The sequence below is a fragment of the Macrotis lagotis genome, chromosome 5, assembly GCF_037893015.1.
Source record: "Macrotis lagotis isolate mMagLag1 chromosome 5, bilby.v1.9.chrom.fasta, whole genome shotgun sequence".
Taxonomy (NCBI): domain Eukaryota; kingdom Metazoa; phylum Chordata; class Mammalia; order Peramelemorphia; family Peramelidae; genus Macrotis; species Macrotis lagotis.
In genome coordinates, this window is record NC_133662.1 from 177,895,496 (window position 1) to 178,183,853 (window position 288,358).

The 288,358-nt window shown below is 35.5% G+C and overlaps 2 protein-coding genes across 9 annotated transcripts in view; both read right to left on the reverse strand.

Moving 5' to 3' along the window:
• Positions 1 to 504: 504 nt before the first annotated feature.
• Positions 505 to 166,244, reverse strand: AGPAT4 (1-acylglycerol-3-phosphate O-acyltransferase 4). Of its 5 annotated transcripts, XM_074187990.1 has the most exons (10): positions 166,120 to 166,244; positions 146,541 to 146,590; positions 123,779 to 124,043; positions 52,623 to 52,792; positions 24,334 to 24,495; positions 23,311 to 23,464; positions 17,667 to 17,769; positions 11,959 to 12,034; positions 6,301 to 6,499; positions 505 to 2,923 (listed from the first exon to the last, which is right to left on the reverse strand). In XM_074187990.1, exons 3-10 carry the CDS (start codon positions 123,954 to 123,956, stop codon positions 2,832 to 2,834), a joined length of 1,134 nt encoding a protein of 377 aa, XP_074044091.1. In that variant the 5' UTR covers positions 123,957 to 124,043; positions 146,541 to 146,590; positions 166,120 to 166,244; the 3' UTR covers positions 505 to 2,831. The 5 variants fall into 5 exon arrangements, with proteins under 5 accessions (XP_074044091.1, XP_074044090.1, XP_074044093.1 ...); XM_074187989.1 differs by lacking the exon at positions 146,541 to 146,590; XM_074187992.1 differs by lacking the exons at positions 146,541 to 146,590; positions 166,120 to 166,244 and adding an exon at positions 143,304 to 146,534.
• A 94,044-nt stretch (positions 166,245 to 260,288) lies between these two features.
• PRKN (parkin RBR E3 ubiquitin protein ligase) overlaps positions 260,289 to 288,358 on the reverse strand; it is a 2,033,074-nt gene continuing 2,005,004 nt past the window's right edge. For all 4 annotated transcript variants that reach the window (XM_074187997.1, XM_074187995.1, XM_074187996.1 and 1 more), the window contains 2 exons: positions 267,295 to 267,412; positions 260,289 to 262,260 (listed from right to left, as the gene is read on the reverse strand). In XM_074187997.1, coding sequence (XP_074044098.1) covers positions 262,148 to 262,260; positions 267,295 to 267,412 — 231 coding nt within the window. In that variant the 3' untranslated portion in view covers positions 260,289 to 262,147. The remainder of the gene's footprint in view (positions 262,261 to 267,294; positions 267,413 to 288,358) is intronic.

Consider the following 288,358-nt stretch of genomic DNA (forward strand, 5'->3'; position numbering starts at 1 on the left):
TCATCAATTTCTAAATAATGGCAGGACTCTAAATCTTGGACATACTTTTTAAATTTGATCTTAAAATTATCTTAAAGCAATTTAATTTTCTATTTATATATATGGATATGGCTATTGGAAGCTTTTAAAGAGTTGCTAGTGACTATAGAAGATAAGTCAATATTGAAAATAAAAGTGGGCTGTACTAAACTTTTTTGCCCAGTTTTATCTTTAAAGAATGCCCACAGAACAAGTCACCTTAAGAAATTTTAGGATAAGCTTCCTTTTTAAGTGTAGTCCAAATAAGTACCCTGATTAGCTTTTGGGACAGATTGGTCATCATCTCTCAATTAGGCAGGTATTGATTATATCACTAAGATTCAGTATCTGCCTAGTTAGACATTTTAAATATATAGCTAAAAGTTTTTAATTTTTGTTGCTATAAAAGAACCCAGATATTACAGCTAATATAGAGCAACTAAATTTCAGCAAATACAATCCCCCCAACCCCTCCCCCCCCCCATGATCACTGGCTTTGTGAGCACACCTTGGCTAAGGTTTACCCAAGATGAAATGTCAGACAGACAGATGCTATGAAGTGAGCTTCTTAATCTATAGTTCCCTACCACATAAAAGGAACAATTTAAACAGGCTCCTTGGGCTTTTCATTCCTAGCCAAGCAACTGTCCTGGGGTCTTTTAGACTGTTATATTGAATGGGTCACACACACAGCAGAAAGTGGGAGCAGGCAGAGGTTAAAGGACCCCAAAGCTGAATTGGAATAATAAAAGACAATTTTCAATCTAGTAATTCTCTTCCAAAAAAGGAAGCCCCCAAATTTCTAAAGATGAGGAACAATACTCTGTTTAGCAAGGAACAAAGAATGCATGATAAAAGATGGTGGAAGGTCCAGATCACATCCAGTATTAGAAATGACCACCATTGCTATTTCCCAGCACATTGTCCCTTTATACTCTGTCTAGTTTACATTCAAAGGCAGGTTTAAAAACAACTGATGATTAGTCTCATTACACTGTAATTCTGTCATCAGAAAATGATAAGAGGCATTTTATTTCCTAAATCATTCTCTCTTAGTGTACATTACATACACACACAAGGACATGACATAAAATAATGAAAATGACTGCACAAGCCTCATACAAAGTCGATCTCAATGATAGTCACAAATCCAGAGTTATTCTTGGTCCTGTTTCTTTCTTGCATTTATTTGTATTTTCTTCCACATAGATCAAAAGCTCTTTAAACGGAAAGGTCTCATGTCTCCTGCACTGCTGAACAAAGTCACATTCAATAAATATTAATAGACTGAATAAGAAACAGGTTGTCTGAAAGTGGAGCTCTCTGAACAGAATGAGCCTTTAAACTCAAATTTGTCCAAGAATCAATTCCTGCATTAGTGCTCAAGAAGGGCTTTGTATCCGCAAAAAGAAATTACTCAACGAACCAGAAATGGCCAGTCCTACATATCTCTGTCAGAGTGTAGTATTGGTGTCCCTGCCTGAAGTACACTTGTCCCTAAAGGAACCCATCTTGTTTAGAAGAGTTCTCTTTTGGGTAAAATTATTGCTTTTCCTAGCAGTTAGCTAAGTTGTCTAGCAAGCAGATGTTAGCATGGGGTCCTTTCCTAGTCGATCTCTCTCCAAACTCTGAATCTTTCCGTAGAATAAATTAGGGGCTATCTGAGAGACCACGGCTCTAATCAAAAGCTGAACTTTGTGAGAGCTCGATGAGAGCTACTAATGATGCTTAGAAAAAAAACAGCCAAAAAACAAGTGAGAGAAGGCTAAATAGCTTTTTAATCAAGTGGATGTCCATGTCTGGGTGAGATTTCTGGATTGTGCCAATGAACTCACGCTTGTCTTTTGCATTTTGATTAGCTGATGTCCTGGACAAGGAAACACCCACAGAAGGTAATCATCTACCAAGTCATTGTATTATATTTGGTCTTGAGGGTGAGGAGGGCATGGGCATGCTGGTGCTGACTCAGGGACAAACAAGATGAATGCCAGAAAAATCACAGCAGCAAAAACATCTCAGGTATGTGACCCAGGAATCAGAGGGGAGGAAAGAAAGGCTTATATCGGGAGGAGGCATTCAACAAGCTTTCACACATTCCCCCAAGTCCTCTGTTTCTAGGCGAACACAGGCTCTCTTATTAGGTATAGAAGTTCATATTTTTTTTATCTATATGGTCCATCTACCTCATTTAGAAGGCTTCATGATTTCCAGGCATGTCCACTCTCTCTACCTAAGCCATCCCCTTGTAATAAGGATCACCAAAACACCATGCCAAGAGGAGGGAAGGGGCAGAGAGTGAAGGAGGCCTGTGTAAACATAAACCTCACAAGTGCCAGGCATATATGTTAGTTTTTTTGGGAGGCATAATTGAATTCTCTTTGTAAAAGCACTCTCTGCTCCATCCCTGGTAACCTTGTAGAGGGGTTACAGAAAACTCAGCACCAAAGGATGAAAGGGATTCCCTAACCCACCTCCCCCCAAAGGTATGCCTGGGATTATTATAAAACAAAAGCCTTCCGCATATATGGATGTGCACACACACACACACACACACACACACACACACACACATACACACACACACACATAGAGGAAAAGAAAGAAAACCCGCTTAAAAAAATGTTAGGAGAGAGGATTTAAGAATACATCTTCTTCCCCATCTGGCTTTGAGACCAAGCCCCCCTCAAAAAAGGGAGAGTGACTTTAGATAGATCCCCAGGAGTCTCTCATCCAACCTTCATCACTCTGTCCTATTGAAGAGAATCAAGAGTTTTCTGAAGTTCCCTTTGGATGAAAAGCAGTCCCTGAACCAATCACTTTTGTTTCTGCGCGCTGTTGTGGTTTCCATAGGTAGAACCTTTGTTAATTTCTGTCACGCTGATCATGCGCCGAACACCAACTGATGCTGCAGAGAGAGGACCAAGAGTCAGGAGGAGGTTAATATGTAAAGGTGTGGAGCTCATGGTGAGCTAAGGCTACCTGTGATCTTCAGCCTTTGAGAATTCATGCATTTCTTTTGGGAGAGAGGGACATTATTAATTCACAAAATTTGTTAATATCCTTAATCACAGAACTTTCCGGTTGTGGAGGACATTAAAGGCTACACAATGCAATTCATGCTAACTGAGAATCCCTTTTACAAGATTGCCACCAAGTGGTCAAAAAAGCCTTCTCTGAGCTAAGGGAAACGTTACCTCCAGAGATACCCCATTTCTTACACTAGGTTTATATCTGCCTTTGTAGCTTCTGCAGTCATTGCTCTGAATCTGAGAACAAGTTTAATAATCTTAATACATACTAACTTTTAAAATATTTACACTAAAGTTATGCCAGCCCCGCTCCCAGGACCATTCTCTTCAATAGCATCACCCACAGGCCCTTGGCCATCTTATTCACCCTCCTCTGTTCACTCTCCAGTGTTACCATTACAAAAATGTGACACATGGACAAAACATAATATTCTAATTATGGTCCAACAAGGGCATAGTTGTGGGGGTGTTCAACACTGCCTCTCAATGAAGCTACAATTCACATTTAGGTTTTTTGCCTGCAATCCCCCCAGATAGTTGGGCCTTTCTCAGATGATTCATCATCTAGACACACCACTTTCTACAAAGTTGTGTTTGTAAAGTTGTTTTTTTTAAACCAGATATATAGTACTCTGCATTTGTCCCTGCAAAATTCCACCTTAGAAGACCTGCATTAATAATATAGTCCTTCAGCATATTTTTGGATACTTTTTCTTGTCAATCATATTATCTACTCCTCCAGATTTTGCACCCATTCCTTTGGGCAAGGACGTTATGAAGTTGCTATGAATTTAGTTCAAATCAATATGACAAGTATTAGTTAACTGATACTATACGGTAAACACTGTTCTGGATTTTTGGGAAAACAAAATAAAGCATCCAGATTCTAAGGATTTAAATTTAATTCACAGAATTTAAGTAGCCACTGAGATAGTTGTATTAGGCAGTTTTAAAATAGAATAGATTTTTTTCCCAATTCATTTCTAATCATAAGAAAAATCACTGTTAGCATCACAAAAAATGGGGTGATGCTATGCATCAGACCAGTACAATATGTTAGGATTCCCCTTCATTGGTGGTGGTGTTGAGTCATTGCAGTCCTGTCTGACACTTCATGACCCCACTTGGGTTTTCTTAGCAAAGATACTGGGGTTTTGCCATATCCTTCTCCAGAGTTTTACAGGTGAGGAAACTGAGGCATCAGGATTAAGTGACTTGCCCAGGATCACACAGCTAATAAATATCTGAGGCCAAATTTGAACTCACAGAGGAGTCTTTCTGACTCACTTCTAGCCCTCCATCTACCACCAATCTCAAAGAAAAGATGACTCTGACCAAAAATCAAGTTCACATATAGGTTCCCTATTAGTGGAAACAAACGACCTTTGGTGCTGGAGGAAGGAGGCTGTTTGGAACTGCACTGACATGGACAGTTTGGGAAAAAACAGATCTAAAACCCCATCTTCTGTATCTCTCACATCTATTTTTTTTAACCTCACAGCCTCTTCCTTGGTTTCTACTTTCATCATTTCTTTCTAGAATAATTGCAATAACTTTTAATCTCTTCTTCTAATTCATCCTTCATGCAACCACAAGAGTCTATCTTTAAAATAAAGATCTGATCAAAAAGACTCCACCACTGAAAAATTTTATGTTCCTTTTATATTCCAAATAATCATATTATCAATTAAAGCCTTTCATGACATGGCACCTATTTACCTTCCCAGGTTTATTTCTTATTACCCCCCCCACTTACTACACCAACTATTCCAGTCCCAAATGTACCTCTTGCCCACACTTGATTTTTCACCTTCCTCTTTAGTCCTTGTTCACAATGCATGTATTCCTCATTTCTACCTCTTGAAATTGTAGTTTCCTTCAAAGGTAGCAGGTATAAATTCACCTGCAGAAAAGTCTAAACTAGGCTGTTTCCTGCTCATGGCTGACTCTTTTAAACTGCTATGCAGCATCTTGTCCTTAACATTCTCCATATCTATATATCTTCTCTACCCAAGTTCTATGAGGTCAAGAAACAGTTTGTCTTTATATCCTCTGTACCCAATACAGTAATTAATGTCTGAGTAACAACCACCATCACTACTATCACACTGCTGCCACCAATAGCCACCACTTAGTAGTATTTTAGTTGTGGTTAGGTTATTTCAGTCATGTCCAACTCTTCATAACCCCATTTGGGGTCTTGGCAGTGGTTTGTCCTTTCCTCCTCCAGTTCATTTGGCAGATGAGGAAACTAAGGCAAACAGGGTGAAGTACTTACCCATAGCCAAATAGCTAGTGTCTAATGCTGAAATCAAACCAGAGTAATAGCAGAAAAATAGGAAGGTGCCAGAGGTGTCAGGAACCCTGCTTCCAAATAAATGGGGCTGCATTTAGGCTAAGGTTAAAAGGGCAGATGAGGCTACTCTTTTGACTTGTGTTTCTTTCATTTTCACTCCTCTATAGGTGCTATATTAGCAAGTTTTAGGTCATTTCTAGGATTCTGGAGCAGGGGGCTAAAAGGGACTTGTCCAGGTTGCTCAGGCTGATGTCTTGGACCCTTGAATCCTGTATAATATGGCACCCACTGCCCCATTTATTGTTGTGCTCATTGCATCATATTCTTGTATGGGTATTGAATCCTGTCTGTGGCTCTTGACAGGTTTTTGTTGGATGATGTGGACCATAAGAACTAAAGGGTTGGACAGCCCTGCTAGCCAGCCTCTCCTACAGGGCTCAATCCCTCCCTGGGACTCAGGCTGCTCCCCTTAGCAGTAGCTCTGACCCATGCAGACACAGAAGACATAAAGTGATGACTCCCCAGGCAAGGGTCCTGGCTCCAGCTGCTCAGCAGATGGCTGGAGGGAACCAACACAGTGAACATCGTGGGGAGACTTTTGAGGGCTTGTCTTTTATTACAATTTCTGGGAAAGGCTTCAAGTATATCAACAGAACACAGTTTGGGAAATCCTAGGCTAGGTGACCACCAAGGTGCCTGGCCCAGCCTGGGTTCTATTTTTCAAAAGTTGTGGGTCTTCAGTGGGGCAGCCAGATGGAAGCCCTGGAGTCAGGAGGACCTGAGTTCAAAATCCAGCCTCAGACACTTACTAGCCATGTAACCCTGGGCAAATCTCTCAACTCCAATTGACTCACCAAAAACAAAAAGTCTCAGATGAAGTGCCAGGGCATTTTGGCTGAGCTTGTTCACTAGTTCCCACCCCACCTGCATAGCCAGAGAATCGTCTCCTTTACTTACCCACAAAGATAACGAGGGCGAAGCTGGCCAGCGTGAGTGATGAGCCACTGCTGATCATGTTAACCACCAACTGGAACAGGGGGTAGAGAAGCAGCAGAGCCCACAAGAGCCAATTCAGGAGAGTCCAAGGTCGCCGAGGTGGCACAATGGGGGTGCCAGGGTATGTTCCTGTCCTGTAATATTCCTCCTGAAAGGAATCCTGGGAGGATAAAGAGGTATAGTTATGAACTCACATGGGGTGAGAGGAGGAGGATGCCAGCAGCTCAGCTCATTAGATTAGAGGCAGTCCTAAACACAGTTTCCTAGAGCAGGGGGAGGGTCTTCAAGTTCTGGACCTCCTGGAATAAAGCCCACAGACTCCCGCTTAGAATAATATTCTCAAGTGTATAAAGTACATTCAGATCATTGGTCTGTGTAGTTTTCTTGGCAAAGATTCTGGAGTAGTTTGTCATTTCCTTCTCCAGTGGATTAAAGCAAACCCAGATAAAGTGATCTGATCAGCCAGCTAGTGCCTGAGGCTCCAAGCCCAGTGCTCTATCCATTGAGCCCCCCCCCCCCCCCAGCTGCCTCCTGGGCAAACAGAAGGTAAATGACTTACCCAAGGTTAATAAGTATATGAGATTTGAACTCAAGTTTTCCTGATTCCAAAGGGCAGCTGGGTGACAGTGGATAGAGCACTAGACTTTGAATCAGGAAGATCATCTTGGTATTTTCAAATCTGACCTCAGATACTTACCAGATGTGTGATCTTGGACAAGTCACTTTTATCTGCCTCAGTTTCCTCAACAATCAAATAAGGATAAAAATACCATTTGCTTCCAGGATTGTTATGCAGATAAATGGAAATAATATTTTTAAAAGAGTTGAGCAGAGTGCCATAACAGGCCTTATGCAAATTATCATTATTATTATTGAAATTCTATACCAGGAGCTCTCTATTATGTAAACTGTTAATAGAAGACAAACCCCCTATTACAAATATGACTACCAAAATATCCTTGGGTATTCAACAAATTAACTTTCCTGGAATTATAGACAGAACTGTTGCCACAAGTACCCAGACATAATGTTAATGATAAAAATGCAATGTAGTCTTTAGTAGAGGCTGTCATATTAAATATGTATGGTTTCCAGGGATTGAAAAATTATGGAAATATAGAGATCTAGGAGAAGGAAAAAAGCTACATGAGAACAGAACTGAGAAATATATCACACTTCCAATCCTGTTACTGAACTTAGCATCCCAATACTCTTATTCAATTACAAAAAAGTACTCATTTTGCACAGCTAGGAGAACATTTACTATAAAAAGAATCACATGGAAATTAATAAACATTTATATACCATCTATATAGCATATATTTATATGTGCAGGCATTGCACTAAGAGTCTTACAAATATCTTATTTGATCCTCACAACAATGTAGGTGATTTTAGTATCTCCGATTTAAAGATAAAAAAACTGAGGCAGACCAGAGATTAAGTGGTTTGCCCATCTAATGTTTGAGACAATTTGAAATCTGGTGTTCCTGACTCCAGGATCAGAGATCTATCCACTAGTTAAAGGATAGTAGTAAGACAGTAACTCGTCACCAGATCATTTCTATATGAACACTATATATGATAATAAAAAATAGTAACTAAAATTGGCAGTGCATTTCAAATACACTATTCATTTAAATCTCTTGACAACTCCATGAGTAAAGCTATTACTATCTCCATTTTACAGATAATATTGAGGCACAGAGAGATTAAGTCATATAGCTATCAAATGTCAGAAATAGGATTCAAAATCAGTTTTTGCTCATTCCAAATCCAATATTCCATGCACTATGGCATGCATGTGAGAGTGTTAGAGGAACATAAAATACTAAACAAATAAGATAGGTAGGAAGGAAAATAAAAAAAACAAACTTCTGATGATATAGGCTAAAACATAAATCACTTCCAAGCCACCTGAGTGAATGGAAAATGTTAGCCATTCTCCCTATCAGTTTCTTGGGGGAAAATTAAAAATTATATCATAAAACAAACGGCTTATAGAATCCTATCTTGATGCCTCCCATTCTATTGACTCTGCAGAACTATAATGGTCTCCCTTTTGTATACATGGATGGCATATCTTATCAAGACACTGAGAAAGTGATTTTCTTTCTTCTACTCACCTTGAACCCCATATTATTCATGAACTAGACAATTCCTTTCTTAATAACCAGTTCATGATAAAGGGGACTTCTCCTTCAAGCAATGTCTCAATAAGGTTTATAATGAAGAACTGACCTTGTCATCTGGAGAATTGTACTAAAATTCCAGGTATGGTATTCACTATCTTGTTTATATAACTTTGAGCAGCTAGGTGATATGGAGGAGAGACTGCCAGCCTTGGAGTCAGACTAATTAATCTTCATGAGTTGGAATCTAGCTTCAGACACTTTGTGAGAGAGAGAGGGAGAGAGGGAGACAAAGAAAGAGAAACAGAGAAAGTGGGGGGCAGGTATCTAACTTCTAGGGAAAAGGACACAATTGTCTCACTTAACTTTTGTCCAACAGACTACATTCTGGAGTACTAGGTTCCAAATTTAAGATGAACACAGATAAAGCTACAGAAGAGGAAGACAACTACTGTAGTAAAAAGCCTTGAGTTCAAATCCAGCCTTGAACACTTATCAGCTGTGTAACTCTGGAAAAGTCACTCAACTGTTGCCTGCCTCAGTTTCCTCATCTGTACAATGGAGATAGGTTGTTATGAGGATCAAATGTGATAATAATCTTTAAGTCCTTTAGCACACCGTAGGTGCTTAATGAATTTATTTCTTGTCTGCCCTACTATGAGTCTCAATGAGAATCAATTGAAAGAACTAGAGGTATGTAGAGAAAAGAGAAGGGAAGATAGGTATTTGAAAGGCTGTAATATAGAAGAAAGACAAGTCTTCTTTGGCCAGGCTCTGACAATCAGAACCATGGGTAGAGTCTGCAGAGAAGCATTATGGATTTCATTGCAGAAAAAGCTTCCTATTTGAGCTTTGAAAAGTTGTGAATTGACTCATGTTGGCAGTCTTCAAGCAGAGAATTAAGACCACTCCCCCCCAACCTTGTCATGAATGTTATGGTGGAAATTTCTTTTGAATTCAAGATAGAATAGAAGACTATTGAGGAGGTCACTTCCAATTTTTAAATTCTGTAATTCTGCAACCTTTGGTCAGCTTATGAACAAGGCTGTGAAGAATTCCCGATCCATCAGATAGTTATCTCAGGGGCAAGCTTTGTCTGAAGAGATTAGAAAGAAACTAAGTTGAAGAGTGGTCAGAAGTTTTTTATGTAGGGTTGTTTGGGGTTTTTTGGTAACATGAAATAAATCACCACACAGAGGAAAATCAACTCTGAGCTTTTCTTACATAAAAAAATACTTTAAACTCACCACCAAAAAAATAAATATGGCCTTGCACTGATTCAAATGAACAAGCTTAAAATCAATTAGATATGTGATATGCTTTCTCTTCCCTCTTAGATTAGTTTTCTCCCTCCCTCTCCCTTTCCATGTACATATTACTTTGAGTGTTTCTGGTTATAGATGAAGTCCATAGGAGGAAAACTAGAAGGCTAGGAAGGTCACATACATGGTCTATGTAAGTGGATAAATATTGAAGATAATTGACAGAACTAGAAAGAGCATTATAAGAGAAAACTACTTTAAGGTTTGCAAAATACTTGGCAAATATTATCTCATTTTCTCTTCAAAATAACCCTGCCCAAAGTCACACAGTTAGTAAGTGTTTGAAGCAAAATTTGAAATCCAGTCTTCCTAATTCTAGGCCCAGAGATCTATTCACTAGCCAAAAGGATTACAGCAAGACTTGCTATTATGATCCCCATTTTAGAGATGGCAAAACTGAAGAAAATAAAGGTTAATTGAATTGCCCAGGGTCACACAACTGTAGTGTAGAATCCTTCTAGAGTCTATCCCCAAACAGTGCTTTTAAATGTAGAAAATAAAAGAAAGCAATTATACTGAAATTAATTATCAAAAGTAATTGCTATTATCAAATAATTACTTATCAAAAGGAATAAATAATTAGTTATTAAATAGTTCAAATGAAGTCAATCTATTGAAGCATAAGGATTAAAATATTTTTTAAAATAATTTCACAAACCCCCCAAGTTAAAAATCTCTTTCTACTATTGTCTCAGTCTTGGATATCATTCCCTCTATATCTAGTTAGTGGCATAGTGGGTAGAATGTTGTTTTTGTTCAGTGGTTTCAGTCATATTCAACTCTTCATGATTCCACTTAGGGTTTTCTTTGCAAAGATACTGGAGTGGTTTGACTATTTCCTCCTCCAGCTCATTTGATAGGCGGGAAAACTGAGGCAAACAATGACTTACCCAGGACTGGTAAGTTGGAGGCCAGATTTGAACTTTAGAAGAAGAGTCCTCCTGACTTCTGATCCAGAGTATCATCTACTGTTCTACATAGCTGACCCAGAGTAAGCAGAATATTGGACTTAGAATCAGAAAGATCTGAGTTTAACTTCAGTTCATACTCCAGTACTATGACTCTAGCAAGTCACTTAATCTTTCTATGTCTCAATTTTTCCAACTATGAAATGAGGAGTTGACTCTATTAGCCTTTAAAGTCCCTTTTAGCTCTAAATCTAAAATCCATTTTTTATTCTTTTTTCCCCTCCAGTTAACAATAACAAACTCTCAACTCTTTTTGTTACTCTTAGTCTGTAAAGCTGTGATTATCCTGAGCTTTAGTAGTCTTAACTCAAATCTCATAGGATCATGCCAGACTTTTGTATATCCTTCATTACCTGCACTTGCTTCCATTTTCCTCATCCATCTATTTTATCCAACCGTCTTTATATATCAGAGGAATAACTATCCTCTTCTTTTTCTAAGGCTGACTATGAAAACCTTTAATGCCCACCAAATAATCTCCAGCTTAATGATTTCACATGAATGACTGATATCCTTATCTGTCTTCTCAATGGGTGAGAGAGGTGCTGGAGAAAGAAATCAGAACTCAAAATGTTTTTTTTAATTCTTTATTTAAGGCAATGGGATTAAGTGATTTGTCCAAAGTCACACAGCTAGGCAATTATTAAGTGTCTGAGACTGAATTTGAACTCGGGTCCTCCTGACTCCAGGGTTGGTGCTCTATCTACTGCACCACCTAACTGCCTCAAAACATTTTTAAATGTATGTTCAAAATAAATAATAAATTTGCATATAACTTAAACAAAAAAATTAATAATGTTTGTTGACTGACCAAAAATGCAATTGTTTATTATTTTCAATATCTGGACCAAATTTTCTTTTAGCTGCTGATATTATCAAGAATTAAATATGAATGATTTGTGTTTATCCTCCCCATCCTTTGATGGAAAGGCTAATTTATTTTAATAATAAGATAGTGAAAAAAATTAGACTATGGGAGAAAAGGAAAGTTGAAACAAAAGGGTAAAGTAATGTTGATTAGCCTTCGAGTAATGGAGAGTTGGCTGCATGAGAGAATGTATCAAGGGGAACAAAGCAACATTTCATCACCTGATACTAGTAGCCCATCTAGGACTGCCTCCTGCTGCAGGGGGAAAATTAATTATTTAAATGATTTATAAACTGCTGTGAGGCTACTTCCAAAAACAGCCAACTGACCTTCTCTTGATAAAGCTTATGGAGCCATCTGGAACATTCCTCTTCATCTTCTGGGACTTCTTCTAATGGAATCCTTCTGCAGAAGCAAAAAAAAAGGGCAGCAAAAATAAGATCTGTATGAACTATCCAAGTGTTTAGAAGGAGCAAACCCAGTATGATAGCAGCCACCATTTCTATGAGGTCTTTCTCAGAGGCCTCACTTCTGTATTCTAAATTCCAACCTCACCCTTTTAATTGAAAAACTGAAAGTCAAAGCAAAATCCTTTAGTTACATTTGATGAAAATATGGTTGCAAGTAAACTATGGAAGAAATGATTTTACTGCCCTCTTGAGCAATGAAAAAGATTATAAGATTTCCAAATAAAAGCTAAAGCCCAGTTAGAGCATAGATGTTTCAACTCTTGAATCTGCCCAGGCATTTTTGTCAATGGATTAAGTGCTCTAGTAAGACTTGATCTTCCTCCCAAAATAACATCCCACTGGATTTTATGGTTCAGAGACAAAACTACTAGCAGCTTTTAAGGAGTTCAAATAGAGCCATTTCTGAAAACAAAATGGGAAATCAAATTAATAGGAATTGGCAAATTCAGAACATGTATTTTGGGAACGTGGGATCAAAACACGTGTGGGAATTTTAAAGTAGATTCACATTTTTTCCCAAAGTAGGATAAATTGTATTACTAAGTCTGCCAGCCAATCCTTGCCTTGACCATCAAGGAACAAGAATCCAAAATGACTGATTCCTTTTAAAATTGATGGCTTTATTCTTCAAATATGAATCATTTCTGAGGCAGTACTCTGCACATCTATGTTTCTTTGAAAGTCCAACTCATATTTTAAAAACTAGTGGATAGAATGCAGGACCTGCAATCAGGATGACCTAAGTTCAACTCTGATCTCAGACAAATCTGATCTGGACGAATCACTTAGCCTTTTTTGTCTGAGTTTTCTCATCTATAAAATGAGCTGAAGAAAATGACAAACCAGTCCTGTGTCTTTGTGAAGAAAATCCCAAATTGAGTCAACTAACCAACAAAGGTTAGTGATCTCAGCTCTTCCCTTCTCCACCCTTTCACCCTTCCAAATGCCCTTTAAAGTCTTTTTAACAATCATATATTATATAATATAATATATTCTAGCTAAGGGCTCATCTTATCCACTTATTAAAATATATATTCTAGGAAGATGAAGACTCATCTTATTTAAACTTTGTATCATGTAGTAACTGGTATAGTGCTTCACATATACGTTTAATAAATGTCTGCTGAATGAACAGATTTTTGGATTATTTGTTACAAAGCTTGGAGGTTGCTACAAAGAGCAAATATAGTAAGATGCATATTCCTCTATCTTGTTGTACAAGTAGTCCAGTGGTCCTGGACAGAGGGCTTTAGGGACCTCTAATCTGCTGCAATGCCTTGGGGCATAACTGTGATTCAGGGAGGCAGCCAGTAGGGAAGAAGAAAGTGGCTCAGCTTCTTGGTATTTTAAAATTAAATTTTTAATAGAAGACCTGAAGCAATTATACATACAATTAGCTTGTAAGTCTACCTTATCCTAAGCAAGGCCATACCGCTGGGGACTGTCTCTGGCAAGATTTCATACATATCCTTCCAATTACTGGACTTCTGGGATTTACTTCCTCCTCAAGGCTACCCCTGTTGCTCATTTCAATCTGATTTCATATTCATAAATACATATAGAAAAATAGAGAGTCCATTACACAGTGGTACAATTTGCTACAATCCCTATAACCTTTAAAGGGATGGCTCTGGTAAGAAGTTTATTATCAGGACAAATCAATCTCCCTGATTTTCAAGGTTTTCAAATTTCTTATTAATCTATCAACAATTATACAAATGATATTAATTATTTAACATTGTTTGGGAATAAGGTGTTGCAGATATGAACTTCCCAAATGAAAAATGACACATTTTTCCTCTCCCTTAGTATTTGATATGGATCACAGAACCATAGCTCTACAGCCACAAGAAGCTAAAGAGATCATCTGGTCAAGACCCTGTGTTTGACAGATTAGACAACTGAGGCCCAAGGAGAGATGGCATGACATGTCCAAGGCCACAGAGATCTCATTCTAAACTTCAGGATGTACAATACAAAATTAGCATTTAATACACTTGATTACCTTCTTAGACTATACTGAATGTAAGTTAACTTTCTTCTGATGGTCACCACTGAGGGACATCCATACAACATCAACTGTTATAAAAAAGCCTACAGTGTAATAAGGCTTTATCATACACTGACTGACCCTAAATTGCTATGCTTTTTGTTATGTCTAGGATATTTGTGATTTTATCTTCTAACTAAAAGCTCTTCCATTTTGTCATTGTGTCTGACTCCTAACAGTTTATTCAATTGCATACATATATATATGCATACATGAATAAACATATATCAAAATTGTTGTTTCTTGTTTTCCTTGTGCTGGAAAGTCAAGCAAATCAAGTTTTCTAGAATAGTTTCTTGCTAAAATATGATTAAATAGCCTCTGAAGTCTCTCTGATAGGTTTTCCTGTCATTTACATGAGCTTCACTGAATTTACTCTGTGATACAATTCTGGGCTAAGAGATTTTTTGCAGGGGGAGAGGGGCTTAGAATTCTCAGTTATGTTACAGATAGTTAAGGTTCTGGTTATGACTTCTGGACTTCTTGTTGATTCTTCATGACCTCATTTGAGGCTTTCTTAACAAAGATACTGGAGTGGTTTGCCATTCTTTTTCCACTTCATTTGACCGAGAAGGAAAATGAGGCAAACAGGGTTAAGTGACTTTCTCAGGGTCCCAAAACTAGTTAAGTGTCTGAGGCTGGATTTGTATTAAAGAAGATGAGTCTTCATGACTACAGGCCAAGGATTCTATGCACTGCACCACCTAGCTACCCTCTTCTGAACTTGATGTATAATTTCATAATAATAATTATAGCTGAAATCACTATAGCATTTTATATACATACATTTATATAATCCTCACAACAACCCTCTGAGATAGGAATTTGCAATAGTTTTATAAGAGAGGAATCTGCTCTATTTCTCTTACTCTAGATTCAAGTGATCCATCTAGCAAACTACAAATATGCGCCACTATACCTAGCCTATGGTAGGAATTGAACTCAGGTCCATAACACCTCCTAGTGGAGCTCTCTAGCCATCATAATAGGATATATACAATGATGCATGTATTATTACAGGTACAGTTGAGGATTCCCCGTATAAAACCAATATTGATTGAAAAGGGAAATGGCATTTCATCTCCTCACTCTATTTGGGAATCCAATGCCAGGGCTAGAGTATCTAAATATCTATTTCACTTGATGACACAGAGAAACTCTCACTACTATTTCCTTTACTAGACTACAAGATGAATTACCTTTGAGAAGATATAAATATATCTTTATTAGATTTAAAAGGAAATCCCAGAGGATTGGCAAAGAGAAAATATACTTTTGGAATCAGTCAGGATCCCTTGAGGTCAAATTTCTTTCTCAAACCGCTCATACTCAGAAGAAATTCAATTTATTTGTATATACTTTTGTTCATATCTACAAAGAACTTAAATTAACTGTGCTCTGCTATATTTTAGCAACTTTTTATGGTAAGGTGGTGGGGTTAAGTGACTTGCCCAAAGTCACACATCTAGGTAATTATAATGTGTCTGAGGCCGCATTTGAACTCAGGTCCTCCTGACTTCAGGGCCGGTGCTCTATCTACAGCACCACCTAGCTGCTCTTTTAGCAACTTGGTTTTTTTTAGGTTTTTTTTTTTTGTAAGGCAAACGGGGTTAAGTGGCTTGCCCAAGGCCACACAGCTAGGTAATTATTAAGTGTCTGAGACCGGATTTGAACCCAGGTACTCCTGACTCCAGGGCCGGTGCTTTATCCACTGTGCCACCTAGCCACCCCTGCAACTTGTTTTTAAAACAAGTAAGTAAAATGCTAAATGTCTTGGCCAGTTTTTAAGTCAATAGGAATTTCAGAGTTTTGGATTTGACTACATAATAGTCCTGGAGATATCAATCAATCCCTTCCTCATTCCCACAGTTTTTGTTTTTTGCTTTTTTTTCTTTTTTGCTGGTAGGAATGACTTTTATATTTGACTCATTAATGATACCTTTCAAGCCTGTTTCTTGAAGACTTTTGTTCAGTACCATGACAAATCAGAGATGTGGGTGTTAGGCAAGTAAATAGATGAAAAGAAATAGCTTACAAAAGTTCTGAAAGAAGGTGTCAAAAATGTAGACACTCTTTCAGATCATTTTAGTGTATGTTCATTGTTAATGTTGTAATGATTTGTGATATGAGGCAGCCTAGTATGGTAGTTAGAATGCTAGGCTTAGAGACAAAAAATAGGATTAAGTTTCACTTCTGATGCTAACTGGGAGACTCTGGACAAGTTACTTGATCTTATGTGCCTTAAGCAACTCCCTCAGACTTCTCTCTCAAAGCAGAAATGGTTTGTGATCTGTATTCACAGAGAGAGTGTCAAGAAGCCAGGGAAATTCCAAAACATGCATGTATTATATTATACCACCATGCCACAGAATAATTGTTCAAGATGTTTGTCATACATGTTCTATATGCTTTTGAGATCAATGTATAACAGACTGTCTGTATATTCTTTCTCTGCCCCACCTATCCTTCAGGCAAATGAGGCACATGACTCAATTTTATGGAAACTTTAAATGGCTGTGATCATTGATTCAATTTCAAATTAATTTCTTCACCATGTTTATCCTTCATTAACATTTCCCATTTTCCAAAAAACATTTTTTGATGTTGTTCAGTTGTATCCAACTTTTCATGATTCCATTTAGAGTTTTCTTACAAAGATATTGGAGTAGTTTGTCATTTCTTTCTCCAGCTCATTTTACAACTGAGTTAAATAGGGTTAAATGATTTGTCAAGGTCACAAGGCTAATGTCTGAGGCCAGATTTGAACTCATGGAGATGAGTCTTCTTGACTCCAAGTGTAGTGCACTATCCACTATACTACCTAGCTGGCTCCAATGTTCCAAAAACATTATATACTCATTCTTAGTCAAACATTTTTAATTTCTAGTCTTTTTTTCAAACATTAAGTGTGATTGGAAGATATCAATCATTTCAGTGTGTGGTCTTAAGACACAATGCCATATGATTTCTACATACATACTTGTATGAAACCCATCTCAACAACAGTCACCCTGTACAATATTTCATTGAGTGTTCTCTGGTGAACCAGTGCTAGCAAAGCATAGAATCAAAACACTAGTTGTTCTTCCCTGAGACCCTGGATTTATAACTACAATAGCTCTATTCCCATTACTTTCTAATTCTCATTTCACAAATCCATCCACTAGTGACCTCTGCTAAAGAAAGTTTTAGGCAACCTTCCCTGCATGAATTTTACTACCTTAAGATGACAGAGGAAGGTATTCACTAGGGTCACGCAAACAAAATAAAAGCCTGTCACTCAAGAAATTTCACTTAGAGGACTATGATTCAGTATGAAACTTCACTTGAAAGACCAAGGCATTGTGTCTTAATGGCACAAATCAATAAATATTGACAAACTATTTCTAAACTGGGAACTGACAAAGGAGAAGCAATGAAGATTCACCATATAGGAGCAAAAAGGAGATCCTTAATTATCAGTAATTCTACCATGAGCCAATATATGAATATTCTTAGAGCAACAAAGATAACTTGCCTTACATATAAGTCTGCATGATATTTCTTTCCACTTAAGACACCCAGTAATGTTGGGTTTTCATTGTTTCTGAAATTGAGTGTAGAGTCATACACAGCAGCAACTGTGAGAAGAAAGCAGAATTATTATTCTATGCTCTTAAATAAGCTTCAGTGCATTTATTTCAACAGTGTTTTGTCTTTAAATACTACACCAACAATTATTTTCCATATTCTTGTTCAATAGTATATACTAGAAACTGATATTAAAAAAACCCAACATGAATTCAAAACACATTTTCTGAGTATGAGGGTCTTAGCCACTGCAAAGAAAAACATCTATAAACACATCTCTTCAAGTCACTAGTGTGAGTCAAAATACTGGTTAGAAATATCTAAAGCAACAGAACTGCAATAAATTAAAAATAAAATTTGAACATGATTTTATTATGAATAAATTATACCAAAATGAAGGGAGAAATGGCAAGGAAAACCTAGCTGTTTGCTAAACCATACAAGATGCCAAGTAAGAAAAATGGTTAAGAGGAAACCACACAGTGAAAGGGATAGATACTTCAAGTTTGTTTGTATGAAGAAAAATGGTAACAGAAAAAGACAATACAATCTAACTTGACAACCATTTAAGAGACAAAGTGAGCAGTAACAAATGAACTAAGAGTCTTGATGGAAACCTAGAGGGAGTGATTGAAAAGCTGTGATACTGTATGAAATTCATTTAAACATAAATAGTTGAGAGAGATGTAGCAAGGAGAAGTAAAGAGAATTCTGGCCTTTGAATCAGGAAAAGCAAGGTTCAAATTCCACCTATAAGTCTTAAGCAATTCTCCCCAAACAAAATCACCAACACAGGTTCTTGATACAATGAAACCATTAGTAATAAAGCAAATTTAATTTGTCATATTATTTCACAATAATAAAAGAAATCATTTTTATTTTTATTTTTTTTAGTTTTTGTAAGGCAATGGGGTTAAGTGGCTTGCCCAAGGCCACACAGCTAGGTAATTATTAAGTGTCTGAGGTCAGATTTGAACTTAGGTACTCCTGACTCCAGGGCTGGTGCTCTGTCCACTGCACCACCTAGCTGCCCCAAGAAATCATTTTTAAAAGAAATATTTTCTAAAAAATAAAGGGATGAAATCAGTGCATTGCATTTTTCTCGTACATTCTAACATTTGGAAAAATTTGTAGTGAGGACCAATAGAAGCTCTAACGCATTTAAATTAATTTCAAGATTCCCCATTGTTTGGTTTGTTATACTGCCCTTTAAACTATGAGAAGAGGAAATAAAATTACTTCTACTTTTATTACCAGTAGACAGGAGTTTGATGTTAGGAAAAAGGAAGAGACAAATCCCCTCTAGCACTGCCCTGGGGTTGACAGACTCTATAATCCTGAAGAATTGGGAGAATGACCTTGATGTTTACATTCTCATTTGGTATTATGACATTAAGAGGAAAAGTCATTCTTGATAACTCAAAAGGGGCAGAGGCTCACCATAGTAAAGGATTTAGAATCATAGAATTAAGCAAATCCTGAGTACAATCATTCCATTTCAAAGATGACAAAAAAAAGGTACAAAACTGATTTTTGCCTGAGTGGGACAGTAACATAAGTAAGAATAAAACCCAGTACTTGGATCTAATAGTTGAATGCTCCTTCTAACAAAAAGTGGGAGAGGTGTCAACTGAGTCAACAATCACTCCTATCCCCTTAAAGCAATACCTTAGGCCAACTTAATGAGAGCCCTCTGCCAAAACAGAGAAAAGGACTTTCATGAACTTTTTGTCATATATCCTCTAAAAGTCCGAGCTCACATTGAAGAACTGGTGTCTTCTTGATTCCAAGTCTAGCATTCCATACACTATGGGTTTCCAAGGAAAAACTTTGAACCAGGTCATGTCGGACCTGGTAAATATATATTGGAAGTAAATATATATTGAAAGAGGCAATGCCTAATTTGTGAATAAGTTGAGCTCTTGAAAGCTTTTTTATAAATTGGCTATTTTTTATAACACTTTATCTCTATCAACATTATCCATAATAGTTGAAATTCCTGGGCTAAACTATAAAAATCTATTTCACTCATAAAATACCATTTTAATATTTGTCCATAATTTTTTGGACACAGATACTCCCCCCCCCCCACTGACATATTATAATCTCTCTACACCTCAATGTTCTTATTCATTGTGGCTAAAAAATAACCCTACTTATCTAGTGATCAACCCAGTGATGAGCCTCTCTGTTCAAATGCAATTAGACTGCTCCTTGGCAATCAATGTTTTGAACTCTTTCTATTAGGCACGTGGCTTTGGAACAATTTTTGAAAACCTAGGGCCACTTATCCTACAGTCCCAATGAGAAATGGACATGATAGTAATAGGAGGCACTTTAAGGTTCATAAAGCATATATGTCAAAAGTACTATATGTACACATGTGTATATATGTATACATATGCACAAAACATACACACATTTGTTCTTCATATCTTCATAACAACCCTATTATTACATATATATATATATATATAAATAAGATTATAGGGGATATATTTATATCCCCTATAATCTTATTTTTTAGATGAGGAAATGGAGGCAGACAGAGATTAAGTAATTTGCTGAGGATGACAAAGCTAGTAATTCCCTAATTCTAAATTAAGTATTTTTACCCACTGTGCCACCTAGCTGACTATAGTTCTTTACTAATACTATCAATTTAATCACTCTCCCAATGAAACTATATATATATATATATATATATATATATATATATATATATATACATATATATATATATATATATATATGAAAAACTGAATTCAGGTTTACAAACAGGGTCTCCATGAATACATCTCCATAAACTAGGACTTCCCTTTTCTCTCAATAGTAAATGTACCAGCTATATTTTTGCTTCTAGCCCCTGTGGCCTGAGTCATGAGTAAGAGGAGGGTCAAAGAACCCTGGGGTCCAGGGCCTCCAGAGCAGTTACTGACTTGGAAAAAAGTTTCTACATATGTGACTCTATGATTTGTCTTTGGCCCTGCCCTACTGAGTTCGATATCTTTATGATTGATTTGTGTAAGGGCATTCATATCCAATTTAAGATTTGCAAAGCTTGAAGTCATAAATAAAACACTGGATGAGGGACAGTTAGGTGGCCTAGAGGATAGAGCACCAGCCTTGGAGGTAGGAGAACCTGAATTCTAATCTAGTCTCTGTCACTTAATAATTACTTAGCTGTGTGGATCTCAGGCAAGTCATTTAATCCCACTACCTAACAAAAACAAAAATAAAAAATTTGGATGACAGAATTTGAATTGATTACATGTTCTTTCTCTCTCTTTCCATATATATATGTGTGTATAAATATATATACATATATATATATGCATATATATGTATATATATATGGAGAGAGAGAGAGAGAGAGAGTATACATATATATGGGTTTAAGTGACTTGCCCAAGATCTCACAGCTAATTAAGCATTAAGGGTTGGAGGGTGGATTTGAACTCAGGTCCTTCTGACTCTAGGGCCAATGCTCTATCCACTGTGCCACCTAGCTTTTATTTTTGACACATATATGGCATAGATATGTGTGAGAGAAGTCGAATATATATGACAGAGACAGAAAGCGGTCAGAATGATGACCTGAATACAATGAGTTACAATTTAATTTAAAAAGAGTAAATGTGAAGTCCTATACAGAGGTTCAAAAAAAACTGATTCAATAAGTATGCAATAAAGAAAGGATGGTTAGGAAATTTATTCATTAGAAAATCAGCTGCCTTTCAACTAGACACATGGTAACATTATAACATGAAAGTCAAAAAATCAGTGGTATCTCAGACAATATATAGAGTCCTAGGATTTAGACTGAGGGGGGGTAGCATGTTCTACAGCATTCTAATCTGGTGAGTATACATGTGGAACATGATGTCCAGTTTTAGGTGCTATATCTTAGGAAGAAAGTTGACAGAATAAAATTGGACCAAAGGAGAAAAAATGACTGGTCTAGAAACCAGGCCACCCAAAAATTAGCTGAGTGAACCAAGAATATTTTAATCCATCTAATGCGATATGACAGTTGCTTTGAAATAAAAGAAAAAGGATGTCAAGTGAAAGAGGGATGACATTTTTTTCTTTTTACACCCACAGAGAAGAATGCCACAGAATTGATGGAGTTTCAAATTTACAGTGGCAGATTTTTGCCTGGAGAAGAGGTAAATCTTCTTAACAATGTTGTCCAAAAAATGTAGCATTCTTCCTCAAGAGGTACTAAGTTCCTCATATCACCTGAATTCCTCAGACCAAGACTTTTGGGGATGCTTCTGCAGAGGGGACTTTTGATCCAAGAAAGAATTAGATTAGATGACTTTAAAGGTCTTTCAACTCTAGGATTCTATGCTTTTTTTTTTAACTCCTCTCTTGTTTTTCACAAACCCAATCAGTTACCAGATACTCACAAATCATCCTCCAAAAGAGTTATTACATTCCTCACTCACTGCCATCACTATCTTAGTCTACATTCCAACAAAAAAACAAACATGCTTAAATTGCTCACTTTGAAAGGCTTAGTCATAGGTTAGAGACTTGAGGGCTCTGAGAAGAGGAAGACTGCAGTTAATGTCTTCATTACCTCTCCCTTGAAAGTGGCAGCAGTAGGACAGCTAGGTGGCACAGTGGATAGAGCACTGGCCATGGAGACAGGAGTACCTGAGTTCAAATCCGGCCTCAGATACTTAATAATTACCTAGCTGTGTGGCCCTGGGCAAGTCACCCACTGCCTTGCAAAAAAAAAAAACTGAAAAAAAAAAAGAAAGCGGCAGCAGCTTCCTGTCTGGTTTTCTCACCTCCAGGTCCCTGGAATTCAAGAGTCTCTACAATATGGATCTAACTCACTCCTCTAGCCTTACCCAAACTATTTCCCCTTTCCTCTTCAATAGTCTTGTTTTGTATATACAGTCAGTGCTCCTTATTTCACTAGTCAATCACTTGGCCTAGAAAGCAATGGTATATTTCCCTGTCTCAAATCCCTCCCGCCTCCTGTCTATCAATCATTAAACTGTCAAAGTTATTCTCACACTACTCCATATTCAACCAACTCCAGTGATTTCCTGCTTTCCATGATCAAATATTACCTCATGTGTTTGACTTTAAAGCCCTTCACAACCTGACCCCTTTCTGTCTTCCCATTCAATACCATTAAGTCCCTCTATATATTCTGAAATTCTGAAACTGGTTGTCTCCAATGCCTGGAATTTTTTTTCCTCCTCATCTTCACCTCCTTGATTTCTTCAAATCTCAACTAAAAGTTCACCCCTTCTATGAATACTACAGAAGGCTAGACCCCCTACCTCACATGGTTGATATTTTGTTAACATTAATTTACCACAGAAATTTGTGCTATTAATATCACTGATGTGTTATAGTGTTATAGTAAAGTAAAACTCTCTTCCCCTTTATGTCTAATTAGCCAAAAGGTCCAAATTCAGCAGTCTCTTGAGTAGTCAGCTGAGGTCTCTATTTAAATTCTAGTAATAAAGAAAGAAAATTTTACATGGGGGGAAGGGGAGGAAGACTGGGAAGCTATTTTGCCCTTATTGAAAGGGAAGGGGAAAAAATTGCACTGTGACTTTCCTTACCTACATTTCTTAAACACTTCACAGTGACCGCAAATCCCTTTGTGCGAGGGAGCAGGTGATGTTTGAGTTTCGGCAGGCCTTTAGATTCTGCTACTTGCATACTGATTTGATGCTTCTGCTGGGTGAATCTAGTGCCCTCACAATGGATCAGAAACTGGAAACAATAGAGGAGAGAAATTAGAAACCACGCCATGAAAAAAAGTCTGTCTGCAAAAAGCAAGAGATTGAATGAAAGCATCACATTTTCCTTGACTTGACGTGTCTTTCAGGAAGTAGCTGTACAGTCTGACTCATGGGGGCCAAGGTATTCAAATTCCTGAAGGATATTCTAGGATTACATTACTTAGACTGACTCTAGCTAGCTCACTTTTATGAGAAGGAAATCACCAATTTATCTGGGCCTCAACTTTCCTACTGGAGACAAAAATGGAACTGATGAGAAAACAGATTATAAGGTGGGTTTGGGGATAGGCTTACTGTTCTCACAATGCTTCCAGATCATTTGTTGTACCAGGTATTAGCATTGGGCATATTTAGAAAGGGCAACCAGTTAGTTCATTGGATAGTATGCTGAGCCTGGACTCAGGAACATTCATCTTCCTGAACTCAAATTTGGCCTCAGACACTTAATAGTTGTGTGACTCTGGGCAAGTCACTTAACCTTTTTTGCCTTGGTTTCCTCATCTGTCGAATGAGCTAGAGAAGAAAAGAACAAACCACTCTGGTATCTTTGCCAAGAAAACTCCAAATGTGGTCATGAAGAGGGGGACACAACTTAAGTGACTGATCAGCAACAACAATATTTAAGAAGTAGTAGGAATGAGAAAAACAAAAATGACTATCAACCCCCAACTATGATTATGAAAATAAAAAAATATTATAAGAAGAAGTAAACAGGAGAATTTGTAACTCCTCAAGGCCTGTTCAGTTTTTAAGGTCTTATGATATTTCAAGATACCCCCAGTGATGAGCTGTATTGTGGGTAGTCAGGATAATTACCCTTCTTTAAAAACTGTTACTTACCCAGAAGTTTTCAGGATAGTTCCGAAGATTTAGCAAACCCCGGATAACCGTCTCACGATCTTCCTCCCACTTGCGGGAACAAAAAACCATTTCCAGGAAATACCACATCCATCCAATTATAGGGACATAGGAAAGCTCTTTCTTAGCCAGAACTTTGGAACTCTGAAACAGAGAAGAGGAAGAAGGAGACCATAAGACAGGTGAGAAGGGATTTTTTTGTGCGATATTAGCCAATCAACAAATATTTATGAATGATCAGTCAACAAATGGGACTAAGGAGGAGTGGTCAGACTGATAAGAGAATAAGGAAAGAGTACTAAGATTATCCCCAAAGAGAAGAGAGTCTCCAGGAATAGAGGGAATAATTGAGTTTGCAGTCTGCTAAAGAAAATTAAAGTGGGGTGGGGGAAACAGAATCAATCATGCATGTAGGTGGGTTGTCCTTGGCAAAGGGAAGGGCAGCTTCTTTCATATGGACTAGTGATAATTAGGAGAGAATGAGATATGATGTCAAGAGAAGAAGAGAAAGAGAAATAACTGTATTCATTTCAAATGGTCTCAATTTCTTCTGTAAAGAGACAAAGATTTTAGCTGCGGGGGGGTGGAGGCCTGAGGATGGAAGAAAAGATGAGGAAGAACTTGTGGGATAGGGAATCAACTAGAGAGGGTTCAAAAAGGGCTACCTTGCTAAAGTGAAAATCCAGTTAAGGTTGGATGTTATGAAATTAAAATATACTCAGTACATTTGAGACCTCCAACAATTCTGTTCTGCAACAGTACAAAAGAATATTGTTGACTACAAATGAGTACAAACAAGAGGAGATAGCTAGTGGAAGTAATTCAGGGCTAAGAAATGACAATGGATTCAGTTGGGGACAAGAAAATGGAGAGCAAAGCACATTGTATAGCTCATAGCTAATTACAGGTTGAAGACTGGAAAGGAAGGGAAATGAAATCATACCAAGGTAATGGCCTGAGAATGTATCAAAAGGCAAAGGGAGTCAAAGAGGACAAATAATAGATTTAGACAGGCTTAGACAAAGGGAGAACCAGACAAATGAAATTACAGTTAGACAGAGGAATGCAGCATTTTTTTTATTAAGATGTAGGATACTTGTGGATAATAGTGAGATCCAGTATACAAACATCCCTACATATGGCTGAGATGGAGGGAAGTAGTAAGTCATGACCTGAGGAGTTGGGAGATTAGGGAGCTAGAGAAAGCATCAATATAGATCTTAAGGTCCTCTTGTACAAGCGGAAACTAGATAAGAAAGAAAATCATTCATGAAGTAAACTCCTTTGGAAAGAGGGAGAAGGATTTAGGGGATAATATTCTACAGTCATCAAGATTGGGTTTGGATGGGATATTTTGATTGAGTAGACTTTAATGAGTGGTTGAATGATGAGTGATTGAGATAAAGGGACAATTTGGAAGTAGCAATAGGGACCAAGGAGTATTTCAATTCCTACTGGGAGTGTGAGAAAATGTACAAGTCATATTGGAAAGAAAAGCCTTTGATGCAATGTAACTGAGGTGAAGTCAAATCTCCAAGAGAGTTAGTAGTTGGAAGAAGTGGGAGAAAAAAAAAGAGATACAGGATGAAATAAAGTTGAGGATTCCAGATGGGAGAGGAAGGTGCTCTTGTGCAGTTTCTACTGGGAACCATCATTCCTAGCTTCTACAGAAGTGGAGGTGTGGGGCAAAGTAATAGTTATTGTCCCCAAGAAATATTTCTTCCTATTGAATTACTCAAAAGATGATACTTAGAGTTTGGGAAAGGGAAAGAAATAATATCTTCTACCATAACCTGTCAACCTGAAAACCTTTTGAGATTTAATCAAGAATTTCCCATTTTTTCTCACTGAAACATCAAAAAGAATCAGTACTTTGGACAAATTAAATCAATATCATAATCCTCCTCTCTATTTTAACATTCTAATCCATTTTAACATCCATTCATGCAAAAATCATTGCTAAGCATTTATTGTATGTTTAATATTCTAGGTACTTGAGAATCCAAATTTCACAATCAAAGAAGGACCAGAATGGCTCCTCGATGTTCACTCAATTCTATTCCTGTAGATCTCAGTATGAAACTTAGAAACTATACGGCCTTCTAGAAACTGACAACTTTCCCCTAGACCTTATAAAATACTTGATAAGCTTTTTTCATCTATTTTTCAATTTCCATTTTTTTCCCTTTTCAATCTTATATAGGAATTTCCTTTTAGAACCCTGATCAATGAAGTCTAAATACACATCTGCAAAAATAGATGCTCCAAAGGAAGTCCCTTAAACAAGACAAAATCTTGTACATGCATGCATAATGACATCATAATTGGGTCTTGTAAAAACTTGAAATGGGGGCAGCTAGGTGGCGTAGTGGATAAAGCACCAGCCTTGGAGTCAGGAGTACCTGGGTTCAAATCCAGTCTCAGACAATAATTACCTAGCTGTGTGGCCTTGGTCAAGCCACTTAACCCCATTTGCCTTGCAAAAAACCTAAAAAAAAAACTTGAAATGACTTGGCTTTCACAGAAATTTTCTTGACCTACCAAATTTTTGTCAAGTTTTTCTGTATTAGTACTGTGAATGATCAAGAAAGCTTTCATTTTAATTGGGAACTCAATAATCAACAAATATAAATATTTCCACATTAAAAAGAACAGAGTAATATATGCATTTAATTTTTAAAAAGGTAGTAACAAAATTGTCCTCTGTGCTTCCTTTTGCACTTGTATTCTTCTCTTCAATTTCCATAAGAAATGACAAATACAATGGATTTGGAGAAGAATAGAAAGATCTGTATCAACTAAAATAGAATAAGGAGAAAATTTCTGCAGTGACCATGATAAAAATGTCTACTTTTTGTAAAACTATAGAATTTTGATTCAAACAAGCAATCAGGGTTTTGAAAGATCAATAATGAAACCTATCTCTCACCTCTTGAAAATGGAGTACAAGAGGTACAGAAAGGACTACGCCTTCTTAGATATGGTCAAAGTCTTTATGTTTATAATAAACAACATAAGTCTTACATTAAGTGCCAAGCCCATTATTTATGCTTTTAAATTTTTATTAAGATTCTAAGCTACCTACTATACTACAGCCTTGTTTCTTTTTAGTCCTAGTGCCACCAAATGAATTATGAACTAATTTTCATTGCTACTATAATTAGTCTGTTTTTCCAGGCTAAAAATGAGAAGGAAATGCTTATTAGTCAAAAGCATATCTCAGATTATCTTTAGAACCCATCTCAGCAGGTAAAACAAGGTTATCATAAGAAAAATTATTTCCAAATTCAATGAAATGCTACTGGTAAACTTGGTTTCAGAACTTCAAAATACCACTCTGCCAGAGGTACATTATACTGTCTTCTTACCCCTGGTTCCTACTTACAATGTCCTCAGGGCACTTATTTTGCCCTGCTTTCTTTTGACTTTGATGGTCACATAATTCAAAATGAAAGTAATAATTTTTTTTAATCTTGAATGGTAAATTAGATCATTACAGTGCCAGGTAGGGGAAAAGTATTTAAGTATTAGATCAAATAATGTGTGCATCACTTTCTAAGCTAAAAAGTGACTTGGATATTAGATCAATGTTAAAATAAATAAAAATTATTTCAGGAAGACTCATGCCTAAAATATAGAATGTGATAATATTTTTCCAGGAGTTAAATTCCCAAATCTAATGTTACAAGTAGTGCTGTCATTCAAGGGAAATAGGATAATGTTGTTACAACCATAGAGCAATTTTTAAAACCAATCAGTTAAAATTTGGATTCATATTAAGTTTGATAAATTAATTGGAGATAATTGTTGTTCGTGGTATGGTTGGGCTGTGTTCCAAATGGCAATGGTAAGTACTATATCTTTTTAGTTGTAAGAGAAAAGTGATATATACTCCATATTAGTTTCTATATGCAACCAGGATAGAATGACAGAATGATAGTAAATAAATGGAATGTTTTTATGTGTAACTGATTTGGAGATTCATTCAAATATTAATGTTCTTAGATTGGCAGTAAATTTGTATTTCATATTTTTAAGTCAATGAGTTTTTATGATAATGTTATGTTCATAAGTTTCTTGTATTATAATTTCTTTTTCAATTTAAATATTTTTTTTCAGTGGTAGTTTTCCCCAATCATTTTTTTGAGTTTAGAGTTTTACATTTTTCTCCCTTCTTCCCTTCACTCCCCCCAACCCTGCACCCTGACAGAGTGCAATCTAATATAGGCTCTACATATGAAATTAGGCTAAACACAGATCCATATTAATCATGCCATGAAAGAAGAATCAAATCCAAATGGAAGAAAAAACATTAGAGAGGGGAAAAAATGACATAAATACATAAGGCAATTTGGTCTGGATTTAAACTCCATAGTTCCCACTTTGGATACGGATGGTATTTTCCATCATAAGCCTCTTTGAATTGTCTTTGATTATTGTGCTGCTGAAATGAACAAGTCCATCATAGTTGATCATCACCCCATGTTGTTGTTAGTGTGTATAATGTTCTGGTTCTGTTCATTTCACTCAGCATCAGTTCATCTTGCATTACAATTTTTAAAAATATTATATTAATATGTTGCTTATTTTTGGAACAATATCTAGTTTTTCTGATTTACTAGTCAAAACTATTAAATACTACAGGCGTTTCTCTGAAAGACAACGTACTCTACTGGATCTAAATATTCAAATATATAAACTCTGCTCTATTTGAATTTGGCAAACTGTATAGACGTTGGGATATTGGAGATACTATTGGAAAGCAATCTGACAAGTTAAGTTCCAAGGACTAGGAATATTTGGAAGAAACGCAAATGTGAAAGGCAATATTTATATTGTTTTTAAATGATAAAATTTGGTGTTGATCAGAAGAAATCCCTCTATAAACTAATCATATGATCTTTATCTTTGGGACTGTAAAATTTGTATCAGTGAATTAATAAACTGGTGATCGCATAATTTGGAACACCAGAAAAACTGCCTACAGAACTATCTTATTGATAAAACAAAGTCACTCATTGAATTAATTTCAACTTGTTCCCAAGAAAATGGTTCAGGAGAGTAAAGTTAAATGGAAAGGACCAGTGATGAGCAAACTTTGATATCTTTGTCTTTGTAGACTGAATAGAGTCTTGGATAGCACTTTTTTGATCATATACTTCAAAACAATCCGGAGAATGACCAGGAAATTTTAAAATGGAGAACTAGGTTGACTCCATAGCCAAGATCTGTAGATTCCCCCTCCCCCACCAAACCTCATCCCTAGGAGAACAAGTGTATAAAAATGGTCTTCCCCTAAAGTGATTGTTATTTTGATCTAGCACTTGGCATAATGTAATAACTATTATTTTGGCTGCATTATAAAATCTTGTTACTTCTCCCACCTAGTCCCCTATATTTTTTGTACCTGTTTTAGCCACAAGGAATAAAATATTGGGAAAGAAGATCAAGATGAAGAGATTATATAAATAGTGTTTTTGAATTTGAAAAAAAAAAGGAAATAAGTTCAAATCTTGCCTCAGATGCTTACTATGTGAATCCTGTTAAGTTTTTAACAAATTTTTTAGCCTTGGTATACTTATCTGTACAATATGGAGAATAATAGCATCTGCAGGTCAAAAGACTACATTCATTCTTAAAGAATACCTTTCTAGAACAAACTGACAAAGGCTCTTGTGAGGCTCAAATCAGATAATATATATATATATATATAATATATATGTATACATACATTTTCAAATATAAATATATACACACACATAAATAATATGCATGGTTTTGTAAACACACCATTACATTGTGTACACATATGCACATTGTGAATGTCTATGCAAGTACACATATATGCATTATGAGCATGCACTGTGTGTGCCTGTATATTTGTATGAATTACACAGTTCACCTATAGACATATATGTGTATGTAAAATTCTATCTACATAGCACCTAAAACTCTATAGAAATATTATCTTTGGGGAGTGGCTAGGTGGCACAGTGGAGAGAGCACCGGCCTTGGAGTCAGGAGTACCTGGGTTCAAATATGGTCTCAGACACTAGCTGTGTGGCCTTGGGCAAGACACTTAACCCCATTGCCTTGAAAAATCTAAAAAAAATATTGTCTTTTAAGTTAAAAAGAGTAACATACATTTTTTTTCCTTTTATCATACAAATTGGCTTCAAATGACTAGACTATAATGTGTGTATAATATGTTACATGCTATTATTCAGTTATTTCAACTGTGTCTGGTTATTTTGACAAAGATATTGGAAAGGCTTGACATTTCCTTCTCTAGTTCAGATAAGGAAACTGAAGCAAACAGGGTTAAGTGACTTGCCCATAGTTACTACGTGTCTGAGGCCAGATCTTAATTCAACTCTTCCTGACCTCAAGTCTGATGCTCTTATCCACTATGCAACAGAGCTGCCCCATGTTACATATATAACATTATAATAAATTTTCTCTGAAGCAGTTTCAATGGAAAAATGCTAGATTTTTGTTACCAGATTTTGATTTAACCACCAAATGGTAGTTAAAAGCCTACACCTTCCATAGTGAGTTCACATATAACACTTTATTTTTTAAAGTAATATTTTATTTTTCCCCAGTTATAGTCAAAGGAAAATTTTAACATTTTTTTAAAAAAATTTGAATTCTCTGTATTATATTTTAGATAAACTTTTGCTTTTGTGGAGTTTGAGGAAAAGTTTGCTAAGTTCCACTCTGGAGTAAAGACACCATACCTTTTGGCAGTATGACTAGCATCTGCAGGTCAAAAGACTACATTGATTCTTAAAGAATACCTTTCTAGAACAAACTGACAAAGAGTTAAGGAGAATGTGAGGTGTATTGTGAAACAATCCACTGAACCTATTGTACTACTGTACCACTGCCACTTACCTCAGTGGCCACAAATTATATCATTTTAAGAAGATATCATGCCTGGAAAGACTTGCATAAATTGACACTGAGTGAAGTGAATAGAACTGGGGTGACATTGTACAAAAATTTACAGTAAAAATGTGTGATGATCAGCTATGATGAACTTAGCTCTCTCAGTAGATCAAAGACAATTCTAAAAGTCATGATGAAAAATGCTATCCACATCCAGAGAAAAATCGGAGTCTGAATGTAGACCAAAGCATACTGTTTTCACTTTTTAAAACTTGCTTTATTTTTTTTTCCATTTTAGTTCTGATTCTTCTTTCACAACAGGTCTAATATGGAAATACATTAAACATGAGTGTACCTAAATAACCTATATCGGATCACTTGCCGTCATAGTGATAGGAGAGTGAAGGGCAGAAGGTGAAAAATTGTGGAACTTAATATCTTGCAGAAAGGTCAATGTTGAAAGCTATTTTTGCAAATAATTGAAAAAGTAAAATAAAGTGACTTTTTTTAAAAAAAATAAGATATTTGATAAGTGGATAAATTCATATGTAAAATATGTATTAATAATTGATGTAGAAATTGCCACCATGGATTACCATACTGTTCTTTACAATGATATCAATGCATATTTATAAGGAAAGATAGTCATGGTTTTAGGTACTGCTGATACAAGTATGATGGTACTATATTGTCATTTCAATAGAAAATTGAGAAAGAAGATAGATGATCATAAATGCTTTACATAAAGTGATTGTTCCTTAAAAACCTCACTAATACTCATTAGTCTAAGATATCAGCTGTCTTGTTGATACAGCTTAATTAGACTGGACTATGATTTGACTGTACTGTCTAAGAAGTAAGGAAGATAATTTGGATATTTTGTGATCAAACCGACACTTCTTTTTTGTTCTAGAATGTACATGAAGATCTTGAAAGAAACCACTATTTAGGAAATAGGAATTAGGAAAAAATTAGGAAAAATATATAGACCTAACTTTTATATAAAACTTCAGATTGGCGGGCACTTAACACATATTTTCTCTTTATAATAAATTGGGAGGCAGCTGTTATTAGACTCTCCACTTTCTAGATGGAGAAACTGTGGCAAGTAATAAAGCTGGCAAGTGACTCAGACAGGATTTTAACTCAGATCTTCCTGACTCTAGGTCCACTGCTCTAGCCAATGGGCTACTTAATTGTCTCTCTGAAAAATCGTTATTCTTATATAGGAGCCCAATAGGGAAAAGTAACATTTGGAGAATAGGAAATATCAGTCCAGCCAGTTGGAATGCATGTTGTGGCCAAGACACATAGAAATCAACAGATATTTATCATTTTCTAAAATGAACAGAAATACCAATTTCCCCATCACTGAAAATTTTCTCTGCAGAGGATGTGTGACCAGCTGTCTAGAATACTTTAGAGGACATTGCTTCATTTGGAAGGAGGAAGCTTAGATAACCTGTGAGGTCCCTTCTATCACTAAGATTCAAAGCTAGGTAAAAACTAGGTAAAAACAAAGCAAAATAAAGCAGAAACAAAAAGACAATAATAATATACACTATTCAATACACATATTTTGCATCCTGCTAGTATATTAGGAAGAGACAGAAATTATCCTCTATTGAAATGAGCATACAGGTTAATCATTTTTGAAAAATTCCCAAATACCTTTTTAGTCAAAATGTCAGTCAAAAAATACAATAAATTCTATGTTAGCAAGTCTTTTAGAATTGTTTTTGATCACTGAACTGAGAGAGCTAAGTCTTTCATAGTTGATCATCACACCTTGCTGCTGTAATGTTTTTATCCTATTTTTTAAATTAGCAATTCATTTTCTCCTTCTGACCTTCTTATCCCACCGGAAAAGAAAAGAACCAAAATCTTTGTTCTTTCCCTTTCATATTCTAGATATAAGTCAAGACCTCATGGTTGGTTCAAATCAATCATTTCTGATTCACAAGGTTTTACTATTGTCAAACATTTTAAAGTTTACAAAGTATTTGTTTCATAATATGCCTATGAGGTGGGTAATGTATTCATTATCATCATCATTTAAGGGATAGGCTGTAAGAGATAAAATACTAATGAGTATTAGTGAGGCTTTTAAGGAACATTGATGATCATCTATCTTCTTTCTCAATTTTCTATTGAAATAACAATATAGTCCCATCATCTTGTATCACCATTACCAGGAACCATGACTACCTTTCCTTATAAATATGAATTGATATCATTGTAAAGACCCAATTAAAGGATGCAACTTGGATGCCCTACCCCCTACCTTCTTACCAACATATCACTTCTGGTTGCAGAAGCAGCCCATATACAATAGCAAGTTGAACTGCCTACAATTGTATAAGGTGGGCCTCAAATCCAGCTCTCCGAACTCTGAGTCTAGCATTCTTTCTACTCCATACATTGACTCCCTCTTCAGATGATAGGAGAAATATTAAAAATGTATGTCTTATGAATTGCAGGGACCTGGATTTGGATTCAAAAGATCTCACATTTGAATCTTGGTTTCACACTTAAAAGAGACTCTTAGCAAATTTTAAGAGTTTTAGCATCTATCTGTAGAATGGGGATAACAATAATTCTACTAAAGGGTTGATGATGTGAGAAAAACTACTCTTTAGGGGAAAAGAGTATAAAAATGTGAGCTAGCTTTTTTATTATTATTATTATTATTATCATCATTATTATTCATTTGACACTGGGGTTGACATTTAGGGTTTTCTTGGCAAGGAATGGCTTGTCATTTCCTTCTCTAGCTCGTTTTTACATATGAGAAAACTGAAGCAAACAGAGTTCAATGAATTGCCCAGAGTTGCATAACTATTAAGTGAGGCCATATTTGAACTGAGGATGATGAGTTTTCTCAGCTTGAGGTCCAGAACTTTATCTACTTAAAAATGCCTCACCAAGTCCCAAGGAAGTAGGTGATACAGGTTTTTTCACTGTTAAAGGACTAGCTACACTGTGAATATCTAAACACAAAAAAATCACCTAAATAAAGAAACTGACTCTACCTCTTTGCTCTAAGGAAGAGCTCCTACATCATTCATAAAGGGATGGTCTAGGGGCGGCTAGGTGGCACAGTGGATAGAGCACTGGCCCTGGAGTCAGGAGTACCTGAGTTTAAATCCGGCCTCAGACACCTTGGGCAAGCCACTTAACCCCATTGCCTTGCACAAACTAAAAAGAGAGAGAGAGAGAGAGAGAGAGAGAGAGAGAGAGAGAGAGAGAGAGAGAGAGAGAGAGAGAGAGATGGTCTACATTCATACAACACTTCCAACTGTGTACTTCTAGTGGAAAATTCATGTTGGTATTTAAAGTTCTTTACAACCTGACTCCAATCTAACTTTCCATACTTTTTATATATTACTTCTCTCCTTTACATGCTATTGAGAAAGGACAAACTGACTTCACCGAAGATGAAATTTGAGCTCCCATCTCTAAAGCCTTGCATGAGCTTTGCCCCATCACTGAATTGCTCAGTACTTGCTCTTCTATTTCTTTAAATTCTTAGTTTTCTTCAAAATTTATTAAAATATTACTTCCTCCATTTATTTTTTTTCCTTCTTTTTTGGTTTTTGCAAGGCAACAGGGTTAAGTAACTTGCCCAAGGTTACACAGAAATGATAATTATTAAGTGTTTGAGCTCAGGTCATCCTAACTCCAAGACTGGTGCTTTATCTACTGAGCCACCTAACTGTCTCTATGAAGCCTTTCTTTCTTTTTTTAGAAAGATTTTATTTATTTTGAGTTTTACAATTCCCCCCCCATTCTTGCTTCCCTCCCCCACAGAAGGCATTCTGTTAGTCTTTACATTGTTTCCATGATATACATTGATCTCAGCTGAATGTGATGAAGGAGAAATCATATCCTTAAGGAAGAAAAATAAAGTATAAGAGATAGTAAAATTACATAATAAGATAAGTTTTTTTTTTCTAAATTGAAGGCAATAGTCTTTAGTCTTTGTTCAAACTCCACAGTTCTTTCTCTGGATACAGATGGCATTCTCCATTGAAGACAGCCCAAAACTGTCCCTGGCTGTTGCACTGATGGAATGAGCCAGTCCATCAAGGTTGATCATCACTCCCATGTTGCTGTTAGGGTGTTAGGGTTTTTCCTGGTTCTGCTCATCTCGCTTAGCATCAGTTCATGGAAATCCTTAAGAAGCCTTTCTTGATCACTCCTCTACTAGTGTGTCCCTATCAAGTTAGCTTGTATGTACTTCTAAATAAATGTGTATTTATACAAGTTTTTTCCTCTACTGAAAGAAAGTTATTTGAGAGCAGACTTTCATTTATGACCTAGTATCATCTTCACCTCTCACAAGGTTTGGAATATAGAAAGTGCTTAATAAATATTGTTGATGGATTCGTTGATTCTGGAACTGGTTTGACTTTAGATTACAAAAATAGTCCCTTAGGCAGAACCTTTCAAAAACATGAAATAATTGTTAAGCACTCCTACAATGAACCTTAAAAAAACAAAAACAGAATAGCAACAACCAAAAAAACCCTCCCACTATTAGTTCTGAGATTGCATTATTAATCACGTTTTGTTTTGTTTTGTTTTTGCAGAAAGAAATCCCATGACAGTTAAGGCTCTTGTGCTTTACTGTTTCAAAATTGAAGTTTTATCTGACCCAATTCAAGTCTCCACAGGAATAAAGCAGGAAAGCAGGGCTGGTAGTTAATCTATTCTAGACTAATAAAATCAAGGTAAAGATAAGGGATCTAAAACCTTCTATTGACATATTCTTTTAGTTCTTCAGAAAACTGAATCAATAACCTATAAATCTCACTAAGGCTCCAAAGGTTCCAGGGAGCGGATGCAAGCTGTGTCCTCAGAATGACTCTAAAAGGTCAAAACAATATGAAAAAGAAAATGATGGAATTCTTTATGAAATCTACATAAGGTTATGAGCTAGTTTGCCTAAATGCAATTGATACCATAGAACAATGTGTTCATCAGAAAAATCTGCAATTTCAAAAGCAAACATTCCTAGCAGCCACAAAAAGAACCTACAGAAAGAGACCCTGACAGAAAAAGGAACACAAAATGAGATTCCAGGATGTTCTTCAGGCAGCTGGCAGACAGAATGTGACATCAATATCATATCTGTTCCCGACTGAAAGGATGGAGAACTTCCTTTGTGACTCTGCAATTTGGATGCCCCACCCCCACCTTCTTACCAATATGTCACATCTGGTTGCATAGACAGCCCACATAAAACAGCAAATTGGACCACCTACAATGGAGTCCGGGGATACAAAGTCTATTAGCCCTGGAGGAGGGAATAATTTATAGCAGCATAACACCCAGGTAGAACAAAGGCTTGAATTAGGCACCAAAGTTTCACTATGAAAGTGTAGATGGATAAAAAACAGATGATTTTTAGTTTGGAAGAAAGAAAGAATGGGATATTGGTGACACTTGAAGCCTTAACTTTACCACATACTATCTGTATAATTCCAATTCATTCCAATCCATCCAATCCATTCAAAATCAAAGCATGTCAACATTTATTAAACACCTAATGCATGCAAAACACCATCCTCAGCACTGGCAATACAAAGAAAAAAATATTTGAAGTTCCTGTTCTTAGAAAATAAAGTGGGTAAAATCATTAGCTACTCAGTCTCAATTTCTTCATCTGGAAAGAATAATACCTATGTCATTTGCTTCACAGGGTTAGTATGAGAATATAATGAAAGAATCTAATGTTTATATCTCAAAGTTCAAGTCTAACCACCTATAACCACTCTGGTCAAAAAAAAGTCTCAGTGATTCCCTATTAGGATAAAAGTCAAATTATTCTATTGAATATTTAAAGTGCTTCACAAACAGGTTCTAGCCTCTTTCTCTAAATTGATTACTACATTCCAAATAAAAGTAATGTGCCCTAAGTCTATCTTCCATATTCATGCCTTTGCAGACACTATCACACATGCTCAGAATGTTTCCCTTCTTCACCCCGTCTTTTGGAACCTCACATCCAAAAACATTTTGTTTTTCTTTTTCTGGGGCTATGTTATTTCCCTAGAGTAAATGGTAAGCTACTAAAGGATCCATATTGTTTTCCTTTCTTCATGTTTCCAGCTCCCAGCATGCTCAATAGCAAAACGTTGGCATGCCATAAATACTGGTTGACTTGCTGAAACTGCTTCACCAAAGCTTAAAAAAAAACATAGCTCTGTGGTTATTCAAAAATGATATTTTTGCATGTGTATGCTTTCAACTTACATTATCTTATCTACTTAAGAGGCAGATCCACAGAAAGACTCTGAGCCTGGACAGAAGTCATTTCTTTCTTTCCACATCATATTCCAACACCATCCATATTCAGCATCCTCTAATATCCATTGGTGACTAGCAGGCATAATGAACAGAGCATTAGGCATAGAGTCAGATAGACCTGAGTTCATATTCAACCTCAGGTACTCAGCAGCTATGTGACCTAGGTAAGTCATTTAATCTCTTTGCTTCAGTTGACTCATCTGTAAGATGGACATAATAGCACCTACCTCTTAGAGTGGTAATGAGGATTAATGAGATAATATTTGTAAAACATATGATAGTATATAGTTTATAGTAGGCACTTAATAAATACTAGTTTCTTTAGACATAAAGTGTTACAGTAAAAACAATTTGTAAGAGTAAGGAATAGTGTACCTGTCAGATCTCTAGGGAGAGTGAGAATTCATGACCAAACAAGAGATAAAGAACATAATGAAATATAAAATAGATCATTTTGATTATATTAAATTAAAAACTTTTGCACAAGCAAAACAAATGAAATCAAGATTAGAAGGAAAATAGAAAGCTGGGAAATATTGTTTGCAGCCAGAATCACTGATAAAGGCCTCATTTCTCAAATATATAGCAAACTGAATCAAAATTTTAAATACCAACTGATAAATGGCCAAATGATAAGACTAGGCAGTTTTTAGACAAAGAAATCAAACTTATCTGTAGGAATATGAAGAAGTGTTTTAAATCACTTTTGATTAGAGAAATGCAAATTAAAACAACTCTGAGACACCACCTCACATTTATTAGATTGTCTAATATGACAAAAAAGGAAAATGTTGGATGTTGTAGGGAATGTGGGAAAACTGGGACATTGATGCACTATTGGTGGAGTTGTGAACTGACCCAACCTTTCTGGACAGCAATTTGGAACTTATATTCAGCAATATTTCTGTTAGGTCTAGGTCCCAAAGACATCCAAAAAAAGTGGAGAAATGACCTATTTGCAAAAAGATATCAATAAGAATTCTTTATGTAGTGGTTAAGAATCAGAAATCAAAGGGATGCCTATCACTTGGGAAATGGTTAAATAAGCCATGGTATATGACTGTAATAGAAAATTATTGTACTATAAGAAATGACGAGCAGAATGATTTCAGAAAAACCTAGAAAGACTTATATGAATTGATGCATAGTGGAGTGAATAGAACTAGGAGAACTTTGTACACAGTAACAGCAATATTTTTCAATGAAGAACTGTTGAGTGACTTAGCCATTCTCAGCAATACAATTCACATTCTTTCATTTTTTACTTTTATTTGAGTTTTCTTCTACAAAATAAGATTTGAAAATGTTTAGCTTAATTGCACATGTATAATCTATATCTGATTGCTAATATCTCAGGGAGGGAAAGGAGAGATGGAGGGAAAGAATTTGGTACTCAAAACTTCAAAATTTTTTTTAAAAGATCAACTGATACTATAGGGTTATTTAATCTAAATTGGAGTTTGGGTGAAGGTGGGTACCATGATTGCAGATGTCAAATACTTCAAGAATATGAAAAAAGACAAAATTTAATCATCTTTAGCCAAGCAAGAAAAGATATAGGAAAATATGATTTAATTCCTTACAATGAAAAATGCTATTCACCTCCAGAAAGAGAACTAATGAACTCTAAGTGGGGACTGAAGCATGTTTCGTGTTTTTCTTTTCTTTTTTATTGTACTAAAGTTAATATGTAAATCTTTTATATGATTTCACATGTAAAATGTGTTTCATGCTGTTTGCTTCTTCAAATGTGGAGAGAAAGGACTAGAGGGATGGAGAGAATTGGAAAATCAAAAAAAAAAAGGTAATCCATCAGTCATTTGGGAAGTAAAGAATCCATTAGGTTAGGAAGTGGAAGCATCTTAAGTCTTAGGGAAGAAATTAACTGGTTTGGATGAAAATGTTGGCCATAAAGTAGAAAATCTACACAAGCATAATTGAGTAGACTGGGTGTGAACAACAAAATATTTATTTAAAGCCTACTATGTGCAGCTTAATCTATATTGGGTCTAGTGCTCAGGTTGTTATCTTGAAAAGGTTATATAACAGGGCAGAAAATATCTACTGCTAAAAGGATAAAAGGATAAAACTTTAAATTTTGAGGGCTAAGGTGAAAAAGCAGGTTAGGCAGAAAGGGAACTGAGAAAACAGAGCTTCATGCATAGACTTTGAGGCTTTTCTGGTCACAAGTCCCCAAATGGAATTTTCATTAAGTTGATATCTGGGTTTTCTAAAAACAAGAACTTTATAATGGTCAACACTGTCATCATAGAATCATAGCCCTAAGGCAGAAAAGGACCTCTTCAGTGACCACCTAGTCCAAACCTCTTTTTTACAAATCAACCACTGAGGCCCAGATTTGACCAAGGTCATATAAGTAGGAAGCTTTAGAAGCAAAATGCTATCTTGCTACCTTCCATGTACTATTTTGCCTCCCAAAGTCTCCAAGAACAAAAACTCAGTTTATTTCTTCCTAATGCAACCCACTAAAGGGAGGACAATCTCATTCTTCTTTACTATTTTGTCGTTCAGTTGTTTTTCAGTTATGTCTCACTACTTGTGACCCTCTTTTGAGATTTCCTTGGCACAGACACTATAGTGGTTTGTCATTTCCTCCTCCAGCTCTTTTGATAAATGAGGAAACTGAGGCAAATATGGTGATGTGACTTGCCCAGGGTCCCAAAGTTAGTATATGTTTGAGATTGGATTTGAACTAAAGCAGATGAGTTTTCCTTATTACAGGTCTGGCATTCTATTCACTGTACCACCTTGCCAACAGCCCTAACTAACCATTATAACTGTGATATAGCTATAAGGATTCTGCTGTAAGACAAACCTTGTACAAAAGAATTGATCACATATCCTTCTTCTTCTAGAAATCTGTTTGGAGGCAGCTAGATGGTGCAGTGGATAAAGTACCAACCTTGGAGTCAGAAGAACTTGAGTTCAAATTCGGTCTCAAATACTATTACCTAGCTGTGTGATCTTGGGCAAGTCACTTAACCCCATTGCCTTAAATAAATAATAAAAAATAGTTTTTAAAAAAGAAGTCTGTTTATAGTGAAGACAGTACATCATAGTATTTCTGCAACTAGATTTAAAGGTAACATAAAGTAATACTAAAATTTAAGTTTTTCCAAAGTAAAAACCTTTTTCAGTTATTGTACAAACTACAAAGTAGGAAATGAATAATTTAATGATTAAGATGACATATTTAAACAGTGCATTGTGCATAATAATTGCATGACTATATAGACACATACATATACATATACATTCATGTGCATATATTAAATATAAAATTTTAATCCTGACAAAAATTCCATAAGTAATAAACTTTTTTCTTTTAGAGATAAACTTAATTTCATCAAGGCAAAATGATAAGCTCTATGCCACATAAGCTTTTAAAACAGAAAATAATTCTAATCTCTAAAGTTTCTATCTTCAACATCAACATAGAAAACTATAGTGGTGAAGTGGAAGCAGATGTGGTGTGTGACTTAACAGAAACAAATCAAGGAAGGTCATTTTATTTGTGCTAACTAGGATGATACACACCTGACCTAATTCATTGTTTTTGTCTCCAAGTTTCTATCTTCTATCTTATCCCAACTCTGCTCTCAGAAAAAAAAATACCATAAATCATTAAACTTGGAAAAATCCCAAGGGATTGCCAAGCAAAATGAGCACCATTCCACAATTAGTCATTTGCACAAGGGACATGATGAAAACAAACCATCAAGAAATACAGCTCTCTAAGAACTTCCAAGCTCCCATACTAAAGACAATTCAAGCCATCTGCCAAAGGCAAGAACAGAACTTCATTCTCATGACGCTCACTAAGAAATATTTCAATATCACCGAACAAGGATCTTCCTCTTCCCTTCTGATTTCTGCCTTTTTGACATGTGAATAAACCTGGAGCCAGGAGGAGGAGGTGAAAACAAATAAGACTGTCATCCAAGCAGTGCTAAACAAGGCAGACCTTCAGTTTAATACCCTACCATATACTCTTTGGACTGACTTCTTGAGTGTTTTATCTTATTGTCACATCTTATCAGCTTCTTCTCTGAAACTCTTTTGACATCCTAGGATACACATACCTTTAACCAACGTTAGCTTTGAAAAAGCTTTCAGAAAGATTCAGAAAGCCATTCTAATCCTATAAACTTTCCCCAAATTAGCTGAAAGCTATCAGAAATTTCATTTTTTTAGTACTTAAGTCTTCTGGGTAAAGGACTTCTAGTGCAAAAATCTGTGGTATACATATGTGTATTTGTATGTACATACTCCTTTGTGTTTGTATGTACATACCCATTTGGGGAGGGAAGAGTGATGAATTGTGATTTAATATAAATATCTAGAAATGTCTCCAACCAATGCAAATCAGCAATGGCTCTAAAAACATAGTCTCAGAGAATTATCTCGGCAATTAAGAGTTTTGATCCATAAACATTTAATAAGTGACTAATAGGTGCTGGGAATACAAAAAAAAAATCAAAAGACACTTCCTATCCTCAAGAAATTTACAATCTAATGATTAACTGGCTAAGGAACCCATAGTTAGAATGTTTTAGATGTGGACTGGAACCCAGGTCCTCCTGACTTCAAGAATCTCTATCTAATCTGCCATGCTGCATCACGCTTACATAGTATATATGTCTACATGTGTCTAGAAATATGCTTAAGAGGAAGAACAACTTGGTCATGGTCTTACAGTCAGGAAGGCCTGGTTGTTAGTCCTGGACTGTGTGATCTCAGACAATTCAATTTATCTATTAGTGCCTCAAACAACTTAATGGACTATAAGTTGAAGATCAGGTGCTGAATTTCTATAGGGGAAGTTTTCTATATTGGAGTTCCCAACAAAGAGATGTCAAATACTTAATGCTGCAATCAGGTAGGGGCTCCACTTCAGATAACTGGAAAATGTTTAACAAAATGACTAAAAAGATAACAAAAACAGATAATATTTTTTAAGTCAGTGTAACTCCCAAAGGGATTGGTTTTTATTTACTTGACACCAATTCTCTATATTAATGAAATCATAGATCTGGACCAAATATAAAATTTAATGAGTCTATTATAGTGAAATCCTCTTTTCTCTTTTCCTCCCCCCCCACTTTGGTAAAACAAATCCAAAATCTTTCCTACCTCCCATTAATAACATTACCATGTTAGAATATAACATTCTTGACTGTAATCTAAATTCTTTTGCCTTCTAAGAATATCATATGCCAAGGTCTGTGCTCCTTTAAGGTAGAAGCTGCTAACTCTTGTGTGATCCTGACTGTGGATCCATTATATTTGAACTATTTCATCCTAGTTGCTTGTATTATTTTCTCTTTGAACTGCAACTCTGAAATTTAGCTAAAGTAATCCTTGGTAGGTTTTATTTTGGGCTCTCTTTCAGGAGATGTAACATAAATTCGTTCAATTTCTATTTTACTTTATAAAATATAATGTCTAGGCTACTTTTGATTATGGCTTTCAGATACTCCAATAATTCTTAAATTATCTCTCCTCACTCTATTTTCAAATCAGTTGCTTTTCCAATGAGACATTTCACATAATCTTCTATTTTTTCATTCTTCTGATGTTATTTTATTGTTGATATCTCATAGAGTTATTAGCTTCCATTTGCCCAATTCTAATTTTCTTCATTGAATTTTTGGACCTCTTTTCCCATTTGACTAATTTTTATTTCTAAGAGGTTTTTTTTCCCCAAGAAGATTTTTCTGCCTCTTTTCCCTTTAGGTCAATTCTTCTTTAAGATATTATTTTCTTAAGACCTTTTTGTGCCTCTTTTACAAATATCACTCTCATTGTTTTTCCTAATTTTTTTCTCTTCCACTCTTATCTCTTTCTTTAACTCTCCCAGGAATTATTGTTGGCCTTAGGTACAATTGGCATTTTTCTTTGAGGCCTTGCTGGTAGCTGTTTGAATTCTTCCAAGTTTGTGTCTTGATCTTCCTTGCCACCATAATAGCTTTTAATGGCCAAGTTCTTTTTGTTATTGAAGTTTGCTTATTTTCCCAACCTCTTTCTTGATTTGAGCTTCATGTTAAAAGTGGGCTCTATTCAGTTATTTTTTGATGTCTTACAAGTTTTTGGTGCTTCTCATGTGCTTTTCTGGTCTGTGCTCTGGTCTTTACACAGCCCTGCAGTCACAAGTGTTAGTGCTCTTCTTTGTCTTGGAACTGTGACCAGTGTCTTTTACTAGGTCCCCTACCTTGTGACTGACCACAAGTACTCCTTTCTGTCCTGTCTTCATATACTTTCTTTTTTTAACTTTATTTAAGGCAATGGGATTGAGTGACTTTCCCAAGGCCGTATAGCTAGGTAATTGTTAAGTGTCTGAGGTCAAATTTGAACTCAGGTCCTCTTGCCTCTAGGGTCAGTGCTCTATCCACTATACCACCCAGCAGTGGATATCCTTTTGATCCCAATTCTGAAAAATAAGCTTTGTTTTCAGACCAAGACAACATGAAGTTTTTCTTCTTGCACACTGTAAAATGCATTATTGTTGAAAATGCTATAAAATATACTACTTTCAGTAGAAAAAAGGTTTTCCTGTCATAAGAATGTCACCAAAAAAATCCCATCATTTATATGACAGGACTATCATCACTATTTATGGACTATGTGGCACTAAATTAATACAATATTTTGCCAAATGGAAAAACAGATGTATTTATGAGTTAGTGATTTCAACTTGCATCTTTAAAATTACATAGAAAATTTTCACAATCTATATCAAAACTACCATGTATTTTTTTTGTATCAAATTCCCCTTTCTGGTATGAGAAGGCTAGGTAATATCTATGCATCTTAATAATGGGAAAAACCTCTAAAATCTCAATAAGTCAGAACTTGTGTCTGCCACCCAAATGTACCCATGAAATATATTTGAGAGAGGGAGGAAAGGAAGAAGGAAGGGAGGGATAGGGGATTGATAGACAGGCAGGCAAAGAGAGACAGAGAGAGAGAGAGAGAGAGAGAGAGAGAGAGAGATGGGGCAAAGATAGTGAAAAATGCACTGGATTTGAATTCAATAGATCTTAGTTTAAATTCTAGTATTTAGTATGACTTTAGGTAACTAGTCAACTAACTATAGTGGGTATTTGTTTCCTGACTGATAGAATAGGTCAGGATCAGATGACATGTTTGGTCTCTTTCTATGTTAAGACTTTGATAAATTTTTGTATATTCTAATTCCCCAAAGACCAAAATTAAATAAATATAATAGATATCATAAATAACATCTGTTATGCAGTACAATGTATTATGCATTATGAAATGAATTATCATCTCAGGAGGAAGAAAAAATTCAAGGAGAAAACTAATTTTATAGCATTTCAGAAATAGGGGAGACAATTTGGAACAGCCTTAGTGTTCTGACATTAAAGGCATATTCTGCCTTTATGAAGAACCTATTTATATGACAGAAACTGTTCTAAGTGCTAACAAAAACAATCTTTCTTACTCACCCTCAAAGACAAAGAACTATGTGCAAGCGAGCAACATACAGGATAAATGAGAGGTAATCAATAGATGAAAGGCACTAGCATTAAGGGAAATCAGAAAATCTTTCCTGCTGAAGGTGGAATTTTAGCTAGAACTTGAAAGTCAGGAGGTGTAGATGGAGGTAGGAAATCCATGGAGGGACAATAGAAAGGACACTAACTCTGGAATTAAAAGATCTTTGTTGAAATCTGCCACTCTCATGTTTACTGCCTATGTGACTTTGGGCAAGTAATTTAACCTTCCTGGGCCTCAATTTCTTCCTCTAAAATTAAGAGGCCTACATGACCTGTAAGAAACTTTCTGGTTCTAAATCTATGATTCTATGCTCTACCCAATGCAATAGAAGACTTTTCAGTTTTTAAAATATTTTGGGGGGTCACCAATCCCCATCCAAACTATATTTATAGTATCCCTCTCATTGAAGGACCAGATTAGCTCCTTTTTCCAATCACACGTATCATTGATGAGATCCTTTTTGCTTTCACAAGATATCTACTAAAATGATGAATATCATTTAAACAGCAATGATGCTGTTTTCTACTACTTTTAAAGGTCACAAAAATTAACCCACCACTTTGTAATATTGACATTTGATACTGATGTCAACACAAAACTCTTAGTGGCATCCAATGATTATTGGGCAAAAATGCTTCTTCCTACATGTAGAAGTTCCCTTGACAGAAAAAAAATATCCTTATGGTTTCTATCATATCAGGTTCATTTTCCAATAAAGACTACTACTAATTCTCCCTTTAATAATTTCAGGTCTTTATACTATTTCAGATTGATGCCTGTTCCATATAAGTCGCTCACTTAATAATAACTGGCAAAGTATCAGCCAGGGCAATTACGTGGTAAGTGGATAGAGTGCCAGGCCTGAAGTCAGGAAAAATCTTGGTGAGTTCACATTTGGCCTTAGACACTTGCTATATGTGTGCTCCTAGACAAGTTACTTAATGCTGTTTGCCTCAAATGCTCATCTATAAAATAAGCTAGAGAATGAAATGTCAAATCCAGTATCTTTGCCAAGAAAATCCCAAATAGAGTAACTGAAGAGTTGGACATGACTGAAAAAAAAATGCAACAACAACAACAAAAGTATCAGATATTTGAATATTTTTCTTTTGGTAGAGAAAGAGGAAAATGATTTATCCTGTTGCTAAAGGCTATTTGAAAAAGACAGCTGTGATTTAGGAGACTTTTTAAAATAGCATTTCAACAAGAAATCCCAAAGCATGTGAGAGTATTATTGAGCAATGGTTCCCACACTTCCATGGCACTTTAAGCTACTTTGAAAGACTTAAGAAGCTTGATCAATGCAGTGATAAACTATGATTCCGGAGTAGCATTTTACCATTCTCCTGAAAGAGAAGAGAGGGGCAAGAAATGCAGATGATACAAAGTTCAGATGAAAAAGTTAGATATTTATTTTGTTTCATTTGTTTTGAAACATATTTGTTACAAGGATTTTATTTTTCTTTTTTCAGTGGGAGAAGCCTTGTTTGAAGGGGAAATTTTAATGCTTGGTAATTGGCGACAAAGATAAAATATAAGTTAAAAAAGAAAGAATACTATTGAGCACTGATCACCAAACTTTCAAGTCAATTAATTTTGATAAGAAATAAAAAGACCATGTCCAACTTGTAAAAAATGCTCACCAGAATTGATAGACTTGTGCTGCTTTTCATGAAACATCAATTCAATATAACTTAATAAATATGTATTATAATCTTATTATGCATGGTGAACAAGTAGAGATACAAAATTTTTGTTGCCTTGGTTGACTTTAAGAAAGTCTTTCTATAATTTAATCAGTGTGGTTCTATAATCTTCTATCACAGTTTAGTAGACAACCTTTTTGAATGTCTGTAATAAAAACAAATCAGCACCTGATAGCTAAATTTCTGGTAATAAGCACCAATGATGAGTGAATTGATTAAGTCTGTGCTTGGATACAGGCCCATATTCTATTGCTTAGTCTGCTGAGTAAATCTTTCTAATGTAGCAGAACCAGACACAGATTCAGAGAAACAAATTATTCAAGTTAGGCAGACCTCAAAAGATACATAGTCCTATAATACCCATAAGTGGTCTCCAATGAATGGGTACCTCCTGGGTCAATGTGTAACATTTTATAGGAAAACCCTAACTGCTGGGAAGTTTTCCTTTATATTTCAACCTAAATCTACCACACTACAATTTATACTCCTTGATTCTCAGAAGACAAGGATGACAAGTTTATTCTTTAAGTACTTGAAGTCTTTTATTATAACCTCGATTCCTGTTCTCAAGACTCGACCTGCCCTGGTCCCTCCAATTAATCCTTATTTGGCATAATTGCTGTTTTGTCCATCATTCCCATTACTTTCCTCTAGAATCTAAAAGGATTATTATACCGGGGTCCATAAATTTTTAATGATTATGTTGATGACAGAGACAAAATGACAGATTGGGGGTAGTCTCCTAACCTTTCCCTCCAAACAGTTTTTAAAACAATAGCTCAAATCAAGTTTTGGAGTGGCAGAGACAGCAAAAAGATGGAGTAAGGCATTTTTCTGTTCTCAGAGAACTTAAGAGATCAGCAGGAAACATCTTTGACACCCAGGGTGAAGGTCTGATTAGAAAAGACTACAGAAGCAGTGATTGAAGCAGCAGTGGCAGCTTCAGGAATTCTTGGCCTAGAGATGGAGATGGGAGATGGGGTTAGACAACTGGTCAGAAGGAGATTACAGGGGATTATTTTCTGACACTGATTAGCCATTCTCCATGGGCACAGTTCCAGGGCAGAGAGGAGTTCTTGGGGGTCACTCACAAGAAAGCAAGGACCTTGATCACTGTTGCAAAGCAAAAATCACAGATGTAAAGTAAACATTCATCTGCAGGGACCAGAGGTCCTTCCTAGACACCAGAATGCATACTAGGAGAGTAGTAACTACACCTTTACCAGGATCATACCATGTTGGAAGCACCAAAAATTTATAGACCCCCAAAACTAGCTCTGAAAACAATAGCATAAAAAAGCTTAAAGCTTGGCATAGTACCTTCCCACTGCAAGATAAACAGCCCCCAGCTTTAACATAAAATTCAAAGTCAATAAATCAAGAAACAATTAAAACAAAGTCAAAAGACAAAAAAAAAATAGAAGAAAATACGAACGTCTCATTGAAGAAACAATTAACTTGGAAAACATTTTAAGAAGAGATAAGTTAAGAATTATTGTATTACCTGAAAACTATGATCAAAACAGCCTAGATATTATATTTCAAGCAATTATCAAGGGAAAACTGTACCAATATCTTAGACCTAGAGGGTAAAATAAAAATTGAAAGCATCCTCTGATCACTTCCTGAAAGAGATTCCCAAATGAAAACTTCCAAGGATTATTATAACCAAATTCTAGAACTTCCAGCCAAAGAGAAATACTTCAAGGAGCAAGAAAGATATAATTCAAATATCATGGAGCCAAAAGTCAGAATCCCGTAAGACCTAGAAGCTTCCTCCTTAAGTGATGATGATTATAATGTTTGTCCTTTGTTCTCGAAGAAGACTGTGACATCAGGGAGGTGCTGCCATGACAAGCAAGTAAGTGAACTGGATTTAAGTAAAAGGGTGCTATGTCAAGTTACAAGGCTTTCTCTTCCAGAGCCATCTGGATCCAGTCATAGATATGAATCAGGACTATTGGAGATGGTCCTGGGTGACAGGCAATGAGGGTTAAGTGACTTGCCCAAGGTCATACAGCTAATAAGTATCTCAGGCCAGATTCAAACTCAGAATATGCACTAGAAGAAGAGGAATGGCAGATAAGAGCAGGCTTCAGTCAGAAGCAAAATAAACTTTTGAGGAGTGGTAGAGGGGAGAGAGAGAGAGAGAGAGAGAGAGAGAGAGAGAGAGAGAGAGAGAGAGAGAGAGAGAGAGAGAGAGAAGGAAAATGAAGAAAATGGGATGAAGGGAAATATAGTGTTAGAAATCATAACTGTGAATATGAATGGAATATGAATGGAATGAACTCAGGAATAAAATAGAAGCAGATTTCAGAATGGATAAGAAGCCATAATCCAACAATGTTATTTACAAGAGAAACACCTGAAACAGAAAGACATATATACAGTTAAAAGAGAGGGCTGCTGCAGCAATCTTAGGAACAGTAAGAGTCAAAAGAGAATTAATTAATAGAGATAAACAAGGAAACTACATTTTGCTAAAAGTTAACCATAGACAATGAAGAGTAAGAGCAAAGAATTTTTACAAGTTTCTCTGATAGGGAGAATCCCCATTTCTCAAATACATAATAAGTATAATACTGAGTTAAATTTATAAAAAAAAATGGGAACAATTTCTTAATCAATAAATATTCAAAGGCTATGAACAACTAGTTTCTAGTGGAAGAAATCAAAGCTATCAATGATCATATAAAAAACACTAAATCACTATGGAAAGACAAAACAATTCTGAAGAAACATTTCATATCAACCAGAAATGACAAATGCTGGAGGGATGAGGGAAAAACTGGTACACTAATGAACTATTCATGCAGTTGTAAGCTAGTCCAACCATTCTGGAAAAAAAACTGGAACTTTCCCAAAAGGCTAGGAAACTGTGCATAACTTTTTACCGCTAGGTCTGTATCCTAAAAAGATCCAAGAATAAAAGAAAAGGACCTGTACATATAAAAATATACATAGCAGCTCTTTTTGTGGAGGCAAAGAATTGGAAGTCAAAGTGATGCTCATCAATTGTGGACTAGCTGATCAAGTTGGAGCATAAGTTTGTGATGACATATTATTGTGCTGTAAGAAATGATGAAAGATGTGGTTCCAGAAAAATATGGCAAAATCTGTATGAATTGAGGCAAAGTAAAGTGAGAATAATTGGGAGATCATAGTGCACAAGAACAGCAATACTTTAATGAGGATCATTTGTGCTATTCTGATCAATGCAATGATCCAAGACAATTTCAGGGGATTCATGATGAAAAAAATGCTGTCCACCTCTATCGAGAAAACCGAAAAACTCTAGTTTTCTTTCTTTATATTTCCTTTTTGCTTTATTTTTTGAAACATGACCAACATGGGGATATGTTTTGTCTGATTTCACATGTATAGTTAATACTATATTGCTTGCTTTTTCAGTGGGTGGAAGAGGGGATAGGACAGGGAGAGAATTTTAAAAGAAAACAATGTTAAAAATAAATAATAATTTTTAAAAGACTACATTGAAAACTGCATGTTAATATAACTGACTTTCTTTATAATCTTATGTATTTTATTTAATGTACTTAAAACCATTATTTTGAGAAGGGTCCATAGGCTTCACGAAAAGGGTCTTGTCACAATAAGTACAAGAACCAAAGGAGTTCAGGTATACCTCAGTTTCTAAATATCCTTTGTGAAATATAATGGCCATTGTATTTGAAATATAATTTGGAATATAAACCTGATATATAATATAGAATCTGAAATATAATATATAAAATCTGAAATATCCAATATATAAAGCAACATTAGAAGGGGCCTGACCAATCCAGAGTACAGTGAAATGGGACTGTCAGTAACCTTGTTCTGAATGCTGAGTCTCTATTTATGTAACCAAGGATTATGTTAGCTTTCCTGGCTGCAGTTCACACTAGTGACTCATTTTTAATGCTTTGCAGCCCACCAAAACCCCAAATAATTTTCAGAGAAATTGTTTTCTAGCCATGATTGTATTCCTCTTGTACTAGCATTTTACCTGGATAGCCTTTGAAAAACTAGGAGTCCCTTCATGCATCAGCAAGGCATTGGAGTGGGACTTAATTCATAAAATGCCCCTACTTATTTAAATAAGACACTAAGACATTCATGGGCAGACTTTCCCACAAATCAGCTATTGATGCTGGGCATAATTCCATCCAGCTACATGGCAATTACTGAAGAAGAATTTTCTCATATGTGTCCAGAGTTGAAAAAAAGGCAAGGCAGCTTTGAAAGCCATTAAAAGCAATGTTTTATCTGTCACAAAATGGAGTTGTCATTCCTTACAAATTTCTGTGTCATTCTGCCTTTTTTGTGTATTTTTGGGTCTCTTTATGTTTGCATTTAACTGTCTGTTTCTATATTAATATTTCTCTATACTTCTCTTTAACTTTCTTATGCTTGCCCCTCCCTTGAACTGTCCTCTCTCTACTAGCTTGATTTCTTCCTCTTTCCCTTGAGGCCAGAATATGGAACTGGAAATAATGTTTATATTTGCCTCACTAAAAATTGCAAGCCAAACCAAAAATATACTATAAAGTCATAACCTGTGATAGAACTGGTTTGGAAATTTCCTTGATTAATATAGATCATGTCCAATCTATAACCAATTTAGCAAGTTGCCTGAGGCCTTGAAGGGGAAGTAGCCTGCCAGTAATCACTTGGGTGATAAACTTTAACCTAGAACTAAAAGTCCTGGCTTCTTTTCATTATTTCACACAATCTTAGAGAAGCAACTAAACATTTTTATACATGTGGTTATCAAATGATCTTTTTTTCTATGAGCCACTGATAGGAAGAATGTTCTAATTCTTAATTAAAGCATAAACATTGTCATATTATAAACAGCATGAGCTCCTTGAAAGAAGGGATAGTCTTACTTTTCTATTATATCTCCCAGCACTTAGAACTGGGTTTTTTACATGAGAAACATGAAGTAAAAACTTTTTTCATTCATTCATTCACTCAGAGTAAAGAGCAGCCAAGAAGATGGCTCTCAAAAACTATATTTTGAAGATCAGTGCTCAATAAGCTCAAATCACACTAAAATAGATTAGATGCTCCAAGTATGATTGAATTGGTCAATGAGGTCATTTTGATATAAAGGGAAACCTTCACAATGTGAAAATAATTTCACAGATAGCTCAAAACAGAACTAAATTCAGGATTCAGATTCATGATTATCTTAGGTTGCTGGAAGTTTTGATTCACTTTGGACTGAATGGTAGAGGCAGGAATGAATCAGACCTCTCAGTTTCATTTTCATTCAGTTCTTTTGTGGGAACATGGTTTGACACAATGACTGACCATCTAAATGAGAAAAGGAACAAAGGAGGAAAGGAGGAAGGGAAGGATATCAATTCACAGCAACTCAACAAAAAGAATTAAAACTTTTTTTTCCTTCAAGACAAAAGTGGAATGTTGCATTTCCTTGACCACAGAAGTTTTACATTTTATTGCAAGCAAGACAACTTATATTTTCTTCTCTGACTTAGGGACTCTTTCAGGTATTTTTCATAAGAATTTAAAAAGAATATTATCATGTGGGTAATATGTGCCCCTCCATATATAACCCAGTACAAGTGACTAATCTCCTTCCTACTTCTTTTGTCCTCTTTTATAAAAATATATTTCTCCAAGTACCCAAGTATCAGCAGGGAATACTGTATGAGCTTATTAAAAGAATATTTCATTAATAGATCCATTATAGTCACTTCCAGAAATTCTCAACAAATTGGAGAGGAAAATCAAATAATATTAATGAATAAGAATAAATTATCTCATTTGACCCAAGATAAAATGACTCACCCCTAAGATCCCAAATCGTTCAGAAAAGTTCCAACCACAGAGAAAGTCGATTTCAAAGTTGTGGTTAAGGATTACGATGGCATTTTCCTTCCCATACTTGCCATAATCCTTGGGATCAGTGTAGAGTGTGCATTGAGTACCTGACCACCATTCCAGCAGCATCACCAACTCTGGAACAAAGCACAACAAACAGAAACATTTAGTGAATGTCTGGTAACTAAAAGTCCTTTATACTGCTGAGTAAAACTGGATACCTTGCTTTACAATCCTACTTTATGAGTAAAGCATCCACTTCAGAGATAGGAGGTTCATCCTATATTTTGCAACATTCAAGTCCAAGAATCAGGCATAAAATGATTTCAAAGTAGCAGAAAAAGAAGAGAGAACCTGTGCAATCATCTCCAAGGAGATGGGAAGCCTCTGAGATGATAAGCTTTCTTTCTTTGACTAAGCACCTAAGGGAGTGGCAATAAAGCAGAAATCTTGGTTCCATCAATAGTATGTGCCTTCTTGTTTCTTGAGCTCTAAAAGAACAAGGTGAGATGATGTATGACACTTTTTATTTCCTGGGAAATGACTAATTGGAATGCTTACAAACTCCACCAAAGACGAATAAATGCTCTGTTTTTCTTTGCTACTTAAAACACTTGATAGTGCTAGGAATTACAAAATGGAAGAGGAGAGAGGAAGCGGAAACATTTTTTAAATGAGACTTGAAGGTAAATTTAGCATAAACAAATAGCAAAGGTGTGAGTAAGATTCCTTAGAATCAGAATCCAGGAGTTCTTCTCCTACAGTATTGCTCTGTGATACTGTATTCTCACAGACTATGAAAAAAGAGTGATAGACACACTAGACAAGAACAACCCTAAATCTGGAGTTCTTTGGTCCATAATTGACAAGCACATCTTAACAGCTGGGAATCACTAGAAACTCATAAAGACCTTCTATTAAGGCTTATGACATGTGTTGGTCCAAAGGAATCCCATACCATGGAAATAACAAAACTTTAGGAAGCAACAGATTCATAGGGTGAAGGATTTATCACAATGTACCTAAGCGAAAGAGTAGTTAATTAGAATTAAGATCCTTATAGTTTACAAATAACACATAGAACTTCTGATGACATCTTTTTTAAAAAAAAATCTCATGTCAATCATCATTTTTTACATGGAACTTTTCCTGATTGACCCCATATACAACTGCTTATGGGAGTCTACATTTCAAGATGGAAGGATTTTTAGAGACAACCTATTCAACACCCTCTTCCACAATGAGGAAACTGACAGCCAAATGCACACAAGTAATAAGTGATAGAAGAAGAACTCAAAACTACTGCTCTGTCCCCTGATAGAGGGTAAGTTCCTTGAGGGCAAACCTATAGAGTAGACTTACTCATAAGATGATAATTCAACAATAATAACTTTAAAAATTCTACACCATCTGTCAAGAGTATTTCATTATTAAAAGGCGAAAAGGAATATAGAATCTATATCTCCATTACTCTCAAAGCTGTTTTGATCACTGGTTTATGAAGCACACTCTTAAAGAGAGACAGAATCAAGAGATTTATAGAAGGCATTTCCAACACTTCTGATTGCTCCTCACTTTTCTATAACTCAAGAAGCTATTCCTTGACAGAATTTCTTATCCTGCTTTTTCAGAATTATATATTAGGTAATTAGATATGAATATATTGGTAGACACATAGATGATAGATAGCTGACAGATATCAGATGAAAGACGAAAGATAGAGTTAGGTAGATAGATGGGCAACTAGATGGCACAGTGGCTAGTGTCAAGTCTGTAGTCAGAAAGACTCATCCTTCCGAGTTCAAATCTGGCTTCAGACACTTTCTGTGTCACATAACCCTGATTAACTCGTTTCTTCATCTATAAAATGAACTAGAAAAGGAAATGGCAAGGGGATTCTTGAGATGAATATAGTCTTGAAAATTGTAGTTATACATACACAGGGTAATTCTATAGGATATAAAGATATCTATTTGAACATCTAATCTTGCTCTTGAGAGAAAAAAGCTATTTATCTGAAGTTTGAGAATCACTGACAAACTATAGAAACAGTATCCTTGCCTACTCCAACTGTCCTTACTCCTAATCTTTGTCAATGGTGGTGGTAAATTTTTTACTTTTTGAAAATTTAATCTCAATATATCAATACTTTTTTCAAGAAATACCATGGCAAATTTCCATATGAGAAAAGAATTCCAACTGTAGGCCCTTTTATTGCAAACAGTGCCTAGGACAGCAAAGTTCTAGGGATAACAAAGAATATGGAGAGTCATTTGAAGTATATTGTATTTTATTAATTCCAAAACAGCATGACACAGAATCCCCATAGGTTCAACCAACAGATTATATCATTAACACGAGCACACTATAGTTTCCCACATGCATCTTGCCAAAAGGCTTCTGGCTTTATTGAATGATTGTCAAAATATCAAGTTGTATTCTTCATCAGTTATTCTTCTGAGAATATTTGAGGATAAAGTGAAAAACATTTATCTCAAAACTAAAAAACTATTATGATTAAATGATATAAATCATTATTTATTAGTGGGATAAATTAAGAACTGACAGACTTGAATGGCAGCAAAATAGTCTCTTTTTTCTTGTTTTTTTGTGACTTTCAAATACTGGAAAGAAAAAAATGAATGAATGAATGAACTCTGTGAGTATGACTTTTCTGGGCCTTGGTTTCTAGTGTAAATAAAATGATAGAATAATTAGTCAAACACTAAGTAATCTTTCTGCCATTATTATACTATTCTTCAATTTTATGTACCTTTGTGTAGATACATCTTTCTCTAACCATCACTATAGATATATCTATGTGAATATGATCAGTAAGAGAACAAGAATTCCAAAGTTCCACCTGCCTGAAATCTAATAACTGGTAAATTCAGTCAGTTCCATGTCATACAGACCAAAAGACTAGTTGAGTCAACTCTCAAATTTTTGCACATTTACTGTGACATTCACAGAGTATAGGCTCCCAGGTACCAATAAAAACATTCACTGTTTCCCCCATAGGGAGTATTGTGCTGGTTTCTTATGGGTTAAACTCTATTCTCAGTTTCTTTAAGCTTAAGGGCTTTTATCCCAGGTGGGTTCTTAGATACCAAAAGCAAATTTTAAATACATAAATGAAAGACAATTCTTAGAGTGGTGTCAGCAGTAAATGTGGAACTGTTCTGGATGATTTAAAAAAAGCATCCAAGAAGTTACCTTAGTGTCTTATTTTCTTCTAGCTTCCTAAAACTACTTCCAGGGGGAAATATGATTTTAAGTTTTCCTAAACTAAAAATATTTCATCATTTTACACACACACACACACACAAATCACATAATGTAAAGAAATCTTCAAAAAGATAGGTAAACCAAATGCAATTACAGATTTTCATTCCCTCATGCTTCTATTTCTACTGAAGACAGAAATTCTTAATCTAGGATTCAGGGAACAGAATCTGGATGGAATTTTTAAAAAAAATTTATTTTCACTAATTTCAAACTGAAACCTGAACATTTTCTTCAATTACTGAAAACATTTTTCTGAAAAGAGGTCCATGGGTTTCCTCAGACTACTAAAAACACAAAAATGTTAACTTCTGGATTAAGAAGAAATTTCACTACTCCAAAGAAAAGGATGCATCATTCTATTTGACATCATCCAATGTTGGAAACATCCAATAAAGCCAGGAGCAACAGGGCTAAGGAATCCTTCGTTGTGGGTATTATTCTGAACCTGCTCATGTGCAGGGTATATATGTAAACTAGTCAAATTAGGAGAGCTCTGTCATCACCAAGGGAAATTCCTTTGTGAGTAGGGATAGGTTCAATCTTTGCATTTGCATCACCAGTACTTAGCACATATAATAGGTGCTTCATAAAAACTTGAGTATTTGGTGAATATTTTTGACTTTATAAACTTAGGTGGCTGATCTTTTTTTTAGTTTAGTTTTTGGTTTTTTTTTTGACAAGGCAAATGGGGTTAAGTGGCTTGCCCAAGGCTACACAGCTAGGTAATTATTAAGTGTCTGAGACCAGATTTGAACTCAGGGACTCTTAACTCCAGGGCCAGTGCTCTATCCACTGTGCCACCTAGCTGCCCTATGGATGATCTTTTAAAACAGGATCTTTTACCCGCTTAAAATTATTGAAGGATCCCAAAGGGCTTTGGGTTTTGTGGGTTATATTTACTGACATTAATTGCATTGGAAATTAAAACATCTTAGTATTAGAATGAAAAGCTTTCTTCTTACAGATGCCCTGAAAGAATCTGAAGAATCTTTAGGGTCACTCCTCAGATCAAACTTTAAGAACTGCTGTTCTAAACCAGAAATGAAGCTGGGGTAGGGGGTGAGAGGGGGAAAAGGTGGGGATTTTCAAAACTACATCAATGGGGAAAAGGACCTACATTAATGTATAGATCTTCTGAAGTAACAGAGGGTATGTAAGACATAAGTTTAGCTATGAGAAACAATGAACAGGAAGAATTCATAAAAGAATCAGATTTGAGGCAGTATGATAAAATGACTATAGAATAAATTCAATCAAAACAGGTCAATAGAATGCCAAGAATGAAGTAAAAACAAATAAACAAATGAAACAAAAAACCCAAAACAAAACAAAGGAAGTGAAGGATATGTAATCAGTATAACCAAATGTAATCCCAAAAGAGATGAGAATATTCATCTCTACCACTTGTTCTTTGAAGTAGGTGGGGGCTATAAGGATGAAATTCAATACCATCAAATTTCATTGCTAGGTTGCTTAATTTTCCTGAACTTCTTTTTCTTCTTTTTCTGTATTTGTTATTAAAATGTATGGTTCTTTAGGTATGGCAGGGAAGGACATATTTGAAAATAAAAATCATACAAAGTCAAAATATAGTACTAAAATTTAAAAAAAAAATTTAAATATATTATTTTATTTATATTAACATTTTATAGAAAAATAATATTACTTTTAAAAAAACACACTTAAGAGCTCTAATCAAAGGAATAGGCAGCCATGATTACAGAGGACTAATTAAGCATGTTATCCACCTCTTGACAAAGAGGTATAGAAATGGAAATATATTTCTAGCTATTGTGTGGATTTGTTTTGTTTAACTTTACCTATTTGTAATAAGGGTTTGTCCCCCTTCTTTCTTCTTCTTTTTTTCTTTATTGGTGGAGGAGAGTTGAAAGGAGCCAGTGACTAGCATTCATGATGCCAAAAAAGGAAGGGGGGAAAAAAGAGAACCACTGAAACAATTTTTTAAATTTATTTATTTATTTTTGAATTTTACAATTTTTTCCCCTAATCTTGCTTCCCTTTCCCCACCTCTCCACAGAAGGCAGTCTATTAGTCCTTTTTTTTTTTTTAATATTTTTGCAAGGCAAATGGTGTTAAGTGGCTTGCCCAAGGCCACACAGCTACGTGATTATTAAGTGTCTGAGATCGGATTTGAACCAAGATACTCCTGACTCCAAGGCTGGTGCTTTATCCACTACGACACCTAGCTGCCCCTATTAGTCTTTACATTGTTAATTGAAACGATTTTTTAAAAAATGCACAGGAGAGAATAGAAAGAAGTTTGGAGGGAGGCACAGACAGGCAGGAGAGTTTTGAAAATAACATGCTGAATTTATTATGCTTTTTTTTTAAAAAAAGCAATCTATGTCAATAGCAAAACCAACAGAAATCATATGATTATCTCAATAGATGCTTTGATAAAATACAACATTCCTAAAAAATAGAAAATATAGGAATAAATGGAATTTTTCTTAAAATAATTAGTAGTACCTATCTAAAACCATCAACAAATATTATATGTAATGGAGATAATCCTGGAGTATTCCCAATAAGATCAGAGATGAAACAAGGATGCCCATTATCATCATTACTATTCATTATAGTATTAGAGGGTAGCCAGGTGGTGCAGTAGATAGAGCACCAGCCCTGAAGTCAGGCAGACCTGGGTTCAAATTCAATCTCAGACACATAATAATGGGCAAGTCACTTAACCCCACTGCCTTGTAAAAACTAATATGTGTATATATATATATATATATATATATATATACATACATATGTATATATATATATATATGTATTATTAGAAATGTTGGCTTTAGAAAAAAGAGAAAAAGAAATTGAAGGAATCAGAATTGGCAATGAGGAAGTAAAGCTTTTACTCTTTGCAGATGATATAATGGTATATTTAGAGAACCTGAAAAAAAATCATCTGAAAAACTACATGAAACAATTAACAAATTCAGCAAAGTAGCAGGATATAAAATAAACCCATATAAATCACCAGCATTTTTATATATTAATGACAAAAGCCGAATAGAAAGAGAAATTCCATTTAAATATTTGAGAATCTACCTCCCAAGGCAAACCCAGAAATAAAGTCAGATGTAAACAACTGGAAAAAATATCAATTGCTCATGGTTAGGTTGAGCTAATATAATAAAAATGACAATTCTATCCAATTTAAATTATTCAGTGCCACCAATCAAACTACTAAATAATTATTTTACTAAGCTGGGAAAAAAAAAGTAACAAAGTTCATCTAGGGCAACAAAAGGTCAAGAATATCAAGGGAACTGATGAAAAAAATGTAAAGAAGGTGGCCTAGCTCTACCAGATCTGAAATTAAACTATAAAGCAGCATCAAAACAGTCTGGTACTGATTAAGAAATAGGATAATGGATCAGTGGATTAGGATGTGTTCAAAAAAAAACCCCTCTGGTAAATTACTACAATAATCTACTGTTTGACAAACCTAAAGACATCAGCTTCTGGCATAAGAACTCACTATTTGATCAAAGTTGCTAACAAAGCTGGAAAACGATATGGCAAAAATTAGGCATAGATCCACATCTCACACCCTATGTCAAAATAAGGTCAAAATGGGTACAGGACTTAGGCTCAAAGAAAGGGTGACACAATAGATAAATCAATAGCCCAAGAAATACTCTATCAGATCTATGGAAAGGGGACAAATTTATAACCAAGTAAGAAATAATAGTACATTATACATTGCAAAATGAATGGTGCTGACTATGCTAAATTTAAAAGTTTTTGCACAAATAAAATCAAAGTTGTCAAAATTAGAGGAAAAGCAGAAATCTGGGAAACAATCTTTATAGTTATGGGTTCTGATAAAGGACTCATTTCTAAAATAGAGAATTGCATCAAATTTATAATGTTACAAGTCCTTACCAAATGATAAATGGTCAAAAGATATGAATAGACAGTTTTCAAATGAAGAATTAAAGCTATGTATAATCATATGAAAAATGTTCCAAATCAATTGATTAGAGAAATGCAAATTAAATTAATTTTGAGGTATCATATCTATCAGATTGGCTAAGATGACAAATAGGGAAAATGATCAGTGTTTGAGAGTTTGTAGGAAGACTGGGACTTTAATGCCTTGCTGGTGGAGTTGTGAACTGATCCAATCTTTCTGGAAAGCAGTATGGAACTATGCCCAAAGAACAATAAAACTGATCATACCCTTTGATCCAAAAATTCTAATACTAGGCCTATATTCAGAAGAAATCATAAAAGTGGGAAAGTTGCCACATGTTCCAAAATATTCATAGCAACTCTTTCTGTAGTAGCAAAGAATTGGAAATTGAGGATATGCTCATCAATTGGAGAATGGTTAGACAAGTTATGGTATATGAATGTTATGGAATACTATTGTTCTATAAGAAACCATAAAAGGTCATACTCTAGAAAAGTATCTGATGCTGACTAACAACAGCATCATGAGCTGATCAGCCTTAATGGAAGCAGCTCCTCTCATCAGTTCAGAAAAACAAGACAATGCTATGAGATTGGCTATGGATAATGCTATCCCCATCCAGAGGAAGAAAAACAAAACAAAACAAAAATCCCTTCAGAACCTGATGATGAACACTACATTCACTTTTTAAAAATATCTCTTATGTACTTCTTTCCCTTAATCCTAATTCCTTATACTGAAAATGACTATTTGTAAACATGTTTAACACAAATGTGTATGTACAATGTTCACCTGACAGTTTGTCACTGAGAGGAGGGGGGGTGGGAAGGGAGGGTAGAAGCCAACTATGTAACCTAAAAATATTCATATGCATATGGATGAATGTTGAAAAGTTTCCATAACATATATTTGGAAAAATAAAATATGAATAAAAAAGCAATCTATGGGAGAACATAGATTCATAAACATTTCTCTTTTATATTTTGCTTTGTAGATGGAAATGCTCATGCTTCTTTTGATGTCTGTGAAGGTCAAACTAAAAATAAATTAATAAAATTAAAATATAATAATTAATAAAACAATTGATCTAAGATATAAAATAAAAATTATTAATAATAAAAATAGAATTATGATCACATTATGTTATGACTGTCTCCATTAGTGCTGATAGTAACTATTGTATTTTTTAGCAGACAGTCTTAACAAGTGACTGAAATTGAAAACAAATCCATCACTCCTCCCTGAACTCAACTAGGCTAGTCCTAACATGACAAACAGATAGAATGTATCAATGAACCAAACTCAAAGCCTTTTCAGATGGCCAAGCTTTGCTGAGAGCCTGAGAGGTCTAAAGACTGATTTCTAGAAACTACTGTCACCTCCACAAGATGAAAAGAAATCAGCCTAAGATTTAAAAGTCAAGTAATTATTTACAAAAATAAGCCATAAACTAAAACCAAGACATGTATTTGCTTTACTGCTCACATCATTTATCTTAATGAACCAATGCATACAATTCCATATTTACATGCCTCTATATTTACATACATGTCCTTGCTTGTTTATGTTTTTATTACCAGCTCCCATCCAGGACTTCCTTGAGGAAAGTGAGAGTTCTAAATGAAAGTAGGTGATAGGAAGAAATTCATACAGGGTTGAAGTATGATTTCCAAAAATTCTAACATTCTGATCTTTCAACAATTAATATCCTATTCAAAAATTTTTTGTGACACTCTCAACCTTAGTATTAATCCCCCCATCTTTCTGTCATATCCAACTCATTTCTCTACCAAAACTATCCTAGACTCCTTTCCTGACCTATTTTTATTTTTAAGCCCAAAGTGGATTATTTCCAAGCCCTGAGTACAATTTCAATTGATTCCAGCTGTGAGGTTCTTTAAAGACCAAAGTTAAGTCCCAAGGTACCTTGTAGAATGTACTGGGCAGACACTTAATAATCTTGTTGACTTATTAGCTAATTTAATTGATGGGCCCTCCAATATATGTGTGATCTCCTCTATGAAACTTTTTTTTTTATCATAGGAGGTCCTTGTAGAGAGATACTGATTTATATTGCTTTGCAAATAACTGTATATACTTACTCCCAAGCAATAATAATGAATCATTACTTGGTGGCATTGTCCTTTTGGGTTATTTTTTCTGAAAGGCTGTAATGAGGTCCCTAAACTTAAGCTTTCTTTTATCAGGTGATTTTAAAAAAAGAAATTCTGGCAAAAGTTTCTGTGTTTTGTATTTAGAGCATCTGGCTGTTATCAGAGCTGTTTGGAGGGGAGAAACCTGTCATTTAGATTAGATACCATTTCATACTATCCTGCTTAGACCTTGTTCATTTAATTACATGGCTCAACAAATGCTCACAGTGTGCAAATTGTCCCTGCTCTCAGGCAAAGGGCTGGTATTCAATATGTACCCAAGACACCTGGAAGTTAATTGAAGCGCATAAATGTTTCCACCAAAATTAATACAGATTTCAACACCTCCACCCACTCCCAGAAACTGCAGAATGTGTGACCAACAGTCAGCAGAGCTGCTTGCTGAATTCTGAAGAGCATCATTATTTTCTTGGCCTATGCTTGCTTACCTAAGAGCCTCTGGTCTTTTCTTCTGAAACATTAATTGCAGGAAAGAGGAAGGGAGAAGAGTACAAGGGACCTATCTTTTACAAACTTTATTTCACCTTAGTCTTAAAATAGTTATCCTGTTGAACCAGAGTAACTGGTGCCCTGAAGACTGACACAGGAAGCTACAGCTGCCAGGGGTTACTGGGGATTTCTGAGCAACAGGAGGGGCCTCTCTTATCACTCAAACAACCTGCATGTTTCAGCAGCTTTTGATTGTAGATCAATCCAGTGACAGGTGGTAGACCTACTCACAGAGAAACATTTTGCTATGAATGTAGGAGTGGAGATGGGAGACAAAAAGAAAGAATGATACAGGGTCTCTTCTCTACTCTAGATGGGGTAGGGAATGGAGCCGAAATAACAAATACAGGTGAAGAGGTTACAAGAATGTAGTGTGCAGAAATTTCAGAATTCAAACCAGCGAAACACTATATAAATTCAAAGTAAATTTTTTGAATCAAAAACAATTCATCCAAAAACAAATAAGAGCAACATTCAAAACAAATAATGAAAGCTAACATTAAAAGCACTTTAAGGTACGTAAAACATTTAAAATACTTTACCACATTTAATCCTCACTACAACCCTGTGAGATAGAAGCTCTAATTATCCCCATTTTATAGATTTGGCAACTAAGCCTGAAAAAATTTAATTCAGAGCTAAAGTTCAATTTTCTAAGAAGTTTTTCTTTATCCTGCTGATAATCTTCAATTTAATGTATATATTTCTTGATTGTAGAGTTATTTTCATTTGTCTTCCTCATTAAAGGTTTAGCTTCTTGAGAGAAAGGGCTGTCTTTTACCTCTCTGTTTTCCAGACTTTTAGCACCTGGTATTATGTTATTTGTTGTTCAGTCATTTCAATCATGTAACCTATTCCCTTGTGTCACTTGACCCAAGTTCTAGCTATCTGCTTGGGCATAGGCACCAAGTAGTTACTTAATAAACACTTGTAGACTTAAGAAGTCAAATGTCTTTCCTAGGTTTACATAGCTCAGTAAGTTGGTTGTGGCAGAATTTGAACTCAGGTCTTTCCTGACATCAAGCCCAAAACTTAGGCTACCAGTCACTTCTTAAACTATTCCGCTTTTAACAACAAAAAAAATTCTCCACCCTTGAAGATTTCCCATCAATCTTAATTCAACTTTATATATTTCAGTCTTCATGGAAAATTCCCAAATTATTATTAGACTAGATTGCCATTCTAATGGAAAATTTTTCTGTTATCTAAAAGCCTTGCATGCTTTATTTTAAAAGTCATTTTATTCAAGTTCAGTCTTAAGCCAAAAGTTGCTCAAATTTGGAGGGACTCAAATGGATTTCATTTGAGCACAGCACCCAGGAGAGAATGGGGAAATCTGCCTACAAGCACCCACGCACACATATTCTCTGTAATGAAATTCATTACCTCAATGGTGGAGGAAAAAAAAATCAGTCCCTCTGAGTTTAATGCTTTATAATCATTCTGGCATCATCTTTCTACTATGCTTCTCATCATTATTAGACTGTACTTTCCCCTCTCCCCCCAAACACACTGATTTTAAAATGATGAATAAGCTAACAGACTTGTATCACCATGGTTGCCTTTCTTCCAACCAGTATTTTAATTACAGGATAGGGCTCCAGAATCAATCCTTTTATGGAAAGAAGGTATAGTCTTTCTCCCCCCTCCCCCCTCCCAGATTGGCTGACTTGCATACTTCTCTCCCTTCTCTCCATTTATCCTCCTATGGATCTTGCTACTGACCCAAATCCCATGTCATGCACCTTATACACTAAATCAACCTCTTTGGCTCACTTTTTTAAGAAGCTCTCTGAAGTCATTAATTCTCCTAGGCTTCATTTTGTGTCATGTAATTTCTCTTATTATAAATTACTGAATAACTCAAGTCAGTTAAAGAAATATGTCTGATTCTCCAAAATGTCTCATGGACAGAATTCTTGAGATGAATCAAATAATAGTAAGTTACAAATCTCAGAATCTTAAAACCTTTGAATTGTGAAATTGGAAGAACCATAGAAGTCACCGATTTGTACCCTGCACTTAGACCTAACTTTCCTTCCTTCCTTCCTTTCTTTCCTCCTATCCTAGGCACAGAAAGTTCTTTGCTAAATTATTTCTCTATAATACTTTTCTTAAAAGTTTACCAAGGACCTCCTAATCACCAAATCTAGTGGTTGTTTTATGTTCATTTCTTTAAGGACTCCACATCTCCTTATTTCACCCAAGCTGGAAGTGCAGCATCCCACTATTGATGGATATTTGACCAGTTTGACTCTCCTTAGACAACTTGGAAGCCCCTACTACTCAGGGCAAAATCTAATTGGTTTAGTCCACTGAAGCTTAAAAATTCTAAACTAAAGATATTTGCCAGTCGTTTAGGTAGTAGCATTATAGCGTGTGTCACCACATCTAGCTAATGATCATTTTCATCATTCTTTTTCTCTACATAGCATCTTTAGTAATTACTGACATGGATGATTGCAATAACCTCTCTTATCAGAGGTTTGTGAACATTACTCCCTCTCCTTTTCTTTGTTCTCCCCATTCACTACTCATTGCCCAAACAGTTTTCAATTAAAAGTTGATCAGGTCACTTATCTGTTAAAAATAATTTGCTGTTGCATACTGCCTACTAATCCAAGGTTAAAGCTCCTTAACCTAGGATTCAATGTGCTCCACAATCTAATCCCATTCTATCTTTCTAAGCTACTTTCTTTTTCCTTGACTATACATTCTAGTCAAATTGAATTGCTCACTATTGTTCAGTCATTTTCAGTCATATCTGACTCTTCAAGACTCCATTTGGGATTTTCTTGGCAAAGCATTAGAGTGGTTTGCCATTTCCTTTTTCTAAATCATTTTCCAGATGAGAAACTAAGGAAAACAGGGGTGAATGACTTGTCCAGGTTGCTTCAGCTGGCAAATATTTGAGGTGAGAGTTGAACTCAGGTCTTCGTGAGTTCAGATACCCTAGTCACTGTACCACCTAGTTGCTCACTATTAACTTTACAAATTTTGAGATTAGCCACCTCTACCTTTGTTCATGCTGGTTGCTAAACCTGGAATGCATATCCTATTCTTCTCCAACTCCTATTTTAAGCTCCAACTCAGATATCACCTCCTCCATGAAGCTCTCCACAATCCCTCTGGTCAGTAATGACCTCCACTCATACTATTCTGATCTTAAAACACACTGTACTTGTATGATTTTCTGGGGTTTATCAAACTTAGTTGCCTCATCTACTCCCTTCAGTACCTAGGACAGTGCTCTACATTTAATAGGAATTTAATAAATATTTCTTAAATTTAACCTCTACTTTAAATATGATTTCACTTTGTCAGATCCTTTTACTATCTTTTATTTACTAATAGTTCATCTAGCTTCCTCACATTACAGATATCCAGGAGACTATGAAAAATATATGGTGGAGGAGTCAATATTTTCCCCATAACATATTGTCATGTCTTAAACAAAACATGAAAAGAATCTGTTTCTCCCTTGGGACTTCACAATGGAGGAGAGGGGAGGGAAAAATAGAATACTATTGCTGTGCATTTTTACCATGCTTTTTTATCTGAGGATTATTAATCAAATTACATGCTGCCCATCAGACACTGTCTGGGTCTAGCACAAAACCTGAAATAAAAACATGAAATTAAATAATTAGGCATAGCTTAGTAAACAGAAAGCTGTCATTCCAGCTCATTCTCACAGCAGCTGACACTGCAGGTAACCAGCTGCACAAATAACAGAGAAGCTTGATCTCCTGGTGAGCACACAGGGGTGCTCTCAAAGGCATGAGGAGTAAAGAATCAAAAGACAAGAATGTTATCTTGGGTCTCATCATGTACTTGATCAAAATTCCAGGGTTTCTGAATTAAGAACATTTGCTTCTCTGTCCCTTGTAGCTCTCCCAGTTTTACTCAACAATAATAAAAATTATAGTATCATTGATAATAAAAATAATAGCTAACATCAAAATAGTATTTTAAATAAGATATTTCAGTTGATTTTTGCAAGAACTTTGTGTGGTAGATATTACTGATAACCCTTTTTTACAGAATAAGAAAACTGAAACTAAAGACTAAATGATGACAAGGATCACACAACTAAACAATTTGAATAAGACAGAACCTGAAATCAAGTCTTCCTAACTCTCAGTCCAGTAGAGAATCTGTACTGCCACCTACCTTCCCTTACTAGGATCTAGCCAGTCATTTATTTTATTTTATTTTTTTTGATTCCTGACAAGCAAGACTTAACACAATCTGGTTCCAATTTACTCAAGATATATCTCACTAGACCTTAGCTTTCAGTATATCCCTAACATTAAGGTAGGTTAGTCTCATTATAGTCTCTGAACATGTCATGCTCATTCTCATAGCTTCTTCCAACATTCTCCCTCTGACACATTTGAAAACTCTACCTGTTCAGCTCAATCAATTCCTACCTCTTCAATCATCCATGACATAGCACTTTCCTAGAAATTCCATCCCACCCCAGACCTCCTACAGTACAATGAGCTGCTTCCTCTATTAGTCTACAAAGCACTTTGTATTGTGTTGGAATTACTTCTCGATTTGCAGATTTGTATTCCCAAATAGACTGTTAAACTTCTTTAAGACAAGAATCTTACAGGGGCGGCTAGGGGGCACAGTGGATAGAGCACCAGCCCTGGAGTCAGAAGTACCTGGGTTCAAATCTGTTCTCAAAACACTTAATAATTACCTAGCTGTGTGGCCTTGGGCAAGCCACTTAACCCCATTTTCCTTGCAAAAACCTAAAAAAAAAAAAAGACAAGAATCTTTTGTAAACTTCCACACCACTGTATGTGAAGCAAGTGCTTCATGTAGGCTTTGATATGAATGTGTATCACCAATCCTCAAAATGTGGATCAAAACTCTCTTCCTTTCTTTATGTTGTCTCCCTTAATATTCCCTTTAAAAAAGGATATTTTGAGTTTGGGTCTGTATCCTGAACTCCTAGCACAATCTCTGGTACGAGAAATGTGATTACCAAATACTTGACAAATGACTGAAGCATGTATCATTGGTTTCTTCAAACTCTGGGTTTGTAAATCAAGATTTTTCATGTAAGAGCTTGTTATCATTGAAAGACTCTTCTTATTACCTTAGTAACTCTCACATTCCCTTCTATAAATTCCTCTAGAAAATAATAGGTTCCCAAAGCTTTGAAAGAATGTAAACAAAAGTGACATGCCACTCTCCTACAAGGAGGTCAATCTGCCAGCAGCAATTATTAACTAAAAGAATTGAACACCATAGTCCAGTGACTCTGAGATATATTTTGTCATATACATATATATATATATATATATATATATATATATATATATATATATGTATATGTGAAATCTGTCTTATTCATTTCCCTCCATTGGGCTCCCATCCTTATGCTGGTCAATATTGTTGTAAAACCAATTTACAATCCAAATTGAACATACAAATTTTCCTCCATCTCTGATTTTTTTCTAATTTTTTACCTCCCCCCCCCTTTTAACTAAATTTCCCTTCTTGTATGACTTGGATGACTCTTACCTTCCCTTTTCATAGCATAAACACTTAATGAATGTTTTTACATCTGTGCACTCTTTCAGTTGACCTTGTCCATTCTCCTTGCTTTTCATTAGAAGAAATAGAGAGAAATGAAATTAAAATGATTTACCAAGGTCATAAAAATAACAATGCCAATATGCTTTTATAATATGATTTTATAAATTTATATACACTTATATGATTTTACATGCTAGTTTTCTCACAACTACCCAAGAGGCAGATAGAACAATTGTGATTATTCATTTTATAGATCAAGTCAGCAAGTATTAATTAACCACTTACCAAGTACCAGGTACTTTGCTATGGACTGGAGCATGGATATCAATTATAAGACAATCCCTGCCCTCAAGTAGCTTACATTTTAATAAGGAAAGTTTACCAACAAATATAGCTGAAAATGAGAAACTCAAATTTTGTGAAGGAAGGTGGTGCTGTAGAGAAATTCCTGAAAGTCAAGATTACAACCTAGAAAGGAATGAAGACAAACTTGGCCTGGGCATTATCCTTATAATGGAAGGTATATGGAGGAATGAACCAATAAGATGAAGAGCTCATAGGGGTGGAGGGTAATTCTAGTATGTGAAATCTAGGGAGGGAAGAGTTTTTGGGGTGTTGCAAAAGTGTGAGTCACGAATGCAATTCGGAGAGGAATGAAGACTTTCCCCTCATTTTATAAAAGAGGAAACAAGGTTTAGAGATGGAAACTGATTGCTTATCATTAGACTCTTAAATCCTTAAAAGCAGGGTTTTTTGGTCTTCTTTATATCCACATCTCTTAGCATAATGCCTGCCCCCATACAAGGCACTTAATAAATATTTGATGAGAGCCTTCTTACAGCCTCTAAATTCCTTTAAAGATCAACTAGGATCCTACTTTCTGCCCCCAAAAAAGTCTTTCCCAATGCTCCTTAGTGATAGAGCTGAGATCTCCAATTTATTCCATTTATCTTGTTCATATAAAAGTATTTGCATGTCTTCCCCATCAGATTGTGAGCTCCTTTAGGGCAGAAACTGGATACCTTTCTTTGGATGCTCAGGTCTTAGCTTTCTCTTTGAATCTGACATCACCAAAAACTGTATAAAAAATATTTGGAAAAGGTATATAGTAAGAGAGGAGAGCAAGTAGACAACTCAAGAGCTTCACTGAAACATATAAGGTGATAAAAGAATTAAGAAGAGGTCTTCCAGGGGTATCTAGGTGGTGCAGTGGATAAAGCACCGGCCCTGGAGTCAGGAGTACCTGAGTTCAAATCCAGTCTCAGACACTTAAAGATTACCTAGCTGTGTGGCCTTGGGCAAGCCACTTAACCCCATTTGCCTTGCAAAAAATACTTTAAAAAAATAAGAGTTCTTCCTATATTAAGCTAATTCTCTTTTAGAGGACTTAAGAGAAGGTAAGAGTCAAACAGGTTGAGAAAGGATGGATAGAGGTGATCTACACTGATAGAAGCACCTACAGCAATGAAATCATAGATTTATTTAATTGGTTTAATAATGACTGTGTTTCTATGACAAGCTTTCTCTCTCTATAGATATGTCTTAGACCAAAGTGACATGTCTACTTGTTTCTGAAGACAGTTTTAGACTAAATGAAAACTTGCTGATTTCAAGGAAACTCTGAGGCTCTGTCCATATCAAAAGCAAAGTTTCAAGGTTGCTACTGTAATACAACTGTAAATATCTGATCTTGTCATAGAAAAAATCTATATATCTAATTCTTTATATACTTTAATAATTTATAAACATAATCTTTAAAAACAAAAATATATTAGTTTTTCAATCAGATATTATTACAGATACATCTCTTAAAAGTTAGCCTCAAGGTGAATGGAAGAGATTCCATTCCAGACATATACACTAAACTCAAAACAATAATAACAACTTATAGAAGAACCATGTGACACATGCTTACTCTGGATGAATTTGAAACTAGATTCCTTAGACCTCAAGGTTTTTTCTGCCTTTCTGTTTCTTTATTTGTCTGAGTCAGTGGCTACTGAACCTGAGAAATAAATTTAATCTTGGATATTAATTACTGGATAATTCTGAATTGGAGAGTTCTTTAGATAGGTGTTAGACACCCAAATGGAGATTTCCTTTATCAAATGCTTTTGAGAGGGAAAAAAACCACCAACTGAGTAGAAGGTTAAAGTCATGCTAATGATTGGTCAAGAGATCTAGAAATTGCTAACAACTCTCCGTGTAATCTACTTCAATGTTTTATGCTTCCTTTTTTTTCTGGGTGGGGGGGTCTGTGAGTTTTTTTTATGCCTGTTTCTATGATGGAAGAAATAAAAAGCTATTCAACATCTGATTATATAAATGATTGAATGAATGAAAAAAAATTGATCACAAAAACGACAAAATTTTGAAAATATTGATCACAAAATGTATGAAAATGTATGAAAAATGTATGAATGCTCAGGATATATGCAACTTAAAAAAATAAATTCAGAAAATTCTAAAGATGGCTACTTAGCAATAAATGCCAGAAACCCTGGGCTTAATCCAGTTTTCTAATAGACATAAGCCCAGGCAAATTACTATAATTAGTTAACATTCAGGATGTCAAAAAGAAAAATTTAAAGAATATTTTTAAAGTCTGATCTTCTGAAGGTTCAAGAAACAACTGAAATAAAGTTTCATTTTAATTGCATAGGGTTGAAAGACAATAAGAGGCATTCTCTTTTAGTATAGTGAATAGAATATTAGATTTGGTGTCAAGAGACTTATATGGAATTCCGTCTCATATTTATAAGTTAAGTGACTCAAAGTAAGCAATTTTCCTTTCCTGTGGTCCTTAGAGAGGGAATGATAATAAAGGGCTTTGTAAACTTAAATTTCACTGAGGTGTTGTTATTGTTCAGTTGTGTTTGATTCTTCATGATCTCATTTGGGATTTTCTTGGCAAAAAGCAGTTTGCCATTTCCTCTCCAGTTCATTTTACAAATGAGGAAACTGAGGTAAACCGGGTTAAGTGACTTGCCCAAGGACACATATCCAGTAAGTGTCCGAAGCTAGATTTGAACCCAAATTTGAACCCTTGCTGACTCTGGACCCTGCACACTAGTTACTATGGAACCAGCTAGGGCACAACACTGAAGGGAGGAGCCTCTTATAACTTTTTCTTTGAATATATAGTAGCAATTGTTACAAAGGAGGTAATTAACAAATGGACATTCATTTAATTATTTATGGTGCTAAATAAACTTTAGTTGTCATTCATTCAATAAACATATGTGTTCAGCACTATGGTAGGTGCCAGAGGTATCCGGACAAAAGGAAACAAAAATCTACTGGATTTTGATGAAATAGAGATGTCTATTTTGGTACTGGATTCTATCAGCCACAAACACTGAAGTTACAGCCTGTGTATTTGGCAGAAGGAAGGACACAATATGGAAGAAAATATCTGGGATTCATTCAACCAGTTTCAGATGGGCTATTAAATTGTCTTCAGTCAAATGTTTCTGAGCATTTCCCTGCCCATTGCCAGATTGTGAATGGTCCTGCTAGCTTTGGAGATTTTCTTTGCTTTAATAAATCGCATATCTACTGTTATCAACTTACTGGACACAGTAGGGAATATAAATTCTACAAAATGAGAAGACATAGACAGTTGGCTATGATCTACAAGAAGTGATACATGTAAAATGTATATTGATAATTAAAATGTTGAAGTATGAAAATAACCTATCTGAAGTTAACCATCCAGAATTATCCCCATTAGGTTTTATTATTACTTTTCTCTAATATAATTTCAATTTTAGAAAAAGAGGCAAAGAATCTAGCAACAAAGACAGTAGAAGTTAAAAAGTCTGACTTCTAAACTTAGCTTTGCTACTCCCCTCCTCTGAGTCTCAGTTTCCACATTAGTAAAATTATGGGGTTGGATAAGATAATATCTAAGCTGCTTCTAGTTCTTATGCTTTTGGGTCTATATGAGGAGAGATTCAGTACCTGAAGAATCCATGTTTTGATCACTGTGGGTACTCCCTTCATTGACTCAAAACCAAAATTCTCCATGGCTCAGTATATATAGTCTTCCACAATAGCTAAAGGAGCAAGCTAGGTGATGCAATGGGTAGAGTGCTGGCTCTGGAATCACAAAGATTCATCTTCCTGAATGCAAATCTGACCACATATAACTCTGGACAAGTCAATTACTCCTGATCGCCTCAGTTTCCTCATCTATGAAAATGAATTGGAGAAGGAAATGGCAAACCCTTCCAGTATCTCTGCCAAGAAAATCCCAAATGGGGTCTCGAAGAGTCAAGCATGACTAAAAAAATAACTGAAAAACAACAAAGTGTTGCTAAGGCTGGAATAATATTAATGACCTAGTAGTTAATACTGTGGTTGATGAGTTTCTCTGAATTTTTCAAGATTTGTCCTTAGGGAAAAAGATCTTCAATGAAGAATTATTTCAATATATTTGGCAGACATTTTACTCTGTCGGTGTTGTAATTCATCATGGGAAACAAACTCAGTCTTTCTGTTTTGGTACAGTTAGATATCACATGTGCCATTCAAAGACCCAGGGTCCCTGCTGTGCCATGACTGGATCATCAGAAAAAGAATTTAATAGAGGAATTCAAGTAAAAGGAAATTGTAAATATGAATCTGAGTTTCAAAGGAAAAATTCTTGAGGGACTTGTTTGACAATTATGAAAAATGTACAAACTTGGCAAATAGAAAAGGAAGAAGGAAAGTTGAGAAAATAAAGAGGTAATTTTTTCTCAGTCACACTTTGACTAAAAATTTTTCCAAAAGAAATTCTCAGAGCCCCAAAGGTTAGCCCTGGAGACAAGTCAGTGCCCTGCCAAGGGCTTACAAAATATGAGAAACTGTGTAATCAACATCCTTTAAGACACCAATCCCCAAAATCTCAAATTCATTCTCCTGTCTGAGATTTACCATCTGTAAAAGAAAGGATTGAATTTCATGAAAACAAATCTATAATACTGATTTTTATTTAAAGTGAGATTTTATTATTTCAGAAAGATATAAAGATAAAAATGCAAATTAAAAATATTTAATATTATAAGATAAGACAGAATTAATTTTAAATCAATTAAAAGATTAAAAACACCCCAACTAACAAATGGTTTTTATATCTGTGCCTTTTCTGCCTCTGTTCTTACTCTATTCTCCTTGCCCAGATATTGTTGTTGTTCTCTCGATTTTATCTTCAAGTCCCAATTCAATCCTCATTTTCTCTGAAAATTGAATTCCTCCAGCCTGGAGTAATGTGGAAGCCCTTTGAACTATAATAGTTAATCATTGCATCATCTCTTGTGCTGGCACAGTGGTTTGAGAAACAGACCCGAGGTCTGTCTGAACTCATTTTCCTGAGTTCAAATGTGACCTTATAAGTTACTTAATCCTGTTTGCCTCAGTTTCCTTCATCTGTAAAATGAGCTGGTGAAGGAAATGGCAAACCACTCTAGTATCTTTACCAAGAAAACCTCAAATAGGAGCAGCTAGGTGGTGCAATTAATAGAGCATTAGGTCCTGAGTCAGGAGGACCGGAGTTCAAATCCAACCTTAGACACTTAGCTGTGTTACCTTGGGCAAGTCACTTGGCCTTTCAAAATTAAAAAAAAAAACAAAACCCTCATACAGGGTCACAAAGAGTTGGATGTGACTAAAATGACTGAACAACAGCAAATTACCTGTTTTACTATTGGAATGCAGTGTCTCTTAAACCTTGTACTATTTACCTTATTAAATGTCAGTTTCCCACCTAAACAGAGACTCTTTAGAGGACAGCTCCTTATCTAAACAAATTCCTTAAGGACAAAGTTTTCCTCTATTTAAATATATTGTAGGGAACACAACATCCGGCATGTAGTAATTATTCCAAAAATATTTATTGAATTAAGCAATAGTGGAATGGAAAGACTGCTGTATTTGGATTCAGAAGATATGGATTTCAAATCATAGTTCTCTGACTTTGGTAGGTCAAAGAACCTCTGAACCTCAAAGTTCTAATTTGAAAATTTAGAGTGTTCAATTAGATGACCTCTAAGATTTATTTGCTCCTATATTTTCCAAAGATTCACATGCATAGTACTTACTCCATTAAAAAAAGACTGGGTCAATTTGCATAATTGTAATTCATTATTTACATAGGAAAAAAGCTGTGCATTAATATTTTACAAAGAGTAATAGATTTTTAAAAGCCTTAGGATTACAAAATATACAAAGCTCTGAATAGTTCAACAAAAGTTAGTGCAATAACATGAAGGAATAAAAAGTCCTTTTGTCTCTGAATAGTTTTTCATATCTTTGCTTAGAAGAACTCAGAAAAAATTTAATGAAGAAGTACTGATCTAATTGGTAGTTGACTTTTGATTATCAAGAATTACTGAAAGGAGAAAAAAAATCTTATCAGACACAAACACAATCCCCCATTCGTCTTTTAATCAGTAGCTTCATTCTCTAGTCCCAGCTCTTTAGTTGGAGAAAAACAAATAGGGTGAATTCATTTATGAATATTAAATTTGGGGTGCCTGGGGGACACTTAGGTGGAAATTTTCATCAAACAGTTGGAAACAGAGACCTGGAGTTGCTGTGAAAAATTGGTGTTGGATTAATAGGTCTAGGCATCATATGGATAGAGGCAAAACAGAACCTAAGAGAAAGTTCATTAAATACTCAATGTGTCTTTTGATTATAACTAACCTTTGAAAGTTCTTCCAAGAAACACTTTACTAGGGTTTGACTAAGCTTAATTTATTCAAGTTGTGAAACTAGTGTGTGGGAGCACTGACTATATTACTCTTGGCAGCCATGAATTAAGAGGCTTTTCCATCTGTAAAAAACCATGATGGGTAATCCCATTAGTTCTAGCTGAAAAGGTGGGGGGGGGGAAGGAGGGAGCTGATTAATGTTTGCAAAGTACTAGAGTGATAGTATTGTATTAACAAAGAAGCCCTATTACTATAGGGAGAAGGTTGATGAGTTACTACTATCTATAGCTAAGGATGAGGCATCAAGATATGGAGGAAAGAACAAGGTTCTTCCATTGATTCATTTGGTGTGACTTTAAGCACATTACAATTTTCCATATTCTTGAAAGTTCACTGGTCCCTTTGATTCTACAACAACTCAATGAGATATAGAAAAAGAATTTCATTTTATAGGGTGGAAACAGATTTATTTAGGTAAAAAGACTTGCCCAAGGTCACACAGCTGGGTTAGTTGCAAAGCCAGGCAGGACCCAATTATATTGTTTCCTCCTTTGCCAGTGACACTCTATACAATGATTTCTGAAGTCCCTTCTATTCAAAATTCTGGATATAGACATACCCTAAATAACCAATGTCATTTTTTTTAAAACAACAGGTTTTATAAACATAAAGTTTGGGGGGGGGAAGCTCTGCTATGTTGCCATTTGGTGAATTTCCCCATTTATAACATTTTAGATGTTATTATGAACTTAACTCTGTTAACATCATTTTGCCTAATACCATTGTTTCCAAGAGCCATTGAACCTCACTCAGTCACAAAATATTTATTGATTATGATCTTTGTTCTTGAAGATCATGACATCAGGTAGGTGATTCCATGACAAGCTAGTGAACTGGCTTTGAGAGAGGGGTGCTGCGCTAAACCACCAGCCTCATTTTGTCCTTTGGAATCATCAGTCACTAAATAGGAATCAAGACAGCTGGAAATGATCCTTGATGTAAGCCAATCAGGGTTAGATGTTAAAATTCTTGACTTGCTGACAAGTCATCTCTCAAAGTAGGTGAAGTGACAAGGGGAACAGCAATCATGACCTTAATTCTGTACAACAAGGAAAATGTGGTGAATGGGGTGGAAGTGATAGGAACTTTGGAAAAGTGACTTAAAGTGACTAAGGCATCTCTAAACCCATCATAATCAAGGAGGGACTAGCTAGCTAGAGTTGATTATGTACCCTACACTTGGATCTTAGAATTTAAGACTGAAAGGGACCCAAGAAGTCAAGTAAATCCATCCTTGGTCCAATGTGACAAATGAAGCTCAGAATTTTATATGATGCAATTAAATGACCTCTAAGAGAGGTTTCAGAGATTATCTCAGAATGAGCCCAGACTCAGATAATTCAAAATGACCCAAGAACAATGAGAGATAATAAAAACAAGCATTCTGATATAATTCCCAATGAGCCTTGTGAGGAAGAAGGAGATATTTAAAAGATAAATGTGTGAGACTCTTCCCATTATTAATCAATTCATCATTAAGTATTTTTAAGTGCCTAGTATATTCCATACCCTCTCCTCAAGAAACTTAGAGTCAAGACTTCAAATGCAAAGAGAACATGTACAAAATATCAAAGAATGAAGTTATAATAATAATTTCCAAAAGGGTAGAACTCAGAATGAAGTTAGTTTTGTGAAAATATTAATAGTGGTGTTTTCAGCATTATGTTTGACCAACAAGATTATAGTAAGATTTAGGCATGGTAACTGAGATATCAAACAAAGTTAATGGATTAGAGAGAGAAAACAGAACCATTCCAATGCTACTTTGCTTTTATCCTCCTTGTCAAGGAGAAGGATTTTCAAATTGGAAAGGATATAACAAACATGGTTAGGAGGGAAGTTGTTTGCTTTTCATTTGGAAGAGGACCAATGACATCACAGAGTGATATGCTGACTTGCACATGAATTAGATTTAATTGAGACAGAGTTGCACAAAATTATCAGCCTCACTCCCTCTTCCAAGGTCATCAAAGTTCAAAGGCAGGACAAAAGTCAGGATGATTAGTGATGACCTGGGATGAGGTAGATGACCTTGGTGTTTTCAATGTATGACAAAGCTCTTCCTGAGTACTCCACAGAGTATGCTTCATGGTGGTTAGAAAAAAAAAATGTTCTTATCCACCCATTCCCCAGAAGAAGTCTCGATATGTTTGGAATAGACATACCCTTAATCCATGCTTGTTTCCTTCTTTTCAGTTGTCACTGATTTATTCATTAAATATATAAGTGCCTATGTATAAAGCACTATACTAGGGAAGAGAGCATAGAAAGAAAAATAGGATGTGGTTCCTACCCTCAAGGAAATTACAGTCTTGTAAGGAAGACAAGACATAGCCAATTGGTGCTTATAATAAAAAATAAAATAAGTATTAACTGATATAAGATAGGATGAAAGAAATTGGGAACTTGGGAAGCTAAGTAGTAACCATTCAGCAGGCATTGTCTACTTAGGCCAATGCCTTCATCACCATGATGTTCTACTTCCCCCCCTCTCTGTCTATGCACTGGCTATTTTCTATGCATCCTTTCCTCATTCTCCCTAATAAGAATTCTCCTTTTTTCCAAGACTCAGTTCAATCACCACTTTCTATATGAAACCCTTCCTGATTTCCCACAACTGCCATTGCTCTCCTCCTCTTAAAAAGCCTTTTTATTTATATTTGTTATTAGATATAATTTTATACATAAGATTTGTTGTCTCCCCTCATTAGAATGTAGCTCATTGAGGGTAAGGATTATTTTATTATTTTTCTTCATACTCTAAATTCCTGGAACCATAATAGGCACTTAAAATATGTTAGTTGATTGAATGACTCACTGAACTGGGCCTTGAAGGACAGGTAGAATTGCAACATTCAGAAATATAGGGTGGATCGAAGAGCCAGTCAAGGCTTCTGTGTGGTTCCAGTGTCATACTTGGGCTTTACTCAGTGAGGTGAGATACAATTCCAAAGAAATGGCACAAAAGAACATAAGGATTAAAGTCTTACAGATGGTAATCATGTCATTGAGAAGGAATCTACCAATGAAGCAAGATTTGAAGGGAAACATGCTCAGGGCAACTCAGAACAGTCATGGATTGGCAAGAATCTTGATGAGTCAGTCTTCCTATGAGTGGTATCATGATGTTATCCTCAAAGGAAGAATAACTGCAATGTAATCTTTGACACTTCATTTCTTACCTGGAGTTCCATCTACTTTTTTAAACTCTAGAATTTTATTTATTTTCCAAAATTTTACTATTTTTTCAAAAAATAATTTGGCAGAATATATATTTTGTTTCTTCAAATTACATGAAAATCAATTTTTAACTTTCTATTTTAAAATTTTGAGTTCCAAATTCTTTCCTTCCCCCACTTCCCTCCTACTTCCCTGAGATGACAAGCAATTAGCTAGATCATCCATGTGCAGTTATACAAAACAGGTCCATGTTCTTTTTATTTTTTGTTTTTTTTTAAGTAGATCTATTTATTGTCACTGTTCCAAATGTACAAAAAAGTTAGATAATAACCCTCAATTCAACTCCTCTCCTACCCCTCAGTCCCCCAAATTACAAACAAATATCAACTGATCCTGGTGTTTCCATTAACATCACACCTATGTATACTCTTTTTTTTTTAGTTTTTTTGTAAGGCAAATGGAGTTAAGTGACTTGACCAAGGTCACACAGCTAGGTAATTATTAAGTGTCTGAGACTGGATTTGAACCCAGGTACTCCTGACTCCAGGGCAGGTGCTTTATCCACTAGGCCATCTAGCCGCCCTATGTATTCTTTTAAAAAAAGTATTTTGATAAGTGATTTTTGGCAGAACAGGTTTCTTTTGTATTGCTTCTGAGAAGGGAATCCATAGGCACTGCCAGGCTGCCAGAGGAGAATAGGACACAAAAAGAATTTCAGAGTCTATTCTAGAGGAGTCTGGGAGTCAAAAGCATTTTGGCTATAACTGTAGCCTAAGTAGCACCTGATATTTTAGAAACTAGGAAAATATAGGAAACTATTCAGTCTACTGTGGCCAGAAAAGGGGAGAAATCTTTGGAAATATAACCCTTAATAAATAAATTCTAAGCCAAGTCAAATCAAAAGATATTTATTAAACACTTATTTGCCAGACACTGGAACCCCAAACAGAAACAAAAAGACCTAACCCTCAAGAAGCTTCTGTTCTAATGGAAAAAGACAACATATAAAAGAAAATTGAAAAGCAGAAGAAAGGGAGAGGAGGAAGGCACCTTAATAAGGTCATGGTGGAGAGAGTCCAGGAGAGTCACAAGTGGATTCTGAAGAAAAATGAAGACAAGATTGGTCTGCACACTTTCCTCAAAATGGAAGTTCTATATCCACTTCCTCCCATCCTTCCCTAAGCTCTTTGAGGGCAGAGACTGTTAGATTTTTTTTCTTTCTATTCTCAGTACCTAGCCGAGGGTCTTGACTTAATAAAGGCTTTTAATTAAATGAAAACAGTAATGAGATGATAAATCCAAAGTACTTTTACAAAGTCATGGTCTCAAAATTTGGGAGATATAAGGGAGTCAAGACCAACTTCCTCGTTTCATATAAGTGGAAAATGAAACAAAGAGAGGAAATGACTTAGTCAACATCAATTAAAAATCTGTGGAGACCCCAAATACAGATATTTGAATTAAGAGAATACTGACCACTTAACATGTATCCCCCCAGATTCATTTAAGTCATAGAATCATGAATCTAGACCTGGAAGGGCATCAAGTCCTCTCCTCCCCATTTTAGAGATGTGGACACTGAGGTTCAGGAGGGATAAGTATGGTCATGATATGAATCAAAGATAGGATTTGAATCCAGGTCTGTTAATGTCACAGCCACTATATCAAGGTGCTTCCAACATATTTCATTTTGACTGCTAAAAAGATACTTAGAATTACATATATCATCTTTTCTCCAAGTTACACAGGTTAAATGCCTTTAAATATTTAAGAATCATAATGCTCTACAAGTAAGGAAGACTTCCAATTGGATTAATAATCAAGATGACTACTCAACTCAATTATTAGTCATTTGAAAAGTCTTCTAATAAAGTTGAGTTTTCAGTTTGAGGCAGCTAGGCAGCCCAGAGCTGCCTTTAATTCAAATTTGGCCTCAGACACTTAGCTTGGCAAATCACCAAACCATCTTTGCCTCAGTTTCCTCATATGTAAAATGAACTGGAGAAGGAAATGGCAAATCATTGCAGTATCTTTGCCCATAAAACCCCCAAATGGGGCCACAGAGTCAGAAGCAATTAAAAATGACTGAACAACAACATCAAGAATTTAGGGTTAAATTCAACTTGCTCCTTTTTTTTTTCAGCATGACTTACAAAAGAAAAATCAAAGCAACAACTTGGAGCTGATCTGAGAGGACAATTACCCCAAACATTTGGAGAAGGGTAGGAATTACACAGGCACTGCAAATGGACTTTAATTCCTGCTCAGTTCAATAGAAAGTATAAGGTATAGTGAATATCTAAACTAACATGTTCTTTGAAGCCACCTTGAAACGACAGAGATTACACTGTAATGAGGATTAGTATTATGCATGATAGCTAGTCATCTCTGAAAGCCCAAAATAGCTTTCCTGGAGTGCACTTAATGTAATATAGTTCAATCAGCATATTCAGGAAGCACCCCTCACTGTGTAAAAAATGTGTCAAGCAAAAAGAATGCTTCATAGATTCACATTAAGAAGGTTCTTCAAAAACCAAAGGACTATGAGACCTTGTGAAACCATCAGGCTTCCTTTCATTTAAAATGCTCAAACTAGGGTTTTCAATCCTCATACACAGATATGTCCTATTCTTTCCCAGCTCCAAGGCTTTGTTGATTGCCTATACCTAAATTTTCTCTCACCTTGAGCATTGCCTATTGAAATCTTACCAATCTCAAGTTAAATATTATGTGCTCTTTGAAAGATTCCATGATTACACAGGTAAAGATAATCTTTCTTTCTTCATCTTCTATGACATTGCTTATGCACTATTCACTGAAATTTTCATGTTATGATTATTTGCATGCAGATCACATACCTCATATCTTTCCTTTCTTTTATGGCTATACTCCTTGAGAAGATCATCAACTATCACAGAGGCTCCACTTCTATCTAGAGAGATATTCACAACACTGTTTTTTCCTGGTTCTCTTCCTACCTGTGTGACCATTTCGCTTTAGTTACCTTTTCTGGATCTTCATCATGGTCATGATCATTAACCTTGGGTATCCCCCACTTCGTCCTTTGCTTTTCTCTATCAATTCTATTTCCCATTGATTCTCTGTGTTGATGATTCTCACATTTGTTTTTCCAACTTTTTCTGCTAACTCAAGTCTCATAGCTCCACCAGCTTATGGAGATATGAAGCTGGTTGTCCTATAGACATAGTAAACTCAAGGTGCACAAAATTATCTTTTCTCTAAAATCTTCCCTCTTCAAACTTTCCTAAATTTCCTGTTTCCATATCTAAACTGTTGTCAAATCCTATTGTTTAATTTCATAGCACCTCTTAGAAGAGTCTCCTTCTCTACTATAAAACTATCTTTGTGGTCTCATCACCTCATGCTTGAATCATTGATATAGCTTCCTGGCTGAACTCCCTCTTTCCCCACCACAATACACTCAGGTGTCAAAATGTTTTTCCTAAAGTACAAATTTGACAATGTTAGCCCCTTCTTTCATTCAAAAAACTCTACAAACCTCAAAGGATCACATCTAAAATCCTGTTTGGCATTCAAAGTCCTCCATTACCTGTCACCTTCTTCCTTTTCCAGTTTTCTTACACCTCTTATACATTTTACACTATAAAACACCTATGATTCACTGTCCTTCTTAGCTATTCCTCACAAAAGATATTGTCTCTCAACTCTATGTATTTTCAATGGCCATCCCTTCATGCCTGGGACTCTGTCTCTGGCTCCTGGCTTCCCTGACTTCAAATCTCAGCTAAAAAGAAAAGGAGAAACTTTCCCTGATACTCCTTAGTACTCCTACAGTCCTTCTCTCAATTATCTCCAATTTATCCTGTATATTTCTTATCTGCATTCAGCTCTTTGGAGGTAATCTTCCCCAGTTAAGTTCCTTGATGGCAGAGACTTTTCTCTTCCTGGATGTGTTTAGAAAAGTAACTAGCATACAGTATGTACTTAATAAATGCTTACTGACTACAGATTTACTAAGACTGAGCTCTACGCAGATATATATCATGTCTGACTTAACTCTTAAGCTACTCACCATCCAGCACAAGGTTTAGAATACAATTCCATTGATTCATAAGATCATCAATTTGCAAGCAAGAATAGAATATGAAAGACTTTTGAATTCAACACACATTGCAGCTGAGGAACAAAGTCCTGGAGGTCAAAATAACTTGCCTAAAGTCATAGAAGTAGTAAACATAAGAACCTTGGTCCTCTGACACAAAACCCTGGGCACTAGCACCTTCTACTGTATGCACGAAGCACTATGGTTGATGATGGGAATATAAAGACCAAAGGTTGAGTATGCATTAAGGTGGGGAGGTAGATGAGAAGACAGGTACAATCCATATATAATTACTCACATGAAATATGTTCAAAATAATTTCAAGAGAGAGAGAATAAAGATCAAGAAAGACCACACATGGAAGATAGCATTTGAGCTATGCTTTAAAAGGAAGCAAGGAATTATAGAGAGGCTGCTAGGTGGCACAGTGGAGAATGCCAGACCATAGAATCTTTCTAGTTGTGTGACCCTGTTAAGTGACCCTGGGTAAGACCCTGTTGACCTTAGTTTCCTCATCTGCAAAATGATCTGGAGAAGGAAGTGACAAACCACCCCAGTATCTTTACCAAGAAAATCCCAAATGGGGTCATGAAGAGTCAGTCATCACTGAAAACAAGTGAATAATGAGGTATTCTAAAAAGAAAAGGTAAGGAAAAACCTGGACTAATGTAAGTGTGCTGAGAGAAATAAGCAGAACCTGAAGAACACTGTACACATTGACAACCTTGTGTGATGATCAACTATCATAGACTTAGTTCTTCTTAGTAGTACAGAGATTAAAGAATTCTAAGAGACTTGTGATGGAAAATGCCATCCACATGAGAGAAAGACTATAGAATCTGAATGTAGACCAAAGTATACTATTTTTACGTTTTATATTTAAATTTTTTATTTTTCATGATTTTTCCCTTTTGTTCTGATTCTTCTTTTACACTATGACTAATATGAAAATATGTTTAACATGATTGTACATTTTTAACCTATATCAGGTTACTCACTGTCATGGTGGGGGAGAGAAGGGAAAGAGAAAGAAAAATGTAGAACTCAAAATCTTACAGAAAATGAATGATGAAAACTATCTTTACATGTAATGGGGGAAAAAAAGAAAAACTAAAGAAAAAAGAACCAGAAGGTAAGGAAGGAGTGTATTCTTAGCACGGGGAGACCATTTATTCAAAAGAACAGACCTAGAGATGGATAACCAGGAGCAGATAACAGGCCAGATTCACTAAGATGGAGAGTGTGGGAAGGAAGAATACTATGAAATAAGAATAGAAAGATAGGTAGGATCCAGATACACTGAATAAATTTATTTCTGTAATTGGATACTAAACTAATAAGTATCTGTTATACTACATTTTGAAGATTTCCAGAAAAAATTTCCAGTTCTCCTCAGATGCTAAGACTACTCCCATACAGTAACAACAATAAGAAATCTTAGATTTAAGAATTGATGTTAGGTTTCTTTGACATTTTCCAAGGTTTCCCAGTTTTTAGCCTTAAATGCTGATGTTCTGCTTCTTTGACATTTTCCAAGGATTAGAGTCATTAGAAACACACCCTTGCTGCTGTGTAACCTTAGACAAGTTATTGAACATAGTCTTCTCTAGGTCCCCCTCATATTATGTAATGAGGGGGGTTGAATGAGACAATTCCTAAGACCCAATTCAACTATAAATCCAAGGATTCTACCATACTAAACCCCAATATGCCATTGTTTTGTCTTTAGGTAGCCTAGATGCTGGCTAATTTAACCATATTTTAAAATTTTAAAACATGGATGACCTCATCTAGTCCCCTCCTTTTAAAGTAGAAAAAACAAAGACCCCACCCAGGGAGGATCCATTACTAAACCAAGGTTATGAAAAAAGATTTATGGTATTACCAAGATTAGAACTCAGATGCCCTGACCCCTTATACAACAGCCTTTGCCTTCTTTCCTTTACAAACTTAACATAAACTATTCTTAATCAGTCACCACAATCTATTGCTCAGGATATCCAAGGGCCGACATGTAAGTTATAAATTGCAGTACTAAAATTACTGAATTAAGCAAAAAAGGAAGTAAAAAAATTCTGCTCACTTTTTTAAAGGGATTTTGGCAGTAGCAGCTGGACAACTGAGCTGGGAGGTTCAGAAATATAGCAGATGGTTACATAGCAAATGAACTGGGTTCTGCCTATCATATTTCCACAAAACACTTAAATGGCCTAGCAATACATTTTATCTGAAGAAATGTGAACAAAATGCAGTATTTTTTATATAACCTAATTATTTGAAAAGACCTGAGAACACAAAATAGCTACAATTTAGTGCTCTCTAATATGTGAACTGCCTCTAACAGTAAATTAAAGTAAGCTAGATGTGCTCACTTTACTTTAGATAAGTAACAAATTTTTTTTTAAATCTTGATTGACTTCTCAGCAGGTCAATGATCAATGACAATCCTGAGAAACCTGTTAATGGAAAATGCCATCCACATCCAGAGAAGAAACTACAGAATCTGAAATACAGAACAAAACATACTCTGTTCACTTTTTAAAACTATGACATGCTTTTCTTTCTTTCTCATGGTTTCCCTACCCCACCCCTCCTTAGTTATAATTTTTCTTTCACAGTATCACAATATGGAAATGTTAAAATACAATTGTATGTCTAATATATATCAAGATATATATGTATATATCAAGATACTTGCATGGGGAGGGGAGGAGGGAAGGGTAGAAAATGGTAGAAAAATGTGGAACTCAAAAGCCTGCAAAACAATGAATGTTGAAAACTATCTTTGCATATAAATGAAAAAAATAAAATTTTAAAAATTTTAAATTTTAAAAATCTTAGTTGAATCATGAAAATAATATAGTGAGATGAAAACAAGACTATATGAGGTAATTCAACCAGAGAATTAGATCTTTCTAAATCAAATGAGGTGGGGGCAGCTAGGAATCTCAGGGGATACAGAACCAGCCCTGGAGTCAGAAGTTCAAATGGGGCCTCAGACACTTAATAAATTACCTAGTTGTGTGACCTTAGGCAAGACATTGCCTTGCAAAACCAAGAAACAATAAATCAAATGAGAAGTTAGGTCACTACCTAAAAGTATATGTAAAGTAAAATCTTACAAAACCTGAACTTAAGATGAAATAATACATAACATACAAATAGCCTTTAGTTTTATCTTAACCATAATTAATGAAAAGATATACCCTATGTAGGCTTTAATTTCCTCATCTGTAAAAGTTCACAAGAAACTTTTATCAAATTTAACATTTATTAAGCACTTACCAGATTCAGAGTAATAGGCATAAAAAACAAAGACAAAAACAAATGAGACACAGACTCTGCTTCCAATAAGCTTAAAATTTAAAAGGTATAGAAGTCAAATATCTTCCTTGAAATTAGAGAATCAAATTGGAAGTTATAACAATAGTCCAGTTGAAAAATCCATGCATGAATAAATTGAGTTTGTGTAGCTCCTATTTATAGTCAGTGCCTCTGGGGCTACTGGCCTTAAATTTTATGCAGCACTGAAATTTGAAGGCAAGGTCAGAAAATATCATTCCCATTAGGGCCTATCAATTGGGGTATGGATGAATAAGCTATGGTATATGAATATTATGGAGTACTATTGTTCTATAAGAAACCATGAATGGCTGAACTTTAGAGAAGCATGGAAAGAATGACAAGAACTGAAGGGAGAACCAAGACAACATTGTACACATTAATAACAACATTGTGAATTGATCAGCTATGAGGGAGGCAGCTCTGCTCAATGTTCAAGAGATTTAGGACAACCCTGGGAGATCTGTTGTGGACAATGTCATCTATATTCAGAGGGAAAATCAAACAAACAAAAAATCCCCACAAACTCTGAAAGGATATTATATTCACCTTTTTAAAACTTTAAAACTTCTCTTGTGTTTTTTTCCTTCCTATCCCATGGTTTTCTTTCTTTACCCTTGATCCTAATTCCTCATTCATAAAATGACTAATAAGAAAATATGTTAAACTAAAAAAAATACATGTACAACTGTTCACTGCTGAGGGGAGGAGGCTGGGAAGAGAGGGTAGTAGAAAAATGTATGATTTATAGATATGCAAGTAGATGAAGTTTGAAAAACTTCCATAACATGTAATTGGAAAAATAAAAGAAATTATCAATAAAAAAGAAAATATCGTTCCTAGAAACTGAAGACAAAAATTATGACTATGGATAAGATTAGATTCAGCAGAAGCAAACCTCATCAGATGAAGAGAACAGATACTTGAAGCTAATTTTCTATGTAAGAAGAGAGGTGTCTCAGTGTGAATCCTTAGCCCTGATACCCTTTCTACTGAGTTGCACCACTGGGAATGGGTTTAACTGCTAAAAAAAAAAAAAGAGATAAGTATCTAAATAAAAATGTTAGTGCAAAATATGAAGTAGGAATTGTGAAGAACAAAGAGTAGAAAATGTAGAGATCTGATTTGAGTTGTAGTGTTATGAGCCATCAGTAGTGTCCATATGGGAGAAGGAATGTCCTCAGAATGAAACTAATAGGTGAAAAATTTCAACTAATAGAACTAATAGGGAACTAATAGAAGAAAAATTGCTGGTGAGAGGGCCCATAATACTCATAAAAAAATAGGAATTTTTGCAGTTGATTGTTATCTAGTGTATAATTTTTTCTGACAATTCATAGCACAGTCTGTTGTCAGAATGGGTCATCTTTTCAAAGAGTTTGTGAACTACTTTGTATAAACATTTAAAGTCTGCTAAAATTGCATCTGAAAATGGTAGATATGCAATGGTATAAAGGTATCATGAACTTTTCTGTAGTTTTCTTGTTTAGAGCAATAAGGAAGTGAGAAAAACACTAGCTAGTCTCCTAGTTTTCTTTGTGTAAACACTATTCTATGAAACTGTACTTCAGCCTTGCAGAAAAAACAAAAAGAAAATTATTATCTTGAACCACAGATGTTTTCAAGACCAGTCTTCTCTTTTTGACAATTTTTTTCTCTTAATAATTTCATGAATTGGCTATGGACAATGTTATCTCCATTTAGAGGAAGACAAACAAAACAAAACAAAAAAACAAAAAACCAATACCTCAGAATCTGATGAACACTTTATAAAAATAATCTCTTATGTATCTCTTCCCCTTAGTCTTAATTCCTCATACCAAAAATGATTAATATGTAAACATGTTTATCAAAAATATGCATGTACAATGATAACCTGACTGTTCACCCATGAGGGGAGGGAGGTGGGAAGGGAGGGTGGAAAGAAATTTTGTAACTTAAAAATATATGTGTGTGTATGGATGAAAATAAATAAATAAATTCAAAAATACTTTCATGTACCTTCTGCAAATACCTCCCCTTCCTACTGTTCTTGTTTTTTTAGATGACAAGCTAATGAAGTCAAGGTCACAGGTTCAAAAACCATAATAGTCAAAGATTGTTTCTCCACTTATGATCATAAATTACCCACCAAACTCTAGAAGACTATGTAGGGAAAAAAAATGCCTGCATTAATGATTGCACTTCATTTTGTCTTGGTCATATTATTGAATATATTCAGTTATAGTGCCCCAATTTAGGAAAGATATTGGTAACATGGAGAGGAGATGGAGAGTTCAATGAGGATTACAAAGAGCTACAAGAAAACATGTGAAGATCCAGGGATGGAACCAGGGATGTTTAACCAGGAAAAGAAAAAAATTTAGAAGAGACATGATGACCGTCTTCAAATATATAAAGAGTTTTGGGAGAGATCTATTTTGTCTGGCCTAGAACAGAACAGAACTAGGGAAATGGGGGGGGGGGTTATTATAAGGCAAATAGCAAGATAAAATTAGGAAAACCTTCCTAACAAGCAGAGCAATCCAAAAGTGGAAAGTAGTACCATCTCTTACCATAGGAGGTGGTGGAACTGACTCTGTGATGTATTCAAAAAAGGCTAGAAACTCATCTCAGTTATGTTACAGAAGCATTCTTTTTCAGGTATGAGTCAACTAGGGTCTTCATGAGAGAGGAAATAGGGAGAGACAAACAGTGAAAAAGACAGGGACAAAGGGAAAAACTACAGAGAGACAGAGACTTAGAAACAGAGATGAAGAAAGATAGAAAGGTAGAAAGACATAAAGAGATTTATAGAGACAGAGAAAGACAGTCAGAGAGAAATAGAGACAGAAATAGAGTGAACATAAGGGGGACACAAGCAAGACAACTAGTGAGGGGATAGAGAATTCCAAAAAGTGAATCCGCCCTGGAGTGAATGAAGAAAGACAGACAGAGAGATAGAGAGAAAAAGATAGAGAGATACAGAGACAGAAGTTTAGAGAGAGAATGGAGAAAGAGAGAAGGGGGAGAAAGAGACAGACAGACAGATGGACAGACAGCAGAGATAGACAGAGATAAAGAGAGAGAGAGAGAGAGAGAGAGAGAGAGAAAACAGTTCAGAGGTCACTCAGGTCAAACTCCTTATTTTACAGATAAGGAAACCAAGGCCCAGAGAGTGAGATGATTTGTTTAGCCCCATCAGTCCTAATCAGCACAGGGATTTGAATCCAGGTATTTTGACTCCAGATTTGGTGTTCTTTGTCCTGCTTCAATTAATTTATCTTGAGACTTAACATCTTCATCTATAAAATGGGGATCAAATATCTGTAGGCCTTTCCATGACTACTGTGAGGCTCAAGAGAGAGAATGAAAAGGATTCCTGCAAACTTCAAAGTGCTATATAAATGTCTGTTATTATCTTCATGACTGTCCCTCAACAGTCCCCCACCCTATACAGATTCCTGTGAAAATCAAACAGTCATACAAAGGAGGAAAAGCTGAAGAGACAGTAACACATTGAGTTTCAAAGCAACTGACTTTAAATAGAAGAAATCAAAGAGTTAGAGAAAGAGTGAGAACAGATATAGGATTTAAAAGGGAAGAAGACACAGGGTGGAAAAAAGAGAACTGGATCTGGTGGTTCCTGGGGCATAGCTTCAGAAATCAGCTGTATAACCACAGGCAGGTGACTTAATGACTCTGAGCCTCAATATGCTTAACTGTCAATGATAACATCATCATCATCATCATCATCATCATCATCATCATAACTGCTACAATAATATTAACAAATATATAGCACTTTACCATTTGTAAAGCACTTTACAAACATTATCTCATTTTATCTTCATAATAGCCCTGTGAGGCAGATGTTATAAATATTACCACAAAGATAAACTGAGGCAGAGAACAATTAGGTAAAAAAGAGAAAGAAGAGAGGAGAAAAGAAAAGAGAGAGAGAGAGGAGAGAGAGACAGAGGAGAGAGAAGTGAGAAAAAAGGAGAGAGAAGAAAAAGAGCAAAGAGGAGAGGAGAGAGAAAAAAGAGAGAGAGAGACATAGAAACATTTATTTAGCACTTACTATGTTCAGAGACTGTGCTAAAAAGCTAAGAATCATCCACCAAACCAAGTAGGCAAAGCTGTCTCTTCTCTCATGGTCACTAAATCATAGATGTTATAAAGAATTCAGGCCTTCCTGATTCCAAGGCTAATTATCTAAAATACTAAGAATGCCCTATAACAGAGTGGTTGGGAGGATTGAATGAGAAAATATACATAAAATGCTCTGAAAATATTAAAGCCATATAGAACTATCTATCTCAATACTGAACATAGTATCTTTCAGTAGAGTCAGTAATAAATTATTTTTTTAGTGAAAAAAATGAAAAACAAAGTGGGCCTGTGTTGGGGATAGCAGTACTTACTGACCTATATAGTTGTCTGACAGGTTAGTGGTTGACTTTTCTGTCACACAATTTCAGCCCAAACAACTGTAGTCATTTCTTCATTGTCCTTGGATAAAACTGATAGATTAGCCCCTTCTCCTCTGTCTCCTTGTTTGGTTACCAGGTAGGGGTCAAGCCCAGAATTGGTTAGAGGCAGGTAAAGAAAGACAACTGTCTATCTAAACATAACTGAATATTCCAAAGCTAAATACATGCTGTCATCATCATCATCATCATCATCATCACCACCACCATTATCTGCAATGTCCTTTTAGTTTATCTGGATCTTTCTTCTTGTCCTTCTGTTCCAGTAGAATTTGTTGACTACACAAGAGACCCCATTTTTAAATTCAGCTAAACTACAAGTGAAAACTGGTACATGTCTAAATTCTGACATCTTATTTTGTTCAGACACCATCATCATCACTAACTTTTATAAATACTTTCTATGTCTCAGGAACTGAGGCAAATGGGTTAAGTGACTTGCCCTGGGTCATGTAGCTAAGAATTGTTTGAGATCATCCTTGAACTCAGGTCTTCCTAACTTTAGAACTAGTGCTTAATCTATTTTGAGACTTAACTGTAATGTAATTGTGTTAAAAATAATTGTATGTATACAACCTATAGCAGATTACTTGCTGTCATGGGGAAGGGGGGAGGGAGAGAAAGGAAGCAGAAAAAATGTGGAGCTCAAAAGTTACAAAAAGAAAAATGTTGAAAATTATCTTTGCATGTAATTAGAAAAATAAAATGACATTACTGTATATTATTTATTAATATGATTATTATATCCTATATTATATAATATATATTATAAAATAACTTTTTTGTATACTTCAGGCTTCAGAAGAGTTAACCTCTAAGATTTTGATTCTGAATCATTGCTTCTGATAGACTCAACTTTAAAAGCACAGAGAAGCTAGTTTACTGATTTTCAGAAAAATAGAACCAATTCTTCTCCTGTCTGTGAGAAGCAACAAAATTCCTATTAGGGACGGAGTTTCACTGCAAGGCCATTCCAGGCACACCCTTCCATTAAGTACAGGAATAGTTATTGCCTCTTCTGTTTCTCCTATTCTGACACAGGAGCTATCAGCTTTAGTTGGAGAAAGGCATCATAAATCAAACTATGTTTCAAAGGAAACCTGGTGTCATTGATCTTCCCAGGTTTCTCAGTCACTGAATCTATATATGTTTCCTTTCAGAAAGAGACAGAGAAAGACAGAGACAGAAACAGAGACAGAAAGAGACAGAGAGACAGAAACACAGAGAGAGAGAGAGAGAAAGAAAGAGACAGAGACAGAGACAGAATCAGACAGAGAATTAAAGAGAGACAGAGACAGAGAGAGACAGAGTAAGAAAGAAAGTCATGGAATGAGACTTGGGACTGGAAGGCATTTCTAGAAGGGAAGGGACTGTATCCTTTTCATAATGGCAATGTTGAAAAGCTATTCAATAAAAGTGACAATACTGCTTAGACTGGAGTTTAAAAAAACAAAAACAACACCAAAACAGTAACAAAGTAAGGAAGAAATCAAAGTGCCTTCTTAAGTCATTTAAATTAGAGCTGATGAATGTTTTGTAAAAAATGTTCTTATTTTTAGTCAGGTTAAAAAGAAATGTGGAGAGAAATACTTTATAAAAGAGCAGCATGGAAAATAGGAAATATGACTTTGTTTGTCTCACTTAGATTTTATCCAGTTTTCAGCCTGTCACCCAAACACATCTCTCTCCTCTAAAAACCTAAATTCTAAGTCTTGGTAACACATACAGATTACATAAATTTCACATCCAGAGAGACTCCATTTTTTAAAATGGCTGGTTTTACCCCAGCCCACTTTCCACCCTTTCTCTATTTCAATTTCCCTTGGCTGACTTAATGTAGACAATGTAGGAGGAAGCAGCTGTTTTGTAAGGCATTTCTGGGTAGGTGGGAAGCTTTACTCAATCTTCTTTAGAAAGAAAGTAGCCATCTTTAAGCAAGATTTTGGGAGGGTTTTTAAAGGATTAAAAAAAATATAATGGGCAATTCATGGCAGGGGTGGGGAGGGGCAGAATACAACCAGTCAAATGTCTCCACAGCTCAGCTATTATCAGGTTAGTTTGACCAATAAAAAAAAGGAATTCTCCATTCTTCATCACCTTTCCACCCCCAGAGCTTTCTCTGTCCCTTTCGGTTCAAAGACACTTTTCTCCCAAGCAAGAGAATTTTAATCCAAACTGAAAGTTATTAGTGCATAAAGGAAAAGATCATAGAAAATAATGACAGACTATATTCTATTTCTACAGCAACTATTAGCACTGGAATACTGATTCAGATGGTTAACTAAAGTGTTTTTTAAATTAGAATACTCATTGATCAATCACTCAATACTCATTTATTAAGTATTTACTATATGCAAAGATTATGTTAACCATTGGAAATAAAAAGTTAAAGCAAAATGAATCCTGCCCTCACACATCTTACATCCTTATATATCACATAGGCCAATCTGAACATACAATATAAATAAACAAAGAGGAGATGGAAGGTGATGTTAGAAGAGATGGCATTAAATGATAGAAGAATTTGTATTTCAGGGCAATCTCAGTCAAGTCATTAAACAATGGAAATATGAGTGTTTTTGACATAAGATTCTTCATCAAAATTTAAAGTAGACTCATTTATCATTTTGTCTATGACCTTAGACTTCCTTAACTTCCATGTGACAAAAAATTAATACAACAATTATTTAATTAGCAATATAACTGATCAATAATCAAAACCATTAAAATAATACTTTATTCTATAATAGAAAAATGATTATTGATAATAATAGATGAATTCTATAAAACTGAACCTTGAAAGATAAAAACATTCTTAAAGACAACAATAAAGAAAGGAGTACAACCCCTTGTACTTGTAAGAATACAGAGAGATGACATGGCCTATAGAGTTTAAGAAGGTACTAAGGGGAAAGATGTGAAATTAAGTAATTCTAGAAAGGTACTAAAGTTCTTTGAGCAGGGGAGGACATAATCACATTTGAGTCTTAGGTCTTATGAGTCTTATGAGAGCTGTTTGAAACATCACTTGGTAGGGAAAGTGTGGAAGCAAGAAAACCAAGGGCTATGAAATGAGGGCTTATCATAGGGTCATGAATGCGTGAATTGAGAGAAGCGGGTGGATGCAAAAGATGATGTGATGGTAAAATGGACATTATTTAGTAGGTGGATATGTGAGGTGAGTAAGAAAAAAGGGCAAAGAAACTGTATCTGTATTTTTATATCAATTTTATATAAATTTTCTGAGGGCAGAAATTTTCTCATTTTTGTCTTTATAGCCCCAGCACATAACATAGTGCCTAACACATTAGGCGCTGAAAAAATACTTTCTGATTTTTGCCAAGATGAATTTGAGATGACAGAGAAGTCCACTGGGAGATGCTGGATTGTGTGTGTGTGTGTGTCTTTCTATGTTTGTGTGTGTGTGTGTGTGTGTGTGTGTGTGTGTTGTATACACAAGGCAGCTAGGTATGCACAGTGGATAAAGAACTGGACCTAGAGTGTAAGCCTTGAGCTCAGATCTGGAACCAGACAATAGCTGTTGACCCTGGAAAGTCATTTAATCTCTGTTTGTCTCAGTTTTCTCAATTTTAAAAAAACATTTTAAATTTATTTGTTTATTTTCATCCATATGCAGCACATGCATATTTCAAAGATATAAAATTTCCCTTCCCCCTCCCTTCTCTCCTCCCTTCCCCTCATCAGGGAACAGTCAGGTTAGCATTGTACATGCATATTTTGATAAACATATTTACAAATTAGTAATTTTTGGCATGAGGAATTAGGATTAAGGGATAGAGATACATAAGAGATATTTCTTATAAAATGTTCATCAGATTTAGAAGGATTGTTTTTTCTGGGTTTTTTTTTTTTATTTTTCTTCCTCTGGATGGGGATAATATAGTCATAACCAGTAAAATACAGTTGTCCTAGCTCTCTGAACTGCTGAGAGGGCTGCTGTTATCAAGGTTGTTCCTCTCATAGTGTTGTCGATGTGTACATTGTTCTTTTGGAATTTTCTCAAATGTTAAATGAAGATAATAATAGCCTCTACCTCCCAATGTTGATTTGAGAATCAAAATAAATAATTACTATAAAATGCTTAGCACACAGGCTAAGATTGCCATACAGTAAGTATTATATACATGTATGTATACCTTTATATGTGTTTGTATGTTTATTTGTGTAAATGTTTTTACATATATGCCATATACATGCCAGTACATCTCTCCCCATATATATCATCATGTACATAAAAAATCTTAAAGTGTTAATATATCTTCAGAATTATAAATGCATCAAGCTTAGAAAACTATCTAAAATGTTATTACTTAAACTTTTTATACTTATTAGTTCTGAAAAATTTTAATAGAATACTTAAATTTTTAATTTTAAGAAAATGGAACACTCCATCATTCTGCATTGTATGTGTTATAGTTTCTGGATGATGTTTTCAGAGCCCAGGGGATTGGTAGAGGACATCCTCTGACTTGGTCACTTTGGTCACTTGATCTTTCTTCATTAGACTTTTCCCTCTGAAGTCATGTCAGCACAGTCAGATATATATCAAAAACTCATTCTCCTTTCATCACTGAGCAGGAGCTAATGAGAGATTTACTAAATTTGAAACCTGATTAGTGATGTATATCACAAGACAAGGGTTACAATGAATTTTAATAAGAAGCATATGAATCTTAAAATGTATATAATTAATCAGGTAAGTTTTGTGTAAGTTTGCAGCAATAATAATTCTTAAGTTATGAAAACTCATATTCTCAGCAATAAAAAGATCCAAGATAATCCAAAGAATACATGATGAAAAGTGCTATCTGTTTCCAGAGAAAGAACTGAGGGCATCCAATAAAGACTGAAGAATAATATTTTTCACTTTCTTTCACTCTTTCATTTTATTGGGTTCAAATTTTCTTTCACAAAATGGCTAATATGGAAATGTTTTTGCACATTTGCACATATATAATCTAAATCAGATTGCTTGCCACCTCAGGGAATGGGGAGAGAAGAGAGAGAGGACTTAAAAAATGTTAAAATTTTTTTTATTTCTAATAGAGGAAGAAAAACATTATATTAAAAAGTGATTAAAGCTTATTATACCCTCCACACACACATACATTATTGTTGCTCAATCTTGTCCTACTCTTGTCCTACCCATTTAGGGTTTTCTTGGCAAAGATACTGGAGTGATTTGCCATTTCCTTCTCCAACTCATTTTACAGATGAGGAAAAAACTGAGGCAAACAGGGTTGAGTGACTTACCCAGTTAGTAAGTGTCTGAGACAAGATTTGAACTCAGGAAGATGAGTCTTCCTAACTCCAGGTCTGACACTCTGTGTACCGGTGACCCTCTGGCAAGAAGATCATCTCCAAGGAAAGGGAAAACAAGAAAGAAGAAAGCAAAGAGAAGTCCCAGAACAGAACTTGGAGTAACAGCCATGTTTAGGAGATAGAAGAAAGATGAATCAGTAAATGAGACCAAGAGGCTTTGCAATGTACTTTTATATGCATTACCTTACATAACCCAGACAACAAATCTTTGAGAATCTATTCAGAGGAAATTAAAGAGAAATAAATGTAAAATATTATACTTGAACTCAAAGAATTACCTTCATGGATGCAGGAAGAGTTAGGCATAGAGAGCAGTCTGTCTGAAAAATATCTGGCATTTTAGTGAACTGCAAGCTTGCTGAGTCTACAATGAGATATGGCAGTCAGAAGACTTACATAAATTAGATTCCCTGAAGAGAAACCCAGTGTGCAGGGCTACAGAGAGGATAGGAGCATCCTCCCCTGCTCTGCCCAGTCATTTGTAGTCCTGAACTACAATCAGTTCTGGCTGTCATATTTCTGAAAGCATATTGATAACCTGCAAAGTCAGAGGAGGAACAGGATAGTTCTCATTAAGTATTTGAGGAGGTGTCACAGAGAAGAAAGATTAGGATTTTTCTGTTTGACTTCAAAGTGAATGATTAGGAACAGTAAGTGAAAACTGCAAGGAGACCAATATAGGGTTGGCACAAGGAAAAATTTTCTAACTAAAAGAGCAAGCTAAAAAAAAGAAATGTGCTGCCTTGAAAAGTAGTGGGTCCCATCTCCCTTGATATACTTGAAGGATATACTATAGAAGGAAATTTTGTCCAGGTTAGGAAACAACTAGATGGCTTCAGAGGACCCAGAGAATCAGAATTTGTGGGTCTGAGAAGATATCATTAGACCTTATCATCATCATCATCTTCTTCTTTCCTATTGCACAAATGAGTAAATTGAAGTTTAGAGAGATTAAAGGGAACTATCCATAGTCACATTAAGAAAGAAGAGAGAAGTCCCAGAACAGAACTTTGAGTAACAGTCATGTTTAGGAGATAGAAGAAAGATGAATCGGTAAATGAGACCAAGAGGGTTTGCAATGTACTTTTATATGCATTACCTTACATAATCCAGACAACAAATCTATGAGAACCTATTCAGATGAAATTAAAGAGAAATAAATGTAAAATAATATACTGAATTTGAACCCAATCATGCCTCTACTGATTCCAAATTCTATGATTATTCTATTATAACTACATTGTCCTAAAGACAAGTTCTCTGTACTTTGATGAGTAAGAGACTCAGAAGCCAGACATACATTCTGTTATTGGACCCATATTTAAAACTTTTCATATTTGAAAGGAATCTATAAAAACATAGGCTCCCTAGTGCGGCCTTCAAGCAAGCCTAGGTCACCTTCCATGTCAGGATGAGCTTTGGATAACTGAAGTGGAAGAATCAAATCACAAAAACAGCAATTACCAAAATAGTTACTATCTCATGTCATCAGTTATTTTTGTTTAATGTTAACACCAAGATAGAAAATATTCAGGAAACAATTTCAGAAATTTAATTGATTTCCTCTTGTTCATTCAATTCCAACAATGTTAATTATTAACATTTCCCTCGAATGCATTTAAAGGAATGGAGAGCACCTTACCTTTACATTAAAGCAAATACACAAGAGGAGTTATTTTTTGTTTATAAATTCATAATGTGTTTTTAGAATCACTGAAACTCCAGGAAATGCTGGTTGGTCTTTAAGACTATATAGCTTTCAATCCATGCATAATTGACCCCAAATTCAATTCAGTATATAGATATTGGTCTAACATTGTACTAGGTACCTGTAAGGATACAAAGATGTATAAGATGTTGTCCCTGCCCTCAAAGAGCTTACCAGTATAAGGGGAGGGGACGGGAGGTGCAAAATAAGGTTAGTCTTCAGATATAAGATTATGAAAGTGAAGTTCCAAGACATATGGATTACTTCTGACTGAGAGAATCAAAGATGTCTACATGGAAGAAGTTACAATTGAACCGGTAAAAGTAGAAGGTATATCACATAAAAGAGATTATAAACAAACACATGAAGGAAGAGAAGCACAGAAATTCTGAAGTGGTAGAATGTGCCAATATGGATGGAATAGAAGAACATGCAAGACATAGTGTGCAATAAGATTTAAAATAGCTAAAGGTAGCTACAGACAAATTGTTTAAAATCTCGGCTACTAGTATAAGGATTTATGGGTACGAAACAGGGAGTCAATGACGATCAAAAGTGAAACATGCTTCCCAGTTGGGTTATTACATTTTTTTAGTTATATTATTAACAAATTATGCTCTCTCTTTTGTTTGGTTTAACAATGAAATCAAAGAGATTTAATATCCCTGGGTAATTGTTTTGAAGAATTAAGGATCTGTCCTTTCACTATTAAATCCTAGGGGAGCAAATTCCCCTTACCAATACAAATTGGCATTTAGTCTTCAATGTACAGGTTTCAAAAGTTACCTGGGGCACTGAGAGTGGGAAAGTAACCTGTTCTGGGTCACATAGCCTCAGAGATAGCTATTCTACCACTTAGTTGCTAATGTATTTATCTGCTTTGAAGGCAGGATTTGAATCTATTCTTCCCCAGTTTGAGGCCAACTCTTTCTCTACTATGATACCCTGACTTTATAAGAAGACAAACTATAAAGTCTCCTCCTCCTTTGCATTTTCTTACAGCAAAGAGATAATTATCTAGTAGCATCTCTACTCTGATTACATTATATCTTGATTAAATTTCACTCTCATTTTCTTACACATTTCATTCATACACATTTCATCCTTCCACTTCTGTAATCTTTCCACTTATCAGGATGTCTGTCAAAAGTAAAATAAGAGGAAGAGAGACAATATATTTGCAAACAATCTTCACTTTTTAGCTGTGGGGTTTTAGCTCTGTGACCTCTTTGAGAACATGCACTGGTTTTTGCCTTTTTTTTTTTTGTATGGTACCTAGTACTTAGTAGGTATTTAATAACTACTTGTTGAATTGATGTGAATTCTCACTGTCCTCAGGCAATGCTGTAAACTATAAATTACAGGGGAGTTCGGGATGTGCTTTGGTGGAGTTTCTATACCAAGAATTGTCTGTCTACAAGACGAGAGCCTCCCTCTCCACCACCATCATCTCCCCCTCCCTGCTTTTCCCATGAGATCACAGTCAAACATTGTGTGAACTACTGTCATAATAATATCTGTATTCATTGTGCCTTCCTAGCTACTTCAGTAGTAGACTCAAACTGCCTACCAATCATAAGAGGAAGCAAAAGAAAAAATATAATCCTTTCCCCCATTTACTCCAGGCCACCTTTTGAATGCTAATGCTAAAGAACTCTTTCAGTGCTAATGCATTGGCAGAAATCCAAGCTATACCAAGAATGACTAAGAACACTCTGAGGTTATCACTCTGAAAGCCAAATATTCCTTTGAGGCCATGTGGGGTGGGGTGCAATCTGTTACCAGTGTCACCAAGGGACTAAAACTGCACTATTTTTCTTCATCAATATCAATTTATCTCTACCCCTAACAAAGGTACCCTGGATCTTAGAATACTCTTGCGGGTGATATTATCTAGAATAAGAATTATCTAGAATAAGAATTCTTAACCTGGTCCATGAATTTGGTTTTTTTCTTTATTTATTCTGAATTTAAGAAATAAAACAAGCATTTCCATAACAAGGTAGGATTGAAAAAAATGATTGTACATGAAACTGCAAATTTATATATACAACTTTCTATTCCTTTTTAAAAAATTATTTCTTTATTTTTCCAACTAGATGCATTGTAGTTTTCAACAATTATTTTTGCAAGGTTTTGAGTTTCACATTTTTCTCCCTCCATTCTTCCCCTTCATCCCTCTTCCCCTGACAGAAAACAATCTAATATTGGTTATACATGTATAACTATTTTGAACATAAATTCATATTAATCTTGTCATGAAAGAAGAATTAGAGAGAAATAACATAACGTATAAGACAGCTTTTAAAAATTGTAGATAGTAAGCTGTGGTCTTCACTTAAAACTTCATGGTTCTTTCTCTGGATATGAATGTTATTTTCCTCAACAAATCTTTTAGAATTGTTTTTGATTATTGTGCCACTAAAATGAACAAGTCCATCATAATTGATCATCACCTAATGTTGCTTTTAATGTGTACAATGTTCTTCTTGTTCTGTTCACTCAGCATATAAGTCTTTACAGGCTTTTCTGTGCTTCTCTTTCATGATTTCTTAAAGAACAAGAGTGTTCACATTCATATACCATAATTTGTTTAGCCATTCCCCAATAGATGGATATTCCCTCAATTTCTAATTCTTTGTCACTACAAAAAAAAAGCTGCTTTAGGGGCAGCTAGGTAGTGCAATGGATAGAGCACCAGCCCTAGAGTCAGGAGGACCTGAGTTCAAATCTGATCTCAGACACCTAGCTGTGTGGCCCTGGGCAAGTCATTTAACCCCACTGCTTTGTAAAAACCAAAAAGAAACTGCTTAAAAATTTTTTTTGTATATGTGGGTTTTTTACTGTTTGGGGGATCTCTTTGAGATACAGACCCAATAGTGGTATTGCTGGATCAAAGGTATGCACAGTTTTATTGCTCTTTGAGTATGATTCCAAATTGCTCTCCAGAAAGGGTGGATCAGTTCCAACTCCACCAGCAATGCATTTATGATCCAGTTTTTCTACATAGCCTCCAACAACGATCATTTTCCTTTTTAGCCATATTGACCAATCTGATGGGGTGAAGTGGTACCTCAAAGTTATTTTAATTTGCATTTCTCTAATCAATAATGGTATAGAACATTTTTCATATGACTACAAATAGCTTTAATTTCTTCATCTGAGACTTGCTTTTTATATAACCTTTGACTATTTATCAATTGGAGAATGATTTGTATTCTTATTCATTTGAATCAGTTCTCTATATTATAGAAATGAGTATTTGGTCAGAAACACTAGTTGCAAAAATTGTTTCCCAATTTACTCCCTTCCTTTTAATCTTGTTTGAACTGGTTTTGTTTGTGCAAAAAACTTCTCAATTTAATGTAATCAAAATCACCCATTTTGCATTTTATAATGTTCTCTATGTCTTCTCTGATCATAAACTTCTCCCCTTTCCATAGATCTGACAGATAAACTATTCCTGTTCTCCTAATTGGCTTATAATATCCCCTTTAATGTCTAAAACCTGTATGCATTTAACTATAATAATAATGTTATGATGGATTTTTTCTTCCCTCCCCTTCTACCACCCTAAAGATAGCAACCATTTGACACAAATATGAAAATATATGTAAAATCATTCTATACATGCTTTTATTTATCAATTCTTTCTCTTTCATATGTCCCTTGTGATTAATTTAAATAGTCAATAAATATTGACAAATAAAGTAGTCAAAATAACTTAGTCACTCAAATTGTTTTAAAATATTTCAATATAATTGGTTACCTTCACCAGAATGCCAAAAACATCTCACTTACTCTAGAGAGTTAATTCATTTTAATATAGATTGATTAGAAATCAATCAACCATTCAACTGACCTACTATGTGCCAGGCCTTAGGCAAGGTGCCACGAATATACAAACAAAATAAACAAAGTTCAATATTCTAAAGGGAGAAACAACATGTACACATATGGTTATAATTTAATTAAATATATACAAGTTAAAAGGAGATGGAGGAGACCTGCAAGAAGGCAAAACAAAAAGAACTCTCTTGAAGGGAGTGATATCTCAACTCAACTTGAAAAGTAGCTAGGATTATTAAAAGGAAGAAATATCATTTTCAGCATAGAAATCCTTACTGACAGATTCTGAAGAACTAAACATCAACTTGAACATAAAATCAATTTGGTAAATAGAGAGGGAGGAAAACTGTATGTGGCTTGAAATGTCAAATAAAACAAAGCTCTATTCATATTATATATATATATATATATATATATATATATATATATGTATGTATTTCAAAGACTGCTGAATATTATTATACCAGTGAAAAAAGAACATTTGAAAACACCTCACACACTAACTTTGTGACTTTGGGCAAATCTCTTTATCTTTCTATGCTTCAGTTTTCTCTTCTGTAAAATGAGAGGGTTTGTCTTGATGATCTCAAAAGTTCCTTCCAGATCTGAATCTAAGATCCTATGGTTATGGTTATTTAATAAAAATTCTAATTTCCCTAGAATATTTAAAAGTTATCGTTACCCAGCTATTATGACTGGTGATACACAAATGGACCTAATGCCCTCCTGCTCCTTAAAAATAACCTTTATAGACTGAGTTAATGTTTTTCTTGGAAAGAAAAATAGATAATCGATTAAGAATGCCTCTGTAATATAACCACTGGAATGGCTTTTATTGTAATAGAGTCAGTTTTCAAATACTCCAAAAAGCTTCTTTTCCTAGAACATCCCAATAGCTATGCCTTCCACAGAAAAATATTATTGGTGTTGCTCTTTTGATGCTCAGAACCAGAGGTAGACTGACACTATCTGTGTCTCAGGGTCTCTCTCAATTGGAGTTGTAGTCAAAGCACAGCAAAATGTACATCTATCCCAGAGCCTATAGACTTAAGAGGATGGAGTACATAACTGAACCCCAATTTGCATTGCAAACTTCATTATTAATTCAGGTCCAGGTGCCACCTGATTTTGTCCCATAATGCCACATTCATTTTTAACCTGTTTCTTGCCTTTCCCTCTTCCCTACAGATGAAGCTAGGACAAGCTAGGTGGGGAAGAGAATTTAGAGGATGAAAGAATTGCTTGGTCCAGATCCCTCATTTTACAGATAAGAAAAGTGAGATCTGGAGAGAAGAAATCTCTGCCCAAGATCACAAAGGTAGAAAGCAGTAGGTACTGGATTCAAACTCAGTTAAGAGCAAAGCTAGGATATGAACTCTTGTCATTTGCCTCCAAATTCAATATTCTTTTTTAATCAACTTAAATTAAATTTAACTCATCAAAACAATCACAGCCACAGACTCTTATCCGCTTCAATAAACAGCATTCTGATTCCTTCCTGGCTTCTAAAAGTTACCAGGAGCATTTCATGGGGGACAAAGAAATGAGGAGTTCCTGTCTATACATCCCCACCATTTAATTAATTTTAATTTTCCTTGTAGCCCTGATTTTTGTGAATGCTAATGAAATATGAATCTTTTACATCTTTCATCTCAAGTTACTACCTTCTACAGGAAGCCTTTTTTTTTTTAGGTTTTTTTTTGCAAGGCAAATGGGGTTAAGTGGCTTGCCCAAGGCCACACAGCTTGGTAATTATTAAATGTCTGAGACCAAATTTGAACCCAGGTACTCGTGACTGGAGGGCCTGTGCTTTATCCACTGCGCCACCTAGCCACCCCTGGGAAGCCTTTTCTGATTGCCAGCTCCCCCACCGCAACTTCTAGTGACCTTTCTTTCAAAATTATCTGATACACAATTTGTATTTTGATTTTCTGCTTTGTTATTGCTGTTCTTTTGTTCAACCATTTCAGTTGGGTCTGACTCTTCATGACCTTATTTGAGTTTTCTTGACAAAGATACTAGAGTGGTTTGCCATTTCCTTCTCCAGCTCATTTTACAAATAAGAAAACTGAGGCAAACAGGGTTAAGGGACTTGTCCAAAGTCACATATCTTCCAGACTCCATGGCCAGTATTCTATTCACTGTGCCACCTATGGCACAGTGGTATGGATGCACTTACATATGCACATTTTGGGGCCTCTTTCTGTATCCCTAGCACTCAGCACCAGTTCCACTACAGAGTAGGAAATTAATAAATATTTATTGATTAATTGATAGTTGACAGGTATCAGATACAAGACTTGAATCTGATGCAAGCCCTCATGAGAATTCAAATCATAAAATTTTGTAGTTAGATAAGACTTGAAATACCATTTGCTCTAGCATTCTCATTTTACAGATGAGAGAACTGAAGATAAATTTGATTTTCACTAGTTTAGACTTGTTTCAAGTCTATCAAAGGAGAAAATTGTTCTGCTTTTTACCATATCTCATGAAATGAAGTGTTAAATCAATTGGAACTCAACAAGCATCGATGATACTTATTAATGCATACCTACTATTTTCCAGCCACTATGCTAGGTGTTGGGGGATACAAGGATAAAAAGGAGTTGTCCTGAGACGAAATGTGAACAAATACAAGATGTATGAAGCAACAATAACAATGAAAAATGGTGATGAAGGGTCCCCAGTTCTCGCTGACTTGAGAAAAAGACCCTTAGAGGAAGTGGCACCTGAACTGAGTCTTGAAGTAAGTTAAATAATAGCATCTACCACCTCAAAGTGTTGTTAGAAGGATCAAATGAGAACATATAGAAAAACTTCACAATTCTTAAAGTTCTAATTATATACATGTAACTAGTCTATATAAATACAACAGATCAGACATTAGACAATGATTCACAGCCAAGATGACCACTAGAAAGTTAAGTATTGTGGATAATAAAACTCCAAAGCAATGGTCAGGAACTGAGAGATCCGAAGAAATTACAAAATAAATAGAAGAGATGGAAAAGGGGATCAAACTCAAAAACTTTGACTTACAATCTCAAAAAATAGCTGATAGCCCTGTTTTATATTCTGGCAATCAAATATGTATAGAGTAGCTAGTACAGATACCATTATGTTCATAATCATGAATATAATAATTGAAAAATATTTCAAAGCTCATAATTTTAAAGTAATATTAAGTATTATCAAGTTAGCAGTATGAGCCACCTGGAAATGGGTTTCCCCAAAAATGAAGCTCTTGCAGAAAAAACTGATGACTGCCTTCCAGAAATACTGTAGAGATTCTTGTCTAGGTATGAGTTGGCCTTTGGTTCCAATAAATTCTGAGACTATGACCAAAATGGGGAGAATTAGGTCTGAGAATCTTATACTTTTAGGTTTTCTTAAGTTTACACAATCCTTTTATGAAAATACTGTGTGTTTCTGGCTAAACAAATTGAGACACATGAATATAATGAAATCTTACTGTGTTATAAGAAATAATATAACTGTAGAGAAACATGAGAAGACTTACTATGCATGATTTGATACAAAACAAAGCCAACAAACCAAAAAACAAAACAAAATACAGAATGACTGCAGCAGTATTAATGAAAAAACCCATTAACAACCAAAAAAATCCATTAATAACAACAAAACTCATTAGCTATTCAAAAGAATTGAAACTGCTTGTTACAAAATTATCATGACTAAGGTTGTCACTAAAGAAGTAAGAAAACACCTTTCCTTCCCAAAATATTTCTACAAAATTGAGGGTCCATGAGTGAGATAGACTGTAAATAATAGCATTTTCCATATGATAATTAGGTTTGCTTGATTTTTAAAAATTCTTTGTTTCAAGGAATGGATCTTTAGAAAAAGGAAAGGCTACACCAAGAAATGTAGATAACAGCACAGTGCCAGACATAGGGAGGTATTTAATAAATGTTTATTGATTGAATGATATAAAAAAGATACCAATAAAATTATTTTTAAAACTCTGTTTTGCCAGATATTAATTGTTTATACTGACATGTTAACAATCACATGGCATATCCAGGATGGTACAAAGGAGTTTCTTGTTCAAGAATAAATTAAATTAAAGGGTCTTTGAAATCCCTTCCAACTCAAAAATTGTCATTCTATGAATTTAGATAGCACTAGTTCTAAAATTATAAGATACTTTTAGTTAAGGATCAAGTCTTTCCTTCCTTTCTATCATTTGAAGTACTCTTAATAGGTGAAAAACTTAGATGTCAAATAAGTGTTTACTAACCACATAATTTAATTGATAACATCTATAATGATAGACGCTAGATCTTTGATGTAATATCAAGTCAACAAAGCTTACAACACATAAAGATCTGAGCAATATCTGAGTGCTCCACTGAGTAGTTATGTTTTTTTCTGTTTTGCCTACAGTTTCCTTTAAAGAATACCACTTTTAAAAAGGCCTTAGAAGGTAGTCCAGGAACCATGCAATGATGAACCATTCAAATTCTGCATGTCTTACTACTGGCATCAAAAAGTAAAAGGTCAGTGATAAAGGAGGAATAAAGTCTACTAAAACTCACTTTGATTCTCAATTTTATAAATGTACTTGATATTTGATAGAATTCACAAGATTATAGGAATCATAACTGGAAAAGACCTTTGGGTATCAACTACTCCAACTTCCCACATTTCATAAAAGGGGAAAGTGATATTCACCAAGGTGAAAGACTCAAAGTCATACAAGTAATAAGGAGAAATAGGATTTGCAACCAATTCCTATGATTGGAAATCGGTGCAGTCATATTGCCTCTTTTGCCATTTATTATTACAAAAAAATACAACAAATTGCTTAGAAGATGCAAGAATGAATATTTGTGCTTGATTTCATCAACAAATGGAATTCCACAGTAATTACAAAAGTGATGCTTTCAGAATTATCTCAATCTGTCACTATAATGAAACATTGCTTTGATTCAGATGGTAATGCCCTTCTTCACCATTCCTTGAACTGTCAATAGGGATTTGACAGAACACACTGAAAAGTATATCCAATTCCACTCAAACTGATGACATTTGCAAAAATGTGTTGAGGATCCCTTTCTTAATGATCTGGCAAGGCTTCCTCCTGGTTGACCAGAGTTAATTACATGTGTGAGACACAGCTACGACCCATCACACACCCTTGTTTCAAAACCTATCACATCCCTGTTTCAAAATAGCCTGTGTAACTAATAAAGCTCCCATCTAATAAAGATCCATCTAAAGGGGGGGGGGGGGCTCAGGAGAAGGAATTGCTGATGATTCAGTGTTTTCAGAAACCTTGATCCTTTCTGTGGACAACTGAGGGGAGAAAAGAGTACAGATATACCTGAATTGCCCAAACCTCTAGCTAGCAACTCTGAAAGCAAATAATGGTCATAGACATCCCCAAGCAACTGCTTTCCTAGATCATAATTTCACCTGGGTATGATTGCAAGGTTTTTTTGCTTTTTTTTTTAAGTCCTTTTCCTCCAAATTCTACTTCCCAGGTTGTATTTCTAACACCCTTACATATGTTAATAACCCAGAAAATTTCAGGGCAATCTCTGTCTTCCAAATCTCAATTTAATTATGGCCATTTTCATTTCTCAATTGAACTACTACTTTCCTCATGGCCTTTCTAGTATGAGGGTTGTCTACATTTAATGTTTTCCTTCTGAACAGTTGATACTGAATGTTATCTTAACTATATTTTACATTTCATATTTTTCTTCTTGTAGTCATAATTACCATTTGATAAACAACAGTTACCATCCCCCCCCAGACCCCAAATTTACTTACATACCAATACACCTTAAGTTGCTTTGGTCACTGCTTCCTTCAGAGCCTTTGCTGTTGCTGTTTAATTTTTTTCTTCAGTCCCTATTACTGTAGAGGGCATCATCATCCTCTCAGTCACTCAGCTTTGAAACTGAGGCATCATTCTCATCCTTCACTCTCTCCCACCCATCCTATCTAATTTATGACCAAGACCTTTTGATTTTACCCTTATATTAGCTCTCACATATGCCCCCTTCTCTCCTCGGATACAACCAATATCCTGATGCCATACTGCCTCTTTTGTCATTCATTATTATCAACACCACATATGTAGACTACTGCAATAGCTTGTTGTTTTTTCTGCCTCAAGTCTCTCCTCCTTCCAGTGCATCCTCCACTTAGTTGTCAAAATGATTTTCCTGTAAAGGTAGGTCCAATCACATTACCCTCCTTACTTAATAAACTCTAGTAACTCCCTAATTACCTCTGTAATCAGATATAAAATTCTCTGTTTTGCACTCAAAGCCCTTCATAATTTGTTCCCTTCCGGTTTTCTTATCCCTAGTACAACAAACACATACTCATCAGTCCAATGATATTAGCTTCCAGATGTTTCTAACTCCATTTCTAGACACTGAGCATTTTTGTTGGCAGTCTCTCTATGCCTAAAACTCTCTCCCTCATTGCTTCCTCCTGGCTTCTTTGGGTTCTTTCAAGTCCCAACTAAAAAGTCAGCCTCTAAAGGAGTTTTTCCTGAACCCTCTTAATACCACCAAGAACTTTTTTTTTTTTGTACATGGTTGTTTGCATGTTATGTCTTCTTCCATTAGAATGTGGTCTTTTTGGATAAAAACACCACTTGTACAAAAATATTCATAGCAGCTGTTTGTAGTGGCAAAGAATTGGAAATCAGGGGGATGTCCATCAATTGGGAAATGGATGAACAAATTGTGGTCTATGTGTGTTATGAAACACTATTGTTCTGTTAGAAACCAGGAGGGATTGAGATTTCAGAGAAGCCTGGAAAAACTTGCATGAAGTGATGCTGAGTGAGATGAGCAGAACTAGAAGAACATTGTACACCCTAATACCATCTCTAGCTGGAGAAAGAACTGTGGCTTTTAAACAAAGACCAAAGACTATTATTTTCAATTTAAAAAAAGTTGTCTTATATATTACATAATTTTGCTATCTCTAATATTTTATTTTTTCCTCTAGGATATGGTCTTTCTCACAACATATTCAATTTTGATCAATGCATATAGCATGGAAACAATGTAATGATTATCAGATTGCCTTCTGTAGGAGGGGAGGGGAGGGGGAAGGAAGGAAGGGTGGGGGAAAAAGGGTAAAATTCAAAACCTTACCAAAAAATGATAGTAGAAACTACTATTATATATAAATGTAAAACAAATAAAATATTTATATAATAAAAAAAGAATGTGGTCGTTTACCTTTTTTTGTATTCCCAATATTTTTGGCACTTGGTATGTACTTAATACTCATTAACTAACTGACAAAATCAAGTTTACCAAATCAAAAATGCATGAAAAAATCAAACTCATAAAAAGTTTTCAAAATATATGTAGCTCTTGAATTTTGTATAAGAATTATAATTTTATTTTAAAGTACTATACAAATGTAAATAATTACTCCAAATTATAAACACATAAAGAGCAACAATTGGTTCATATGTACAATAGGAAATTGTAGATTTTTAGAATTTTTAGAAATCTCTCTCATCACATTCAATTTGGATCAAGGTATATCATGAAAACAATGTAAAGACTGGCAAATTGCCTTCTGTGGTGGGTGGGAGGAGGGAAGTAAGATTAGGGGAAAAACTGTAAAACTCAGAATAAATAAAATCTTTTAAAAAAATGAATTTTAGAAATCTCTAAGGGGAGACCTAGAAAGATCATGTGGCTTGCCCATAATGTCAATTAGTAGCAGAGCAACTCCATACTTTAGGGTTCTTTCCACTACATCATACTGAAAGGAGTGATTTTAGAATAACATCAGAGTACTTAGACTAAAAACTTTGCAGACAACTGGTTTATATGAAATGCAGAACAAAGATGAAGGCCTATAGAATAAATCATTCCTCTTCCCTCCTCCCAGTTTTGCCCCCATCAAGTATTTCATTCATTTAAGAACATGGAGTTTGGTCCAAGTAAATTTCCCTTTTCTTCTGACTGTGAAATTCAACCTTCTGTAGTTACACCCTGAAACCCAAGCTGAGGTCTCAGAAATAAAAACCCCACACATTAATACAATGTTCTGAAGTCAAATTTTGTGACGCAATTTGAAAAGAGTAATTTAAGCTGCAAGGGTAATTCAATGCTTGGGGGATGAAATGGGAAGAGGAGGGGGAATCCAAAAACAAATAGGCATCTTTGTATAGAATTAATTTATTTATAAACCATATCTACATCCAAGGCAATGGGCTTTAAGCCAAGCATCTGTTCAGTGAATTCAGTATCATGCTTGCAGTTTTTAATTTCCCATTTTCTCAGAGCACATACTAGATAAAGGGGGAAAGTTAGAAACCTCTCTAATTATTCTATTAGAAATTTCTCAGAACCTAATAATATACTGCACATTTTTAGAGGAAGTCCTAAAATAGATTATCTTTTGCACTTAAATGAAGATCATGACAAGCTATAAAATAGAGTTACAATCCTCTCTCTTGAAAGAAACTCAGGGTGCTTAGTAAATGTCTAGTCACTCCATTCCCTCTCAATACACTTTAAAAATCTTTTAAGAATGGATACTAGAGGGGTGGCTAGGTGGTACAGTGGATAGAGCACTGGCCTTGGAGTTAGGAGTACCTGGGTTCAAATCCAACCTCTGACACTTAATAATTAACTAGCCATGTGGCCTTGGGCAAGCCATTTAACCCCATTGCCTTGAAAAATCTAAAAAAAAAAAAGAAAAAAGGAAAAAAAAGAATGGATACTAGAACCACACTGTCATAGGTTTTCAAAGCTCCAGAGTACTGAAACAAAACTGACATTTAAAAACCACTCTAAGGGGTGGCTAGGTGGCGTAGTGGATAAAGCACTGGCCCTGGAGTCAGGAGTACCTGGGTTCAAATCCGGTCTCAGACACTTAATAATTACCTAGCTGTGTGGCCTTGGGGCAAGCCACTTAACCCCGTTTGCCTTTCAAAAAAAAAGAACCACTTTAAGGTCTCCAAAATGCTTTCCAAACATTACCTCATTTGATAGCATGTGCAAGTCTTTTTTTTTTTTTTGGCTAGGGGAGGCAAGGTAGACAGCCACCTGGGACCCAAAAGCAAGTGAGTATAGGAAGGGAAGAGTGAGTACATCAAGGGGAACTTAGTAATATCACTTTGATATTTCCAGAGACAAGATTTCATCACTGGGGGTACTCATTAGAGACCCCAGGATGTAGAGTTATGATGACTGAATGAAGGAATGAATGAATGGAAAAACTTTTTTTCCATTTTCAATTCATATGGATATCACCCTTGGATTGCTTTTTTTTAAAAAATCATAATTTCTTTTTCTTCTTTTTTGCAAGGCAAATAGGGTTAAGTGGCTTGACCAAGGCCACACAGCTAGGTAATTATTAAATGTCTGAGACTGGATTTGAACCCAGGTACTCCTGACTCCAGGGCTGGTGCTTTATCCACTGTGCCACCTAGCCTCCCCTATCAATATTTTTCCCTAATTATATGTAAAAATAATTTTAACATTTTTTTTCTAAGTTTTGAGTTCCAAGTTCTATCCCTCCCTCCCCCTCCCTGAGATGGTAAACAATATGATACAGGTTACACATGTGCAATCATATAAAACATTTCCAAATTAGTAATTTTGTGGCAAGAAGGAAAGAAAACAAGAAAGCAAGAAAACAAGCAAGAAAGCGAGAAAGAAAAAAGCAAAAAAAGAAAGAGAAGGAAGGAAGAATGGAAAGAAAAAGAAACAGAAAAACTTCAGTCTGTATTCATGTAACATTGGGTTCTCTTTTTGAATATAGATAGCCTTTTTCATCACAAGTCCTTTGGACTTGCATTGTTGAAAACAGATAAGCCAGTCACAGCTTGTCATCATGCAACATTTCTGTTACTATGAATAATATTCATCTTATTCTGCTAACTCCATTGTTTCAGTTCATGTAAGCCTTTCCAGGTTTTTCTGAAATCATCCTGCTTGTCAATACAAAAGTATTCCATTAAAATCATATGCCACAACTTGTTTATTCATTACCCAATTGATGGACATTCCCTCAATTTCCAATTCTTAGCCATCACTAAAAGAACCTCTATAAATATTTTTGTACAAATGGGTTCTTTCTCCCATTTTACTTCTTTGATATACAATCCTACCAGTGGTATTGCTGAATCAAAGGGTATGCACAATTTTATAGTCCTTTGAGCACAGTTCCAAATTGTTCTTCAGCATGTTGGATCAGTTCACAACTCCACCAACACTACATTAGTAATCCAGATTTCCTACATCTCCAACATTTCTCAATTCCATTTTTTATCCTACTAATCAATCTGATAGATATGAGTAGTTTTAATTTGCGTGGAAAAGCATTAGTGTCAAGCAAATACTTGCTAATCACTGGAGATAGAAACACTTTCAGTCCTAAAAGAGCTCACATTATAATTGGAGGGTGAAAAATACATAAGAAGAATCATCAGTAGAGAGGATGAAAACTTCACCTTCTAAGGGACTTCAATGACCACGAAGTCTAAATGTTTCATTTTACACAGAGGGAAAACTGAGACTCAAGGGCAATAAATGACTTGCCCAAGAAATCTCAGAGTAACTCTTAACTAGTTATTGAGAATACTCCCTCCAAACCATACATCTTTCTAAGAGGAGTTTTGTTTTTCTTACTTTAACAAAGAGGGGAGAGAAAAGAAGGAAAGGAAAGAATGCAGATGTGAAATTATCTAGAAAAACTGAGTATAATACTACAGAGAAAAAGAGAGATCTTCAATGAAATAGAGAACTTCTAAGAAGTCTCATGAAAACATATCAGAATTATGGAAAAATTTTAAAGTTTCAACACAAAAGTGGAGAAAAACATAAAAAGCTATACACAGATGAACATTGATAAAGGACTAAATGAGGATAAACTGCTTATTTTCAAACACAGAAAAATGATATATGCTTTCTCTGAATCTTATCATCCTCAAAGTTCTTAGAGAGAGGGAGATCAATTAAAGATGACCTGGGAAGGATTCTGTTAAGGTTTCATAATCTTAAGAATGAGAGAGGGGAAGAAGAATACATTGGAGGGATGAAAAAAAGGCTACAAAAGATTATCTCACATCATCATGATGTATAATACCACTCTCATCTGAATTGGTCAAAAGAAGGAAGAATTACATACACACACACTGAGTTGGGTATACAAATGTGGTTCATTCACCAGGTAAATAAGAGGTTGAAAGGAAAAGCTGGGAGGCAAAATTAGAAGTAGGGAAGGTAGAGGAAGGGATTAGTCCCTAAACAAAACAAACCCTAAGGATTTATACTTAACAATTTGTTCAGTTCTTTCTGAATGACAAAGAATTAGAATCTGAAGAATCCGAGAATTTGAGGGAGTGCTCATGACTTGGTAGAATATATAAACAAGTTAGGTAAATATATAGATATATGCTCATCATAGTCATCTATAAATACATGAACAAGGTATATAAATGTGATAGAATATTATTATGCTGAATTCATCCAGAGAACTAATGATGAAACATATTATCTGGTCTCTGATAGAGAGTTGAAGGAACTAATAAGAAATGGGACACATTCTTTTTTGGACATGCACAGTATAGAAATTTGCTTTGATAAGTGTCTGAAAAAATTTTATTTTCTTATGTTCTCAATTAGGGATGGATAGTTATCTTGATATGGTGAGAAGGCAGATGCTGGATGACTATAACAAATACAATCCTTTTTTTGTTGTTTTTTGTTGTTTTTTTCTTTGCAAGGTAACAAGGTTAAGTGACTTGCCCAACATCACAATAGCTAAGTAATTATTAAGTGTCTGAGATTGGATTTGAACTCAGGTCTTCCTGACTCCAGGGCCAGCATTCCATCCACTGTGCCACTAAGCTGCCCCATGAAATATTTAAATGAAAAAAAGACTTTTCTGAATTGATAAAGAATGAGGTGAGCAGAAGAAAAATGCATACTCTCTAGTTTTATCAGAGTCCTTTTTAAACTATGGTACCTAGAACCGAACAGAGTATTCTGAATGATTTTGGATAAAAACAAAATACAACCCCTCCCAAAGCATTCTCTGTTGGCTCTCCATAACAGAAGAATTTACAAGAAAAGCATGTGAAAGCCTTTCAAAGTATGAATGACCCTGTCTACTTAAAGTAAAAAGATGATTTAAAAAATAGCATCATTAAACTATTAACAAGCATGCCTTAGAAGGTAGGAAGTGAGTGAGAAGGAGAATTATGTTTCTGAGTTAAAAAGAGCACTTTACCTTGTATAATCTTTCCCATTTCATATTTAACAGTAGGAGAGAGGACAAGGAAGAGATTGGGAAAAAACTGGTCTTTGTTCTCTGTTATGGAGAAGAGGGTTGTATTTAATCATAACTTTTAACCTAAATATTTTAGCTTTTAGACTCAATCAAATGTAAGCAGCTTAAGATTAGTGATTATTTCTTTTATCACAGTATGTCCAGTGCCTAGAAAGTGCCTGATATCTTAAATGTTTAATGAGCTGATCCTTTACTTTTATTAGGAAAAGTAAGGAAGAGGGATACAGAAACACCTAGAACATGGACTATTATGTGCATTTCTTCTTCCCAATTTTTACTTCATTGTATTACAGCTTCCAGTTGGTTACCTGTCACCATGACACTGAAACTAATCACCCAAAATACCATTTCCATCTTACCACTCTCCTTTAAGAACATTTTAATTGTCCAGATTTTTCTGAAGGGTCTCCACAACCTATTCACAAAGCTTCTAGTATTCTTTAAGAGTTTCACTTGAATCATCTTGTGGGTTTTTATTTATTTATTTGTTTGTATGTTTGTTTGTTTGCTTGTTTATTTATTTATTTGTTTGTTTATTTATCTGTTTATTTATCTATTTATTTGTGTGTTTGTTTGTTTATTTGTTTATTTATTTATTTTTTGTAAGGCAATGGGGTTAAGTGACTTGCCCAGGGTTACACAGCTAAGTAAGTGTTAAGTGTCTCAGATCAAATTTGGACCCAGCTGTTCCTGACTCCAGAGTTGGTGCTCTACCCACTATGCCACCTAGCTGCTTCTTTGTAGGTTTTTTAAAAAACTTTAGATTATAAAAGCTGTAAGACAGGACTTTTTTAAGTATCATAACTCATGATACATATAGTTTCTAGAACATACCAGGTACTTAATTATTTAATGAACTGAATTAAATGAACAATATTCAATTCTTCAACTTTGTATGTAAATGCACAAGCATTAATATACCCTTATCAAGTGAAGCTTATAGGTTCAAAGATCCTCTCAATATAGACAGGGAACAGAGATATATAAAAAAAGGTTTAAAATCAAAGCTACAATCAATGTAACTAGGTAGTGCAATGTTTTAGCCTTGGCATCAAGAAATCCTGTGCCAAATATTTACTAGCTGTGCAGCCCTGGGCAAGTTATGAGAATAATAGCCCTTACTTCCTAGAGTTAGTGTGAGGATAAAATTAAATATTTGCAAAGTACTTTGTAGAGCTTAATAAACTATATAAATTCTAATTATCATTATTATTATTATTGTAGTAATAATAATAGTAATAGTAGCTGTAGCAGAGTAACTGTAGCAGTAGCAGCAGTAGTAGTAGGAGTAACAGTACTAGCAGTAGCAGTAGCAGTAGCAAGTGGCAACAGTAACAATAGTTACTACTAATAGGAGGAGCAAGAGGAGGAGGAGGAGGAGGAAGAAAAGCAGTAAGCAATAGTAGTAGTAGTAGTAGTAGTAGTAGTAGTAGTAGTAGTAGTAGCACAGTAGTAGTAATACCATAGCAGCAGCAGCAGCAGAGGTATTAGACTTTTACATGGAAAAGCACTTAAGAAATCACCTCATTCAGTCCTATCTGCCTGCTTCAATCCAGGGGATAAGAAAACTGATATGAAGGAACTTTGTGGCAGAAGTGAACCTAGACCATAAAACTGATTTTTCTACATAAATTACAATAAAAGTCACCACTTAGAATCAATGGAAATCAAAACAAAGAAACAATGAAATATTGTTTTTTTTCCCCTTCATATGACCTAGTAGAGATTTTCTGTGTGTCAGTGGTTCCCATATTTTTTCTTAAGAAGAAATGTGTTCAATCCTACATGATTCCATTTGGGGTTTCCTTGGCAAAGTTACTAGAGTGATTTTATATTTCCTTCTTCATCTGAATTTTACAGACAAGGAACTGAGGCAAACAGGATCAAATGACTTGTCCAGACTCAAATAGCTAATAAGTGTCTGAAATCAATCTGAACTTAGGTCATCTTGACTCCAGGTCCAGTTCTCTAGCCATTGCTCCACTTATCAGCCCATAACCACAAATGCTGAGGATTAAAGATCAAAAATGCTACCTTCCTTCTGAATAAGAGTGATACAGACTCAATATTCAGAATGAGTCACAAGGTTTTAGACATGATCAATGAGAAATTGTTTTGCTTAACTATGCTTATTTGCTATAATATTTTGTTTTTCTTTTCTTTTTCCCCCCTTTAGGGATTAAGAGAGAGATGGGGGTGGGGATAGAGGGGAAAAATGTTCAAAAGGCTGTTATGGTGGATTCCATATAGTCAACTTCTTCATTATAGCTAGAGGCAGTGGCACTGGAAAGAAAGAAAACAAAAATGACTGAAACCACTCCAAATCTACAGTTGAAAGGATTCTGAGGGCTCTTTTCAAGTATTAAATAACAAAAACAAGGTTATAGATAAAAGGTTTGAGAGGGCTGCCTACCTGGGCAAATAAGAGATGATAGTGGATCCCAAGAGTAGTATTCCAAGGAGAAAAGCTTTTCTCCCTAGTGTCCTAGAAGCCCCACCTAGAGCTACAACTCTCCAAGTATTTTTCCCTTTCCTCCTAATATTCTGACCCCATCACCTTTCCTCAATACAACCTCCCTCACCAAATCCATCTATCTCAGATTTTATCAATTTTTAAAATGACAGGGAGAAAATAAAGGGGGAGGCTCTCTGGTACTTTGGAGGAATTTGTATAAAACTGTCTAATGTTGCAGCCTCACCCATATGCTCTATTTGAACAAATTCTTCAATCTAATTCTGATTATTTTTGACTTTCTTTTTGCCAAAGAGAACCTATCCCTCACAAATTCATTCTTTCATTTGAGAAAAATATGTGGTAGTTTTAAGTTTTCACAGCTTTGACATTTACTACAGATCCCAAAAGACCATTTTTCTTTATCAATTATATTATTTTATAAAATTATTTATTTTATTATAAAATAATAATTTTATTTTGTAAAAATTTTTAAAATTTCTTGGTCTTTGGAAATGATGCTTGGGGCTTTCAGCTTTTTAAAGGATAGTATAAATTAAACTGCAGCAATTCAAGAATACTTACCATTTTTGATAAAGAATAAAGTATAAATGAATGATTTTGGGTTGTAATAATATTCTCTTTCCTCTCATGTCTCTCTCAGAAGAGTTTAATGAATTTTGAAGCTTGGCAATGTGCATTACACAGCTGATTCATCAGCCATTTATGGATAAAGAAGTTTAGAGGCAAGAAAGGAATATTTACCTATTCTTATTTCTAGGATTTTATACAGCAAGATTTTTTAAAGGATTGAATTGACAATTTCCTAAAGCATAGTTTCCCTTCTAAGAAAGGAGCTGGTCTTCTTACACATGGATTAATTTTAAAATAATTGGTCTTTCCTATTTAAAAAAAAATTCCAAATGGTAAAGACATTTCAATAAAGCATAGAGTATGCTGACCATCTACCACTCTGCTAAGTAGACCCAAAATATATCAGAGTCTACCCTCAAGAAACATATTCTACTGGTACCAGAATCCAGTCCAACAATATGAATGACAGTTTTTTACAAAGAGGTGTTAGATATTGAATGTTAAAAATACTTATGTTAGAAATTTAGGAAACAACATGATATCCTGGAAAGAATGCTGAATTTGGTGTGGGAAAATGCTACAGGCAGGTTGGATATTTTCTGGGCTTTTCTTTTCCTCACAACACACCATTCTAGGTAGCACTCCATTGAAGAAGGGGTCAGTCATCCATACCAACTGTCAATCACCTGCTATTCTAAGGCAGACAAGCTAGATGAAACAGTGGGGCATCCCAAGGGGAGATAGGAAACAACTTGCTCCTGGCAAGTCAAACCATCTCATCACTAATTTCCCCCTCAGAAAACTTAGAACGCAGCATCCACAAGCCCTGGGAATAATAGTGCCATCGAAACCACCAGAACCTCTTCCAGCCCAGTTCTGGCAGGCATTTAAAGGAGATAGATTATTGTGGAGAAGTGACCTACCTTCCTCACCACCAAGTGCTAACACTTCAACCGAGAGACAGATGGGTAGGTTCAAGACCCTGGGAATGGCAGCACCTTTCAGAACACTAACCCTATTTCCAGTCATGAGGAGACAGTATCTGAGGAAAAGAGGCCAACCATCCTTACCAACTGCCATTCACAAGGCACACAAGCTAGCCTCACTGAAGAAGCAGAGAAAAGAAGCAACACCTTCCAGGAAAATAAAACCATCACCACCATCACCATGATCACCACTCACTCCCCTCATACTCTGATGGAGACATCCTAGAATCAGGAATCCAGGAGCCCAAGAAAGAGCAATGCTTCTGCACAGACTTCTAGGGCATCATGCTGGGAAGCAAGGTCTTTGAAGATAAAGCCTGCCAAGTGCTACACTCACCTCTCCTGAGGAACAAGAAAAAAGTTCCTGTCATCAAAGTCCTTGGCACTCTCAAACTGTTCAAAATGAGAAACAAATCTGATTTTATCATTCCAAATGACATTAAATACGCGTCATCGACACTGGCTTTAAAGCTGCATCCTAAAGGCCAAGGGAACTCAGGTTAGATTTACCATCTTACTTGCTAATTTAACTTTCCATAAAGATTGTCTTCCCCTTTAGGATGTGAGCTCCTTGAGATAAGAAATTATTTTTCCTTTCTTTTTAGCTTAGTGCTTTGTACATTTAGCTTGGTGCTCAGTGGTTTAGTCATTTCTCAATCCTGTCTGATTCTTTGTGATCCTATTTGGAACTTTCTTGGCAAAGATATTTTAGTGATTTGCCATTTCCTTCTCCAGTTCATTTGACAGATCAGGAACCTGAGACAATCAGGTTGTGACTTGTTCAGCATCGCACAGTTAAGTGTCCAAGACTGAATTTAAGAAGAGGTTTCCTGACTCCAGGCCCAGCACTCTGCCTACTGAACCACCTAGCTGGCTTGCTTTATAGATACTACCTTTAGTCATTAATTCATTCACTTCCTTCAATGTCCATAAAATGAAGAGAATAGACAGGTTGGTCCCTAATGTGTCTTCAAGTTCTGAATCTATGTTCTCCTCTTAAATTCAAAACTCAACAAGGGTCTATCTTATTTCTCTGTTCCATCCGCAATACCTAGCCAAGTGCCCTACTCATAGTAGACACCTATTAAATATTTGCCAGGTTGCTTTCTTTTTCATTATTATCACAATGTATTCTATCAGAGGGAGGCAATCTATGCCACAGCTATCAATAAGGGGCATTAATTTCTACAACATTCAACTTTCATTTAGCTCTCATCTCTTTATAGTTCTGTCTTCCTTTCTGACTGCTTTCTTTTTCTTCTCTCATTTTTTATCCTTTGCTCTTCTATGCCTTAGACCTGTTAGGATCACTTAATACTCCCATAGGTATCACTTATCCAGTTCACTGCCCTCAATGACATATAAATTGGTATCCCCAGGGCTTAACTAAATGCATAGAAAACAATTCCTGGACCAGGTTAGTTATCTCAAAAGGATGAGCAGCTTGTTCTTAGAATGAATCTCCTCACTAACTAATTCAGCCCAGGCCTGCAACAACTGTCACACAATGCCTCAGATTGAAAAAATGCCCTAAAAGCTCATTAAAGGACACAATCCATTATCATTGAACTTTTTTGTGTATAAAAGGTTCATGACAGGAGAAAGGAGCCATGTGGTTGTGTAAAATGAATGAGTCGGCTACTTGCTTCTGCAAACTCTGAAATTTGCCCCTGAAAGTTAGATCTCCTAAGCCCTGGGAGTTTCCAAAGAGGCCAAAGATTAACTGAGAGTCACAGTCTGCATTATCCTGGCTCCAGGGTGCTATCATCAAGTCAGGTTTGACAGAGTCAAGGACATATAATTACTTGGCCTCAAAATGTCCCCTTTTACAGTTGGCTTTTCAGTTGATAATTAGGGGGTTCCCATTTTTCCAGACCCTTAAAAAACTTAAAGCAGACAAACATTCCAAGGCCATGAAACAATACTAAACAATATTAAAGATAGTGCCCTGTATTTATGTCTCTCTTGACAGATTAACTTTAACTGCAGGGAGAGTAATGGGAGTATTTAGAAGGTAGGTAGGCATTCCTAGTTGCTATCTTGACTTGATAATCACTAATAGAGCAAAAAAGTCCAAAAGGAGGTCAAGGGGAAAAAAACTGACATGTGTTACACCTTTAATTAGTTACAGAGCTACCAACTGGTGTGTTTACAGAGCATACTGAATTAATTTACATTGACTGTGTAACATTTGGGGAAGGGAGGTGTCAAAGATCATTTTTTAAAAACTAAAGAGAAAAAAGGTCTAAAGCTAAGAGAATTACTGCTAAAAGATGTTCCTATTTGGAAAAACCCATTGAGAAATAATTTAATAAATTCTGATTTAATAACAATAATTCCATTTTAAGAAACATTCATTAGGGGCTCACCATGTGCAACATGTTAAGGGTATACTGGAGATAGACAAAAACAAAAAAACCCAACCTAATATAACTATGTTCTTGATGACACAGGTACACATATCAGTACAAAGCAACGTGAGGGAGGAAAAGTACTAGCAACTAGGGCAATATTAAACTATTTTAAATAGGAGGTAACACATGAACCAGAAAGAAGTTTAGGATTAAGCAGAAGTGAAAGGGGTTACATTTCAGACATGTGTGACATAACTGAGATCCTAGTTTGCTGGGAAGAAAGAATGTGAGCGATGATTAAAATTGATCAGCAAATATAGACTGGTGCCAGTTTGTAGAAAGTTTAAAATGATAAGCTAAAGAGCTAGTATTTTATCTTTTTGATGCTAGGAAGCCACTGAAGATTTCTGAAAAGAAGATATAATTAGACTTATGTCTTAGGAAGATTACTGTTGGTAGCAGGATGGTCGGCAGAATGAAGAGGGGAGAGAATGCAAACAGGGAAAGATAGACCAACTAAAAGGTTGTTAATTCTTATCTAGGAAAGAGCTGTTGGGAGCCTAACCTTTAGTAGTGTCCACAGGAGTGGAGATGAGAATGGATACAAGAGATAACAAAGGTGGAATCAATAGGCAACTGTTTACAGTGGACAGGACTGGAGGAGGGAAAAGTCGATGATGATGCAGGGGCTAGGAACCTTGGTGACTGGGAGGATGATGTTACCCTCAACTGAACCGGGAGGTTTAAGGGAGAGATGAGTTAGGAGAAACATTTTGGACATGGTGAATCTGAAAAGACAATAATATATCTACCTAGAAATGCCTAGGAGACAATTGGAAATGTAAGTCCAGAGTTCAGGGTATGGATTAGAACTGGATGCATATATTTGGAGTTACAGGAGCATAGATAAAGAAATAAAAGGTACCTCAGAGATAGATTATATTGTTCAATCATTTCATATATTTAATAAAAAAATTAGACACAAAGAATAAATGACTTGATCATGTGAGTAATGTGAATAATACTCACAATATTAAGTTAAGTAGCAAGGCAAGATTTGAACCTAGGTTCTTTGACTCCAAATTCACAGCATTTTTTGTGGATAGAAATGGTATTTGAATCCATGGGAGCAGATGAAGTCAGCAATAAAGAATACAGAAAAGAGAATGAAGAAAGACTAGAATACAGTGCTAATACAGTGCTAATAATGCAGTTGTGAAATTCTATAATTCCTATGAAAAGAAGAATAACTGTGTCTCCCAATTTCTCACCCAAGTCATTCACTCACTTATACGAATCCCATTAATTCCCTTCTTACTGGTTTTTTTTCCCTTTTGGAAAAAAGAATCCATGGATACTAGCAGAAATGTTTGGAAATTTCCATTCTCTAACTAGATCACTTCTCTATTTTAATCAACTAACAAGAACTGATTAGTCATCCATGTGCTAGTCACTATGATGGGATCTGGGGAAAGGTAGTAGGGAGAGTGACAATTTTTCTTGTTGTGAACTTGGCAAACATCAACAAACATCAATATTCCTATATATAAAGAAAAGAAAATGGTTGATTATATATGATGATGTGAATTTCTACTAGGCATAACTTTTTAAAAATGTATACATTTATTTATTTATTTTTGTGAGGCAAACGGGGTCAAGTGGCTTGCCCAAGGCCACACAGCTAGGTAATTATTAAGTGTCTGAGACCAGATTTGAACCCAGGTACTCCTGACTCCAGGGCTGGTGCTTTATCCACTACGCCACCTAGCCGCCCCTTAAATGTATACATTTAAGATAATATCCTGAAATATGGCTTTGCTTGTCTGTGAGCCCTTATAAATTTCCTTTTGTATAGCATTAAAATGTTCAGTTGATTTTTCCCTTAGTTTTCTTTTTGTTCTATCAACATATTAACACAATTTATGACTAGAAAACCACTGGTCACTGAGAGTACTATGACTACAAGATAGCCTGGATGCTCCTCTAGAATCTATGCTACTTCTTGTGATGCAAAGGAATGATCCCAAAAGGCTGGAATGGAGGATATCTTGTGATGTCTTATGGAAGGACATGCATCATGGAGGATGGGCAGGTCAAGATGATTGACTAGCTGCTTCCTTAAGATCACATGTAGACTTCAATGCTACATCATGCTCTGAATCAGCAGAAACAGGAAAGGAGAAAATATCGACATAATAGGGTTTACAGCTTCTTAAAGTTCCGATATTGTCATCACTCATTATTTTCTTCATTGTCAAAAAGTGAATAATCTTTTCTGGGCTTAAACAAAAACTCTGGCAATAGTAACAACTTTGTTTTCCATGTTTTTGACTCAATTAATTGACCAAATTGTACTACAATTCACTTGAATCCTTCCTCTCTTAAAATCCTTCTTTCCTGAATCTGACTCTACTTAGTGACGCTGTGATTATGCAGCACAGAATTCCCATGTGAAAGAGTTTGAAGACTCATGTAATAGTCTTGGATGCTCCACTTGCTCCACCAAACAACTTGTCAAGCTTTTACTTCTATGACTAGAAAATGTGGTATTTCCTTCATGCTAAAGGAAATTAGTTGAGTAAGGAAATTTAGTAGTTTTTGGTGGTCTTCAAGAAATAACTTCAAAATTAGGAAAAACCTTGGACCAGATTATAATTATTCTCATTTTATAGATGAAGAAACAGAAGGTCAAGAATTTGTCCATGGTCAAAAGACTAGTAAGAAGCTGAATTGTCATGAACTTTGATCTTCTGACTTCAAGTCCAAAGAAAATACCAAAGCCAGAGGGGTTGAGTGATCTATCCAGTCTAGCCAGTTACTGGCAAAGGTGGACCCAAAACCAGTAACAGTATATTGTGCCTCTTTTCTTGGAAAAATAGGTTTCTAATCATTAATGAAACTGATTTTCCAAGGAACACACTGACTTATGTTTCAAAAGGCATAATTAAATCCTAAATAAACAGAAACTGATTATCTACACCAGATTTTAGAGTGTGGTTTTGGATTTTTTTGGTGCCATTTCCTAGTTGAGTCTCTAAATCCATAGCTTATCAGTGGTCCAGGTAAGATTTCTGAAGTCTATATATGTATTTTTTAGGTTTGCAAGGCAATGGGGTTAAGTGATTTGCCCAAGGCCACACAGCTAGGTAATTATTAAGTGTAAGATACTCCTGACTCCAGGGCCAGTGCTCTATCCACTGTGCCACCTAGATGCCCCTACCATATTCTTTTAAGTCTATTCAATATGGTAAGAAAGAACAGGCAGTGGTGTCAGGAAAATATTTTGGGGATATTATGGGATTCATAATAAAAATTTCAAGATATTCAGTGGATTTGATGCTACTGAAAAATCTATAAGGAGAAAATTTCATTTGGAAAGTGTAGAGGCTGGGGAAGGGGGATAATTCTCTAGAATTCTCTAGAAATTTAGATTTGACTAAATTTTAACTAAAATTTAACAACAATTAAAAAACCCAAGAAAGCCAGGCAGTTGCTCATGTCCTTTCATTTCTCTAGAGTTTTCTGAGAACTAAAATGAGTAAAATGAAAGGGAACAATTTTCTTTCCTCTCAAGGATCTCTGGACCACTTCTGGCCCTCCTTCTTGCTCTCTATGGATTGGTCTGTCAATATTCAAACATGCTATAAAGTCTGTTAAGATTATCCAGGTTGGAAACCCTAATAATTCATCTTGGCTAATCTACTAATGTCTGTTTTTGGTTTATTTGAAATAATTTTGGTATTTGCATATACACACACACAAATATACACAAAGACAGACACATATATATGTATATATAAACATTTTAGTATGCCACTATATGTATGCATACATATACACATATGTATATAACCACATGTATTATATGCACCTATCTGAACATATAGCTATATATGTGGGTATGCATACATTTTGCACAACCTTACATTGTGTTCAGTCTTTCAAATGGCAATTTAAAATCACTATCCTGATTATAACAAGACAAAATAGAGGTAGAAATCTTTTCTTCATTTGCCAGGTCATGAGACCAAGTTGTGCAACACAAAGACAAAGAAGCAAAATGAGATCTCTCTCTGACTTCTAAGCCCAGGGTCTTGGTCTCCTTTAGTTTAACTTGGATAAAAGGACTATGGGGATAATATAGCAGCAAAACTATGTATATACTTAATGCTTAAGTTAAAACACAAGTATCCAATATGAATGAGAATAAACATTAAATAAAAAAAATCTTACGGCTGGAAATGCAATAGGACAGTCTGCAGTTGATCTTCCTGAAGAGTTGTTTGTTGATTGGCCAGAGAACAAGGGTGAAGAGCTGGATAGTATTTATTATCAGCCCCGAAACAATGAATATGTAAGAAATGATTAAGTGGCACAGGAACTGAGACTTCACAAACCCAATGAGGTCCATGTTTTGTTTGTGGGCGTAAGAACTTCTTCAGGAGAACTTTGTCAAGGGGGGGGAAAGGGAGAACAGCCCAGGCACTCAGGAGAAAGTCTATAAAACACAAAACCAAAATTAAATGTTAGAAAAATATCACTGGCTCTTTATGGGCTAAATAGAGTTTGTTTTTGTTTTTGTTCTTTAGAAAGTTACATTTACCTCAGTTTCAAGTGAATTTATCACCTTCCTAAGCAAGCATTTTAAAATACTTTATTTCTAATTCACTAAAAAAAAAGGGCAGAACTGATCTCAAGGGAAATTACTAGAACAAATCCTGAACTGGACATTGGAAGATGTGAATTCTGAGTAGTCTATCAAAATAAAAACTTGGAAAGAAAAAAGGAGGAGCGAATTATCTATAACTCAATACAACATTACTAAGCAACTAGAACAATTACTGACCAACACCACAGTCAGTTCACAACTTTCACGACTTGAGTTGGGAACACCTAGGTTTGAAATTTATCTCTGACACATGCAATGTGATTTCAGGCAAGTCACTTAACTTCTCTGATCTTCAGTTTCTTCAGCTGTGAAATGGGTATAATAATGTCTCTGAGGTTGTTGATTGCTCAAGTAAGTAGTGAGTAAACTGTGGGTAAAGCACTGGGTAATGTCAGTGATTATTATTAGGATCATCATCATCATCATCAATATTCACAATAGTTTTAGTTTTGACTCTACCAATCATTTGCTTGGGCAAATCCATTGAATCTTTCTAGTAGCAGTCTACCCTCAAGGTCATAGAACCACAGCATTTGAGAGTTGGAAAGAAATCCCATGGTTATCTATTCTAAGCTATATGTGAAAAGCATCCTCACTATGACATACTAATCACTGCTTGAAGACCAGGATATAAAAAATACGCACCTCTAGAATGAATAAATAAGAATTTTTAAAATGAGTTTAAATGAGGATATATTTGTATTTTTTATTTTTATTTATATGCTGGCTTTTTATAAGTATTATCTCATTAGATCCTCACAATTCTGAAAAAGTTGCTATCATCATCCTCATTTTACATTTGAGGAAATCGAGGCAGACAGGTTAAGGGACTGGAGAAAAGTTACAGTTACTCTTTCCCAGTCCTTGTTCTATGAGATAATCTATGTATCAGTGAACTCCAATAAACAACTCTGAGGGGCAACTAGGTGGCGCAGTGGATAGAGCATCAGCCTTGAGTCAGGAGGACTTGAGTTCAATCCAGCTTCAGACACTTATAATGGCCTAGCTGTGTGACCTTGGGTAAGTCACTTAATCCCACTGTCTCACAAAAATAAAAGCAAAAAACAAAGAAAACGACTCTGAAGAAAAAATAAAACAAAGCAAAAAAAAACAAAACTAAAAAGTTCTCACGTCAAAAGGACTAAAGAAATTAGTTATCAGGAGGGACAAGTATACAGTACCAAGTACATAAGATCTTGTCAAACATCAGCTAAACAAACCCATTTTCAAAGAAATGGAAAGGTAGAATCTATTTAATCTTTTTTTATTTATTTCTTTATTAGGATATGGTGTGAGAAAAGAGGCAAGGTAGAAATTATATTAAAGATAAAAAAACAAGAGGAAGTGAACAAGAAACTGAAGAAGAGAAATAACTTGTAATGTGAAAGATGGCACACAGACCAATATTCAGTCATAGATACAGAACTCACAAGCTCCTTAAACCCAATCTCCCAACTTGAAAATTGAGAAAATTAAGGAGATTAAGTGTTCATCCAAAGACACACAAATATGAAACTGGAATCTGGGAACTAAGATTTGACTCTTAGATTCCTTCTCTTCTATACCAACAATTCATATTCATTTAGCACTTTGAAGTTTATAGGTTACTTTCCCCTTTCCTGTGAGGCAGATGGCACATTATCTCCATTCTACAGATGAGGACAGAGAGGCTCAGAGATTACACAACTATTATCAGAATCCCAAAGTATGGGATTCCATCTCTGCTACTTACTACCTGAGCTTGGAAAAAACATGTAACCTTTATGAGCTTCAGTTTCCTTACCTATTAAATAAGAGTTGACTTAAATGATTTCAAAAGTCCTTCCCAGCTTTAAATTTGAAGACCTATTTGAGCCCTCCACTAACCCCATGCAAAGTAAGCATGCTACCAGATGAACATACTTTTCTAGTCCACTTATTTGTTTTTTGTTTCTAAAATCATTTTAAAGGTTTAAAGACAAAGTTACATTGGGGAAGGGGCCCTTAATCATATGCCTACTGAAAGGTGAAAATAGCTTTGAATGTATACCCACCTAAGTTAAACAGAGACTGAAGCTCAGTACTGAGATGCTTTGAATGTCAATTAGGACTTCTCTCACTGTCTAGATTGGCCATATGGATAAACTGCAGAAAGTGTTTCATGTGTGTATAGCACATGTATATATGTATGTGTATATGCATATGAAAATATACATATATTGGTGACAAGTAAGTAAAGATTTGACCAGTTTTCTTTCACCTTTGATGGGAGCTCTGATTACCCACACACCAGGAGTTCATTTCTGGGCACCTGAATCCAGAAAACAACACCATCTAAGAAATCATCCATTGGACTCAAATACAGCCAGAGACCTTTTACGAGCAGTCTTAATACAGACATTTCCAGGTCTTTGAATTTTAAAGGTATTTCATTAAGCTGACAACTGACTATAGCAGAACCCTTGGCTTTTAGGAGTGATTGATGTTTATTTACAACTTAATAGCTGCTTTGATTTGAAGTTGAATATTCAAAATGTCTAATCATTGTCTTTGATTATCCTCCAGTAATTTAATGGAAGCAATGAAACCTGATTCTTCACCTTGATTTTGGGAGACTGACATTTGCCAACTATTTTGACATTTCCAGTATTTCTCCAATTTAAGCACAGGAAAGTTATGTGATTCATCAAGGTCATACACTATGGAAAAATAGAGATCAACACATTCCATTCCTGAGGGTCATATAAGTAAGTTACTGTCACAAGATACAGTCACTTATTAAATTAGAACATTTTAGAATAGATATGTGGACTCAGAGGCAGCAGGAAGTTCAGAAGTCATAAAGGCCTTTACATTCTGAAACTTCAAGTTCTTTAACAACCCCAAGATGTGGCACTAAATCACAAAAGCACAGAACCTTCTAGTCTTCTTTTGGTCATTCAAAAAAAAAGGAAAGGTAGAATCTATTTAATCTTAATTTTTTTAATTTGGTACAGTGCAAGAGAAGAGACAAGAAAGAATATATATGAAAGATACAAAAATAAGAGGAAGTGAAAAAGAGCCTAGACATTACTAAATTTCTAGCCCTTGAACAACCCCAAGATGTGGCACTTAATAAATGCTTATTTATTTCCTTCTTCCTTCCCTTAGATCCTATTCTCAAGAACCTCCATCTCTCTAGACCATTTCAATCTATTCATCAAAAAATGATATTCCTCTATCAGGGAACACCCAGAAAGGAAGAGTGAGTGAATGTCCAATCTAATAAAACATCATCTACCTCTCCCAATTGTGGGCTTCCTAAGATCATAGATTTGAATTATAACATTGATCCTAATAATAATTATATCTTTAAAGTTATTTTACCTAAAACCAATGGAGGAGTAATGGAAATAAATAAATGCTACTCAGAATTTCAAAGGGGGAGGAACTGAATGTGAACACCTATCAGAAAAGCAAAATGAACTCTCAGACCAAAACATGGTGATGAAAGGCTCAATGTATGCCTGAAAGACAATGCTCCAAAGTTCTCTCTTTGGTTCTGGCTGCCCCATTCAATATTTTTGGTCAAAAACTTGCACTGAAGACAAAAGAAGCATTTTAGCATGGTTCTAGATTTAGAATCACATGTGATCTATGAATACATCCAGATATACAATTGCCTCCTCATGACTCCCATACATTGTCTTCCTCTCCTAGAATATAAATCCTTTAAGGATTCAAATCTCTATTTGCATACTACTACTGTTACTTAATATTAACTCACATTTATATATCACTTTCAGGTCTATAAAGCACTTTACAAATATTATCTCACTTTATCCTGACAGCATATTAGCCCCATGTCATATGAAGAAATGAGATTGGCAATGGTTAAGCAACTTGTTCAGTCAAAAAGGATCTCAAGCAGAATTTGAACTCAGATTTTCCTGACTCCAGGTCTAGTGCTCTAACTGTGCCACCTAGATGTCTAGTATGGTAATAGACACGGAGTATATGTTTAATAAATATTTTTTCTTTTCTTCATACTTATCGAATTTGAAGATAATATACTGGCCAACTAGGTCGTACACTAGGACAGAATACCTGACCTGAAGTCAGAAAGACTCAAGTTAAAATTTAGCTGTGTGACCCTGGGCAAGTCACTTAACCCAGTCTGCCTCAGTTTCCTCATCTGTTAAATGTGCTGGACAGGCAAATCACTCCAGTTTCTTTGCCAAGAAAACCCCAAATGGGGTCTCAAAGAGTAAGATACAACTGAAACAACTGAACAACAACTGAATAAACAAAGGTAAGAAGGCTTGCTACTAAGGGATGGAAGGAAAAAATCCAAAGACATTGATTCAATTCAACAATCATTCATTAGGCACCTACTTTGTGCAGGAACATAGAAACAAATAGCATGTGCACAAATGGGTAAAACTGTATATATACAAAGCAAACACAAATTTACCACAAAAGGGAGGAAGGGCTCCTAACAAACAGGATCAGAAAAAGCTATGCTGAGCAGCAGCAAAAAGATCCATATTAACATGATTAAAATTTAAAAGGAATAAATTTGACTATATGTGTCATAGGTAAGGAATTCAACCTTCTCTGACTGCTATAGCTCTCCCAGAACATTTTTCTGCACATATCAGGCAATAATATTTGTTGCAAATTCAATTCCAAATAACAAAATTAAACCACATAAGTATTTGTTAGGCAAAATCTGATTTTCAGAAAGACCTAGAGAACTTAGATGTAATGACAGTGAGAACTAGAAGTTAAGTAAGATATCTGTAGGTTGAATTAATGGAAATATAAAGGAAGCAATACTCTAGACTGTGTATGGATATGGGTCCTCATTGACTCACAGACAACAGACTTGAGTTCAAATCCTACTGGAGACATTTACTAGTTCCGGTGGCAAAGTCACTTAATTTCTCCACACATGTTTCGGTCATCTGTAAAATGCTTACCTATCTCACCAGGATGTTGTTAGAACTCAATTCAAAAAAAACTCTGCTGACTATATCTGGAATACTGTGTTTAGTTTTGATTCCATATTATCTTTAATAATGCATTAACAAGATGTATTATATGCAGAGGGATTTGCCTGAGATGATGAAGGATCTGGAAGCCCTATTTTAAGAGAGTCTATCTGTTGGCATTTAGGATGTTTTGACTGGAGAAAACTTGGGAAAGGAAAGGGGGGGCAAATGTCTGACTTTGAATATTGTTTTTCAAGGACTGGCATCTGGGAAAGAGATTAGAGTTAAATCTATATGGCTCCAGAGAATATAACTAGAATTAAAGATGGAAAAAATCATAGTAAGGCAGATCTGGGGCTCAATAAAAATAGAACTCCCATGTTCCTATTTGCTTTTACTATCAGAAAATTCTTAGGAACTGATTTTGCTTCTAGGGACTATCAACTCTCTTTTTGTAAACCTGTAAATTTAAATAGAAGGTGAAACACATTAGTCCTTTTTGTTATACTCCTCACTACTCCCTGAAAGGGGCAGTTTAAGAATTATACTAATGAGTACTAGAGACAAACAAATGATAAATCATCATAATAAATTCTAAGAGAAAATTAAAAGGGTTGCAGCTATTCTTTCAGCAAACCATGGTCCTCCAGGAAATTAAATCCTTATTTTACCTTGGGAATTCCTCTACTTGTTCTTAAAGTTTGCCAGTCAAATTCTGTTTAGGTTATATGTTGCATAGTTTTCAAACTTAGGTGAGCAAAGTCATAGGTATGAAGGTGCCTTAGATCCTCCTGTGATTCCATCTCCACAATCCTTACCCTCAATTATAGGAAGCCCAGGCCTTGTTATAAGGACCCAGTTTGACAAACCTCCCCACTTTTACTTCTGGAGTTCTAACTTAAAATCAGAGGATGAAATGAAAATACATTTCAAAGTCAAAGAAACTTTTAAAAGTCACCTAGTTCACATCCTTCATTTCACAGAGAAAGATCTTAGGTCAATAGAGATTAAGTCAATCACTGCATTCACCCCACATCCTTTGACTATAGATCTGCTATGGAGTCCTGAACCAAAAAAAAAAAAGACTCCACTTTGGGCTTCCCAAGATTTATTCTCCCCCCACCCCCATCTGCCTCTTCATGACTCAGGCTGTAAGACAATTATAATCCATTTCTGTACTTTCCTGGAAGACTCAAGGCTAAAGCAAATCTATTAGCTGTCTGTTAACAGCTGGTACTTCTCTTACTGATAAAGGTTTCCTTTAGTTAAGTCTACAGGCTTCAGCTAGTTACCTGATTTTTCTTTTCTTTGAAAGACATGAAGTCATAACTTTGTAGGCCACCCTGACTGCTTTTTCCCTTAAGACTGGCATCACCAAGTCTTTTCCAACTCTATCCCCATCCCATGCATCCTAATTTTCTCTCCTGATTCAACCTCTCATAATGCATCTCTCATAAAATTGATTACCAGGTTCTTTAGTGCTCTTTAGTGGGGCAAAAAATAACCGTTAAAATTCCACTCTTCCTCCTTGCTTTTAGACTCTCTTGCATATAGGTCCCTCCTGGGGGAAGAGAGAAGGAACATTTTCTAGATCACAAGTTTCTTAGATTTTTAAAACATTTAATCAATGACAAATATTTAGACAATACATTTTCCTCAATCAAAGACAAGGGTATACTTCTACAGATATTCTATGGGATATGCCTATACAGAAAATGTTCATGAGGAAGCTAAATAAATGATCATGTGTCAGAGTTATCTTCTACTTAATCTTAGGTAGAAGACTGAACTGGCTGTTCTATATTCCAAGGTGCCTTTCAATTCACTAACTGTAGATCTTTTTATTTTTTTAAGGTTTTTTTTTGCAAGGCAATGGGGTTAAGTGGCTTGCCCAAGGCCACACAGCTAGGTAATTATTAAGTGTCTGAGGCCAGATTTGAACCCAGGTACTCCTGACTCCAAGGCCCGTGCTTTATCCACTACACCACCTAGCTGCCCCTTGTAGATCTTTTTGAACAACAGCTGATACTGACTTCTAGAATCATTGTCCATCTGAAGGGGCCCCTCCCAACACCTTACCCCTCACATACTCAGAATAAGTTCTGGGACAATTACCTGGATTTGATACACTCTAAAGATGATTCTGTCTAGAGTTAGCCTTTCGAAATCTATCATAACACTCTAATTAGAAAATTAGCTGTCCTGAAAAGCAACCCATTCAGTTCATGAAAGATTCACTTAGAGTTTAAGAGCTAAGGTTCAGGTATTGCTGAAATAAAACAATTAGCATTGCTCCAGGCAGAAATATTTTTAAAAACCCTTTAAGTAGAAAGGACCAACAAAGAGGTTCATAAAATGAAGTCTTTAAATAGTAACAACATTAGGAAGCACAAGCACTAATGCTCTTATGAAACAAAAATGGCTTGTTTCAATAGGTGGTTGGAATGACAAGACAAGGGAGAAATAATGAAGGTGATGCTTTTTCCTCCTTACCTCCATATCCCAGCTCTCCAGGTCTTCTTCAAGACAGCTCAAATCTCAGCTTCCCTGTAAGAGTCATTTCCCATCCTCATCCACTCCCACTTCTAATACATTCAATTGGCTATTACCTTCCCTTTACAATATATCTATTGTCTAAGGAGCACAAGCTCCTTAAGGCTCAAATTCTTTTTGCCCTTCTCTGTTTTCTCCAGCACAGTGCACAACTAGCAGGTTCCTTCATCATGATTAATATAAGATGATTTACACTACTAAGTCTATAACCCAAAGAGATCATAAAAAAGGGGAAAAGACTCCTATTTACAAAAATATTTATAGCAGATATTTTTGTAGTGGCAAAGAAATGGAAATTGAAGGATACCCATCAATTGGGGATTGACTGAACAAGCTAAGGTATATGCATGTTATGGAGTACTATTATTCTATGAGAAATCATGAGTGACCTATCTTCGGAAAATCTTGGAAAGACTTGAATGAACTGATGCTGAGTGAAGTGAACAGAACCAAGAAAACATCATACACACTAACAGCAACACTGTGAGATGATCAGCTATGTTCAATGCAACTCCTTTCAGCAGTTCAGGACTATCCTGAAAGATCTGCTAAGGATAATACCATCCAGATCCAGAGGGAAAAAAACTATAGGTTCTGAATACAGAGCAAAACATACTATGAGCAAAACATACTATGTTCACTTTTTAAAACTTCTTTTATGTTTTTTTCTGTCTTTCTCATGTTCCCCCCTTAGTTCTAGTTCTTTTTTTCAGAGTTTGACTAATGTAGAAATATGCTAAATACAATTTTACATGTACAATATATTCAGATTGTTATTGTTATTGCTATTATTGTTTGGAGAGAAGGATGGGAAGAGAGGGAGGTCAAAAATGTGGAACTCAAAAGTTTGCAAAAGAAAGAATGTTGAAAACTATCTTTGCATGTAATTGAAATAAATAAGAATTAAAAATACAAGATGTTTTAAATAAGTTAATTTAAACTCTAAGAAACTTTAAGTATAAACTCTAGCTTCAAAAAAATCAGCTATTCAAGTACAGAATGGAGAAAACACAAGTATGCACTTTGTATCAAAAAACTTGAAGATTTGGTTTTGTTTTTTCTAAACTATAAACCTAATATGAGGCAAGTATGAGGAAGCAATCAAAATAAAATTCTACTCAAGTCAACAACACCTGGATTACCATCTTTCCCTCTGGGTGACATTTTAGAAAGAATATAGGCAAATTAGAATTATACCCAGAGAAAAGTGTTCAGGGTGGTGACAAGCTTCTATGTCAGTGGTTTGCAAACTTTTTGACCTCAAAAACCCTTTACAATCCTAAAGATTATGAGGACTCCAGAGAGTTTTTGTTTATGTGAGTTATATCCACCTAAATCTACAAAATTAGAAACTGTCATTAAAAATGGCAATAAACCTATCACATGTTAACAAATTTTTTATGAAAAGTATTTTCCCCAAAACAAAGTAGATTTGGTCAGAAAAATTACATTGTATTATATACATTTTTAAAAATTTCTTTAATATCTAAATATAATTTATCTGGATTGTCTTGTCTATTTCTGCAATGATTCTATGTGATTTGCTGTTCTGGTTGAAGAATATGAAGAAAATCCAGCCTCAGAGATAAATAGATGGGAAAAGGAAGGATTTTTTTTAAAAATAATCATTAAATGCATTATTATTAAAGTAGTTTTAACTTCAGGGTTGAAAGGATCTTAGAAACACCCAGTACTTTGCAGATGACACTTTGAGGACTACTGTCCTAAACCATGATATGAATAGCGGAATGATGAAGAGATTGGTGGTATAAAAAGATGTCAAAAACAATAGATGCAAGGTTAATATAATGACATACTAGCAATGTCCTTAGCACCCCGAAAAAAACTGCAATAAAACATTAAGCATAGTTAAAATAAGCATTCAGATGGGAAGCAGTCAAGAATAGTTCTGAAATGTAGAGCTAGCCTGGTCAGAGGGTTCTGAATCTAAGGTACAGAATTCTGTTTTTAAAAAAAAAGGCAATGACAGTCAAGGTAGTATTATTATGCAAAAGAAATAGCCTTGATATTCCTTAGGAAAGGAAATTTGCACACCAAATTGCACTGATGCCTTTTATTTTATATAACACAATCAATCCTGGATACAATCTCTTCCTTAATACAAATTCCCCTTAACCTGATGGTCCCTTTTTAACAAGGAAAAAAGAATTTGGAGAAACAAAGCCATACACTGAGTCTAGCAATATGTTATTCACAATCATAATCTTCAGGAGTTAAAATGTCTATCTCCTTCCAAATGAATGAATTTAGCTAATGATGTTGGCTGAAATATTCATTTCTCTAGGAATTCTTCTTCCATCAAGCATTGGAAAAGTTTATATGAAATGGAGAAAGAAGGGTTTTTTTTATTTCTACTAAGATTTTCTCAGTAAAAAAAAGTAGGATTCTAAGTTTGAGTCTTAACTCTACTTCTAGTGATGTGATTACACATCACCTCTTTGAGCCACTGATACAGGATCATGAGAACATAGATTTTGAACTAGAAGGGACCTTCCAGGCTACTGAGTCTTATTTTAAAAAATTAGAAGCAATTAAGTTAACTTGCCCAAGGTAAAAAACTTATTAAATGTTTTGGAGATATTTGAAATTAGGTCTTTCTGGCTCCAAAACCAGCACCCAATCAGCTAGCTACATCCAGCTCCCTCATCTTTTCTGGGGTTTCTTGATAGCTCTAATATCTAGGAGTCTATGAAAGGCAATATCACATTCTTTCACAGCAAGTCTATTTTTAAAAATAAAAATTGTTTCCTTTATGTTTAATCCCAATGTTGTATAATCTTCCTGTGAGAGTTATATGGCTCAAGAATTCTCCTTCCTTTTTAGGACTTTTGGAGATAACTTTGAGCTGATGAAATGCTGGCTAAAGATATTAATAAGGGGAAAGGGGATGAATAAGCATATAATATGTACAACATGCCAGGCACTGTGCCCTTTTACAAATACTTTATTTGCTCCTCAAGACAAGCTGGTAGGTAGGTACTGTTATTATGTCCATTTTCTGTAACAGAACCTAAGTGACTTGCCCAAGGCCACAAATTTAGCTTTGTAATCACAAAGAACTCAATAAATTTTCTTATCATTTCCAGCCAAATACCTCCTGAAATTCATTGCCTAGAAGTAATGAAAGTCAACACAGATTACCCACTAGGTTTATTATATAGGATGTCAGTGTTCTAATTTGAGGAGACACAAATTCCTGGGTCTTCCTTATTCTGAATAAATATAGGCCAAGGTTAACCACAGACCAATAGCTTATTTCTGGGCTCACAAAATTACTCATTTGGTCCTGTTCTCAATTTAGCCAGAAAAAAATATTTTTCATTATTAAGAATAAAAAGTGGCAGGACTAAAATGAACTTTAATTATTTTAATTTAACAATTCAAGGTAACAAAATTTATTTGTTGTTCTTACAGTATGCACCACTTCTTCCCCCTCTCCCCCCAAAAATATAGGTCAGGTACAAAAAGGTATACAAAAAAGACATATCATTTGCTTTTTAAAAAGGCTTGTTTCAAGTTGAAGAGATAAAACTAGTTGGAAAATAATTCCTAAATAAGGTATTCAAGTCAACAAACATTTATTAAGTGCTTAGTAAATACTGTGCTAAGTGCTGAGGATTTAAAAAAGGCAAAAACAGACCTGCCTCTCAAGGAACTCATGGTATAATGAAAAAGAAAAAGTGGTAAGCAACCATGTTCAAACAAGGTATAGATCAGTATATTGGAAATAATCAAGAAAGGGACAGTATTTGAAAAAAAAAAGGACTGGGAAATTCTTCATGTACAAAGTGGAACTTTAGCTGAGATATGAAGGAAGCAAGAAAACCAGTAAGGGGGACAGCTAGGTGATGGTACAATGGGTAGACACTGGCATCAAAACTGATCTCAGACACTTGATACTAGCTATGTGACCTTGGGCAAGTCATTTAACCATATTACCTCACAAAAAAAACCAAAACCAAGAAAAAGGAAAACTATGAAGTAGAGAAGAAGGGAGAATGTAAAAAGCAGAATATATAAATATAGAAAGAGAAATAGTTATAAACACATTATTATTATTACACTGAATAAATTTAGGACAAAGTCTGTAATATCTCCTTGGGAACCAGATTATTCCAGTTCTGTCTGTATCCTCAGACCCTAGCATACAGTAGGCATTTAATAAATATTTGATGATTGATTGATATAGCACTTTATAGTTCCACCATTATAATTTCATAAGACTGGTGATGAAGGTGATTGAAGTAGGCTACCTTTCTGGCAAAGGTGAAGGATTCAGGATACAATATGAAACATGTAATTTTTGGACCTGGCTAATGAATGAATTTGTGTTATTTGACTATGAAATTTGTTACAAAGTCAGAAGGTAGGTAGAAGAGAAAATATATTTTGATTCTTTGAAAAAATAAAAATTTAAAGATGTAGCACTTTTAAAAAGTTTTTAAGGTACTTTATTATATCATTTGTTCCTCAAAATAACTTTTTGAAGCAAATACTATCATTATCTCTACAGGTGAGGAAACAGACTCAATGAGCTTAAGTATCTTTCTCAGGATCACAGAGATAGTGAAGGTCTGTCTGTTGTTGTAAAGCCAGGTTTCATTTGCAAGTCTAGTTCTCTCCTCTATTTCAGCATTCCATCTAGTATCACCTCTCTATAAATGGAGAAGTTAGAAAGATCAAAGAAGGGGAAGACCTTCCTTTGACTTTGGGCTTGAAAGATGGGTAGAAATATGGAAGGCAGAACTGGAAGATGGGATATTCCAGACAGAATGAAGAGCATAAGTAGAATTACTTCAAAACTAACCATGAACTAATTGTGAAACAACCAGAAGAAAAACTCTTTGGATTGAAAAGTTGTTGGGATCAGGATCTAATTACAAAACTACTTAATTAAAATCATTATTATTTAATGGTTAGACAAAAGCCTATGCAAAATTAACCTATTTTAAAATTTTATAACACAGCCATATCAGTCTGATACTATCCCAGCACAGTACATTCTGTCTGCTAAAACAAACTCATCTCAGAAGATGGCCATAAATCAAGCCCAACCTCTTCATTATCTTCTATAATAAATAACTCTCTCTTCCTCTGTAAAGTCTGATTCCCAGAATAATATGAGACTGAAATCTGTAAAGAATTGAGGTTTATGGTTCACATATAAAATAAAAAGTTGTATTTCTAAGTGAGTAAAGTCAGATTTGGCATTACCTAACCTCTTAATTTAGTGTAAAATACAGAAAAAATTGATAAATTGAAGATCAGTCAACTAGACATTTTATAAGGTCCCCTATAGATTTATATTTTATGATTCCCCGAAATCTAGAGTGTTTACATTTGGTGGCATGTAGGTTTTCACAGACAAGAGCAGTCCCATCCTATTGTTCATGTATTCTATACAATAATGGGATCACATAATTTAAACAGAGTAACATGGTAGAAAGGGCACTGAATTCAACTTCAATTGTCACAAATTCTCTGGGCCTCAGTTTCCTTATCTACAAAATGAGAGGGTTAGATTTGATAGCTCCTAAAGTCGGTGGCACAGTGGATATCATCCTGTATGATGGTGCAGTGAATAAAGAACCTGAGTTCAAACCTGACCTCAGACACTTGTGTCAGCTGTATGACTCTGGGGCAATTTATATAATCCCGTGTGCATCAGTTTCTTCATTTGTCCGATGATCTAGAGAAGAAATTGGTAAACCTCTTGTCAGAGATAAGATAAGAAAACTCCAAATGGAGTCACAAACAGTTGAACATGACAGGATAATGACTGAAAAAAAATCTAAATGAATGATCCTCTAATTTGGAACTGGAAGGGACCTGAAGATCAGAGCAGCCTCTCATTCTAGAGAATTGGAAACTGAGATCCAGAGTTTAGTTTAGATAATTTGATCAAGGTTACATAAATAATTTATTGTACTATGTTTTGGAAGTGCTTGTTTTGTTCCATGAATTGAAAATAGAATAATTAAAAAAAAAATAACAGAGACAAAAGACTATTACCTTTAATTTAAAAGAAAATGTTATCTTATTATGTAATTCTGCTATATCTCATACTTTATGTTTCTTCCTTAAGGCTATGATTTATCTCTCCTCACATGCAACTTAGATCAATGCATACCATGGAAATAAACTGCCTTCTCTGGGGGGGGGGGGGGAGCAAGATTAGGGGAAAAAATTGTAAAATTCAAAATAAATAAAATCTTTCAAAAAAAATAAGAGCTGAATTCTGAAGCCTAGTCCCCTGACTCCACTTCTAGCATCCCTTCTCAATCCTACATAACGGCTCCAATATGTATGTATAAAAGCATTAATGCTTACATATGTATGGGTTGTCCCATGCTTCAGTGCCACATCTCTTTTTTTTAACTGTTGGATTATACAGTGCTTTGTTTTTTATTTGGCCAGAAAGAGTACTATTGGAACACCTTCCAGTTTTTTCCCAGTCAAAATATGTTCCTCCCCTATGCTGACAAATCAAAGTATAGTCACTTGCCAAGGTCAAATCACTTAGATTCAGTTACTCAGACTCCTGAAGTGCTTAAATTGAGTTGTAAAACATAGATTTGTAAGTAAGTTCTTAGAAATTATGGAATCTTACAGGTCATCTAATATGGTCATCAGCTATACTCTCAATTACCAATTGTTTATGTGCCAATTTCAAGGTAGATGGAGTATATTTTCAAAGTTACATTTTCACTATAAGGATATGCTATAAAAGAAGTTTATCAACAATTGTCTGATCAAGTTCTAAAGAAAAAGGAAAAAAATCATGAATATGGAACTTAGAATTGGAGAAAAAAATGAGCTATCAGATGAAGAGGTAAATCTTTATAAGTTATGGTACTTGATGCACAACCCTGAACAAAGCTCCAATGTTAAAGCTTTCAATGAATATGCTCCAATTAACCTTGAATCCCTTTCAATCACATCACTTAAATGGACTATAAAATGAATGGGAATTGGCCAAGTTTAAGAATCCAGTGGTCCTGGAGTCAAAGCACTCAGCACACAATAATGACATTTACCAGAATTACATGATAATGCATTAAATAGCCACTTATAATACTTCCCAACTAAAAGGAAAGGTTAAAATGTACATGTAAAATTTATATATTGAAACAACCTAAGAGAAAACAGAGGAAAAAAGGTTGTTCTCTTCTGACAAGTAGATAAAAGGTTACTACATGAAAATGTACTTTATATTATTATTCTGTCAATCAAGCTGGTTTGATTATTTAAGAGGCTCAATGTATGGAATTTTTAAAAGTACTATATATAAACAACAAAGACTATCATTCTGTAAAAAAGCCTGAACTGACTGGATATAGAAAGAATTCCTTAGACAGAGCTCTCTCTAGGGTACAAATAATCACCTTCCTAAATAATTTACAACCATGTAAGATGGGAACTGTTATTGACTTGGTGTGTCAATGCTCAAATCAATAAAGAAGAAGCATATTATCAGCTGGTGGTAAATAGAATGTTCATGGGGTATGGCACCTTTTTTGAGGCCTCTTCCCTCTTGGCTGACTCTTTATTCATCTTGGGACCTAGGAAAGACACTTGAACTTAGAATCAGGAAGGCCTGGAATAAAATGTCCTTATTCTTTATGTGAGTCTATGATCATGAGGAAATCACTTAACTTTTTCCAGCCAGCTTCCTCAACTATAAATTGGCAACATCACTACCTGTAATACCAATCTTAAAAGGATGCTTGTGCAGATCAAATGAAATATGTTTCCAAAGTGTTTAACAAAGTCAACTCTCTTAAAATAATATCTCTATTGATTGATAATTCTGTGAGTAAACTTGCAGCTATTGATCTAAGCTATACCTGATACATTTTTCTTTTTATCAAGTTTATTTAGTATTTTATTTTCCCCTAGATACATGTAAAAAGAATTATTAACATTCATTTTTAAAACTTTGAATGCCACATTCTTTCCCTTCCTTCCTCCCTGCATCCCCCACTGAGAAAGGCAAGCAATTTGATATAGACATGCATGTGTAGTTATGCAAAACATTTCCATAATAGTCATGTTGTGAATGAAAACACAGAGCAAAAAAAACCTGCAAGAAAAATAAGTTTTAAAAAAAGCATGTTTCAATCTGTATTCAGACACCATCAGTTTTTTTTTCCTGGGGATGGATAGTATTTTTCATCCTAAGTCCTTTAGTTTTCTTAGATCATTATATTGCTGAGAATACTAAATTGCTAAATCATACACAACTGATCATCTTACAATATTACTGTTACAATGTACACAGTATATTTCACTTTGCTGATGTACATTTTTAAACACATTTCCCCTGTACAAATATTATTTGTTTACACTGGCAAGGGTATGGTAGTTTGGAAGCAAAGGGAATATAGTAAATTGCTTATGTCCCAAAGCCCTAGGGCAAGTATCTAATCCAAGGTGATAACTAAGGCTCCCAAAGTCCAATGTATGGATTTCAGATCAAAAGAACTGTATCCTATATATATATTTTTTTTTCCAGGAAAAAAATAGTGGCCATTTTCATAGTGCCTTAAGATTTACAGAACACTTTGACTGGTTTAGTTTACTGAAGCCTGTTGATATTCTGTGAGACTCTCTCCTAGCACATTCCCATTTCATAAAAAGAATAAATAGGCTCAGAATCATTAAGTGATTTAACCAGTCACACAGCTATTAAGTTCAGTGTCAGAAGGTAGGATCCAAATTCACTTCTTCCTAGTTCCAATCTAGTAATTTTACCCATCAAGCCACAAAACCTCTAGAATGTAAGAGTTATTTCAGTAATGTTGAGTAAGTTTTCTTAGGTTGGAAACAGTTATTTTCATTTTTTGATTGACTAGACACACAATTCTAGACACAGAAGACACTTAACATTTGCTTTATTGAACTGAATTCCCTTTAATAACCCAGGGAGCTTATAATGATATGTTTTTCTATTCTCTTTTCAAAACAGTTTTAAACTGACAGCATGAGTTATCCTTTCAAAATGGTGGAATAGAAGTTTAGATTAAGTGACACAGATATAGATAAGTTATGGGACTATATGATATCGACATATAATTAGTTGATAAGAACTTCTTGGTATCGCTAATGATAGTCCATTGTAGGAGCTTAACTGCTTGCTGAATTGTATTGAATCATACAATTCAATCCAGTAAGTACCTTACAGACTACTTATTACTGTGCCTTGGGTATAATCCAGTCGTTATGGTGTTTCTAATCTAGTTAGTACCAAATTTATAAGTACAAAATCATATAAGGTTGAAGGTATCTAAACTATGCCAAGTTTATTAAAATGATGGAGATTAGAAATAAAAAGAAGTAATAGACAATAATCAATTAGGGGAAAGCTTCCTGAAGGAAGCAGGAACTGCTATCCATTATCAACAATTCAGGTTGATAACATTGTGACCTAAAGTCCCTAAAGATGATATTATTGCTCAAACTATATAACCAAGGAGAGTTGATTCTTAGAAATTTCTATAAGTAGTGAGATATCACAGCCAAAGCTCCTTGCAAGAAGACTGGCTGGGGAAGGGATCACAGATAAATAGGATGTGAGCTGATGCAAAATGAAATGTACTGTGTACAAAGTAACAGCAACATCGTAAGATGATCATCTGGGTGTGATTTAGCTATTCTCAGCTATGCAAGATCCAAGACAATCTTGAAGCTCTTTTGATGAAAAATGCTACTTATCCCTAGAGAAAGAACTTATGATGTCTGAATACAGATTGAAATATACTTTTTTACTTTATTTTTCTTGAGGGTTTTTGATTTATATTTTCGTTTACAATATGACTATTATGTAAATGTTTTGCATGACTACACATTTATAACCTATGTTGAATAGTTTGCCTTCTCAATGGAGGGGGGAGAAGGAGAGAAATGAAGAGAGAATTTAGAACTCAAAGCTCTGCAAATGAATGGTAAAATTGTTTTACACATATCTGGGAAAAATAAAATACTACAAAAACTTTAAAAAATAAAAAACAAAAAATTAAAGTTACATAATGAAATTTATTATATATTTTAAGAAGAAAAACTACATAAGATTTTTGGTGTCATATAATCTTCTCTTCTAGTCTAAAGAAATGCTAATTTTGTTTGATAATTTATTAAGTTCAGAAATTGAAAAGTTAAAATTTAAAAATTATGTCTGACCAGGATGAAAGAGAATCTGAATGACCTAGAAAAAAATGTAAGGTTTTTGAGGGTAAGATCTGATTTTATTTTGTTGATTTTGACAATTATCAAGCACTAATGTGTTTTGTGCCAGGTATAAAAAAAGGATCATAAGTATTTGCTGAATGCATAAAGATAGCAGTAGTTTGGGGAGATAACAGCCACCATCAAAACTCATTTATGGTAAGACATCAAGGGGATAGGGAAGGATGGCTTTAAATTTTTATTTCTATGACTTCAATGCCAAATGAACATAGACAACGCTCACTAACTTGATTCATACATAATGAGCCTGCATAGAGACCTACTAGAAAACAAATTGCACTTAAATTCCTTCCTAGCATGAATCATTTATTGAGGAAAGAATTGCTAGCTATTGCCCCAAAACAAGTTTTACTTGTTTCTAGATAGCTGAAACTGAGGTATGAATTGGGGTATCCAGTTCAATACAATGCAATGAACAATTATCAAGTACTCAGAGTACAAACTGATATCCTAGGTAGCAGGGGAAACAGTCATAGACTATTCCTAGAATATGATTATTATCATAACATCCCGTATTTCCTTCTTCCCCAAGCTCCAGGCAGCTGGCATCTTCCCCTTTTCCCAAAGCATCTAAGTGAGGAGGAATCTTCAAGAGGTGCTTTGGAAAGAACAACAAGGGTATAAGATGAGAAAGAAGGCACTTGGATTTCAAAATACATAGCTCTATACAAAAGTCTCCTGACTATCCCAGCTTGAGAGGCAAAAGGGCAGAAAGAGATTTTTCAAAAGAAAAAAGTCTATCTAGATACTTCAGAGCAGAACAGAAAAGGAATAAACGAATTTTTCTAAGCATTTATTAATATTCTTTCCTTGAACAACACTGATCATCATCTCCACTTTACAACTGAAGAAACTGAGGCAGAAAGAAAAGATTAAAATTCAAGTGTTAATATTTCTGGCCACTCTCTTACATATGATTAGTAAAAGTATCAGAAGCAAAAGCTTGGACTCCAAGATAATGGCCTATTAAACATCACAGCCAAAGTCTGAAATCAGACATTGCAGTGCTTGAAATATTTCTCCATTTGGTATCTGAACAAACAAGGGAAGTTGTTGCATATATCCTTAGGATCCAATTCAACAGCTTTTTCTATGTCTGCAAGGTAGAAAACATTGGATGAGATGCTAGGGATAGACAGACAAAAGAATGACCAGTCATTGCCCTCAAAGAGGTCACATTCTAGTTGGGGGGGGGGGGATAGGGTGAGAATGAAGAGAGAAACACAATATATAAACATGATATATTGTGTGATTGAGCCCTGAGTTGGGAATTAGAAAGATCCTCTTCATGAGTTCAAATCCAGCCTCAGACACTTACTAGTTGAGTAACTCTGGGCAGGCCACTTAACAGTTTCTTCATCTGTCAAATGAGCTGGAGAAAGAAATGGTAAAAGAAAATCCCAAATGGGGTCACATGAGTTGACACAATAGTACAGATATGATGATTTGAGAAATGCAATTCATCTTCTCCAGAAGGTTGCCTCCTCTATCATTCCTTCTGTCTTACTGATCTTTAGTCATGACCTGTATGCTGTCTACACACATGCCCAGGTCTCCTCAGTTCTCCAAAAATTCTCAGTTTATCCATCCATCCCTGTTAGCTATCTTCTTTTCCATGGTTAAATTCCTTTGGAAGGCTGTCTATACACACTTGATGCCTCCACTTCATTTTCTCTCACTTGACTTTAAAATTTTCTACTGCATGGTTTCAATCTCATCATTCAACTAGGACTGCCCTCTCCAAAAATACCAATAATCTCTGAATTGCTAAATTGAACGGGCATCTCAGTCCTCATTCTTCCTGACTTCACGGAATGACACATCATAGTATAGAATGACTAAAACAAAGCAAATGCAAAGAACAAAAACAAAGCAAAACTAGACATTGTGTAATTATAATGACCCAAGGACTTGGACCTGAAAAAGACATGAGAAAATGGGGATTGGGTTATATGGGTTAGTATTACTAAACTGCTTTTTTCTCCTCTTTTTTATTCTGTTACAGGGGTTGACTCTCTGAGTTCAGATGGGAAGAAGATGATTAAAAATGAATGTAAAAACAAAAGTTATCCATAAATGAATGAATGAATGAATGAATGGTACCCAGTACATAAGGAGTCAGACATTCAAATAGTGAGATGCATCCAATATGACCCCCTTGGATATCTCTCACCTTATTCGACCCTTCACAATCTCCCTCTGCCTCAGCTATTAACATCATAGCATCACAGTTTTCTGCGTACAGGTCTTATCTTCTCTACTAGATAACAGATCCCTCATCTGACTGCATTCCACCATTGTAGCCTGCACAAAATGACTACTTAATAAATATTTGTTGTAATAAATCCATTCCCATTCATTAACACTAACGTATATTTGCCATCCCATTCCCTTAGACTGAAGTCTTAAGAGTTTCCACAATAGGGATTTGAATCCTACATAAACTAAAACAGGCAGAGAATCAGTGACTTCTCTAGATTTCATTGGGGTCATCTGATCGTATAAAAGCTACAGACTCATTTAGTAACCAATCAGAGAGATAATAGAGTTATTTATCATGTGTCTCCCCATTAGGGCCCTCCTCTCCTCAAATTTTGTTGTTGTTCAGTCATTGTTTTCAATCATATCTGAATTTCATAATCCCATTGGGTTTTCTTAGCAAAGTGGTTTGTTATTTCCTTCTTCAGCTCATTTTACAGACGAGGAAAATGAGGCAAACAAGATTAAGTGACTTGCCCATAGTCACCTGCTAATAAGTATCTGGGGGCAGATTTGAACACAGAAAGATAAGCCTTTCTAACTCTAGGCCAGCACCACCTAGCTGCCTCCTCAAATTTATCTGATATAGTTATTTATATACGTGCATGCCATTCTACCTTAACAGGGAGCCCTCGTCCCTTCAGGGAAGGACTATTTTGTCTCTGTATTCCTACCACTTAGGCTAGTTCAAGGCACATACAGTAGAAGTTTAATAAATTTGTTACTTATCCCATTCAGATAACCTGTAGATGATGAGGGGGGATGAGCCCTCTGCAAGTGCCAAAGGTTGGGGCACAAGGACATAACTTAAGGTGGTACGTGACTACAGCATTCAATGGCTGCTCTGTTTATTCCAAGAGGATCCTGTGAGCTTCCCAAGTGGATCCTGTGAGCCTCTTATAGTATGAAAGACAAAATATTTGGTGAATGGGTTAATCATCATTAGGCATTCTAGGCAATGTTTTAAACGGCAAATGGAAATCAGCCAAATTGACATTTTGCTGAAATAACGGGTTGCCATCAACTAGAATGACAAAAAATGATATACAACATCCAGGAAAAATCTTTAAAGAACTTGAGGCTTCCTGTTTCTTAAAGTCATGGTAAAAAAAAAAACCCAGAGAGCATCCAATGCTTGTAACATCCTTATTACAGCTAGGATGGCTACTATCATACTTCTTAGGTTTGAGACCATAAGCATATTTATATATAAAAGGAAGAATAAAGTGGGATCAAATTCCTTTGGCAATTCAGAGTCCCACTGAGGAAGCACTATGGGTTTTTTTGAGCAAAAATAGGTTCTAGCAGTCACAAAGGGGCCAATAAATTGTGCTCTTCAAACATACACACAAAAGTACCAGCTGCCAAAGGCATCATTTAGTGAATTGCCCAGAACTGGAGAGGAGTCTAAAGAAGTGAAAGCCCAGAAATAACACAACGATTCACCGGAAAGGAAATATATTAACACTTTCATTTAATGATCAATCGATGAGTCAACAAGACAAAAGAGAATTTATATTCTTCCTTCCTCACAATTTTAAATTTGAACACTGGGACAAGGTAAGTTCTACTATCCCATGAGTTCAAATACCAAATTCAAATTTAGTTTGGATCACCGTTCCTTCATTGAGAAATTACTTACACCTATAGAATATATTATGTAATAATAAAATAATAATAACTTTTATATAGTACTAATTGTGTTCCAGGAGCTAAGTGCTTCACAATTATCCTCTCATTTGATTCCCCACAACAGGTAAGGTGCTATAAGAAAATGAGGCATATAGAGATTGCCCAGGATAACACAATTAGTAAGAGTCTGAGGTAAGATTTGAACTTGGGTCTCCCTAACTGCAGTATCCCTGGTACCCCCTAGCTGTAATATCAATACTTTTAAATAAACAATTTTGAGGAAGAACTTTCTTAAACTAATGAAGAATGAAATAAACAGGAAAAATAATTTGTACAATGAAAATAATACTGTAAAGATAAATGACTTTGAAAACTATAAGAACTACAATCAACAGAATGACTATTCATGATTTCAAAGGACAAATGATGAAACATTCTATCTATTACAGATGAAATAATGGATAGAGAGAAACACACACACACACACACACACACACACACACACACACACACACACACACACAGACACCCTTAGTGAAGATAAAGACAAGAATGGGTTTGTTCTGTTTAATCTATCAATCTATCTCATCTACTGGTGCAGTGGGTAGAATACTGGGTCTGGAGAGAGGAAGACCTGAATTCAAATCTTGTCTCAGATACTTACCTGTATGATCCTGGGCAAGTCACTTTATCCTGCTTCACTCAATTCCTCATCTGGAATATGAATTGGAGAAGGAAATGACAAACCACTCCAGTATCTTTGCCAAGAAAACACCAAATGGGGTCATGAAAAGTCAGACATGAGTAAACAACTATCTATCTATCTATCTATCTATCTATCTATCCATATATGTATCTTTTGTGTGTAAGTCATTAGAAGAATTTTCTTTAATTATGCACATTTATTAGAAGAATTTTTTAAATAGGTAGCAAGTGGGAGAAAGAAAACAATTTTCTGTTCACTTAACATAAATATAAGAATACCATATTTGTGAAATATATACACTTTCAGATGAAGTCATTGTAGTATTAATTTTGTTTCAGTACATGGAGAGTGAGTAATCTATAAATTCATGTAATGTAAAAATGAAACATACCATTAATATTGAAAGCTACAAAAATCTATAAATCTATGCAATAGATAAGTCTATGTGAACAGAATAAATTAAAGAATTTCAAAGGGGAAAAAGTGCATTCATTTCTCTACTTTCACAGAATCTTCACTTTACCCTTAGATGGTCATGGAGAAAAGAAGTTTAAAATAAGCTTCAGGACATATATTGCAAATATCCTTTTTTTTCTTTACCAGGAATTTACTTCAAAGGGAATGAGGCAACTGGGTGGTACAGTGGATAGAACACCAGCCCTTTAGTCAGGAGGACCTGGGTTCAAATCCAGCTTCAGACACTTGATATTTAATAGCTGTGTGACTTTGGGCAAATCAGTTAACTCCCCAAATCCCTCCCCCCAAAAAAAGTAATTCAAAGGGAAAAAAAGAGAAGAGCAAGGGCCTAGATTCCAATGAAACTTGAAATCAGTCACTATTTAGTGATTAATTCTAATGAAAATTGATTTAGTGACTGAATGAAAAGACTGTTGAAATACCCAACCACTGAGAGAGAATGCTACAGTTCTTTTTAAAACTTTTAATCTAATTTTATTAATAACTTTCTGACATCATCATCATAAAAATATATTTTTCTCTGATTTCTTTACCAAGGAGCTAAGCCTTATAATAAAACTGAATAAAAGGGAAAAAAATTGGCAAAACCCAGTCAGATTGAGTTTAACAGTACATGCAATATTCTACCTCCACAGTTCCTCCCACCTCAACAAGGAGGGAGGAAGGTACATTTTCTCAACTTGCTATTACCTTAATAGGACTCAAAGGGTGAGATAGGAAAGAAAGATAAAGGAAAAATGGAACTGGATAAACTTACATAAAAATAAGCAAAGTAGGGGAGTTTAAATGAGGTAGATCCACTGAATATACTGTCACTGAATATAGAGAGGCACTAGGGGTTTGCTCTAGCTAACTAATGCCAAAAATTTTAATAATCATTCCAAGCTTCAAAGAGCAGGAAATCTAGGAAAGTAAAGGCATGTCCTAAAATGTTTCTGACTTTAAAAAATTAACAGTTCTTCCAAAATACTCAAACTAGCATTCCTCTAGGGTAGAAAGGGTAGGAAATCTTGGGAACTGAAGGATATCACATTACTGAAATTCAAACATTTATTTCAATCTTTTTTGTACAAAGATAAGGTAATTCAACAAACATTTAGGAAACAATATACTAAGTGCTCAGAAGATGAAAAGATCAACATAATGTTCTTTGTCCTCTTGAAGATTACTCTCCATGCAAAATCATACATGATAAACATGTGAGATATATATATATAAACAAAGACACATATAAGATCTGAGAAAGTCAAATCAGCAAGGAAATGTGTATTAAGCACCTGTTGAAGCATGTTTCTAAGTGCTAAGGATAACAAAGAAAGGCAAAAAATCATCCCTGCTGTGATGTGAGAAGTAGGAAAGTAAGGGATCAGGAGGATGGAAGGAATGTGAATGCTCAGGGGATTAGGGAGGGAGATCCTTGGGACTCTAACCTCAGAGAAGGATTCATCTGACAGTCTTGATGCAATCAAGGTTATATAAGAAGTGAATTAAGTTTTAAAACTACTTCAGCAGCGACGACAGTAATAGTAGAGGGTATGAACCAGAGATGCTGGGGAAAATGTTTGTATAAAAGCCATCTGACATTAACTAGGGATGCTAGTCACCTGCTTTAACAAATGAGAGGGACACAGACAATGGAGCTTGAGCCAATAGTTATAGAAAAGGTACTCCCTGTGATCCTCAGGGTACCTCAGAATCTTAAGGGAGAGAGGCATTCTCTGTCCCAGAGAATATGGAGATAGAGCAAACTCCAATTCAAAGATCATTCTCCTAACTAGAGAAGAAAAATAAAGTGAGTCACAATGAATTTTCAGTTATCTTTTAGAAAGTAAATAGAATGCAGGTTCTTCTAAAATTGAGTCATCTCCAACTATCACTTTTAGATTTCCTTCTTCCATTAAAAAATCCCCAACAAAAAAACTAAACACTTTAGGCTACAGATTGTTCTTTTATCTACTAGAAGGTATCTATGAATTCCAAAACTAGGCACAACACCCTAAAAGGACATTCTCCATATCTGGCAAATTCAGCAATAGAAAGAGATATACTATGTTCTGACAAAGGAAACCTAGAGAATAATTCAGCGTAAGCATCAGTAACAACATTTAATCTCTAGTACTGAGTAATATCAATATATTATACCACTAATTGAATATGCACACTTTTAGTACATTCTCAGTCATCTACATTTTTTCCATTGTAGAGGCTATGGATTTTGCTCAGTCCAGCATTGTGAATTGCTGGTGAAAGAAAGGGATGAAGATGGCTGCCCCGCAACAGAGTTCACCCCAATGGGTCTGTGTGTTTCCTGAAAGAAACACCTCATTAGGACCCAGATATTGAATCTAGCCATGATCTTTGGTCTCTCTCCCATGAAGAGTAATTACCCCTCTGAGTAATAAGATCATATATCTCAGAGGTTATCTAGACCTGCTTCCTCATATATTTTAGATGACAAAACTGAGGGAGTTTAAATGTCTTGCCTAAGGACAAAAGGTTGTGACAGAAGTAGATCTGCTGAATCCAAAGCCACTTTCCTTGTACTGTACCAAACTTAAATACCTCCATTAAAATTACTAGAAGGAAAAGAAGAGTTATCTGGAAAGAAGATAATTTTTTTTTTTGTCAGCAGCTATTTATATGTCCCTGAAAAATGAATAAACTCTACTTCTCCTGGGATTGGGGGGTGGGGAGGGAGAATTTTATTACTTTCTAGACTTTGGGGCTGCTGATAATGGAAGAGGATGTGAGTTTCTCAGATAAATAAAAGAACAGTCTGATATGTACCAGATCCTTCTCACCATTTTTATTGTCCTCTATGTTCTACCATTTGGATGTTTGGTATTGAATAGATTGTTGCTCCCTTCTAACAGAACATTAGGCTCTTACCCTTACTTGCTCCCACAGAATGGGAAATGGGTTGAAGAAAATCCTCATCACAATGTCCAACTTTCAGGCTCTAAACAGTAACATTACCATGACTGCTGTCATTGATCCATTTTCTCCCAATAATTTTCTTCCATAAAAATTTTGGCAGGGGTCAACATGCATGGTTTTTCCTTCCAGGAGATTTCTGTTACAGGGTCTTGAGTTTTCCTTCTGCAAATATCATATTTCATCTGGGAAATCCATTCATGAATCTCACCCAGATGAATAAATTATTTGAACTACTTGGAACATAACCTGGGATTTCATTGATGCATTGATACTATTGAGTATGCTATTGTACTTTTTTAGCCACTTAAAATGTTAGGGAACTATCAGGGAGGGACATGCAAGGTTACTGAGTTAGTAATTATCTGATGTTGGATTTGAATCCAGGCATTCCTGATATCATTCCACCCTGTCTAGAACATGGCTCTGCTGTTGAGAATATATGCCATTGCAGCAAAAAATCCGAGGGCTGGAATTTATTACTGGATCAATCTCTGTAAACTTGTGCAAGTAATTTAGTCCAATTCAAGTTACTAAGTACTATAGAAGCATATCAAAAAGTCTCTTTTTTCAGTTTCTCTAGCAATGATGGGAAATAAGTATTTCTCTAACTTAAAGGCCCCCTTTCTAGACTTTTAATTTTTGAAATAATATAGAACAAGGTCTTTCTCAGGGAGATGTTTTAGGGGTGCAAACCAACTTTGTCTTCCTTATCTCTTGAACTAACACTGACTTAAGGGCAATACTCTCTGCTACATCCAAAAAGGAGCAAGATATTGGTCAGAGGGCAGAGGACTTTTTGATTACTCTAGGAAAACAATTAAGGGGAGTGGTTTAGGAGGAAAGTGAATAGTTATTAATTGACTACATCTTATTTGTTTAAGTAGAATATTAACCTAAACACTATATTTTTAATATGACATTTTCCTTATTCTATATTTCTTTATATGCTTTATGGAATCATCGTGGGGAGGAGAGATGTCTGAGGACATGGAGAATATACTAGATAAAATTCTTGGATTTGGAAAAATGACAAATGAATAAAAATTTTTTTCTGGTAGGCTTTGTGCCAAAAGCAGAGTTTCAATTTTTTTCCCTTGAGATTATCCACTATTTGCTAGGTACTATTTGCTAGGTACTTCTAACCTTTGGGTCTCAGTTTCCTTATTTGAAAAATAGGTAGTTTGGTAGTTCGCTTACATAAAATTCCTCCAGCAAAGGACACTGAGAAAGAGAAGAAATGAGGGAATTAATTCTCTGTGAATGATCTCAGTCAATTTCTTTCTTTTTAAGTGAAACATGAGGTAAGGTTCTTGGCAGAGAATGGAAACAGGGGATACATGGGAAATTTGAACGAAGATGAGAATTTGGGAATAACACTTGTGCTTGAGAGTAGAATAGTAAATTTGGGAGGAATAGGATGATTGTCTTTTTATAATGAAGGTCCAGTTAAAATCAGCAAACCCAAACAGCAAAATTTTGGGGAAATTGCAACATTATTTGTTTTAATAGTAGAAAATTTAAAAAAACCCTATTGTCCAGAAGATAATTTCTCATCTTCTCTCAGTGAAGTTCAATTCAAAGCTCTGAAAACTTGTTGAGAGTAATAGAAAGTGTTAAGGTTAAGACAGAATGGTATATTCAGAAGATGGTATAGATTAATGACAGATATTACATTTTCTACCTGTGGGATTTAGATAAGGCCATCTAGGTAGCACAGTGGATAAGAGTGCCAGACTTGGAATCAAGAAGACTTGAGTTCAAGTGTCTGGAGATCCTGGAGAGTGGTGCTAACTTAATTCTGGTAGCCACCCAACCAAGGTAAATAGCAGACCATGACAAGAAGTTTTCCTAAGACATTCATATCCAAGTTTGCAGGATGATTTCAACAATCATGTTCATCTCTACAATAATAAAGTGATACATTATTGTCAGACATTTACCATAATATTAAAACACTCAACTAAGCTGCTGGGAAAGTATGCTTATTAAAAAAAGAATAAGGGGGTGGCTAGGTGGCGCAGTGGATAGAGCACCAGTCCTGGAGTCAGGAGTATCTGAGTTCAAATCCAGCCTCAGACATTTAATAATTACCTAGCTGTGTGGCCTTGGGCAAGCCACTTAACCCTGTTTGCCTTGCAAAAACCTAAAAAAAAAAAGAATAAGGTTCTCTTCAGATCTCTCCAGATCTGCTTCTGCTGGTGGCATCCTAGAGAAGAGAGAGGAAAGAATGCATGTTTAACTCTGAGTGTATGTGTATTTGTATATGAATATAGATATGGATATCTGTGTGTTTATGTCTTGCATATTTTTTCTTCAAAACTGGAACAGATATTGAAGTGAATGGTTATCTCACAGATCAAAATATAAGCAACATGGAATGTCATGGAGGTTGGTATGATTGAAGAAAAATATTCAATTAAAAAAGACTAAGATAAAAGGAAGGCATAATCACTGCAGTTTTTGTAATTCCCGAAGATATGTGAATGCAAGCATTTATTTAATTATGGAAAATATGAGGAAAATAGTTTCCATTCCTGTTTGGGCATTGGCTGGTTAATGGGTGTTAACTTCAAGTGGGTTCCTTTCTTCACAGAAGCCTCATAACCCTTCTCACTACAACTTAGGTAACAGGCTTCAAGAATAGCTTCACTTCACTCTCTACAATAGAAATGAAATGGAAACAAACAGATGGGCACAAACTATATCAAAATATAATGTAATATTCTTGTAGGATTAAGAGGCAACTAATATGATAAATTCTAAATATAAACTGATGAGAATAATAATGTTAATAATAACATTTACACAGCACTTAAAAGTTTTCAAAGCAATTTGCAATTTATATTATCTCATTTAATCCTCACAACATTGTAAGACAGGTGCTATTAATATTTTCATTTTACAGAAGAAACCGAGGCTAAGAAACCTTATAGCTCAACCGTAACTTAGAGAGCTAATAAATGTGAAAGCTGGAATTCAAACTCCTGACTCCCATATCAGTGGTTTTAAATTAATCCTGTGATTTTTTTCATCAAGGATCTTAGTAAGACAGGTTTTATTGTAGGTAGGATTCTATTCCATAGGCTCTCTTCTCTCCTTCCATTTCCTATCACTTTTTTCTAGCCAAGCATCTGCCCTCAAATGATTTAGGTGATATTTCTTAAACCTACAAGGGCTATGGGCCTTTCATGATTTTAGAAGGACAATCTTAGGAAGTTTCCAGAGTGATATACTCGCTATTGCAAAAATCTCATGAGTTGAGACATCATTGGTTTTCTATTTTGGACTACTTCAGAAGAAAACCCAAAGCAGAAAGAGATTAAATGGGTGTGGAAAAGTGTATGGTTCAGTGATAAGAAGGTCTGATGAAGATGACAAAATCAACAGAGCTGATAAATCACTAGCTTTAGAAGAAGGACTGGTTCCAATGCATGCATGGGAAGGAGAAAATATTAGATACTTTAATATTTTTACCCAAAGATAAGGTTTCTCCCTCAAAGTAAAGTTTACTATCAATATTTTCACGTTTCATAAGCTCACAGGACTAAAAGGGTCCTTGAAAAGCTACCTAGTCCATCTCTAAACAGAAAAGGAGATTCAATCACTTTTCTATGGAACCCATCATTTTAATGTAGAAGGCAACTTCAACAATTTTGAAATATCCTTCTTTGCTAGCTATTAATCCTGGTCATGCCCTGTATGACAAACATGAGCAACAACACAACTTCTTCTGATAAACTTAATTTAAATTTTTTAAACTTTAAACAATTTAGCATATTTTATGGGTTTAATTCTCTAACACTTCAAAATAATAGCAAATTATTTTCTACAAATGTGGAAGAATTTTCAGTGAAAATTACCTCACACATACATCCTTCATTCCAACTTTTAAGGATTTAATTAATTAAATCCTTAATCAATCAACCAATAAGGTTCCACTTAAGGGTCTACAGGTACTCTAGGGATACAAAGACAAGAATCCCTACCTTTAAGGAGCTCACATTCCAAGCTTCAGACTTTTTTTCATTTCATTTCATTCACTTAGGGTTGTTAAAAGGATCAAATGAAATAACAACAATAGCACTTTGGAAACCTAAAGTGTTAGTTATTAAGCTATCAACATCATCATTCATTCATTCTAAAATTTCTAGTATTGGCAACTATGAACAGACACTTTCTCTGTACCCTTACAATATTCTATCACATAATAAGGAAGAGTGAGGATGAGTTGAAATATATGCAGTGCTTCTATTTTACATTACAGATCTAAAAATTACTGCTTTTGTTTTAAAACAAATTACAAAACAAAATAAAAATAAACTTAGTTTGCTCATCAGAATTATCTGTATTGAAATTGTAGTTTATTTCATTGATAATTATTAATTTGACTTGTGATTAATTGATTCCGAAAAGCAAAGTACTGCATAAGAGTCTCACAAATGTTCGAACATTTCTTTGATAAATGCAACCACAGAGATAACTTTGCTCAACAACCTTCTAATTTTTACATACATGATAAGCTTGTGGAACTGAAGACAGACATTTCTTCATCTTTTTTATCTCTAGTATCATGCCACATACATAATAAGTGCTTAATGTCTATTTAATGGAATAGGGAGTTATACTACATACTGCTTATCTTTGAAGTATGGGAACTGTAATTGCTTAATGCCATACATAGATAAAAAAAATTTCCTATTGAGAAAAAGTTGGTGGAGATTGAGAGATGAGGCAATAAATGTTGATTATTACAGAATCACAGAGTGAGAAAAGTCTTTAATATCTGAACAAGAATACCTTATAAAATAAATTCCATAAGTGGTTTGCCATGCTCACAAGTTTTATGGCAATCCTTTCTACTTTTGAAAAGCCCTAATTATTAGCAAGTTTTTCCCCTTACTTTCCCCTAGTTCTTTTATCTTCCTCTTTGCAATATCCATTCATCATTCCTAGATTTCGTTAGGGTGTAACCTTAGAGACTTGGACCTGTATGGGAAGCAGTATATTGGGAAAAGAAGGTAACAAGATAAGTAGAGAGAATAGAATGGGGAAACAGATAATGATACACTAGTCTAGCTATTCTCAAACATTTTGGATTCAGGACCCTCTTATAGTCTTAAAAGCTATTGAGCACCTACAAAAGCTTTTTGCAAATGTGAGTTTTATATCTGTCAACATTTTCCTTTTTTGCAAATTAAATCTGATAAAATTTTAAAATATTTATCCAAAATAATAATCAATAATTTTAACCCTATTTTTTTCAAAAAATTAATAATGGCATTGTTTGTACATTTTTGCAAACCTCTTTATAATGTCTGACTTAGAAGACAGCTATTTTCTCATATTTGCTTCTGCATTCAATCTATTGAATTATGTTGTTTTGATTGAAGTATAAGAAGAAAATTTGGCTTCACACAAATATGTAGTTGGAAAAAGGAAAGAGTATTTTAATAGACAAATTACATCTCAGTTTTATTATGAAAGTAATTTTGATCTCACAGACCCTCCCAAAAGGGTTTCAGGTTCTCTCTAGGTCTTCAGACCCCATTTTGAAAACCACTGTTTTCTATTCCCTCCTACAGGCACATAATGAATACTGATTCCATAGTTGAATTGAGAAATTCAGAGATTGAGGGGAAGGTCATAAGGGGACAAGGGAAAAGTCACAAATCATCAGTCACTATATTTTACTGATTGGAATAAATGCAAAAATTCAGGGATTTATCATTCAGTTATGGTTTCTGGATGAAGTCTTCTGTTGCTCTCATAATTAATTCCCTCAACTAATAAACAATTAAAAGGGGGGAAGTTAGGTGGCAGCAAGGTGGCACAGTGAATAGAGTACCAGCCCTGGAGTCAGGAGGACCTGAGTTCAAATCTGACCTCAGATACTTAATAATTACCTGTGTGACCTTGGACAAGTCACTTAACCCCATTACCTTGCAAAAACCTAAAAAATAATTCAAAGAAAAACCTGAGGGACAACTAAAACTTCATGATGGCAAAGGGGCATACAGCTTCCTACGAGGAGCTCAAAGGAGCATTTCTTTCACTCATAGCCTATTCAGATACCCAATCATGGTGCAGATGACCCTGGCTGGGTTCCCAAAGCCTATGTAGGTTAGCAGTGTCAAACCAGCTGGTCTAACTTACCTGAAAAAGTTGCAGGTAAAGCTCAGTGACAAGTGTGTTCACTGTCTGAAGCTCAGCTTTGCAAATTAAGAGCCTTATAACCTGCTGGTCATAAGCAGAGGTCATTCTTTTTTTTTTATTTTTATTTTTTGGCACCAGGAATTTACAAAAACCATCAACAAGATGAAGATGAAATGCAAGAATACCTCCAAACAGAAGATGCTTTATTTTCAGTGTCTTACTTTGCTGCTTGTTCCTGCTTCCTCTGAGGGATTTTTAAAAAAAGTTTTTATTCTTTAAGCTTTGACTTTTTCAAGGCAGCTCTTGCCTTTCACACTCTTCAGTTCTTTTCAGACAGTTATTCAATCAAGTTTTTGTTAATTGTCTACTATGTTTCAAGGGCCTGTTGGGTCCTGGGGATACAAGTGCAAGGATGAAACAATTATGCTCCCAATTAGCTTTTATTTTATTGGGGGAGATAAATTCATATAAAATCATATAACTCTATATGCAGCATATAGGTAATACATTATTTATATAATAATATATACACACACTAATATATAAGTAGAGAGCGGGGAAGGGACAGGGAGAGAAACAAGAGATTGATGGAGAGGAGACAAGCAAAGACAGAGAGGGAGATGGGGAGAGCAGAGAGAAGGGAGGACAGAGACAGATGGGGAATGGGAGGGAGAGAGACAGGTCAGGGAGAGGGGGAGAGAGAGGAGAAAGAACAATAGAGAGAGGAAGATGGAAACAGAGAGGGATAGAGGGAGATGGGAAGAGGGAGGGGAGAGGGATAGAGAGAGATGGAGAAGAGAGAGGGAGAGAAGAAAGCAGGGGAGAAGAAAAGAGGAAGGAAAAGGAGGGAGAGAAGGAAGAGGAAAGAGAAGAAGAGAAAATGAAGGGAGTAGGAGAGAGAGAGGTGGAGGGGAAGAAGCATAGGAAAGAGAGAGGGAGAGGAAGGGAAGGAAGGGGAAAGAAAGAGGGGGCAGGTGTAAAGGGGGAGGAACAGAAAGGGAGAGCAATAGTTCATTAAAAAGGAGTTTGAGAGGGAGGATACTAACATCATGGGAGATCTGGAAAGACTTCAAGTTAACGACGGTATCTGCGTTGGAGTTATATCTTAAAGGTAGAGAGGAACTTCATGAAGCCAAGGAAAAGAAGAAATGCATTCTAGGCCCAAGGGAGACAGGAAGGTGAGGATGAGGAAATAGGCCAATTTGGGCAGAAAGTAGAGAAAAACAAGTAATATCCCATGAGGTTGGAAGGACAAGTTGGAGACAAAGTGGGTAGGGCTTTAGAAGGTAGAGAAAAGCAGTTGATATTTTATTAAAGAAACAATAGCAAGCTCTTGGACTTGTAAGCAGCAGCAAGTCACCCAAACCATCAGTCACTCAGCCAACCAATTAAAAAGTCAAAAGTAACTATAAGGCATCATGAGAAATCTCAAACATCATATACCTATTGGAAGCATATCATGGGGAAACAGAGTCCAGGTCTACTTTACTTCAAAGTCTGGGTTGTCTTCTTAGTTCTCAGGGCGGCAGCATGACATTATGATAATTGCTCTGAATTTAGTCAGAAGATCTAAGTTTACTACCAGACACTAAACTGTATGATCATGGGTAACTTTCTTAATTTTCCTGAGCCTCCATAACTTTTTCTGAATAAAAGGAGAATAATGTCTGTACTAACTACCCCATAGGGTTGTTATAAGACTCAAATTAGAGAATTCATATGTATGTAAAGAATTTTACAAACCTTAAAGTACTACTTAAATGTTGTTGTGATTATTATCATTATCCCTATCCTGCTTTCCATTCCACAGGCCAGCTGTGATCTCTTATCAGTCACTGATTCTTGAGAAAACAAGGGACTTTCTGCCTATTCAATCACTTATCCATTTTTACTCCTTAAGGAGGTAGTACTTGGTCCTTGGACTCTGGGTAGGATGAGAGGGAATCATACAAAAATAAATATGCCACAATTATCCAAATATATCCTTAATTACATAAGATACTTGGAGTTTCATGTTCAATCATCTTTTATGTTATGGAAATGCTTATTTTATTTCATAAATTTAAAACAAAAATATTCAAAGCAGAATTGCTTCTGTGGGAAGTAGAGGGACCTGACTATTCCTGCTTCTCAAACTCAGAATTTCTTCAACTAAACTTTGTCTAGGTTGAGCCAACTGTCCAACTGACTTTAGTTCAACTTGAGATTTTCAGTCTTACCTTTCCTTCTTTTCAATTTATTCAAGTTACTTCTTTCCACTTTTCTTTTTTTTATTGATGCTTTACATGTTATTAAAGGTTTTTAACTTTCATTCATATGTCTATGCATATTTCTAAATCACACAATTTCCTTCCACCCTCTCTTCCCACTCCCCTCCCCTCAGAGGCAAAGTCAGATTAATATTGTATTTACACATTTGTGTTAAGCATGTTTACAGGATAGTCAATTTTGATATGAGGAATTAGGATTAAGGGAAAGAAATACATGAGACTTTTTTCTTAAAAAGTGAATATAGCATTCCTCAGATTTTGAAGAATTTTTCGTTTTGTTCTGTTTTTGTTTATCTGGATGGGGATAGCATTGTCATAGTTAGTTTAATACGGTTGTCCTAGCTCTCTGAACTACTGAGAGTAGTTGCATCCATCAGGGTTGATCATCTCACAATGTGATTGTTAATGTGTACATTGTTCTCTTGGTTCTGCTCCCTTCACTCAGCATCAGATCCTGTAATTCCTTTAGTGCTTCTCTAGAGTTCAACCATTTTTGGTTTCTTATAGAAAAATAGAATGTCATAATATTCAAGTACCATAACTTGCTTAACTATCCCCCAATTGAGAGGCATCCCCTCAATTTCCAATTCTTTGCCACTACAAAAAGAGCTGCTGTGAATATTTTGGAACATGTGGGACTTTTTCTATTTTTTATGATTTCTTCTGGGTATAGGCCAAGTATTGGAATTGCTAGGTCAAAGGGTATAAACAGTTTTATTGCTCTTTGGGCGTAGTCCATATTGTTCTCCAGAATGGTTGAATTACTTCACAAATCCACTAGCAAAGCATTAATGTCCCAATCCTCCCACAACTTCTCCAACATTGATCATTTTCCCCTTCTGTCATCTTAGCCAATCTAGCATTTTTCATATGATTATATATGGCTTTAATTTCTTCATTTGAAAACTGTCTATTGATATCCTTTGACCATTTATCAACTGGGGAATGACTTGCAACCATACAAATTTGATGCAGTTCTCTGTATAGATATTAGAAATGAGACCTTTATCAGAACTCCCAGTTGTGAAAATTGTTTCCCAGCTTTCTGCTTTCCTTCTAATTTTGGTAGCATTGATTTTATTAGTTTTAAAAACTTTTTAGTCAAAATCATTCATTTTGCAGTTTATTAACTATTTTTTGTTTGGCTATAAATTTGTCTCCTTTCCATAGATCAAATGAATATAGTATTTCTTGGTCTATTAGTTTATCTATGGCGTTGCACTTTATGTGTAAATCCTGTACCCGTTTTGACCTTATTTTGTGGGATGTGAATCTATGCCTAGTTTTTGCCACATTATTTTCCAGATTTCCCAACAATTTTTGTCAGTGAGTTCTTTTTTTTTCAGGTTTTTTCAAGGCAAATGGGGTTAAGTGGCTTGCGCAGGGCCACACAGCTAGGTAATTATTTGTCAGTGAGTTCTTATCCCAGAAGCTAATGTCTTTGAGTTTGTCAAACAGTAGATAGCTGTAGTCATTTACTACCGTTTCTTTTGATTCTAGCCTAATCCAGTGATCCATTACTCTATTTCTTAACCAGTACAGGTAATTTTGATGACTGCTGCTTTATAGTATAGTTTTAGACCTGGTAGAGCTAGAACACTTTCCTTTGCTTTTTTCCATCAGTTCCCTTGCTATTCTCTACTTTTTGTTGCCCCCGATGAATTTTGTTGTTATTTCTTCTAGCTCGGTAAAATAATTATTTGTTAGTTTGATTGTTATGGCACTGAAAAAGTAATTTAATTTGGGTAGAATTGTCATTATTATTATATTAGCTTCACCTAACCATGAGCAACTGACATTTTTCCAATTATTTCAAACTGACTTTTATTTGGTTCTTTCCACTTCCTTCAGGTCTGTCTCCAGTTCCTTGATCTCCTGCTCCCATAATAAGGATAGAAGTCTGTCTGCCCTCCAATTGCTCTGTCCTCTCTTCTACCCTGACTAGGATGATTACCAGGCTTCCATTTACTAGGAATCAACACCTACATATAACGTATGTATAAATATATACATAAGTATACATACATACTTCTCTACACACATATATACACATTGAAACATACCACCAAACCTTTCCATAGAGCTAAGAAATAGTCAAAATAAATAATTTCAATTTTGTTTTCTATAATTCTAGCTTCTTTTACTGATGAGCAAAAATTGGATTCTGATTTTTTTTTATCTATTTCAGGGCCACAAAATGGATGTTGCATATCTTTATTGAATTTCTTGATATCATGGAGTTCCTTTTGGAATATAGTTGCTTCTTGGTTTTATTAAAACCTTAAAGAATTGATATCAATTGGAACATCATGTCACAGATGGTCATGACCTAGTAATCTTTGAAACTACTTCTTCGATCAGCTACAGAGACTTTGTGATAAAGAATTTAGTAGTGAGTTGTGGAGGAAGAGGGGAAAAAATAAAAAATCTGAAAAACCTATATACTAGATAACAAACTCCCCAGTTTTTGAGAAATGATTTTATGCTTGCTTAATACAAAACTCTGGGAAGATTCACTTGATAAAAGATGACAATTTTTAGGAATTCTAACAGCCTAGGCTAATTTTGTCCACAGAGACTTGAAAAGTACATAAGGCAGTATATGATATTTGGAAGGAAACCAACTACTTCATACAAGATCAATGTGTTTCTCTCATCTTTATCTTAAAATTTGGCTAATATACTCAGATATACTTAGCCTCAGCAATTTTACACTATTTCCGATTATTATCTGCCTTTGCTGGAAAGACAGGTTATTAAAGTCAACAAAGGTAAGACAGACATTGGTCCTGGGCTTCAGGCACTTGAGCCTTGAAAATCCCAGAAGAATGTATGGGAGTTGATGTGAGAGTATCTGTGTTGACAAAATCAATTCTTTCTCTAATTCAGAATGTGAGGGGGCAATTTAACTTATTTAGTATAATGCTTTTGATTTTGATTTATATTAATATATTTATATATTTCCCCTTTTCCCTCACCAATCATTTCCATTGTTAGGACAACAGATGAAAGCAATGGATGGGTGCCAGATTTCCCCACACACTTCAAGGCTTGACTTAGAGGAACAACTACCTTTTCAGAAGCCACAATATCCAGGTTTCCTCTGAAGATTAAAGTAGATCTTAAAAACTAAGAGGGAGGGGAGGAAGAAATATAGGGGGGGTTGACTAGGTGGTAAGAAAGGACAAGTTCTCTCACATAGTGAATTTCTATAATCTCCTATGATTTGCACTTAGCCCCCCCCCAGCTCAAAAATTAATAAACTCATAAAATAAGAGTGAAATGAATCAAGGCAGAAGCAGGAAAACATATACAATGACTACAACAACATCATTGACCAGAACAACAAAACAATGTACTAACTTGCACTTTTCCAAGATAAATGCCATTGTTATTAATGTCACATACTTCTTGGTTTATATAACCTTTGAATAGTCTTATCTTCCTTACTTCTATTTAATGCCAATTAGAAATTATAATCAAACTTTGTCCTAAATTCTTCAATTCCACTCTTCTTTGCAGAGATGGGGGATTATGGGCATGGAAAAATGTTAATAATTTCAGACTTTTCCCAAGCAACAATTTTTTGGAACTTCCTTTTGTTTCTTTTTTCTTTTTCTTTTTTGTATTTTTTGTTATAAGAGAAGGCTCTCTAAGAGAGGCAGTGCAGGATGGGTAATGTAGGTAATGTAAATACAAAAGACATCAAGAATTGTTTTGAAAACAAACTATTCCAATGGTTATAAGAATTAAGTACAAAGCATGAAATAAGTCAGCATTTTTGGACAAACTCATGTCTGTCTCATCTGTTTATCTCTTTCGCACATGGTTAGAGCTCACTGCTAAACTCTTATCACAAATTCTGTGTAGCTGATCAAAGAAGTAGGTTTAAAGATCACTAGGTCATGATAATATGTGACATGATGTCCCAAGTAATTTTAATTCATTAAGGTATAAGTGAAACCAAGAAACAACTGTACTCTTAGTAAAAGGAAGTCCATGATGCCAAGAAATGCAGTAAAAATAGCCAATATTCCTTTTGTGGCACAGAAAAATATCAAGAAGAGGTATGACTTTGGAATCATAAAGAAAATCAGAATTCAAGTTCTGGCTTAGTTTTCTATATTGGTAAAATTTGTTGTACCAGTCATATCTGCCTCTTCATGATCCCATTTTGAATTTTATTGTTAAAGAAACTGGAGTAGTCCACCATTTCCTTCTCCAGTTCATTTTACAGATGAAGAAACTGAGGCAGAATAAAGTAATTTTCCCAGGTTCACACAAATAGCAAAGGTCTGAGGTTGGATTTAAACTCAGGTCTTGGTAACTCTAGCTCTAGCTTCATAATTCTACCCACTGTGCACTGAGTTGCCTTTCCTCTATCACTGGTAAAATAGGACTAGTAAAATTGAACCACTGATTCTTCTATTACCAGAGTGTTACAGATTTCGAGTTGAAAAGGGCCTCTGAGTCCATCTAGTCCAATATCCTCATTCTATAGATAAAGAAAAATTGTGCTCTTAGAGGGCAAGTGAGTTGTCCAAAGTCACAAGGAGATTCAGAAGTGGGATTTGAGTAAGGGTCCTTTGACTTTAGAGAATGTGTTCATGCTACTTCATGATGCTGCTTGAATTTTTATCATTATATTTTTATCATTATTGTTTCTGGATAAAGCTAAAATTTGAACTAATTCCAGATTATCAATTACTTTTTTGACAGTCAGTATTCATCATCACCCCTCATAAAACCATGTAGACCCTTACCTTCTAGCACATAAGAAGCTGAGGGAGTCATTGTTTTCCATTATCTATTCTCACCTTTCTCATTTCCTTCTTAATTCTGTGCCTGTTGGTACAGTTGTACTTTTTTGCATCTGTATTTATACCCATGCTGATTATATTTTAAGCTCATTTCTTCACAACCTAGCACTTTCAGGACAATTCTGCAGTCAGTACATGCTGAATAAATGTTGATTGTCAAAATTAAGGAGCCCCCTGGATAGCATCACCGGCATTCCATTCTTTGCCTCAGTTTATGGATCAGTGCCATTCTTATGAGACTTCCTGGGAATTTCCCATCAGGATTATCAGGGGAAACTTGCTATTCTTTAACCTTAATCCAGTATCCAAATGGAACATAGTGATTTTTGGCAATGTTTTCATCCTTTAATCACTGATTCCGCTTCTTCCTTGAACTCTGTCCAGTGGGCATTTAAGGTAGTTAAGAACCTGGGACTGAAAACTGTGCTCCAGGAGTGGCCTCAGTACAGCCAGTAGAAAGGCAATGTGTTTGTGATTTAATTTGAAAATACTCTTAGTCTTTTTCTTGGAAGAGCTTCATAATAGATTTACATTCTTGCATGTAGTCTATTATCGACTTTAGGTAGTCTCTTGGTCTTATTGCTTTCCAGGATTCCTTGCTAATATTGAACATCTGTATTACAATTATTTCTCCACATGTACTAACCTATGCTTTCCCATGATAAATGCCATTATGTAATTAATGTCACACATCTCTAAATTCACGTTAACATTTGAATACTCTCCTCATCTTTACTGTCATTTAGTTAGAATTTCAGCTGCACAATTTACAATTTCAGGTATTTAATATTCTGAATATTAAAGATTTCTGCTCTGTGCCAGTTAGAATTTCATTTGTACAATTTATAATTTCAGGTATGTAATGTTCTAAATACTAAAGATTTTTGCTCCATGACAAAGCACAACTGAAAAAAAATACAGATAAATTAGATAAGGATCTCAAAGACCATAGCCTTTAAAAATGAAACTGCCTCATCTTCCTGCTGTCACACTTCAATATATCTCGGAGATTGGCAGTGAAATATTATCCCTTGCTTCCCAGATGGGAAAATCAAAGAAGGACTAAATGACCTTTATAAAACTCAACCAACAAAACTAGAGAAGACAGGTCTCCCAGATCCCTAGTCTATGAAGGTCAAACAAGTATGCAAAGCAGAAAGAACTTATCTTAAAACTAAATTCTTTGGGTTAGGAAATGGTAATTCTAGTTTAAATCTAGTAGAATCCAAAAGAACATACAGCTACCTACCTTCTTGCTACAACTTTTCTTTCCTCCCTCCATTCTATATTATGCAACATCATCATCTCTCCAAGGCATCCTGGATTTTAACTCCGTACAAGAGAAGGTGGCTTTGTTAAGAATAACCCCTTTGGATAGATGGGTCATTCAGATGAGTATATTTAGCTTTGTTCATTAATTTTGAGGGATTAAAGTTTACTTTCATTCACATCATGTGAAAATATTAATTTCTTATCAATGAAAGGACTATTGAGAGGACCTGTTTCAGTAGTTTTTGTTTTATTAAGCTTCTCTGACCCTGTTTCCTTTCTTTTACCCCCCTTTGAATTCACAAGGGAAAAATAATTTATTCATTTGGGTGTTGGTGTATCAGAGTTAATCACATTCTAGTTTGGGGAGAGAAGTTCCAACAGCCTTCTACTGGCGAGTCTTACATTATATTGAAATCATTGAACATTCAATAGTCCAGATGTAAAACTGGGAAAGTTGTGATTAGTATGGCAGTCACTTAATTCATGCTGTTAGGTTATCTTCTCACACTTGTTGAACTGAAGTGCTGTGCTAAGTTGAGGATAGAGAAAAATGCCTCATCTTTTACAGTTTAGACTTTTTACTTGAGTCTCAAGTCAGTTAGATGTTTGAGTTGGCAATATACCCGTTTTTAAGGAGTAAATTGTCACATTTGGACCCCCCTTTGAAACTTCACAGCAAGCTGCTCACCTCTCAGCAATAATGTTCTTTCTCCTTGTTTTAAACTATTGCATGTATAGGAAATCTCAAGAAATAACAGAAAGTTGCTCCAAAGGAATTAAAGGTGCTTGCATAAATATGGGGTTTTTTAAAATTAGTTTTAACCACTGGTGGGGTTACAGCCCCATGGCTACAGAATTCTTTTTAAGTAAACAAAAAAAGGTAAATCATAAATTCCTGTTTCCTTGACAACTCCCCTCCCCCAGCCCCATTGTGACTGGGAAAAACCAAAATGAAAAGTGAGGAGGGGTAGCAGCCAGAGCCCAGGAGGATCTCTCACAAATAGAAACGTAACAACGTACACACACAGACACATAGACAAAACAACAAACTGCAAGAGAAACACAAACACACACCGATGGATGCCACGGTCCTATTATGCATAGTATTTTTGCGGTTACCATAGGAACATCATAGACGAAGAACATGTTGCATGACAAAAGAAATCAACATGTAATAGGAACATTCTAGTCAGTTTGATCTAAAGGGTTTTAATCCCAAGGAAAAAAATAAAACAAACTGAGCAACACGACTCTCCCCCCCACCCCCCAAAACCAACTCACAGCACCCAGAAAGAACCCCACCCGATCCCTGAGATACAAATTCTGGTTTTGAACCAGGAAAGCTCCCTGGGGCTCCGGAGGGAAGCAGCCCACGTTTTCCAGAGCTTCCTCACTGTCTCCTACTCCTGTCCCCTGACTCTCCTGAGCTCTCTCTCTCTCTCACCACAATCCATTCAGAGCTTTTCAGGAGGAATCAAGCCAAATTGGGGGGGGGGGGGGTGAGGGAGGGAGAAGGAGGAGGGAAATAACAAAAGGAAAAAAAAAAGAAAGCAAACATCATCTCCCACAAATGCAAAGTTTTCTGGAAATAGCATGAAAAGAACATACCTCGTGTCTGGAAGACCTTGACATGAGGACTTGGGAATCAGAAACTGAAAGGGAGAGAAAGCCAGAGTGAGGGATCAGAAATTGCCACTAGTTTACATGAGCTCTTAAGTCAGCCAACACTGGGAAGAAAGCTAGACTCCACCCATGGGGTGGACCCTTAGGAAAAAAAGTGGTCCTCAGCTGACGTCTCTCCCCACCCCATGTCACTTCCTTTTAAAGCTACGATTTAGCGGTTATAGAGAGGGAAGGAAGATACTAGCGGGTGTAATCTGACTCATCCTTTCCCCCCTTCTAATTAGGGTAAGGAAGCGTGGTGCGCTTTGGCCTCATGTTTGAAATCACCACTATGGACCCTTCCCAGAATCAAGACAAAGCCAACTGAAATAAATGGTTCTCCTTCTTTCCCCCCTTCCTCTGCTTTCCTCCTCTTCTTCCTCCCCTCCCCCAAATCCTGTTGCATTGCTTTGCAGAAATGGCTCCCTGAGCCTGAGGGCCAGCCGGCCCCAGCCCCTGCATCATGGTGACCCGAGCATGTTCCCAAACTGGCTCATAATTCATTCAGCGGCGATACAATCAATTTGGTTTAGAAAACACCATGTTCCGCTCCATCCTCTCCTCCACACGATGGTCCCATGCCTTTTTGTGAGAGAACACACTGCACGTTTCAGCCACTGGTGGGGTTACAGCCCCATGACCACAGAATTGTTTTTAAGTAAATAAAAAAAGCTCCATGGAGAACACGATGCACCTTCACCAAATTATATTTAGAGCCCAAGAAATCAAATTAAATTAAACCCTGTTCTCACCCCCCCCATACAAGAACCAAGGTCATTCACCTTTCTATACATACATTAAACTCATATATATGCAGAAGGAGGAGGCCTGTGTAAAATGCCTCGGATAAAAGAGAGTGCTTCCAGGACTAACTTTACTCAGGAAAGAAAAGTAAAAAGATGAAGGGCTTTGAAAGCAGTTACAACTGTTGGGTTTCTGACATTCCTAGGTAAAAGAGCTATCTTAAAAGGTAAATAGACAACAACCTTCACAGTGGGTGGCCTGGACTTTTGATTATTCAACCACAAAGGGTCTATTAAAGGGGAGTATTTGACTCACTTGGTATTTTAATTTTCAGTTGAAAATAAGTAAAATCCCATATTAATGCATTTTTTACAAAGAATACATTGCCCTTGCACCTTCTCCTATCCCCATTCCCTTTTAATAGCCTTTCCTGCAATATTCATTTTTAATTCTTTAGATACTATGTTGTTCAGTGCTTCCCAATGCATATCCACCGCCAAGAGAATATTGGTGTTTTTAAAAAATGCTTTCATTTCAAGGAGATGCTCTGAGTTGAAGAAATTCTCCTATTTTAAGTAAACAAACTAGGTCTCTTCTTATTGTTTAATTCTGACCAATTCAGTGGTCATTTAAAGAACTTAACAAATTATAGAAATTGATGGTTCAGCTCTATAGGTTGTTCATCTAATTGCCTTTTGTAGCTGGGACAACAGCCATTCTCCATTCAGTTTTTCCTCTGTGGATCATTAGGCCAAACTCTTTGAGTAGTCAAGTGTTTCATTCTAGGAGGCTACACAGTATTACACTCAGCACAATTTCATCCCTAAACAGTTATCTTCTAACTTCAAAAACAAAAGATGCAAGGTCTTGTACACACACTGGAAGGACCTTCTGTGGTGAAATATATGGGAAGATTTGGACTTAAGTCAGAAAAGGTTAACAGGCATCAATGAGATGCTGTTGCATTATTGGAGGGAATTTGCCCAACAATAATATCCCAGATTCATTTATAGTTATGGTTCAATTAAATTTGCAGTGCAAATTGGCACAGTGAATAGAGTGCTGAGCCTATCTGTGAGACAACTGGGCAAGTCATTTAATTTCTTTGTGACTCAGTTTCTGTATCTAAAAAAAAGATAATCACAGCATGGAATTGATGGAGGTTCAAATGAGATATTTGTAAAGCAATTAGCACAGAACCTATCATCTTGTATGAACTATAGAAATATTGATTCTCTTTTTCCATCCTTCCAATTCAGTTCAACATATATTCATTAGGAATTACCATATAAAAATATATACATCATTGTTCTAGGGATGTAAAGATGGAGTCAAAGATACTAACTCTACATTCTTGTAGTTTAGAGTTGACTGAGGAGTCAAGACAGCTATACAAATAACTGAACAACTGTCAAGATGTATTAAGTATATAGACAAGTTCAAAAGAGAAAAAATGAGAGATTCAAGGAAAAGGAGTTGAGCAATTCCACAATTTCAAGAAGGAATCCAAACCAAGTGAGAAATGTGCACATCAGAGAAAGGCTGAAAGAGCTTCAGAAATTGCTGGTAATTCAGTTAGTCAAGAAGGTAGAGTATAAGTATTAGAATGTACATAAGAAAAAAGAACCCACTGGAAAAGTGATTGAAGTCAGAGTGTGAAACATTTTCATGCCAGGCTAAAAAATACTTGAGGGGATAAATGAATGCAGAAAAGACTTTTTAAAAAGGTTTTTGAACAGTGACCTCAAACCTGGGCACTAAAAAGATAATTCAATGGTTTTAAGGATGGATTGGAGAGGGGAGAGATAGGCTGTACTAAAGTAGTGACAATGACCTGAAAAGAGGTGCCAGATATAAGGGACATTGGAGAACTGACATTTACATAGTGTTTTGAGATTTTTTTTTAATATTTTACATATATTTTCTCAACTGATCCTCACATTGACTTAAAGATCAATGTTATTATCCTTGTTTTACAGATTAGGAAACGGATTAAAAATGGTCAAGTGACCTGTTCAGAGTGACACAAGCAATCTGAAATAGGATTCAAATCCAAGTCTTTCTGATGTTAAGTCTAGCACTCTATGTCATTGACAAAAAATCAAGAAAATTTGGTTAACTGGTTGATGTTGATAGGAAAAAGAAGAATCCAAGCTTATTGAGATGATTGAGGAAAGTGGTGATGTCATTGACAAAAATAGTAAAGAGAAGGCTGAATAGGTATTGTAAGGGATTTAATAAATTCAATTTAGAACATATTGAGTTTTAGGCATTATTGGAACATCAAGTGACATCAAGCAGGCAATAAAAAGTATGGGACTGTAATTCAAGGAGGGGAGAGTTTGAAACTAGTAATACAGGTTTCCTCAAAATGTTAGCAATGAAGACATGGGAATAAATGAGATTACAAAGGAAAATATCACATAGAGAGAAGATTAACAGAAAGATAGTTTCCATATATATATGAATACGTATACACACATATTATGGAATAGGGAGGAAGAAGTCTGTGAAGAAGTCAGAAATGAGGAGAATGTGGTGTCATGGAACAACACTGACAATAAAGACTCAATTATATATTGTTGACAATAACAGACTGTGCTTTCTTCACATCAGTTGTGTCCAAACATTGGTGACCCCATTTTACAGATTAAGAAACTAAAGTATAAAGTTAATCGTCTAGAACCATATCTAGAAAGTGTCTGATGAAGGATTTGAACTCAAGTCTTCCAGACTACAAGTCTAGAACTCTATTATGTCACCTATCTGCATCTGAGGCCATCAATCCATGCCCTGTTACTGGACCATGATGACTTTAGAGAAGAGAGTATGGCTGATGGATTTGCACAGCTTTGCCTAACTTCAATCTCATTCACTTGCAAGTCAAGACATCACCCTCCTAATAGCATTGCACCTCTTCAAGAATGAAGGATGAACAGCAACAATATTTGCCTACTAGATTGAGAAATAAGTGGGTAATTAAGAAAAGGAAACATTGAGTAGAGATCATTCTTTTCAGAAACCTGGCAATGAAAGGGAAGAAAAAAGACAGAATGATAATCTGAGGGGATAAATGGATGCAGAGAAGCTTTTTTTTTAAGGAAAGAAAAGACTTAATAGAAAAGGAAAAAGTAAAAAGACAGGCTGAAGGGGAAAAAGAGAGGAAATGACTGATGGAACTGCATCTTGATAAAGACTGGAGGGAAATATTTTATAAATTAAAAAAAATAAAAACAGGAGGGAATCAATTAACAATAATTTGTTAAGTGAGACGTGCTAAGGATGCATATATACAAAAAAAAGGAATAAATTCCTGGATCAAGGGTGCAAATAGAGGAGAATTGGTTGAGGAGAAACACTTCATCCCTAGACTAGAGGGAAAGGGAAGAAAATGGATGAAGACAGAGAAATATTTTGAGGTTTGTAAAAAGTAAAATATCTTAGATGGTCTTAATCTTTTCAGTAAAGAGTGAGACTACTGCCTTTAAAAGAATTCAAAGATGTTAAAATAAAGCACCTAAAGAGACAACTGAGAATAAATTCTATGTTGAGTATGATTAGCAATCAGGAAGCAGTCAGGACAAAGGTAAAAGTTAAATAATAGTTTTTTGAAGGGGGATTTTTATCACCTGATTTTGTGTTTTTTTTCTATCACCTGTGTAACTCAAGAGTGAAATAAGCATGGGTACACTGGAGTCACTTGGAGCTAGTTCCAAAGAATCAGCTGTTAAAATTTCAGTATAAGCATTTATACCTTGAAAACTGGCAAACACTACAGATTCATTATTTTGTAGGTTGGCTCATCTTAAGAAAATGATGGAGAAATCATGTTGCTGTAGATTGTACTTAAAAATGCATCGTGGGAAGGGGTAGAATGGATAAAGTGCCAGGCCTGGAGTCAGAAGGACCTGAGTTCAAATGTAGCCTCAGACACTTAATAATTACATAGCTGTGTGACCTTGGACAAGTCATTCAACCCCACTGCCTTGCAAAAAAAAAATGCAATAGGTGGTGCAGTGGATAGAACACTGGCCCTGGAATCAGGAGAATCTGAGTTCAATCCCAGCTTCAGACACAATACTTACTTAGCTGCATGAACTTGGGCAAGTCATTTAAACAGACTGATTTGTCAAAAAAAGTTTTGTGTATATATATTTTTACTTTTTACATGCCTTCTATTTTATTTTTATATATAATTTGTTATTCCTTTATAAATATATAATAAATTTATGTGAATTTATTTTTTCCTTTTTTTCTCTTCTCTTCTCCCCCCCCCACTCACCCTAAAGATGGCTACCATTATATATAATTATATGTGTACTGTGCTATTGTTTGTCCTTCTTAAAGAAGATCATGGCATCAGGGAGGGGATGCCTTGATAAGCAAATGAATTGGATTTGATTGAGGGGGTGTTGTGCTGTCACCAGTCTTACTTTCTGCTCTGGAGCCATCTGAGTCCAGTGGTTGGGTATGGATCAGAACAACTGGAAATGACCCTGGATGTAAGGCAATCAGAGTTAAGTGACTTGGCCAAAGTCACACATCTAAGTTTCAAGTGTCTGAGGCCAATTTTAAACAGGTCTTGACTCCAAGACTGGTGCTCTATCTACTGCTCTACTGCAAGACACAAACACACACACACACACACACACACACACACACACTAAATAAATATATACATATATACATTTTATATTTACCAGTTCTTTCTCTGAATCTAGATTACGTCCCTGAGAACAGAGAAACTGGAGGGTCCAGAGGAGGAAACAAAAGAAGATTGAGAGAGAAAGAGATTTAGTTCTAGTTCACTGTAGCAAGCACAAATTAAAGAAGCTTGATTCCACAGTTTTTTTTCAAATTATGCATAAAATGCTAGAGAGCCTATTGTCACAGAGAATAGAGGGAAAGTACTGTGTAGATTTCATTAGATAATTAGATTTTTGTCTTGGGCCTTTGTCTATTGTCTGTTTCTGTCTGGTAAATAAATTAATCTTGTCCCCCAAGTGGGGTCAGCAGCTGAGGGTCTGGGAATGTAGAAAAAAGTATATGGAGATTAGTTCCAAGGTATAAAGAAGAGAGTGGATTTCATGATTTTAACATCATAAGTCACATTATAAAAATAGACAGTTTACTGGAGGGGTTAGTAAACAAAAGGATTAGCCAAGAGAGCTTCCCAAAAAAAGGAGGAAAAAAAAGGATTGTGGAACTTGATGCAAGTATGTATGGAAAGGGAACTTTTTCTGTAATCTGTATACTTATTCAGACTTGTGGGCGATTTGTGTTTCAACACATATCAAGTAACATTTACATGTGTTTTGGATGTTTTTGGTCTTCAGAACCCAAGAGCCTGGCACAAGTGCTTTGCATATTGTAAGTGGCTAACTTAAGTGGTTAAGTAGTGCAATAGATAAGAGAGCCAAGTTCTAATCCCACACTTACTAGCTGTGTGACCCTAGGCAAGTCATTTAACCCTGTTTGCCTCAGATTCCCCATCTGGAGAAGGAGTTGGAGAAAGAAAAAACCCAAACAGACCCCAGAACAAATGGGGTCATAAAGAATCAACTGACCATGACTAAAAGAACTGAACAAGAACCAATAGATTTTCTGCTGGGACTAGACTTATTTTTACCATACCACTAACTCCCTTCCCATCTGTCTTTCCCAATTAGAATGAAAGCTCCTTGAGGACACATATGAACTGGCTTTAGTCTGACACAGCACAGTAATAGGTGCTTAATAACAAAATGTGCCAAGTCCTCAAAATGATTGGAATTATCCAGCGATACCTTACTTGTCTCCTGAAGAACCTGTGTATGGGTCCAGCAGCAACAAATAGATTTGAGATTAGAAATTGATTTGAGATTAGGAAAAATATATGACAAGATTGTTATATTTTTATTTAATTTATATGCAGAGCATATCATATGCAATGTCAGACTTGATGAATCAAAAATTGGAATTAAAGTTGCTAGGAAGAAATAGCAATAATCTCAGATATGCAGATAATACCATTCTAATGGCAGAAAATGAAGAAGAATTAATAAGTTTCTTAATGAGGATGAAAGAAGGGAGTGTAAAGCTGACTTGAAACAGCATCAAAAAAAAATCTAAGATCTTGACCCCTCATCTCATTACTTCCTGAAAAATAGAGAAAGAAGAAATGGAAGTATGTTAGATTCTATATTCTTGGGTTCAAAGATTCCTGCAGATGGTGACTGTAGCCATGAAATTAAGAGATACTTGTGCCTTGAAAGGAAAGTTATGGCAAATCTGGAAAGCATGCTATAAAACAGAGGTATCATCTTGTTGTCTAAAGTCAAAGCTATGGCTTTTCCAAGAGCAATGTGTGGCTGAGAATTGGATTATAAGGTTACAGAATTGATGCTTTTGAATTATGGCGCTGGAAAAAGACTTTTGAGAGTCCTTTGGAAAGTAAGGAGATCAAATTAGTCAATAATTAAAGAAATTGGGGGGCGGAGCCACGATGGTGACAAGAAGGGATCGAGTCTTAGGAGCTCTCTGATAAAATTCATCAGCTAAGGACTCTAACTAAACTTTTGAGAGACAGAGCCCACAAAGGGTACCAGTGAGGCAGTTCTCCTACTCAAGGTAACCTGGAAAAGAGCAGAAAGGGTGGCCCGCCAGAGCCAAAGAACCTCAGCCTCCTGGAGGCAGCCCCAGGGCACTGGGAGTCCCAGCTCACAGCAGCGGGGGAGTCTCCTGAGCTGCACCCCGAGGAGCACCGGGCCCAAAGTGGGGGAACAGCTGGGGGACCTCTGCCAGTGCGAGCACATAGAGCCCAGCCCTCAGGGCACACAGAGCAGCACAGTCTTTCCCTAGCCCTGATCCAGGAAACAGAAGCAGGCAGAGCTGGTAAGCAGGAGCCCCCAGGGCATGAGCCCATTGAGCTGAGGGAGGGGAGTGAAGAGAAACTGCAGAGCTCTGTCCCTGGAACAGGACTCTGGGACTCTGACTACATTCAAATCCTGATCGCAGTCTAGCCCCCCCCCCCCCCCAATAGAACAGCAGGGCCCCCGTGGCAGAGGGAGGTGCTTATGGTCATTCACGGACCAGGAGGGAGGACAGAGCCTCACACACTGAGACCTTTGTGGGAGTGTCCCAAAAGCTCAAGAAACACCCCAAACCAGGCCCAGGCTGGGAAAATGAGCAAGCAGAGAAACAAAAGGAAGACTATTGAGAAATATTTTGCAAATGAGCCCAAGAAGGACCAAAATACTCAGTCTGAAGATGAGGAAGCACAAGCTCCTGCATCTAAAGACTCCAAGAAAAACAGAAATTGGGCTCAGGCTATGACAGAGCTCAAAAAAGACTTTGAAAATCAAATGAGGGAGTTGGAAGAAAAACGGGGAAAAGAAATGAGAGAGATGCAGAAAAAACATGAAAATGAAGTCAGCAGCTTAGTCAAGGAAATCCAAAAAAAATGCTGAAGAAAATAGCATGCTAAAAACCAGCTTAAGTCAAATGGATAGAACAATTCAAAAAAGTTATTGAGGAGAAGAATGCTTTAAAAAGCAAAATTGGCCAGATGGAAAAAGAGATAAGAAAACTCTCTGAGGAGAACAAATCCTTCAGACAAAGAATAGAATTCAGGGAGATTGATGAATTTAACAGAAATCAGGAATCAATACTTCAAAACAAAAAAAATGAAAAATTAGAAGAAAATGTGAAATATCTCATTAAAAATCTGATATGGAAAACAGACTTAGGAAAGATAATTTAAAAATTATTGGAATACCTGAAAGTCATGATCAGGAAAAGAGCCTTGACATCATTTTCAAAGAATTACTACAGGAAAATTGCCCTGATATTCTAGAAGCAGAGGGCAAAATAGAAATGGAGAGAATCCATCGATCCCCCAGAGAAAGAGATCCCAAAAAACCAACCCCTAGGAATATTATAGCCAAGTTCCAGAACTCCCAAGTCAAAGAGAAAATATTACAAGCAGCCAGAAGGACACAGTTCAAATATCATGGAGCTGCAGTCAGGATCACACAGGACTTCACAGCAACTACATTAAAATCTCGTAGGGCTTGGAATACAATATACCAGAAGGCAAGAGAGCTTAGAATGCAGCCAAGAATGAACTACCCAGCAAGGCTGAATGTCCTCTTCCAGGGAAAAAGATGGACTTTCAATGAACCAGGGAAATTTCAAAGGTTCCTTTTGGAATGGCCAGAGCTGAACAGAAGGTTTGATCTTCAGATATAGGACTCAGGTGAAGCATGGAGATTGGAGGAGAGGGGGGGAAATATGAGGGACTTAATGAGGATGAACTGCATGTATTCCTGCATAGAAAAATGACACTGATAATACTCATATGAACCTTCTCAGTTAATAGAGCAGGTAGAGAGCTTTTATAGTTGAAGCACAGGAGAAAGCTGAATTTGAAGATAAACTATGGTGTAAAAATGGAGTCAATAGGAAAAAAAAGGGAAATGGAATGGGAGAAAGAAAAAGGAGAGGGGGAATAGTGCAAGATATTTCACATAAGATTTTTTTTATTACAATGAGCTATTGCAATGATATGGAAGGGGGAGGCAAGGGGGAATGAGGGAAACTTTGCTCTCATCAGAGATGGCTAGGAGAGGAAACAGCAAATATACTCAATGGGGTATAGACATCTGGAGTAAGAAGGAGGGGGGAGCAGGTAAAAGGGGTGGGGATGTGAATAAAAGAGGAGAGGATGGACCATGGGGGGACAGTGGCCAGATATAACACATTTTCTTTCTTACTTCTTGCAAGGGGCTGGGAATGGAAGGCCTGCCCAGGACCACAGGGCCTGGTGGATTCTGGGCCTAAGGGGTGGTAGGGGGGCTCAGGGCTTCTTGGCCCCAGGACCAGGGATCTGTCTGCTGCACCACTCAGTGACCCTACAGCAGAGTCATAGTGAAAGGAGAGAGAAAATAGAGTACATGGTAGTGGAGAAATAAGAAAGGAGGGAGTTGTGATCAGCAATGGCAATGGTGGAAAAACATGGAAATAACTTTTGTGATGGACTTATCATAAAGAATGTGATCCACCTGCGACAGAGTTGTTGGTGTTGGAACAAAGACTCAAGCGCATTTTTTGTTATTATTATTTGGAGGAGGGTACAGGGCAAGTGGGGCTGTGGGGCCACATAGCAGGGTGATCTTTGGGTGTCTGGGGCCGGATTTGGACCCAGGTGCTCCTGGCTCAAGGGCCAATGCTCTGTCTGCCACCCAGCCACCCCTACTATTATTATTATTTTATTTTATTTTGGGTCTCTTTTTTTTCTTTCTTTTTTTTAGTTTTTGCAGGGCAGTGGGGATCGGGTGGCTTGCATGTCACAGGGCTGGGTGATTGTTGGGTTTATGAGGCTGGATATGGACTCGGGTGCTCGTGGCTCCAGGGCTGGTGCTTCATCCATTGCACCACCTGGCCATACGTACAATTATTACTATTATTATTTTTTTATTTTAATTTTTTTCTCTTCCCTTTACTTTTTTCGCCCAAACAAGTCTATCTATATTCATGGGGGAGGAGGGGTATTTTGTTTACTTATAAACAAGAATATTTTATTAATGTAAAAAAACATTTGTACAAAATGAGAATAAAAAAATAAATTAAAAAAATAATTAAAGAAATTAATTCAGGCTATTCATTGGAAGGTCAAATACTGAAGCTGAAACTTAAATACTTTGACCACATGATGAGAAGACAGGATTCATTGGAAAAGATCTTTTTGCTGAGAAAGATTAAAGGCAGAAGGAAAAGAGGACTGCATAAAGTGAGATGAATGGATAGTATGGAAAAAATTAACATGAAGTTGGAAAGACTTAGGGACATATTGAAGGACAGAAAAGTCTGGCATACTATGGTCCATAAGGTCATAAAGAATTGTATATAAATGAACCATTGAACAAGAATAATCAAAAAGTGCTTAATAGAAGGCAACTAGGTGACTCTCCAGTTTCAGACATTTACTAGCTGTGTGACCCTGGGAAAGTCACTTTACCTCTGCTTTGATCCACTTGAGAAGGAAATGATAAACTTCTCCAATATCTTTGCCAAGAGAACTCCATGGACAGTATGGTCCACAGGTTCATGAAGAGCTGGAGGTTTTGAACAGCAAAAGTACTTAATAAAAGCTTTTCCTTACTTCCTTCATAGTCTGATAAAGAAGAGAGGCATATAATATTTTAGAAATGTTTTTCTTCATCCAAAAAAGTTAGAAAATAAATTCTTTTAAAAATTTTCATGACATTACATTTATTTATTTTTCCAAGGACATTCAAAGACAGTTTTAAACAATCATCTTTTATAAGGTTTTTGAGTTTCCCATTTTCAACCTCTCTCCTTTTTCTGCCCACTCCCCTGACAGAAAGAAATCAAATAAAGGTTATACATGTAGAGCTATGTTAATCATATATTCATAGTAATCATGTTATAAAAGAAAAATCAAACAAAAAAGGGAAAAATATTAGAGGGGAAAATCCATAATGCATAAAACAACTTTTAAAAATTGAAAATAATAAGCTCTGGTCTGTATTCCGACTCCATAGTTCCTTTTCTGGATATGAATGATATTTTTCACCACAAGTTCTTTATAACTGACTTTGATTATTGTATTGCTGAGATAATTAAGTCAATTATAGTTGATGTTGCTGTTAGTTTGAACAATGATGTTGTTCTGGTTATGTTCATTTCACTCAGCATCAGTTCTTACAAGTCTTTCCAGGCTTTTCTGAAGTAGTGTTCCTTATTATTTCTTATAGAACAATACAGCTCCATCACATTAACATACCATTTGTTCAGCCTTTCTCCAACTGATGGGCTCAATTTCCAATTCTTTGTCATGTAAAGAACTGCTATAAATATTTTTGTACTTGTAGGTTTTTTACCCTTCTTTGAGATCTCTTTGGGATACAGATTTAGTACTTGCTTGTATTTTTGATTCAAAGTTTTATTGTCTTATGGGACTAGTTCCAAATTGTTCCTGAGCAACAGTGTCCCAGTTTTCCCACATCCCATCCAATTTTGATCATATTAGACCCCTTTTAGTCATATAGACCAATCTCATAGGTATGAGGTAGTTCCTCAGAGTTGTTTTAATTTGAATTTCTCTAATCAATAATTAGATTAGAGCACTTTTCATATGACTATTGATAGCTTTAATTTCCTTATCTTAAAACTGTTAGTTCATATCCTTTAATCATTTATTAATTGAGAAATGACTTGTATTCTTATAAATTTGTTCTCTATATATTTTAGAAATGAATCCTTTATTGGAAACACTAGCTAACAATTGTTTCCCAATTTACTGCATTCCTTTTAATCTTGGTTGCATTGATTTTTTTGTGCAAAAACTTTTCAATTTATTGTAATCAAAATTATCATTTTGTATTTTATAATGCTCTCTATCTCTTCTTTGGACATAAAACATTCTACTTTTCATAGATCTGACAAATCAACTATTCCTTGTTCTCCTAAATGACTTATTCACAGTTAGGTGATGCAGTAGAAAAAGCACCAGTCTCAGACACTTGCTACTTACTAGCTGTGTGAGTGAGCAAGTCACTTAACTCTGTTTGTCCTGCATCCAGGGCAATCTCCAGTATCCTGATTTATATCTGGTCCCTGAACCCAGATGACTCTGGAGGAGAAAGTGAGGTTGGTGACTTAACATATTACCCTTCTCACTTAAAATCCTATTCATGTGCCTGTCATGGCATCACCTCTTTGATGTTATAGTCTTCTTTGAGAATGAGGGAAGAAACATTGAATTGGCCTACTTAGTGTCAGATACCACATTAAGCACTAGAAAAACGAAAGAAGCCAAAACCAATTGCTGCCTTCAAGCAGTTTACAATATAATGAGGGAAATATCACGTAAGCAACTAGGTACAGACAAGAAATATACAGGATAAATTCGAAATAATCTCAGAGGGAGACTGGGATAGCCTTCTTACAGATCACATTTAAGTTGATGTTTGAAGGTCAGGAATGCCAGTACAAAGTAAATATGTAGCAAAGCTAAGATTTGTCTTGCAGCCAAATTATATGCAAATACTGTATTCTTTTGGCTTTGTTGAAGTGTTAGACACTCATTTCATTTGATCTCAAAAAATAGCTTTTACATTTCACAGGTCAACAAACCCATGGTAAGTACAGCAGCTCCCAAGGATCTCCGTTCAGGTTTCTGGTCTTCTCTAACTTGATGACTTTACCATAATTAATGGGTTCAATTATCCTTTCTTCACTAATAACTTCTTAAGTAAGTACATTTAATAAATGCAAGGCTATTAGTTGGTATGATACTAATAACTGTTGAGAACAGGAAAGACCCAACCTTTCTCCTTAACAACCCAACTAGGTGATGTAGCAGATTGAGCCCTAAGTCTGGAGCCAAGGAGACTCATCCTCTTAGATGGTCTCAAATTTGAATTTACTAGCTAGGTACTAGTGCTTGTGTTTCAACATATGCTAAATAACATTTTTTGTTTTGTCTTTTGTCTTTGTAATCTAAGAACCTAGCATAAGTAGTTACCTTAAATGCTTGAGGCAGCTAGGTGATGCTACAAATAGAGTTCTGAGTCCAGAGTGGCAAGATTCATCTCTATGAGTTCCTCAGATACTTAATAGCTGTGTGGTCCTCAGCAAGTCACTTAACTCTGTCTCAGTTTCTTTATCTGCAAAATGAATTGGAGAAAGGAAATGGCAACCATTCCAGTATATTTTCTAAGAAACATTAAATAGGGTCATAAAGAGTTAGATGTGATGAAATGACTGAACAATAAGGTCCTATATTGTCATTTACCTATAGGAATTTCCACAAATTCAGTATTGTTTAAAAATAACCATCTTTTTCCATAAACTTCTGAATTTCCCTCTTTCTGTTGAGGTACCATTACCCTCCCAGTCACCCATATTTCACATCCAAGCCTTCTTCTCTATTCACCAGAAAGAAACTCAGATTTTTGCTTCTTTTGTAATCCTGGGGCACAACACAATCCCTTACAATTACTTAAATTTTCAATGAATCAAAATAGTTTCCAACTTGAAAAATTTAAATATTTCCCTACTAAGAATAATTTTTAATGTTTTTTATAGGTTTTTTGCCAGGCAAATGGGGCTAAGTGGCTTGCCCAAGGCCACACAGCTAGGTAATTTTTAAGTGTCTGAGACCGGATTTGAACCAGGTACTCCTGACTTCAGGGCCGGTGCTTTATCCACTACGCCACCTAGCTGCCCCTATTTTTTAATGTTTTTGAAAGGTTTTATTGATGTTTTCTTTTTATATTCCAAAGACTTAAAAGATTACTCCCATTTTGTGAGAGGTCTCTTGTAACAAAGTAAAAATAAATGTGCAACATTTTATATCACTAACATTCCCACCCCATCTATTTTTTTTCCTGTGAACTGTGTTGTTTTATTAGTACAATTTTTTTTTTTTGTTTCAAATCAGGTTTCCCTGACCTTAGGGAGCCTCTAATCTACTGGAGTAATTTTTAAAATAGCATTTTATTTTTTCTTCCAATTACATGCAAAGACAAATTTTATCATTCATATTGAGTTTCAAGTTTTTCTTCTCTTCCCCTCTTCCTAAAATGAGAGGCAATTTTATATAGGTTATACATGTGTACTTACTAGGAATATTTTAATGATTGTCTTAAAACTTCACCTCAGTTTGCAACACAAAGGAGACTGCCAATGGAACACAAGTTGAGGCAAGTTTTTCCAAGCTGGAAAGACTTCAAATACAGGCTTGGCAGCAGATAAGGCAATCCTTTAAAGTCAGCCCACCTAGATTCTGAGAGACTCGGGCATCAGATTGGCAAGAGGCTGGTGAATTTTTCAGTCAAATAAATTCTTGAAGATCCACATACCAAATCCTATCGAAATTAGATTGTTTATCAATGGACAGAATACTCACATTATGAAATAAAGTATATAAGCAAACTAAAATACATTTAAGAAGAAATGTATAGTTAGTTCAAACAAATGACTATCAGTCCTAATTAATATCTGGCTTCTGATTTCATTATTCAATTAAAATTGCATTCTTCAAAGTTACTAATGATCTTTACATTGTCAAATGGCTTTTTCTCAACCCTCAGGTTTCTTGTCCTCTCTGCTGCCTTTGACATTGTCAATTCTCCTTGATCCTCCCTTCTTTCTCAACTTTCTTTTGTTTTTGACTTTCTCCTGGTTCTCTTATCATTCTAACTGCTTCTTTTCAGTCTCTGTTGCCAGATCTTCATCCAGGTTGAGTCCATTTAAGCATAGGAGATACTCTCCAGGTCTCTGTCCTAAACCTTCTTTCTTTGTACTATTTCCAGCTTACAGGGATTCAATCATCTCTACACTGATGGACTCCTTGAGGACAGCTAGGTAGCTCAGCTGATAACTGCTGGGCCTGGAGACAGAAAGACTCATCTTCCTGAGTTCAAATTTGAGCTCAGACACTAAGTAGCTGTGTGCACCTAAGCTAGTCACTTAACCTTGTTTACCTCAATGATCTCATCTATAAAATAAGTTAGAGAAATGACAAACCACCACGAATAAAATCCAACTGGGGCTATGAAGAGTCAGATACAGCTAAAGACAACATCCTGAAGATACTTGATTCTACTTATGGAGCCCAAACCTCACTGCTGTTGTTCAGCCTAGCATCTTTAACTGCCTATTAGGCATCTCATACTGGATGACTTATAGACATTTAAAATTCAACATATTCAAAACTTAACTCATTGTCTTTCTTCCCAAATCCTCTTGCTTTTCAGTTGTCCCTATTGCAGTCAAGGATAACCCTATCTTCTTAGTCCCCAGGCTTGGAACTCAAGTATCATCCTTGATTCATCACTCATTTCCCCCTTCTCCAACCCATATTCAATCTATTGTGAAGGCCTGCCAATTTTACATTCATAGCATCTCTCATATATGACCCATTCTCTGTTCTGACAGTGCCACCATTACTGTCATTACTTTATATCTGGACATGAGTCTCCCTACCACAACTCCCTACTCCATCCCAGCTTAGCTGCCAAAATGATCTTCCTAAAGAAGCGACTCCCTACGTTCTCCAGAATAAAATACTAGGTTTTCATAATTTCTCTCCTCCCAACCTTTCCAGTCTTCTTATACCCATCAATGTACCCTTCCATTCAGTGACACTGATCTCTTAGTTGTGCCTTGAGCAAAGTATTCGATGTCCCAACTCCAAGTTTGGGCAGCTCTAATAGTTTTCCTCTAGGCTTGGAATGTAGTCCTTAATCCCTGCCTTCTGGTTTCCTTCAAGCTCTAACTGAAATCTCAGCTTCTTCAGAAGCTTCTCCTGATCCCTCTTACTTCAAGGGTCTTTTCTCCAATAATTATTTTCAATTTACCCCATTTTAACTTCTTTGTACACATAGTTTTACTTATTGTACTCCCCCCATTAAACTCTTTGGGAACAGGGACTATCTAGTACCTTTCTCTGAAGCCCCAGCACTTAGCCTGGCACATGTTCAAACATTTTCAGTCATGTCCAACTCTTTATGATTCCATTTGGTATTATCTTGGCAAAGAATAGTTTGCCATTCCCTTCTCCAGCTCAGTTTACAGATGAGAAAATTGAGGCCAACATGCTTAAGTGATTTGCCCATAAAGTGTCTGAGATTGGATTTGAACTCAGGAAGATAAGTTTTCCTGACTCCAGGCCCAGTACTTTATGTTGAATTCTAAGCAATTAACTGCTGACTAAGATAGAACTAAATTTTGAAAGTAAACCAATTTCACACCCTAACTTCATCTGATAAAATAGTATATCAGAACACTTGTTAGACACATTTATCCTATATAACTTTGTAAACAAATGATGATAATGTGAATAATTTAAAAAGTGGGAGCTTACTTTTTCTTTCTTTTAACATCAAAGAACTGGAAGATACATTGGAAATGACCGCAATCACCATTTCTCCCTCATCCCCTTATAATGAAGAGGAAACCCAGGTCTGGGATATTAAGAGATTTACTTTGGTTTATATAGACAGTGGCAGAACCCTGGTTCCTTCACTCCTACTCATCCAAAATGTCTTTTGAGAATATAGGACTATTCTGACAAAATAGCCATTCTCTTCTCAAAATCTGAATCTAACTATTAATATTTAAAATCTATTGAGTTTCTATTAAATATATACTATAAAATTATAAAAAAATTAAGCCAAGCAAAGGAATTCTTAATTTTAAACACTAAGGATAAAAATTGGAGCAAGATAAGTTGTGTTAGTGAGGATTGTTACATTGTTCTGGAAAGGTACACTTGTGAAGAAGCAAGATACAGCTTTCCCTGCTAAAATTTAAGCAAATATTACTGTTAAATACAATTCTGGTCCAAAAAGAGAGTCTTCCTTACCTCTCTAGCTATTATCTGACTTCTGAAGGAACTCAGAATCTTTGAATATGCGAAGACCCTTCTCCTTAATTAAAGTGAGACCTCTTTGTAGTTAGAAACATTAGAAAATAAAAGAAAAACTGAAATAAGAGAATAAAATCCAGGCACAACAGATTATTCAGTTCAATACCTATTATTTCAATAAACATTTATTAGGTGTCTACCATGTGCCAAATACTGTGGTAGGTATTGGGGATATAGTAGACAAAGGCTAAATAACAACAAAAATCCAGTGCCAAAACTAATCACTCCCTGCCCTCAAAGAGCTAATCTTTTGTCAGAAGAGTGGAAACATGGAGTTAGAACATTACATGAGTATCTAATAAATATCAAGTTATTTGGTTGAGAAGTAGGTCACAGAGTATTAATAATTGAGGAGATCAGGAAAGACTTCCAAGAAGAGGAAGATCCTGAATTGTGCTCTCAAAGAAGTTAGGTTTTGTTTGGCCAAGGAAAGAGTGAATTCTAAACATGAGAGTCTGAAGGCCTTTGGGAGCTGGAATATTAAGTAGGAGCAACAGCTTGGACTCTACAAAGGGAAGCCATGCAAAGCAAATACTGGAAAGGTAAGTGGAGTTGAACTGCAGAAGGTTTTAAATTCCAGGCTGAGGAGTTTAGTTTTATACACAGGGGACCACCAAAGATTTGAGTAGGGGAATGTCATGGTTAGTTCTTCTTTTTAAGATATCAGTGTGGGAGACAGGGAGAAAGGAGATCAAGAAGGAGATTTTGCAAAAGTCCCCATAAGAGAAAATAAAGGCTTGGACCAGAGAGGAATGCATGTGATTGGAAGCAGAGGGTAAAAGATATAAAAGTAGAATTAATAAAAATAGCAATTAATTGCAAATACTGTTACTAAAGTTGATAGTTTTAATGATGATAGCTAACATTTATATAGCCCCTTAAGCTTGGCAAAGTGTTTAGTAAAAATATCTCATTTTTTTCATAGCAACATTTGTTGATATTATTGTCTCCATTTTATAGATAAGGAGCTGGAAGAAGATGAAATTTAATTCGCTTTTTATCACATGATTAGTAAATGTCTGAGACTGAATTTGAACTCAAATCTTCCTCACTTTGGATCTAGTGTTCTATTCACTATACTTCCTAGGTGGTGATGAAAGAGAAAGAAGAATCAAAAATCTCAGTCTGGGAAGCTGGATGACTAGAAGTTTGGAGGCTAAGACAGTATTAAAATAAGATCTTTAGGCTCCTAGATCTGTGATTTTTTCCCCCTATACCACATTTTCTCATTGAAGTAAATTTTTTTTTTATCAGTATTCAACATCTCATGGGGGAAATGGGAAGAAAGTTGCTCTTATAAGGAATATATGATATAAAGATTTCAAAGCTACTTCACTATCAAAACAGGATGTAGAAGTATAAAATTTAGGCAACTAAGTTTTCAATGGGGAGGAGTACTAGACCTACAATCAGGAAGACAAGTTGAAATTAGACCTTAGACACTTATCGTCTGACCCCGGCAAGTCACTTAATCCTTATTTGCCTCAGTCTGTGAAGTGGGAATAATAGTAGTACCTACCTCAAGGGATTATTGGTAGAATAAGAAAATGGGATAATTTTTGAAAATATTTTTCAAACTTTAAAGTTCTATGTTAGTGTTAGTTATTATTATCATTATTATCATCATTAAGAAGGGATTGGGATTGTGCGATTTATCTTGTCTGATTTTAACTGAATTTGATTCATATATGTGATCTTTTTTTCCCGAAGACACAACAGCTGAAAAATGCTCACTAAGTGAGATTAAGAGTTGAAATTCAGGGGCAACTAGGTGGCACAGTGGATGGAGCACCAGTCCTGGGGTCAGAAGGGCCTGAGTTTAGATCCAGCCTTGGACATTAGGTAATTGCCTAGCTGTGTGACCTTGGGCAAGTCACTTAGCCCCCTTGCCTTGCAAAAACAAAAACAAAAAACAAAACAAAAAAAGAGCTGAAATTCAGTGACTTTTCTTCTGTTGCTAATTTTTTTTCCAGGTCAAGTAACAGTAAACTCTTTAAGGGAGAAGAGCAATTTTGTCACAACTGTCTTAGACTAGATTTTTAAAAATGCTTTATATGTCTATGCTGGGTTTTATCAATAGAATCCAGAGAAAATTTACACCAAATGTATCTATTTTGTTTTCAGTTATATCCAACTCTTCAAAACTCCATTTGGGTTTTCTTGGCAAAGATACTGAGGAAATTTCTTCTCTAACTCACTTGACAGATAAGGAAACTAAGGCAAACAATGTCAGGCAACTTGACCAGGTTTGTACAGCTTCTAAATATCTGAGGCCTGACACTCTAGCTACTACCTAGCTGCCCTAAATTTATGAACTGCTTGGTTCATAAATTGTCATTTTATTTCATAAGGTAAGAGTAAAATAGAATGACAATGTAGTAATTCTTTGTCTACAACAGGCAGTTGTTATAATGTTCATGAATGGTCTAGAAATTAAAGGGAATAAGATCTCAGATTTGGAAATGGAAGGGAACTTAGAAATCCTCTAGTCTAAGACCTTCATTTTCTAGATGATTAGCATTATTTATTTAGCCATGCAAGGAACATTAGATGTTATCTAGCTCATGACAAAAAAGGAAAATGATCAATGTAGGAGATGTGGGAAAATCAGCACATCAATGCATTGTTGGTGAATCTGAATGATACACTCATTCTGGAGAGCAATGTGGAACTACAACCAGAGAGCAACAAAACTGATCATAACCTTTGATCTAGCAATATCCATAGGAGAAAGTAAGGCTAAAGTACAGCCCCTCCTCATTCAAATCCAATTCACAGGCTTATCATGGTATCATTCCCCTGACGTCATGGTATTCTTAGAACAAAGAACAACATTATCAGTTGTGAGACAAGAATAAGACAAAAGACACAAAATACTGAACTGAATCTTAAAGCAAGGGAAGAATTTCAAGATTTGAGAAGAGCCAATTCTAGGCTTGAGGAAGAGATAAAAAAATCATTTCTAAAATTTAATTATGTTAAGCACAAATGTACATCTTTTATTAGACTGTTTACCACCATAGGAAGGGGGGAGGAGAGGGGGGTAGAAAAATGTGAAACTCATAAATGTGCAAATGGATGAATGTTGAAGAACTGCCAATGCATATAATTGGAAAACTAAAATAAAATTTCAATTAAAAGAAGTTATCTAATTCTATCCCTTACTTTATAAATGAGGAAAATCAAGCACAGAGAGGTAAATTATTCAAATTTTATTCAAATTACTTCAAGTCTTATTTATTTAAGTTACTCTTCAGAGTTACAAAAGCCTTCTTCCACTAAAATATTAGGATAATTCATGAATCACATTTCACTAATTGTCCACCCTAGATATCTAGGAGAGCCTTGCCCTAAACTGACATCATATGTTTTATGAATAAGAAGAAAAAACATAAGATTTAATTCTTTTTTTTTTTTTAGAGTTGGGACACACACCATAAAAAGAAGTCCCCAAAACAGACTATATAAGTGGCTATCCAGTCATAAACACTTCCAGGAGAGGGAGTGCAAAATCTCTAAAATCAACAAGCATTTACTGTTCATTAAAAAAAAAGTAAGCACTGTGTTCAACACTGTAAATACAAATAAGAGCAAAAGGAGAGACAGTTCATACACTCAAAGGGGTTAATTCTAATTGTGTAAGGTAATACATAAAAGAAACTGAAAAGCATTGGATAGGGAAGAAAAAAATCAGAATGAGTCAGGAACATAGACCAGACAGGATTGAAGGAGTAAAAATAACTGCCCCAGGTACTTTCCTTAAAATGGTGGTCCAAGGGGGCAACTAGGTGGTGAAGTGGGTAGAACACCAGGCCTGAAGTCAGGAGGACTTGAGTTCAAATCCAGCCTCGGATACTTAATAATTACCTAGTTATGTGACCCTGGGCGAGTCACTTAACCCTATTGTCTTGCAAAATTTTTTTAAAAAGGAGGTCCAAGGGGAAAAGAACAATCAGAAGAAGGGATTGCAGGGATGGAGTGAACTTTCAGGGTGAGAAGATTAAAATGACATAGAGGAAAGAATCTTGATGAAAGTAAGTCAGGAATGGACGCCAAAGAAGAATGAAGGAGTGAAATTTAAGGCACATCAGTTTGATTTCAGGAGCAATCAGGTGGTGTGGTGAATAGAGCCTGGAATCAGCAAGACTTGAGTTCAAATTTGAGCTCAGTCCCAGATATTTCTATGTTTGACATGCAAGTTCCTTAACCCTATTTGCCTCAGTTTTCTCATTTGTAAAATTAACTGAAGATTTAAATGGGAAAGAGAAAATAAAGGTACTCTGGGATATGCTGAGAACTTTGAAACACATGTCATGTTTATTGTTAATGTGATGTGGGCAGAAAAGCGGCGCAGTGGATTAACCACCACCCCTGGAGTCAAGAGGACCTGAGTTTAAATCTGTCCTCAGACACTTGACATTTATTAGTTGTGTGACTGGGCAAGTCTCTTAACCCCGGTTGCCTTGTACCCAGGGCTATCTCCAATTGTTTATATCTACCAAAGGAAAAAATGAGGCAAGTGAATTAGCACAGCAACCCCTAACTCAAATCCAATTCACTTGCTTGTTATAACATCATATCCCCTGATATCATGGTCTTACTTTGAGAATGAAGGACCACCACCCAAAATAATGTGATGTGGTGATATAATTATTTTACATAGTAAAAGAGTTCAGGATATAGCCTAGGTGATACTGTGTGAGAAAACTCTATTGAAATTTCTGAAATCCAAACCTTGCACATTTGGAAACAGGTAGCCAATAATAAAGAGGGGAGAAAGGTCAGATGCTCTAAAAACCTGCATTTGGTCAAATGACTGAAATGAGTTTGCCTAAGAACTTGCTAAAGCAGCCTTAATGAGGTCAGAGATTGCTATTTGTAGGAGAGCTAGATATCACTTATTCAATTTCCATTCTTATCCAGGAATTCTTTCTTGGGCTTCAGTAAGGGAATTTATCTATGTCTCATTGTATTTTTATTTTGTTAAAAATTTCTAAATTACATTTTAACTTAGTTTAGGCTGTACTTGGGAGGATTGCTGACTGCAATGAGATCTGAGGGTTCCAAGTTTGACATCTTTGGTTTACAGCACAGGTAGGTAGTTTTGTCCTGTTCTCCTTTAAAAAAACATAGTCACCCATGTGAGGAGACATGAGACCCTGATTTGAACCATCTGATAACCAATTAAACCCAAATGGCATAGCATCCACTTCCCCTTTTTTCTCACTCCAGTCTCCATAACTATAACTATCACCCTCAAACAAAAATTTGACAGCTCTACTGAAGTAAATCATAGTGAAGCCGGGGAAAGAAATGTTGTAATCTTTCCCCTTTTTTTTCTGTATTAAGAGACAAATATTATAATACCAGTAAACCTTTATAAACAAGGAATGTACCTAGCAAAAAGATGCTGTTAAATAGTTAATCTTTTTGAAATTTATATCTTCCCTATATTGACTCTGTACTAGCCTCCTAAATAATTCTATCTAAACTAGCTTCTCTCAGTTATCTCACCAGGCTCTCCAAGTTAAACACCATTTAGTCCTTAAGATTACTTTGATTTAACAAGCACCCCAACTCTCAGTCAAGCTGATGCCTTCAAGTAAAGTTATTATGATCCTAACTCCTCCATGCTCAGGAGGTAGGTTGCATTCCTTATAAAAGTTCTGCTCACTTTCTCCAAGTTGCTGAATTTCACTAACTTTAGCTAATCAGTCCAGCTGTTTAGTTATAGCTGTATTTCTCTTCTTCTCATCCCTCTTCCAAATCTTAACTGTCCTTGATGTTCTCTTGGAGCTGTTTCTTCTTTGCTTAAACTTACTATCTTCTTTAAAAATTCACTTTCTTAGGGGCAGCTAGGTGGTGCAGTGGATAGAGCACTGGCCCTGGAGTCAGGAGTACCTGAGTTCAAATCCGGTCTCAAACACTTAATAATTACCTAGCTGTGTGGCCTTGGGCAAGCCACTTAACCCCATTTGCCTTGCAAAAACTTAAAAAAAAATTCACTTCCTTTACCTTGCTAAAGAATTCTGTGAATTCACTTGCAACTTTTCACAGTAACTTGTCTCACCCATGAGTTAAGAGAATTTTTGATTTGCTCACTTAAGAGAACCACTGCTATCTCTAGGAGCTCCCCATCCCAGCCAGGTCCCCACTGCAAGAACATCAAAGTAGGCTTTGAATACCTGAATTGGCAGGAAGTGATCCAAGGGGACTGACTAAATGAAGAGACTGGAGACCTTGGGAGCAAGGTCTCCTTCCCTTCCAAGGAATTTACCATTCTGGAAGGTAAAAGTCCATCAGAAGACATGGAAACCGTTAGATATCCAAGAGGAAAGCTGATGAAATTGCATTTAAGTGTCTTTAGAACAGAACCATATTTTATTGGGGGAGAGGCAAAAAGAAAAGACACATTTAGAGGTTTGATTTTATTTTTAACTGGAAAATCTTAAAAATTCACTTTAGAATTTGCTATGAAATTCCTACATCTACTAGCAAAAACATTCTTAGTTCTCTTCTGGGCAAAAAGGTAAAGGATTTCTCAGAATCCTACACTTCCTGCTAGGCTGGAAAAAGAAATCAAAGTTAGAATAGACATCTTAAAAGTGTTTTGCTCCAAATGCAGTTCCCATGGTCTAACAATCATAGTTCTCCCATTACTTGCTCAAAATTCGAACTATTAATGGAACAGAAATTATTTTGTATATAGTGGTTTTTAAAAGTCCTCAATAACCCTGACAATTCCGTTCCTGCAAAAAAAAAATCACTTTCCCTTGTAATTCAGATGTATTTTAGCCCTAGTCATTAAGCTGATATTTTGAGATTTTCACTGTTAGGAAATAATATAAAGAGTGGAAGGTAAAATATTTTCATGTCTTGCTGTAATTACACTCCATAGAAGCACCCAGGAATAGTCAATACATAACTAAAGGTCTTTAGGACATTTCATAATCAACACTTCTGCATTTAAGAAAGGAATAGATTGCAAGTCTTGGTCACAGAACATAATAGCGTAGGTATTTGTGGTACATTGCATAAATAGCTCCTGCAAGCTTCCAATGTTCTGCATCATCTTTCCCACAGAAATCCTGAATCCAAAGTATTCTAGGGCAAAGGACAGCTAACTCTGCTTTCCAAGTTCAAGGCATTTCTCTTCTTTTCCTTCCCATCCTAGTACAGTCTTTTAGAAACTAGGGCCTTTCTTTCTGCTCCCACTTAAGTTAATCTGCTGCATCTGAACTGATCTTCTGTTAACAAAAAAACAGCAATCAGAAATTTTACTATTTGATTACAGATCTGCAGGTCCCTGATTGGATTGAAGAAACAACTTTCTCTTTTAGATGTAGAGTTGAAAGAGACCTCTAAAGTCATCTGGTCCAACCCCTTCTTTTTTTTAATAGATGAGAAAAATGAGGACCAGGGAGACTATGTGGTCAGCCCAAGATAAATCAGAAGTAATACTCATCAAAGGCTGGATTTGAACTCAAGCTCTCTGATCCAAAGTAGTCAGAATCTGTCAGAACTGGAATCTTCCAGAACCTTGTTCTGGAAGAGGAACAATGACATCAGGAGGATGTCTTGACTTGCAAATGAATTGAATTTGTAAGACAGTTGTGCAAAGCCATCAGCCTCACTCTTTATCAACTCTTTGAAATGAGTTGTAGTTACAAATGTAATGTGATTTCTGTGATTTTTAGGAAGGAAAGTGATAAACTGGTGAGAATATTTGGAGGAAGAAAACCAGAATGGATCTTGATTGCCACATAGGAAAACTTGGAAAGACATAGAGATGTCTTGCCTAGAGATCTGAAAGATAACTTTAAATATTTCAAGAACTGTCATGAAGAAAGAAAGGTTAAATTTATTCTTCTTGATCCTGGAGAGATGAACCAGGAACAATGGATAAGAACTGCAAAGAGACAAAGTTTGACTAAGTGAAAGGGACAATAACACTAACAGGGTTATTCAAAAATAAATGAGTTACAAAAGAAGCTAACAGGCCCTTCATCATAAGTCTTCAAGGTGAACTGATGACTACTTGTCTAATAGGCTGTAAAAGAGATTCTGATATGGATTAGACCAAATATTCTCTAAGCTTCCTTCTAGTTTAAGATCCTGTGTTTTTTGAGTGGATAACTTAACAAGAGAACAACCAATAGATTGGGAAGGGGTATAATGAAGTTCCTTTCCCTTGGCACTTTTTTCCTACTTTGTTATCCCCCAATTATCAATTAATTAAATACATTAATTAGCAAACCTTTATTAATTACCTGCCACATGGCAAGTATTATGTTATTTGATGGGAACAGAAATTCATCAAGCCATCAACAATGTATTAAGGCACACACAAAGACCAAAATGTTAATAATCTCAACTCTCACAGATCTTACATTCTATACAAAGGCCAAAGTGAAACATTCCCTGCCTTCAAGGAGCTTATATTACAATTCTTATTTTATTACATTATAGGGGGGAATCATATATACCAGGCCTACTAGTGTTACATTACTGTCCTGCCCCTACTCCCAACCTTCATTTCATCTGAAAATAAAAACAATTATAAATTTAAATATATATATATATATACATATATATATATATATATATATATATACTATAGGGGATGCACATACATGTAAAAGCATTTAAGTACTTACAAAATATTAGAAAGTAAGTATAATGTAATTTTGGTAGTGGGGGAAAAGGGGAAGTTCTAACACCTAGAGGTATCAGGAATGGCATCATGTTGGACATGATGCTTGAAATGAGTTTTTAAAGGAATCAGGGATTATAACAGGCAAATGTTAGGACTATATACTTTTCAAGCAAGGAGGAAAACCCTTTGCAAAGAGTGGAGTATATGCCCACAGTTACTTGCATTTTGTTTCCCCATTTGAACAAGAGTTCCTTGAGCACAGGGATCATCATTTTGCCTTTTTGTATTTCAAGAGCTTAGAATAATTTCTTCTGAGCACTTAAGAAATACTTATTAACTAACTTAATGAAGAACAGTAGATACTTGAACAGAACAGAAAGGTAGTTTAAAATTTTTATGAATTTAATCATCACCAAACATTTCAATACACATCTTTCTTGTTCTTAGTCATATACTGAAAAATTTGTGAAACATTTTGAATGTCAAAAAATATACTCTATTCTAAAGATAATAGGGAACCCTGCTTTTTTTTTAGCAAGTTAGTGACATGATCAGACTCATAAAAATATCACTTTGGTTTTTACTCTATAAGAAAGAAAAATGATCCTTAAATCTTAGAATTAGATAATGGGATTGTGGAAAATGAATAAGTCAAAGAAGTCAGGTTTGGAAGCATCAAAATGTCATATAATGGTGTATCCAGCCTGAAAGTACAATGCTGACCACAGTCTGTCTGAAATTTGATTTATATGTTCGGGATTCTCATAGCCCTTCAATCATGCACTCCTTGAAGATATGTTCTGCTAATTTATTTTTAATGTATTTAGTTATTATTTATTATGACTGTGCTATGTATTCACTTTTTAATCCAAAGATTCTAACAAGGTAGTTGATAAATATATGTCAATTTTAAATAGACACTTTAAGAACCCTTAGGGTTAACACAAATAGAGAGCTGCCAAGATCACAAAGTGGGAGAGAGGACAGTATGCAGAAAATGAAAGGCATTTTTAATATGATTTGTTTTTTTTTCTTAACAAATGAACATATTTTAAAGGCTTCAAATTCTTCTCATCTTAGCACACCTATTTATTTCATGTTAAATCAAGTTATATGCACAACAAAGATTCAAAACCTCCAGTGGAGGGAGGATAATTGTCAAATAATAATTGTCAAATCTTCCCCACATTGCACAAAGATTTTGTTCTGGCTCTAGCATATTTATTGACTTAACTCAGGACTTAAATCAAGACAAGCCCTTAGTTCAGACAATAGTAGTGAAGGGGGGGCTTTGTAACATTTTCAGTGCAGTAGAGCAATAATGATCAATGACCCCAGGGAAGAGGATGAGAACTGGGAATGCTAGTGAATAGGGACCAATTAACTGGGCCTAAAAGAAATAATCCCCCTGGGTCAAAAAGAGGTTATTGTCTAAGTTTTAAACTGAAATGGTGTCCAGACAAAAAGTGAACGGGCATCTAAAACTCAAGAGTGAGGTAGAAGGCTGGCAAAGCTGTTCATAGCAGATGTCTAAAACCCAATTGGGCAGCATGGACTCAAAAGAATACATTTATAAATGGAAGAAGACTTAGTGAGTGGAGAGTTGGTCTTAGGAGGCAGGTAGGTCCTCAGATACTATCTATGTAACTTGGGCAAATAATTTAAATTGTCTGTGACTCAGTTTTCTCATCTGTAAAATAAAGAGAAAAATATTCATAGCACCAAATAAGGTTTGGCGCTGTGTGTGTGTGTGTGTGTGTGTGTGTGTGTGTGAATCAAAAGTGACCAACACTTTAAAAAGGTAAAACTTGTTTATGAGGATGATGGCAACTGCATATTAGCCTTACCCCTTGTATTTCTGTCATGCATCAGTATATTTGGTCTAAGAGAAATTTGATATGTTTCCCTTTTTTATTCATTTTTAGTTTTCCTAGAAATATCTGAGGGGCAACTCTGAATGTATTGTCTATGAACATATCTTTATTTTCTTAAACAAGAGCAGGGGTTCCAAATCTAGGTTTCATATACCTTTAGGAAATATGAAAAACTTATTAAAGCTGTCTAGGGAATATTTGGTAAAACCTCTAGAGCATCTAGCTAGTGTAGCAGGGCTTAGAATCAGGAAGATTCATCTTTGTGAATTCATTTCTGGCCTCAGACACTTTCTGGTTGTGTGACCCTGGCCAAGTAACTTAACTATATTTCCTCTTGAGCTGGAGAAAGAAATGACAAATCAATACAGTCCCTTTGACAAGAAAATTTCAAGTGGAGTTACAAAATCAGTCATGACTGAAAAAGGACTGAAAAACAATTTATTATTTTACTGAAATATGCCAGAAATTCCAGATTGATTTCCAGTTAATGAAGCCATGAAATCTTTTGAGGGACCCTGGAAGTGAAATATCATTTAGTTTTTTTTTTGTTTTATTGCTTACATGCACATATATGTTCAACTCTAGAATTTATGTCTTTTCATATTGAATAAGGGACATGAAAAGATTTACTAAAAATCCAAAGGATATAGAGACAGAAAAGTTTGGGAACCTATGACTAAATGAAACTTTTTATGATAATGTCAGAATGACAAGTATAGATGTAACCACTGAAAATTTTGAGGGGAAGCAAAAAAGTTTCGTGATCATAATGGTTTTTTACAATAATTTTGCTTTTCAAAATTGCTTGCATCAAAAAGAAAAAATTTTCCATCTCCTGAAACAAATACACAGAGAAGAATTTCTAAATTCACAGAGCTTTGAAAAATGACAGATGTAGGAGGCTTAACCAGGGCAGAAATGTCTTGATTTTTTTCCATGTGCTTTCAAATATGTCCCATCTGGGATAAAGCAAAATTATAATTTTAAAAGCATTAAAACTTTAACAATAATTGTATTGATAATGAATTTTCTATTATTGAAGAAAATGTAAGAGCATAGTATTTAAAGCTACTTGGAGGAGCAAGAAAGTTAAAAGACAATAGATATATGAAAATTTTATAATTAAGCCTTTCTTTCATTAGCTTCTCCTGACTAGAGGTCACCTAGGATATTCCTCTCACTTTGAAAAGCCAGAATAATTAAATAGTAGTAATACAGGAAACTAGAGAAAGAATTACTTTGTTCAATTTCTTGACTAGAAAGTATTTCTGACTTATAATAATAAATCCCTAAGTTTCACCTAAGACAAGAACTTATCTTTTTAGTAAGTAACTTGGCTTTTCACTGTACCAAAAATAAAAACGATGGTGAATTTGAGAATCGAATTGGAATTTACATAGGGTGATGCCTCCACAGACCAAATGCCTTGAGCAAAATCCATTCAAAGAACATTAAACTTGACATTTTGATAACAGAGTTTATCCTTGCTTGCTATACTCAAATAACAATATAGATAGAAAACCTAGTCAACCATTTATATTACAATATTATCCACAGGCCATGTGTATATTTCCTTTAAATAATTGCAAGTTTTTACAAGTGCTTTCTGTTTTTGGTTAGTTTGCTTCTTTTTGTTTATAATCATGGAAGTAACCCCAACAGGTAACTTTCACATCTGTATCAAGAAGGAGAATTCTAAATCAAAGGAGGGATAGAACCTCCAAAAAGTAAACTAGAATCTTTGAATAAATAAAGAAGTTATTATTATTGTATTATCTCATTTAAGGAAGGATGAGGAAGGAAACTAGTGAAAACTTTTTGCATCAAATATCTTGTATATATCAAGATTTGTATTGAATCAATATAATTATGTAAGACCTAGAGTCATGCCCCCACTAGATAAGTGATCAAAGGATCAAAGGTTGTTTCTCAGTAGATATGTTCTCAAAAGAAGAATTACAAGCATTGATGAAAGATAGCTCCAAATTACTAATGATGGGGGGGCTGGAGCCAAGTTGGCAGCATGAAGGTAGCATTTTCTGGGATCTCCTTCCCCACAAAACTCCAAAAGCCAACAAATTATGACTCTTGCCAAAATTTACAGGGGCAGAACCCATAGAAAGACTGAGTGATACATTTTTCCAGGCCAATGTAACTTAGAAGTTCTGCGGGAAAGGTGTGTTTCACCAGGACCAGGGGTTAGAAAAAAGCTGCAGCCACAACGCAGCCCAGCCCAGTCCAGAAATCACTGGCAACAGCTTGAAGGGGCAGTGAGAGAACTCTGTTACACCAGAATGAGTGTGGAGTAAGGAGCAGCAGCCACAGAATCTGCATCAAGAATCTGGAGAAACAAGCCTGCACCCCCAGAGGTAAGGAGGTCAGGGAAGACTGCAGAAATTTCTCTGCTCTCCCTTGGGGTAGGACTCTGCTGTTTGCCTACACTCAGATCCAGGTTGCCCTTTGGGCTTCCATACTAAGTAACCAAGCAGGATCCCTCCTTATAGCTCCAGGGAAGAGGGAACTAATCTACATCTCAAAGCACAGGCTAGAGAGCATGGAGGAATAAAGGTCCCAGTGGGTTGTCCCCCCAAAAAACCAAAGCCCTGAAAGTGCTGACTTGGGTTGAGGAAATGAGTAAACAACAGAAAAAGAAGAATCTGATCATAGAGAATTACTCTGTCACCTTGGAAGATCAAAACACATACTCAGATGATGACAAAAATTGAAGCTTCTGTATCCAAAACTTCCAAGAGAAATAGAAAATGGGTCCAGACTATGGATGAGCTCAAAAAAGACTTTGAAAAGCAATTAAGGGAAATGGAGGAAAAATTGGGAGGAGAAATGAGAGCGATGAAGAAAAATCATGAAAATCAAATCAACAGCTTGGTGAAAGATATACAAAAAAAATACTGAAGAAAATAATATGTTAAAAACCAGTTTAGGCCTAATGGGAAAAAAAGCAAAACAAAAGGCAAATGAGGAGAAAAAAATGCCTTAAAAAGCAGAATTGGCCAGCTGGAAAAGGAGATTTAAAAAAAAGTTCTCTGAAGAAAATAACTCCTTCAAATGCAGAATGGAACTAAAGGAAGCTGATGACTTTGCAAGAAATCAGGAAGAAATAAAACTCTTCCAAAAAAAGCCAAAAATTAGAAGAAAATGTGAAATATCTCATTGGAAAAACAACTGACCTCAAAAACAGATCCAGAAGAAATAATTTAAAAACTATTGGGCTGTCTGAAAGCCAAAATCAGGAGAAGAGCCTAGACTTCATTTTTCACAAAATAATACAGCAAAATTGTCCTGAGATCCTAGAAGCAGAGGGTAAAATAGAAATCGAGAGAATTCACTGGTCACCTCCTGAAAGAGATCCCCAAAAGAAAAACTTCCAGGAATATTATAGCCAAATTCCAAAACTCCCAAATAAAGAGGAAATTCTAAAAGCTGCCAGAAACAAACAATTCAACTACTGAGGCTCCATAGTCAGGATTACACAGGATCTGGAAGCATCTACATTAAGGGCTCATAGGAATATGATATTCTGGAAGGCAAAAGATCTTGGTTCATAACCAAGAATCAACTACCCAGCAAAACTGAACATCCTCTTTCAGGGGAAAAGATGGACTTTCAATGAAACAGGGGACTTTCAAGCTTTCCTGTTGAAACAACCAGAACTGAACAAAAAGTTTGATCTCCCAAGTACAGGACTCTGGTGAACCATAGAGGGGGTGGAAGAGAAAGACTAACTATGAGGAACTTAATGATATTGAACTGTTTGTATTTCTGCACAGGAAGAAGCTCTTGATAACTCATATGAACTTTCTCATTTATAAGAGCTGATAGAAGGAGCATATATAGACAAGACATAGGAAGGAGCAGAATATAATGGCATAATATAGTAAAAAGATGGAGTCAATGGGTAATAAAGGAAAGTACTGGGAGAAAGGGAAAGGAGATGAAGAAGAAGCTAAGAAATTTCACATAAGAATCAAGAAAAAGCTTTTTCAATGGAGTGGAAAGGGGGAAGGCAAGGGGGATTGAGTGAGCCTTCATTCTCATCAGAAATGGCTCAGAGAGGAAATAACATATACACTTAATAGGGTGAGGAAATCTATTTTTACCCTAGAGAAAAATGAGAAGAAAGAGATGGGATAAGGGGGTATGAGGGGAGAGAAGGGGGAATAGGTGATAGAAGAGAGGGAAGATTGAGGGATAGTGTACTCAGATACAACACACTCTTGGACAGGGTCAGTATGAAAGGAGAGAGAGAGTAAAATAAATGAGAGTGGGGAGGAATAGAGTGGAGGGAAATACAGCTAGTAATAGCAACTGTAGAAAAAATATTGAAGCAACTTCTCTGGTGGACTTATGATAAAGAAAGCAACTCAACCCAGAGACAGAGTCATTGGAATCTGAACACAGGTTGAAGTACATTTTTTTTTCTCCGTCTATATTCTTGAGGTTTCTCATCTTCTGGGGGGGGGGGGGTGAGGGGGGGGTTATGTTTATTCTTATACACATTCAATTTTGATCAATGTATAGCATGGAAACAATATAGAGACTATCTCTGCCTTCTGTGGGTGGGGGTAGGGAAGGGAGGGTGGGGGGAAAATTGTAAAATTTAAAACCTCACAAAAAAAGATAGGCAGATGTTACTATTGTGTATAATTTGAAAACAAATAAAATGTTAATAAAAAAAGAAATATACAAATTACTAATGATGCAAATGCAGATTAAATGACATTGAGGATGTCCAGTAGATGATAAAAGATTAAAATAATTTATTCAGCTAGGGGTTCTGGAAAGTCAAGTTTATTAATGGATTATTTTCAAAACTGTAAATGTGTCAAATGATTGTGGAAATCTGAAAAGTAATTAAGGTTATTCAGAGTCATAAAAAGAAACTTTAGTCCTGAGATCCCCCTTCTAGAAACATGGGAAGGTTTATATGAAAAGATGGAGGGCAATAAACAGAACCAGGAAAATATATATGATAACAACAATATAAACAGAAAGAACAACTAAATGAAACTAAGCCTTATGTAATTACATTGAGCAAACGACCTCAGAGGATTCAAGAAGAGTATACTTTATGGTCTTCATCACTGGGTAGAAGACTATTGATAGGTGAAATTCAATATTGCATTAATAAATCAATCAGTCAAGTACCAAATATGGCACTAGGGATTCAAATATGATTGATCAATTGGTTGGCCTTTGTTCTCAAAAAGGACCAAAATAGTATTATTATGTTTGAGTCTTGCAATGTGTACAACTGTGGCTGAATAGATCAATACAAGCTCAGAATGCTCTACCACAGTTTGGACACAAATAGTCCATGTGAACATTTAAAGCGGATTCTCTAAACTTGAATGACTTCCACTCTGCCTTGCTCATAGAGTGTGGCACCTTCTCTGATAAGGGCATGCCATTCCAGGTGGTCTCCTCTATTGCATAATCAATTTCAAAATTCCTAAGAGAGACCTTGAAAGTGTCCTTGTTGGGCTTCTTCTGATCCCCAGTAAGCACTTGCCCTCTGTGAATTTTCTGTATAGTAGTCTTTTTGGCAAGTGAACATTTGGCATCCATTGAATGTGACCAGTCCATCTGACTTGTGCTCTCTGTAACAGAGTTGGGACATTTGGCAGTTAAGTTCAAAAATGATCTGTGTCTGGTATTTTATCCTGACAGGTAATCTTCAGAATCTTGCTAATACAATTCAAATGGATTCAAGATTTTAGGGATACAAATATAGAGAATGAAGTAATCTCTATTCTCAAGCAGTTTACTCTCTGTTGAAATGGAGTTAGATATATATTAGAGGTGATATTTTAACAGAGGCTTTTTTCCTTTTTCTTTCTCTTCCTTTGTTACTAGAGAAGGCTTGCTAGGTGAGAAGGGATAAATTAAAAAATAAATGAGATTAAAAAAATGAAAAGTATCCATTTAAAAGGGAGTGGAATAATGGAAGAATTACCACTAATCCCCAAGGTAATGAATTTTGCACAGTAGCAGAAAAGACTTGGCCCTGGATAGAATATGCAATTCATATGCTTCATATAGTGATTCTAATAGGATAACAAAAATTATACCTATACTGATTACATTTATTTGAAAAATCACCTGCATAGATTTCTAAATCTGAAAGTTGTACTTATAAAGCATAGTATATTTAATCAGTATTGCTTGTTAATACTTATTCCTGGTTCTTCAAAGACATCACAATTTTTGCATTATTCTTGGAAAAATAATAATAGAATCCGAATCTAGAACTAGATAGGACCTTAGCATCTATCCTCTTCATTTTATAGATGAAGAAGCATATAGAGGTTAAGTGACTTGTCCAAGTTCACACAGGGAATAAGTGGTATAGGTTTTGATTCCAACCATAGTCATTTGATTCCAAGCCTAGGATTCCAAGCCCACCACAACAGACACTGAACCTGGAAATTCATCTCCAGGGTAGCCAGATAGCTTAATGGATAGAGGGCCAGGAAGACCGGAATTCAAACCCACCCTCAGATACTTAATAACTGTTTGACTCTGGGTACATCATTTAACCCTGTTTACTTTGGATTCCTCTTCTGTAGAATGAGTTGGAGAAGGAAATGGTGAATTATCCCAGGATCTTTGCCAAGAAAATGCCAAACGGGGTTATGAAGAGTCAGACATTACTGAAAACAACTGAATGACAAAAACAACAACCTCTAACTCAAAATCCTGGACTCTTTGTACTAAATCACAATTAGATCATAGATCAAGACCAAAATGGAAACTATGACACACAAATTTATGTGTGTCATTCGAAGTCAAGATTGGACTGTCTCACTGAAGTCCTGAGTTCATAGGATCATAGATTTAGAACTAGAAAGGACCTGAGATGCTATCAGATTCTACACTCACATTTTATAGGTGAAGAAACTGAAGTTCAGAAACGTTAAATTGCTTCCACAGTATGACAGAATAGTGGCATGTCTGAGGGAGGATTTAAACCCAAATAGTCCAAACTCCAAGTCCAGTACAAGGTCAAGTTCATCATGTCAAACTATCTTCTCAACTGTTCTTCAAATGAAGCTGGATGGTTATTAGTCAAAAATATTGTAGATTTGATTAGTGTACAGGAGGGACTGGATGAAATCTTCCAGCCCTGAGATTCTGAGACTCTAAATCTAATCTAAATGTCCTAATCTCCAGTGCAAGGGTTCTTAGTTTTGGGGGTTGTGAACTTGAATGTATATACATACTTGTTTACTTGTATGTGTATACTTGCTCTCTAGGTGCAAAGTTAAACTATGAAACTGGTCTTTCTAGAGACTGAGGTAGCACAAGGTGGAAGGAGTAACTGCTTCCTATGTGTTAGAGTTCATATATTTGTGATCATATCTTTGGAAATAAGTATTTCTAGAAGTCCCTAGGCATCACTAAGGTTCATGACATGCACCAAAAAAAAGCTGAGTCCCTACTTTACTGAATTTTCAGTAAATGCTGCTCAGAGGTGATCCCTCTTTTTCCCAAATGGTAGAAGAGTGGTGACATCTATGTTTTACTGTTCTTCCATCTTTCTTATCATCTCAACAGTCTTTCTTTCCCAATGTCAAATATAAATTATACTAGAGAAGGGCAGGCCCAATTAGGACTGAAACTGCAATAAGAGAATGTCAAAATTGAAAAAGATGATCTAAGTGGGCAGCTAGGTGGCATAGTGGATAGAGCACCGGCCTTGGAGTCAGGAGTACCTGGGTTCAAATCCGGTCTCAGACACTTAATGACCTAGCTGTGTGGCCTTGGGCAAGCCACTTAACCCCATTTGCCTTACAAAAAAAACCCTAAAAGAAAGAAAGAAAGAAAGAAAAAGATCACCTAATCCAATCTGTTCTTTTTTATGGATGAAGATAATGGCTCAAAGGTTTGACTTGCCCAAGCTGATTGCTAATTTCCAGTGACTGAGGCAGATCTGAATTCTCCCATCTTCTTCCCACTATGCCATACTATTCAGTATACAAAATCTCAGATCCAGTGCAATTTCTTTTATATACAAGGTCTTCTTTTATCTGCTGGCAAGAACATGAAGCCAATGTTTTTTCTTATGGCATTGAAGCAAAGGAATCTAGTGTATAGCTTTTTTCCTAAACCTTGAAAGAGATTTTTTTCCTATCTCTGAGGATACAACAGTCTTGTTACTAGTCGGATTCAGAGCTGGAGGAGTGGAATTGCTTTTATGTAACTCAAGTGCTTTCTAGTTTTCACAGATACTTTTTGGAATTTCAACATAAAAGCAAATATCAGCTTTTTGTGTGTGGGTCTCATGATAAATAATCACATACATAGTCCTCCAGGAATTTACCTTTAAAATCCTAGATTTGCTTTTGAGGATGAGAGGAATGGAGGAGTGGCGGGGTAGGGAGAAACAATGTGAGAAGCATCATAATGCTTAGGGTAGGGCATCTGAAATCAAGATCTGAGTTCAGATCTTCCCTTTGACCCTTACTATTTGTGTGATCCTGGACAACAATAAAAAACAAACAACAATGATTGTTATGTCATTTATATATCTCTTCTTTGCAAAGCATTTTAGAAATCTCTCATTTTATACTTATAATATCGCTGGTAAGTAAGGACTATTAATATCTCCCTTTTACAAATGAGGAAAGGCAGATAGAAATAAAATGACTTTGTCCAGGATCATCCAATTAATAAGCATCTAAGGTTAGATACTTACTCCAGGTCCACCCCTCAGATGTCAAATCAATTCACCTTTTGCCTCAATTTTCCCATCTGTAAAATGAGATGGACTGGATAGCATCTAATTCCTTTATAACTCTTAAATCCAATCATTCTCCCTTCTCTTAAGGCAGGCTGGGACTAGAGGGCTTTTCAGAATTGCCCTGATTTTAGGACATTCGTTTTTTGTCTTGGTTGGTTTTCCCAAGTGAGCAAGAGTCAAACTTTCAACTGAATACTTCTCCCTAAGTCATTTAAATTTGTCTAGCTCCCAGGTACTTTGAAGCATTAGCCGAGCAGTTCCATCTTTGCAGTTTAAAGAGAGTAGCTGTGGGCTTTAGTTTAATTACCTTACGTTACACTTTGTACAGTCCTAGCTTATTAAGAGAAGCAAAGAGGATGCTTGGAGTACAGGTAATATATTACTAGAGGTCAGTTTGACTGAATAGAGGACAAAATGATAATCCTACTAAAATGTAAGATGTTTGGCAAATAAAAGCATGGGAAAGATGGAGGCATCAAATGGCTACTGATGTTCCTTTTCCTGAGGTTAGACTAGAAGAAGTAATCAAGAAGAATGAATACTAGCCTTCCCTTGTCCTTGGGAGGGGTATACATAATTCTGGAGAAGATGCATACCCACAGAGGAAGCTCTGCTCAGTTTTCACTTGGTAATGACAACTATTTCCCAGGGTCAAATATCTTAATTTTCTGGAACGGTTATGTCCCTTTCCCCTTCTATCTTCTTCCCTCAACGGGGCAAAAGTCTGATGAACCCTTTTTACCTGGTTACCATACCCATGATCTGGCTGTCAATCATTCCTCAATGAGCATTAATTAATTAATGAACTTGAATGCATCTAAGCAAATACAGGTGAAACTGAGGGGTTCATGTCTTTACTGTCTTTCTACTTTTCCCCATCACTTCTCTCCCTTAACTTGGTTTACAATCCTTTCTTTCATTCCTCTTTAAAACTTGTTATTCCTCAATTAACATCCTCGCTCACTACTTAATTATGATATGGAAGTTTCTACAGAAAGTCAGGGTTGGATTGGATCTTAGAAGCCATTTTCTCCATTCTCTCTGCATTGGGAACAATTCTCCATCATATTGGGCAAGTAGTTAACCAGTCTTTGCTTGTTTTTTTGTTTGATTTTTTAAAATTAATAAAATTATTTTTGCCTGTAAATTTAAAAAAGTATTATTTATGTATTATGATTTTATATTTTATTTTCAGATGAACTTTTTGTCCCTTTGAACTCTAAACATTATGTACACACACACACACACATAATAGAATGACAGAATTTGGGAACAAGGTCAGAAACATCACCTTCTGGCTAGTATAATACTTGAAAATGTGTTGTTAATTAACCTGGAGTGTTTCCTAATTCTCAGCAAGGAATAGGAGGTATTTCATAAGATCTTGTCAAGAAAACATAATTTCATATACAACTAATGCAAATTGAATTATAATCCTGAAACTTGTAAGATAGCTATCTTGATGCAGAGGGAGGACTTCAAGCATGGAAAGGTTTGCCAAAGACACATATGCTAGGAATGTATTTAGACATTAGTTTGTTCCTGACCTCCCTCTACTCTCCTTTATCCAACACACTTATTTTCATGGACAAGCAAAACATCCTTGGAATTGAAAATTAAGTCTTTGAACCCCAAGAGTCTTTGGAAGTTTTCTGGAAAAGTAACTTAAGGGATGATAATAGGAAGTAGTTCAGCAGTGTAAAATCAAATGTGAAATTACTGTGAAATATAAAGGTATGACCTGTAGAATCAATAGCTATAATCTGAGTCATCTGGACCACTTTGGAGGAAAATAGAAAGAGATAGTCTCTGGGACCTGAGACAGCCTAGCTGTTGGGAAGGGCAGCTTGGATCCAGGATTGTTGATACTGCACAATCTCTCCTTTCCTTTTCATTCTCCAAAAGGGATATCAGGTTAGACTTACAACTATTTACCAATAGCTCTGGCTGCAAATAATAATTATCTCTAGTGTATGATAGTAGGAGTTCAGTATAAAAGCTGCTGTTCTGGTTGTTCTCAGTGAAAAGGATAACCTTGAGAAGCTAAGAACTAGCTTATATTAACCAGTTTAACTCTGTCCCACTAAGTAGTGGTTGCACAAAAACCATTACAAATTCCCAGTAAACCTCTTTATCAAAGAAAGAGGAAAATAAGTCAAAGGAGATACATATATTAGAATATAACAAAAAATGCACAATAATAAATGTTGGGAGCAAGATAAGATCTTAGCATAAACCAAGAGAGAAAGATGTCATGGAGAGCAGGAAAATTCTCAGTGGTCTTTGGGGCTGCAGATGTTATCAGGGAGAGGACATGTAGTTTTCTTACATCTCTGATTCCAGGTTTCTTGGAAGAACATTCAAAGGTTCAAACCTAGGTCTTTTAGCCTATCTCTCTTAATATCTTCTTTCAAACTGTGATGCCAATCAACTGATGTAAAATTCTTTATAGTGTTTGTGAATTAAAAAAAACATTTTGAAGTGAAACTGTGGAAAGGGTTGACCTTTTCTTGTGCCATCCCTCAGTTTAGGTGCTCTATTCTGAGAGAGCCAGACTCCTTTGTCAAAATTCAATCTATTCTTTGCTTCTCAAAAGTGTATTGGAAATGCCATGCTTGCTTCATCCTCTTAAAGCCAGACATTCAAAGAAACATGGAATTTTCCAGGTCCTACTTGTTTGTAGATCCTTTCAGCTATACTTTTGTTCTTTTCTTACTTCATTGATACCTTTCCCTGTTTAAGTTTAATTCCTTTCTTCCTTCCTTCATTTCTTCCTTTTTTTCTTTTCTTTACCCCTTTCCTCCCCATCTCTTTCTCCTTCATCCTTTATGTCTCCCTTCCTTCCTTCTTCCTTCCTTTCATTCCTATCCTTGTCTGCCTCCTTCATTCCTTGCCCCACTCCATGCCAAAAATTCTTGTAACTAATATGCATAATCAAAGTAAATTGTCAAATACACTTTGTATGTCTCTGCCTCATGAGAATCTCCTCTCTGGTGAAAGGTAGTAGTATGTTTCATCATTAGAACTCTGAAGTTAGAAAGCAAGGACTTTAAATTAAAGAACTTCACTAAAACTATTTTGCAATACATAGGCAAAAGAAGAACGGAGGCAAGGGCTTGCTATGCAATGCTGTTCACAGCTAAACACATCTAGATAACCACTAATCACTGTCAGCTAACATGTGGATGATCTAGTTGGACTTAGCCATCCTAGAAACAGTCTCTTTGGTGACATTCTAATAGACCTTCTCTTGAAGTTCAGCTAAAGTGTGAACTATTTTTACTAAGTGCAATAGATTTGGATTTCAAGACTAATATGCTGCAGTTGACTCTTCTACTACAGAGGCAAGAGCTAAAGTTAAAGATGTTTTCATTTCCCAGGCAAGACTTCCCTTGGAATCAAGCCTTAAATTTTCCATGTGAGACCTGTGACTCAAAGCCCACACTTCTTTATGAATTCTCCTTGGCTTGCAAGCTAAGTCAGTGTGGTCAGCTCAGCATGGAAGTTATACCAATCAAGGAATCATGACTTTTTTTGAAAAAAAAATAGTGAAATAGAAGACTACAAAAGAACAAAATAATGTAAAATACTTTTAGAAATACTTCAACAGCTTTTTGACAATAAAAGCTTATGAAACCATACTAAATTTCAATGGTGCTTTAAATACAATGTTGAAAGTATCTAAATTATAAAGAAAGCTTTTTATATGCTTTTTATAATAGCAGAGAATATATTCTAATAGCAGAGAAAATACAGAAAGATGAAGGTCATGTGGGACATCTGACTCAATATAAGAAAATTATAAAATGCATCATTCATAATGAAATGAATCCTGTTCTAGTCAATTAGAATCTGTGTGTGTGTGTGTGTTTGTGTGTGTGTGTGTGTGTGTGTGTGTGTGTACTCAAAGATATACAGAACAGTAAGCTGGTCCTGAACAAAGGGTATAAGGATAGAAATATAAAGAGCAACAGAGTTGGTTTTGAATGGGAACACTGACTGTCCCTGGTGCCAGCCTCCCTGATGTCTGTTCTTTGATCTGTCACTGACTCATTTATCCTCCCTGTGCCCAAGTTCCCCTAGCTGACAACTAGGACTAATGATCCTGGTGATTCCACCCCCCCCCCCAACAGAGTGGTTGGCCAAGGAACATAACAAATCATCATTTTGGTTTTTGCTCTGTGGCTCTGCAGAAATCCAGAAAGGACATAGAACTCTCTAGAACTAGAAAGGGGAGAAGAGTCATAAAAATTTAGAGTAGGAAAGGATCTTAAAGGTTCTTTCAATGAATCTCCTCATTTTCTGATAAAGTATTTAAGCACCAGGCACTATGTTATGTTCTGAAAATAAAAATATATTTTAAAAAAGTCCCTACCTTTAAGAAACTTATATAGTAATGTAGAAATACAAATCAGAAGGAGCTGAGAAGTAGGGCTGGTTGGTTAAGGGGGGAAAATCTGAAGAGTTATTAATGGAAGTTGAGAAAAATGAGCCTGGATAGCCCAAGATCCTATAGAAATGGCAGTACTGAAAAGGAATTTCCCAAATAGAGGAAAATGCAGTAGGGCCAGAGGCATCTCCAGGCTAAGAAGTGCTTAGTAAGAAGGAGAATTGTCGGGATGAGGAATCAAGGTTCAGAGACTGAAGTGGTTTCCTCAATGCTATACAGAAATCAAAGGTTTTCGATCTAGGTTCCTTGACTCTAAATATTCTGACTAGATTGACTATGCTGTATCAGGAAGTGCAGACAAATTCTCCTTTATCTACTTCTCCCTCCCTGTATGTCTATCATCATTTCACTCTTTAGAAAGTTAGACTGGTTTTCTTTAAACCTTCAGAAGAAGCTTAATAGATTTTCTTTGTTATAAGGAAGGGTTCATTTGTATGTGGAGTATATGAAAATTCATATGCACAGGTATATACGTGCGCATGCACACACACACACACACACACACACACACACACACAAAGTAAAAATAATGCTTTTTAAAACTTCACCTCCATCTGGATTATAAACAGCAATCTTAAAATTTTAAACTGACAAATAATGAACATATTTACCAATGGCTAATGTAATGGGAAATTTAGAGGAAAGGAAAAAAAAATGAGTGAATAAGAAGCAACCAGGATTCAGCAACCAGGATGCAGGTCTATAAAGGAAAGTAATGTAAGAACAATGGTAAGGTAGGAAGGGCAAATATGTGAATAATTTTAAATACTGAACAGAAGAGTTTATATTTGGTCCTCAAGATATTAGGGAGGCATTGAAGTATGGTGAGTAGGGTTGAGTTAGGGAAAATGGAATTAACACAGTTGACTTGACTTTAGAATGGTCTTGAGAGATATATGGAGGTTGGATTGTAGTGGGGAGAGACTTAAGGGGACTATTGCAATAACCCAAACAAAAGGTGATGAATTCGAATGGTTACTCTGTGAATGGTATACTCAAACTCCCATTCTGCCTTTGTACATACTGATCCTCATGTCTATAATGAACTCCTGTTTCACCTTTTTCCTTTTATTTTTTTTATTTAAATAGTATTTTCCCCCAATTAAATACTGTGAAATTTTTTGCATTCATTTTTAAAAGATTTTGAGTTCCAAATGTTTCTCCCTCTCATCTTCCCCTCCTCTCTTTTGAAAATGATAGGCAAGTTGACATAGCTTATATATGTGTGGCTATGGATAAAATATTTGCATATTAATCTAAGTTGTGGAAGGAGAAACAGATCAAAAGGAAAAAAATATCCACAAGAAAGAATAAAGCAATTGAAGAAAATATGCTTTGATCTGCATTTAGAGTCCATCAGTCTTTATCTGAAAATGGATAACATTTTCCTTTCTTTTCCTATTTTCCAGGTTAACCATAATCAATATTGCAATAGCCACTGGAAAGGAATACACCAATCTACTCTGCAATAGTTCTAGTCAACATCTCTACAGAGAAAGTTCTACAGAACTTTCTAAACCAAAATACTCAATGAACATCACTTCCCTTAATTTGTGTCTCTCCCTACTACATTTAAACCCCTTGAAGACAGGGATATTCTTTGCTCTTACATTTGTGTCTCTTTAAAGAACTAGATGGACAGTAGAGAGACTGCTGGTTCTAGAGGCAGGAAGACTTGAATTCAATTCCACATTTAGATACCTGGCAGCTGTGTGACCCCAGGTAATCATTTAATAGCTGTTTGTCTTAGTTTTCTTAACTGTAAAATGGGGATAATAATAGCTCCTACCTTCTAGGCTTTTTTGTGAGTGTCATCTAGCATAGTGCCTTACAGAATGCTTGTTTCTTTCCTTCATCCTTCGAGAATTTATCATAGTATTTGCCCAGGAGTCAGGAGGACCTGAGTTCAAATCTGATCTCAGACACCTGACTCTTACTAGCTGTGTGACCTTGGACAAGTCACTTAACCCTGATTGCCTTGCATCCAGGGCTATCTTCAGTTGTCTTGATTCCTATCTGGCCATTGGACCCAGATGACTCCAGAGGAGAAAGTGAGGCTGGTGACAGCACAGCACTCCCTCACTCAAATTCAACTCATGTGCACACCATGATTTTTTCCAAGAATGAAGGACAAACAACAGCAACAACAACATCATAGTTCTTGATACTAGTGAAAGCTTAAGAAATACCCTTTCATTCATTCATTCATTCGTGAAGGATTAATACTCAAAAAAGTCAAGCGTCTTGACCACAGTCATATAACCCTTAAGTGATGGAGTTAAAACTCAAACTCAACACTCTTTCCATCATCCCCCATTGTCCATACAACACCATCTCTTCTAAACTAACTACCATTGAGAAAGAAGGAAGAAGATTAAGAGCAATACTGAACCACTTGATATTCAGTGAGAAGAATATCACAGATTTTATTTCTGTTACATCTATTGAGTGTCAACCATTGTCTTGGTCTTGTTTCAGGCATAAAACATAAGAGCACAACCTTCCCTTAAGGGATCTGCAATCCAAATAAGGCAGGTTTTTTTCCTTTTCCTTTTCATATTTGACAGTTAATGACTAGTTAGGCATTTGAAAAGTACCAAATACCCTGCAGAACAGTCTTGTTTCAGAGTATGCTTGCTTCAAGTATATGTTAACAATGCCAAGCATATGATACTGTGGTATTTTAAAAGTTAAGTCAGGCAAGGGATATATTCCAGCTGTGAATCCTTTGTATTCAGCAGAATTAGCTTCTAATACCTTTTCTTCTTCCCTAGTCATGTATTAAAATCATTCTGTTTCTTTTGGGCCTAATTCATCTCATGTGGAGTAATAGAAAAAGCCTTCAATTTGAACCCAAATCTAAATTTGAATACCAGCTCTGCTACTCATGACTTGCCAAATGAGCTTTGGCTATGCTCAATTGTTAAATAACTAATTTAACTATTATGGTCTTAGAAATCCACATAAAGAGCATATATTTGATTATTTGAACAGCAGAGATTAGTTCAAAGATTGTAATCATATACAAACTTAGATATTATGTTGAGAAATAAGGAGAGAAATAATTCACTAAAAGAGCTAATAATTATTGTCTTTCTTTTAAAAGTCCCATAGTGCTTTGCAGCAAATTTTGATTCTCTAAACTCTAGCAAGACTTAAGACATACTCTCTCAGCACACACATATTCTAGTAGGTTATACCTCCAGAGAATAGGGACTGCATTTCCCAAGGGTCCGGGGCTGTTCTGGTGCTATTGACTCAAGCTATTTGTTGTGTTCTTCTAATGTCATCACTTGTGACTAAAACCCCAAAATCATTTAATCCATTGAAAGTAAGGAAATTATCATTTATTAAACACTTAGAAACTGATATCTCTTTGAAATAAATAACAAATTAACATCAATTGCCTTTTAGAAAGACACATTTTCTGAAAACATAGCAAAAAATGACCTCTTCTTCCCCATCTGCTCCCAAACTGGGGCAGACTTTCTCCTTTTAGTACCTAGGGAAGAGGAGTTTTAAACTTAAAAGTTAAATATTTTCATTTCATGCTTCAAATATTTTCACTGCCAAGTTCACTTCCTGATGCAGTATAGCCTACAGATAAGCCAATCCCATGCTTGCAGAAATCCCACAGTAATTTCGTCACCATATAGATTCACTGTTGGGTTCTATTAAGTATCCTGCTGCTCAGTTGACTCCTTTCCAAGGCTGATGTTGGATCTCTAGTGACTTTTTTGATCTTTAAATACCTAACCACATTTTATACCAAAGGAAATAAGATATAAACAGGATGCAGTTAGACACAAGCTTGCTTAGGTTATGGACTCCATAGACTGACCCAATGAGGAGAAGGATACCTCCCCATCCCAAACTGCCATAGCTCAGAAAATTGTCCTTATACATTATGACAAGGAGAAATGAAAGAGAGGTAGAATGCCTTGGTTGGAATCTAGTTGGAGCAACAGTCAATTAAAAGATTACACCAGAAAGCATACAGGATACAGTCATCAACTACCTACATATGATTTTAATCAGGGCAAGAACCTTTATCCCATGTCATCCTCATTTCCAATATAAGGCTCACCAAACCACTCTGTGGAGAATAGAGCTCCCTGCACAAATTTCCAGGACTAGGCCCTCGTTGTCCAATACCACCATTATGCTTCTCTATAAAATAAGGAGATTTTTAGGTTTTGGGTTTTGATTTTTTCCTCCACTGTGAGAAACCTTCCCATGTTCTATCTTATATATCATAGTCAGACATTTCCTCAAATAATACAGTTCAGAAACAAGAGGAATTTTTTTCTTTATTAGTAGGACAAAAATTCTAGTCCAAATTTTATTTTTGCAGATAAAGATATCAAAGTCTAGGATAGAGGTTAAGTGATTTGTCTGAGATCATATAATCACATGAGATTATGAATCAGATCTTTGAATTTCAAATCCAACTATCTTTCTAAATCCCCATATAGTATATTGTTTTCAAGGATTTTTTTTGTTTGTGCAAGGTAGTGGGGTTAAGTGACTTGCCCAAGGTCACACAGCTAGGTAATTATCAAATGGCTGAGGTTGGATTTGAACTCAGGTCCTCCTGACTCCAGGGCCAGTACTCTATCCACTGTACCACCTAGCTGCCCCAAGGATATTTTACCCTATAGTATATTCAAATAAATAGGGACTACTACAGACTTCCTTTGGTCATAATCTTTGTTCTTAGAAGTTTACAGAACCATAGATTAATGTACAATTTACTTCTCAAAATTGCATGCTAAATCTATTTTCATTATTTATTTTTCTATTTTTTTACATAGTAGCAAATAGCTTTGATAATTATAACAATACAACATAATTTAGGATGTGCTAATTGCTCATTCTTTTCTACTTTTTAAATGACTTTTAAAAAGTTCTTAAACATTTGTTACTCCAAGTTAATTTTATTTGTCTAAATTTTAAATGATTCCCTTTTCCTGATTCCTATCATTTTAAGTCTGTTGATTTATACTTCTGGTCAAGATGACTGCCTGAATAGAAGCAGGCCAATTAACGCCCACATTCATATCTAATCCAATAATGAACAAAAACTCAAATGAGAAAATACTGTAGGCTACTTCTGCTCCAGAATTGCTCAAAAATTCAACCAGATGACTATATCAGTTTGATTGATATAAATATTATTTGGCATGACATGCATATAATATTGTGGATAATTTTTATTTCTTTGTTAGTCTTATACATGTGCTAGGCTTCCATTAGGGTAGGTACTAGGTCATAGCTAAAGTGCTATTTCCTATACTTATGAAGCATATTAGATGTTTCCTATTATAGACTGCATTTTGTATATTGTATAACCTTGTATTTAATAGTTGTTTGATGAATTAAATGAGTGAATTTAAAAAAAATCAACCAGAAACTTATGGGCATTAAGAAGAGGGGCTGACAGCAAAGACTTTGTCAACATAGTCAGCAAATAAGTTAGTAGTCTCTGAGCATGCCCAGAAACAAACCAGAGATACATTTGGCCTTCAAGGTTTTGTCTTTGGAGACAGCAAGATTGGAGGATTACCTTGAGAAATCCCCAGGTGCTCATAAGCCCCAGGGCTGTCAGTGTCTCATAGAGGGACCCTTGGAAGTCACTAGGAATGTCACTGAGCAGTGAAGAGCAGCAGCACTGAAATTTAGATAGTTTAGATACTCAAGTACTTCAAGGTCTTTTTCCATGGATCATGAGATTCCATAGAGGGTCCTGAAGATTCAGTGTAATGAATCAATGATCCAGACTAAGGAGGAATAATTTGTTCAAGAATCTAGCTGACCCAGGGCAAGACTTAAATGGAGATGACTATCCTCACTGAAAAGGTTTAAGAAAACTAGAAAAGTAGGGTGGAATTAGCCTTTGAAAAGCTTTAAAAGTCAAACAAAGGATTTTGTATTTGGTCTTGGAGATAAGAAGGAGCCAGATCCAAATTCCCAATTCAAAAGCTAAAATTGAAAAGATAAGTAAATCAAAAAAAGATATCAACTAAAAAAAAATATCACCAGAGGACCAGAAGTGACTAAGAATCCAGCTAGAAGACTAGACAAACTCTTCAAAAACAGATAACAGATTCAAAGAGAAAAAATGAATTTTCTACAAGAATTACATGACTATCTAGAGTTGGAATGGGGATTTTTTTCCTACCAAGGACCATTTGGATATTTATAGCTTCATTTGCTGGTCATATAAAGTTATCAACTTAAAAATTGGTTTGCTATATTTGATCAAACATTTAATTAATTCATCCCTAAAAAGTTCCTCACCTGTGGTTGCCTGGGCAAGACCAGACTAAATGATTCTGTAGGTTGGACATTCCCCACCCTAGATATAGAAGAAATGAAGTAAGATATAATAATGAAATAAAAGACTTGGAAGAAAGAAATAGAATGAAAATAAAAGGTTAGAAGAGAAAGCAATAAACTTATCCAAGTAATGCTCTCCTTGATAATTAGAATAGATCAAATAAAAATCAATGACTCAATGAGACAGCAAAGAAATACTAGAACAAAATCAAAAGATTAAAGAAAAACCTAGAGAAAATGTGAATAAAGGACATAAAAACACAACTGACTTGTAAAAGCAGTTGACAAGAAATAATTTTAGAATCAATGAACTCCTTGAAACCATGATTTTTTTTTTAGATTTTTGCAAGGCAAATGGGGTTAAGTGGTTTGCCCAAGGCCACACAGCTAGGTAATTATTAAGTGTCTGAGACCAGATTTGAACCCAGGTACTCCTGACTCCAAGGCCAGTGCTTTATCCACTACGCCACCTAGCTGCCCCGAAACCATGATTTCAAAAAAAAAAAGTTTTTTAAAGACTCCATCCCCAGAAATTATCATAATGTCTGTCATATAATAGACACAATAAAATTTACTGAATGATTGACTCTCCTATTTTTCTTCCTTTACCTATGGAAAAATTATATGTTTATTTATTTAGAGCTTGAAAAGTCTTCAAAAATGACTTTTAAAAAGAAAATTAGAACCAAGTGTTATGTTCAAGGAATAGTGAGGAGGTCAGTATATGTGGATCAAAGTGGTAAGAGTATAAGAAGACTGGAAAAGTAGGAAGGGATCAGGTTATGAAAAGTTTTAAAAGTCAAACAAAGGCTTTTATATCTGGTCTTGGACACAAGAAAGAGCCATCGTAATTTACTGAAAAGGGAAGTGATATAGTTAGATTTCCATTTTAGGAAGATCATTTTGATAGGTGATTTGTAGAATGGACTGGAGTGGGGGATTGAGCTAGGAAGACCAACAAACAGGTTATTGTAATGGTCTAGGATGAAGTGATGAAGGTCTGTATTAAGAAGTACAGGGTCAGAAGAAAGAAGGAGGCATGTGAGAAAAATGTTGAGAAGGTAGAAACAACAGAACTTGACAAATATTTGTATATTAGGGTGCAAGATGACACCAATTTTACGAACCCTGGTAATTTGAATGCTAACAATATTCTTGGCAGTAACTGAGTAGTTAGGATGAGGGCAAAGTTTTAGGGGAAAGATAATGAATTCAGTTTGGAACATGTTGAGTTTAAGATGTCTATATGACAACAAACTCTAAACTTGAGGTCAGTTTGAGAAATCTTGGAGATCTGAGACTGGAGATGGTGAGAGATGTTAGGACTGGACAAATTATATATACATATATATATATATATATATATATATATATATATATATATATAAAAGTCATCTGCATGGAGATGATAACTGAATCAATCTATGGGAATTGATAAGATCATGTGAGATAAAAGAAGTAGAAATAGAGAAAATAGAAGAGTGCAAACATGAAGGAAGTAGTGGGGGTTGTGTGAACATCAAAAAAAAACCTCAGTCATACCTGAAACTGCCAAGGGATGGATGAACACCTATCCCATTCAATAGTTTGTTGCAGGAATATATCAAACTAAATAGGAACTCAAGAAGGGATAGTGAGGGACTATTAAGAAAGAATAATCAAGTAAAACAAACTTGTTTGTCCTGAAGGGATAAAAAGAAACAAAAAGAAAAAAAGAAAAGCAAAGAACAAGAATCTAAGAATTACTCATCAACTGGGAAGTAGTTAAACAAATTGCAATATATAAATATAATGAAATATAATTGGATCATAAGATATTATTTCTGAAAATTCTAGGTAGCATGAAGTGATGTAGTGTGAAGGGAGATTTAGGGGGAAAATTATTTAAGATGCTAGTTTGAAGCAATGAGATTGAGGGTGGATATTCAGTTGGACTGTATGGAAAAGGAATTGATAATGGTGTTTGCTCATGGAAGAAACTGACAAAAAGGGATGAAGAATTCCAATTATACAAAAAGTATGACCTCTAAACTGGTCTAGGTAAATTTACATTTTGATAAATGACTCTAATTACACAGTAATTTGAAGGTAAAGGGTTACATGCCCTTTTGTTTTGGTCTAATTTTCAAACAAATACTCCAGAGTTAATTTGTTAAAAAGGCTTAAAAGAGAACTATTCTGAAAGGTCCCTGTATTTATTTCCTTGAGGCACTCATAAGTGAAAGCAACAGGACATGTTAGTTGTAGAAGTAAGCATAACTCAATTTCTAAATCTTGCTACTTTTTTCCCCCCTTTTTTCTAGAAAGACTAGAAGTTAAGAATTTTCTTAAATTAATGCCAGCAGTCCTGGATGGGAGAGGGAGAGGGAGAGGGCTATAAAGAACAGTCAGAGGGACCCTGGTATGCATAGATGTTTGGACACTATCATTAAATCCTCAGGATTAGTTTCTAAAGACTGGTAGACTGATTTGTCAATCTCTTAAAATATAGAGAAACGAAAGAGTTCAGTAATCACAATATAATGAGGGAGATAACATGCAATGAACATACAGGATTAATCAAGGATAGTCCCACAGGGAGGATATTAAGATTAAAGAGGAATGAGAAAGGCTTCTTGCAGAGGGTAAAGTTTTAAGAAGGACAACTCTAAGTTTAATAAATAACCATGCTAAGAAATAACAACACTAAGATGAATCAATACTTCTCCAAAATTAGCCTAGTGGGGGCTAACCTCTTCACTGTTTTTAAAGACTAAGCACCCAGATTTTTTTTCTTGAGTCTGGCTTATAAAATCATTTCAAAATTCTTCTTTATAGCAATGTAAATTAAAAAGTTACTCAAAGCAAGCCAAAATATGATTAATGGAAAAATCAATGTGGTTCTTTCATAAATTAAAAAAAATTCATATTGTTGTCAATATAGCCATATTAAAGCAAGTCATATAACTAACCAAAGCTTTCTGGAATTGACTGAGACCTCCAAAAGTTTAACTCAGGTGATTAACTAGTTAATGATAAAGGAAATATTGGCTCAACTTTATGAACTCTATTTACTTATGATGAATATTTTCTGGTTAGTTTGCAAATTCCACAATAAATCTCCCAATGTTTACTGATCAGTTTATTATTTTACTTGCTGCTAATCTTCCTCTTGTTCTGTCAGTTCTTTCATGTGTAAATCTTTACCTTCCCACTTTTCCCTCTATAAAAATTACAGTTTATCCATCTTGCCTTGCCCTATATAAGATTTTTGAAAATGGTTCCTGTGATCTTTGGGGTTTTTTGGTATCATGGCATTATGCTACGAGCATATAATAAATTGGTTATTAAACTGTCTGTATTGATTAATATGATTAGAAACATTGTCTATCAATGAATCCCTAAATGGTTTTATATCAGATCTGAAGGACAGTTAATGAAACTTGCTTTCCCACCCTAGGGCAGATGGGGGAAGGGAAGAATGCAAATACCTGGACAGAATGCTGCACACTTTATTTAGATGAACATACTTTTGCTTAATAATTATTTCTAAGTTACAAGTCTTCCCCTGCAATCAAATGGCTTATAAGTTTTATTGCTCTTTTTAGTCTAAAGGGGGTAAAAAAAGGGGTCATGTCTCAGAGCATGACTTAAGTACTCTTTAAGGAACTTTTATTTTCACTATTTACAGTGCAGAGTAGTAGAAAAAGGGCAAGCTTGGGAATCAAAAAGACCTGTCTCTGAGGCATACTTAGCTGTGTGACCCCAGGCAAGTCACTTAATCAACTAGTGCCTCATACAGCTCATGAAGGTTGTTAACTCACATATTATGTGAGTTGCCAATCAGTATGGAGTGGAGTTTTTACACTGGGAGTTTCTTATATAGATAAAATACACAAATCAGGATCCCTCAATTCCTCCCCTTCCCAAATTATGAAAAATAGCCTTCCTTTTAAATAAAAGATCAATGTCCCAAAAGATTTATTAAGCACCTACAATGTGCTTAAGAAAGGCAAAAATAGTCCTTGCTCTCAAGGAACTTACAGCCTACTTAGGGCAAACATTCAGGTGAATATGCACAAGAGGATATATACAGGATAAACTGGGGGTAGTTTCAGAGGGAAGGTGCTAAGATTAAGGAAGACCAAGAAAGGTTTCTTGTAAAAGGTAAGACTTTAACTGAGAATTCAGGAAGCCAAGGAAACCAGGAAACTCAATTTGCCAGAAGTTAAAGAGCATTTATTAAGTACCTAATGTTTACCAGACATTGTGCTAAATGTTGGGGTATACACAGAAAGATAAAAAAGAAATAAACAAAAATAAAGCCAGTCCTTTTCTCAAAGAGCTCACCATTTAATGAGGTAGGCAACAAGCAATCAACTGTACACAAACAAGATGTATACAGGATAAATCGGTGATAGTCCCAGAGGGAACTTCTAGCAGAAGGTGTGATTTTAAGGACAACTCCCTAGCTGGAGTTTTGGTTTCCCAACAAGCTTTTCTAGATTCTTGTTATTGGTGTAACTCAACTGAGGAGTTTCTCATTATAATTCAGATTTCTTGCAAATGAGAAGAGCATGAAAATCAAGTCCAGCATAGAAATCAATGGATATTTAAACAGTCATTCTAGTCTATCATTTTGTAAAAGCTGTAAAATTTCAACACCATTGTCCAGTCCATGAATTCAGAAATCAACACAGTAAGAATGCCATGGACTTTGGAACCTTACTAGACCTAGCTAAGGATGATTGCTCTGGCCAAAATGAATGGTATGAACGAAAAATGATAGAGACTACATCTATGATTTTATTGGTACAGGTAACTGTCAGATAAGGGAAATTTCCTAGACCAATGAAAGTTAGCACCTTTTCTGGAACTGATAGTTTTAGAGTTGTTTATAGTATTAGAAGTCAAAGAGCTTCCCCAAGAAACAGCATACTATATGAGTCAAAGGAGGACTTGAACTCTAGCTTCTTGAATTCAAAGTCAAAGTTCTTTCTTGTAAGAATCTACCAGTCTTAAATGGAAAAATATGTAGTACCAGTTTTTCATCTGAGGTCCACAAGCCTGGATGGATGTTATGGCAAACTGTGAACTTGGAAAAAAAAAAAGGTGCATCTTCACTTCCTATAGAACTGGTATTCTTTGTCATCTTTGTATCTTATTTCATGCATTTGAAATATTATTCTTTTTCATTTTATTTTTCATTTTTATTTATTTATTTATTTTAGGTTTTTGCAAGGCAGTGGGGTTAAGTGGCTTGCCCATGGCCACACTGCTAGGTAATTATTAAATGTCTGAGGTCAGATTTGAACTCAGGTTGTCCTGATTCCAGGGCTGATGCTCTATCCACTGCTCTACCTAGCTGCACACCTGAAATGTTATTCTGACAAGGGATTTATAAGTTGCATCAGGCTTCCAAAGGGTCCATTTCACAAAAATGGTCAAGAATCTAAGGTATAGAGGAGGCAGGTAGGTGGCACAGTGGATAGAGTACTATAAAGAACAGTGCTAGACTTGGAGTTAGAGAGATCAGTCGTACCTGAGTTCAAATACGGCCTCAGACACTTAATAATTACCTAGCTGTATGACCTTGGGCAAGTCACTTAACCCCATTGCCTTGCGAAAAAAAAGAGGTATAGCGTAAATGTCTTTAAATATCATTATTATTTTTAATAATATATTATTTTAAAATATATTAAAATTTTTAATTAATTAAAATTTAAAAAAATAATAAGTCTCATTACTAAATGTTGAGGCCTTTTATATATATTAAAATAGAGAATTTTTTCTTTGAATATCTGTTCCCTCATGCTTTATGACCAGTAGTAGAACAATACAGTTCCAATGATTAAGAAGGAATAACACCCATAGCATTTGACAGGCATTTGAAGTGTATAGTATAAAAGCAGGCTGGGAATTACAAAAGAGAACTAGGATAAAGGACATCATAAGAAAAATGTATGAATGAAGTAAAAGTTGTACTGTTCACGTGGTTTCCTCCAACCCCTTCCATTCTTTTTTGTGTGTGGTTTCTCCATTTAGATTGTGAACTCAGTGAGATTTTTTTATTGATTATATTCCCAACACTTAGCCCAGTGCTTAGTATATAGTTTCTTATTGTTGTTCAGTTGCTCAGTGTGTAAGACTCTTCGTGATCCCATGGATCGTGTTGTCTGTTCATAGGATTTTCTTGACAAGGATACCAGAAGGGTTGTATATAGTAGACACTTAATGAGCATTTTTTGATTGGTTTCTAATGGGGGAGACAACATGCAGATAATTGTACATTTGAGATAATATTCAGTGCAACTGGAGGTTTAATCTCATTTTGCAAAGTGTTAGCAGAAATATGTGTAAGTGGGAGGGCCAGGAAAGGCTTCTTGTAGACCATGAGGAGCTGGGTCATAAAGGAAGTCAGGTTCTTCTTGGGATATAGAAATGTTCAGGTTGGTAGATTTGTCAAATTCACAATTTTTTTTATAAAAAGAAAAATATTTAACAGATAAAAAACCCCAAACCTCCTAAAAGTAGTTTGACTTGTCCAATATCACAGGACCAGCATTTGTCTGAACCAATATTTGATTCTAAATCTTTCTAACTTCAAGTCTAGCACTGTTCATTATAGCATACAACCAGGATCCTTGGCCATTAAACATTTTTAATTAATTATTTGGATAAGGACATAGATGGGTTGTCTTTCAAAACTGCAGGTGACACTGAGCTGGGAAGGAGAACAATTATGTTAGATTCAGTGAGCATCAAAAAAAAAATCTGGAGTCATTAGAGCAATGAGATAAATCTTAAAAGATAAAATTTTATTGGAATAAATAGAAATAGACTTGGGTTCAAAGAATAAACTCCAGAAGAGCAAAATGGGGGAGATGTGGTTAGACAGCAGTTGACTTGAAAAAGAAATTATTGGAAAAGTCAGATGAGTGAGGGAAAGTGAGAAAGAGAGGAAAGTAAATCACATTAGGAAAGAGGAGAAAAAGATTCAGTCCTAAGTATATTTTAGGCAACTTGTTAATGTGAGAAAAAGCAATCCATTTGAAATTAAAGAATCTGGAAATGAATCCCTACTGGGTCACTGGGATGACCCACCATGAATTTTGGGGCAAATCTCCTAATCTATTTATGCTTCAGTTTTTCTATCTGTAAAATGAAGAGGGTTTGTTTATAAGACCTCTAATGTTCCTTTCAGATCTAAATCTACAATCTTGTGCTCTAGGAGTATTAATCAATACCAAGCTCAATTCATAACAAGAATGTGATATGGCAGCTGAAAAAAATTAAACATAATCTTGAAATGATGCAGGCATAATGTCAAGAACTGGGGAACTGATATTCCTTGTACTAGTTAGTCTAATAGAATATTCTTTTTAGTTTTTGGTGTCTCATTCTTAAGGACATTGACTTTCTTGCCTGAAAATCCCCTGAAGTGAGATAGTCAAAGTTTCCCAAACATGAGATCCAACAATGCTACCAAAGAAGGAGACCGGGGAGCTCCAGTTTAATTATATAAGTAGTTTAGTAATCAAAGTGGGATATTCACATCAAGGCTGCATGGGGCAGTGGGCAAACCACACATTGGAATCCCCCCAACCCTCCAAAAGCCCTTTAATAACTATAGAAATCAGTCAAAGGGAAGCAGAATTATAGAGTATGTTAGTGTGGATTGACTGATATTTTGGGGTTTACTCTGCCCAGCACCGAGCTCAGTTCCCAGACATCTCGGTACCCATCAGTGCAGTTTAGCCTGGAGTCCTAAACATGGAAGATTATAGTTTGAACACATACTAATCATGTTCCCGTTGTGTCCTGGGTCAGTGTGCTTTTTTTTGGCTTACATTAATCTTGGTTGAAATATTCATAGCTTTCATTGATAGGGACTTTATCATCATCATCATCATCATCATCATCATCATCATCATCATCATCATCATTATGGCTTTCACTGATAGTGATTGACAAATTGAAGTGGCCAGAGAAGGATGAATAGAATGGTAGTGAGCCCATGCCATATAAAAATGTGGTAAAGGAACTTGGAATATTTAAATTAGGGAAGGGAATTTATTTTTGGAGAGTTGAGGCAAGTCTCTATCAGATTTAAATATCTAAAGCTGTTTTCAAATATTTAAAATACTATAACAATGAAGCAAAATTAGACTTGTTCTTCTTGATCCCACAAGTTAGAATTACCATAGGTGGAAGTTAAAAAGAGAAAAATTTAAGGTCGATTTGGAGAAAAGCTTCCTAACCCTTGTACTGTTGAGTCATTTCAGGTGTTGCCTTAATTCTTAGAGACTTATTATCTTTCCTTGGGGAGAGTGGGTATTCCTGAAGTTCTTTAAACAAAGGTTAAATTATCACTTTTTGGGTATATAGTAAAGGTGATTCTTTTCAGAAATGGGTTGAGTCAGGTGTTCAATGAGGTTGCTAACTATAGATTCTGTGTTTCTGTGTGAGGGAAGGTGGAGAATCTCAGTATTCTCTTATTAGTATTGGTGAATAACAGAATAAATCTTTTCAATTGGGCATATTGAAACTTTATTTGTCCATAACGTATGTATCAAAGGCTCTTAACAGTTATAACAGATATTTTATTGACATCTAGAAAGCTTTTCCATAGGCACAAGATTGATGTTTGTAGAATCATTATGAAATTGTCACTTGATGCTTTACTGCATCTTATAATTTCAATGGTGGGTATATTTCTTTTACTGATTTTCTTTCCATTTTAATATATCTCATTCTTGCCCATGCTACACCACAACCTATAAAATGATATATACATTCCTGATTTTGACTAAGGTTTTTTTTTTTGTCCTTCATTTTCAAAGAAGACCATGACATCAGGGAGGATACCAATGACAGACACGTAAATTGAATTTGAGTAGGGGGGATGCTGTGCTGAGTCACCAGGCTCACTTTCTCCTTCAGAGTCATCTGGGTCCAGTGACCAGATAGGAATCAGGATGACTGAAGATGGCTCTGCAATGCGAGGCAATCAGGGTTAAGTGACTTACTCAAGTTCACACAACTAGTAAGAACCAAGTGTCTGAGGTTGGATTTGAACTCCTGTCCTCCTGACTCCAAGTCCAGTGCTTTATCCACTGAACCACCTAGCTGCTCTGACTAAGGTGATAATTATGCTGTGAGAGCCACTGTATTAATGAAAGCATGAATCAACTATGCAAACCATCCATAGGTAAGCAAGAATCTTCAGTGCAGGCAAGGAGAAATCAATATCTCCTTTTAATGAATGGACAAAACACCACTCTTCTGCATATGTACCTATTCATAGAATCTTTTCTAATGTATTCAACAAACATTCAGCTTTTGCAAGTATTATTATATCTCTGTGATTGCCTTTTAAGACTGGACTTGAACATTAAACCTGTGAGTATTTCTGTATTCTATGTACAAAGTAGAACCGAAAAAGGTGACTGTGCAAGAAGCTAGGAACTGATATTACATATAGCTTGTTTCTTCTTTAAGTACATAATATAGTTTATCCCTTCCACATCATTAGGTTTAGGGCATAGTGCTCCCCCATGATCTGGAAAATCCTCTTAAAACATTTTGGACCTTTTTGCATACCAGACAAGTCTGAATTATTGTGGTTTTTAAAAGGTAAAATATATATTGATATTATACAATGCCATATATATTATACATTTCCAAGTTTCTAAACTTTTTCTGTGTCATCTTCTGGCCTTTTCATGTATTCTGTAGCTTCAGCAAAAGTCTGGCAAAATTCCATTTGATTTCTTATGCTTACCAGCTATATATCAAAATTGCAATGGAAGGTCAAGTTGTGGAAGAAATAATTGTAAATTCAACCTTGCATTCTTTTAATTTTCCTTCTTGTCTTCTATTTGTTTTTTTAAAAGAGCATCAGGGTCCATGTTTCTTTTTCCTTTTGGTAACTCTCTTACTAGCCTTATTCTTTTCCCAACACTTTATCTGCTACCTTTAAATGAAAATGAAAAAGAAACAAATATGCATGACAAATATACCTAGTCAAACAAAATAATTTCCCACATTGGTTGTACCCCAAAACCTATATCTCATTCACCATCTTTTATCAGTCACCCTCTCATTCAGGAGGTGGTTAACAACTCCATCACTGGTCTGGAACAAGTCTGATGTTCTATCCACTATGGTGCCACCAGCTGCCTCAATGCTATGTAGCTATAAGGAGATGTAAACAACTGAAAGAACAATGAGCTTCAGTGTTTTACACCTGCATTTCTCTTTCTATCATGAACTGAGATCTTATTTTACTTCTAGATAAAGATCTCCATTACTGTTTTGTATACTTTATTTTATTTCCAAACTCCAGAATTCCATCAATAATTGTTTACTATTTATTTACTTTGGTTAAAAAAAATTGTACTCCCTGTTCCTGGTAGTCTTTTATTTAACTATTGTTTAGTGGGAGAAAACTAAGCTGGGTTTAGCAAACTAATTATCACCCTCCCTATGAATACAATGGGGAAGTTTTTTTTTTAATCAAATAAAATATTTTAAATAGTGAATTAAATAAAAAATAAATTAAATGAAATTGTTTTAGTCTAGCACCCTTATTTGAAATTGGAGACTAGAAATGGTCTTAGACCCTGCCCACCCCTCCCTGACTAAGCTGATAGCAGTGTAGAGAAAGCCCTCCTTCTACCCTTAATAAAGGTAGTAATTACAGTCTCCTTTGGAGAAAGGCAGGGCCATGACTCTGATGAAATATTTATCCATGCCACACCCAAGCAGAGGTGTCTTTATATTTAGACAGTCATATCATAGCCTATCTTGAATCCTTAACACAGGCCCTGGGAATATATTAAGCATTTAATAAATGTTCAGTTAAACATTTTATCTTCTGTGATCTTTAAACCTGCCTAGTTTTGAGTTTTTCTTTGGTCATTTTATACACATACACACACACACACACACACACACACACACACACACACATACAGACACATTCCAGAATGTCTTACCTTTATGGTTTCCTTTTTGGTGTTGTCTTTCCCCTTGAGAGTATAAGCTTTTTGAGGGCAGGATCTATTTTTCTTTTCCTTATTTGTATCCCCAGCACAATATTTATGCTTAATAAATATTTCTTCAATTGATTTATTTTGGGAATAGATGGAAAGTGTCATAACAATTGAAGGTCAAATCCAAGGTCATTTGAGAGACAAGAGAGCAATAGCAACTAATGGAATCCAGGATTGTTTCAAAGGTAAGATGTTGTGGCACTTGGGTTGCTCAGTGGATAGAGCACCGGCCCTGAAGTCAGGAGTACCTGAGTTCAAGTCCGGCCTCAGACACTTAATAATTACCTAGCTGTGTGGCCTTGGGCAAGCCACTTATCCCCATTGCCTCGAAAACAAGCAAACAATAAAAAAGGTAAGATGTTGCATCTGAACTGATTCTGGAAGGCATGTAAGTGTTTTGAAAAGTAGGGATGAGGAAGAAATACATTCCACATTTAGAAGAAGGCAGTTTATGGAAATGTGTGGTCAAGTTAGAAGAATAACCAATCCAGTTTGTCTTGAACATTGAATGTGTGTGAATTAATACTGGAAAAAATTGAATGACCAAAATATAAAAGATAATATCATAAGCAAATTAAAGAAATATGAAAAACATTCCATCTAATTTATGGGTAGGAGGAAAAATTCATGATCAAACAAAGAATAGAAAGGAGCATAGAAGATTATGTGCAGAGTCTTAAAAGCCAGACTGAGGAGTTAATACTTTATTTCACAGGTGACATGGAACCACTGTCAATTTTTGGTGGAGTAGCAAAATGACACTTTAGGAAGATCATGCCAACACCCATGTGAAGGAAGGTCTGGAAATAAGAGGTAAGAAAGTCATTAGGAAGCTAAAACTACAATAGCCCAGGTGAGAGGTGATTAAAGCATGAATTAGAGTAAAGGCTATATTAGTGGAAAGAAGGAGAAGGTGAAGGAGAGGAATAACTCCAATGTTGTCACATACTGCTTCTTTAATGATCCAAGCCTGATAATAATCAATTGTGGTGTGATTCCCTCAAGGTATGGCCCTCCCTATTCACTGTCCTAGTTTATCCTGTATTAGAATGAATCTGGCTAAAAAGCTCTGACTTGAATATAGTAACACTCTGTCTCTTATTTTCAAGTACCCTTACATATGAATTTCTTGGTTATAAGACCAAAATATAAAAGGTCATATCAAAAACAAATTAAAGAATTCTTCAGGGGGCAGCTAGGTGGCACAGTGTATAGAACACTGGCCCTGAAGTCAGGAGTACCTGAGTTCAAATCCAGCCTCAGACACTTAATAATTACCTAGGTGTGTGGCCTTGGGCAAGCCACTTAACCCCATTGCCTTGCAAAAAAACCCTAAAAAACAAAACAAAACAAAACAAAATTGAGTTGTATGCTACTTTATCAAAGAAATAAATCCTATTTAAAAAAAACCAACAAAAAACAACAAATTAAAGAAATAAGAGAAACATCCCATCTAATTTATGGGTAATAGAAAAAATTATGACCAAACGTGGAATAGAAAGGAGCACAGAAGAAAAAATTTTGGCACTTAATAGGTGCTAGGGTATCAACAAGATTTTTGGGAAAGACATAGACCTATATCCAAAAGAGATTTAAAAAAATAGGAAAAGGTGCTATAGAAACAAAAATATTTAAAGCAGTTCTTTCTGTGATGACAAATATCTGGAAACTAAAGTGATGTCCATCAGCTAAAGAATGGATAAATAAGTTGTGATAAAATATTGTTGTGCTATATAAGAAATCAGAAAATAGATTATTTCAAATAGATATGGAAAGACTGATTCAGATTCATGAGAGCTAGAAGGATTTATACTATGACACCAATATTACAAAAATGAACAATGCTGAAGACTTTTATGATGAACAAAAGGAACAGAACCAGAAAAAACACCATTTACAATAACAATACTCTAAAGATAAATAATTTCGAAAGCTGTAAAAACAATGATCATACAATGACTACCTGTGATTCCAGAGGTCCATTAATGAAACATACTATCCAACTCCTGACAGAGAGGAGATAGTTTTAGGGTACAGAATGGATATATCTGTTTTTGTATTTAGCCAATGAGGACATTTGTTCTGTCTGACTATGTATATTTGTTACAAGAGATTTATTTTTCTTTTCTTTTTTCCCCTCAATGGAGTAGAAGTTTGGAGGGAGAGAAAATAGGTTTTTCTTAGTATTAATAAAAACACAACACAGAAGAGAGAGAGAGAGAGAGAGAGTGAGAGAGAGAGAGAGAGAGAGAGAGAGAGAGAGAGAGTCTGTGCAGATGGAGATAGTGGAGGTCCTAGGTCTAGGAGTCTGAAGAATAACAAGCTGAAGCAGACATGGCAGGTGTCGGTATTTCCTCAAATAGAGGTTTGTATACAAACATATAATTAGAGTAGATTGTAGAGGGGCAGGTTTTGTTCTGCTGGATGACAAATCCAGAGGAAATCCAGAAGAAATCCATGAGGATTCATAAAATGAACTAGATCTAGAGTAAAGTAGCAGAGATGGTTGAACCTGAAAAATAATTATCTTTATTTGAGGATTTATTGTTCAAGCAAATGCAAAATTATTCATTAATATAAGATCATATTTAATCTGTTTTTGGTTTGAATTATTAATATTATTTAAGGTGTCATCAATGCTATAGGAGAGAGCAAAATTTTAAAATTTATAATTGATGATCACAAAGATTTATGATGATAGGTAAAGAACACATAGAAATAAGAAACCTAAACTCAAGCAGTAAGTAGAACTTGTGGTATAAGATGATATGCCTTCCTGGACTAACAGCTCACTTCCCCTCAATTTGATGAACAATGCCAGATTTATATCCAATTTATTCTAGTGCATGATTTTGGGAAGACAAACCCTTCCTGAGTCTGCACAACCACCACTTGTCACAGTGCCACAGACCACTTTGTTCCTTGGACAAACTGGTTTATTTGCTTCTTTCTCATTAGAATGTTCCATCTCCCATCACTTTTTCTTTGGACAGTTCCTGAGTCTGGAATGCACTCTGTCCTCACCTCTGCTTCTCGGAATTCCTAACTTCCTTCAAAGTTCAACCTAAATGCTACCTCTTATACAAAGTCTTTCTTGATCCACCCCACCCCCAATTTTTATTGCCTCCTCTCCATATTACTTTATACATAGTTTTGGGTGCCTGCTTCTCCCTTTTCCTTGAGGACAAGAACTGTGTTTTTGCTTTTCTTTGGTTACCCAGGGCAGAGGAGAGAGAAAAGAGAGGTGAGACAGAGAGAGACAGAGCCAGAGCCAGAGAGAGCCGGAGAGCAAGAGAGACAGAAGCAGAGACAGATTACCTGAAAGACCATGGGACCTTTCTACTAGACTTACTGTAGCTGTATTTCCTCCCATTAGAATGTGAGCTCCATGAGATTAACAGTGGTTTTACTTTTCTTTTGGATATTTATTGATTAATGCAGCGCTTTGCGCATAGTAAACAATAAATATTTCATTCATTTATTCATTAAAAGCTAATTTAAGGCAGAAGGGGTTATGTGTGTGAATATCCATATGCATCTGTTGAAAAGTGACTTGCAGAAGATAACTTTCTCTTCCCCTCCATCTTCCCCTTTCCAAGGAAAACTTTGACTATTGTCAGGAAGGAAAGCAAAATGTTCAGGTCAGAGGCTAACCACTTTGCAGTTTTCAGAGAGAGGGGATATTGGCTTAGACATATTTATCTGTCCCTTTAAATATTATTAGTCCAGGGTTATTAGATTTATTCTATAGTTTCTTATTACTATTTCTTAACAGGGTAAAGAGAACCCCAAGGGAAACATCCAAGGCTCAACTTCCTTTCCACCAGAAGTCAAATTTTTAATGAATACACTTAGCAAATAGCAAAGAGACCTATTTATCAAGGTTATGAGCAAAACAAAAATCACAGAAAGAATACAAATTAAAATATATATCAGAAAATATACATCAGGAATGAGAATACTCAGTTCATTCCACAGAGCTGAGATTGCTTTTGTTTTGTTTTGGTTTTTTAGTTTTTGTAAGGCAAATGGGGTTAAGTGGCTTGCCCAAGGCCACACAGCTAGGTAATTATTAAGTGTCTGAGGCCAGAATTGAACTCAGGTACTCCTGACTCCAAGGCCAGTGCTCTATCCACTGCACCACCTAGCCACCCCCAGAGCTCAGATTTCATCTGAGGAAAGTATCCCATGTCCCTAGTGTAGAAACTGGGTAAATGGACATGATAGACTACCAGTCCCTTCAGTGTTAACTTCTTACTAGAATCTTTCTCTTCAGAAACCTGAAGAGAGATTGCAGTCTTATAGATCTTCTCTTCAATGGTGGAAGTCAGAAGAGCCTAGATCTCTTTTCTTTCCCCTTGTTATAATGCCCCTCCTCCTTTACAGGTATGGGGCACTGATCTCATCAATAAAAAAAGTTCCAGGCAATTGACCTTTTGAGCCAATGGTTACATAAAGCAGATAAATAAGATTTAAGAGAAAGCAATGCCAGTTTTCTAGGCAGGATGACGTAGGGGAGAGGGAGGAAGTAAAGAAGAGATAAATTTATCAGATTTCAATAGTAGGAAAAAAAGCAATAGTGTGCCTTGTCAGATCACTCCTTAAATGGGTCAGTGTGCCAATCAAATCTCTTCTCATGACTTTATTCAGGGGTTACTCCCCTATCTTCCAAGGAGATTCCCCTATCCCATAGCCACTTACTCACACAAGCTTTCAATCTCTCTTTTCATATAAGGAAAACTATACTTCCCATCAACCCCTTTGCTATAAGAGTTTGCATACAATAATTAGAACTGAACTAATAAATTATGGTCTTATTGAGTTCTTTAATGTATTTGTTTTAATGAACACAAACAGATCATTTGTAAAGAGCACATCTAATATTTACGGTCGTTTTAAAAGAGGCTTCTAAGTATGCCAAGGACCTTGGAAAAAACTTACATAGTTGACATACCAAATAATGGTCTATTTAAAGGTAAACAGTAGCTCTCATATCTCATGATGACAAATTCTGAAATTTGTAAGGTCCTTAGATTAAGTTTGAACATATTTGTAAATAGTGGACAGATTTGGAATACTCCTCTTGAAGAAAACCTACTATTCTCAAACTCAAGCCACTAAGTGTAGGAAGAAGTCACTTCGAAGACTGTGTAAAAGATGTTTAAGAAAAAAATAGATAACAACTGATAGCCCTAAATAGACTGAAGAGACGTTCCATAAAAAGAATAACAGAAAGCATTAGAAGAAGATTCTTTTTGACTGTGTCGGAGGCAAGAGGAACAAGAGCACACTTCCACCACAACCTCTCTTTTGTGGACTTTGGAACAATAATGAGAGACTCAGAAGAAAATGAAACTGTTCAGTTATTCTTTTTCTTTTGGTATATCAAGGTGAATGATCTTCAATGGTGAACCAATGGTGAAAACTGAAACCCAAGATAGCGATGGAGGAAGAACCTAGTTTCTCTCAATCTTTTTAGGCATGAAATTAAGTCCCTTTTGGAGTTGACCCCAGGTCATTCAAAGAATTTATAAGTATATTGGTGTACTTCCTTCAGTTTAAAAAAAAATAGAATTGTGGAGAATGGTAGAGGCACTCCAAGGGTGTGGAAATTCAAATATTTTGACTGTCATAGACTCTGGGAATTAAAGGTTAGTGAATTTGGCATCAATTCCTGGGTAAATTTTAGAGTAGATTATTAAAGGTGGGGTTGTAAAGGTGAGTAGTAACTGTTACAGCCCAGCAAGGTTAATAAAGAACAAGTCAAGTCAAATGAATAACTCTAGCCTTGATTTGTAGTATTGCTGATAACTTTGGTGTAAATACTCACACACAATTTAAACCTCAGCTTGCATGGGCTACGTTGAACTAGCTTCAGCATGCCCATGCATGTTTCCCCTTACTTTTTTCCAGCCTTCCCCCCATCACTCTCTTTCAGTGCTGCCTCTCTCAAACCAAATGTTCTTTCATCCCAAGTTCTCAATCCATGCCTTTTCTTCACGCAATGAAACCAATTTTTGATTTCCACAGCAAACACCACTAACTTCAGGACTACATCCTGATTCCCTTATTGCCCTGGGGAATAAATAAATAAATTGCCACCCCAGGGATGTAGTTGTTCCTTTTTTTGCTCTTCAGTCCCAGTGCATTTTCAACCTTTGTTGATAATTTTTTTATTTGAAGGTGCAGAGCTTCTCCCAGAAGAAAAATTAGCTCTAGACTCACAGTACTTGCTAAAACTGAGAATATGGATAAAACCCACATTTTTATTCCATGATCTCATGATAATGGAATGTATTCAATAGAGTATATAATATATTTCATCATTAAAACATCTAGGTATATCTTTTATTTTTCAGAACTTACAAATACCTAATTCTATTTCTATTTGAATGAATGATACAATAAGGTATGTAGAAAAGATGCTTTTTTTTGGCCTGGACCTGTGATTTAGCTGATATAGGGTGTTCACTGTGAAAAAACTAATGCAGATAGCCACTATTCTACAACATACAGCCACTGAGAGGTTAAGAGACTTGCTATGGATCTTATAGTCAGTATATTTTAGAGAGGACTTGAATCCAGGTCTTTCTACCTTTGAAATGAGCTTTCTATTTTACCATGCTGCTGCTCATGACAGATATTATAATTCACATTTTACATTTGAGAAAGATGAATTGAGTTCAAATGGTCAGTGTGTGGCAAAGCCAAAACCACAGACCACATCCTCTGATTTTACCTTTTAGCAAGAGAGGGAATTGTTAGTTATATATAAGAATTTTCTGAAAGTAAAGGAAATTAAACTTAGAAAAGGAAATGTTGTGTAAATAAACATCTTGTTTTTGTTTTTTAAAAGGGGGATTTGATTATATTTATTTTTTGTGACAGTGATCCAGAATAAAGCCCTTTGTTTCTACAGTTTTAATTCTACCTTCTTTAATTCAAATGATAACAGCAACAACAGCTGCAATGATAATAATGTTGGTGGTGATAGCCAGTTGGCATTTATATAATTCTTTCTGGTTAGCAAAGCCCTTTATAAACATTTTATATTCATAGGGTAAATGTGAGGAAAATGAGACATGACTTACAAAGGTCCACAGCTAATATATTTTCTGAGGTTGAATTTGAACTCAGGTTTTCTGTTCATTGTGCCATCTAGCTACAGAAAGATAGAACACCAAAGGGTTTATTTTTCAGCAATTAGCAGAATCCCTATCCCTGCCCTTGAAAGGCTTTCTCTCTGGGTATGTGCTAGAATTTCTGTTGGCTTCCAGCGGGCAATCAGTCTATAAGGCACAGGCTGTGTGAACTGCAGGAAGTCACTTAACCAATTTCAGTCTTATTTTCCTCATCTGTAAGATGGGATAACTATAGTACCCACCTCCCAGGGTTATTATGAATATAACATGCTCCTCAATTATCAGACCCAATCAGTAGCAAAACTTTGATGAACAAAGTTTTGCCTTGAATTGAATCTAGGACATAGAATGAAATGTTGCATAAAATATTAAATATGAAATCTGCTATTTTTAACCTAGCTTGAAATCCATATCAGGTAATGGATTCTACTCTCTCAAGTCACTTCCCAAGGCATTAGTAGATTTAAAGGCTTAGTATGCAGCTTTCATATAATTTACTGTACAGAGCAAAATGGGGGAAAAAAACTAAAAGGAGAAATTCTACAAGGAGAGTTTAACTCCTACTACCTTTCAGAACTCCTTTTGTTCCCTCCCAGAACAGGGTTGGGACAGGATGGAATCCCAACAACATGTATCTAGAGCCTATGGGAAAAGGGTTGATTAATATTTATTATTGATTAATAGTATAGGGTTTGATTAATCATTCTCTCAGGCTCATAGACCAAGAAGGAAGTCAGTTTCTCCATCTACTCTGGATCTTCTCTGGGCCACACACTCCCATAATCTAGCTTCAGACACTTCTAATTATGACAGCAAACTACTTCTCTGCCTCAGTTTCCTCAGCTATAAAATGTGTATGATGATAGCAGCTACTTCACAGAGGTGCAAAGATAAAATAAGATATTTGTAAAGTGCTTATCCCTGACATAGTATTGATGTTTAATAAATATGAATGGTTTATTCCAATGGTTTTCCTTCCTGGGGACTATTTAAGCATAAGGTGACTCTCATTTCCTTATAGCACCACATTTTCTGGCTAGAATTAAGCATAGATGAGTCATCTGGCTGGTGTCAACATCTTTCCATCTGGTACCAAGGCACATCAACCTCTGTCCTTTTTCTCCTTCTTGGGAATCTGATATACTAAATCAGAGAAAGGAGGGTATGGCAACAAAGAGATGGTACCTCCCTGATCCTTTAGCATAACTAATGTAAATGAGAGCTCACTGAGATCCCAAAGGAAGGGCAGGGGTAATCATCCTCTCAGACACACCAAGATCATCAGAAATTGCTCAGGAAATTTCTCTGGATTCACCTCTTTAGAATTCAAATGAAATGGTAATTCAAGGATTGTTGGGAAGACCAAATGATATGATATTTTCTCAAGCATGTAGTACATAGTAAGCAATATTAAAATGTTAGAAATTATTATTATTAATATTATTAAGACTGCAAGGCTCCTATTTGTGTCCATCTCTAGGGTGGAGGGGGAAAGGAAGAAAAAAATGAAAAAAAAGAAATTTATATGATAACATATATATATATATATATATATATATATATATAAGAAAGCAAGTTTACACAGTTGATTTGCAATTTCATGTGTAATCATTTTTATTATACTATATTTGGGGATGCTTGGTTTATTCCATAAATTAAACATAATTAATAAAATAATTTTTTAAAAGTGCAAGGCATGTTCTCAGGTTATATACATTCTAAGTTTTGAGGCATGTATCTGATTGAGTTGAGGCAATAAACAAGATAACCTCTAGAAAACTTTTTAGCTTCTTCTCTCAACTTATTCTCTGTCCATAATATGTTCTTTGTTACTTAACCTTGAAACCATCAGCTCCCATTACCATCATCATCACAATCACCATTTCCATCAGCATCAACATCAACATCAGCATCACCATCTCCATCATCATTTAACTTTTGGGCTGCTAGATGGTTTAATGGGTTAAGTTCTGGGTCTGAAGTTAGAGAGATATGAATTCAAATATAGCCTCAGACAATTCTAATTGTGGGAGAAAGCTATTTACCTGCCTCAGTTTCCTCAGCTGTGAAATGTGTATGATGATAACACCTACTTCATAGAGTAGATTACCTCCTTCCCTTACCTCTTATATTCAACTAGTGATGATGATCTCTTGATGTAGCAGAAAATTTAGAAGAAATGAGTATGAATTTCAGCTCTGATACTTGCTAGCTGTATAATCTTGGATAATATACTTAACCTTTAAACCTCAATTTCTTCATCTCTAAAATGATCATGATTTCTGCATGATCTACCTCATAAGGGTATTGTGTGAAAATAACCTCAAAGCACTACATATATGTGAATTAGATTTAACAGGGCAGCTTAGTGACAGTGGAATAGCGTCTGGACTTAGAGTCAGGAAGACTCATTTACCTCAATTCAAACCTGACCTCAGACACGTACTAGCTTTGTACTAACTTGGGCAAGTCACTGAACCCTATTTGCTTCAAATTCCTCATTTGCAAAATGGACTGAAAAAGGAAATGGAAAACCACTCTAATTTCTCTACCAAGAAATCCCCAAAAGGGTTATAAAGAGTCAGATATGACTGAAAACAACTCAAACAAAACACATACATGCACAGACACCATCAATATCAGCATCAGCCTCAGTATCAGCATCAGCATCAGCATCACCATCATCATCACCATTTAACTTCTGGGTTACTAGATAGTTTAGTGGACAAAGTTCTGGGTCTGAAGTCAGGGAGACATGAGTTGAAATCTAGACTTGAAATCAGACACTTCTAATTGTGGGAGCAAGCTATTTTACCTGCCTCAATTTCCTCAACTGTGAAATGTGTATGATGATAACACTTATTTCATAGAGTTGCTAGGATAAAAAAAATTTGTAAAATGCTTATCCCTGACATAGTGTAGATGCTTAATAAAAGTTTTCCTGGCTATTTCAATGGTTTCTCCTTCTTGGGAACTACTTAAGCATAAAACATATCTGTGTTGTAAATCAATAGAAAGGCCACTCATGTTAAAAAGGTGCCACATATGCAATAATTTTTTTTCCAATAAAATACAATTTTCCAATAAAAATTTCCAATTCTGGAATATACAAATTGTAATTGGGATTGCGAACACAAATAAGCAATCAATGCATATTTATTAAGCTATCTTCCAGCACTGAACTAGGCCCTGAGTACAAAGAATTCCTATTTACCTTGAAGTCACATTCTAATGGAGGAAATAATTAGAACCTATAAAAATATACATATAATAATTATAGCCAATTATCACAAATATATCCAAAGTTAAATACAAGATATTGCAGGAGGGTACTAGCAATTAGGGAGAATCAGGAAAGGTTTAATGCAGAAGATAGGGTTTAAACTGTTCATAAAGGGAGAGAACAATTCTCCAATGAGAAGCTTAAGTGCATTGCAGCCATGGGAGTAGCTATTGCAAAGGCATAGAGTTAGGGAGAAAGAAACTTTCACTGGGCCTACTGTATGTACTGTATGTACTGTATGTGGGAGAGTTTTCCCCAGACTTTTGAGGGGAATATTTTGTGGCAACTGTTCTTGCTACATCAGGGTTAGTAAATAGCCTTAATTAAAAGCTAATTAACTCTAGCTAGCTAATTGTTATCAAGTGGATAGTAAATGGAGAACATACCAAGGAGGCTCATAAGCATCAGTACTTTAGAAACACCCCCAAATCCCTAGAGGTCCCCCAGGATTCGAAGAGGAGAAGTAATTAACCATTCTCTGCAGAATCAACCTGATGAAATGGGTAGTTAAAAAATAACTCCATTTATCCAAAGTTGGTCCTCTTTTCAGTCATGTCTGACTCTTCATGACATCATTTGGATTTTTTTTTGACCAAGACTCACTGGCATTTTTGCCATTTCCTTATCCAGCTCATTTTCCAGAATAAGAAACTGAGGCAAGAGGATAAAGTGACTTGTCCAGGGTCACACAGATAGACAGTATCTGAGGCCAGATTTGAACTTGTAAAGATGAGTCTTCCTGATTCCAGAACCAGTTCACTGTGTCTCCAAATAAAATTACTTCGGTTTATTTGTATATGATAAATAACTCATCCAAACCAAATATCTTTTAACAACTCACTTTCAAAGAATTTAGAAAAATAAAATCTGTTAATTACTTCAGAAGTCAGTTTTTGATTCAACAAAAAGTTTTAAAAATTTGACTTTAAGAAAACAACTCTGATTCCATTCTTTGTCTTTTCTTTTTTCATTTGGGGCGGTTACATTCAAAGTTTAGACATACAACTTCCCACACCTCTACCCACCTCCACATCATCCCTAGCATATCACATGTACCTGACTAGTTGCTCTACAGTTATTACTTTTCTAAGTTAACACAATTAATATTTGAGAACATGTATTTTACCTCTCGGATACATTCAAAATTCAACCCAGAACAATTTGTAAGCACCTAAATATAATGTGAAAGGCATGGTAAGATAAGATATAAAATAAACTGTTTAAAAATGGAGATGTCACAGATGAAGACTGGGTGCTAAGATTTACTGTTGGGAAAATAGCAAATTTGAACTGCTCTTTCTTTGTAACTTCTACTACTAGAATTAGGTATTTTAAGAAACTCTTTTGGAACAGAGATATTACTATCGCAGGACTCAGGGGCTAATTCCAAATTTTCTTCCAAAACTGTGGGACTAATTCATAGCTCTGCCAGCTGAGTACTGATATTAGAGTTTGCCTTTCCACCATCTTTCCAACATGACTATTTCTATTTCTGTTTTTTAGGATTTCTGCAGATTTGAGGGATAGGATGTTAAGCTTCTTTGTTTAAAAAAAAAAGCATGAAACCAAAAGAGAGGAAGAATCTTATTTAGTAACATAGAAAATATAACAATAATTCACATTGATATACAATTTCAAGACTTGTGAGGTAGGTAGTGAAAGCATTATTTTTTCCCAATTTATGGCTAAGCTAAGACTTACATAAATCAAGTGACTTACTTAAAGATAGAGCTAAAAGTTAGGGATCAGGATTCAATTCAAACTTCCCCTGACCCCAAGTCCACTCTATACAGGTATTATATATATATATATATATGTATGTATTTCTATATCTATATAATTTTCTATATCTATATATTTTTCAAAAGTATTTGAATATTTGTATTTTCAAATTTATTGAATGGAAAATATACATGTACTGTATATTCAAATATAAATGTATTTTCAATATATTTACATGTATTTTCAAACATATAGAGTAGAAAAAATATCCATATATATTCAAATATATAGGATAAAGTGGGAAGATATGGAAGGTATTTGAAAATAAATATGATAAAAAAAGAAAATATACAATATATTTTCAAGCATACAAATATTTCAAAAATTCACATATTCTCAAACATTTACTTAAGTATAGTTTAATAATTCAGTATTTTCCCTCAAGAACTCCCTTTTCTGAATTCTTTAAGAAATACTCCAGATTTTTTGGTTTGGGGAAAAAAATTAGGACCTTCCATTCTTCCTAATCTTTATAAATTATCTTTCTTTTAAAACTCCAGCATAAGAAAAGGGACAAAGTTAGAAACATTTTTATTTAGTAAGGTTAGTGCCAAAATGTACCAAGTTAGGTCACTTTGGTTTCATCTCCTGGTCAGCTGTCTAATTTGTAATTTATGCATTACTTTTTATTTCCATTCTTGCTGGAGACAAATACTGGGAAAATATGACTTATCACAACACTGTGCACTGCAAAAGCTTCTGCTTTGGTTGAACGAGATTTTCCAGAAAAGAACCAAAATGAGTGAGAAATTTGAATAAGCATTTTGGGGACATACAAATCACAGGCTTGAAAATTACAAGATTTGAATTCTCTCCTCAATCTTCACAAACTTAAACAGTGACCTAGATGAAGTCACTCGGGAGACCTAGGATTCTGTGATCTGGTTGAATGAAACAGGCAATAGAATTTTTTCATATGATTTGGTAGTTGTCTTGATTTTAAATTCATATAAAGGGAATAAAAGTTGGTTTAAACCTTAGGCCTATAGCCTAACAGCATTTCCTTAAAATACAGATATTTTGGTGTAGATCTTTTGTCTATTTTTTCCTTGTGTGAGATGAATTAAGTAATGAATAAAAAATATTACATGTATGGGCAAAGCATAAGATCAATACATGCATATGTAGTATAAGATGAAGGAATCCCAACAAAACTTTCAGATAATTGTCTTTTATACCATTGGAAAATGCATCTGAATTTGGTTTGTCTATTGTACTAGAAGAGTAGGCAATGGCAGCAGAGTTGGGTGACTGATTTCACATGCCATAGGCAAGATTTGAGAATTGCACCCCATTTACTGCTGCTAGGTGGTGTGAAGATCAGAGTTTAAGTCCAACCTCAGACATTTATTACCTGTGTCACTTTGGGCAAGCCACTTAACATCTATTTGCCTTCATTTATTCACCCATAAAATAAGGAAATAATAGCACCTATTGTTAGGGTTCTTACATGGATCTATTGAAAAAAATATTTGTGAAGTGTTTATCAAAATTCTTGGTATGTAATAGGTACTATTTAAAGGCTTGCTGCTATTAATTATTATTATTATTATTTATTATCATTATTATTATTATTACTGGCCACCAGAAGAAAAAGACTTCATTATAGATGTGACTTAGTTTACTTCAGACAAACTCTACCTATGTATCAGAGGAAAAGTAATTTTCTGGCATTAAAATATATAGGCAATTATAAAAATGTCATAAATAAAGGCATCCTTTATTTTTCACTACTCTATGTTTCACTCTGGTTAGCTTTGCCTAAGTCCTAGTTGTGATTCTGAGATTCAGTTATTTTTATAGTTTTATTTTATGGGATAACAGAACTTGGTAGTAAATATCCTGTGATTACTTGGGAATCCACCTCCCAAGACAAACCCAGAAAGTGTATGAACACAATTATAAAGCACTTTTCACCCAAATAAAGTCAGATCTAAATAATTGGAAAACCTTCAAATCCTTATGGTTAGGTCAAGTTAATATAATAAAAATGCAATTCTACCCAAATTAAATTGCTTATTCAGTGCCATCCAATCAAACTACCAAATAACTACTTTACCGACCTAAAAAAAAAGTAACAAAATTCATCTGGAGCAGCAAAAGGTTAAGAATAGCAAGGAAACTGATGGAAAAATGTAAAGGAAGTTGACCTATCTCCACCAGATCTAAAAACTACACTATAAGGTGTCAGTCACCAAAACTGCCTGTACTGGTCAAGAAATGGAGTAATGGATCAGTGGATTAGGATAGGTTGAGAAGAAACTGCAGTAAATGACTACAGCAATCTACTATTTGACAAACACAGAGACAAAAATTTGACAAAAATTGTTGGGGAAAACTAGAAAATAGTATGGCAAAAACTAGGCATAGGTTCACATCTCATATCCTATGCCAAAATAAGGTCAAAATGGGTACAGGATTTAGACATAAAGAGTGATGCCATAGATAAATTAATAGACCAAGAAATTATCTACCAGATCTATGGAAAGAGGATAAATTTATGACCCATCAAAAATTAGAGCACATTATAAACTGCAAAATGAATGATTTTGACTATATTAAATTAAAAAGGTTTTGCATTAATAAAATCAGTGCTGCCAAAATTAGAAAGAAAGCAGAAAACTAGGAAACAATTTTCACAACTGGGAGTTCTGATTAAAGGACTCATTTCTAAAATATATAGAGAACTGCATCAAATTTGTAAGGTTATAAGTCATTCCCCAATTGATAGATGGTCAAAGGATATGAATAGACAGTTTTCAAATGAAGAAAATAAAGATATATATAATCATATGAAAGATGCTCCAAATCATTATTGATTATAGAAATGCAAATTAAAACATCTATCAGATTCACCAAGATGAGAAAAAAGAGAAAAATGATCAATGTTGGAGAAGTTGTGAGAGGATTGGGACATTGATGCATTGCTGGTGGAGTTGTGAATGGATCCAACCATTCTGGAAAGCAATATGGAACTATACCCAAAGAGCAATAAATTGTTTATACACACACTTTGACCCAGAAATTCCAATTCTAGGTCTACAGCTAGAAGAAATTATAAAAAAATGGTAAAAGTCCTACATGTCCAAAATATTTATAGTAGCTCTTTTTGTCGTGGCAAAAAATGGATATTGAGGGGATACCCATCATTGGGGAATGGTTAAACAAGTTATGGTCCATGAATACTATGGAATACTATTGTTCTATGAGAAACCATAAATAGTTGAACTCTAGAGAAGCATGGAATGACTTACAGGATCTGATGCTGAGCAAAGGGAGTAGAATCAAGAGAACCATGTTCACATTAACAACAGCAGCTCCTCTCAGTAGCTGAGAGCTAGGACAACTGTATTAGACTGGCTTTGGACAACATTATCCCCATCCAGAGGAAGAAAAACTAAATAAAACAACCCCCCCAAACCCCCAATCTTTCAGAATCTGATGAACACTTTATAAAAATCATCTCTTATTTCTTTCTTTTTTTTTTTTTTGCAAGGCAAATGGGGTTAAGTGGCTTGCCCAAGGCCACACAGCTAGGTAATTATTAAATGTCTGAGGCCGGATTTGAACTCAGGTACTCCTGACACCAGGACTGGTGCTCTATCCACTGCAGCACCTAGCCGCCCCTATTTCTTTCCCTTAAATCCTAATCTTCATAGTGAAAAATAACTAATCTGTAAACATGTTTATCAAAAATATGTATGTACAATGCTAACCTGACTGTTCGCCACTGAGGAGAGAGGCATGGGAAGGGAGAGTGGAAGGAAATTTTGTAACCTAAAAATATACATGTGCATATGGATCAAAATAAAGAAAGAAAAAAGAAAAAGAAAGAAAATACCCTGTGATGCTTGCTGCTATTGTGTGTGTGTGTGTGTGTGTGTGTGTGTGTGTGTGTGTGTGTGTGCATGTCTGTGTATGTCTGTGTGTGTATGAGAGACAGAGACAGAAAGAGAGAGAGACAGAGACAGAGATAGAGACAGAGACAGAGAGACAGGGAGAGACAGAGACAAACAGAGACAGAGAGACAGGGAAAAACCGAGACAGAGATCTTTCTCCCTTTCACAGTCAGGACAGGGAAGAAGCATTTATGCTTTTTTAGTTTAAAGGAAGGCTAACATTTAGAATATTCTATTTCCTTACTGACAACATAGCTGAACAAAATATCAAGGCATGTTTCATCAAGGAGAACATTAATGGATTCTTAGAACTAAACCATTTCCTGTAAGAACCCTTATTATAACAGGGTGAACTAAACACAACCTTCTGCTTCTGGCAGCTCAGTCCTTAGGATCAGAGATCTAGAATTGGGTGAGTTTTCTCAGAGACTATTAGCCAGTAGAAACCCTTCGTTTTATAGTGAAGGTGAGCGAGACCTACAAGGTTAAGTGTCTTGCCTTAGTTGTTAGAGATGATAAGTGTTTAGAGGTAGGATTTGAACTCAGAACCTCAACTCAGGAGTTAGTGCTCTTTCCACTGGGGATAAATAGACTGAGACTTATGAATAACTTGCCATAGCATCAAAAATATTTTTTGCTTTGTTTTTTAAATCTTATTTAATATTTTATTTTTCCCAATTACAAATAAAAATAATTTTAACATTTAAAAAAAATTTTGAGTTCCAATTCTCTCTCCTTCCCTCTGCTCCCCACTTCATTGAGAAGGTAAGCAATTTGATATAGTTCAGACATGTGTGGTAATGCAAAACATACAATGTATTAAAAGAATAAAAATAGAGAAAAAAGCCCCAAATGTCCTACAGAATTGTCTAGTATCATTGTATTGCCAAGAAGAACTAACTTATACATATTAGATTGTCATACAATATTGTTGTTACTGTGTAAAATGTTTTCCTGGTTCTGTTCATTTCACTTTTCATCAGTTCAGGTAAGCCTTTCCATGTTTTTCTGAGAGCAACCTGCTCATTTCTTAAAACACAATCTTATTCCATCACAATCATATATAACTTTTCAGCTATCCCCTAACTGAAGGCCAGACAATACCTCAATTTCCAGTTCTTTGCCATTATTAAAAGAGCTGCTATAAATATTTTTGTGCACATAGATTCTTTTCCTTTTTGGAATACAGATCTAGGAGTGTTTTTCTTGGTCAAAGGGCATATATGATTTTATGGAACTTTAGATATAGTTCCAAATTACTTTACAGAATGGTTGCATCAGTATACAATTTCACCAATAGTATGTTATTTTTAAAATTTTCTCACATCCTTTCCAATATTTGTCATTTTTTTGGCAAGGCAAAGGGGGTTAAGTGACTTCCCCAAGGTCACATACCTAGGTGATTAAGTGACTGAGGTCAAATTTGATCTCAGGTCCTCCTAACTCAGGGCTGGCACTCTATCTTCTGAGCCACCTAGCTGCCCCCCCACCCATTTTTCTTTTCTATTATATCAGATAATGTAACAGGTGTGAAATCACAGTTGCTTTAATTTGCATTTCTCTCATCAATAATGATTTAGGGCATTTTTATATGACTATAAATAGTTTTGATTACTTTATTTGAAATCTCCCTGTTCATATCCTTTGACCATTTATCAATTGAGGGATGACTATTATTTCTATAAATTTGATTCAACTTTCTATATATTTGAGAATAGAAATTCACTATAAAATTACCAACTATGCATTTCCCTCCATCCTATTTACCCCCATTTATCCTAATCTCTCTCCTTTTACACTATCCATTCTCAAGTATTTTGCTTCTCAAAGTATTTTTATCTCCCCCCAAACTGCCCTCTCCTTTCTCATCTCCCACCCTTCTCTTATTCCTTTCCCTTCCTACTTTTCTACACCCAACTGAGTGTGTTTATTATTCTGTCTTTGAACAAATTCTGATGAGAGTAGGGTTCATGCAGTCCCCCCACTTTTTTTGGACCTCTTTTATGTAAGATAATTAATTTCATTTCCCTCTCCCCTTCTCCTTCTCCCACTGTATTCTGCTTTTTCATTCCCTAACTTTATTTTTAAGATAATCATACTATCACATTCCATTCATATCTCTGCTTTCTGTATATGTGTATTCCCTCTAACCTAATAATGATAAAAATTTTAGGAGTTATAAATATAATTTTTTCTTTGTAGGAATATAAGCAGTTTAACCTTACCAAATCCTTTATTATCTCTCTTTTCCTGTTTACTTAAAAATTTTTTTTGGTATCATGTATTTAAAAGTCAAATATTCTATTCAGTTCTGGTTATTTCATCAAGGAAACTTAAAATTTCTTTATTTCAAGCAGCTAGGTGGCACAGTGCATAAAGCACTGGCCCTGGAGTCAGGAGTACCTGAGTTCAAATCCAGCCTCAGACACTTAATAATTACCTAGCTGTGTGGCCTTGGGCAAGCCACTTAACTCCGTTTGCCTTGCAAAAACCTAAGAAAAAAGTTCTTTATTTCATTGAATGTTCATTTTTTCCCCTGAAGGATTATACTCAGTTTTACTGAGTAGGTGATTTTTAAATTTTAATTCTAGCTCTTTAGCCTTCTAGAATATCATATTCCATGCACTTTGATACTTTAATGCAGAAGTTGCTAAATCTGTTATTGTCCTGACTGTGGCTCCAGGATATTTGAATTGCTTCTTTTTGTTTGCTTATAGTATATTCTCCTTGATTTGGGAGGTCTGGAATTTGGTTATAATATTCCAGAGAGTTTTCTTTTGGGGATCTCTTTCAAGAGGTGATTGGTGAGTTCTTTCAATTTCTATTTTACCCTCTGGTTCTAGAAAGTCAGGGCAGTTTTCCTTGATAATTTCTTGAAAGATGATGTCTAGATTCTTCTTTTGGTTGTGATTTCAGGGAACCCTGTAATTCTTAAATTCTATGTCCTGTATATATTTGCCAATTCAGTTGTTTTTTCCAGTGAATATATTTCATATTTCACTGTTGAGTCCCTTTTCTGGATTCCCTCAATCTTTCCCAAGGGAGCATTGAAGGGGCGGGAGACAAGACAAGAATGACCAATTCTCCAAGATCCCCAAGCACTCTGTTTATAGAACCAAATATCAGTGCTTAAGTATCCTTCCCAGTCTCTAATCCACTCTCACTTCCATGGCACTTAATAAAACAAGGCTCTGGTGTTCAAGGACACCAGGTAATGATAGTTTACAATGCTCCCATATACAACATTTCCTAACATATCCCACTTCTTGTCTTTTTTTTTAAAACAAAATTACTACATAATGAATGCCACATAATTTGTAAACAAAAGTTCAAAATAGTATAAACAAATCAATTAAGCAATAATAAAAACCAATATTCCCAAATTCCTTGAAATACATTTTTAGCCCCAACTTATAAACAAAGATTACGAAGCTTTTTCTCGTCAACAAAAAAAAAAAACTTTCAAAGCAATAAAATTCAAAACCCAGACTAAAAGGAGTAACTTTTAACTTTACTTATTTCAAAGTTTAGACACTAACATAAACACAGAAAACTATTCTCTTGTATAATATTTACCAAGCTGAGACTGATACCCTGGCTAGTACCAGATCTCAGAATATAGAAACATTTTCCCACCTCTCCAGGTCAGTGGAGAGATGTAAAATGTCCTATAGATGTTTAAATACACATACACACATACCAAAATATTAGCCATAAGCATGGGCTTCCTTCAAAAGACAAAATCTAAGTTTCCCAGTCCCAGAAAAAAATCTTCCCCTTTTCTCTTAACTAATTGAACCATGAAGCTTCCCAATCAATAACCTATTGAAAAACATAGCCATTGCCCAACCACCCCTCCTTCCCAAACCAGGAAGAAGGCATGGGGGTCCCTTGATTTCTAAAATAAGTGTTTTGAGACATGGGTTTGAGTTTCAAAGTTCCAAAAAGAAAGCTTTCCCTTCTCCCTCCCCCCATTCCCTCTGCAGAGGGTGGGAACAGCAGAGAATGAGAGAAAGTATTTGAAATTAATATGTAGACAGTACAATCTGGAGTTGTTGCACCACTGAACAGCAATCAACACCATTACGGAGAGTGAAATTTGTTGTCGGCTTCAAGGTCCATGTCAGAGTCTGCATCAGGGTCTGCTTCAGGGACGAAAGGTCTCTGCAGCCGGTTGACCAGGGGTCTGGGTTGCGCCCAGTGTGCACAGCATGGTCAGGCAGGCAGTCTTGGCCAAAAAGAACAACAAGCAGGGTCTCTGCATTCGTTCATGGCACTGGCACTCCGAGGCAGACTGCTGCTTGAGGAAGAAGCTCCATGCCCTGGGGCACTACCTCAGAGACTCTACTTCCAGCTGACTCCTCAATGTTGAATGCCATTTGTCTTTTCACTTTCACTCTACACATCCTTGATTAAAACCAGCCCCTACTAACAAATCAACCTGCTACTTTCTCCAGAGTCCTCTGTTCTGGGATGTCACCTGGTTCTCTTGCTTGTTTCTGCTGGGTCCTTATTCCAAACTTCACTTAGATAACTCTGCCTTCTTGTCCCTGTATGGGTGCCATATGTTGAGTCCCTGTTTGGACATCATCCCTAGGCAAGCGTGGAAGGGGCAGGAGACAAGGAAGACAAGTTCTCCGAGATCCCCAAGTACTCGACTTACTGAACCAAACACCAGTGCTCAAATATCCTTCCCAGTCTCTAATCTACTCCCACTCCCATGGCACTTAGTAAAATAAGGCTCACATACTCAAGGACACAAGGTGATGATAGTTTACAGTGCTCCCACACACAACAGTTCCTAACATTTCACAAATGTGAAAATTATTCACATTTTCTTCTATTTTTTAGTTCTTTGATTATGTTTGATTGTTTCTTGATGTCTCATAAAGTCATTAGCTCCTGCTTAATCAATTCTAACTTTTGAGGAATGTACCTCCTTTGCCATTTAGCCAATTCTACTTTTTTAAGAAATTCTTTTTTTTTTCTTAGGTTTTTGCAAGGCAAATGGGGTTAAGTGGCTTGCCAAGGTCACACAGCTAGGTAATTATTAAGTGTCTGAGACTGGATTTGAACTCAGGTACTCCTGACTCCAGGGCTGTGCTTTATCCACTGCACCACCTAGCTGCCCCAAGAAATTCTTTTCTTCAGTGAATTTTTGTATATAGTTTTCAAATAGCCAGTTCTGCTTTTTTTAAAGTATTCATCTCTTCATTGGGTTTTTGTGCCTCCTTTACCATTTTATTTTATTTCTTCTATTTTTAAAATGCTATTTTCTTCAATATTTTTGTGCTTCTTTTACCAATCTGTTGACTCCTTTTTTTTAGTTTGTTTTTTTTTTGCAAGGCAATGGGGTTAAGTGGCTTGCTCAAGGCCACACAGCTAGGTAATTAAGTGTCTGAAGCCAAGTTTGAACTCAGGTCCTCCTGATTCCAGGGCCAGTGCTTTATCCACTGCACCACCTAGCCACCCCTGTTGACTCCTTTATCATGATTTTCTTGAGTCACTCTCATTTTTATTCCTAATTTTTCCTTTACCTCTCTTAATGTTTTGAGCTCTTCTGTTGCCTGAGACCAATTCATATTTTTCTTTCAGGCTTTGCTGCAGGAATTTTGACTTTGTTGTGTTCTTTTAAGTGTATGTTTTAAATATATTTTAAAGTAGGACTCTGCTTATCAAGTGGAGTTAGTGCTGTCCCATGCTTCATGCTTTTTGTGCAGCTGTTTTCAGAGCTAATTCTGTGGACCTGTCTGTTTTTGGCTCTTCTAAGTTGGTATGATTTTAGAGGTGAGTTTATTACTTTCCCATACTGGGCATTGGTTTATGAGCAACCATAAGCACTCTGTTTAATCCTGTAACTGTGACCAGAGTCCCTGCTCCCCTGCAACTGTAGGCTTTGTTGTGTTAATATTCCTCCTCAAATTGAGTCTAAGACCCAGAACTCTGAGTCAGTTCCAAGTATAGGCAATGCAACAGAGACTTGCCCCAGTGGTCAGCAAAGGGATCCCTATAAATCTTTTTTTAAAATTTATTATCTGATCTCTATACCATTAATGGATGTAGAGGTCTGAAAACCAACACTGCTCTACTGATTCAATAGCCCTGAAGCCTGTTCTTGGCTTGCAGGGCCTGGTATGCATTGGTGTGGTCTGCACTCTTCTCTCATCCTAGTGCCGTAGACTTTTCCTGTCAACCTTCTAAGTCATCTTAGAAGTTGTTTCTGGGGGCAGCTAGATGGTGCAGTGGATAGACCACCAGCCCTGGAGTCAGGAGGACCTGAGTTCAAAACTGACCTCAGACATGTAATAATTGCCAAGCTGTGTGACCTTGGGCAAGTCACTTAATCCATTACCTTGAATAAATAAAAAAAAAAGAAATTGTTTCTGGAAAAATGTTTCACTCTGCCACTCTAAAATTTCTTTAGAGTCATTATTTAAAAGCTCAGAGGGGTTTGGGGGAGAGCTCAGACAAGTTCCAGTCTTTACTCTGTCTTTTTAAGTCCACCTCTCCCAAAGGCTTTCTTTTTGCTGTTTTATCTTTTATTAAGGGACATACAAAGAACATATTGTCTGAGAAGGAATTCAAGAGTTTGAATGAAATTCAATAACTTTTCCATTTTTTGTGTGATTTTTGTTATTGTTCAAATTATACCAAAGTGGATATATATTATATATATAATATATATTATATAATATATATATATACCAGTGGAGATATACAATATCTATACGATATTGCTCCAAGAGAAAATTAAGGTGTCTTTTGATTGGCAAAACAAATAACAAGAAAGAACAGAAAGGCTAACCAGATCTATTCATGTGATACAATAATTCTTATTTATTTTCTTTAGTAAACCTAGGTAATTTTCTTTTTAAAAATTATTAATTTTTCCATCTATAGGTAAAAAATAATTTTCAACATTCATTTTCATAAATTTTTCCCTCCTACCCTTCCCTTCCCCCACCCTAGGATAGGAAGTCATTTGATATAGGTTATACATGTATAATCATGTTACACATATTTCCATATTAGTCATGCTATGAGAAGAATCAGAAAAAAAGGGAAATTACAAAGAGGGGGGAAAAACAAATTTTAATAAAGGTAAAAATTATAGGCTTTGAACTGCATTCAAAATCCATAGTTCTTTCTCTGGATGTGGATGATAGCTTGCATCACAGGTCTTCAATCCCTCTATTAGCTGAGAAAAGCTAACTCTATCACAGTTGACCATTACACAATTGCTGTTAATGTTTACAGTGTTCTTCTGATTCTACTTAGACCTATGATTACAAAATATTTACAATATTTTGTAATTGTCTTTGTATAGTACCTAGTTTTGTCTTGGCAAGTAGACTCATAAATATTTTATGTTGTCTATGGTTATTTTGTATGGAATTTCTCTTTCTATCTCTTGCTCTGGGCTTTGTTGGTAATATCTAGAATTGTTGATGTGCTGTTGTTAGTTGTTAGCTGTTTCTAGTTTTTTTTTTAGTGGATTCTCTAGGATTTTCTAAGTATACTATTCTCTAGGATTCTCTAAGTATATCAATCACTACAAATGATAGTTTTGTTTCCTCATTGTCTATACTAATTCCTTTAATTCCTTTTCATTCTCTTATTGCTAAAGCTAACATTTCTAGTTCAATATTGAATAATAATGATCACAGGCATCCTTGTTTCACCCCTGATCTTATTGGAAAGGGTTCTAGCTTATACCCATTGAATATAATGTCTGCTAATGTTTTAGATAAATACTAATTATCATTTTAAGAAAAAAATTCATTTATTCATATGCTGTCTAATGTTTTTAGAAAGATTGGATGCTATATTTTATCAAAAAGCTTTTTCAGCATCTATTGAGATAATCATATGATTTCTCTTAGTTTTGTTATTGATATGGTCAATTAAGGTGATTGTTTTCTTAATATTGAACCAGTCCAGCACTCTGGTATTAATTGCACCTATTTATGGTATATTACCCAAGTGAGAACGTGCTGTAATCTCTTTGCCAATATTTTATTTAAAGTTTTTTGCATCAATATTCATTAGGGAAATTGGTCAATAATTTTCTTTCTTGGTTTTGGCTCTTCCTAGTTTAGGTATCAGCACCACATTTGTGTCATAAAAGGAATTTGGTAGAATTCCTTCTTTATTTTCCCAAATAGTTTATATAGTATTGGAAACAGTTGTTCTTTTAATTTTTGGTAGAATTCACTTGTGACTTCATCTGGTCCTGGGAAATTTTTTCTTAGGGAGATCATTAATGGTTTATTCAATTTATTTTTTCCTGAAATAGGCTTAAGTATTTTATTCCTTTTTTGGTAATCTGGGTGATTTATATTTTTCTAAATATGCATCCATTTCATTTAGATTGTCAGGTTAATTGGCATATAGTTGAAATATTACTTTAATTTCCTCTTCCTTGATGGTGAATTCATTCTTTTCATTTTTGAGACTGGCAATTTAGTTTTTTTCTTTCTTTGTTTAAAAATCAAATTAATAAAATATTTATCTACTTTGCTGGGTCTTTTTAGAAAACCAACTCTTAGTTTCATTTATTATTTCAATAATTTTCTTTCTTTCAATTTTATTAATCTCTCCTTTATTTTCAGGATTTCTAATTTGGAATTTAATTGGAGAGTTTTTAATTTGTTCTTTTTCTAGCTTTTTGAGTTACATTCTCAATTCATTGATCTCTCTCTATTTTATTCATGCATGCATTTAGAGATAAAAAAATTCTGCTAAGAACAGCTTTGGCTGCATCCCATAAGTTTTGGCATGTCAGGTAATTTTTAATAGCTGAGATCCAGAGTTCACTTAGACATATGTGACTTTTAAAAATCATAAAAGAAATATCGATATCCCATGAAGAGTGGAATTTTCTGGTACTGAAAGCATTTCTATTTATAAGAAGTATTATGAATCCATATTTTTAACCAAAACCATTTTCCTAGTGATGGTAGATGGAACACCATGCAGGAGGTAATAATGTCTGCTTCCTTATCCTATTATCAAGAAATGGAAATGGAAAAAAAATTAATTCCATAAAAGGATTTCTCTACTAAGCTATAATTATATGTTATACCAGAATATTAGCAGAGAATTTCTTACACATAAGATAAGATCATATAAGATTTCTTGATAAATGAAACCAAAGAGATAACTTTTCAAAGACTCAGTTATTAACTTCAAACAAGTTAAAAAATGGGGAATGTATATTTTCCTTAAGTGTTTGACATTTCCATGGAGGTAATTATACATTGTATGCAAATGGAAGAGGGCTTCCTTATACATGATATGGTCCTCTCTACTATTGGCTGCAAATAACACAAGGCAGATCACACCAAATTCCATAACGTTTCAGGGACTCCTAAATGAGATATATGATTTAATGAATGAATTTAGCAGTCATTTAAGCAAAAACCAAATGTTTGAAAATTGCATGTCAATGGATACTCAGCTCATTGAATTCATAAACCAGGAGAGATATTTGGGATAGATACTCCATATGAACAGTACATTGGACCCAGAACTGAATAGGAGGAAGAAAGAAGGAATAACATTTGGCATAGGGCCAGCTATACGGTGCAGTGGAAAGAGTATTGAACCTGAAGTTAGGAAGACCTAAATTCAAATATGACCTCAGATCTGTACTTATTGACTGGTGATCCTGGGCAAGTCACTTAACCCTGTTTGTCTCAGTTTCCTTTTCTTTAAATAAATAGAAGGAAATGGCAAACCTTCCAGTATTTTTGTCACAAAAACCTCAGACGGAGTCATGAGAGTCAGACATGAATGAAATGAGTCAATAACCATAAAAATAATAGTTTTAAAGATCCTCAAGAATATTTTTGGTACAAAGACCCGACTTTCTAACATAAACAATCTCCCTGAGTTGTGGTATGGTAGCAAATCCATGAACACTGAAATCTCTGAGGAGCAAAGTTGTTCAATAAAGCTACTCAGAATTTGTGGCAAATGCAAGTGACTGGCATCATATTTCCAATGTTAATTTAAGGAACTTCATTGGGGAATGCAAGAATAGAAAAGACAGTCATATGGAAAGAGTAAAAGGTGAAATCTAAGATGTAAAGGAAGATCTCTGGCATGTTTAGTGGACCCACTGAGGGAAATTCTATGGAAGAAAATAGAAAAGAGTCATGAAGGTTAACTAGGCTCTGATCTGGATAAATAGAAGGGATCCCCACATCCATAAGATCCACAGGAGTTTTGAAATATTTTCCTGGTGGTCCAGCATTGGTCACAGTAGCTGCCACAGAGTAGGTGCTTTAATAAATACTAGTTGATGGATTGACGTACTGGGGAAACAAATACCTCCGATTCATGATTTCAGAAATTATAGGTGACCTAAAGGTATCAGATCCATGTAAGTATGTAGAAGACTTTTAGCTTATGACAACTTCTGTGATGGATGTGGCATAGAAGTCATTACCAAAAATGATGCCTATTAAAATGGACATAAGTTAGCCAAGTAGCAAGAACAAGAGATAACAATGGATAATGCTAAGAGCTACACTGGAATTCACTAAATATCCCCAGGAATATTGTTTCTAGCAATCTCTGTGTTTGAAAGGCAAGAACTTAAAATAAATGTTTTGGGGTGAAGGACACAAAAAGGCATATCTCACTGTGGTCTTACCTTGCTTTTCAGTTCTTCACTCTAATTCATTTCCCCCTCCTTATTCTATATTTTCTCCCCTCCTATACTCTGGGACACAGTCAGATCTCTTTATTCTTCACTTCACACACACACATACACACAACACACACACACACACACACAGCCCTTTATGACCCATGTTTAGAATACACTTCTTCCTCACATCTCACAGATTCCCTCTCTTCCTTCAAGATGCTTAAGCATTACCTTATATATATATATTATATATCTTTCCTCACTCCTCCCTCCAACTGCTAGTACCCTTCCTTTTTTGTTATATTATTTACAATTATTTTGTATATACGTACATAAGTACCTGTTAAGTCCCTTTAAAATAAAAATTTCTCCAGAGTAGAATTATTTCATTCTTTGTATTTTCATCTTTAGTGCCCAGCAGAATGGGTGGTCCATTATGTTGTTGTTTAATCATTTTCAGTCTTGTTTGACTCTTCATGATCTCATTTGGGGGTTTTCTTGGCAAAGATCCTGGAAAGGTTTGTCCTTCCTTTTTCCAGCTTATTTGACAAATGAGGAAACTGAGACAAAGAGGATTATGTGACTTGTCTTAGCTGTCACCAATGGTAAATAATAGGTGCTTAATAAATCTTGTTGATTGATTGCTCTACATGTTTTATATGAGACTACCAGAAGATTTTAGGGGTGTATAAGAGGTGCTGAGGGAAGACCAGCCTGCCATCCCCTATCAAATAATTTAAGGGGAAATGCCTGGAAATGACTGGAAGGATTTTTATTCTCACTGTCAGATAAGAGACTTGAGACAAAGAATTCAATCCTGTTAGCTAGAGGGAATAAGCTCAAGAGACCAAAGGCCTGTGGCTTCTGATTAATTGACTGGGTTCTTGGTGCTCTCAATGACCTAATACCTTGGTCCTTATGAAGAAAAAAGGCAAGCCTACTTTTTCTCACTACAGGGGATGATACTTAAGAGCTCTGAGCTAGGGGTTTAAAAAAAAAGAAGGGATAATCCCCTAGGTTATTCCCTAAAAAGAACTGCACTTTGGGGAGAAGATAGAAAACCAATTGAAAACTACCCCCAAGGTATAGGAAGTGAACTGTGAGATGGAGTGAGAGCAGTGATTTGGAGACCGTGGAATGTGGATAACATAATGACTTGACCAGAAGACAATGGCCTTGAGGAATGAACTGCCCCGACAAACATGGACCCTATTCCTGTGCCCTCCATATATATTACCTACATAAGTGCCCCTGAAGTAGAGGAAGACCTTCATTTGAGGATATAAGGGATGATGATGTTTGTCCTTCATTCTCAAAGAAGACTATGACATCAAGGAGGTGATGACATGACAAGCAAGTGACTTGGATGTGAGTGAGGGGGTGCTGTGCTAAGTCACTAGTCTTACTTTCTTTTCCAGAGAAATCTGGGTCCAATGGCCAGATATGAATCAGGACAACTGGAGATAGCCCTGAATATGAATTAAGTGACTTGCCCAAAGTCACATAGCTAGTAAGTGTCTGAGGTTGGGTTTGAATTCAGGTCCTCCTGACTCCAGGGCTATTGCTCTAATTACTGAGTCATCTAGCTGTCCTATGGTTATAAGGGAAAGCAGGATGATTAGATATGAATGGGCTACAACCAGTTCTTTAAGAGGGAGAATTACACTAAGGAGATCAGTTAACTTAATGAAAGGTCCTAGGCTCTTAGGCTTAAAGAGCTCCAGGTAAAAGCATCTAGCCCAACTCTTCCCTTTCATGGAGAAGAAAACTGAGATCTAGAAAGTTGATGCTGAATTTGTTTTATTAAACACAGAAAGCAGAAAGTTAGATTTTTATTAGAGGAAACAGCAGACTACTATTATTGGAACCTATGATATAGTCAGCCTATCAAAGCAAAATTGTCTTTGGCTAACAAAACATTTGCACACTGGATAATCAGGAAGACCTGAGTTCAAATCTAAACTCAGATATCTGATAGCTCACTCTTCATAAGGTACTTAACCCTGTATACCTCTGTTTCTTCATCTATAAAATGAGCTAGAGAAGGAAACAGTAAATCACTATAGTATCTTTGCCAAAGAAAATCCCAAATGGGGATCACACTGGGCACACCACTACTGGGCATGACTGAAACAACAGCAACAAGGTCTTTTTCTTTGTTTAGTGAAAAAAAAATCTATACTTCATACTTTTTTTTTTGTAAGAGAGGGAGCTGTTAAATATATAGAATTTTCTGAATGGCAAATAATTTCCATTTTATTTTTCTTTTATAAAAACTGACCCAAATTTGATTGCCTATGCAATAAAAGATATAGACTGTTCCAAAAATCTTAGTGCAGTTTTTTAAATTAAAATTAAAATACTAATCCCCCTAACCTTAAAATGCTTAATGCAAAGCCATTCAGGCTTAAAGCTGCACTGGGGCATGCTGTATCAGAACATTCTAGGATTAAATAATATACTTTATTTTGTTCTTCTTCAGCTAAAGACATATTTTAGGTTTGCATAATTGATTTGGTACCATTCAATCCAGACTCATTTTTTCAAGTGACAGAAAAAAAATACCAAAAAATAGTTCACAATTAGTAGTTCAATGAACAGAAGAATATTAAGTAGGGAATGAAGTAGTGGATGCAATACAGATACAAAGATCTATGTAAACTAATCAGAAAAGGAGCAAGGATTTTTCTTTTCTAAATAATAACATAATGAGCTGTTCTTAACCAATGGAGAATTAACTCCTCTCTAGGTACTCATTACTCAAGTCAAATGAACAAACCCCTCCTGGACCTTGATTCTACTGGAAGTAGCAGTACTGGTAAGTGGTGTCCCTTTGGAGTTTGTTCAGTTCACACAGGTGAGGGAGAACATGTTCTATCCAGGGAATAGCCTTACCACAAGCAAGACTAAATATTATTTTGAATTATTTGGCTTTAACAATTTTTTTGTTGCAGAGCACCATTCCATTTAGCATTATTCATTGACAATCAAGGCTGAAGAACTCCCTGGGATGCTTTCGGGAGTGATCACTCTAAAAATAAAATGACTGATTGCAGTGTTAACTCACGCAAGCATCTGTTCAAATGCTTTTTCAAAGACAAACATGACAACATCTTTAATGGAGAGTACTTTTAATCCCCACAAGTTAAACAGCAGCCATAAATACCCGATGCCCCGCTTCCCAGAGAGTTCAGTTAATTTTAAGTGGTCAGATGGCAATGACTTTGAAGAGAAAAGATTGATTGTATTTACTGAGCCACAGAGAACAGGTTGAATGGCATCCTTAAAGCTTTGGGACCTATAGGATGAGCTGTTTACTCAGATTTTTCTTCTTTCCAACTGATTGTTGCATTTTCTGATGATGTCCCTGGGTGGGTGGGGTCACCCCTCTGTTTTTCTTTCTGGACTAGATTTCAACACAAGGTCCCTTGTCCTGGCCTTTTAGCTCCCTGGGTACTGATAAAAGCTTCAATTGTTTTTTGTTTAATTGATTTGATTTATTTTTGTTTCTCATCTCAGATATGTCACTTCATCTAAGTGATGCACAGTAATCTCTCTGTTATAGGATGATAATCTAAGCCATTTAAATTGAAGTTGATGAGTCCTTTCTTTTTCATTTGACTATGACTGCAAGTTTCACATCCTTTTAAAAAATTTTTTAATTTTTATTTTTATTGATGTCTTCTGAAATTAAGATTTGCCTTAGACATCTGTGCAACTGTAGTTTCCTTATTTCTAAAATGTGGAAAAAATATCACTGACATAGTTATGAAGATCAAACTATATAATATGCATTAAATGGTTTGTAAACCTTGAAGTACTATGTAAACTAGCTGCTTTCATCATTATCAGTAGCAGCAGCAGCAGCAGCAGCAGCAGCAGCACATTTTCTTCTCCTCCACCTTTCCTCTGACAAAGGAATCATTCTTTAAAATGAATGCTAAAAAAGAAATTGAAATAAAAATATAAAAGCAATTCAACAGAACTAACCAACACACCAACTGAAATAGTAAATAAAATATATCACATACATAGTTCCCTATCTCTGCAAAGAAGGACTGAAGGTAAGTGACTTTTTTCCCTCTTTAGGGTGAGCTTGAACTTTATAAATCAGTATTTAAGGATACTCTCAGTAAAAAAAAAAGCTTACATGAGCAAATTCCATGGAAAATGTAATTGATACAAAGTATCAGCAATATAGCAGGATGCTCAGCTATGAATGTCCTATCTTTTCTCAGCAATACTGTGACCCAAGAGAACTCTGAAGGACTTATCCACCCCAAAGAGAGAGCTGGTGGTGTCTGAATACTGACTGAAGCATGCCTTTTTTCCCCTACTTTATTTTTCTTGTGGTTTCCCTTTTTTGGAGGAGAGGGGGATTTATGGTTACTTCTACAACATGACTACTCTAGTAGTATTTTTCATGACTACACATTTTTAACCTGTACCAAGTAACTTATTCTCTCAATGAGGGGGAATGGGGTGGGAGGAAGGGAAAGAATATGAAACTCAAAGTTTTGGAAGTGAATGTTGAAATTTGTTTTTTCATATAACTGGGGGAATTTTTTTTTAAATAAAGTGTTCAGGGTTTTTTATTTACTTATTTATGTTCTTTTCATTCCATTATTAAAGTCAGTTTATTATTTTTCAAGTTTCCTTTTAAACAAAAACAAAACAGTGAAGTCTCCTGTTTAAATATTCTTTGCTGTGTGCTTCATGTTAAAGAAGGAAAGAAGGAAAGAAAGATGTAAAGAAGGAAGAAAAAAGCAAGGAAAGCAATCATCTTTTTAAAAAATTTTCCTGTGTTGTAAAAATGCTTGTTTTATTGCATAAATTAAAAAATAAATCTAAATAATTTTTTTTTTAAAAAAAGGAAAGAAGGAAAGAAATTCTATAAATTATGAGGGGTTGAAAAAAACGAGTCAGACAGATTAATTAAGGGCCATACAGCTAGGAAATGTCTGAGACTGGATTTGAAGATCTTCCTGATCCAGGTCCAGTGCTAACTGGACCATTACTTCAGTGAGTATTCTAAAGCATTTGATTAAAAAATATATTTTTGTTTTTGTTTCACATTTTTCCTTAGTAGAAAGGGACCCAAATTAAAGTACTGTATTTCAAAAGATTTCCTTTCTGGCTTCTCCTGAGATACTATACTATACTATACAGTCCTCATTCAGAGAACCAAATGTAGAATTGTACTTCTTACTATGTTGTTATTTTTGGGTAAGGCCTCTAAACCACAACCCACCACCCCAAATCCAGCTGATTTCAACCTTTAATATATTTGTAGCAGCTTCCTTTAAAAAGTATAATACCAAATAGTGAAAGGTTTTGAAAAGGCAGTTCTCAGATGAAGAACTGAAAGTTATCTATAGTCATGTGAAAAAATGCTCTAAAGCAATATTGATTAGAGAAATGCAAATTAAAAACAACTTTGAGGTACCACTTAGCAAATCTCAGATTGGCCAACATGAGAGAAAAAAGGAAAATTATCAATGTTGGAGGGGGTGTGGAAAAACAGGGACTCTAATTCATTGCTGCTGGAGTTGTGAACTGATGCAACTTTTCTGAAGAACAAGTTAAAATCAATAAAAATGTGCATACCTTTGATCCAGCAATACCATTACTGGGTCTATATCCTGATGAGATCATGAAAAAGGGTAAAAATTCCACATGTACAAAAATATTCATAGCAGCTCTGTTTGTAGTGGTAAAGAATTGGAAATTGAGAGGATGTCTATCAATTGGGGAATGGTTGAACAAATTGTGTATATGAATGTGATGAAATATTACTGTTCTATAAGAAATCATGAGGGACAGAACTTCAGAAAAGTCTAGAAAGACTTGCATGAATTGATGAGATTAGATGAATCAGAAAAACATTATGTACACTAACAACAATATTGGGTGATGATCACCTCTGATGGATTTGGTCATTTCAGCAGTACAATAATCAAAAGACAATTCTAAAAGACTTGTGATAGAAAATATCATCCATATCCAGAGAAGGAATTGTGGAGTTTAAATGAGTACGAAAGTTTACTGTTTTCAATTTTTAAAAGTTGTCTCATGTATTATATTGCTTTTTCTCTCTAATGTTTTCTTTCTTCCATCTGGATTTGATTCTTCTTTCACACATGATTAATATGGACCTAAGTTTAGCATGGTGATTCATGTAGAACCTGTATTAGATTGTTTTCTGTTGGGGGGGGGGGGAGAGGGACGGGAGGATGAGAGAAAAATGTAAAACTCAAAACCTTGCAAAAATGTGATTGTTGGAAGCTGCTACCCCATGTAGCTGGAAAAATAAATAAATAATTTCAATTTTAAAAAAAAGGTAAAATACCACCTCCACATGCCCTAGAATCATTTTAGGAAATACTCAAAATAGTTTAAGAAAATTAATAGACTGCTGTAAAGTTGTACTATTATTTTCAGGCTGGGATCTGGAATCATTAACAGAAACAATATAAGGAGATGGAGTTAATTTTTTTCCTGGAATTTACACTTAAAGTCAGGAAAAGGAAGCAAAATGCTTATCCTTATGAAATTTTCCTCCATTTGTAGGACTTTATTTATGAAACTTATGCAAAGCTGTGATTGTTTGGGTGAGATGTCAACCTATTAATTCATTGACTATTTTTACTATAATCATAGAATAGCATAGGATTCAGACCCAGGGGGCCATTTACAGATTATTCAATTTAAATTCTTTATTTTAAAGATGACAAAACTGAGGTCTAAATTAAGAGCTTATACAAAGGTAATAGTTCTGAAACTACAGTCAGGAACTGCTGGGGATCCAGATCTCACCTCAGACACTTCCTGGTGAACCTGAGAAAGTTACTACCTCTCTAGTTCCTAGTTTCTTCATCTGTAAAATGGGAATAATTATAATAATATTAATATAATGCAGGATTATGAGGATCAAAAGCAATTATATCTGTGTTATAATTGCTATGTTGTTCTTTTGTCTTTTGATTGGACTCAGATAGATATAGGCCTTGGACGAATTGCTATCTTACTTCTCTTTATAATAATACTAATAGTTTTGGTACTTTAAGGTTTAAAAGTGCTGGATGAGTATTTGATCTTATTACAACCTCAAAATCACCTTGGTAGGTAGATGCTATTATCCTCATTTTATAATTGAGAAAACTGAGGCAGGCAGTGGTTAAGTGACTTGCCCAGAGTCATATAATTAGTGTCAAGGCAGATTATTATTGTTGTTCAGTCATTTTCAGTTGTTTCTGATTCCTCATGACCCTGTTTGGGGTTTTCTTGGCAAAAATACTATAGTGTGTTACTATTTCCTTCTCCAGCTCATTTTACAGATGAGGAAACTGAGAGAAACAGATTTAAATGATTTGACCAGGGACATATAATTCAAGTGTCTGATGCTAGAAGAGCCAGTCCTATAACCACTGGGTTACTTTGAATTCAAATATCCCTCACTCTAGGTGTAGTATTCTATTCTCTGCATCACCTGTTGTACAGATGGATAAAATAACTTTTCACTGTAATTGAATAAAATTATTAAGATATAAGGTCATCTTATGCAAGTCCACTGAAAGTATAAAAAATTAATTTCAGCAACAGAAGCATAATGAGGATGGCATGGATCTCATCCTGGTCCCATGTGATTTGGATTTCCTTGGCTAGGTCTCTACATTTAAAATAACCTTTTGTTTATATAACTCTGTTATCATTTCTATAATTACCAAAGATCACATAGGCACCAAGGGATTCAAATCTAAATCTTCTGACTTCAGGTCTAGTTATCTTCAATCTTCTTTGAAATATTTAGATCAGATTTAGTCATAAGTTCTGGTATTTTCTTCTGTGTAAAAACTTCTATATCACTTCACAGATTTATATCTCATTTCAGTCACTGGACATCTCCTTCCTACTGAAACTTTATCTCTTTTCAAACTACTGCTAATAATCTCTTTTCATCCATGAACCTCCTAGGATGAAGTTATTTCCAAAGAATTAGTTTCATATTTAATATAATCAATACACTCACCCATATACTATCATTGTGTGTATAGACTTGCATATTTAATATAAAATTTTAGGAAACCTTAAGGAATATTGATCTAATTTCTTTGAATGCCATTCATAGGCATTCATAGTAATGAGCTGGTAGACAGATCTTACCAGTCCATGTCAAGAGATATATACACACACATACACACAAATATATACATAAACATATCTGGTTGCATATGTATATATCAATTACACACATATACATAAATTCACTCAAAATGTTTAAACCTTAAAATGATATTAAGACTTTTAAGACTTTCATGTATATGTGTATACACATGAATACATATATAACTATGTGTTCTCATGTGCATGGACATATATTATATATATATATATATATATATATATATATATATATATATATACACATACCTATTTATTTATATATGAAGACATTTTCCCTTTCAGAAATGGATGAAGTGCACATTTACTTCAAATAATCAAATGCATCCTTCCTCACACCTCTTATATTTCTTCTAACAGAACTAGGTTATAAATCATTCTTGTTCAGCCTCCTTTGGACTAGATGGGCTTTGAAGTACCTTCTAAAAATGAAATTCTGAAATTGTGAACTTTTTTTTGACTCATTTGAAACAAACTGCAGTGTAAATACACTTTCTAGGGGAATAATTTTCACAGAGATAACTTTGCAAGGCAGACACACTGAGTGCTAAAGTCCAACCTTTCCCTCAAACCAGAGTTTCAGGTTTTAGCTTTTTTAGGGAAGTTTATTAGTAAAGATAGAAAGTACACAGCCAGGTTTCTGAAAAAATATTGGTTTTTTTTTTTAATAACTACCCTTTTGTATTCCAATGGTCACTCTCCAAAACCAAAGTATAGCAAGTAGAGCTATTCTGGGACTTGATTCTACACATATGAAAAATAGCCACTGAATTACCAAATAATTCTTCTAGGATGTGAGCTTGGCTCATTGGATAAAACACAACACATTTCCTCAACCATGTTTTCAAACATTTATTTAAAATGCCTCTTCAGACAAAGTTACAAGCATGTTGCTGATTGTTTTTGCTGATGTATTGAAAGACAGATTTAGGCACTGTATAGATAAAAACATACTTTTGAAAAGAACTTTTATTTCTTATATTAATTGATTGGATTTGTTTTTTCTCCCCCCACCCCTTTTAATGACTCAAACTCATTTTTCTTTTCCAGAACAAAAAAGAGCTATCACCAAGAAAAAAGGAGATAATATCATATTGAATAATTATATCATGAAGCAAAACAGTTTAAGATATAGATGCAATGGGACTGACCCTGTATAAGCAATCTCTATTGAAATCTCCTAAACCCAAATTATCACACATTTGGCATCAGGTGGCCATTAATAATCAAGAAAAAATTGCCAGACAAAAGAAGAATCCGCATTAGATCAAATGACTGAAAGAAAGAGTTTGCCTTTGGACTTGCCATAGTTGCATTAATATGAACTCACCAGTCAGGAGCTGCTGGTTGTTAGTGCTGGTCATCATTTATTCAACTACCATTCTTATCCAGGAAGCCTTAATTAGGCTTCGTGACAATCAATTTCTGAGACACTAGTGGGATATTATTGACTCATGATCTGTAGGAAGTAACTTCTTTGACTCTTCCATTTCTCTTTGGGATATTTCATTAGGATTTCCCAGATTACTGACCAGGGCAGAGAATTGAAGGTCTGGCAGCCTCAGGATTATAAAGTGAGCTCCCAGTGATTCTTGCCATGAATGGAAGTTCCAAAGAGGCAATCAAAGCACCTCTGCTATGATTGTGTTAATTCTTATCGTCCTGTACTGTCTGCAGTATCCCTAAAGGTGAAAGGCAAGGCAGGATAGAGTTAGGAGGAAATTGGAAAAGAGGTTGATATGTTAAAGTGGGGGTAGGTGGAGCCAGAAGTAGAATGGTAGGCATGAGGTTCCTGGGACCTTTCATGTAGATCTTTAAAGTCTCATAAAGATGGATGAATTAAAACATTATGAACAAAAAAAGTGGTTTAAAACAAGAAATGCCTATTTTTTTGATTAAAGTTTGACACTCCTGAAAAAACTTAAGAAAAACATTTTTCTAAGATAAAAATTAATAAAAGTCTATAGGAGCATAGTAGATTCCAATTAATTCTTCAGAATTTAATCTTTTCAAAATTCAAATGAACTTTCCCAATTTTCCATTTGTTTAATATGGTGAATTATGTTTAGCTTGCAAACTCACCAATAAAATTTAAGATTATCAATTGGTCTCATTCTTGAATACCAGCAAAACTGTTTCCCCCTGATAAATTTTGACTTCTAGCTATGGTTTTATGAAAATTTAAATGGAGGTGTTAGTATTGAAACTGTGACCATATTCTCAAAAAAAAAAAGATTAACCACTTAATCAATCTAAAACAGATCTAGTGACAATGAACCACAAAAGATTTCTTCAAATCATTCCTCATGAATTCCTCATTTAACCATAATTTAAAAAAAAATGTCAAGTATACAAATGAAACCTGAGAGAGTTGCAATCATATGTAATTCAAATCTGTCTTAAATTCACAGAAGATAGGTAATCCACAGTTTTAACCCTTAAATTCCACTAAGAATCCATCCTGTCATATCTGCGCATTACAGAGATTTGTAAACAACATTTAATTATCTAACATTTAGCCATGTTCCAATTCATGGAACTCTAAGAGTACTTAATGGCTTTCTGCCATAATTTGTCTTGAATGAATTTTGGAATATGAGTAAAGTTAAATTCTATTTGTTCAAGTGAAAAGGAAGAATATTAAAATGATAAGAGGCCGGGGGCTAACTGAACCGTTACCAGTTCTATCAGAGTAGTCAATGAAGCTTAAGTCTTCCTTTTCTATTTCTGAGCTATACATCAAACCAATGGTCTCCCATGCAGGTTCGGTTCCATTCTAGGCTACAGTTCCAGCACCATTCAAACTTGCATTGAGGCTGGGGGCATTTCATGTGCATACATCCTCCTGCAGAGAGGGGGGAAAGGACATGATTACTCTGGATTCTAGAGCAAATGATACAAAAGAACAAAAGTGTGCAAATAGGGCAAACAGTCGATGCTAAAAAGAAACTGACTCGAATGAGTTTTTCAAAACCCTTTATTTTACATTTAAAAATATGCAGCTGACCAAAAGGATGAAACGGAATGTAAGGTTTTCAGGAACCGACCACTCTTATTTGTCAAGGTCCCTAGTAGCAAATAATGAGTTTCATATTGGTCCCACTGTTGTTGCTGATGTTTTTTGTTTTTGGCGACAAATTGTTTCACAAAATTATGGGGTTTTTTGTTTATTTATTTATTTATTGCATTCATATGCACATGTATATTTTTCAATTACAAAACTTCCTTCCACCCTCCCTTCACATGCCCCCTCCCCTCAACAGTTAGCATTATACATAGATATTTTTGATAAACATGTTAATAGATTAGTCATTTTTGGTATGAGGAAATAGGATTAAGGGAAAGAGATACATAAGAGATAATTTTTATAATGAATTCATCAGACACAAAATTATGTTTCACAATTTCTGGTTAATTACAAAATCAGACTGGATGAAAAGTCTGTGACAAAATTATGGTGAGAAATAGGCAAGAGCTATATAGCCTGAGTAGGAATGAATGGGCTATGAAATGTTCTCTTAGTGTGATCATCCAAAGTACTGAATCACAAGTGATTATCTGAGGATATTATGTGTTTTCCCTTAGTATACCTACATCTTTCCTTCTGTGTGTGTGTGTATGTATGTATGTATGTATGTATGTATGTGTGAGTGTTTGTGTAAATGTTTTAAGTGCAGACCAGACCTGTGATTTCACTTCTATGAGGATACTCTCTTTACTCATGCAGTACCTGCTCCTCAACTCTTTCTTAGAGAATTGCATGGACATATGCCTTCTAGACTCTTGAGACTGGATCTCCATCTCTTTTAGCCATGACCTTGTGGCAAAACTTTCAATATTTCTTCAGTATTGTAGAATTTGCTAAGATTGAGAAAACAGGAGTCTGGTCTACACAGAGATTGTGAGTTATAATATCCTTTTCCTTTGTACATGAGATTAGCATTTCCTGAACTGGCTTTACAAACATAGACTAAATGCTTCACAATTTAGAGCTGTTTTCCTCAAAATTCCCAAATACAAATGGTACCTACTACTGAAGCAGTAAACCCAAGTCTTCATTAGCAAAACAGATTGAAATATTAAGGCTATTATCTGAATGGTTCCAGCAGTGAATCTGCTTCTGATAGAATCTCTGCAAGGATCATGTGAATGAGTTTGTTATTTAACTTTACCTATTATCCTGTTAAGTCTCTCTCTTTTTTCTGTTAGGGTTTTTTGGTTTTGGTTTTAGTTTTTGCAAGGCCATGGTTTTAAGTGACTTGCCCAGGATCACACAGCTATGTAAGTATTAAATATCTGGGATGGGATTTGAACTCAGGTCCTCCTGAGTATCAGTGCTCAGTGTCCATGCTCTATCCACCAAGGCACCTAGCTGCCCCAATTCTCTTTCTTTCTTTCCTTTTTTCTTTCTTTTTTCTCCTTCCTTCTTTCTCTTTCTCTCTCTCTCTGTCTCTCCCTCCTCTACATCTCTTCCCTCTTCTTTTTGTCTTCTTTGCTTCTTTACCACTTGGAGTTTTCTATGTTTGACATAATTTTCTGTTTTGTTAAATGTTTTCAGTGGTGTCTAGATTCCTCATGATCCCATCTGGGTTTTTCTTGACAAAAATACTGGAAGATGGGGTAGCTAGGTGGTACGGTGGACAAAACACCGGCCTTGGAGTCAGGAGGACCTGAGTTCAAATCCAGCTTGCCCAGGGCCACACAGCTAGGTAATTATTAAGTGTCTGAGGCAATTTTACCCCATTGCCCTGCAAAAAAAAATACTGGAAGAAATTGCCATTTTCTTCTCCAGCCCATTTTACAGATGAGGAAACTGAGGCAAACAGGGTTATATGACTTGTGCAGTCACCCAGTTAATAGGTGTCTGAGGCCAGATTTGACCTCAAGAAGATGAGTCTTCAGACTCCATGCCCAGCACTCTATCCATTGTACCATCCAGTCACCCAAGGCACAAGTCAAGTGAATCCCAATCAATTTTGAACACATATACTATAAGAATCAGTGTTATGTGGTGAAGTTAAGACTGCCTTGGAGACATGGAGGCCTCAATTCAAGTTCTGTCTCTGACACATATTAGCTAAGAATACTGAGTTACCTATTTATTTGTATTAGAGGAGGGACTTTCTACATTCTACAGCAATGAAATCATAGATCTAGAACAATAGCAGCAAAAAAGTTGAAGGCCATATTTCAGTATAATTTTACTAGATTTAGTATCAGAAAGTGCCAGGCCTGAAGTCAGGAAAACTCATCTTTCTGAGTTCAAATCCAGCCTCAGATATTTACCAACTATGTGGGTAAGTTACTCAACTTACCTGGGCAAGTTGCTTAACCTTTGTTGCCTCAGTTTCTTCATCTGTAAAATGAGCTGGAGAAGGAAAAGTCAAACCACTCCAGTATCTTTGCCAAGAAAATCTCAGAAGGATTTGTAAAGTGTTGGACATTACTGAAATAATAACAGCAACAAAAGGATTCAATGAATGATAGTAAGTTAAACTGGGGCATCAAGGTGACACAGTAGATGGACCGCTGGGTCTGGAGTCAGGAAGCCCTGAGTTCAAGTCTGACATCAGATACTTATTAGTTGTCTGACTTTGTTTCTGAACTGTAAAATGTGAATAATAATAGCACCTACTTCCCCAGGTTGTTGAGAGGACCACATGATTTAATATTTGTAAAATGCTTAATATAGTCCCTGGCTTATCGTTACTGTTTTTGAGTCACTTCATTCATGTCCAATTTTCTGTGACCCCATTTTGGAGTTTTCTTGGCAAAAGTACTGGAAGGGTTTACCATTCCAAAGTAGATTGTTATTTCCTTCTCCAGCTCTTTTTACTGATGAGGAGACTGAGGCAAATAGGAGTAAGTAACTTGCCCAGGGTCACATAGCTAATAACTAAGGCTGAAATTTGAACTCAGGAAGAGATAGTGCTATTAAAATTAGTTATTATTAAATTCATTAATTATACATATTATTTAGGTGATGTGAAGAAATATTGTGACTTCTAGACTACTTTTTAGTATCTAAGGAAAATAACTTGAATATAGCATATTCTTCTTGGGGTATACATTTAAACCTATTTGAGTTAGTTGAAATATCTGAATTTCAACATAATGGTTAATAGGACTTTGGTGATGGGTGTAATCTCATCTCCTGGAGAAGCTGAAGTTGATAAATATTTTGAGCTGAGGAGTTCTAATCTAAGCTGAGCTTTGATCATGTTTACATTGAAAATGTATATTCATATAAGGAGTTCACAGACTGTGGAAGCAACCAGGTTGCTTAAGATGGGACAAAACGTCCCAAGTCGTATTCAGAGTAGCTTTAATTTTTTTGTGCTGAGTCAAGTAGGACATATTACTAAATTATTAACAAGTGATATGTAAATGGGTCTCTGCATTTCTGGCCTGGGTGAGATGTCTTAAAAAAACAAAATTGAAAGAAAAGGTTAATAGTAATTTTAAATAATTCTATGGTAGTAAATGGTAATAAAAATATAAGGAATCTGATAGTTTAAAATCATGGGAACAATCACAGGAAAAGAAAGAAAAGATGCAGAAACAGAGATGGTGACACTATCTATTCAACTAATTGCAACAGAAAGGAATATGAGTGCCACTGAGTCTAATTCATGCTAATGGTTCTTCTAAGCACTATTAGTAAAGGAATACTAATCTTCCAAGATCAGTAAGCAGCAGAAAACATAGCAAACTCATTTTTTTTTTAGGTTTTTGCAAGGCAAATGGGGTTAAGTGGTTTGCCCAAGGCTACACAGCTAGGTAATTATTAAGTGTCTGAGACCACATTTGAACCCAGGTACTCCTGACTCCAAGGCCGGTGCTTTATCCACTACACCACCTAGCCGCCCATAGCAAACTCTTTAAGAGCTGATATACAAAGAATTGCCAGTATTGCAGGTCCCTATAGCACTCCCATTGGATCAAAGATTCAGAACTGGAAGGGTCTCAAATCTAATTTGCCCTTTACCTCCCTACCCCCCAGGCCATTTTACAGATGAAGAAAAGTGAAGTAGAGAAAGATGAACTGAATTTGTAAATGGGAGAGTCAGAATTCAAACTCACATCTTGTGAGTATCATACTACATGATCTCCAGGTGACCCTTCATTGAATCTTAGACTGTAGGAGTTCTCGGATAGAATGTAGATGATATACCTGCTATTCTAAAGGATGAAGCATGAAAGTCAATTTGTTTTCAGAAAATAGGAAAAGGAAAGGGTCAGAAATTGGACTTCATAAGGTTGTTAGGATTTTCATATCTTTTGTTATAATTTTAATTTAGCTGATGATCTCTCAGTTTATGGGATGATAGATTTTTAGCTGGAAGTGCCCTAGGATATTTTCTAGTCTAATTCCCTCAAAAGAAAAAGCAGTGACTAAGTGAGGTAGCTTAAGTGATCTTACCCATATTATTTAGGTAGCAGGCAGGAAAAAAATAGGATATACAACTTCTGCCTTCAATTCTAGTAATCCTTTTACTGTATATATCTTTTCAAATATTATTGGGAATATGATTGCTAACATGTCAAAGGTCTATTCCATCTCCATTTTTCTGATTCCTATTCATGAAGTAGTCTTTCAGTTCAAAAGGATTGAAATGTTTGATGGAAACATACACAAGTCTTCCTTTCACAATACATCCATGTGTAGGATATCCAGGAAGCTATAATATTTTTGGTGGTTTACAGATGGTAACTCAAATAGCTACCATTAGACAAATTACAAAGAAGAACCATCACTGGGACTGGGCATGGATGCTAAGATCTATGACTCAATTTATTATTGTTATCATGCTGCTAGCTTTCATTGATGATAGCTTTACTAAGAGCTGACTATTTTTAAATTGTAAGACAGACTTACCATTTTTTTCCACTGGTATATGGCAACGGGGGCAAGGTTTGGTTGTTTTCTTGATTGTTTCTTTGGAGGCCTCCTCCCATCTTGCTTTCTCTGCAGCTTGTTCATCCACCATAAAGGCCTATATAAAGAAAGGTAAAAAGTCTTATTGAGTTCAGCTCGTCATCTGAGGAGAGAATAGGGATTCTTAACCCTTCTTTATGTATTATAGATCCCTTTAAAAGTCTGGTAAAAACCGATGGAACCTTTCTTACAAGAATGTTTAAAATGTATAAAAAAGAATTCACAGGATTAAAAAAAGAACAAATTATATTGAAGTGCAATAATCAAAGTATAAGACAATAACAACAAAGGATTTTTGTTGGATTAAGAATGCTTGCATTTTTGTTAAAAATTACTCAGAAAATGGGGATAATTAAATACTTTTAGACAAAAAAGAGTAAAATTTATCTTATACAACAAGTACAAAGTAGTCTCCAGGAAAGTCCTTCTTCAATTCTATACTAGGAACAACTTAATAGAATTTTATCATAATTATAAGAATAACATTTACATATCACTTTAAAGTTAGTGGAACACATATAGTAGCTCATTTGATTCTTTCAGCAGATGGAAAGGGAATTGATATTATTATTATTATTATTATTATTATTCCAATTTTACCCATAAGGAAACAAAAGATGAGAGAGTTTAGGTAACTTGTTCAGAGTCACACAGACTAGGGTCAGGTGATTGGCCAAGGGTTTGTTGTCTGAAAACCCACTTTGCTGAGTTTGGATGAACTCATCAACAGAAAGGCAGTCTCAGGGTGAGGATTTTTTTTTTGGCCATGATGACTCATGAAACTATCCATTATCATGTAGATGGGACCAGTTTTTTTCATTGTGGGGGATTATTCATACCAGTGAAATCACAGGTCTTAGTTAAAGATTTCTTGAGGTATTAAAAGTAATGATAAATTCCATTAAATGCAATTAACATAAAATGTTCTTTTAGTATTTGATAAATGTCCACTGAAGACATTAGAAAAATAATTCCCTGTTGTAAAGTTTGATATGCTTTATTTTATTGTTTTGAATGAGAATCCAGTCATTCTTCATTTTCCTACCTAGAAATAATTTGAATTTGTGAAGTTTAGTGAATAAAAAACTATGCTTTCCATTAAATAGATCAGAGGTTCTTATTCTGGGACTCTTGAATATGTTAGTTTAATATTTTGATAACTGTATTTTCAGTATACTTTTTGGGTTATCCTTTGTATTTTACTTTATTCATTAAAGACATTATTTTGATCTTGGGATAACTAGGTAGCACAATGGATAGAGCACCAGAGGTTGAAGTCAGGGAGATGTGAATGCAAATCTGGCCTCATACACTTATTAGCAATGTGATCCTAGGCAATACTGTGATCCAGGGTAACACTTCACCCTGTCTGCCTCAGTTTTCTCATATATAAGATGAACTGGAAAAGGAAAAGGCAAACCACTCTACTCTCTCTATCAAGAAAACTCATCAAAAAAAGGGTCATGAAGAGTTGGAGACAACTGAAAATGACTTAACAACAACAAAAATTCCAAGAAAAGGACAATAGATTTTAACAGATCACCAAAAAAATTTCACCAAAAAACTACAGATTGTCAACTCCCTGAGAGTTTGGGCAAGGTCATTACAGTAATCACAGGGCAAATCCTCTACTTAATAAATTCTTGTTGAAATGAACTGAATGACATTTCCATTGATTTTTGGCCACTTAAAGGTAGTCGAGGAAGGGGCAGGATCAAGAAATAAGGCCAGTGTGAAGCAGAAGAAGGAAGCTATGTGTTCAGGGAAGGTCACTGAGACCTGAATCTTCCCTGGCTCCTGAATCAAAAGAGGTTAGGAGCCTTCTAATCTTTCATTGTAAAGATTCATTCAGTCCTTGCCTAATCCATCAGTGACTACAATCTGTACCACTTTAATCACTGAACATCTACAAGAGAGAAAACTTGAACTTGCTTGATTCCAGGCCAAGGACACTTCAGAGAAGAAATATTTTTCCAATTGTTAATCCAAACAGCATGATTCAGTGTTTGGGAATAGCCTTTTCTTTCATGCCTCAGATTTATTTCACTCATGACCTCATTGAACTGAACTCAGAGGAACAACTACCAACCTCTTTCCCTTTGCTTGAACTTCTCAGGATTAAGTTATCTTGTCATCTCTAACTTATTTTAAATCTAATAGAAACACAGAAGTGGTTCAATTTAGTAACTCCAACACTAATTTAGTGGCAAATGATTTAACTTCTGTGTGTTTTAATTCACCCATCAAGGGATCTTAAATTTCAAGCTGGAAGGGACCTCAGAGGCTGTCTAGACTAGTTCCTTAATATTATAAATGAGAAAAGTGGGGTCCAGAAATTAAAAGTTACTTGTCCAAGGTCAAATAGATAAAATAAGTGAATTATAAATGCAAGACTACACACTTCCTGGTCAGTAGGCTTCCCACCATTCTGATGATAATTGAGTAGAACAAATGAGACCACAGCTATTTGGTGAAGGCAGAGTGTTACAATGAAAAGAAAAGGGATGCTGAAGCCAGTGAACTGAATTCAAATTCCATCTTGGATATTTACTACCTCTATGTCTCAGGGTAAGTTGTCTGTTTCATTGTCTGAAGGTGTTAGACTAGGGGCCTCTAAAATTCCTTCTGGCTTCAGGTCTGTGATTCTTATGGCCTGATTAACATGAATAAAATATTATATAAATGTCTATTGTTATTAGAGGTGTAGAGAATTATGTAACTAATGATATGCTTAACTTTGATTGAAAACCCAATCCAAATCTGTTTAGTAAATTCATAAACTCCTACTTCAAGTGGTAGATATGTGTTACTCCTTCATGTCAAGTCGACAAACATTCCTATAGCAAGTGTCTGCTATGGGTCAGTCACTATGTTTAGCACAGTTCAAGTAACAAGAAAAAACCCATGACCTCAAGAACATTATTTACTAATGGGGGAAAGGAACACATAAATGGAATCTAAAAAATGGTACAATGAAGAACCCAGGAGAAAAATCCAGAAAAGAATGAAAGTGCAAACCGGACTGATCTGGGTACCATCCTTAGAAGAGAGGTCCTAGGAGGAACTGACATGTCAAAGGAAGGATCTTTAGGGGTACATGCATATTTCAGGTTAAGAGGGCTACTGGGGAGGAGTAAACTTCGAAGGTGAGAAGGTTACTTAGTAGTGATGGAAAGAATGTATATTGAACCTGGAAAGGAACTTCATAACAGTTCTGTGTTGACTATAAAGCTAAAATGTCCCATTTCTCAAGGATACAATTAGGTAGGAGTATTTTCTGTCCAAGAGGGTGAGACCTGACAATCAAGGGGCCATCCATCTCCTATAATCTGATCTGAGATGGTAAAGGACATGTAAGACAAGCCAAACAGTGACAGAAGCCAAGAACAGAGAGACATGGATGACTAACTTCTCTGGTTATCAGAGTATAACCACCATGGTTTATTAAAAATAGGCAGCTCAATAGAGTGAAACATCAGTATCTTTATTTTTTAAAAAATGGAATTAGGAAATAGTATCAATATTAAGAAAAGCACCCAAAGTTAGTAGTCAATTTCTAGTTTTCATAATATAATTCTGAATTCAAGCTATCAAACCTGATAAAAGGATTCAACATAAAATTAAAATGCAAACTTAAGGATTTGGGGGAGGTGCATTATGATTTTTTCCTCTAAAACAATCAATGCTAATTTAATTCTGCAAGATAGGGAGAAGCAGTGATTCTTGAATAGGAAGGGGATGAAGATGCATTCTTGTGCAAGTGAAGAAACTTGGGATGTTTATTTCTCTCATGATCTCAGAGGACCAACTCCTACCCTCTCTCCCTTTCCTAGAACTTCTGATAAAGAACTTCCTGAAGAAGAGAAAATAAGGGGACCATGAAAGTCATCTTCAATATTATGAAAGGCTTTCTTGTGGAAGATGAATAGACTTTTTCTGCTTTACCTTGGAGGAAGGCAGAACTAGTGACACCTTGAATGGAAGGTACAAAGAGGTGGATTTATTTATCTTCTATGTAAGGAAAGAAAGCAAGAGAAAGTGATGATAGCCCTCCATCACCATGGGTGAACTTCCTCTACGAGATTTTGAGAGAACATGAATAAGACTATCAAAGGATGGTCAAGGTGGTTGAGTTTTGATGTACATCTTTGGAGGGAGCTCCCAAATCAGGAAGTTAATATATCTGTTGGAGTGTTTGAAAGTAAGAGAAACCTTCCCAAAAATTTGGATTTAGATTCAGAGGACCTGAGTTCAAATGCTAGCTATGTGATTTTGAGGAAGTCACTTCTCTTCAATGTGACTTGGTTGTCTTATATAAAAAATAAGAAGGCTGGACTAGATCACCTGAAGGTCTCTACAATCCTGTGAATTAGCACTGTCAAAAAAGAATAGATTGCTTAGGGAAGAAGTGAATTTTTTCTCTTCAGGTTTTCAAGTCAAAACTGGATGATCTCTTAATGGGGATATTATACAGGGGATTTATGTTCAGACAGAGGCTGAACTTTATGAGACCTCTTTCTAACTTTCTGATTCTCAGAATCAGATGCCTGGGACTTTAGACTTAACCTTAGAAAAAGTGCCCATCGACATACCAATTTAATGGTTACTCAGCATGCGTCATCTAACATTCTTTGACTGTGCTGTAATGCTGCCCTATTTTGTCAATATGCCATTTGTCTCTCAAAAAAACACCTTACTGTAATATTTCTTTTTCACCTTTACTTATAGAGTTATGTGCTTTATAATGATGCTTCAGCCAGGAAAACACTGTGTGAAAATGTGGAAAAGGTCAAATAGTACCCTCTCTGTCTCTCAAACCTTCTGAAATCAAAACCTGCTTTTGATTAGGCAAAGATCTAAAACTCATTCATACCATGGTGTAAAAGACTAATAAAAATATTAATTTTATGCATATGCTATATTTTTAATGTAAATTAAATTTTAAACTTTTTCTATTATATGCATTATTTATTTATTACAATATTTTTTGTACAAATGTTTTTTTACATTAATAAAATATTCTTGTTTAAGAGTAAATGCAATACCCCTCCCCCATAAATATAAACTTGCTTGAGCGATAAAGGGGAGAGAAAAAAATTAAAATTAAAAAAATAATAGTAATAATTGTAGGTATGGCCAGGTGGTGCAATGGACAAAGCACCAGCCCTGCAGCCACGAGCACCCGAGCCCTCATCCAGCCCCATACACCCAACAATCACCCATCCATGTGACATGCAAGCCACCGGATCCCCACTGCCCTGCAAAAACCAAAAAGAAGGAGAAAAAAAGACCCAAAATAAAATAAATAGTAATAATATTAGGGGTGGCAGGGTGGCAGACAGAGCATTGGCCCTTGAGCCAAGAGGACCTGGGTCCAAATCCGGCCTCAGACAACCATCACCCTGTTATGCGTCTCCAGGCAGGCCACCCAGCCCCATTTGCCCTGCACCCTCCCCCCAAATAATAATAATAAAAAATGTGCTTCAGTCTTTGTTCCAACACTAATAACTCCATCATGGGTGGATCACATTCTTTATGGTAAGTACATCACTAAAGTTACTTCCTTATTTTTCTAACGTTGCCATTGCTGATCCCAACTCCCTCCTTTCTTTTTCTCCACTACCATGTACTATATTTTCTCTCTCCTTACATTCTGACTCTGCTGTAGAGCAGCTGAGTGGCACAGCAGACAGATCCCTGGTCCTGGGGCCAAGAGGCCCTGAGCCCCTATACCACCCCTTAGGCCTAGCATCTATCTGGCCCTCTGGTCCTGGACAGGCCCTCCAATCCCAGCCCCTTGGAAGAAGTAAAAAAGAAAATGTGTTATATCTGACCACTCTCCCCGCATGGTACATCCTTTCCTCCTTTATTCAGATCCCCATCCCTTCCCCCTATTCCCCCCTCCTTCTTACTCCAGATGTCTATACCCCATTGAGTATATATGCTGTTTCCTCTCCTAGCCACCTCTGATGACAGCAGAGGTTCCTTCATTCCCCCTTGCCTCCCCGCTTCCACATCATTGCAATAGCTCATTGTAATAAAGAAAAATCTTATTATATGAAATATCTTGGCCTGTTCCCCCTCTCCTTTTTCTTTCTCCCATTACATTTCCCTTTTTTTCTATTGACTCCATTTTTACACCATATTTTATTTTCAAATTCAGCTTTCTCCTGTGCTTCAACTATAAAAGCTTCCTCTACTTGCTCTATTAACTGAGAAGGTTCATATGAGTATTATCAGTGTCATTTTTCTATGCAGGAATGCATGCAGTTCATCATCATTAAGTCCCTCATATTTTCCCCTTCTCCTCCATTCTCTATGCTTCACCTGAGTCCTGTATCTGAAGACTAAACCTTCTGTTCAGCTCTGGCCATTCCAAAAGGAACATTTGAAATTCCCCTGGTTCATTGAAAGTCCATCTTTTTCCCTGGAAGAGGACATTCAGCCTTGCTGGGTAGTTCATTCTTGGCTGCATTCTAAGCTCTTTTGCCTTCCGGTATATTATATTCCAAGCCCTAGGAGCTTCCAATGTAGTTGCTGCTAAGTCCTGTGTGATCCTGACTGCAGCTCCACGGTATTTGAACTGTGTCCTTCTGGCTGCTTGTAATATTTTCTCTTTGACTTGGGAGTTCTGGAACATGGCTATAATATTCCTAGGGGTTGGTTTTTTGGGATCTCTTTCTCGGGGGGATCGGTGGATTCTCTCCATTTCTATTTTGCCCTCTGCTTCTAGAATATCAGGGCAATTTTCCTGTAGTAATTCTTTGAAAATGATGTCAAAGCTCTTTTCCTGATCATGACTTTCAGGTATTCCAATAATTTTTAAATTATCTTTCCTAAGTCTGTTTTCCATATCAGTTTTTTTTCAATGAGATATTTCACAATTTTCTTCCAATTTTTCATGTTTTTGGTTTTGAAGTATTGATTCCTGATTTCTGGTAAATTCATCAATCTCCCTGAATTCTATTCTTTGTCTGAAGGATTTATTCTCCTCAGAGAGTTTTCTTATCTCTTTTTCCATCTGGCCAATTTTGCTTTTTAAAGCGTTCTTCTCCTCAATAACTTTTTGAATTGTTTTATCCATTTGACCTAAGCTGGTTTTTAGCATGCTATTTTCTTCAGCATTTTTTTGGATTTCCTTGACTAAGCTGCTGACTTCATTTTCATGTTTTTTCTGCATCTCTCTCATTTCTTTTCCCAGTTTTTCTTCTAACTCCCTCATTTGATTTTCAAAGTCTTTTTTTAAACTCTGACATAGCCTGATCCCAATTTCTGTTTTTCTTGGAGTCTTTAGATGCAGGACCTTGTGCTTTCTCATCTTCAGACTATTTTGATCCTTCTTGGGCTCATTTGCAAAATATTTCTCAATGGTCTTCCTCTTATTTCACTGCTTTCTCATTTTCCCAGCCTGGGCCTGGTTTGGGGTGTTTCTTGAGCTTTTGGGACACTCCCGCAAGGGTCTCAATGTGTGAGCCTCTGTCCTCCCTCCTGGTCTGTGAATGACCATATGTGCCCCCCTCTGCCATGGGGCTGAGGTGGGAGGGGGCCCTGCTGTTCTATGGGGTTCTAGACTGCAATCAGGTTCTGAATGTGGTCACAGCCCCAGAGTCCTGTTCCAGAGGCAGAGGTCAGAGCTCTTTAGTCTCTCTCTTCACTCCCCTCCCTCAGCTCAATGGGCTCATGCCCTGGGGGCTCCTGCTTATGGGCTCCGCCTGCTTCAGTTCCTGGATCTGGCCTGGGGTGGCCACCACGCTGCTTCCTGTGTGCCCTGAGGGCTGGGCTCCACATGCTCGCTCTGGCAGAGGTCCCTCACTGTTCCCCCACTTAGTGCCCGGTGCTCCCTGGGGTGTAGCTCCCGAGACTCCCCCGCTACTGTGAGCCATGGCTCCCAGCGCCCTGGGACTGCCTCCAGGAGGCTGAAGTTATTTCACTCTGGCAGGCCACCCCTCTGGCGGGGCACCCCTCCAACCTCAGGGAGCAGAGTCTTTCTTATCTTTTCCAGGTTACCTTGAGTAGGAGAACTGCCTCACTGAGTCTCTCTGTGGCTTCTGTCTCTCGAAAGTTTAGTTAGAGTCCTTAGCTTTAAGTTTTATCAGGGAGCTCCTAATACTCGATCCTTTCTTGTCGCCATCTTGGCTCCGCCCCCCTCTAAATTTTAAACTTTAATATAAAATTAAACTTTAATGTAATTTTAATGTAAAATATTTTTGTGTTTTTAGATTTTGTGAAAATTTTTGCATACAAATTTGGATTTGATCCAATTTTCCTATGAGGTACATAAAGGCATTTTATCACCCCTTTTCAACTGAGGTTCAGAGTAAGTAAAATGAACTGTTCAAGGTCATTAAAAGGATAAATTAGGCATCAGAGGCAGTATTAAAACCCAACTCTTTCCTAATTCCAAGCTCATCCTTCTAATATGGAACTGTAATATTTTCTGACCCTGCTTTAAAGTGTTTTTGTCCTAAGTAACATTATTAGCTAAAAGATAGGGAAGGTATAGTGAGTATCTTCTGACTAAATTCCTTTCACAGAACTTATATTTGTCCCTTTTCCAGCCTGAGTTATGGTTAATATTGCTTCCCCCCCCCCTTCTTTTAGGTATCTATGTAGAGTGTGTTTATATGCTTTTAGAATTGAGTGTCATGAATATTTCAATAAGAGTGAAACAAAATGTTAACTATAGAACCATACATTAAAATACACCGACCAATGTGTATCATTGAGTATATATATATATATATAGATAGATAGATAGTTTAAAGAGTTACTGATTTCTTTTCTAAAGATACTTTTCTAAAGCGTCTGAATACTTGATTTATTTATTTATTTTAAAAATTACATGCAAAGATAGTTTTCAACATTTATCCTTTTGCAAGACTTGAGTTCCACATTTTTCTACCTCTCTCCCTTCTCTTCCCCCCCATTGACAGAGAGAAATATGATATATGTTATATGTGTACAATCATGTTTAACATATTTCTGTATTAGTCATGGTCTGAGAGAAGAATTAGAGCTAAGAGGAAAAAAACCCATGAGAAAGAAAGAAAATAATAGAGAATTAAAAAAAAATTGAACATGGTATGTTTTGCTATACACATTCAGCCTCCATAGTATTTTCACTGCATGTGTATGATGTTTTCTATAATAGTTCTATCAGCACTGGTTTTTTTGGCAATGAGTGATTTTGGCAAGGCAATGAGATTAAGCGACTTGCCCAAGGTCCCACAGCTAGGTAAATTATTAAGTGTCTGAGGTCAGATTTGAACTCAGGTACTCCTGACTCCAGGGCCACTGTTCTATCCACTGTACCACCTGGCTGCCCCTTTCAGCTTTGCGTTTAATCACTGAACTGGTGAGAGAAGCTGTGCCTATCATAGTCAACATGACCAAAACAGTACAATTTTAATTGATGAATGAAGCTCCATTTTCCATTCAAAGTTTTCTCAAAACCACTGTCAGAAATCCAGGCCAGCTGTTCAGATCAGATCACTTCACAAGGTAATGTTTCAGGGATTTTTCTTTTTCCACTGAGTCTAGATGTCTTGTCCCCTTTGAAGGATGGAAAATTGATAGAAGGACTAAAATTCCTAAATAGAGAAGGAAAGCAATTGGAGCAGGAGTACTCTGGATATAGAGTTGTACTGTGGAGAATGTTCTCCATTATTTTCTGGTCATGCCCTTTGCAGCAGGAGAAGGCATAGTCCTAATGAGTAGCTGCTGTTGCTCAGTGAGTGCTATCTTAGCCACTCTTTGGGGGTCACTCTTTGCAGACAGACCACTCTGTGGCACATGCATTGGAGAATACCTGGAGCCAGATGCTGAACCACTCCTCCAGTACCACCCTCGTCCTTTTCACCAGAAATGTTCTCTCTTTTTTTCTCCTGGAGTCGCAGCCCAGCTTCTTCTTCTCTTCTTTTCTTTTCTGGATCGTGCTGCTGTAACAATATGGCCCCAGCTCCATGCAGTTGAATCTATGTTGATCTAAGCTTCTTTTCTTTCCTTTTAAACACTTTAATCCTCCTTAATTTCAGCTTCTGTAATCAGCCTGTCTTTTGAGAAATTCACCATCTAGCTGCTTTTCCAAAGGATCTAACTTGTGACTTTGTAATAACTTGTAAACTTCCATGCAACCTGTGAAGGTGGTGCCATGATTTGAAAGTGAATTGTATTGAAATGAGAGGGCTCTGCAAAGTCACCAGCCTCACTTTGTCTTGGTCCAGTGGCTGGACTGGGGCATGATCCAGGATACCATGGGAGACCTTGGGTTTTTTTTTTTAAGCTAGGTCTCATTTTGACTGAAGTAATACTTAATCAGTGATTTAAGATTGAGTATGAAATGAGGTAAAGAAGGCATCCCTATTGAAACAATGAAATACTTAGCTACAGCATGAGAGATTTGGTAGTTCATGAACAAAATTTAAGAGATTTACTGAAGCCAATATTTAAAATGGGCCAAGTACTAGCTCATAGCTGAAAAAACAATTTTTTCGTCAACATTCTTTCCATCTTCCACTTGATGACTTTCAGTGAAAGAGAGCTTACCCCTCTTACAGATGTTATAGAAAGTTATTCCTGAAGGTAAGTTTCAGAACTTGATGATAAAACCTATTGCTTCCTTTCTCATTCTATCAAAAGCTGTAAAATAAAACTCATGGGAACCATTTTTTCCTCATTCCATGCTGAGTGAGCCTGTCTGATCTCTACATTGCTGTCATAAGTAGGTTCTACATATCAAAAATTATTTCCCAGTAACATGAAGACATTAAAGCCTGATTTCATGAAACCTCTGCTATAGATCCAGGAGATAGATCTTTTGAAACTAGCCCAGTTTCACACATATTTTAGTTTTCATTTCCTTTTCTAACCACTGTTTTGGTGTTACTGCTTCCTGTAATAATGTTTTACTTAAATTATGTTTATATAGTATTATGAAAGATATGGCTGTTGAAGTTAAATCAAACAATCAACAAGCTAAATGCCTATGTGGAATGACAGACAAAAATGAATCAGTCTTTGCTTTAGGAAATTCATTGCTCCATTAAGGGAAACAATATGTACACATATAGGCTTATATAAAATATAGGTAGAGGGAAAGGGATCAGATCACAGATTTCATTGGAATAGGGAACTTTTGGATGCAGAAATTCTCTTCATCAATCAGGCTGGTCTCATCTCTATACATAGTTTAAATAGTCATATAGTTTTGTGAATTTTGAAGAGGAAATTTTAAATTTTAACAAGGAGGGACATCCTGTAACTATGCAGTGCATATGTGACCATTTTTGGATGATACATTTTCTAAGTGTAGATTGGTAGAATAGGTCTCCCTGTCTGGCTACCTTGGTCAACTGATCTATCTCCATTAGACAATTTCTTGTGGGGTCACATCAAAATTCATGTATGTATCAAAACCTCATTGCTTAGACTAGGATGGCAAATGCAACTTTTCCAGTCACTGATGAAAGTTTTTACAAAATTATTTTAAAATTTTTTAATAATTAGCCTTCCAAATGGTTTTTATAAATTTTTAGCATTTATACATCTGAAGTTATGAAAGTATAAATTGCCCCAAGAATTTCTGGACATCATATTATGGGTTATATATGATTATATTAATGAATGTGATACCACTCTGAAAAAAAGGAACAATAGGATTACAGAAAATGTAAGATATATGTATCTATCTATCTATCTATTTATCTATATATATACAAATATATACACATATATACACATATACACAAACATATACCTATATGTATATACACACAAACACACACATATATGCATACACAGATATATGTATATTATATATATAATATATATATACTAATTTCTGAAGTTTTAAGACTGGATAGCTGAGAGAATGGCAGTACTATTAATATGAATAGAGAAGTCAGAACACAGAATTAGCACTAAGCTAATTAAAGTCTATCTATGCAGGACTAGAGCTTAGGGAAGAGGTAATGGTTGGAGACACAGTTTTTGGCAATCAATTGCATAGAAATTCAAGGCATTGGAATGAATAAAACCAATGAGATAAATGTAGACAAAGGAGAGAAAGTTAACAAAAAAACTTTGTGGAGTATTCAAAATTAGGTGTGGGAAGAAGGAAGAGAAGGATCTTTCAGAGAGGTAGGAGCGCCAGGACTGTAAGTGTCATGAAGAGTTTCAAAGAGAAATGCGTGGTTAGCAGTATTATATGCTGGAGAGAAATAATTGGGAAAAAACTTTGGATTGAAGATCAAGAGATTGGTTGAGGCTTTTGAGAAGGTCTGAATAGGGTTTTTGGGGGGGGGACATTTCGGGGAGTCAAAAAGTGAGGGGGGTGGTAAGGAATGGAGGCAGTAAAAGAAAAGAGAAATATTTCATCCTTCTACCACTACTTTGCTCATTTCTCCTTTTGTTCCGGCTCTTGAAAAAAGTCATCTCGTGATTCTACTTTCTCACATCACTTGTACCCTAACCCTGTATACTCTGATTTTTGCCATACTTCTGTAAAAATTGTTTTCTTGAAGGTCACCAGTGACCTCTTAAATGCCTAAAGCAGTAGATTTTTCTCCATTGGAATCACTTGCATCAGTTCTGTAGCACTTAGTAACACAGTTAAATAGCTTTTTCTTTCAACAAAAGAGACAAACTGAAAATTAAGTCCACAAGCCCATCAGTCTCATTTCTTCCACATCCACTGAATAGGATGTGTGTGAATGACAGGTAACACAATACCATGATTGCTTCTGTATGACCAACTAACCTCAGGTAACTAATGAAATCATGGGAAGATGGCCCTTCCCACTGCTTGTTCAATTATCAGTGACTAAGTCACTTATTTAAAATCTGAAATTGCAAACTTCTAGAGGGTAGAGATCATGATCAAATACCTGAGATTACTAGAGCTAATATGGTCTTTGATGATGATGATATCCATTTGAAACAAATTTAGGTAATCATGAACAACTTATTAGATTTAAAAATTAACTTTCACCTGAAGAATTAAAGGGATAATTGAATGGCCTTCCACTTAGTCTTGGATATATATGTCTAACTTGAGTTATATAAAACTGGAAAGCAATATCCTGCTTTCTCAATGCTTTGTGATAATGGTTTTATGATGAAATGGCACTTGATAACTCACTACAAATGATCAGGTTTCTTTGAATCACAGTGGCTCAAGGAGAGCAGAAAAACCTGCCATTTTCTAGTTCTGTATGCTTGGGCATTTCTTTCTTGTTCATTCACTAGACTAGGGCATAAAGGAGGATTTCCCGTTTTCTCACTTCATGGCTTCCTGGAAACAGAGATGGCCATTCAATGTAACCCTTATATATAACAAATAACCAACTCTACAATTTTCCCAACAACTGGCCTGCCATTCTTGAAGATCTCAAATGATGGGGAACTACTAATTCCCAAGACTGCTCACTCTACTTTTGGATAGCTCCAATTTTTAGAAAGACCCTAATCTCTTGTGATAAATGCTGGAGAGCCACATGTGATCCCTCCAAAGTGACTTGAGAGTCAATCTTTGAGTCAAAGAGGTGCTATGATCTGTAATGAATTCTTGAATAGGAAGTATATGAAAAGATGAGAAATGGTCTAAGCTAATTAAAGAGATTGATAGCTTTAAAAACATAGTTTACTTCAAATTCCCAAGAGGGGTTAAAATATGCATATACACATATGTACACACACACCTATATAATATATTCTAGGAATCATTTCTATGAATATATTTGCATATATATGTTCTAGGAACTTTTTTCTACCTTTCTGTCTCCAAGCCATAATATATTATATAAGTGACTGGATTCTCAAGGACTACAGTAGGATATAAATTTTGGCAGTTCATCTAAAGTTATGGACTTTCTGTCTGTCATAAGAACAAGCAGAGTCAAAATTGCAGGGTTTCATCATGAGAAGGTTGACCACTGAATTATTTTTTTTAAAAGAGGGAGGAACACAGCCCAAACAACTCATCAGGATAATTTCTTAAGATGTGTGTGTGGGAGGAAGTGAAGTGAGGGTATGGTGCTTGCAATCTGTACTTATAGAGAGGGCTAGAGGGAGCGATGAAATCATGGGTCTCTGAAGTATTAAGGTATAAATTAGATAAGACATCTGTTTGACTGTGTAGTAATTAGACAAGTATTATGACATTAAAACCAAATTGCATTCATTTTCCAAACATGATTAGAGAATCACTAATCTTGATAGAGCTGACCCAATTTAGACAGAAATCTTTTTTAGGTGAACTTTGGTTTTAAAATTTCACCATTCCACATAAAAATTAAGTACCCAAATGGTACATGCTTGTGGCAGCAATTAGAAAATGATGCATAATTACTGAAATCTATAGCCTAGGCAAAGACTAGTTTCCACAATTCAACATGCCTCCTGGGAAGCTGGGGGATAGAGATGCAGAAGAGAAGAAACAGATGTTCTGATGGAGAGAACTGGATAGTTAACTCCCTGTGAGCTGCACGCCTCCCACTGGTAAGTTAAAAAACTGCATTATCTTTTAGTGAAATTTGGAAAAATCCTTCATATGATCATTAGAGCATTAACAGGAACCTTATACATTTCCAAGTGGGTTTCTCTATTCACTCAATATTTCTGAAAGCATTGCTATTATGTTTTTAATGGATTCAGAAACGGGGAAGTAGTTGGAGGACTGAGATTTCTGACCTTAATGCTGAACAGACAGACCAGAGGCTACTTTGCTTGTTCTAAGTGCCCACTCAACCTCTCCAGGAAATCAAATGAGAGCATTTGGAAGGTAATCTGATGGTTATTATTGGTACTTAGGGCTAAGATGTATCCAAGACTGCAAAGCGTATTCTAGGACAACATGAAGCAGAGGAATTGACAAATGAGACAAAGATCTCATACATAGAAAAAATATAAGCGCACCAAAGCTAACTGATAAGTTATTTTCTATTGCTTTAAGATACTGAAAAACTTTAATATATTTTCTCCTTTGATCTTCACAACAACCTTGGGAAATGAGTGTAATTATTTTTTCCATTTTACAGTTGAGGAAATTGATGCTGAGAAAGGTTAAGGAATTTGATCAGCATCACCCAGATAATAAACATCTAATGCAGAATCTCAACATGGTTCTTCCTGACTCTAAATCCTGTGCTCTTTCCTGGGCCATTTAAATTACCTCAAATGATAAATGCTTATTTTTCAATGGATGGAAAAAAGTAATTCTAAATATTAATAGCAAAGTTTCTAGTATAACTTTTATTAGTTCTTAGGACACTTTTGTTTAATTATTGTTGTCCCAAATTGTCAGATGGAGGGAATAATCTATATTTTATGGGGAAGAGAACAAAGGAAGCAAACAAGCACCTGTATATTATTATGAAGAACCTACCATGTGCAAGGGCAAGTGTTAAGTGTTTTACAAATATTATCTCATTTGATCTTCACAACAACCTGTAAGGTAAGTGCCATTCTGATCCTTGTTTCATAGTTGAGGAAATTGAGGCAAATAGCCATTAAATGACTTGCCCAGGGGTTGGTCACACAGCTAGTAATTTTCTAAGCTCTACTTTGAACTCAGCTCTTCCTGACTCCAGGTCCATTACTCTATCAATTAAGTAACCTAGCTGCTTAAGTAAGAAAAACTAGGTGTTTCCACTTCATAATAAAGGGGCAGCTAGGTGGTGCAGTGGATAGAGTGTTTGGATACATGAAGACTGTTTGGTGCATTTAAATCCAACCTCAGATACTCACTAGCTATGTGACCCTGGGCAAGTCACTTCAAGCTCAGTTTCCTTATCTGCAAAATGAGCTAGAGAAGGAAACAGAAAACTACTCCAATATTTCTGTCAAGAAAACCCCTAAATGGGGCTACGAAGAGTCAGACATGATTGGAAAATGACTGAATAACAACAAAAATTCCTCAGCAAATGATTAAAACTTCAGTCAGGTATCTGGCTTACATCCAACTTAGATTAGTAATTACTGGAAATTATTATGTTCATCATGACAGAAACACATTTAAATGAGAATCATAGTAACATCCCCAGGCTTCTGAGGAAAATGAAAATACTTTGGTGCAAAGTGAACACTTGTGCTGTTGCTACATGTTACAAATCTAAGGCTAAAAACCGAACATTTCAATTCAAATCACTGACTTATTTTTTCTGTTATTGTTGTCACTTTCCCACAATTCAAGAAATAAGGGTCATCCCAAAAGGCTTAGAACAGTTTTAAGCTTCTAAAACTTAAAGCTCATTAAAGTTCTGTTCTAATGATTCTACAGTAAGTACTTTGCTAACCTTAAAGAAATAAATAAAAGTCAGATAACCATTTAAAGGTAGCTAGGTGGCACAGTGGCTAGAGTTTGGGGCCTGAAGTCCAGAAGCCCTGAGTTCAAATCTAACCTCATACATTTACTATGTAACCCTGGACAAGACATTTAACCTTGTTTGCCTAGTTTCCTCATCTGTAAAATGAGCTGGAGAAGAAAATGGGAAATCAATCCAATCTTTGTCTAGAAAACTCCAAATATGGCAACATATATGCAGATACAACTTAACAGTAACAATATAACTATGTTGATGTTGTTAGAGCACCTTGAACCTAGGAGGTACTTAAAAAATTCAGGCCATCCATTTTAAGTACATTCTCTGTGCAAAATACAAACTGTCTCTTTAAAGTGCTACTAAGTATAGTATTCAGGTTGTTTCCTTTAAATGTCTACTTTATGCAAAATATAGGTCATGACTTTTATGTACCTTGTTGTTAGTCATTTTTCAGACATTTTTGACTCTTTAGGACCCCCATTTGGATTTGTTTTTCTTTTTTTGGCACTGCTTTGCCACGGCCTTCTTCAGCTCATTTTATAGACAGAAGAACTGAGGCAAACAGTAAGTGACTTGCCCAGGATCACACAGCTAGTGAGTATCTGAGGTCACATTTGAACCCTGGAAGATGAGTCTTCCTGACCCAGGCACTATAATACTGTATCATCTAGTTGCTCCTTTTAAGTGCCTACTATGTATAACATAGAAGTTTTTCTTTTTTAAACATAAAATACAAGTTAACCCTTTTTATGTGCAAGGTGTCTTGACAACAATATAATTGTTAGACATTTGTTCATCACTTTAAGGTTTGCAAAATATTTAATGTAGAATCAGTGGATCAAAGCTTTAGAGTCAGAAACATCCTGAGGCTCTGCCTGGTGAGATAAGCCACTCCTCTCTACTGAAGGAAAGAATTCTTATTTCCTTTATCTCCACAGGGCTAATTTTGTTCATTAAGATTCATCAATTTTGTTGCTCTTCAGTGTGACCTTTTATAATATGAACATTGCAAATATTGTTCTCTTGGCTCTGCTTTTTTCAAGTGTCATCACTTAATACAACTCTTCCATATTTTCAAGAACTTTTTAAAGTCATTGTTTCTTACAGCACAATTATATTCACATACTATAATCTATTTAGTCATTCCCTTATTGATGAGCAACCATTAAGTCACTGACTTTCCTACATTGAATTCATCAATCATGGAATAAATCTTCAGGGATCTAGTTTTGAAATAAGTTGTTTTGTCTTCAATAAGAACATAAAATTCCTTGAGGACTAGAACCATGGCCTATACCTCTTTCATATTCCCCTGCAGTTTACATCACAGTGATGAGCATACAGTAAATGCTCAATAAATACTTCTGATCACTTTTAATACATAATTGCTGCACATTGATCAATTATGATAAACGCACTTCCTCTCATCAGTTCAGTGATCAGGGACAAACTTGAGACCTGTTATGGAAAATGTCATCCACATCAAGAGAAAAACTTTGGAGTTTAAATGTAGAACAAAGCATACTATGTGCACTTTTTAAAAGTTCTTTTTTTGTTTCTCATTGTTTTTTCCTCTTAGTTCTAATTTTTGTTTTATAACATGACTAATATGGAAATGTGTTAAACATGATTGTACGCGTATAATCTATATCAGATTATTGGCTGAGAAGAAGTGAGGGAAAGGAAATATGTGAAACTCAAAAGTTTGCAAAAGGATGAATGTTGAAAATTATCTTTGCATGTAACTGGAAAAAATGAATAAAGAAAAAAAATCATCATTGCTCCCAGTTTATATATGGCAGCTGCTTACTTGAATAAGAGGTAATAGAAGAGATGATAGCTTTTCCTGCCCCTCTTCACACTCTCTGAATGCTCTCCCTCCAAGTGATATGTTATTCTTTTTCGTTTTTCAAATGTCACCAAGTGCAGGATTTATTTTGCCATGTGACAGGCTCTTGCTTTATTAAAGCTCTATTTGATTTGGAAAAGTGATTATGTAGAACTATTGCGACAGTGATTACAGTGTAGGATGCATTGAGGTTAGGACAAAAGTGAGTGGTCGGGAAATGGAACTCATTTAGTTCTCTCTTTTGTCTTCCTTTTTTCCCCCACTTTGCAGTAATTTTTAGCTTCTGGGGAAGAGGGAAAGTTTTTCCTTTAGGGCCATATCGCCATCTGCTGTACTTAATGAACTGTGCAATCACTTCTTTTTCTTTCTGGAGAATTTTAGGCAGATTTGGTTAGAGACCAAGGATATATATTTGATAGATTTTTTTTTACAAAATAATGGTGAAAAAGAATCAGTGGGTATACTAGAGAGAGCTCTAAACTTGGTTATCAGGAAAACCTGAGTTCTAATACTGCCTTTAGTAGATGCTAGTTAATTGTTACCTAGTCAAATTGCTTAATTTCTCTTGACCTCACTTTCCTCCACAGTAAAATGTGAATAATAGCACTTACTCTACAGATGTTTGGAAGATCAAAGAAAATGATACATGTAAAGTGTTTCACAAAATATAAAAGAATGTATCAATAATATTATTGCCTTGGATTAAGTGAATAAACTAAAATGAGTTTCTATAAAAAATTTTTTTCAGTCTTTTTACTCCATCAGAGTATTTAAGTTGTAATTTATGTAATTTATTCACAATTATATTTAGACAAAAAATGTTCAGATATCCTTTGTCAACAAGTCCACAGGCTACATATTAGTAGATCACTGCAATCAATTAAATATGAGGAAGCATTTATTAAATTCTAATATTTCATCATTGACTTAAAACATGATTGATTCTGTATATTGAAGCAAGATAAATATGTAGTCCTTGTATTCTAGGAAGTCAAGAAATATGACTTGTGATTCAAAGATTATTGTAGATAGACTACATAATTCATGGGTAGTATCCTTATAGGTAAATTCTCAGACTAGGAATGACAGAACTTCCAAAAATAGTTGTATATGTGATCTAAAGACTCCTGAATGGCCTGGGAGAAGCACAAGGCCACTGTGGAACAAAAAGGGGGTTGTTTGTCCTTCTTTTCAAAGAGGATTGATGACATCACCAAGTCATGCCTTAACTTGTGCACAAGTTGGATTCAAGTGAGGTTGTTGCACATAGTCATCAACCTTATTCTATTTTCCAGAGTCATTGAAATCTTATAGTGGGACAAAAGTCAGGATAACTGGTGATGACCCAGGATGCAGAGGATGACTTTAGTATCTTTAACATCCAATCATACTCTTATGTACTTCACAGCACCTGCATCAACTGCCTTCATGGAGGTGGCAACAAATTGTTTTCATCTGCCCATTTTGTGGCAGGAAGACTTGGATTAGTCATCCTCTTAACTTACTGATGGTTTTGAGGCTGGTTGGTTACCTTCAATCTGGTTTAGCCTGTTTGCCAAGGTAGTTTACCAGGGTGTGACCATTTTGTATGCTACAACTTCTTGAAGTCACAGGCAAGAGTTGATGCCAGATAGAGGCCAAAGGTAGATGGGTAGCCTTGAAAATGACTCAACAATTCCTCACATCAGTTTCTAATCCTTGAATACCCCATACACTGTATGTGTGAAGGGTTAGGTTAGGGAGAGAGGCAATGAAGGGTGGAGGACACCAGAGACAAATTTAGTCTACTTCATAACATTATCCAAGGGCAGCTCTGGCCTCAAAAAAAGAGTACAACTTTGGACGGGATAAAAATGTCAAAGAAGATTTTGGAGGAGTAGCATGTTTGATCTTTGGATAGATTTCTGGATGAGATTCTAAAAAAGTGATAAAAAGACTGTGTAGAATCTAGCAGGTCAGGTCTATCCTTCATAAAATATTTTAGAACCTAACTATAAATAGTATCAGGTAGAGAAATAGGGGCTCTGAGTAGGGGCTTATCATGGATGTTCTCTATTCAATTTACACAAAGTAGATTGTTAATTTTTCAGTGTGAGCATTTCCACTTTGAAATCAGCAAATGCTGTAAATCATGGCTAGATTTACTGTTCTGTTGATTATCTAGACTTAAGACAGTGATGAAGAAAATATTAATAATGAATATTAAACTTAAAAATGTGTCCTGAATATTTTTCCTGGAGAGCTAATTAAACACTTACCAATCCTGTCCTAGGCATACTGTAGATATAATAATAGTAACTTGTATTTCTGTATCATTTTAAAGTTTGCAAAGATATATATGTATATATATGTATCTATATACACAACACAATATAAACATATTTATAAATATGTAAACACAAGCTTATATGCATACATGCATATACATACACATACACACATAATGCATATGCATACACACATACATCATTTAATTCTTACAACAACCCTGTGATTTAAATGCTACTATTATTCTCGTTTAAGAAATGTGGAACTGGAACTATGAGAGGTTAAATTAATCTAGATTAGCAGAAAGTTTTTAAATAACCTGAGACACGATTTGTCTTTTTGACTCCAAGTCTCATGCTATCCATTCTATCATGTCGCATCTCAGAAAGGAAGTGAGCCACAGAACAGAGGTGTATACACTTAGGAAAAGTTCCCATCATTTTTTTCAGGTTGTAAGTCTCTAGAGTGAGAATTAAGGGATTGAAGGAAGTAATTCGAAAGGCAAGAAAGTATTTCTGAATGGCAGAGGATCTGTGTTCAAGGGGCACATTATCAGTCTTTGAAGAAT

Excerpts from the sequence above, each read along its gene's own strand:
- AGPAT4 (XM_074187989.1), bottom strand. The coding sequence starts at position 123,956 with ATGGACCTCATTGGGTTTGTGAAGTCTCAGTTCCTGTGCCACTTAATC. Across the intron at positions 52,793-123,778 it reads GTCCTATTGCATTTCCAGCC|AGTTGGTGATGCTGCTGGAA; the intron begins GTAAGATTTTTT and ends GCTTTGTTCCAG. Across the intron at positions 12,035-17,666 it reads CATGCAGACTTATATGTAAG|AAGGATTCCATTAGAAGAAG; the intron begins GCAAGTTATCTT and ends TTGCTTCTGCAG.